This window comes from Melospiza georgiana, chromosome 15, assembly GCF_028018845.1.
Source record: "Melospiza georgiana isolate bMelGeo1 chromosome 15, bMelGeo1.pri, whole genome shotgun sequence".
NCBI lineage: Eukaryota > Metazoa > Chordata > Aves > Passeriformes > Passerellidae > Melospiza > Melospiza georgiana.
The window spans coordinates 1,088,412-1,366,219 of record NC_080444.1 but is presented as its reverse complement, the minus strand read 5'-3'; the positions used below and the strand labels follow the sequence as shown (position 1 = coordinate 1,366,219).

The 277,808-nt window shown below is 48.8% G+C and overlaps 16 protein-coding genes across 73 annotated transcripts; 9 read left to right on the top strand and 7 right to left on the bottom strand.

Annotated features, from left to right (window-relative positions):
• The first annotated feature begins 9,710 nt into the window (after positions 1–9,710).
• Positions 9,711–22,020, top strand: ADRA1B (adrenoceptor alpha 1B). The gene is made up of 2 exons (XM_058035084.1): positions 9,711–10,722; positions 21,524–22,020. The coding sequence occupies exons 1-2, from the start codon at positions 9,750–9,752 to the stop codon at positions 22,018–22,020; spliced, it is 1,470 nt and encodes a 489-aa protein (XP_057891067.1). The 5' UTR covers positions 9,711–9,749.
• A 3,945-nt stretch (positions 22,021–25,965) lies between these two features.
• Positions 25,966–45,956, top strand: TTC1 (tetratricopeptide repeat domain 1). 2 transcript variants are annotated; one of them, XM_058034539.1, is made up of 8 exons: positions 25,966–26,005; positions 26,764–27,090; positions 35,135–35,195; positions 36,262–36,374; positions 36,570–36,606; positions 38,317–38,465; positions 40,381–40,435; positions 45,664–45,956. In XM_058034539.1, the coding sequence occupies exons 2-8, from the start codon at positions 26,773–26,775 to the stop codon at positions 45,795–45,797; spliced, it is 867 nt and encodes a 288-aa protein (XP_057890522.1). In that variant the 5' UTR covers positions 25,966–26,005; positions 26,764–26,772; the 3' UTR covers positions 45,798–45,956. The 2 variants fall into 2 exon arrangements, with proteins under 2 accessions (XP_057890522.1, XP_057890523.1); XM_058034540.1 differs by lacking the exon at positions 25,966–26,005 and adding an exon at positions 26,291–26,413.
• A 1,463-nt stretch (positions 45,957–47,419) lies between these two features.
• On the bottom strand, positions 47,420–76,680 carry PWWP2A (PWWP domain containing 2A). Of its 4 annotated transcripts, XM_058034537.1 has the most exons (4): positions 76,015–76,680; positions 64,926–65,893; positions 48,202–48,282; positions 47,420–47,568 (listed from the first exon to the last, which is right to left on the bottom strand). In XM_058034537.1, the coding sequence occupies exons 1-3, from the start codon at positions 76,674–76,676 to the stop codon at positions 48,251–48,253; spliced, it is 1,662 nt and encodes a 553-aa protein (XP_057890520.1). In that variant the 5' UTR covers positions 76,677–76,680; the 3' UTR covers positions 47,420–47,568; positions 48,202–48,250. The 4 variants fall into 4 exon arrangements, with proteins under 4 accessions (XP_057890520.1, XP_057890521.1, XP_057890518.1 ...); XM_058034538.1 differs by lacking the exons at positions 47,420–47,568; positions 48,202–48,282 and adding an exon at positions 52,790–55,421; XM_058034535.1 differs by lacking the exons at positions 47,420–47,568; positions 48,202–48,282 and adding an exon at positions 63,052–63,143 and having other exon boundaries at positions 64,181–65,893.
• A 16,547-nt stretch (positions 76,681–93,227) lies between these two features.
• FABP6 (fatty acid binding protein 6) lies at positions 93,228–95,135 on the top strand. Its single transcript, XM_058035022.1, has 4 exons — positions 93,228–93,309; positions 94,145–94,320; positions 94,754–94,843; positions 95,022–95,135. The coding sequence occupies exons 1-4, from the start codon at positions 93,243–93,245 to the stop codon at positions 95,073–95,075; spliced, it is 387 nt and encodes a 128-aa protein (XP_057891005.1). The 5' UTR covers positions 93,228–93,242; the 3' UTR covers positions 95,076–95,135.
• A 460-nt stretch (positions 95,136–95,595) lies between these two features.
• LOC131089921 (complement C1q tumor necrosis factor-related protein 2-like) lies at positions 95,596–98,152 on the bottom strand. The gene is given in 3 exon segments (XM_058034937.1): positions 95,596–96,489; positions 97,685–98,113; positions 98,116–98,152. Coding segments are annotated over 3 exon segments (1,080 nt in total). The 3' UTR covers positions 95,596–95,875.
• Positions 98,153–105,125: 6,973 nt separating this feature from the next.
• Positions 105,126–107,529, top strand: GDF9 (growth differentiation factor 9). The gene is made up of 2 exons (XM_058035012.1): positions 105,126–105,555; positions 106,601–107,529. The coding sequence occupies exons 1-2, from the start codon at positions 105,126–105,128 to the stop codon at positions 107,527–107,529; spliced, it is 1,359 nt and encodes a 452-aa protein (XP_057890995.1).
• A 2,858-nt stretch (positions 107,530–110,387) lies between these two features.
• Positions 110,388–111,326, top strand: LOC131089956 (cytochrome b-c1 complex subunit 8). Its single transcript, XM_058034989.1, has 2 exons — positions 110,388–110,608; positions 111,072–111,326. The coding sequence occupies exons 1-2, from the start codon at positions 110,455–110,457 to the stop codon at positions 111,164–111,166; spliced, it is 249 nt and encodes an 82-aa protein (XP_057890972.1). The 5' UTR covers positions 110,388–110,454; the 3' UTR covers positions 111,167–111,326.
• Positions 111,327–115,706: 4,380 nt separating this feature from the next.
• On the top strand, positions 115,707–117,497 carry LEAP2 (liver enriched antimicrobial peptide 2). Of its 2 annotated transcripts, XM_058034988.1 has the most exons (3): positions 115,711–115,767; positions 116,192–116,337; positions 117,238–117,497. In XM_058034988.1, the coding sequence occupies exons 1-3, from the start codon at positions 115,711–115,713 to the stop codon at positions 117,272–117,274; spliced, it is 240 nt and encodes a 79-aa protein (XP_057890971.1). In that variant the 3' UTR covers positions 117,275–117,497. The 2 variants fall into 2 exon arrangements, with proteins under 2 accessions (XP_057890970.1, XP_057890971.1); XM_058034987.1 differs by having other exon boundaries at positions 115,707–116,337.
• A 619-nt stretch (positions 117,498–118,116) lies between these two features.
• On the bottom strand, positions 118,117–164,226 carry AFF4 (ALF transcription elongation factor 4). The gene is made up of 22 exons (XM_058034725.1): positions 164,127–164,226; positions 147,596–147,722; positions 145,223–145,993; positions 143,882–143,926; positions 142,920–143,006; positions 138,028–138,064; positions 136,536–136,584; positions 135,731–135,751; positions 135,137–135,191; positions 134,137–134,174; positions 133,622–133,784; positions 132,255–133,172; positions 130,106–130,194; positions 128,390–128,627; positions 127,362–127,459; positions 126,782–126,845; positions 126,508–126,644; positions 126,036–126,107; positions 125,325–125,418; positions 124,600–124,643; positions 123,642–123,862; positions 118,117–123,135 (listed from the first exon to the last, which is right to left on the bottom strand). Exons 2-22 carry the CDS (start codon positions 147,716–147,718, stop codon positions 123,017–123,019), a joined length of 3,483 nt encoding a protein of 1,160 aa, XP_057890708.1. The 5' UTR covers positions 147,719–147,722; positions 164,127–164,226; the 3' UTR covers positions 118,117–123,016.
• Positions 164,227–167,025: 2,799 nt separating this feature from the next.
• On the bottom strand, positions 167,026–174,946 carry ZCCHC10 (zinc finger CCHC-type containing 10). Its single transcript, XM_058034738.1, has 4 exons — positions 174,870–174,946; positions 172,833–172,994; positions 170,302–170,343; positions 167,026–167,462 (listed from the first exon to the last, which is right to left on the bottom strand). The coding sequence occupies exons 1-4, from the start codon at positions 174,908–174,910 to the stop codon at positions 167,192–167,194; spliced, it is 516 nt and encodes a 171-aa protein (XP_057890721.1). The 5' UTR covers positions 174,911–174,946; the 3' UTR covers positions 167,026–167,191.
• Positions 174,947–177,507: 2,561 nt separating this feature from the next.
• HSPA4 (heat shock protein family A (Hsp70) member 4) lies at positions 177,508–193,452 on the top strand. The gene is made up of 19 exons (XM_058034584.1): positions 177,508–177,679; positions 181,604–181,661; positions 183,266–183,406; positions 183,607–183,729; positions 184,185–184,284; positions 184,671–184,804; positions 186,104–186,348; positions 186,727–186,803; positions 187,077–187,228; positions 187,351–187,457; positions 187,841–187,974; positions 188,403–188,584; positions 188,946–189,032; positions 189,536–189,688; positions 190,135–190,260; positions 190,978–191,085; positions 191,383–191,502; positions 191,908–192,069; positions 192,270–193,452. Exons 1-19 carry the CDS (start codon positions 177,573–177,575, stop codon positions 192,465–192,467), a joined length of 2,514 nt encoding a protein of 837 aa, XP_057890567.1. The 5' UTR covers positions 177,508–177,572; the 3' UTR covers positions 192,468–193,452.
• A 477-nt stretch (positions 193,453–193,929) lies between these two features.
• Positions 193,930–200,620, top strand: RNF14 (ring finger protein 14). Of its 4 annotated transcripts, XM_058034787.1 has the most exons (10): positions 193,934–194,032; positions 194,385–194,514; positions 195,041–195,222; positions 195,723–195,874; positions 196,152–196,679; positions 197,427–197,655; positions 198,288–198,460; positions 198,978–199,108; positions 199,694–199,773; positions 200,463–200,620. In XM_058034787.1, exons 3-9 carry the CDS (start codon positions 195,069–195,071, stop codon positions 199,752–199,754), a joined length of 1,428 nt encoding a protein of 475 aa, XP_057890770.1. In that variant the 5' UTR covers positions 193,934–194,032; positions 194,385–194,514; positions 195,041–195,068; the 3' UTR covers positions 199,755–199,773; positions 200,463–200,620. The 4 variants fall into 4 exon arrangements, with proteins under 4 accessions (XP_057890771.1, XP_057890770.1, XP_057890769.1 ...); XM_058034786.1 differs by lacking the exon at positions 200,463–200,620 and having other exon boundaries at positions 199,694–200,312; XM_058034788.1 differs by lacking the exons at positions 194,385–194,514; positions 200,463–200,620 and having other exon boundaries at positions 193,930–194,032; positions 199,694–200,312.
• Positions 200,621–202,214: 1,594 nt separating this feature from the next.
• On the bottom strand, positions 202,215–206,116 carry GNPDA1 (glucosamine-6-phosphate deaminase 1). Its single transcript, XM_058034790.1, has 6 exons — positions 205,841–206,116; positions 205,666–205,767; positions 204,341–204,523; positions 203,626–203,810; positions 202,911–203,085; positions 202,215–202,641 (listed from the first exon to the last, which is right to left on the bottom strand). The coding sequence occupies exons 1-6, from the start codon at positions 205,962–205,964 to the stop codon at positions 202,544–202,546; spliced, it is 867 nt and encodes a 288-aa protein (XP_057890773.1). The 5' UTR covers positions 205,965–206,116; the 3' UTR covers positions 202,215–202,543.
• NDFIP1 (Nedd4 family interacting protein 1) lies at positions 205,963–228,392 on the top strand. The gene is made up of 9 exons (XM_058035083.1): positions 205,963–206,408; positions 212,763–213,054; positions 221,828–221,915; positions 222,629–222,759; positions 223,606–223,693; positions 223,861–223,985; positions 225,570–225,636; positions 226,185–226,290; positions 228,229–228,392. The coding sequence occupies exons 1-8, from the start codon at positions 205,963–205,965 to the stop codon at positions 226,286–226,288; spliced, it is 1,341 nt and encodes a 446-aa protein (XP_057891066.1). The 3' UTR covers positions 226,289–226,290; positions 228,229–228,392.
• A 37-nt stretch (positions 228,393–228,429) lies between these two features.
• Positions 228,430–230,460, bottom strand: LOC131089735 (mucin-12-like). Of its 50 annotated transcripts, XM_058034644.1 has the most exons (7): positions 229,794–230,460; positions 229,386–229,590; positions 229,279–229,344; positions 229,153–229,196; positions 228,942–229,111; positions 228,828–228,903; positions 228,430–228,769 (listed from the first exon to the last, which is right to left on the bottom strand). In XM_058034644.1, exons 1-7 carry the CDS (start codon positions 230,051–230,053, stop codon positions 228,430–228,432), a joined length of 1,161 nt encoding a protein of 386 aa, XP_057890627.1. In that variant the 5' UTR covers positions 230,054–230,460. The 50 variants fall into 50 exon arrangements, with proteins under 50 accessions (XP_057890627.1, XP_057890625.1, XP_057890626.1 ...); XM_058034642.1 differs by having other exon boundaries at positions 228,828–228,863; positions 228,940–229,111; positions 229,279–229,590; XM_058034643.1 differs by having other exon boundaries at positions 228,983–229,111; positions 229,279–229,590.
• Positions 230,461–249,153: 18,693 nt separating this feature from the next.
• SPRY4 (sprouty RTK signaling antagonist 4) lies at positions 249,154–261,210 on the bottom strand. Its single transcript, XM_058034728.1, has 2 exons — positions 261,085–261,210; positions 249,154–252,392 (listed from the first exon to the last, which is right to left on the bottom strand). Exon 2 carries the CDS (start codon positions 252,345–252,347, stop codon positions 251,454–251,456), a length of 894 nt encoding a protein of 297 aa, XP_057890711.1. The 5' UTR covers positions 252,348–252,392; positions 261,085–261,210; the 3' UTR covers positions 249,154–251,453.
• Positions 261,211–277,808: the final 16,598 nt, after the last annotated feature.

The following is a 277,808-nucleotide window of genomic DNA, read 5'->3' as shown; positions in this document are numbered from 1 at the left end:
GTGAAAAAAAATCTCAGAGCCTCTTTGGGAGCTCCCTTCATTCCTGGAAGGAGCACTTTGCATTCCCCATGCAAGCCAGCCCTGCAGCTGGAGATGCATCCCCTCCTGGGCAGCACTGAGTCACAACTGACATTGCAATTGTGAACACTTTGTGTCCCTGAATGTATTTCATATATGAACATATTTCATATATTAACATATTTCATATATGAAGATATTTAATTTATGAACATATTTAATTTATGAAGATATTTCATTGATGGCAATTCCACACCCTGAGGGGGCAGCACTGAGGGCAGACACAAGGATGACATGCAGACCATGGTAATTATTCAGAATATTCTCCAGATCTGCAGTTGCTTCTATTCTAGACATCTACTAGAGGCAACCATGAAATGAAACCTTGACTCCAATGTGTATTCCAAAACGTCTTCATGGCTCCACAGAGATAAAACTGTCTGGGCTCTTCTGGAGATTTACTGCCATGATGTGCTCACTTAATTTGTGATGGAAAGAGCCTGTTGGAGTTACCATTACTCATTACTTCAGCTGCTCCTACACTTTCATTTGTCCTCCTGCAACTCTGTAGAGTTTGCTCAAGCTATAAATAAAGGTCTCTGGGGATGCTGGATATTGCACTCTGAACAAAAATTTCAGTGACTCATTCTCATACATATTTTCTGCCATTATCTTCATCACAGGCAAATGCTCCCCCTCACTCCAGAGGGCTGGGAGGAGGGAGCTGGCATGGCATTCTTGGCAGATGTAGGTCAGGAAGCTCTTGCCTCAGATGCCCTTGAAGGTGAGGTCAGTTTTACCCAACTGCTGGAGCAGTTTCTGCTTACAACCAAGAATCCTTAAGGCTCAGAGCTGCTGGGTGGTTCCTGCCCAAAAAGGGCAAGTTTCTAAGCAGGAGAGTGGTGCCAGAGTGACTGACAGTGCAGTGACTTCATCTGGCATCACTGACTTGGGAGCAGGCACTGCCTGCCAGGGTTGCTGCTCCTGAAGGAAATGTGTGGGGCTGGAGTCACCAGTGTCACCCCTAATTACAGCAAACACCAATTAATGGGCTTGGGATGGATGAGTCTGTGCAAGCACTGCACAATTACCCAAACACCCCCCACATCTCAGCTCTTCCACTGATTATTCCTGGAGGACAACCTCCTGTCTGTTTGAAAAGGTGTATCTTATATAAATAAAACACAGGGATCAGAAATCATTGGCATTGTGTAAAACCAGGAGGGTGCTGCTGATGCCTCAGCCTTTACAGACTGCAGAGCACATCCATGGGTGCTTCCAGCTTTTCCAAAGCCTTTACAGACTGCAGAGCACATCCATGGGTGCTTCCAGCTTTCCCAAAGCCTTTACAGACTGCAGAGCACATCCATGGGTGCCTCCAGCTTTCCCAAAGCCTTTACAGACTGCAGAGCACATCCATGGGTGATTCCAACTTTCCCAAAGCCTTTATCCACTGCAGAGCACATCCATGGGTGATTCCAGCTTTTCCAAAGTCTTTATCCACTGCAGAGCACATCCATGGGTGATTCCAGCTTTTCCAAAGCCTTTATCCACTGCAGAGCACATCCATGGGTGCCTCCAGCTTTCCCAAAGCCTTTATCCACTGCAGAGCACATCCATGGGTGCCTCCAGCCTTCCCAAGGCTCCCAGGGATTGTCCCTGAGTGCTCCTGGCAGATCCATGCACAGCTGCTCCTCTCAGCTGTTCCTCTGCCATTTTCCTGCACGCAGTTACTCATCATTAACTCTCTGCACCCCAGATGAGGAAGATGATGGGATTTCATCCAGGACAGGTGACCATGGCATGGATCACGCACTGCCCAGTGCAGGTGGGGAGCAGCTCCTAGAATGATTCTGCAAACAATGCCTGGAGAGGAATCCATTATTTCTGATGGATCAGAGCTGCTGCCTTCAGCTCTCTTCTATTTCTGACTCATGGTGACTTCTGACACTTTCAGAAGTGCAGTGTTAAAAAAGGTAAATTCCAACAAAATACTCCTCATTCTCTCAGTCAGGCAAAGGCCTGGAGCAGCTGCAGCACTGCTGGGTTTGTTCTTGGAAAACACTTCAGAGAGGACAGGAAGCCTTTTCAGGAATGGCCCTGCCCTGGTGTGCCGGATCCAGCCCCGTGGTGAAGGTGGAAATGCCAAATGCAGAGCAGTGTTTGGGGGCACCCAGGGGCCACCTCAGCCCAGCCCAGCAGCTGCTCCCAGCCCCTGGAGCTCCCAAATTCCAGAGCCCAAATGAAGTCCCAGAGCAGGCAAATCATCCCAGCCAGACCTGCGAAGGTGCTCTGTGTTTTCTAACCCCAGGATTTCCCTGGATGAGCCAGACCTGCTCAAATGCTCTGCATTTTCTAACCCCAGGATTTCCCTGGGTGAGCCCCTCTGATCCCAGACCCTCTCCTGCTCCCACCTGGAGCAGCAGCAGCCACACCAGCTCAGTTATTTGGGGAGCAGCAGGATCTGTTCAGTTCCACCAAACAAACACCCCCTTTGTTCCCCGGCTGCCCTCCACCATCACACAATGCACAATGCACTTTGCTTTCATACCTACTGCACGTGTAAACAGAATTAAATAGAATTAGGTCTTTCCCAGTTGCTTAAAATGTTGATATAATTATTCCAAATCTTGACAGGGAAAAGAGAGAAACAGATGTTTTCTCTCACCTAATTTTTCTCTGGAGAAATAAAGACTGCTTATAGATTTTTATGGCTTCTCACAAGAACAAAATATGGGAAAATAACAGATTCATGAATATTTAACATCAATTCAAAGAAGAGTGCAGTGTTCATTTAACAGAAAATACAAGCCAAACTCTAATTCTTTTCTTCAAAGCTCTCACAGTTCCACCTGTAGTTTGTGTTCTGGCTACTGAGAGCTCAACTGATGCACTGGGTAACACTGGAAAATACATTTAAACTTTGAATTTAAAAGGAAAGATTCCTTCCTGTCTCTTGCACTCATCTCTAAAAGATGGAGTAGCACACGCTTCTTTAATTTGCTCTGAGGAGTGTGGAACCACTAATGCATAATTTAAAGTGTGATGAGGTGTTTGTGCATTCCAGCTCTGCTGTGAAGGAGGAGAAGCAGCAGCACTTCAACCCCTGGCTCACAGGCTGAGTGTTAATGAGAGAAGGGAATATTTTGGTTCGCTCCTTAACAGGAGGGTCCAGACTCCCTAAGAAGAAAAGGCACTAAAGAGACATTTCCTCTCAGCAAGGTCCAGACTTTGGGATTGTGCAAAATTCCCTCTCCAGCTGGATGGACAGCTTTAAGGACTGGCACATTTGAAGATCTGACAGAAGTCACTGTCCTGGTTCTTTTATTTTCCCAAAAGTTCTTCCTTTCATTCCCTTCCTGTAGAGCAAAGAGCTCCTCTTTGTCCTTTTTTTTCCTTATTATCCTGATGTTTTCAGCCCTGCACCAAAAGCAGCTTTCTGTCCATTTGCAACCCTTCTCCAAGGAATTCTGCCCTTTAGCATTATTATTTTTGCTGCAATGAGTTCAGCAAAGGAATGGCTGGGTAATTATTGAGCTAGGGAAGAGGAATACAAATTCCCAGCTCCTCAGGGAAGCAGCAGGGCAGGGAGTTTACACTTCCTTCTCCTCAGAGATTCCCATATTTTAACAAAACTAGATGTCAAAAATGCTTCAAGGTTAGAAAAACTGCTTAATTCCATTAAAGATACCTTGAAATAGATCTAAATCAGATTTATTAAATGGAACAAATAAATTAGATGATAGATTGACATCAGTCTCACTGAACTAAGATCTTGGTCCATATTTTAAGGCCTGTATTATTGCAAATATAAAAGTAATTCCCTGCCTCTCCCAGACATTTTCATCAAGGCAAAGCATCAGAATGGGGTTGTACATCAGCCTGGAAGATGAATTTCAGTGTTGGCAGCAGTGATGCCCAGCCACTCACTGGCTATAAGGCATTTAGGCTGCAATTGCAAGTTCTAAATGTCATAAAGCTGAAATTAAATACTGTGCACACCATGATCAGAGCTCAGTGATGTGGAGAGAGGTGGAAAATAAGTTTATGTTGGGGTTTTTTTTAAGGAAATATTGATCTTTCACACAAATGTTCAACCTGGAAAATGAAAGTTGACCTTTAAAAGTCCCAGGACTTTGGGCACCAAATTGCTGTGACCTCTTCCAGGCAGAATAAAGCATCAGGGTATTTAAAAACAAAGGGAGGGCTGCCATTGGTACAGAAATAATCCTGGTGCACGGATCAGGAGGAGTTCCCAGAAGTTGTGGTACTTAAAGATGAAGGTGAAAATTCTCAATACAGCAAAATTCCCACTCAGCCCAGATACCTTTGAAAAATCCCTTTCCCAGCCACATCTCTGTTGTGTCACAAATATTCCTCTGGGCTGGAGGGTGAAGAAGGAGGCACAGAAATGAGATTAATTACTTGTGACAGCATGAGGAGCTTTACCCAGCCTGAATTCACCTCCAAGTTTATTTCCTGAGGTGTGGAGATTTATGGCACTGTGGCCACCTCAGCCACTTTATCAGGGCTTGTTTGACGAGCCACAAACCCCTCTGAGCTGCTCCTCATCCTGTACTAATTTGAATTTCTCAGATCTAGAAACTTCAGGTTTATTCCATTATAATTCTTTCCCAAAAGAGGCAAGTTCTGAAACAGCTGAAATGTGGCGCAAAGGAAAGGATCCTTCCAGGAGACCCCTCCAGCCTCTCCACCAGAATTCAACTGTTTCCCCTCTCCTGGTTCCCTTAAATTCCCTGAAATTTGGATTTAAACTCTGACAGATGCAGAGTCAGAGAGTTCCCTGGTTTGGATCCTCTCCAGGTGGGATCAGGCAGGAATCCTCTCTCCTCAGGGCGGCTGGGCAGAGCTTTGGGAGGGATTTGCACTTCCTTTGGCCACTGGCACAGCCAGGACAGCACAGCACAGGCAGGACCTGCCCAGGCGGGGATCGCTTTTCCCAAACACTGATTTTGGGACCATTTTTTCCCACCCCACCCAAATGCAAAATCCCTTGCTGGCACCACCCTCGCGAAGCGTCTGAGATAAGGCCTCCATCCATAACTGGGAAATTGCTGATAAATTCTGGGAGTCTCCAGCACAGTTCTGACAGAAATGCACAGTGAGAAAAAAGCATGGTGCAGTGGGGGCAATGGGCCTGCAAAACCTAAGCCTGGAGGGGATTTAAGAGCCAGTGACAGCGTGAAAATAATTGTATTTTAGCTAATTCTACCCAAAAAATGCTCTCAAAATCCTATTTACAATAAAATGACAAGCACTGAGTAACTACAGGAAAAAAGATTATTCCAAATTGCAAGTGTGTGCAATCCTGTTTTGGCAAGTTCCAGCTAATAACCTTGGCTGTTAATACAAACCTCAGAGATATTTGCCTTACGCTGAAAATAAACCCACAAGGCTCTAAATATCACCATTGGACAACTGCAAATTAGCATTTTAAATGCATTTTTTCTCTTCTCATCATGGAAATTCCCTTTCCTGGGTTTCAGGGTTTGTGTGTGCCAAGGAAATGTGTTCCTTGTTAATCGCCAAAGGTGAGGAAACCATGATCCAGTGTATTTCCAATGTCTGGGGGAAGTTTTTATACTTCTGGCTGAGACAAAGAAGTTTTCCATGAAGGAAAAAGTTCTGCCCCTCAGAAAGAGTGGAAATGAAGGAAATACATTTTGTGGATGACAGTGTGTGATTTTTTGTGATTTCCAGAAGAAAGACTTGAGGAAGGAGCCTTGTACCAGCTCTGCAAAGGTTCAGTACCAACCTTATCCACTGCAGTTAATAAAATGGGCAATAATTAAGTGCAGCTCTGTAGCTAACACTGTTATTTCTATCAAAAGCAAACAAATTTCATCTTTTTATCGATATAGATTTAAGGACCTCCCTACAGAGAAGCTCTGGTTTGAACACAGTCTAGAGCCAGGCATTCACACAAACGTTCTCAGAGCTGCAGATACAATTCCTCATCACAGGAACCCAAACACTCACCCACAATCACACCAAAAACCTCCAAAACCCTTCCCCAGGCCCAGCTCCTCACTGCACTCCTTGGCAATGCTCTGATATCAGAGAAAGGAGCAGAGCAGAGGGATGGGGAGGCTCAATGCACTATATGGATACGATACCTGGATTGTATAACAGATATTCCCATTTAGCTCCTGGGTCAGCTCATCCCCATGCCCAGCCAGGAGCTGTGCTGCCAAAGGGCTCTGGGGGTGGCTCTGCTGTGCCTCAGATCAGACCCAAATGCCAGCACATGCTTTAACATTTGCAGAGGAGGGAAAGGAGCACAGCCCTCACAAAGCTGAGCCATGCTAAAGGGCTCCTTTCAATGGAGGAGTCATTGAAAAATGACTCTGGGAGCTTATTGAAGCATAATTGACTAGGATCTTTGGGTTATTCAATTCACTTTTTCATTGAACACTGTGATTCATCTGGATGAAAGGAACTCTGCCATTGATCCTGTCTGCACTTCTCTGAGCAGGTGTCTTTGACTGGCTTCAAGTGCCACCTCAAACCTGTGGCACAAAAATTTCCCTTTCCTCACAGTGCCTATTCCCTCACCCCCAGGCAGGTAAAGAGTTAATGCTGGTGTCTGAGTGTCAATACATTTGATTCTCTGGCAGCACCTGCTGCTGAAGATCTCAGAGCAATTTGTGAGCATTCAGCAGCTCGGGCTCATCATCACCCAGGGTTTGTTTCTGCACACCTGGTGAGCAGGGCTGCGAGAGCACACCTGGCTCCTCGGGGGGCTGTGGGAGATGAGCCACAGCTTTGTCTTCCTCTGCCCCTGGAATGGGATTTTTCCATCTGTTCTTTCCTGCAGAGGGCCCAGGAAGCAGCCCCAGGAAGGGAAATGCAAATGTTTTAGCCCAGCCATGAGCAGCCAGGACTGTTCCCTTCCCTCTGCCCTCTCTCTGCTCTGGGCACCGTGTCCTGGAAGCAGCTGATCCTGGAGTGGCTGCTGAAAGGCTGCTGAAAGATCTGGTTCCTTGGGACTACAAAGCCTGGTTGGAGTGTGCCCAAGGCCAGGCAGCAGTGTCAGGGCACTCTGTCCCCCTTGGCAGGCTGGGCATGTCCCACACGATGCCCGCTGACAGTTCACATCCTCACGGAGCTTTCCTTATGCAGCCTCTCACATTCTGATCACAGTTTCTGACGTGCCAAAGGCTGTAACAGGGTTATGTCTGACCCAATGATTTCATCAAACCGTTTTACATGGGTGCAGCTCAGCCCCAGCAGAGGGAGGCTGCAGAGGCTCCGTGCCCTCTGTGCCACCAGGACTGCACAGGGTGGCCCCAGGACAGAGCCCCAGCCTGAGGAATCCACAGACAAGCACAGAAACACGGTCAGAAATCCCAGACAGAGCTGAGAGTGGAGCCCAGAGGAGCTGGAAGCGTGAAGGATGGATGCCCCAAGTCCAGCTGCTCCCTGCCTCTTCAGCACTGAGAGCTCTGCTTGGACAGGGCAGGGCAGAAAAGCTGAGGTGAAGCTCATAAATCCAGAGTTTGCTTCTCTCCCCTCCAGTGACTCCATGGCATTACCCTGAGATTCTTGTGAGCATTTCAAAGGGAAGTTTCTGAACAACAAAGCTTTGCCACAGCCCTGCTGCTGGGAAGGGCCACACCAGCATCTGCCATGCACTCCCTGACCAAAATTCAACTTCTGTTTACAAGGTTTGTCCTCAAAACCAGCAGTCAGCTGCAACTCTCAGCCATAGCTGCCTTATTAAATATGAAGTTTTTCTTTTAAACACGGTACACTTTGTAACAGGAAAATCAATATAGAGTAACTCAGAGTACAGCAGACAACAGCTGGGGGATGTAATCTGATGGCAGAAGTTGAGAACAGGATTTTGGCAGTTTTATGTTCAGCAAATCTCTCACTTGTTGTTTTTCATGGCACTGAGTTCTAAAGATCTGAGATTTCTCCCCGAAGCTTCACAAGATGAAGAAACCAAGAAGCCACTTTTGACTTTAAAGGCTATTATCTACAGAATAAATCATTACTTATATTTTGCTTTATAGGCTACTGTAAGAGGATGACTCTTCCCAGAGCTACGATGAGTTAACATCAGTGACCTCAGAGCCCTGAGCAAAGACTCAGAGAGATACTTCAGCATCAGAGGACTAAAGGTAAAGTATTTCCTACAGTAAATCCTTGTGTCTGCCTTCCCCTGGCCTGTGGGTGGGGTGCTCAGCTCTGCTCAGGGCTGGGGTTCACAATAAACTCTGCCTGGAAAAGTTACAGAGGTGCAAAAGAGGAGATGCAGCCACAGAGGTGCCCTGTACAGGAGCACAGAACAGCATCAAGATTTTACTGATCTGCTACAATTTTATTTCATTATCAGATTCTTAATTAGAAACAAACGTTATGCCGTCATTGAATATTGAATACAATACTGAATGATGAATAGTACAAATAAACCAGGGATTTTTGGAACTGAGCTATTTGTCCTTAGGAGATGATTAGCTCCCTAAAATGATATGTGACTCACAAAATAAACTCCAATATATTTCCTTAATGGGCAAAAGGGTAACAGATCATTTTGTCCTGAAACTGCCTTTTTCAACACGTTCCACCGAGGAAATTCTTTCTCAGATAACGCAGCTGCCTCTTTACAGGTTTGCACTGCAGGCTCCTGCGGCCAACGAGTTAAAGATCGTGATGCTCCCCTGGTGTCACCCGGCCGGCAGTGCCGTCTAGTGCTGTCCCCTCCCTGCTGTCCCCTCCCTGCTGTCCCCGGCAGTCCCCTCATTCACTTCTGTCCCCTCACTCACTGCTGTCCCCGGCTGTCCCTGCACTCACTGCTGTCCCCAGTGCTGTACCGCCACTGCTGTCGCCTCACTGTCCCCGCACGGCCACCGCACTGACAGGGTACTATCACAGACAGTCCCTGCACCGCCACCGCACTGTCACCCACAGCCACTGGCAGTCACCGCACTGTCCCCGCACCGCCACCGCCACCGCACTGTCACAGCCCAGCCACCGCACCGCCACCGCAGGGTCACCGCACTGGCCCCGCACGGCGGAGCCGCGCAGGGACCCGGGGCCATCCCTCTGTCCCTCGGTTCTTCTATCGCTCCGTCCCCTGTTCCTCTGTTCCTCGGTCCCTCGGTCCCTCTGTCCCCTGGTCTCTCAGTCCCTCAGTCCCTCAGTCCCTCAGTCCCTCAGTCCCTCTCTCCCCCGGTCCCTCTGTCCCCGTGTCCCTCGGTCCCTCCGCCTCCGGCGCGGCCGCTCCGGGGCCAGCGCAGAGCCCGCCCCGTGTCAGGCTCGGCAGCAGCGCAGCTCCCGCGGCTCCGGGCACGATTGCTGCTCTGCTGCTGCTCTGCTGCCTCTCTGCTGCTGCTCTGCTGCCTCTCTGCTGCTGCTCTGCTGCTCTGCTGCCTCTCCGCTGCTGTTCTCCTGCTGTTCTCCTGCTCTGCTGCTGCTCTGCTGCTGCTCTGCTGCTGCCGCCGGCAGCGGCCCCGCCGGGCAGTGACGGAGCGCGGGGCAGCCCCGTGCGGGCGCGGTGACTGCGGTGCCCGGATCAGCCCCGTGCGGTGGCTGCGCTGCCCCGGGCAGTGTCCGGGCCGGGCGGGCTCTCCGTGCCGGGCTGCGGCTCCCGGGACCATGAATTCCCCTGCTCGCACTGCCCGCGGCTCTGCAGCCACTTCGCGAGTCCAGAGATGACTTTGAGCTGACTCGCCGAGGGACGCGACCCCAGCTTGCTATGGAGGATGAATTTTAAGATGAATATCTACTTTGGCGATACATCCAATACATCAGTACCGGGATATTTCAAAGGCTCTGCACTAAATTATGGCAATTTTTCTGCAAACAACTCCAACGAGACAGGAAGCGACCTGGATTCACCGGCCCTGGCCACCAGCAGGGCGATCATTGTGGGGCTGATCCTCGGTGCCTTTATTCTCTTTGCTATCATAGGTAATATCCTGGTCATTCTCTCAGTGGCTTGCAACAGACACTTAAGAATCCCCACGAACTATTTCATCGTTAACCTGGCCATAGCAGACCTGCTGCTGAGTTTCACTGTCCTGCCGTTCTCTGCCACGCTGGAAGTGCTGGGCTACTGGGTTTTGGGGAGGATATTCTGCGACATCTGGGCAGCAGTGGATGTGCTGTGCTGCACAGCCTCTATTCTGAGCCTGTGTGCCATTTCCATCGACAGATACATCGGGGTGCGGTACTCCCTGCAGTACCCCACGCTGGTCACCAGGAGAAGGGCGATTCTGGCTCTCCTGGCCGTCTGGGTCCTGTCCATGGTGATTTCCATCGGGCCCCTGCTGGGCTGGAAGGAGCCGGCCCCGCAGGACGACAGGGAGTGCCGCATCACCGAGGAGCCCTTCTATGCCCTCTTCTCCTCCCTGGGCTCCTTTTACATCCCCTTAATCGTCATCCTCGTCATGTACTGCCGGGTCTACATCGTGGCCAAGAGGACTACGAGGAACCTGGAAGCTGGGGTGATGAAGGAGATGTCCAACTCCAAGGAGCTGACCCTACGGATTCACTACAAGCACGTCCACGAGGACGCCTTGAACAACACCAAGTCCAAGGGCCACAACCCCAGGAACTCCTTAGCTTTCAAACTTTTAAAGTTCTCCAGAGAAAAGAAGGCAGCCAAGACGTTGGGAATCGTGGTTGGCATGTTCATCCTGTGCTGGCTCCCCTTCTTCATTGTCCTGCCACTGGGTGAGTTGGGGATGCGAGGGCAGGGGTTGGGGTGGGCTGGCTGGATCCCATGGAAATATCTTGGAAAGGAATCAGAGGGATGAGGAGCAGATTCTGTTGGGAGAGCTGCAGTGAGCAGATGAAAGGAAGGCATGAAAGGAAGGGAACTCCCGGTGTGCAAAGAGTCAGGCTGGAACTTTGGGAAGTGTGCACAAAGCTGCTCACCCGCAGTCCTCAGGGCCTGTGTCACCCCAGGGCACAATCTCTCAAGGGTTCATATCTTAAATCCCCCTTTGTGTTGCTCATTTGAATTGAATTAGGTGTCAGAAACATTACCAAAATGCTTTACTCCAAATCCTAGGTGAGACCAGAGAGCTGCAGCCCTGCAATGTTGGGGGTTCGGGTCAGGTTTGCCCCAGGTTTGGGATATAACACAGTTGGATTATGGCATTTTAAGGTTCCCTCACTGGAAATGAACTCAGTTAATTGTGAGGGGCAAAACCCCCCTGAGCTTTGGGAAGCTGAAAAGTTCTAGTTGTGAGTTCAAACATTACTGATCAAATCCCAAAAGCAAAGGAGAATCCACAGATCCCAAGGAAGGTGCTCGTTGGGGTCACCAGTTCTCATTTTGGACACTGCCATGGGAGCTTTTGGCAGCCACTTTGTTCCCTTTCAGCTTTAAAATACTGTTCAAGCATTGGCATAGCCTTAACACATTGCTCAGAGTGCCCAAAGCTGTGAAATGTTCTTGTGTTGTTTTTAATATTAGCACAACCTCTGAAGGGGAGTATCTCGAGATATTCAATTACTGAGCTCTCAGAAATATCTGTCCAAAATTCATTTCTCTGTGACAATCTGGCAGCCTAATTATGGAAAGAGGTGGATAGAGAAAGGAGAGAAAAAGCCTTTATTAATGTTCTGTATTTGTGTTTACTTAGTTACCCAACCAAAACATTTCTGATTGAGTAGTAAGCGAATATTTATAGAGATTGTTGTAGAAAACTGAACAGAGTTCAGCAGCCTGGTCCTGGTGGAGTATTATAAAACTATTATCTCTGTGTATTATTAAGAATCTTTACTGCTTCAGCTACTGCAGGGCAACCTGGTCATCTCTAGCTTCTTATACTGAATTTTAAAATCTTTATGACTCAAAACTTGCATAAAGGTCACATTAAGGATGTGAAAAATTCCAGACAGAAGGAAAACCATGAGTAAAGTTCTCTTTGGCTACTGAAATTTAAGTCCTTGTGCTGGCTCTTAGAGGAAGTTTATAACATAAAACAAGCAAAAATACCCAGCTGTGGACAGAAATGTATTTCACCATATGAGATTAGTAGCAGTAGGTCATGATCCCCTGATAAGGCAGATGCCCTCCTTGATTTTGAGTTATTGGAGGAAAAAAAAGCAGCTGTGAACACAGCAGCTGGTGTGGGTGGGTGGCAGGAGCCAGGACTGACCCCCTCACCCAGCCCAGCAAAACCACAGACACGGGGCAGGAGCAAAGGGAGCCACGGAGCAGCTCCCAGTTACTGACACTCAATAACTCAGCCGTCAGCTTCCCCTCTGAGGAGTGACTTCAGATCTCCTGGGCTCCATGGGAGGTTTAGTGAGAGGCTGTTAAACCACCTGAGGGAGAATTGATTGCTTGCCAGGACACGATTTTATCTATCTCCTGTGTAAGCTGTGCCAAGGCAGCAGTGGGGGACAGGCTGGAGCCTCCAGCACAGCACCAGGGCTGGCTCAGGGGCTGGGGACAAAGGCAGTGCTGGGGACAAACCCAAAGCTGGGGACAAAGCCAGAGCTGGGGGAGAAAGCCAGTGCTGGGGGACAAATCCAATGATGGGGACAAAGCCAGTGCTGGGGGACAAACCAGAGCTGAGGAGCCCAGCCCAGGGAGGGGCCCCAGAGCCAATGGGAGCCCTGTTTCTGTCAGAAACCCTCTGTCAGGAAAAGGAGGACAGAGAGAATCCACATCACCCCACACAGGACCCAAATGCATTCCACAGTGGTGTTTTCCCTTGGTTTTGCTGCCTAGGAATACGCTGGGTTTATCCCTTGTCCCCTGGTTTTTCTTTTTAAATTTATGATGCAGCACTGTCCAACCCCTGTATTTTTATCTCTGTGTATCAGTGCACAAGGGATAAACCCTCTCAGTGCAGAGCCAATTGAGGATGTCAGGCATGATTCAAGCATTGCTCACTAGGACAGGTGGGAAAAGTCAGTTCCTGACATGCACAGTGCAGCTGCTCTCAACTGCAGCACAGGGGGAAGAATTCCTAAGTGAGCTGCACTCCTCATAGCAGGAATCTCTTGCTTTGTGTCTTGAAAACACAAAATCAGTGAAATGCTATTGAAAAACCCTTTAGAGCACCCAGTGGTATGAAATCAATTCCTGGGATAGGCCAGCTGCAGAATCCAAAAGGTGCTGATGTTTTCCAAGCTCTCCCCTGGTCCCTGGACTGTCCAGCTGCCCTTCCTGCCAGGACAGGCTTCTCCCTCAGCTTCTCCTTCCCACAGCTCCTGTTTGCCCCAGTGACCCAAATCACAGCCTCACATCTGCATCCTGGCTGTTTCTGTTTCTGTTTCTCCGCTCCCTGTTCCCCCCAGTAACTCCAAGGCTCTGCAGGAGGGTGTTGGCAAAGCAGCTCTGGATTTCTGTGGATCCAAGCACAGAACATCTGCCAAGCTGGTAAATGTTATTTCTGCAGCAGCACAGCCCCAGGTCTGAACAAATCTGCTTAGATCTAGCAGAGTTTCCTTGGTATTCTTAGCAATTCCTTGAGTTTCCCAGGCAAAATTATTCTTCTTCCAGTCTGGCATTTCAATTTATTCCACAGCTCCCCGTTTCATATTCCAGCCCAGAGTTACTCCATCAGGTGGCAGCTGTGCCTGGGAGCAGCTGTGGTGCTGAAAGCAGGCAGATTTGCTTGGGAAAATGAAAAGAAATTATATCAATGCTTCCAGAGCATTTTTCAAGCAAAAAATCCCAAGGAAATCTCTGAATCCAGTGTGGATTGGAATTGCAGCCTTGCCAGCACAGGCGCTGAGCAGCATTGAATTCTCAGCACTGAGTTACCCCCAGTCAGGTCTGGGGCACTGAGCTGTGCTACCTTCAGCACCTGGGGATGCAGAACTGGGGTCAGAGAGAAGTGCGGGAGAAATTTGGTTTATCCCTGTATTGGATTTTCTTTCCAAACACCAATGGAGCTGCAGAACATCCTGGCTGCACATTTATAAAAGCCCCCTGCCTGTCCAGTCACCCTGCCACTCAAAATTGTTTGTGATTCACCACAAAAAATAAACTAAATACATTTGTGTCTTTGAGACAACTTCTTGGGCCATAAATTCAGTGACTCAGCTTCGAGGAGTAAATATCTTGGTATTTTTAAAATAAATGTTTCTTTTCATCCCTTTCATACAAATTCCTCCTTAGGCAGCAGGACTACATTAAATATTCATTGCTGATAAATGATGAGTAAAAGAGATATTTTTATTTAAAGGCTAGAGCCCTGCAGAACTAAGGTAACACTCATTAAAACTCCCTCCTTTAAACAATGGAGGGACTAATTTTATGTCAATACCTTTGTTTAAAACATGAACACCAAATGATGGATTGTGCAAGGAGAGCTTTTGTGTCACTCCTGTAAATTGAGATATCAGAGCAGACCTCCCAGTCCTCTCCCAGACATTTCCTGAGGGAAAACGCACCAGGCACTTAACCAGGGCCCTTCCCCAGGCTGCTGCACCACCCCGGGGGAGATCAGAGCAGGATCCCCTGCCCAGTGCAGAGCCTGCTCCCACAGATCCTGCAAAGGAAAATAAAACTTTGGAACTGAACTGACATGGGAGAGGTCCCAAGAGCCCCAGGATGAAGATACACCTGGTGGGACTGAGTGTGGATCAGGCTTTTGGAATCTCTCTGCAAGTAATAAAAAATAACATAAAATGTTCTGCACATTGAAGGTCAGCCAACACGAAATTATTCCTAAAATAAAATGCTGTTTAAGTACAGAATGTAGATTTATTTTATCTCAGGCCAACCTCCGAAATACCAAATGAGGCCCCTTGGTTTCCATGGGAAACCCTCCCAGGCTTTAGGTCTGGTGCTGGCAGTGCCACTGGGCTCTGTCTCTGCTCGCTTTAGGCCTGGCTTATCCTCATCTCATTTACCTCCTCTGCCCCTCCCTGAGCAGTCCAGCTCTCTCCAATTGATGACCTCGAGTTAATAGTTACAGAATTCAGATAAATTAATGAGATGTGGCAATCTGGCAGGTCAGTCCTGGTGCAAAGTTCAGGAACTGGACAATCAAACATCTGGGGGCACTTACTGACCAGCACAGAGTGTTTTGGCACGTGGGGAGCAGCAGATCACTTTGGGATGATTTCTTTTCCTACTGAAACAGCCTCCCTTAAGCCCTGGTTTAAGCCTTGCCTTTGCAAAGGGGATCAGTTACCAGTCACTCACACACGTCTGGGGTTTAGGACAAAGTTGTTATCAAAGGAGGGGAAATTGCACAAATTCCTGGGTAATTCCTCTGCAGGCTTTGGATTTGTTTGTCAGAGGAAAAAAGGGAAATCCTACAGTGGTCAGTGTCACAGAAATAAATATACAGAGCAATGCAGAAAAAACCACAGAGAAATCACCCAGGGCTGTGCTGACTCTTCAGCCCCAGGGATGGCAGCAGCTCCTGGGCCAGGAGGGCAGAGAGATCCAAGGGAAAAATGTCAGGACTGATGCAGTGAGAGGAAATCAAAGCAGGAGGGAAGGGAGTCTCAGAGGAAATGTTGCTTTTAGCAGGGCAGTTGGATGTGGGGGGTTTGCAAACACTTGAGGAGCTGCTCAGGCTGGAGGAGCAGCACTGAGGAAAGGGACACAAATCCAGGTGTTCCTAAAGCACCTGAGGCCAGAGCTCAGGGTCTCAGGGTGACCCAGGACCAAAGAGCCAGGAGATTTCCACATCTTTACTAAAACAATCCTGCATCACCCACTGCAAGGTTTGGAGCTGTTTTATTGAGGTTCCAGGTGAGCCCCAGGAACTGGAAAGCAAGAACCGCCCAACTCTGAGGGGCCAGAGACAAAACCTGTGCTGGAATTCACCCAGCACCTCTGTCACCGTGCTCAGCTCCATGCTGGAGCTGTCTCCTGCCAGCCATGGCAGGACAGATTGGCTCAGCTGTCACGCAGAACCAGGAGGAGAGAAAACACCACAGTATGTTCAGTCATTGCAGATATTAAAGTACAATACATGAAATGTCAGCAGACCCAGATTAGCTTTTCTAGACTCCCTCAATCAGCTAATCCCTTGCAAAACAAGGATAATCTTGGCTCCTGAGCTGTCTGGTCAGGAGCTGCTGGAGTCTGTAACTCTTTTGGACTAACTAATAACAACAATAATGCAGTGTTTGTGTCCCTGTGCACTGCCAGCTTTAGAGACTGAACGAGATTCTGACCAAAACTGATCTTGGTTTATCCCATTTGTCTGAGGGCAGCACAGTTTAAACACACGTGAGTTCTCTCAGTGGTGTAAGTCACAAAGCTGGGCTGGGCTGAGAGGTGGTGCCCAGGGCAGCAATTCTGTGTTTAAACCCAAGGCACTGTCCCTTCAGGAATCCAATGTGGCTGCTGTGCCCTGCAACTGCTTGTAATGCAGGGAGGTGGAGCAGCTCTGGGGCTCAGGAAAACATCTCATGCCTATCTGTACTCCTTGAAGCCCTGGTTTTATTTTGGCCACTCCAGATAAGTTTCTATTTTCAGAGCCTTTCAAAAGCTCTCAAATTTGAGTCATTGTGAATGAAGTTCATGCTGTTCTCACTGCAGTGATTTGCTCATCTGAAGTATGAGGCATTTGCTACAGGTTGTCAGTCCCAGGACATAAACCTGGGATGGTGGAAAGTGTCCCTGACCATGGCAGAGGGTGGGACTGGATGAGCTTTAAGGTCCCTTTAAACCAAATCATTCCATGATTCCAGGATATTCATGAGGTACCTATCACTACCCTGAGAATGACAGCTGCCAGACTTGGAGCCCCATCAGATTTGTATGCTACCCATTGTTATTTATATTTCATTTCATCCAGTTTCCCTTTCATTTTCCTTATTGAATTTGATTCTGCTTATTTTGGATGCTCTCTGTGTTTCTCAAGATCGTTTTTCACTGTTTTCCAGCTGTTTTCCCTGTTATCCTAATCCTCTTCTCCAGCAGCCTCCCAGCTTGACCAACCCTTAGTTTTATAACCATCCTCTCCCCTTCATCATCTACTGTTTGTAAACGTCTACTGTTTGGGGTTTTTTCCTATATTAAATAAGTCCAGGGGAATGTAAACAAACACTGGATGCTGGAAGGGAAGGAATCAGGAGCTTTAGAAATCCAATTAGCTCTAAAACCTTGGCACACTGACTTGGCTGAGCCCGTGGTGTGAAGGGCTGCAGGAAGCTTGAACAAAAGGCAACCCCATCCTTTCAGCACATTCTGAACTCACAAGAGCTCTCTCAGGGCAGATTACTGCTCCTGCAGGGAGGATTGTGCTGCCTGTGCACACAGGGGAGGTAGCTCAGCCTTCAGCAGCTCCCAGGGGCTGTGGCTCCTGCAGGAACCTGGGGGAACACGGAGGTTCCCAGCCTGGAAAGTTTCCTGCTGGTTTCACAGCACAGACCTGATCAACCCCTTTTCCCTGGGAAAGCTCCACCATAAAGCAGATTCCTTGCACAGCAAGGCTCATTTCTGGGGGACAGATGGAGACGGGGGTTGGTGTTGGGGAAGTTTCCTGTGTTCCCTGTCTCAGGACTCAGCTGTCACCATTTGGTGTTTTGCAATGCCTTCCCTCACCAGAGCAGTTTTTAAAACCTTGGGATTTTCTCTTGAAGAGCTCAGATTTAACTCCACTCAGAATGGCTCCAATCTGCACCAAAATGGAATCTCTGACAGAAGATTGGCCCTTGGGTTGCCTTGCAAGGGAACCTTTACCAATCACTAATTACCAATTCTCCCTTTCTATTTTATGGTGTGCAAACAAGGAGGTTTGGAAACACTTCATTTTCAACCTGTTATCAGTAGAGAGAAGCAGTTTCATGTCTTGTGGCTCTTTAATCTTCAGACAATGACAAAGGCATGCAGGATCCCCAGTTTCCCAGCTGGAATATCCAGTGGCACACAGCAAAGCCCTTACATGACTCTGCTGCACCATTGCATTGCAATAAATCCAGATGTTGAATTTGTTCCAGGAAACTGGAAAGGAGCTCAACACACTCCCCACTAGGTGTGTTTTCATCTCAGCAAAACTGGATTTACAAGATTGTGAAATGCAATTCCTTTGTAAGGCACAGAAAACAGGACCTGACAGCCCCAAATTCATCCCTAGTGACTGTCCTTAAATCCAGGGAATCCACAGTACTCCTTCCCAGTTATTATCTAATCTAATACCAAATTCTGAGCAGAGCTGATAATTCTATGAGTAATTTATTACACTTAATTGATATCAAACCCACAATGCATTAATAATGAATGTTTAATTAAAACTTCCTTCAGTGAAGAGTTTTCCTTAATTAAGGGTGCAACAATTAAGCCATTCCAGAAGATTTTGCTGCTGCCCACCCTGATATTTTAAGGACTTTCCCCAGGTCCACTGAAGTCCTTATGAGCCTTTTCAAAGGGTTTCAAGGACTTCCCTGACTCCAGTGGACTCTGAATTTCAATGTCTCAGTGCTGCTCTGCCTCCATATTGTGCAGAAATGTGAGCAGAATTAATATGGCAAATTGTTTCCCACAGTGTTCCCTAATTTCATTGAGGAGACTTGACTGACTTTCTCTGTAATAAAACATTCATTATAAAGAACCAGTCAGAGCCTAAATTAAATAAGTTCTCTCTAAATAAAATACTTCTTAATTCCTTTTTATGATACTGGCTCAGTGTATCTCAAAGCCCAACAGCTACATCAAGCCTGGGGACTGTGGGCAAAAAAATCTGATCCCTCCAAACTGATCTGGCTGATTTTCTGAAATATTTTCTGTTTTCTACTTGTGCTTTGCAAAATCTTGTTGGTGTCAGTGGTGCAGTGGGAGGGAGATTGTGGTGCTGTGATTAATGAATCACAGGGTTACTGCCAGGAAATAAAAGTGAGCAGAAAATACACAGAGTGAGGTTGTTAAACACCAGGAGAGCAATCACTTGGAGCAGGGAAATCCCTCTGGCCACCCCACAGGGAATAAATCACTGAGGAGACAACCACAGGCAAATTTTCCAGGCATTTTAAAGAGCAATTTAATTCAGCACAGGGCAGTATTTAATCTCCTTATCAGGCTGCAGTGGGGAAGTGATTGGAGATTAGAGCAGGAAATATCAGCCTGGTGTTCAGGTATGTCCAGCACCCTTTATTTAGCATTTTATCAAGGCACCAAAACTGCCCACACTTGTTTGCTCCTGACAGGTTAGTGCAGCTAAATAGAAGACATTGTAGTTAACTAAAACAAATAAACAAAATTAAAGATCAGCATTTAGCTACAATAACAGAAAGGTTTTGAAACTGAGAAATTCAGGAGTAAATTCTTGTGTGACAGAGATGAAAGAGGCACAGCTCATTTATCTGCATTGGCTCCCAGTTTTCATCAGTAGACTTTCACTCATTTCATCTGGCCTGTAAAATTCCTTATTCATTTATTTATTTATTTGCTTGTTTTATTTATAGCATTTTCTCTGTCCACATTTAATCTGACTAAAAATATTTCAATTTGGTAGAGGAATGTTTTACAGATTTTCAGCTGTTACAGTATCAGACAAAAGCAGACCTTTCAATCCACCTCTGTGGATTCTGTGGAGGAAAAACAGAGACTCCTGAGCCACTTCATAAGGTTTGCTGGACTTTAAGAGCTAAAAATCATTTCTATTTTAAAGCAATTCCAGAAAACAATTTAAGAAATTTATCAGTGTGAGCTCCAAAAAGTTCCTTGTACATTATGATGCTTTGTAGCTATTTTGTAAAGCCACAGAGCTTCTCTTTTCCATAAACTGAAGGGAAATATCAGCGATTATCACTTACAAAATAAACCCTGCAAAGGTTTTGCAGCTGAGCACGGAGAAGATTCAGCAGCATCCTCCTCATCCTGGCTGCAGTTATAAACTTAGATCAGCTTTTCCCAGAGCTTTATAAGAATGTAATGGCTCATTCCACGGGATCCCAGGAATTGTCACTGAATCCTTCACCTGAGACATCCAGGAGTTTTGGGATCTGCAGTGATTTGGTGCATGCTGGAAACTTTTCAAATGCATTTCATGGTTTCTCTGCAGTTTGACACATTGTGCTCTGTAATTCCTGCAGCATCCATCAGGATGGAGCAGGACCTGCAGGACCTGCAGGACCTGCAGGATCTGCAGCAGCTGCACAGAAAAGGCTTTGCCAAACCCTACAGATCACTGCCAGCAGCCCTGAGGGACAGGGGCTCACACTGCAGGATCCTGTAAAACCCTGAGTCCTGAGGAAATCCCTTTAAACTCTCCGTTTAACCCTGAGTTCCTCAGCTCCAGGGCAGAGCCAGCCCTGGCACCATTCCCAAACCCTGCCAGGATGAAATCTGGGATCTGGCTGCACAGGACCCTTTGTGCAGGGCAGAACCAGCCCTGGCACCATTCCCCAACCCTGCCAGGGTAAAATCTGGGATCTGTCTGTAAGGACCCTCCGTGCAGGGAGTGCAGCCCAGCCCTGGCCCCACACACGCTGTGCTGGCTGTGCTGGCACCCCAGAGCTGTTACCCAGCAGCAGAGGAAGTGCTCTTGCATAGTTCAGAGGCCCCAGGCACGACCTCTGCGTGGCTGTGAGATGGGAACAGTGCCCAGAATCACATCCCTCCCCTCCTGACAGCCACCACTGACTCAGCTGCTTTCACAGCCCAGCTAATCCGAAACCACTCCGGAGGAAAAGGTTCCTTCCCAGCCAGGCTGGGCTGTCAGCTTCTGTTTGAAAGGCTCTGCAAACCCAACCCCAGCTCCTGACAGAGCAATTCTCTCCCGGATCCCCACTCCTTGGTCACTTGGGGCAGACACAGAGGTGTTTTCCCAGAGGGATAACAGATCCAGCTCTGTTTGCCATAAAACCCTCTTCCATTCTTTTCTCCAGCCCCATTTGCTAAATTTAGCTGATCAATCACCACTGAAAGTACAGGAAGTGGATTCCCCAGTGTGAGCTTTTCATTTGGGCAGCCTCAACAGGGAAATTGTTTGGTTGTGAAGGGAAGGGGAAGTGTTCACAGAATGACCTCTTGGTTTGGGTTACACCATTTTTATGAATGTCTGAGATGTGGGAAGTTCCCCAATTAGCTTCAGGTTTCGGGAGGTTTGAACTCTCACAGTAATCTGGATAAATGGAGAGGTGTTCAGGAGCTGCCAGAGGATGCATTAGAAGTTTTAAGGTGTTTTTGGAAATGTTCTTTGATGGGCCTGGGAACACTTTTGTTTTAAAATGACCTTTGAAAGCTCTTTGAAGAAGGCACAGCCTTATTCCTTGTGTGCCTCATGCAATAGCCTAGGTAAGGGAGGTTTGGTCTGTCCCTGGGATCAGGAGATGTTCCCGCAGCAGGTGTGGGCCTATAAACAGGACTACTTCTTATTTTTTACCCTTTATCAATGATGTCCTCTTTTAATTTTCAAATGGGAAACATTTCCTTATCAGCTTTAAAAATAACATTTCAGTACCAGAAGACCAACACTGAAAGCAACGTGCATAAGAGAGTTTTAAAGCCCAGATTGTAACAGTGATCTGATGAACACGTTCCCTTCCTAAGGGCAGACCAGCCCCTTATCTCACATATTCTCTGCTTGTTTCCCCTGCACAGGATCCCTGTTTTCGGCTCTGAAGCCCCCTGAAACGATCTTCAAGGTGATTTTTTGGCTTGGCTACTTCAACAGCTGCTTGAACCCCATCATCTACCCCTGCTCCAGCAAGGAGTTCAAGAGGGCCTTCATCCAGATCCTGAGGTGCCAGTGCCACCGGCGCAAGCAGCTGGGCTGGTGGCCCTACAGCTACCGCCCGTGGAACCGCTGCTCGCTGGAGCATGGGGCGCGCAGGGACTCGCTGGAGGACAGCGGCAGCTTCCTGAGCGGCAGCCAGAGAACGTTGTCCTCGGCGTCGCCCAGCCCCGGCTACGTGAGCAGGATCAGCCAGCCGCAGCTGGAGCTGTGCGCGCTGCCCCAGTGCAGGAACTGCAGCTCGCTGCTCAGCCCGGCCCGCGACGGCCACCGGGGCCACTGCCAGTTCTTCACCTTCCAGCTGCTGCCCGAGCGCAACGGGCACGGCCCCGGGCCCGGGCAGGAGCCCCCGGGCACGCCCTGAGCGGGCACTGCCCGCGGGGAGCCAGCGGCAACGGGCGCTCCGGGCACTGCCCTGCCCACGCCTGGGCCCTGCTGCTCTCAGGAGACGGACAGGGGGACAGGGGGGACAGAGAGGACAGGAGGCTTCGTGCCACAGCAGTGCCCAGCAGCAGGGACTGCCCAGATCCCCGGTAATTCCCAGAGAAACTACTGAGGGCAGGGAGGGTGCAATGCCCAGGGAAGGGCACAAGGGACTCCTCAGGTGGCCTGGGAGAGCTGAACAGCCAGAGAGAGCTGTGTGGAGAGAGGGTGAAATGGGGTGGGGAGGGATGGATGATGGATGGATGGGTGGATGGATGGATGGATGGATGGATGGATGGATGGATGGATGGATGATGGATGGATGGATGGATGGATGGATGGATGGATGGATGATGGATGGATGGATGGATGGATGGATGGATGGATGGATGGATGGATGATGGATGGATGGATGGATGGATGGATGGATGGATGGATGGATGAGGGATGGATGGATGGATGGATGGATGGATGGGTGGATGGATGGATGGATGGATGGATGGATGGATGGACGGATGGATGGATGAGGGATGGATGGAGGATGGATGGATGATGGATGGATGGATGGAGCAATGAGGAATGCACTGAGGTCATTCCTCTCCAGGTTGTCCTTGGCTGTGCCCATAATTCCCAATTGTTCCATACATTGCTGTACACTTGCACTTTACAGATGGAAAACAATGATTAAAGTAATTTCTCAACAATTGAAACACTTGTTCCTGTTACCATGGGGCTGGAATTCAGCCACGATCCCTCATCAGGATTCTCACTACAAAATAAAACATTCACAGCCACTAAATTTGCCACTGTAGCTTCCCTCATCGCCAATACTCGTAACCCTTCCATCAGGAATTAGTTACAGGAGTTCCTTCACCAGGATCTCTTTGTCAGTTTGAAAATTGGGGGAAAACTCCACATGGATCTTAAGGAGGGACTGCAAAGATTACAGATGACAAAGTCTGCTATGCCACCTTAAAATATGAAACTTTAGCAAGGCATGAGGCTGTACAAATCACCCTTTTCCTTATGTTAGTCCTTCTTTTGATGCAATGTTTTCCTTTAAAGGAAAAACTATTTGGGCCAGGGCACAATCATAAGGCCTTGAGGGACAAGCCCATTTTTTATTACAGCCAAACTGAGTTTGCCAAGCAGAACATGCAGTGGCACATGGTGGCATAATTTTATGCTCATTCACAGACTGTCTGATGAACCCACTCTGTGGGCAAACAGATTTGCCTCTCTAAATTAATTGCCGCCATTTAACACCCAAGGTGTTCATAAAACGCTGAATTTCCCAGGTTAAGCTGCTGAGGAGGGGCTGCTCCAGAGCCACTCAGTGCAGAGGCACAGCTGGAACGGCTCAGGAGCTTTGTCACAGCCCAGCTGTACAGAAATGAAACCCATTAGGCTTCAGTGCACTCAGCTCTCAATGCGCTGCTCATTTGTGAGGAGAGTTATGCTAAAATCAATCCAGCTGAATGAGGCTGGAGCTGGAGAGCATCCTGCATCCTTGGCTCTTTGGAAATGCAGCTTCCCGTTATCTTTACAAAAGTGATGGAGAGAGGAGAGAGAGGACATTGGTATTACAAAGTACAGTTCCAGTCTGGGAAGTGTCAAAATAGCAACTTTCAATTCAGCAGCTGAGCTGTGTGCTCTGGGTCTGTGTGCTTGACTTTCACCTCAGACAAACGAGCAGAAAATTGCCCAGCACAGGAGATAATCCCAGCAGTTACGGGATGGAATTGTGGGTGTGCTCACATGCAGTGTCCTCATCCCCAGGGAATACAGGGATTCTGGCTGGATTCATTCCACAGGGGTTGCTCACCTTCTCCCAGCTCCTCCCTGGCTCCACATCCCAGAGGGCAGGAATGGAGCCCACAGACAGCTCTGCACCTGGGGAGGGAGAGAGAAACACTCAGAATGGGGACACACACCACCCTGGGTCCATGAAATGCTTGCACCCACTGTGGTTTTTGGGGGACTGCAAGGTTGCAGTTCCACTATCAGATTTAACAATCCCAGGACAACAGGTTTGTCTGCCTGGGTTGGAATTAAACTGAGGGATAAACCAGGTTTGCCTGCTTGGATGGGAACTAAACTGAGGGGATAAACCAGGTTTACCTGCTTGGGTGTGAATTAAACTGAAGGAATAAACCAGGTTTACCTGCTTGGGTGTGAATTAAACTGAAGGAATAAACCAGGTTTTTCTGCTTGGGTTTGAATTAAAGTGAGGGGATAAACCAGGTTTGTCTGCTGGGTTTTAATTAATCTGAGGAGATAAACCCAGTGTCCCTAGGGAGAAAACAGGGCTGTGATGCCAATTTATGTCACGATGACAAGGACAGCTCCCCCTGCACCCCTCTGCTGTCCTGCCTGGGTTAAAGCAGAAAATTACATTGCATTTTTACTCAGGTCTGATCTATGAGGTGGCTTTTTTCCCAGAATAGCTAAAATTCCAGTGCCACATAAGTGGAAGGAGACAGGGAAAGGAAATCTGGGGCTGTTAGTGGGAATTTCTTACAACAGAACACATTGGCTTGAGCTGTGAAGAACTTGCTCCCTGTCTAGCAATTCCCATAGTCTTTATAGCACTTCAGCCAAGACACAAAGAGAATGGATATTTCAAATTAATAAGAATCCATCACTGTTCCTCCAACAAGTCAGCCTAAAAAGCGGATGTAGTAAAACTTTAATTTATAGTTGTGATTAAATAGCCTTTAATTGCCTATTTCACAATTTCCTTTCAAAATGTTCTTTGGGAAGCACAACCATTTGATTCCACTGAGACTTGTGTGCAAATGTTTAATTCTGGTGAAGAACCTGAACTTTCTGTGACCTCCAGAAAATGGAAATTATTTTTCCTTTCCTTGATTTGATTTGTCCAGCTTTGGTTTCTTCACTGTGAAGACCAAAAGAAGCTGTCGAGAGGAGTAAATGTAACATGTGGCCGGGAGCCTGGGGTGGTTGTGCAATGTTTGTCCCTCTCCGGAGGGGCTCAGCTCCTGGCACCGAGCGGGGACCCGGCTCGGACAATCCAACACCGCCCCCTGCGGGATGCAAATCCCCGATCCCTGCATTCCCCGGGCTGAACACGGCTTTAATGCAGCCTTTCCAACGGGACGGCTTCCCCCTGGGGCAGCGGGGAGGTGGGTATCCCGCGTTCAGTAATTAGAAATAATTATAATAGTAATTATAATAAATAATGAAAAGGTATTTTCCAAATTCTGGATTTATCAATTCCAATTATCACCTTGCTCGTGTTGAATCTTCTGCTGTAAGCAGCAGTATTTAGGAATTTCTATAATATATAATTCCTATAATATATAATATAAGAAGGCATAATATTATAATATGTAATATATATATAAATATATTATTATAATTATATATTATAATATATAAATTGAGAAGGTATTTCCTGATTGCTGGGGTTTATCAATTCCAGTTGTCACCTGGTTCTTGTTGAATCTTCTGCTGTAGGCAGCAGTTTTTAGGAATTTCTAAAGAACCACTCAAGCGCAAAACCTCCTGAGTCTGTGGCTGGTTTTACCCAAGGGTGTTGTTCCATCCCCTGGCACAGTTCAAGCCTCCTTTTGGGCTCACATTTGGAATACCTTTAACATTTTAATGTTGTACAAACCAGAATGGGGTGTGAGGCTGAGCAAGAGGAGCATCATCCCAAAGTTCCGGGGAAAACCCGAATATTCCTGAGCTGTGCAAACATGAAATATTCATGGGAAAAAGCCTCTGCCCTCCCTCACCTGCCCTCACCTGTTCTCACCTGCGCTCCCTGACGTCACAGCAGAGAACTACAGTTCCCGGCATGCCCCGCGCGCGCCCCATCGCCCATTGGCTGTCGCTGCCGGAAGCTGTTCTCGTGCCGGGGGCGTGGCGGAAGCCGGAAGCCGGAAGTGCGGCTGGCGCAGGTGAGTGCGGGCCCTGGGCTCGGGGTCCGCTCCGGCCCGGGGGCACCGGGCGGGACCCGGCGGGGCAGGGGAGGATGGTCCCGGTCTGCACCGTCCGCCCCGCTCCGGGCAGCGCGGGGCCGGCGCTGCGAGCCGGGCACGGCGCCCCGGGGGTCGTGGTGGGGCTGGAGGGGCCGCGCTGGGCCAGCCGTGCCGGGGCCGGGGTGCGGGACCGGGCCCGCGGGGCTGGGCTGGGCTGGGCTGGCCCGGGGATCCGAGCTCGGCAGTTCCCGCGCTCATGGGTGCAGTGCCCCGGCCCTGTGTCCCTGCGCGGGACATGGAATGCAGGGAAGTTTCCCCCGCCCCGAAAGATGCGAGTTTCCCTTAAGGATGTCAAGAGCACTTTAAAGATTTGTAAATGCGGATAAGGTAAATTCAGTCATTAAGTACATGTAGATGTGTATAAATATGCAAGGGAAGGGGCAGAGCAGGGCCAGCTCTGCTCCAGGCCCAGCAGAGCCCCGAGCAGGGGCTGAGCCCAGCAATTCCCTGCCCAGGAGGCAGAACCGCCCTGGGCAGTGCCAGCCCTGAGCTGAGCCCAGACAGGGGCTGGGGTCTCCTCCCGGGGTGTTCCAGAGCCTCACAGACCCCCTGTGCCCCGTGTTTGGGAATGCAGGGGGTGGCCCCAGTGACCCCGGTGCTGGGATTTGGTTGCTAATGAGTCTGTTAATGATGATTACTGAGTGTCACTCCTTTGTCACTGCCACAACGCCTGCCAGGAGCCCAGCATGGAAGAATTTAAAGCTGCAAGCCCACTTGAGGAGTCACTGAATCACCTGAAGCTGTCGGATCAGAAGGCTCCAGAGACTGCCCCCAGGGATGGCCAGCACCCCCAGAGCCTGGACAGGGGCTGTGCCCCCTCCCCAGGCCAGGATCCCTCAGAGGAGTGCTTCCATGACTGTCACGACTCCTTTGGGGCCCAGGGAGCTGTGCTGGATGATGAAGGGAACGCTCAGGAGGACGGGAGTAGCTCCAGGAAGCAGACAGAGCTAGAGGAAGAATACTTGCTAGAACTAGAGAAAGATATGCCAGAGGAGGAGAAACAGGTAATGCAGAGCACAGTGCAGCTGTGAAATATCTGTGTGCAGTGATCTGTGTGCAGTGATCTGTGTGCAGTGATCTGTGTGCAGTGATCTGTGTGCAGGTATGAAATTGTCTGTGTGCAGGTGTGCAGTGATCTCTGTACAGGTGTGAAATGATCTGTTTGCAGGTATGAAATTATCTGTGTGCAGGTGTGAGATGATCTGTGTGCAGTCAATGTTTGGAGTATTCTGACACAGAGGCACCTTTAGAGCCCTTGAGTTTGACTGTTCTAAATTCCTTCTTTTAGGTAACAAATGTTTGTGCCTTTCTTTGCTGCTTTCACTCCTGTTCCAGGGCAGGGTTTGTGTGCCTGAGCAGTGGGTGGGGTGGCTGTGACTCAGAAATTGGTAATTTCAGCACCAAAACTCACTGTCTGTGCATCCCTTGGTTTCCCCTGAGTGCCTGCAAGGTGCCTCTGTAAAACTCAGCAGATTTCAGGATGGTTTCCCTGAAGGGTTGGTTATGGGAATCCAGGGAGCAGGGTTCCATTGGAGTAGATCCCTGTGGGTTATTTGGCCTTTAATCAAACAAACCCACATTAAATCTGTGAGTTTGATTTCACTGCTGTCACATTGGACAAGCTCATCCTGCAGCAGGGAACAGACAAATGCAGTTTCTCATCTGTAGAACCAATCTTGTGTAAATATAGAATTTCCTTGAGGGAGAAAAGCAATACTGGGGAAGGACAGCATTGGGCAGAGCCCCCTTGGAGTAGGAGTGAGACTGAAAGTGCTTCTGGTGTGTGCTGGAGCTGCTGGGAATCCCTTTGGATCTCAGATTGGGCTCTGATGGGCAGAGTGATGCTGCCAGTTGTAATTCAGCAGTGAAGAATGGCAGTGGCAGGAGGTGTTCTGGGCCATCCTTTGAGGATTTTAGTGCAAGCCCCTGCCCAGAGCCAGGGGCGTCTCTGGCACAGCCCCTCTGGCTCCCTGTGCTGCTTTTAAACTATGCTGGAAACTTTTGTCCTGTGTTTAATTAGAATTTCCTTTATTGCAGAGCCCTGAGCATCCTGGAGTCCCTGTGGGAAGTCAGGGTCTTGTTGTTGCTGCTGTAGGAAGGAGTTTGTTTGATTTGTTTGATTTGGTTTTTGCCCCAAACAGGGCATTCTCCAAATGCATCTCTCAGGTGCTGAGCAGAGGGCAAAAATCCTTCCTTGACCTCCTCACACACAAACATCATTTCATTGCCCTTGGGTTTTTGCAGTGGGAGTGAGCAGTCCCTTCTTTCTCCTTGTGTTTATTGCTGTCCAGTGAGGAGCACTGTCAGCTTGAGTCACACTGGGGCTGCAGCACTGCCTGGGACTCCAGAGCTCCACAGACAAACTGCTGAAAACTGGGGGGAAATTGTTCTGGAACTGAACTCTGAAAAGAGCAGCAAGCCTGGCAATTGGCTGGGTTGATTTTCCTGCTGTTCCTGGTTTGGGTGTATTTTTAGATAATCATCTCATTTTGTACATGGATCTTTGCCTGCTGTCAAATGACCAAAATAATTGGGAATGTTGAGTCTTGGCACTCAGCTTTGTGGAACTCCACTGAAAGGGGCTATGGCAGTGCAAAACAACAACTGCTTCAAAGTGGGAAGGTTTCCTCAGAGAAAGGCTGGAGGCAGCTGAGCTCTCATCTTTCTGCAGGTTTATTTCCAGTGGTGAACAATTCTGCCCTTCAGGGTGGTTTGTGATTTCAGCTACCCAAACTGAGGGATTCTGTCTCTCACCAGCACCACAAGTACTGCACCAGCAGCTTTTTATGTTCCTCTGAGAGATTTCTGAATCTTGCAGGTTTTCAGATGTAGTTTTATTCTCTAGCAAAGGATTGCTGGTATGATACAAGCAGAGCTGCAGAACGGTGAATGCAGAGCAGAACCAGGAGCTCAGGCAGTTGTGACAGCCACTGGAGTGGCCTCTTCCATGATCTCCCCCTGGCTAGGTCACTCCTCAGTTGCTGCTCCAACTCTGCTCCTTGTACCTGCTACTGATGGCCATGAATTTATTTTTCAAAGTGCAACATTCTGTATATTCTGATTATAAAAGTTTCTGTTAAATGCTGCAGCTTTTAAGGAAAAGTCCTGCAGTCCCAGGCTGAAAACAGTGCTGTACATTCATTTACTGAGAGCTTTTTAAAACCCTTACAGCCTCCTTCCAATGACTCAAAAGGTTGTTTTTTTGAGAAGGGCAATGTGATTTTTCATTTATTTTTATTGCAGCTGCAGCAAATGAGACAGAAATAGTAGGAGTGGTTTTTGGCTGCTGAGGTGGGGAGCAGCCTCTCAGCAGTGCTGGGTCATGGTGAGCCCTCAGGGGCAGTGCAGCTCTGAGGGAGTGGCTCAAGGGAAATCAGGCTGGATTTTGGGATGCAGGGCAGTGCTGGTGGAAGCAGACATCAAACAGCAGCCTCGGGCTGGCACCTGGGGAGATGGATTTGATTTGGCTGCCTGTCTAAAGCACAAAATCTCCCCAGGAGCTGGTGTTGCAGCACCAGCCACAAACTGTGGGCTCAGGGCACAAGGAGAGCTGGGTGTGAGCCCTGCCCCAGCCAAGTTTATGGAGTTACACCTCCTGAGCTTGGGGTTTTGTTCCAAACCCTACTGCTGTGTTCAGCAGCTGGAATGAACAGGCTCTGTGGAGTGGTGTTCAGTGAAGGGCTGTAGGAAAAGCCTCTGATTGATTCTGGAGATGCAAAGGCAGATCCTGGCCTGGCTCTGGGTTCCAGGTTCCAGCAGCTGAGTCAACACTCACCTGTGCAGAGGCTCTGCAGCTCAGAGGGAAGGAGAGGGAGGGATTGTGTGTTCTCTCTAATTACATTTCAAGAGCCCCACACAGGGAGATTTCTGATGTTAAGCAGCAGGATTCCTTCCAGGGAGACCCTGAGAAATCTTCTCTGCACAGAGAAGCAAAATAAGAACTTGCAGGGATATTAAGACACAAACCTGTAAGAAGTTCTCAAAACCACAGCCTGGTTCCTTGCCTGGGGTTGCACCTCAGCATTTTAAGGATTGAAATTCACCTTTGCAGGGTTTGGTTGTTGTTTCACAAGGCTGCTGCTGCTGCCTCAGCAGGGGCACTGAGCAGCAAATTGCTTTTGATGCATTCCAAGCAGATTTTTCTGGCTGCTTGTCAGTGACAGGGATGGCTTTGACGTGGGGCTGCTCTGCAGAATGAATCTGAGGACACCCAGCAGCTGTTGCAGGGTCACTGTTAGCCCTGCTCTCAGGGCCACCCTTTCATGAGGAGTTTATCCAGTGCAGGACTCCCAGTCCCTCAGCTCCTCCATCCTGGCAGATGCTCTCCTGTCCTGTGGCAAGGACTTCAGCAGCTGGCCTCTCATTTTGGATTTGGAAGCCTGTGTTCTGTGAGACACTCAATATTCCCCTGAGCAGTTCCTTCTCTGGCCTCTCCACGTGCCCTGGGCCTGCAGCTGGCTGGATCACAGTTCCTGTTCTGACAGCAGGAGTGGGTCAGCAACACAAGCAAGAGGAGATTCTTGAGGAGTCTATTGTGAGCAGCTCTGTAAGAGTGTGGTAGAACTGAATTTAAGAAATAAGATTTTTGAGTGATGCCAGACATTCTTGCTGGGCTAAACAGTAAAATTTCCTTTTTTTAACCCCCCTGTTTCTGCAGGCTGTAGGATATGTTAGAGAACATTGGCTTAGTGAAGACATTTCCTTTAAGCTGCCCCCTCCTCACCCTTCCTTTCCTCCCTGGGCCTTTGGGTTGATCCTGTTGTTTCCATAAGGGGAAGTTTCTGTATAGAATAAAACATCCTGTCACATGTTGTGAGTTAAAGCCTGGAGAAGAACATTTGAGCAGTAAATCTGGATCTGCTGGAGTCATTAATTGCAAGAGCTGCTGAGAAGAATTTAATAAAAGCTGGCATTAGAATCTCCCTGTGTGATTTATAATTCTTTGAGTTTTAAACAAACAAAACTTTTGCTGAGTGACAATTTATTAGGACGAGGGAGAATTCTCCCTTCATGTCCCTTTGAGTGCTGCCATCTGATCTGGGTCCTGAGTTCAGTTGTGCATTTCTGTGCAGGGAGTGCTGCTGTCACATGCAGGCCTTTCCCTGCTGCTGATGGGTTTGTGGGCAGCTCCTGTCCCTGCACAAAGGGATCAGTGGCACTCTTGTCACCCAGCAAGGCCACACTGAGGCTGGGCTTAACTGGGGCTGCCAGCGAGGGCTCTGACCTCCTTCCCTGCCCCGGCACGGCTGCTTCCAATTCCGTCTGGGGATTTGGTAGAAGAAGGAGCAGAGTTCTTTCCCGTGGAGTCCCAGGGAGCAGGGCCAGGCCAGGTCCATCCCTGCCACTGCCCTGGCACCTCCCAAGGGCAGCTTTGGGCTGACTCCAGCCTTAAACTGAGATCCAGAGCCTGGGATGCAGGGTAGAGCAGTAGCTTCCCAAAACTGCAGGGGGAAGCAGACAGCTGCTAATGAGGGACTGAGCAGTGGGGCTGGCAGCTGAAAAATGCATTCCTGGTCTGTTTCAAATTCCAGTTCCTGTGCCCCCTCTGAACTGCAGCAATTTGATGTCCCTGGTTTGGGTGACCTTCCCAAGGGACTGAGGGGCAGGCTCACTGGAAGTGGAACCTCTGCAGAACTGGAGCCAGGAGCAGTTCCCAGCAAAGGGAAATCAAGGGATCAATCCCAGCACAGCAACAGCCAGAGGAAATGATGGGGGCAGTGTCACAAACTGAGGCTGTTGTTCCTTCAGCTCCCACTGCCTGCTCAGGGATTTCACTTCCAGCTTTCTGTTGCATTGCTCACTTCCCAAGGAAACAGGGAATTTGTGGGTTGCTGTTGTTATTACTATTTTATAATAATAATGTTGTTGTTATTATAAAAATTACATTTAATATCCAAATAAAATTGATTTATAATTATACAGTTAAAAATAAATTCTATAAAATTCTATTTCATATCATGCTTTTCTTGTTAACCCTGAGTGCTTTGGCAGAGCAGCTGAGGTGCAGGGGCTGTGTGGGATTTAGGTTTGTGCTTTATTGTCACAAGGCCAGGCTGTCCCTTGTCATGACTTGAGATCATCTCCAGCAGCCCTGGCTTTGCCAGGCATGTTTGGGTTAAATACTGATTTTTTTTCTGAGTAGAGGATTGGAATTCAGTATCCAAATTTAAACATTTCTAATCAGATCCTGTAAGGATCATCACCAGTTACATTCAGTTGTTTCTTCTGAACTTCAAAAAAATATTTAAGCCACATCACAATCAGTGCCTGCCATGCAATTTGTCATCTTTGCATTACTAAAATTCACAAAAACCCCAAACCTTCAGATTTTGCTGCCACTGAAGAGCAGGAAATGCTTCACTGGGGAGCTGTGGCTGCCTGCAGGCTGTGTGTGAGCAGCCCTGGGCAGGAGCAGGCTGGGATGGCTTTTCCTGGGAATCTGGGACTCAGGCTGGCCTGGTTCCCTGCCAGGGAGGGATGGCAGCCCCCGGGTGTTGGGGGCACACCGTGCACATCCCTCGGGACTGATCCATCCCAAACCTGCTGGGAATGCCCCAGGGCAGGGCTCGAGTGCTTTGGGGCTTTCCCTGGATCTCAGCAGCTTCTCCTCCCTGCAGCTGAAATGGAAATCCTGGGAGTTGTTCTGTGCTAGGAATTTCTGTTCCAGGAATGTCTGGATGAGGAATAAATAATGCATTTCTTTCACACCCAGCCTGCTTTGCAGGGCAGTGCCTTCAGCATTGAGGCGCTCATCCATTTTTCATGCTCTCACATTTTGTGGAAAAGCCAGAGGAATTGGCTTTGAGATGTTGCTTCTTGGTCAGTGATACCTGAAATGCAAATCCATCGATGTGCAGGAGGTTCCCTGCAGACTTCTCCTTTTTAAAAATACTTTGGCCACTCAGTTTGGAAGTGAAACCCATAAACCAGGGATCTGTTGAAATTGTTGGTCAGGCTCTCACAGAAGTGCAAGTTTTGAGCCATTGCTGCTTTGCAGGGAGCTGAATAAATTACAAAATCATACACAGAGCTCTTAAAAGTGCTGCTTTTGTTGCTTTGTTGTTTTTCCTTTTCCTCCTTTTTTAGTATAAAGCTTATTCTTCTGAAGCTTTCTTGCTGCAAGTCACTTTTTATATTAGCATTTCATGTATAATTAGGGTAAACATGTAATATTTTAAAATAATTTGGATAAAATGAAACAAAATATTGATAGTGCAGGTGAAACTTTTCATCCAGATCCCTTGATTGCAGGGTTTCTGCCTCAGGACTGCTGTGAGCATGCTGTAGTTGTGTTGATGATAAAAATCCTTTCATTCTTGTGGAGCTGTAACTGAGCCCTGTGCAGCAGAGAGTGCTCGTGGCACTGAAAGGCCACTTCTAAATAGGTCATGAGCAATGAAGTCAGTGGGGTTTGTGTTTCAGGCAGCCCTTCCCCTCACTGAGGGCATCTGTGGAGATCTTTCCAGCAGGATCCTCATCTCAGGCCTGCCCTGTGCTCACATGGGGCTGCTTTGTTCAGTGCCACGAGAGCTTGGCATCATTGTCACCCTTTGTGCCCTGCAGAATATTTAAAATGCCCTTTTGTGGGGTCCAGGCAGGAATTTCTGTCTGCTCCCTGGAAAACTGAGGTGTAGCAGTTCCACATTGCCTGTGCTGAGCAGCAGAGCTGTGCATTACACAGAGATTTGAGATTTTCATGCAGCCTGAAGCATGGAATTTGTGTGTTCATGTTTAGAAAGCACCAAGTGTGTCCCTTGGGGTGCTGTGGAAGGGTTTGGGGTTTGTCAGCCCTCCCTGAGCAAAGGCACTTCCTGAACAATTGCATGGTTTGTGTGCCCTGTGTTTGTGGGGTTTCTTTCAAACGTGAGCAGTGATGGCTGTTGGAGAAGCTGTTTAATGGGCAGTAGGAACACATGTGATGGTGTGGGCATGTATCAGAGGGGTCAGGTGAGATTCTGCTGTGGATTTCGTGCCATGGCTCAGTGTCCTTCCACTGAGGCTCATCTGTTCTCAGGTGTGCCAGTGGTCAGGGGAATCAATCCCCAAAGGCACAAGAGCAGGAGGGAGAACCTGGGAGTTTGAGCTGTTTGTCAGCTCCCTGGCATAGCTGGGAGCTGCTGCAGTGCTCCACACTCTGTACTATATTTAGCTGTTTCCAAGGAGATGTTCTGTGTGATATTGATAATTGCATTAATCCTTGATTCACACAATCTGCAGGAAAGGAAACTGCTCCTTTTCCTACTGTTGGCTTTTTAATTGCTCGGTGATCTGTCATTTACAGACACCTCCATTGAAGCCCTTTGTGTGCTGGGAGGAAATCCAGTGCTCCAAGGCTGGCTTTTGTACACTCCTGAGCTTGAGGGGTGCCTGCCCTTGCCTGCTTTGTGTCAGGACTGTCAGGGGTGGCAGGGATGGCTCGGGGACATCCTGGGTTTCTGTGTCACAGCCTGGGAGCCTGAGCCTGGCCTCCCCTCGGGCCAGGATATTCATGGTTGAGAACACAGCTCTGCTCACACGTGCAGCTCCCACTGCACAAAGAACCTGCTTCTGGGGGTTCACTGACTCCCCCTAAGAAATCTTTCAGGGCAGAAATCTTTCTCGGCCTGGACCTTTTCCTTGTGCATCTCTGAAAATAACCAGCATTGCTGAGGTGGAATTATTTCAAGCAAAACTTGTGGGACTTTACATTTAAAATACATTCTGCACAGTTGACCTGCAGTGAGTGAATTAAATGGAGTTGGAAAGGAGAAGCAAACAGCCAGTAAAAGCTGATGTGTTGGTTTAGAGCATGGAATTCTCCATGGATGCTCTCCCTGCATCCTGGTGGCTGTGGAGTGGAGCTTTTTAATTGCCTTGCTGTTACACTCCACTGTTCCATGGATATAGAAAGTATTTCATGTCACAGGGTCTACAAGCAGATCTTGGCAGAGTTAAAACTCTTCAGGTTCTGTTTCATTCTGCTTCCCTTCCATACTTTATTTGGAGCTGCAGCTGACCTACTTGCTCATTTCAGTGGAATACTCTGAGACATTGTCTTTCCTTTTGTAGAAAAGAAGAAAGGAGAGCACAGGGCTGAAGGAGAAAGGAAACGAGCACTTCAAGAAAGGAGGTGGGTTGGTCATGTCTGAACACCCTGTGGGTGTTAGATATCCCACATTAGTACTGAGCCATCGTGGGGGTGCTGCAGGAAGCTCTGAGGAAGCCCTCACACCATCCTTGTTGAATTTTATCACCTCTTGCTTTTTCTGTCCAGCTCTAGAGAAGAGACAGAGCTATCAGAGCTCCTTTAGAGGTGTTTAAATCCAAAGGTTTGGATACTAAAGCAGGATTCCCATGAAAACCATGGATTTTGGACTGCCTTCCAAGAGCCAGGGTTTCCTTCACTGATCAGAAAAGGTTTCCCTGGGGCTCTGAGTTGGGCTGATGGTTGTGCTTAGAACTGATGCAAGATCTGGGGCTCTGTAGCTGCCTTGTACCTTTATACATTGATTTTAGTGAGCAAACAGAAGGGGGGAAGTGGTTTTGACACCTGCCTTTGATTGCACCTGCTGTGGGTGGAGGATTCCCAGAGAAAGCAGGAATTGCAGTGCCTGCCTCCCTCAGCAGGACACAGGCAGGGAATCTGTGTGCCCTGGGGAGCAGGCAGGAGATGCCTCATGGAGTCCTGAGGGAACACAGCTCTGCAGTGATTGAGCACAGCTCAGGATGCTCTGGAAGGCATCAGAGGGCAGGAGGGAAGTGCTCAGCCCAGGAGAGCCACAGGCCTGCAGTGTTGCTGGGTCTCACCCCAGGCCACTCCTTGATCTTTCAGTCAGGTGAAGATGATGTGGCCATAAAAGCTCCCTGCAGCTGCTCTGGGCAGGGCAGTGACAGCTTTCAGCACTTCAGCCAAAGGATTCCACCTCTGCTCAAAGAGGAAACAATGTCAGGGATGGGAATTACATCCACTCTTGCTGCACTTGGTGCATTCAGCTCAGTGTATTCCTGCTTTTATTAGCAAAATTAAGTAAATCCTAAAATAATCAATTGTATTTATGAACTCAGTAATGATCTTTGAGAGCAGCTAGTGATTCTGTGTCACATCAGCAGATACTGAGAACTGTTTCCAAGGAGCCTCATCCATGGGGTTCAGAGTTTGAAATAAATGGTTTGGTTTGGGTTTTGTTGCTCTGCAGACTTTGGAGAGGCAGAAGAGTCCTACACCAAGGCCCTGCAGATCTGCCCAGCCTGCTTCCAGAAGGACAGGGCTGTTCTCTTCTCCAACAGAGCTGCTGCAAAAATGAAACAGGTCAGTGCTGGTTTCATTCTGTGTCACACTGGACTAAGCGTGGCTCAAATGCAATTTTGAAGGGATCAGAGCCCTCCAGTCCCAGCTGTGCCCCATCCCCACCCTGTCCCCAGCCCAGAGCACTGAGTGCCACCTCCGGGGCTGGGGACATGAAGAAATGTGACTTCAATCTAACAAAACTGTTTTGTGTTCTAGGACAAGACAGAGGCTGCCCTGAGTGACTGCACCAAAGGTACTTTATCCTCTCTGTGCTGTCCTTGTGCCAGATTTTTGTACATAAATTGTGTCATTTAGTGCCTTTTCTGCAGAGCTGTAATTTTGGGCATAAGGGTATTTAAAGAACTGAACAGAAAGCACCTGATTTGTATTACTTATTTTGTAAAATGCCTGTCAAGCCTTTCCTATCTGCAGTAATTTACTTCCTATTCTCTTGTACCATAAGGCTGCAGTTTGTCCTTGTTTTAAAGAGGACAGTCTTTTCTGTGGAAACTGTTTCCCACACCTGTGATTTCAAACCCACTTCCACCTGCTATCCCCTCAAATCCTGGTTTAATCCCAGGTTCCAAAGAACTCTGAGGCTTTATAGAGTTAACAGCATTATCCAATCCCTTTCCTGCACAGCTTTTGCTTTGTCACCAGGGCTTATGTTCCCCTGTTCCTGCCCTGCACAGTTCTGTCTCTGCACCTTCTGGTGGAATCAGTTCAGCTGTGCTTTGCTTTATTGCTTCCACCCACTCACCCACCCTCGAGTGTTTGTTAAACTCCCTGTGACAGCTGGGGAAAAAATCCAAATTACCAATCAGAGAACTAATCCAGTGGCTGTGTGCCAGCCCTGCCTGCACAGAAATGGGAGCTGTGCTTGCTGAAAGGGCTCCTGAAGGTACCAAATCCTCCCTGGCCTCTCTCGCTGGGGCTTTGCCTGGTTTGGAGCTGCTGCTTTCTGAAAAACACCTTGAATTTTGCAGTGGCTCAGAGAAAATCAATGTGCTTTGAGCAGGGAGACTTCAGCTGCCAGGGCCTGACACTCCCCAGGGACTGGAGCACAGCAGAGCAATTCAGTCACCTGCAGCTTGCTGACTGTGCCATTGCCTTTGTCCTTGCCAGAAGATAAACTGGAATATTCACCTGGACAATCTGAGATTTAATTGTCCCCAGAACCATTTTAATGAGCTAGGAATTATAAAATGGACAGAGCTCTTTCTGTGATGAAAAATCTTTCACATTCCCAATTTCTGTGGTGAAATCTTTCACATTCCCTGTTTCTGTGGTGGAAAATGGATGAAGGAATTCTTGAGGAATTACCATGTGGAGGTGACTGCTGAGTTTAGCATTCAGTTTGAACTGTACTGCAAAGAGGCCTGGCTGCCAAGGGAGTGAGGGGAAGAGGAGCTGAGATTCAGATGCCCCTCTGCCAGCTCTCAGGGCTGAAATCACTGTTTGTGCATTCCCAACACAACCTGAACTGTTTGATATTAAATTCAGAAGAGCTCCAGAAATTCTCCTGGAGTTTGTCTCCGCTTGAACTGAGATAAGCGTGGCAAGGCTGATTTTCCCTGCTGTGTGTGTCTGGAGGGATGTTTAACTTTAGCTGCAATCTAATAATAGCCACTTGCTAAACACACAAAAACTGAAATATCTTGCAGGTCCTTAAAGTTTCTGTAGCATCACTTAGAATCCCTGCACAGATAGGATTGCACATTTAAAGCTTTGTGATCATAAATCACTTCCATCTGTGAGAGGTTGTGGACATTAAATGAAACATGATCATGAGACTGTCCCAGGCAGCTGCTCCTGAATTCCAGCTTAGCTTTAAGCTGTGCCTCTGCTTGATCCTGAGTTACATTCTAAAGACAACTTACAAATGTAATACACACTTGAGAATTCATTTGAGGGCTGGGGAAATGTTTCAAGTACAATCCTGGGCTTTGCTTTTGTTTTGCAGCTGTGGAATTAGACCCTCACTATGTCAGAGCTTTGCTGAGGAGAGCAGAACTCTATGAAAAAACAGAAAAATTAGATGAAGCTCTGGAAGATTATAAGGCAGTCCTAGAAAAAGACCCCTCAGTTCATCAAGCCAGAGAAGCCTGCATGGTAAGCTTAAGCCTTTCAGTGAACTTTGGCCTAACTTATTTTTCATTATTTTAGTTCAGCTTCGCACCAGTGAACCTGCAATGGATTCTGCCTCAGAAGGAAAAAGAAACTCACGTGCATCACCTGCAGATTTGTCTCTAAACCCACTCTGAATATGTTGTTACAAAAATCTTCTTGAAAGGCTTAATTGTTTTAAGTCTCCATTTGGGAAAATAAATCATTAGCAGTGATTGTGCCCCCCTTTTCCCCACACTGTGCTGTTGTAAGTGACAGATTAGGAACAGCTTTTATGGCATATTAGGCAAGAAACCTTGCCTGGAATGATTTCCTGGGGGACTGGATCAGTTGCACTGATGGCAGAAAATATTCAGCTTAACTGTGTGAGTGCTGTTGGTGGTGAGGGGTGACCCCATAAAACAGCTGAGCTCCCATAAAGGACCTGGAGCTGGGCTGGGGCTCCCCCTGGGCCAGGAGCAGCTCCCCAGGGAATGGGCACAGCCCAGAGCTCCAGCAGGGTCTGGACACTGCTCCAGGGATGCCAGGCTGGGGTTGCTGGGTCTGTGCAGGGCCAGGAGCTGGGCTGGATGGTCCTGGTGGTCTCTCCCCTCTGAGGATAGCCCAGGACTCTGAGTGAGACCCTCAGGGCTGGCTGGTTCTGTTCAGGCTGGTTGGAACCCCAGCACTGTCCCTGGGTCCTGCACAGCCAGGATTCCTCCCAGTGGCTGTGCCCTGATGATCCCACAGCAGGGCCCTCAGCCAGCCCCAGCAGGGAATCCCCAGCAGGGCTGCTGCTCCTTCAGGCCCAGTTCAGAATTTATTCAATGTTTATTCCTGATTTCTGTGCCTGGGCAGTGCAGAGGGTGGGGTTCACCCCCTCCTGCTCCCTGAGCTCCTTGGCCAGGCAGAGCCTTTGGCTGCAGAGCCCTTTGGACAAAATGCCCTCAAATTCCCCTGCTCTGGCATTCCTTCAGCTGGTCCTTGTCAGATTTGAGGGAAGAAGCAAACTATTGAGACTGAAGCTTAAAACTCCCTTCTTGAAAACCTATTAAGGAAATCCTGACAGCTATAATTTCACACTTTTCAAACACTCATCATAAATCTCTAAATTTCATAATGAAACCCCCCAAGTTTCAGCTGTTGACTCCACATACCTGGTTACATCTCTGACCTGGAGGAGGCTGAGAAGCTTTGCTCTGCTGTCAGGTAAAAGTGTCTCTGCCTTGCAGGAATATCACAGGATCTTTTCCCCTCACTGGCAATGAAAATGATGCCTCAAGAAAATCTGCAAATGAGTTTCATTCACAGTTAGGGCAAATCTTCCTCCTCCCTGCCCACAGGAATGATCTCACACTGCTCTAGGGAATGTCATGACCCTGTTAAATGACAGATTAAAATATGAAATGCACAATAGTTCTTTGATTCCTGATTTGGTACCTGCTCCAATACTCGAGCACTGTTTGTATTTCAGGAGTGCAGAGCTGGGGTTCTGATTGCAATCCTCAGTTATTTTTGACTTTTTCAATGCCAGACTAAGCAGTTTGGAATTATCATGTTTGTGCTCAAATCACCCCTATTGCTGCTTTCCCAGAAAGTGTCATTATATGGAAGCAGTGGTTAGGGTTGGGTTTTCACAGGTGTGTAACTGATGGGAGAATTTCAGCCTCCACACAGTTTTGAGGGATTTTAGGGCAGATGAAGAGATTTCCCAGAAGCTTCTGTACTTTGGGATAAGTATCCCAGACACCAGATAAAAATGGGTGTCCATAAGGCATTCCTGGAGTGGGAGGTGCTGAGGCTCTGCATTAGCAGTGTTCTGGAACTGCACACCAGGATTTGTGTCTGTCACTGCTGATGTCCAAAATGGGAGCACTAGTGAAAGCAGGGATCTGATTCCAGTTTTTCTCTCTCTCCACAGAGATTACCACAGCAAATTGAGGAGAGGAATGAAAAATTAAAGAAAGAAATGTTGGGTGAGTAGCATGTACTTTGATAAAAACCTTCATAATCTATTAGGAAAAAATGCATAGAAAATGAATAGAATCTCTTGTATGAAATTTAAAGGAGATAAATCTGAAAGGAAATATTTGTTCAGTGTTACACAAAACTCCTGATTTCTTTGTAGTTCTCAATTGCTTGGTTTCACCTTCAGTAAATTGGAGACAAGGAATTCTCCCATGCAGAAAAGGCCATTATTCCATTTAAAGAAAGAAAAACCCTTCTAAAACAATTTCATATTGGTATGTAAGAGCTGGGGAAGGTGATTTGACACAGCCCAACTGCTCAGCCCTTTCTCCCTGCAAATAAACCCTCAAAGCAAACATTCCCATGAAAGGGATAAACCAGGGCTTGCACTAAACCTGTGCCTAAAGGAACTCCCCCAGCTGGAATAACTGGGCGTGTTTGATCTGGGGGCTGAAGAAATAAATGTGATTCTTTCTGTAGCACTTCCAGCCCAGAGACCTCCAAGTGTTCGTGTTTGCCTTGATTTATTCAGCATTTCATTGCTGTTTGGTTGGAGGCTGAATTGGACCCAGCCAGGGTGAGCACCAGGAGTGGAATTACCATTCCTAAGGCAGTGTTTGGCTGCTCTGCAGAAAATCAGGTTAAACAACTCAGCCTGTCTTTCACACTGATTCTTGGTGTATTTGGGAAGAAGAGACTGTTTCAGCTTATGCTGATGTTTCTCTGTAATTTCTTTTCTGCAGCCTCTGATTTGCTCTGGCTTTGTTCTGCCCTGACCTAGCAGTGTCAGTGAGGCTTTGCAGAGCTTTACAGGATCAGAGCCTGCTTCCCCCATTGTGCTGAGAACAAGCCCCAGATAAAGCAGGTTAAGGGTGGTGGGGCTATAAATAAATGACAAATGCAGAAATCTCCGGAAGGATCAGGCCCATGGGTAGGACATGGGGTGGGTTTCACCACAAAGTAATATGAAAATAATTCCTGATCTTTGCTGAACTCCAAAGGGCCTCACTAATCACAAGGGATTTGACTGGAACAGTAAATCCAGCCCCTGCACTGCTGCTTTTTTCCCGGGTGTCAGACTAGGTGGAATTTCTGTTAACAGTGTTAATACTTAAAAAGTGGCAGTTGAGATTTCAGATCTGGGCTGGGCTTTTGGGAACCACTCAGACTGTTTCTGTTGGGATTCTGGAGAGAGAAATCCCTTCTCAGTGATGTCACACAAGGAGTTCAAGGAGCCAGACTGAGAGCAGGGTAGGACAACACAGAACCTGTGTTCACCCCCAGCCTCGCCTGTGTTGGGTTGTCACAGCTCTGGTTAAGTGACAATGATGGTGGCAGTGGTGGCTGTGGCTGTCACACAAACTGAGGGGTTTCTATAAAACATTCTCCTGAAATGAAGTCAGGAATGTGGGCAGCTCCTGCTCCTGAGCGTTCCAAGGTTCCCTGTGTGCTGTTGTTGGGGGAGGCAGTGGGGATGCCACGGAGCAAGGAAACACTCCCAAGGTTTGCAAAGTGCTGCAGCTCTGTCTGAGGTCAGGGAAGCCCTGAAGGGGGGCTTGGATGGGAGCTCAGAAGGAGTGGGAGAAGAGAAACTCGATGGAGTGTGGTGGTTCTGAGATTCCTTTGGATTGTTTTGTTGTACAGTGAATTTGTTTGAAGCTGTTTCCACTTTCCCACCCTTCCTGATGGCATTTCCCACTGCCAGGATGGAGCTGGCTCTGTGGCTGGAGCTGGGTGACTGGGCTTGCCCAGTGCCAGGGGGACATTCCTGCCTTCCCAGGGGGCAGCTCAGGTGCCTGGGTTGAATTCCAGACTTTTGGGCTCCAGCACAGCAAGTCTGAGGCATCCTGATAGTTCAGGCCAGGCCTGCAGCAGGAGCACTGACTCCAAACTGAAATTAGGAGCAGTGTCCCAGTCTGTGCTTTGGCTCCTTTGGATCTTGAGCTGATCCTCAGGCAGTGAATTGGCCTCTCCTGGTTTTGGTGAGCTTTCATTCTTTCAACTCAAGCAAGGCCTGAGTTGCCCAGCCATCTCCACTGTCATGGAGCTGCAGCTGTGTACAAACAAAGCCAGATAAATGGAGTGCATCCTCCTCCTTCCCAAGTGTGCTTCCTGTTTCCCAGGGCTGCAGCTCATTTCTGTCAGAGGCTGAACCCCCTGTGCAGTGCTTGTGTGTAAATAACCCAGAGCACACATTCCTGGCTGGATTTTCCTTCTGGCCCATGTGACTGTGAGGTTGATGTCACCAGAAGAATCCTGGTTTGTGGCCAGGCCAAGCCCTCTGGTGCTGTGTGTCCCTTCTGCAGGGCTGACTTTTGTATTTCAGTTCTTGCCATGTTTGATCAGCCCCTTGGCACTGAATGAAGGGAGCCCTGAGGTCACATCAGAGAGCTGGACTTGGGGCAGGAGATGTGAAATCCAAGAGGCTTTTCCTTCTTCTGAGCATCCTCTGGCCCAGTGACTGAGGGTGTGACCAGTGACCATTCTCTGGGGTGTTTTGTGTTTCTCTCCTTAAGGCAAACGATTTGCAGTCTTGTTCAGAGACTTTTATAATTATTGTGATATCTGGGAGCACTCCTTTGGGGAGAGGCTGTGAGGAGAGGGGGGCTTTGGAATGGTTTTAGCAGTCTGGGGGCCAGAGCTCCTCACCTGGGCCTTCCTGCCCAAAAGAGATTTTTCCAGCTACCTGAGATCAGCAAAGACATTTATCAGGCTTTGAGCCTAAAGAATTATGGGGTTTGTTTGGGTTTGGTTTTTTTTTTTTTTTCTATTGACAGTTATGTTGTGTTTGCAGCTGAGCTGCTAAACCCCAACCCTGCACAAGGTGATTTTAAGTAGTTAAATCAGAGCCAAATTACAGTTACAGTTCAGTCCTCATTTACCATTTAGGGAAGGGAGAAGGATTTGCCCTTGCTCTTTTAATTGCTTAAAAATATTGGTAATACAAGAAGTTGCACAGAGAAGAGACCTCATCAGGAAATTTGTCTTTTCTCCAAAAGAATTCTTTACACAAGCAAGATGGAGCTTTTCAACTTCCAAACCTCACATTAACACCAGCATCTAAGCCAGAATTATTGCCAGAAAGACTGAATAGCAATTAATTTTGGCTGTTACATCTTAATGTAAATTGTGAGTAATCTTTTCCTGCATCTGCCTCTTTCAATAGGGTGTTGAATTGCAGTTTAGGTGAGTAATGAATCACAGACTTCTGAGCCCTAAATTGATTTTTACAGTTCTGTTTTCTTGTTAACCTCTGAATATTTGCTTTGGTGAAAAACCTGAATGTGCTGGAGTTGCAGGTGGAAAATAATCAGGGTGTGTTTGAAGGAAAAAGAGCAAAATGTGTGAGAATAAGGGCAGAGGGAGGAGAGGGTGACCCTGCTTGGGGACAGGGAGTGGTGGAGGCTGGGCAGCCTCTGCAGCTGAGTCCCAGCTCCACGTGGTGCCTTTTCCTTCCTCCCAGCACAGGCTGTGAGGGAGCTTTTCTTTAGGAGGGGGTTGCAGTTCACTACAGCCCTTAATTTAGGGCTGAAAGGAGCTGTGGGAGGAGGAGACAGAGCTCCCCTACAATGCTGGCTCTGTGTGTGCCAGGACAGCAGCAGCAGCTCTGGGCTGGAGTGCCCGGAAAAGCCAAGGCTTTCTTTGCCTCATTAACAATTAATTCAGTGTGGCTGCCCCAAGCCTGCCTGGGGAGGGACAGAGCAGGAAGGTGAGCTGGGATGTGCTGCTGGAATTATCATAAAGCCCCAAGCCCTGCTGTGCTGGGGAGCTGCTCCAGCTGCAGGGGGTGTTTATGGGTTTGGAAAAGAGCATCCAGCTCCCTGCAATTGGAGGAAACCTCTCCAGTGTCCTGCCAGGCAAGCTCTGCTCTCCTGCCAGCTGCAGTGCTGGGGGGCTCCAGCCACGCCAGATTCTGCAGGATTCTCCACTGAGACACTGCTCACCCCAGACCTGAAGCTCAGCCCTGGCCAAATGTTTGTCCAGAAGTACAAAAAAACCTCTTCATGTCACTCAGACAGATGCTACCAAAAATACTTTCAGGGTGCTGCATAAAGGGATGAATGTCATCTTCAACAGGTGTACCTTAAAAAATAATAAAGATGTACAAAGAGTTTAATCCTACCTGAGCTGCAGCTGGACTGACTTTGGCCACATCCCTGAACCACCTCATCTGTGAATTCCCATTAAAAAAGTCAAGTTGAAGGAAATTTGTGTCTCCCCACCCATTTGCTTTGGTGGGCTCAGGGTTTTCTTTTTCCAGATACTGGGAAGAAATCCTTCCCTGTGAGGGTGGGCAGGCCCTGGCACAGGTGCCCAGAGCAGCTGTGGCTGCCCCTGGATCCCTGGCAGTGCCCAAGGCCAGGCTGGACACTGGGGCTGGGAGACCTGGGACAGTGGGAGGTGTCCCTGACATGGCAGGGGTGGAATAGATGATTTTTAAGGTCCCTTCCAGCCCAAATTCCAGGATTTCACTTGCCCCAGAGGCCCAGGGGAGGTGAGCACAGTGCCAGGGGGTTCTCAGGACTCCAAGCCCCTCCAGGCAGGAATAGCTGTGGCATTCCCAGGTGTTCCAGGCCCTTGGCTGCTGCAGCTGCTCAGTGGATTTTCCATGGCAGCAATTTCTGTTGTCACACTCAGCTCTCAGCAAAACAAAACCCATTCCCTGAGGATCAGTGCAGGTGGGAGCTTTTGGAGAGATGGGGTATGCCTGGGGAGGCAAACCCTGAGAAGGCTTCAACTTGTCCAAACTTCTGCTTTTCCTTTGGGAAATCTACAGTTCTACATTGAAACCAGGAGGAAAAGAATGTTTTTCTTTGAAAACTGGCCATCTTCTTCCTTTGTGTTGTCATGCCAGGGTTTGTGTTCAGCCAGCAGTGAAGTTGTTACCTCTGCTTCCTGTTTCACTTTATCTATTCTGTAATTTCTATATAGGATTTTTTAAAGGATGTCCTTTTGTTGTCCTTCCCCTCTTACAGCTGTAGCAAGATCCATTTTCCAGAGTCAGGAATCATGTGTGATCCTTATACTGACAGGACTTTATTAACTCTCATACTCTGTGCATATTTAACAGTGATTTTTGATTCTCCTAAGAGCCTGAATATTAACAAAATGCAGAGATTTCCTCAGCATTTACCTGTGCTGGATAAATCAGCAGGGCTGGGCTGTAGCTGGGTGGAATTCCATGGGATTTTCCTCTGCTCAGCTCTCACTGTGTTCTCTTGGAATGTCACTGCAGGCAAACTGAAGGATCTGGGCAATTTGGTGCTGCGTCCCTTTGGCCTGTCAACAGAGAACTTCCAGATCAAACAGGATTCATCAACTGGCTCCTACTCCATCAACTTTGTTCAAAACCCCAACAACAACAGATAACATGGATTCAGTGTGGCTCTGACATCCCGTGCCAGGATCCAGCAAACCAACACCCTCCACCCCCAGGGCAAGAGGAGACTCAGCAAACTCATTTCCCAGCTTGTGAAATTATTTGCAATGTGGATGTAAAGCAACTCATTCAACTTCTCATAGTGATAACTGTGTCCAGTGTGTGATTTATTTTTTTTTTTATTTATTTTTCCCCTTCCCTTGCGGTGTTTGGCTTTTCCAAGAGGCAGTTCCTTGGTTTGGCCCACTCAGTGCTGGCAGCAGCAGCTCAGGGGAGCCCAAAGGCTGGGACAGAGGCTGGTGGTGTCCTGGGGATGGGGAGATCCAGCAGCAGCACTCCCCCTCCCTCAGCTGGGTGGGACTGGCCCCTGGACACAGCTCTGCCCTGGAACCATGGATCTCCCAATAAAGGCTTGGTACTTCTGCTCTCGGGCTTGTGAGGTTCTTGCCTGGGCTGAGCCCTCCCCAAGGGGGGTTTGGTGTTGAAGGTCCCACAAACAACACCTGGCAGGACACTCACAGGAAGCACTGGGGTTTTTGGTCCTGCTTGCAGCAGTGCTGTCATTTAACTTCATGCCACCCTTCCAGCAGTTTGTTTACTGGGCATTAAGTTTTTTGAAGGCAGCAATGACATTTTGTGCCTCCCTCTCCATCTGCACACCTTGTAAAGGTACCTCCAAATGCAATGGGCTTGTCTGGGATCCATTCAGGTTGCAGGGATGCACAGGAGGTGATTGCAGAAAGTCTCCACAGTAACTGGACCTTGAGGACTTGGAAGTGTTTCTAGAATGAGATGACCTCTGAGGTCCCTTCCAGCCCAAACCAGGGCATGATATAAATAGTACAAATATAAATACATATGTATATATAATTATATATTCTGTTGTGGTGGTTCACTCAGGTTTTGGAGAAGGTGCCTTTTGTAATTCCTGCTTTCCTGGGGTTTGTCAGTGCTGAAGTGCTTGCATTGGAGGCAGATTCTGCAGTTGTCTCCATGCAGATTTCAGTACATGATTTAATTAAATAATTAGCAGTGGCTGCCTTGGCTATTGGGTGTCATCTCCAATTCATTTCAGGAAGTCTCTGTGTGTCTGAAATTCAGGAGGTGCAGCCTTTCACTGAAAGGAAAAGCCTTCCCAGTCACAGCAGGTTTGGTGCTTTAATGTCATTTTTGTCTTTGCAGCTGTGCAGCGTTGTTTTGATTGTTAAACTCTGTCCTGCTGCATTTTTACTTTAGTTTAGTTTAGTTTAGAGCTGGGCCTGGGGTCGGATCAGCTGTGAAACCTCTGTTGCTCTGCAGGGAAGGTTCAGTGGTTTGGGATTAGTAGAAATGTTAATAATCTTCCCTAAAACCTGGAGCAGTGCAGAGCAGAGGTGCCCAGGCTGCTGCAGGGAGCCCTGGGCAGGGCTGGGTTCAGGGGCACCTGCTGGCCCTGGTTCCACTCACCTGCAGCATCCCAGCACACCCCTGGCATGGACAAAAATGGAATCACTTTGGAGCTACCCTGGATGCTTTAAATTTTAATTTTTTTTAATAATTCTTTAACATTTCCTTGCTCTGACCAGTGGGTTTCTGTCCCTGCCCACGCTGTGTGCAGTGTCACTCACCTGTGGCTGGCTCTTGTGCCCAGTTACCAGTGGCCTTTTCCAACCTGCTGCTCCTGGGACAGGATTTCTGTTCCTTCCACTCTGTTCCTGCTTCACCCCTTTGAAAGCCTGGGGAGCTGCAAATATTCGTTCTCAGCTGGAGACTGGGGAATTTCTGGGAAATAGAAGCACAACAAAGCTTTTGAATTTCCTACCTGCTGTGCAAACACATCATCAAATCATTGTGCAACTCCCCTGCAGGATGCCTGATGTGCACCTGGAGTTTCCAATGAAGGGAAGGGCAAAGGAAGCAAGGCTGCAGCTGATTAGTGTTTGTAATTTAATTGGATTGTGTGAAAGTCACTGGGAGTTGGGCATGCTGGTACTGAGAACTCAAACCTCCAGGTCATCCCTGCCTCCTCAGGGCCACTCTCCAGCTGGACCAGAAACCTCTGGCAGGTGTTACCTGCCAGCACAGCAAGTTCTGCTCCAGGCAAAATTCCAATTAATTGCCTGAAAGTCCTTTTGCATTGTCCAAATCCTGAACAAGTGCATGTGTCTTGCTTTTGATTTTTAAGTGGTTTTTTTAATGTCTACACTAGTCCTCACAGCTGTCACCAGTAAAATAACTGGTGCCTCCTCCTGGTGCCACTGGCCACAACTCGGGGAGTGCCAGGGAGTTCTGAGTCACACTTGTTGGATTTACAACCTCTACTAGGAAAAAACTGTTTTATGAAACACAATCTTTTAAATACAAGTGCTCCTCAACCAAACAGCTCCTTGCTCAAGTGTTCCAACAGTTACTCACCCTCCTGGTAACCAGCACGTGCCTCCTTTCCAGCTGGAGTTGTCCATCCTCAGCTCCTGCCTTTGTTCCTCCTTCCTTTGCCTGCCAAACACAAAACCTTTCAGTAGCTGGCCTTTCCCCTGAGGTGTTTGCACAGAAATAAAGGTAGTGTTGGTCTTGTCCATAAGCTGGGTTAGTCTCTCCCTACAAAGAACTTTCTCCAGGATTTCCATAACATTTGTGGCTCAGACCTTCCAGTATTTGACACCAGAACTGACAGTGGGATTTGTCTCTGCTTTATGCAGAGGTTCTCACTCACTTCTCTGTCCCCTCAGAGACTTTAATCCTTTTGGCTGCACATGGGCTGAGGTTTAGAATCACAGATTGCCAGGATGGTTTGGGCTGGAAGGGACACTGAAGCTCATCCAGTCCCATAGGCCAGGGACACCTTCCAGAGACCAGTTTGCTCCAAGCCCCATCCAACCTGGCCTCATTCCAGATCCTGCTCATGAGTCCCAAGTTCTGACCCTCAGAGGAGCTGAACACCTGCAGTTCCCTCTGTCCCACCGAATATTTGGAGCATTTAACATCTCTTAAAAGATAGAAAATGCAGCTCCCCAGTTCAAATCTTCAGCTCTGTCCCCCAAAACCCCAGCTCCAAGGGAGGCAGCCACACTCCAGGCACAGCCAATCCCTCCTGCCCAGCAGGATCCAAAATCTCCCCCAGCCCAGCCCTTGGGACATTCAGGATTTGACAAAGCACCGAGCTTTGAAGCCCAGTCCTTCCCTCCTTGATTAACACAAAACTTGCTGGGATCTACCTGCCCCTGATTAGCACAGCCCCAGCCTGGGAGAGAGGAGAAGCTGCTGGTCACCAGCTCCCAGGCTTTAATTAGCTGTGTTATTCCCAAGGGATTACTGCTGCAGCCAAGAACCAATTACACCCCAGTGCCTCCCTCCAACAGGGCAAGGATGCACTGGGGCACATTTAATGTGTAGCATTCATACATTGCTCATTCACAAGCTTTCCCTGTTTGGATGAATCCCAACATTTTCTTGCTCAGCAACTTTTTCCCACCCCAGGCAGGGCTGTGACTGCTGGGGGGGCTCTGGGCAGCGCCTGGCACAGGAATTGTGGCACTAAGCCAGAGGCATCACTGCCTACCCTGACAAAGATTAAAGGCTCTAAATCAACTGAAAATTAAAATAAACCCCTTTTTTCCTGATTCTGCACGTTCAGTTCAGGAATCTCCCAATGGGAAACCATCTGCAGCTGCAGCCTGGAGTCCCCAGAACTGCATGTTTCTCCCCCTTTGTTTCTCAAGGAGACAATTCACAAATCCTGCATTCCCTAAATGGATGTAGCAGGATTAGGTTTGCCTTTCCTGGCCTGCCTGGGCCCAGCACTCTGCTCCTGCTTCCCAGGACTCCCTCCTGCTGTCCATGGGGCTCCAGGAGGAGCCGTGCCTGCTCTGGGATAAGCACACACTGGCCAGGGGAGCCTCTGTTCCTGTCTCTGGGCAGTGAAGGGCAGCACCCCCTCCCTGCAGACACTCCAGGGAACAGGGATGGCAGGAAGAAGGGAAATGCTGGTATCTCATCTGGGCGGTGCCTGCTGGCAGAGCTCCCTAAGTGTATTCCTGAGTGGTGCTGGGAGTGCCCAGCAGGTCCCTGGGGAGGCAGCGGGGCCAGGCCTTTTCTAATTGCATTTCTCCTATTTCCATGAGCTCCTTTGGCTGTGACCCTCCATCCTGGGGCACTTCTCTGTCTGAGGGAGGGAGAATTTGGAACTTAGGGAAAGGAGGAGGCTGGGAGCTCACAGATTCCCTGCCCATGGCTCCGGCCCTGAGCTGCCCTTGAAGCATCAGCTCTCGCTGTGCCCCAACACATTTGTGTCCCTGCTCCCAGCTGGAATGCAGCTGAGGCCTTGGAGCCTGGAGCCAGCAGCAGGTTTTCCAAGGCAAGATGCAGCTGATGGCTCCTGACAGGATCCTGCAGCGTTAATGCAGAGAGTGTGAAGTCCAACCCCCCAGTTCTGCTCTCACAGCTCATGCCCAATGCTGCCTTTTTAAAGGCAACCACAGCCAAGTGAGTGAATCACAGATGCCTCATCCCCATCCATCCGAGCAGTGTCAGTATTCCCAGGGTCTTATCCTTAGCACGGCCCAGTATCCATCCCTGCACACTCTGGGGCCCCCAGCCCCTTCCCCTGACAGCTCAGAGTCTTCAGTGTTTGGATGAACCCTCCAGCAGGAGCAGTCTCACTTAATATTTAATGACCAAGACAACCACAGGCAGAAATTCCAGTCCCCAAGCTCTTAAAATGTGGAGCTCAGCTGAAAATCTGGATTTCAAAATCAGAACTACCCCTCCTGGGCTTGGAATATTTACCCCAAATCCAGAACATGCCAAAAACCTCTGCAGAGATGCCCAGTCTGCACGGAGCACCCACGGCTTGTGCTGCAAACCCAGCAAGGAAGGCAAAACAAAGAGCACAGAGACACTCAAGGGAAAAGCAGGAGCAGAACCATAAAAGCCGGATATGGAATGTGAATAAACCCCGCAGTATGACCCAGCAAACAACAGCAGCCTTTTCCTAGCTCCCTGCTCTGCCTGCAGAACACAACAGAGAGATGAAATCCCAAAACAACCGGAGCAGGGACAGGGGAGGAGGACACAAACCCAAGGCAGTGAGGGGGAATTAGTGCCAGGCCCGGGTTCTGCCTGAGGGGCTCAGTGCTGGCTCAGCACCCAGCACACCTCCCCTGCTGGATTCCTCCCAGCCTGGGCCATTCCCAGCTTCCCACAAAGCCCTCAAGCACAGAAAGGCCTCTCCATGCAAACCTGGCACTCTCCATGAGGCAGATGAGCCCAGGGACCCTGAGGGAATCAGGAGCCATGAGGGAATCAGAAGCCATGAGGGAATCAGAAGCCCCGAGGGATGTGGGAGCCCCCTTAAGCCCAGCCGGGCCTCACCCAAAATGTTCCCAAATACAGAGCATGACAGTGTGAGTTCCCAATGCCGCTGTCACCGAGCCACAATTCCCTTCAGCAGTGGCCCTGTTGGTCTCACCCTGCAAGCTCTAAACTCTGACCCCTCACACTTTAGACGGGAATCTCTCCAAAGTCCTCGTGCCACAGCTGCACTTTCGCCCGCATTAAGCATCGCCCTTTTGATGCCCGGGGGCAGCAGCAAACGCCATTAGAGGGGCCTTGTGTGGGCTTTGTGTGGGCCGCGGGTCACCTTTATCCCTTTGCCAGCCACTGGAGTGAGGATTAATCCACGGAGTAATTGCAGAGCTCTGCAATCTGCCCGGCCAACCTCTCTGGTGGCTTCGTCCCCACAGCGCTGCTGCCAACTCGGTGTCACAAAGGAGAAACCATTAGCGAGCAATTACACTTCAGCAGGATTTCCCCGCCTAATGAGGATCGCCGGCTCGGGAGGAACTGCTGCAAGGCTGAGGGAATAATGAGAGAAAGGGGATGGGAGTTCCTGTAATCCCGACAGAATGAGAAACAACCATGAAGGAAAAGAAAACCATCTGCTGGAGCTGTGCTCGGCCACAGCCAGATGTGGGTGTTTGTCACAGTGCTCCCAAAGCACCCCAGGCTGAGCCAACAGCAGCACTTCACAGTAAAATCGATTTTGGGAAAAACTCCTCATTATTCACAGCAGGTCACTGCAACAGCCCCTTCCCAGCAGGGTTAGTACCTCTGGGTACCCACCAGCTCCTGGCATCCTCCGTGCCATAAAAACACCCTGTGCCATAAAATCACCAATGCTTCCTAGAAATCAGAACTTTCTAGAAATTAAGTTAACTCAAGCAGCTTATTTTTTGTTTAGCCCAGGAGCTCAACTCAACTTAGGGAATCTTTCTTTACAGTACCAAAATGCAAGTGAAAAAAATGTGTGTAAATACTGCCTTCTATTTGATGGGAAAGAGCAGTTCCAGAGTCTGCCACTCCATAGAATCATGGAACCATGAAGGTTGAAAAAGAACCTTTCACATCATCAAGTCCAAGCACCAACCCAACATCACCAGGTATTTTGTAAAAACACTTGCTGGCATGGCCCTCCTTTGAGCGCAGTGGGATGGAGCCCTGGAACAGAAATTACCTCCCCAGCACCACCTGATCCCTGTTCCAGGGCAAGGAAACACAGCTGAGGGCAAGGCAGCTCCTCCCTGGATGGAGAAATCCCCTGTACACTTACCTGTGAGGGCAAGCCTTGTCTGAAACTGTGAGAACTCCACAAAAACCAGCCCAAGGACTGTGTGTGCCAGGGCAGGAGCCGCTTCCTATGGCATCCCCTCCTCCTCCTGGGACTGCGGCAGAGCCACCAGGGCTTCCTGGACCTGTCTCTACCACACCATCTTTTCTTACTAATTACAAATTTTCCTACTGCTTTGGAAAGCATTCAGCTGGCTAAGCATAGCTTGGGATCTTCCAGCCACTGTGGTGAAAGGTGAGGTTAGGTAGAGACTTGTCCACATGATGGAATTCCAGCAGTGGACCAGCAAGCTGAGTTTAATCTTTGTTTAATCCAGGAAAACCACTTCTGACATAAATCAAAGGCTTTGGGGTCAAGGACTAATAAAGCAAGAAAGTTAAAGACGTCAAAACATTATTTCCCTTTAAAAGAGCACTGAAAAAAATCAAGGCTTTATTTGAATAAATGTTACACAACATTCTTTATCATTTTTACTTCTCAGCAAACCTTAAAGGGTGAATCAGATTTTCCTCATTCAAGTCTACAAAATGAAAGAGGCATAGTGACCATTCAATATACAGACAAGAAGGTAGCACGGAGCAAAGCTTAAATATTAAGCAACTAAAGCAAAAAAGTGAAAAGCAATACATTACTGTCACTCTCTCTCATTAGAATATCCCTGACAATTTCATTTCCAAATGAAAATGTGGTTTCCAACGCAATGCTGGGAAAAGCAAGGCAGACATGAGCTCCCTTGGATGCTATTTGCTCTATACCCATATTCTCCAGTGCACACCTGCATCCCTTGGGTTAATCCCTCCTGGTTCAGCTGCTGTGCTCAGGGAGGGAGGGGAGGAGAGCCCTGGGATCTGGGGGCACAGCCAGGCACTACCGGCTTCCAAAACAACAGCAGGCACTCCTCAACGCCATGTGCAACAACCCTGCCACCACAGTCCCGGGCCTTTTTCCTGAGCAGAAACTGGTTTGTGCCATGTGGTTTGGTGGCTTTTCTGTTTGGTTTCTGGGGAGGTGGGGGACAATGTACCTGATTAGGCCGAGCCCCTATCCATTGTCAATCCAAGCGGAGGTGAAAGGCTGGCACGGAGCCGGCACCAAGGCACCCCTTTCCTCATTCACATGTCTCAAGCTTTCAGTTCTAGTCACATCCCAGGCCCTGAGCAGGACCAGACTGCTGGGCCTCTTCCACTGGTGAAAAGGAAAAGCACTGTAGAACAAATATTCATCCAAATTTTAAAAAAAATGTTTGTACTTCATGGTGAAATTGTTATGGCAAACGGTACAATTTGAACACACTGCACAGCATTGTACAGCCTGATTTTAAAAAGTAGGTAGTGAATATTCAATTTCTGCATTTATAAATAAAGAATTTAGCTCTGAAAAGCAGACACTGAAGCAGCACAAAGCACGAGCTGCCACACACTCAGTGTGTGAATCCCTGATGGGCCTGGCTGGGCTTTGGGGGCCTGTCCCAGCCTGTCACTTCCCCCTCTCCGATTGTTTAACAAGTATAAACCTGTTGCCAATGACAGAGTTGTCCTAACTTCAAATTTTATGTGGTTCATTCAGGCTCCAGACACGAAGAAATTGTCTTTGTGCTGACCCAGAGGCCCCTTGGAAAAGAGTCTCTGGTTTTAAGCGATCCAGACAAAGACATTCTATTTTCTCCAATTCAATCAGGATATCAGTAAGGAGGAAAAGAGTTTCCTACAAGTCCTTTCATCTCTATAGAAACAGAAATTTGACTTTTAGTAGATTATGTGCACATTTTCATATCTTCAAAACAAATATTTATTTTCCCAGGTTACACAATAAATCCCCTGCTAAGAACTTTAAAGAAATGGTTCTGCCGAGACAGTGTGCACACAATGGAAATAATTAGTGACAAATAAATTAATATTTAATAACTCAAGATTTCAGCAGCGTGTCCAGCATTCCCAAGCTCCACTGAAGTCAGTCTTACCCAAGACCTTTCTGGGAGGGGAATAAAATGGATAAAACCCAGTGGGTTTCTTTGTTTTTGATTTACAGCTTTTCAAAGAAGTCAACCCAACTCAGATCAACAACCATCAGAAACTCTAATAAAACCTTTGCTCTCTACTAGTTATCTATCTGAAAAATATTCATGTCAAAAGGAAAAAATAAGCCATGATTTGAAATAGAAATGCCATCCCATTGAATCACTCTCCATCCATGATTCCCATCCTGTTATAGGATTATAAGCAAAATGCTGCTCTCTGCCTTGTAGCCCCTCTCAAGGTTATTCCACAACCCTCAATTCCCTAAGTGTTACAATAGCATAAATAAAATGCAACCATATTCACACAGAAGGAGCTTTCCCATAAAACAGAGATCCATGGAGTTTGTGGTCACTGTCCTTTCCATCACCTCTATGGGAAATGTTGGTCTCAATAGCAGGACTGTTCATATTTCACAATACAACTGGGTTTGGACATGCTTTGATCACAGATCACAGCTCTGCTAACACCTGCACTAAATACTAACTAAGCCTCAGAGAATGGAAAATTGCAATGCTAAAGTCAAGAATAAAAAGAAAAGTTCAAAAGTTACAGTCAACTTCCCAGGCAAATTGGCTCCGTCACTGGCACCTCTCAAAACATACAAACGTGACTGTCACATTACAAAAACCCCAGTTATCTGCAGTGAGTCTTCATCCTAATATTTCAAGTGGTTCCTTGCATGTAAGTGTCATAGAGTCTTTCGTCATTTCATGCGTCATTTATTGCAAAAAAGTTTTATAAAATATTTCCTAACATCTTTTGAAATTTTAAGGAAAATGTACATTAGGTACAGATGCCCTAACGGTGCGAGGGGGAGCTTTAACATCTTTTACCCCCTTTCCCCTTCAAAAAAATGTTTACTACTTGGTGAAGATTTCAGAGGAAAAATAGGACAAGTCAGTCTCAGATTTCTCTCAGTCCTGATGAGCTGGTGCTCTTCGTGGCAGTGTAGTGAGGTTCCATAAAAACAGCGGGTCATTAGTGTCTCTGAGCTGAAAAGGGGAGAGAAAGGGAACATGGTTAAATGTCTTCCAGTACATATTGCAAAGTAGGTAAAGCAAAAGCTGAGGTGACCAGAAAAGTTACTGGCTCGCCTGCTTTGTGCATCGTGTGCAGAAGACAAAAAACAGATTGACATTATCACAAGACAGACACAAGTGAGCAAACTCCTCTGGGGCTGGGGTTTGAGGAGCAGCCACAGAACCAATCTGTTACATCTCACCCCATTTCAGCATCCAGAGAGAATTCCAATTGTAAAGACACTTAAAGACAGTTCAGGAAGCAGGGAGATTAATTCACAAAATCTATACATTGATGGCAGCTCCCAACACAAAGCTAATGTGACCCTGCAGAGCCCTTCCACAGAGGAGCCCGGTGCCTGAGGGAGCAGGAACTGTAAAACCTGCTAATGGTGCTTCCTTCCCATGGCTGCCTGTGCCTGCCCATGTACTCCAGAGAACGGGAATAAATGATGATAAAGCAGACAGGAACAGCCCAAGAACTGAGCCCTGCATGAACCAACACCAGTCAGCCACCAGCTCTTACTGGGAGGAGGGGGAGGCCCTGGCACAGTGTCCAGAGCAGCTGTGGCTGCCCCAAGGCCAGGCTGGACGGGGCTTGGAGCAGCCGGGGACAGTGGGAGGTGGCCCTGCCCATGGCAGGGGGGACACTGGATGAGCTTTAAGGTCCCTCCCAACCCAAACCAGTCTGGGATTCTGGGATTCTATGGGGATTGTGATTCTCAGATACAGTGACTGAAAACCTGATCACCTGGGTCAGCTCAGTGTCTGTGCCACTGAATTCCCTGAGTGCAGCCCATTGTCTGTTTATCGCCCATTCCATGGGGTCACTCACTCCAGGTGGGGTCTGTGGTTTGTGGGACAGTGACAGCTCAGGCTGGCTGAGGGCACAGCTCCCCCCACACAGATCCCACATTGGGAAAGCACTCCTAGAGCACTGAGTCCCAGCTGTGCCCTGTCCCCACCTGGTCCACAGCCTGGAGCCCCGAGTGCCACCTCCAGCCCTTCCTGGGACACTCCAGGGATGGGCACTCCAACCCTCCCTGGGCAGTTCCAGTGCCTGAGCCCCCTTTCCATGGGGAAATTCCTGCTGTGCCCACCCTGAGCCTGCCCTGAGCCCCTTTCCATGGGGAAATTCCTGCTGTGCCCACCCTGAGCCTGCCCTGAGCCCCCTTTCCATGGGGAAATTCCTGCTGTGCCCACCCTGAGCTGCCCTGGCCCAGCCTGAGGCCGTTCCCTCTGCTCCTGTCCCTGTTCCCCGGAGCACAGCCTGAGCCCCCCGGCTGTGCCCTCCTGTCAGGAGCTGTGCAGAGCAACAGGGGCTCCCCTGAGCCTCCTTTGCTCCAGGCTGAGCCCCTCCCCAGCTCCCTCAGCCTCTCCTGGGGCTCCAGCCCCTTCCCCATGGAGCCATGCTAAGGATGCCCCAGAACAAGGTACAGATGTGTGTCAGGACAGGCTCAGGCCCTTCCTGCCTGTCCCAGTGAACCGAGCTCACACAGCCCTTTCCTGGCAGCCAGCACTGCCATGGGGACTCTGACTCTTCAATGTGAACATTTTCTCAATCCCTTTGTTCACTGCTGCCCAAAGAGAACTGCTGCCTTTGAAACTGCTGGCTTTTATCTCCAAAGGAAAAGAGAAGGACACCAGGCAGCCACGGAGGGGGAGAAAAGGCACCCCAGAAGGACAAGGGAAGCAAAAATAGCAGCACTTCCCATCAGGGATTAAACCTCAAGGCCAGGAGCCCAAATTTAAATAGTTACAGTAACATTTATGCACCTTCCTGGGGAATAATGCTGTGTCTGTGTAAAACTATGGAACAGAAGGCACAAAACTCCTATTTTCCTGCTACAGATTCCATTTGTAGCCAGTGAAGAAGAGGGAAACCAGACTGCTCTTCCAGATGATGAACTACCAAAAGCAAGAACTGTTTCCTTCCTTTAGAGCCTCCAGCAGCAGGACCTCAGCCACCCGGAAAACAAAGAGCAGCAACACATTCTTCCCTTTGTGTGCCTAATTCCCTGAAATACATGACACAGTATCAAGAATTCCTAAAACGTGATCCAACCCAGTTTTTTCCATATAAATGTACCAGAAGAGATTATTCCTAAATCCTTCAACACTTGGAATACCTCAAGACTTTTTTTTTCATTAACTAAACTTCTAACTAAACTGACTACAATTCTTTTAAAACCATTTTTGTGGCTTTAGTTCCTTTTCACCAGAGCTACTAAGTACCCAAGCTGCCACCACGTGCTTTAAAATCCTGAAGCACTGCAGAGGGGCAATTAAACCCCAGCATTTCCTAAAGCCAAACAAAAATCCTACACATTACTAAATAAAAAATGATGCTAAATTAGCATTTAAGCAAATATTTGCTTGTAAGTGTATCTGCTTATTTTACTGACAAAGCAAGATCCCTTCTCCCCCTTTGTGCACCTGTTAAAGGATGGCAAGGACAATCCTGCCACCTGAATGTGCTGTGGCTCTGTTACAGAATCTCATTGCTGGGAATAAGCATTTGCCTCCCAAAGCACAGATTCCCAGCTCATGCCTGGAACATAGGAGAATATTCCTTATTCATATTGCATCTTTGACATCCAAAACATCTGTAAGCAAACATGAAAACTGACCTAGATCTGTTTTTTTCCTAAAGAACAACCTGATTTCAAGTTGCTGTTCCATAAATGGCATCAGTCAACAGGAGGCTGCCCCCGAGGCCCTTGGCAGAAGGGCAGTGCAGCTTTCCTCAGCTCAAACCTGGGTACTCCAAGTGTGATTCCTGCAGGATGTGACCAGGACACAGAGGACAGTCCTCTGTTACAGACATACTTTTACAAATATTCTGGTTTTCCAAAATCAGCCTTGCTAATGCCAAAGTGACAGGACAGATCCTCTCCCACTCCTGGCTGCATTGAGCCAGCTCAGCCTGGCCCATTGGTTTCAATCCCTGCCATGACCCACACAGCACCCAGGGTTTCACTGTCACAAATGCAATCAATACTCCAGTGCCTGATTCCAAGTCAGTTTAAGTGTTATTTCCTGTCCCAGCTGCAGCTCAGCAGAGCCCAGCTGCCCCTGTGCCTCTGCCCCATCCCACAGGGATCCACACTCCTGGAACAGCCTCGGTTCCCACAGCCCTCCCTTCCTCCTCTGCACTGAGGAATGGAATCACTGGCACAGAAATGCAATTACAGCTGCTCACAATGTGCCTGGTCCTGGTTTGGGAAGTAACTTGTCAAACACAGCCCAAAGAAACCCCACAGATCCATTTCTTCACACTGAAGGAGCAAAGCTTGGATTCAAACTTGCTCCAGGGGACACTGATTTGTTCCCTGAGCCAGTTCCTACCTGCAGGCTGCTGCTAAGTTCTGCCCTCAGGCCATGGGCAGGCAGGAAGAGGAGATCAGATACCACATCCCATGGCACAAGCACATGAGCCACCTTTCCCAGGTTATTCCACCTTTTTCTTTTTACTTTTGCTCCCAAGTGTCCCTCTTGGATGTGCAAGGTGACTCAGGTGTTCTGAAGCCCTGGTCTGCCAGCACCACCCACTTCCCACCTCCTGCCAGCAGCACCAATTGTATTTCCTGAGGAAAACAGAGCCAAGCTCTCCTCAGTGGCTGGTGCCTGGCACCAAGGTGCTGCTCCAGGGAATTATCCCAAACTGCCCCATCTGGGAGCAACAGCAAAGCTGTGCAGGGAAAAAGCAGGATGGCAAAGCAGACACCAACTCCCTGGCACCACAGCCCTGCCTGGCAACTGCTGCTCTGCCTTGTGTTCCCACAAGGGCACTCGTGTCATTGTTAAAGTTAAAAGAAATAAAATCCTTAATTAATTTAAGTGACAGTCTGGATTGTATCCACATCCCAGGTAACCCAGAAGAGTGAATGTATGAATAAACCACAGGGAACCATAAGCTGCTATTAGGATCCAACAATCACACCCCAATAATCAGAGGTATTTCTGACCTGGGAGGAATTGCTGCTGCTTGGTACAACCCATCCACATGACCACAAACAGTTCTCAGCACAGAGGCCAGAGGTAGATGGGGTCAGACAAACCAGACTGAAAGTGCCAGGAGGGTGGGAAGGGAAGGGAAAAGCCACAGTGCAGGGGGATGTTATTCACTGAACAGCCCCACTGAGCTCTGCCAGGGTGACCCAGGGGAGGGAACTGTTTAACCAAAACCCAAAGTGTCCCAGAGAGCAGCTGGGGGTTAAATGTTGGCTGGGAACTGCCGTGGTCACTGCAAGGCCAGGATCACACACAGGCTCTTTCCAGCAGGGATTAAGGAGAATTTGACACTGGATATCTCAAACCTGACCTGATGGATCTTCAGGCAGCTACACAAGTTCTGTGTTAAATGTGGGTGATCCCTGATCACTCCATGGTCAGAAGTTCTGTCAGTTATGGAGAAATTCCATTTTTAAACAGTCCTAGTCATTGGACCCAATGGATTATGGCACCACACACTGCCAGCCATCCCTCTAGGCTCGAGCTCCCTGCACTCCCCTCCCAGCTCATCTCCAGCTCCAGATCAGCGAGGGACCCCCTGCTCTGCCTGAATTTGCTGTTCCTGCAGGCATTCACTGGAACACAATTATAAAGCCAAGGATGGACTGAAATAGCCTTTCCCTGATTATCAGTCTGCTCCTTTCACAGCTCCTCAAGGCAGGACAGATGATGATGCTAAGAATGAGCTACTGACATCTATTTTTTTTAAATTCGCGTTCCTATTCTACTCTTGACAGTTTTAGCAGACATGAAAGAAAATATCAGGACTTAAGAGAGTTAAATAGAACCAGACCTAAAGGCTAGCAATGCACAAAGCAACTCTTACCCTTCCCCACTTGTGCTACTCTTAATCCTAATCACAGTTAGAAACTATGTTTAAAAAACCCAAAGGTATTTTACTCCATGCTGAAACAAAAAAAGTCTTTTCAGCCTTGCACAAACCTAAACCACCCCAGGAGCCCCACCCAGGGTAGATCTGTAGGCTCCAAACTGAACACAGCAATGTCTGAAAGAGAAACCAAATCATCAGAGATGATTATCTCACTGAAGTGTTGACACAAAGCTCCAACTCTAATTAGAACAGCAACAAATATCTGTTCAAATTTCCTGCATGACTCCACTTCAGACACAGACAAGCATTTCCTGTTGCTTCCAGCTCTGCTCCTGAAGCCTCACACCTTCAAACATCTCTGGGGAAAGAGCTCTGGGCTGTGCAGTCACTGCTCTCTCTGCCAAGGCATTTTACCTGAACATCTCCAGAGGAACAGAGCACCTGAAACTCATCACGTGCCATTCTCCCCTAACCTGGCTGCCCATAAATACCCAACAGCCACACAGAGGCACTCCAGAAACTAAAAAAGGCATCACTTGCCAGTTATCCCACTAAACTGATGGGAAAACAGCAGTCACCCTCTGTGCTGCTGCTGCCTTCTGAAGGATTTAGGTGGGAAAAGACCTCCAAGGTCACCAAGTCCATTCTGTGCCAGATCCCCAGCCTGTCCCCAGCCCAGAGCACCGAGTGCCACCTCCAGGGGTGGGCACTCTAAACCTCCCTGAGCAGTCCCAATCCCAACCACTCTTCAGGAAGAAATTGTTCCTGGCCCCCCTGAGCCAGCCTGAGCCTGTTTGTCCCCACAAGGTGTTCCTGGTGGGAGCAATGGATAAATAAACCATGGGCAGGCCATGGACAGAGGCAGCCCTGGGGCTGTGCTGGGGCTCAGGCACACAAAGTGGGGTTACAGCACACAAAGTGGGGTTACAGCTTGGCTAAACCAGCCCTGGGGCTGTGCTGGGGCTCAGGCACACAAAGTGGGGTTACAGCACACAAAGTGGGGTTACAGCTCAGCTAAACCAGCCCTGGGGCTGTGCTGGGGCACAGGCACACACAGAGTGGGGTTACAGCTCGGCTAAACCAGCCCTAAGCCTTGTCCCAGCCTGCAAGGTTCCTCTCACCCTGTGCCTGCCTGAACCAGGCTCTGCCCCTGGGAGCTGCTGCATCCACAGGAGCAGCTCCTTTGGGGTTAAACCAGAGTCAGGGATGAGCATGAGGAGGAGATTCTCAACTTACTGCAACATGGTGGTGTAAAATATTAATTTAACAAAACAAATTACTTGTTTTGAGCCCTGTTCAGTCTGCAGCCATACAGAACATTCACTATGAAACTGAGGAAAGACTTAAAGCTCATCTGCTACAGATCAAAACTGACTTAAATGCCTTCCACAAACAATTCTTTTGAACATAAAACCACATAAAGAAAGCCCTCCCACACTTCCTGCCCCCCAGTGAACACCTGAGCAAACTCTGCCTATGTAAGCTGCAGTGCTATTCTAATTTTATATAAATTAAGAGAACAAAGCTTCCAGGTCTTCTTAAGAAAAAATAACAATGTCAATATTGATTTTGCCACTACTTGGCTTACAACAACTAACTTAAAGCCAGTTCACTTGAGCTTCTAAACCTCAAGGAAGTGGGGCAGACATCTGACCCACCTCACATGGGTTCCTGACTCCAAAAAGCAGCTTGCTTTAATAACAAAATACAGCTTATTTACTTAAAGAAACTGTTTCTGTTTGCAGGAGAGAATACAGAGAAGTGAAACAGATTTTTTTTCCAATTATTTTTTCCTTTTACAAAATCTATTGTGTGTTTGTCACATTCAAAAAGCATTGACCACTGGGGCTTTTTGGGAACTGTTAGAATGCCAAGGTAAAGCTGGTATATTTGGAAGCTTAATTAGCAATTAATGACCGTGATCTTGAGGAAAATTTGAACAGACATGGGTTTGACACCTTAGACTTCCAATAGTTCTGTGGGCATGACAGAATAATTAAAAAAGGTAAAAAGAAACTGAATGCTTTGGCAAGACCAGACAGTATCATGAACATATGAAATTAAATCTTAAAATAAAAATATTTTCCGGGTTCAATGATTAAATCCTTGCCCCCTTTTTCATGTCTGTTTAATTTCAGTCTGAGCTTAATTTTTTACATTTTTCACGATTGCCTGCGTGGGCAATCCTGGAAAAAGCAGGATGAAAACTGCTTTGGGATGAGCACCAGGAGACTCTTCACAAGGCACTGCAAGGCTGAAGCAGGAATGGGTTGGAGGACACAGGAATTCACATGGTCAGGTAAGGACCAAAACTCACAGAAAAAAAAAGTCAAGTGCATTGCATGAAAATGCCCCAATAGTGAGCAAAAACCATGCAAGAAAAGCTGGAATGGCAGTGGAGAGCAGCTCTGACTGCTCTGAGGTGGAAACTGAAACATTCCCCACTGTACAAGTGACATTATCCACAGGCTCTACTCAAATATATGGCCCAAAAGCTAATTTAGGGAGAAATTTAATCAACTTTCCAGAAAGCCCTCTACAGAGCTTGTTCTGAAACAAAAGGGACAGATAATTAATCATCTCCAAATTAAGACTAAATACACCAATGGTATTTACATCAAGCACTTCATCTTTAAGAATGCATGAAAAAGGACAATTTACTTTTAAAGGGTGTCCTCTAAATCCGGCATACAGATAAAATACTCTGACATCCTGGATTTGTTTCAAAGCTTTTTGAGAAACACACACAAATAATTCAGATTTAGTCCATTTTATTTACAGTTTGTTTTTTTACATTTCAGAGCATTACACAATTACATATCTCATTTTTCTGACCTGCAAACAGATACCTTAAACGGAAATAGTTAAAAAAAAAAGAAAAAAAAAAAGAAAAAATAAAAGTTAGATACATCCAAAATGCAACAATTACACATCTGACAATTCACAAAGTGTAATTTACTAGGACGTATCCTAAGAATTTAGGAACAACCAGTCAGGAGAAAATCTGACCAATTTCAGCAATTGATTATTTACACATTCAAAACAAAGCCTCTCTTAAGCTAAACCTCCAGGCAAATGGCCTGAAAGATTTCTTCAGGAAGAAAGACCAGAATGATTCACACCTATGCAGCATTAACAGCCCTTGATCCCAAACACTGAGGCCTCCTCAGCTTTGTCTTAGAGCTACAGGCATCCCTCGACTTCTCCGACCCTGAAGTGATTTAGTTGTGCCCCCATGTGCATAGAAAGGTTGAGTGTTTAAGCGGTCACTACGATAAAACCCCATTTAATCTGGTCTTTAAGTCACTAAAATTCTTCTTCCTTCCAACCTGGAGCACGTCTCCAATGCCATTTAAACTGGCCCGCAGAGCCCACCGGGCCTGGCCAGACTAAATCCATTAGAGACTGGTTAAAAATAATCTTTAAAGACCATTTAGACAAGGCTTACATTTCTACACTTCCCTGATGGGCCACCTAATAAAACAAAAATGTCACAGCTACTACTTTCATCCCTCGTGTCAACCCTTGGCCACACAGAACTAGTTATATACTGGGTAGAAACTACTAAAAAATTCCCTGCAAATCAGCTGCCTTCCAGCTGAGGCTATGGCTCCTATGCATCGGGTGGTTTGGTTTGTTTTTTGTTTTTTTTTCTTTCTCTTTAAAAAAAATTCTCACTTGAAAAATACCTCAGTCCTCACTTGTAGGCTAATTTTGATTGCATGTTCAATTGGTTTGAACCGTCAGGACCCGCTCCGCACGGCACGAGCCTCGTGTGAAAGGAGCAGTCAGTCAACCGAGTGCAACTTCTGCCTCTGCCACCTCGCTGGGGCAGTTCTCTCTAACCTGGCTAGGGTTTGGTGGAGCCTCCAGGTTTCTTGCCTACCTTACTCTCCACGTTCACGTCTCAAACTGCGTCAGCAGGGCCCGCACCTCGGGCGTGAGCTGCTTGGCAGCCTTGGCTGCCTCAGTGACGGCCTTGCGGTACAGACCCTTTCTCTTCTTATTAAAGCGCACCTGGAAGCTTTCTAAAAAGGGGGAGAGCTGTGCAAGAGCCAGGAAGGAGGTGGTGGTGGAGCCGAACCACGAGATGCGAGCCTCCTGGCGCACCAGCAGCCCGCTATCCTTGCGGCTCACCGTTATGGTAAGGATACGGGCCGGCCACCAAGGGAAGCCATAAATCTTGGCCCAAACAATGTCCCCTACACATACGGTCCTGCCATCTGGTGTGACACATTTAGAGACGTTTTTGGAAAAGACTTCTGTTTTCAAGGAATTACTGAGCTTTTTCTCTTCCTTCGAAGAGGAGGAGGAGGAGGAAGAGGAGGAGGAGGAGGAAGGTGCATGCATGCTGCCTGGAGGAAAATCAAAGCTTTCAGTAGAGCTACACTCAGAGTTGGTGGATTTCAAATCATCTGTGCTATCACTACTACAAACTGATGCACTGGAAGAGTCAGATTTCTTTTGATTAAGGGTCATGTAAACCGTTATATTGCTTTTGCTGCCTCTCTTGCCCAGTGTCTGCTGTTCATCCTGATCAACAGTTACATGCACTTCACTCGTGTCCTGAACCTCACTGCTGGCCTCTTCGGGGCCTTCTGAGGGGCTCTGGGTTTCTGAAGGGGCCTCACCTGCTGAGCGGGTGGAGGAGCAGCGAGACTGGGGCTTAGTTGCCATCTTGCCGCTCCGAATTTTCTCAAGTCCTGTCTTGAGGGAAGAGTCATTCTCTTCGTTGCGGTACCGCTGCGGCTTTAGGCGCAACCGGGGCGGGAGGGACCCTGAGCTGGTGTTCTGAAGACGCCGCGTGAAGTGGACCTTTGAATGTGCATTTTTGGAAGAGGAGGTTGCACTCTGCTTCTTTTGTGCCTTTTCTTTGGCCATTTTCAAGACTTCCCGAGCTTTTGCATGATCCATGTTTTTGCTCTGGAGAACTTTTTTTGTGTTTAACTGCGCTTTTGAAGTATTTGCTTGTGCGGAAACTTTAACTACTCTGCTTCTGCTGTGGGCAATATTTGAAACCTTGACCACAGCGTTCCTTTTCTGGCTTTCGTTTTGGCTTTTTCCATCCACCTTGTGGTCAGTCTTAAGTTTTTTATTCACAGTAGTCACGCTCTCGTTTCTTCGCTTTTTACTGTCCTCGTATTTGGAAGAGTCACTTGCATTGCCACCTTTCTTGATCTCCTTTTTCTCTGCCACCACGCTGTTTTTGCACTTGTCACACAGCACCTGCCGGGGCCGTAGCTTGATGGCGTTCATGATGGAAGTGGGTTCCTCCCTGTACATTTTCCGCTTGGGCCGCTTGATTTTCCGGGGTGGAGGCTGAGGTATTGACTGGTTGTAGGTGTCCCTGATAAACAAAGGAGGAGGGTAGGGAGCTCCCTCGTGAAAGAGGGGAGGTGGTTTAGAAGTCCAAAGGCTTTTAGCTATGCTGGGCTCTGAGGGCTGCGTGAGGGAGGAGTCATCAGGGACCGCGGCGTCGGCCTCGCACTTCACCTGCACCTCCTCTTGGAATGGTTTGCTTTGGAGCTGCATGGCTTCAGGTTTGTCCTTGTACTCCCTTTTAGGAAATATGGTCACAGGGATTCCATGGGGGCCAAACCTTCAAGAGAGAGAGAAAGAAAATTCAGTGTCTGGAGCGAATTTTTGCAGCGTTTGTCACAAAGCATTTGAAAACTTGTCGGCATTAGGTAGCCAGCATTTAGAAACCATGAACCCCAGAGAAATTAAAGCTTCACATCCAGCCTTATGGGAAGCTTTGAAAATGCAAGACACCAAAATGAAGTCAGTGGAGAACAAAAAACACACAACTTCACTTATTATCAGCTTCTCTTGTATCAACAAGACGCCCAGAAAATGTAACAAAAATATCCCCAAGACAGCAGCAAAAGAATTAACTTTATACATCTGGAAAATGCTTATAAACATCCAAACTCACCCCAACAACTCCCAGTCTACCCAGGCTCATTTTCCATACTAAGTCAGCTTTATGAAAAGGCATCTTCAGGAACTTTTCTTCCATTTTTAGCACAGCAGAAAAGGATGAACAGTCCAGATTGAACACAGACAAATCTGGGCTGCCTAAATCCTTGCAGTGAACAGGGAGTGCCTCCATCCACAAAAGCTCAGCACCTGATGCTTTATAGCCCCAAATTCCCCAGCCCAGTTTGAATTTCTCCCAGCAAAACTCCCCTTATTTCACCTCAGAATAAACTGATCCTCACTGTTCCAGGAGCAAACAAGATTTTAAACCTTTCACTCCTTTTCTCCAGACTGGAATTGCTCTAGGTCAGGACATGGCAGTAACTCCCCAAGATCTGTGCTCAGGTTTGTGTTGCACTGTGGCTGCTCAACAGCAGCACCCCCTCAGCTGATTAAACTGAACTTTATTTACTTTTATTTGTATAAGTGCCTACATGTTGCCTTTATTTCCTCAAAATTGGATTTGAAAATGTGTTAGAAGGTTCTTTGCAGTGTCCCCAACAAAAGCCACCCCTTGTTTGTTCTTTTGCTTATCACAAGCTCCTTTCTACACTAAAGTTGCAATTGAAGCAAACGACCCACCCAAGATTAAATTATCCACCCAGTCTGCATTTCAGCAGCTTGTACAGACATTTTTCCAGCCTATGGTCTGGCATTAAACCACAAGGGACTTGCTCACAACTAAGTTTTACATTCCCTAAAGTCCCACAAGTCCATCAAGGGTAAAGAAGTTGCTTTTCCACAAATACTTTTCCTCCACAAAGGACTGTAAGCAAGTCACTCAGTTCCAAGTAAGGCTTTAAAAGAAACTATCAGCTGACAGTAATTAAATTAGCAATACTTTCAGTGTTACTGCCATCAAGACCTTCAGCTTCTAAAAGAAAATAAGATCCAGATCATATCATTCACCACCTGATAAAGATTAAGAGGATTTGGTAAAAAGTTAATCTATGCTAAGAGCTGAAAACAAGACAGGGCAAGATCTCTGCTGTGCAAATTCCATTCCCAAAGAGCACAGCAGCAGAACTAGACAGGGGTGGGACATCAAACCCCACACAGACAAACATCCCTCACCCTGCTCTCAGTGCCTCAGGAACTGCATTTCCAGCCCTCCCAGGCCATTCCCTGAGCCAAGCCCTTCTCCCAGAGGGCATTTGTGGGACTCTGTCAGGAAATCAGCATAATTAGCTGTCACTAGGAAGAGCTGGATGAAGAGGACTGCAAGGGTTTCCAGAAGGATCCCATTCAAGTATTTCATCTCTCTTTTCCCAGGTTTTCATTCCATTGCCTCCCCAGCAAGGTGTGCACTGCAAAGGCACAAAGGAGCTGATGGAAAGCTCAGCACATGCCTGACAGCAGAAAATCAAAAATTCATTCTGCACCTTCCACTCTCTCTTCCTTCAAGCACAAAACACAGGCCGGGACTAAGAACAGGAAGCCACAAAGGGTAATTTTTGTCCAAGACACAAAACCAATCCAAAGTGAAGCCCTGAACACAGAGAATCCCTCACCAAAGGTACTGCTTAGAAAATAAACCAGACTCTCTCAGCCCTACCAATGAATGAACTGGGAAGTAAAGAACATTGATGGATATTGTGCCAATTCTGTGCAGCGCTACTCCTGTAAATGAGGTGTTAATACAGAACATATAATTAGTCAGGACCACCTGCAGCACAAAATATACTTGGTAAGCCAAGGGAATGATCATTATTTCCAACAGCTCTGTGTATTGTGTCTTCTCTTGGCCTCACCCAACAGCAGACTGTATCTATACACAGTTTTTTATCATCTCCGTTTTCTCCCTGGCTAACCAAGTCCTCCAGCAACTTGGAAGAATAAAACAAAAACAAAGAAGAGAAAACAATGGCAGAAAAACTTGCAAATGAAACAGTAAAGGTTACAGGAAAGAATAAAGACAAAGAACAAGGTAAGAAAAGAGGGATTTATTTTTTCCTAAGAGAAGCAGCAGAATGAAGACGTGAGCTTAAACCTCTTCAGGACAAGGCATGACACAGCATCTAATTAGTTCTGCAGCAAGCACAAGTGTTTATTGCATGTACCAGAATTTCCAGGCCTATCTTCACACACCTGGCTGATGGACCTTGAAGAGAAACACTTCTCATACACCCACAGTAGTTTTTGTCACACCAGCTGCAAGGCTGAACTAGTTGTGTTAGTAGTTAGAGAGAAAAGCTGCAAAAGCATCTGGTTCATCTGCCACAGAGATGAAGGAGGACCACAAGGCATCTATAGAAAACAAAATTAAAAACCTCCAAGGCACACAGCTGAGTTGTATCATGACATTTACTGATCCCCCAGTCAGTCATGGCTGGCACTAGATCAGCCCTGAGCAGAATTCCAGCTCCCCACAGTGAGACTCCAACAGGCTCCTTTCGTCACACCTTCCATGTTTAAGTTCTATAAGTAATTACCTTGTCTTTATTCCAACAACAAAATAATTTTGTCAATATACTGATCCCAAATACCACCTTACCCCACAAGATTTCGAGAATAGGCTTTTCCAGATGAAAGTAGAGCTATACTGCAATTGCTGTTTGCTTAAAATAAAAATCCCCTGGTGCCCAAGCTGCAGCTGCTCCCTGCCCAGCCCACTCCTGAGTCTGTAACACTCCTACCTCAGACATCACAGCCCAAGGAATGGCACCATTCACTAAAGGGAAGTGTTAGAAAACCAGCCTCAGGAATAGGAATTGCAGCCTCAAGCCCAGGCAGTGCTGGGAAGCTGAGCCCTGCTGCTCCCTACCCATGGAAATCAGAGCCAGCTCTCCATGGTGCCAGCTCCTCCTGCAAAGATGTCCCAGCTCTCATCTGCCTTGAGAATGCACTAAGGCAGGATGGGTGTGATGTACAAAACTCATTTCTCAGAGGTTTTCAAGTAACCAGGGCAATCAGCAGGATCTCTGCTGTAGATGCACTGCAAAATGTACATTTTCATGGCGACAGAAATAGCAACAGGACACCAGGACCTGTACTGAACTGAGAGCCTGATCAATTCTGGCACTGCAATGATATTTACACTGAGAGGAGCTTTCAATTGACCAGGGTGTGCAGGGACAGAAATAGGGTAAAAACAGGGAGGCTTCACTTCCAGTCTGCCAGCTGCAAGTTAATTAATAGGCAGCCATGGCATCCCAAAGCCAGTTTGGGTACCAAACCCAAACCTCCGTCATTTAAAGCCAGAGAGTTTTGTGTTACAGACATATAAACTTAAGTACTTAAGGAAAGCAAAGCCACTTTTTTCAAACCTAAATCCTGCAGCAGAATTACCACAATGAATGCATATTACTGTTCAATTTATATGCAAAACAGAACAGTTAAAGAGTATTTTTTTCAGAAATAACCATGAGAGATACAGAACAAATCCATTTTAACTCATTACTGTTTGTACATAAACAAAGTACATAAACAACACTCCCTGGGGGAAAGTGTTTTACGTTAGTACCTAAAGCTTTATGTTCTCATCTTTAGCCACCAGTGCCTGACTTCCCTACTCAAAGGGAGAGAAATGAAAAGCCCCTTGCTCTGCCAAAGGAGTGAAGCCCCTGAGCAGGTTCAGAACTATTCCCCATTTGTCTCTGGACACATTGAACTGATACTAACAAAGCAGAGAAACTCATGTTCAAGTGTTCTGTCTGTGGTAAAGGGCTGATCAGAAATCTCCTGCACTGCAGAAATCTCCAGTTAGCTTTTCTGCTCTTGTACCCAAGTTCAACCTCGGTGTTCTGCAAAAGCCAGGACAAGCAACAGCTGAAGCCATTTTCATTGCATGGATGGAAGTTCCAGGAGTATAATAATATGCTGAAAGAACTATGGATATGTATTTCATGCATCTAAACTGAGGCTTTAAATTATAACATTCCATGTAATACACAGTTAGATCACAGCTATTTGAACACAAAGTTTTGCAGAAGTCCTCAAAATAACCTGCATTGAAAACACAGATTATGCAACAACCTATTTTTAATGAAGGATTTACTTGGTGTGATAAAGCACAGGATGGACTATATTGCTTTAAGTGCAGGCACCTTCCTGAAAAAGCATTGCCAGAAGCCAAACCATGGTTTATTCACCTCCTGAGCAATGTGCACCAGGCTAAATAGCTTAGAAAATGCACATTTCACTGAGAGCTCTGAACCCATGGCAAAGGACTGCAGTGTGAGTGACTCTATGGAACAGCACAGCAGGAAGAAAAGACAGGATGCTCTGAGTTTAGGCTTTCCATTAATTATTACCATTACCATCATTTTACTGGCACATCCATAAAGCTGAAGGCCTGTTTAAACTGCAATATCTTTTAATTTTTACATCTGTTGCCATTATTAGCTGTCAGTTGTATTTGAAGCAGACACTTTGCTGATACATTGGCTGTGATCTATTTTGAAGGATTATACCCTGAATATACTCCTCAGGAACATCCATATGCCAGACCAGGACATATGGAACAGAATGATACCATTAAATAATGGATGACCTGAAGTGCCAAGATGGCCAAGATTCATCAGTCCATAACAGAACATAAACTGAATGCAGACTGAAAATTTCATCCCTGCCCTGCTTTAACACCTTGAACCAAGCCAAGGAACCCTGAGAAGGCAGGAGAGGCCATGCTGCTGGAACACAGAGAGCTCCACAAGGAAGGACAGTCAGCCATCATCTGTCACATCCCAGACCAGCGAAGAACAACTGGAGACCACGGATTCCCTCAGGAAAGGAGAGCTTGAGGCCCAATCCAGAACCCAGTTCTAACCCCACCCTCTAAGTGAGGCTGCACTTCACACCTTCAATAAAACCTCTCCAGCTAAAGACACCTGAATTACCCTGTGAACCACTCTCTCATCACACCTGAGCTTCCCGTTCTGGGGACAATAAAAATAAATGCTAAAGAAATGCTGGGGCTGCTCCTTAAATATCAGAATTTCACCAAGCTCCTCTGGGCTCCTGAGAAATCAAAAAGGGCAGGGGACGAGGTGTGGGGACCTTGGGAACTGAGTGCAAGTTCTAAAATAGAATAAAGCAAAACACACAACCCTGAGCCACAGACATTTCTGTACTGTTAAGAGTGTGCATCACAGAGGAACAGGTATCCTACAGACCCAGTCCTTCCCAGACCAGGATGAGCACCTGCAGTCCCTGGTTATTAAACGAAAGAGCAGAGAGAAATGTACCACGTTTTTGAAGTGGTGAAGGGCTCTGCTGCTTCCTTCTCACATCATTCCCTTGCAGCAGAAACTGAATTAACAAACTGGGAAAAGCACAGGATTCAAGAGCCAGAGCTGTACCTGAAAACTGCTTCTGGGATTGTAAGAATTGCAAATTGCCTATAAAAGTTTATTTTCATGACACAGCTCATGCACACCTTGGAGCAGGAAGTCCTTCCTTATCCTCCATAACCAAAGCCCAATAAAGAGATAATTTCAAACATATGTCACAAGGAACACCCTGAACATTTTCTGGATATCTAACCAAGGCTCTCAGGTCACAAAACAACTTTTTGCTCTCTCTCTCTCTCTTGTTCAAGAACTATTATGAACACACACAAGTCAGAAGGAAACAGGTTCAGAGAAGAAGACAAGACACATGTCCTTCACATCTGCAGGATTAGAAGGACAATTTCAGTTAAATGATAAAGCAATAAATAGGCCAAGTCTTGACTGTTGGCAAAACAACAGAACATAAATTTAATCCCCTCTCCTCCCCTAATCTTTAGAGAGGTAAAAAAAAATACACACAGAAATAATTATCCAATCTTCAGAAGATCAAACTAAAACCACAACTTCTTAATCCTGTACTTTAGGATTTACAAATGCTACACTTCTCAGGTATTTCCCTCCCACCAACTTCCTCCAGGTGCAGAGCAGGATTTACCCTGAGCCAGCAGGTGGGATGGACATCTCCTGTCCCCTGAGCAAACAGGGAGTGAGCAATGCCAGGTACAGCAGCTCACAGGGACTTTAAACCCCACAGAACCAGGATGGGCTGGAAGGGACCTTAAATCCCATGCAGTGCCACCCCTGCCATGGCAGGGACACCTCCCACTGTCCCAGGTTGTTCCAGGTCTCATCCAGCCTGGCCTTGGGCACTGCCAGGGATGCAGGGCCTGCCCACCCTGCCAGGGAACAATTCCTAATTCCCAACACCCCACCATCTGGCAGTGGGAGCCATTCCCCTTGTCCTGCCACTCCAGTCCCTGAGGAAGTTCCCTCTCCAGCCTCCCTGCAGCCCCTCCAGACTCTGGAAGGTGCTGCGAGGTCTCCACACAACCTTCTCCTGTGCAGAATGAGCATCCCCAGCTCTGCCAGCCCAGCTCTGCCAGCCCAGCTCCAGGGGGAGGATGCTGCTGGCAGCCCCCTCAGCAGCCTGGAGCCTCCTCTGGGTCTCTGCAGCAGCTCCAGCTCCGTGCTGTGCTGGGCCAGGGCTGGGCAGCTCAGCAGGTGGGGTCTCACCTGAGCAGGGAAGGATTCCCCCCTCCTTTCCTGCTGCCCAGCTGTGGGATCAGCCCTGGATATGCTGAGGTCTTCCCCAACCATTCCTGCTCCATTCCCTGTCTCCATCAGGCACATCCAGCCCAGAACCCCCAGCAGAGCCTCACCCTGGCAGCAGGAAAGCACTTAAGAGGTAATGGCAGCAGCACTAATGAAGTTTAACAGCAGGAACACATCCCTGATTTGTGCAATGAGCCTGCAGAGTAAGCAAAGTGGGGACATGCTCCTCTCCAGATGAGGATTTACTGCACAACAAACAGAGCTGGCACTCAGGACATGTGGGTTCCTGCTCTCTGCTGGTCTGCAAAACTCCCTGGGCAGCAGGAACAGGAGATGGCCATTGGGGCAGGCAGGGAAGGGCCTCCTTAACCCCAATAAATGCAGGAATAAAACCCACTCAGCACCCAGGGGCTTGAGCACAAACCCCTAAAGGGATATTCCATTTACAGGGGGTGGGAGAGGGAATCAGCACCTCACACAAATATCACTGACTGCACATCAGTGTCACCAAGAATAAAATGCAAAGTCAGGGCACTATCTCAACAATGGAAAAAAGTATTAAAACAGCCAAAAAACCTTTTAAAATCACAATAAATGGGGATATTTTTGCTTTTCTTTCATTGTGGAGTGCAAGTAATCCAGAAAATTACATGAGAAGACAAAAAAGGACACAGTGAACAGGTTTTTAAAATAGTCACTTGAACTTACTCTTAGTACTGTATGGAAGTAGCACCTTCACTGCTCTGGAGGGTGCAGGGGGGAAAGAGGAATTAAGATCCAAACAGGAATAGGAATTATTTCCCTCTGATCATACAGTGAACACAGCATTAGCATGTGCACTGAACACAGACACTTTTGGAAGCTACTGAATGAGTAAATTCTAATACAAATTGTCACTTTTACTTAGTAAGAACTGTCAGTCTTAAAATATTGATCCCTTTGGCATTAGGAAAATTGAGATTACTCCCATGCATTTGAATGAGACAGATTTCAGCAACCACTCATCTCCCATGCTGGAAATCCCAGTGTTGTCATGTAAATGCATGGAATTTAGGTGGTTTGCATTTAACCCTGCCCTTCTTTTTTCTTTTTGGTCCAGTGGAAAAACTTTTGTCAAGAATTTCAGGGCCTGCCAGAGACACAGAAGGAAGTTCATGAAAAATATTCATGTTCAGCAAGTGCAGGTGCTGCTACACCAAACAAAAATAAACAGATATAAGGAAAAGCTGTCACCTACACAATACCACCTGTTAGTCACCACAGAAGTGATAAAATGGAATTGCTGGACACACAGGCAACACTTTTTAAAATAATGCTTCGATTTCTTAGAGGTAGGAATTTCTTGGACTATTTCTAGAGCTTGTTTCCCACTGCAATTCCTGCTCTGAGACATCTGATAAGAGACTCCTGTTATCTACCAACGTTTTGCTGTCACCAGCCCAATATTACAGACCTTATGTCTCAAAACTCAGTTCTTCTTGTCCAGGCCCTCTGCAGAGCTTGGCCTTGAGAATTCAAACCTGCCCTCCTGGACTGCCATGTAAAAGCACCTCTGAAGGAAAAACGGCTCCACTGGCAAGAGAAGCTGGGAGGGCCAGCCCCAGCCTCCCTGCACGGCTCCCAGGGCAAAGCTGTGTCCCAGGAGCTGCCCTGGACCCGGGCAGGCTGGAGATGCTCCCACCGAGCCGCAGCAGCAGCAGCCAGCCTGCAAAGTGACCTCTGCTGCAAAGGGCTGCAGATCTGCTGCCTGCCAGGGCTCCCCGGTGCACCAGAGCCTGGGAAAACGGGAATGTTTGTGGCCAGGGTGTGTTTAGGAGGACAGGAGCCCTTTCAGGAGAAAAGGAGAAGCTGGCATTTCCCTGCGCTCTTTGCCACCCTCCTGCCCAGGGAAACCATGGCATTCAGCAGGGACAGCTTGAAACCTGCAAAAGAGTTCGCGTTACCCAGGATCACACCTCATCTGTGTCGCCTCCTGCCCGGATCTGAGATGCTGTTTGAGCCCACAAGTGGCTGGAGTTTTGCTCAGCATTTCACACCTCATCAAGCGACAGACTGAAATCGTCACTCCCTGACATTATCCAAAACTTGGGGGTCAGACAAGGCCTTTTGATTCAAACCCCAACCACGCACTGAGGCCCAAGCCAGGAGTGCCACAAGCTCCCTTTTAGGGAGCACTGACAACATTAATACTCCAGGAAGTTGCTGAACAGCTACTAACAACATAAAAGGAGTGATAAAAGACATATGCCCACACAGCTTAAATCTGAGGGAGAAAAGTGCTGCATATTTTACATACCGATTATTTTAAATAATAACCTTGTTACATTTCACTTTTCTCTCATGAACTTGCAGAGTCCTTACATGTCTAGGAAAAACCCCACTAAGATGAAGAATTTTCACCTGCTGATAGAACCTAGATTGTTTGTAAGATACCATGATTTCTGGTCTCCCAAGAGCATCTCACTACTGAAAGGCAGTGGAAAACATCAACCCCCAAACCCTGCTGTCTGATAAGTTATTCAGAGATACATAAAAATCCCCCAGTCCACAAGGATATTCAAGAACCATGAAACTTCACCCCGTCCATTGGGTACAAGGAGCAATCAGTACTAATTAACAACTGCAAGAGCCTAGCTGGAAAACCATCATTCTGGAAAATAGTATGTACTGAAAAAGAAGGTTACCTAGGCAATGTAAGCCCGAACGAGCAGGGCAATGAGAGCTCTGGTTCTGTACAAAGAGGGCAATAAACGCCAGGCTCGGAGCTCGGGTGCTGCTCCCGGCACGCAGGGATGCTCTGGAGCCCCGGCCAAGCCCCAGGGCTGTGCCCGTGTGCTCGCCCCTCTCCCGGCGCTCCCGTTTGCCATTCCCTGGGCGGGGGGCCCTGCCCAACCCCGGCTGAAGGGTCGAGAAGGAGGAAGAGGAGGAAGATGAGGAAGGGGAGGATGCTCGGGAGCTGCGGCGCCGCTCCCCGGGGAGGACGCGGGGGCAGGAGCTGCTCGGCCCGGGGCAGAGGAGGGCTGGGATGGGATGGGGAGCGATGGGGATGGGATGGGATGGGATGGGATGGGATGGGATGGGATGGGATGGGATGGGATGGGATGGGAGGGAAGGGAAGGTGCAGAGCCCACGAGGCTCCCGGCAGGGCCGCCCCCCATCCCGCCCCCGGCGGCTCCGGGAGCGCTCCCGGGCTCGGCGCTGGGTGGGGGCTCGGGCTCGGCTCCCCCCGAGCTCTCACCTTTTCGAGAGGTCCATGAGGACCCCGGAAAAAAGCTTCTCTCCCAGCCGGAACGAGACCACCAGGGCGTCCTCGATGATGTGGTCCAGGGTGACCCGCACCTCGGAGCCGGGCAGCAGCGCCGGCACCTCCGCCTCCCCTCCGCCCGGGGCCGCGGGCACGGCCGGCTCGGGCTCCACCGCGGCGGCGGCGGCAGCAGCAGCAGCATCCGGCTCCTCCTCCTCCGGCCGGGGCGGCTCCTCCCCGGGCCCCGCGGAGCCCCCGGCAGCCGGCGGGCAGGGCTGCGGCGGCTCCCGGGCCGGCTCCAGCGGCGGGCAGGGCTGCGGCGGCTCCGAGCAGCCCGGGCTGGGCGCTGCGCGGGGCTCGGCCCGCGGCGATTCCACCCCCGGGCTGCGCGGCGGCTCCTCCGTCCTTCCCGCGTCCGGCTCGCGAGTCCCGCCGGGGCTCCGGGCGCGCTGCACCGGCGGCGGCTCCTCGGCCTTGCCGCCGTCGGCCTCCTCGCCATCCGGCACCGCCGACTCCACGGCCTCGCTGACGGCCGGTAGAGGGTCCGCGCCGGCCTCGCTGCCCGGGATCGGCTCCATCTCGGGCTCGGCCTCGCCGGCCCCGCCGTCCCCCGGCACCGCCGCAGTCGCCGCCGCCTCCGCAGCCATGGCCGCCATTTTCTCCGCCGCCTCCCTCCAGCAGCGGGAGCGACGGCCACGGCCCGCGGGGAGGGAGAGCCCGCCCCCCGCGCTCGCAGGTGGCGTCCTATTGGCGGACGCGCAGCAATGCTGCGCTTCTATTGGACAGCGCACCTGTCCATCCAGCCCCGCGGGAACTTCTCGTTGGCCAGCGGGGGCTTCATTCAGTGCAGAGCCGGGAAGGGGAAGAGGGGGCGTGGTTTAACGCTTTATAGGCCACCGGGGAGGGGAGGGGTGGGGCTGCTCCGCCCTCTGATTGGCGGAGGGAGGCGTCGCTCCCGAGGGAGGCCGGTGATTGGCGGCGCCAAGTGTCTGTCGTGGGGCCGGGGAGCGCGCGGGGGAAGATGGCGAGGGCGGGAGGCCGGCCATGGGAGACGGGTCCCCTCGGAGGGGTCGCGTCGCTCCTCAGTGTGGTCAGGTCACCCCCCGGGGCATTGCCCTGGAGCGGCTCCCCCGCGGAGCACAGCCCGGCGCTGCTCCCGCGTTGTGCACCGCGGGCAGGGGAGCGGCTGGTCCCGTGCTGGGGAGCACTGAGTGGGTGACACTGGAGAGCGGGGGTATCACGGAACACGCTGGGCTGGAAGGGATCCACAGGATCATCCACCCAGCTCCTGTCCCTGCACAGACACCCCAGCAATCCCCCCTGTGCATCCCTGGAGCGCTGTCCAAGCCCTCCTGGAGCTATGGCAGCCTCAGGCTGTGCCCATCCTGGGGAGCCTGGGCAGTGCCAGCACCCTTGGAGGAATCAGAACCTTTCCCAAAATCCGGCCTGACCTCCCCTAGCACAGCCTCAGCCCTTCCCTGGCTCCGGTCCCTGGTCACTACAGATCAATGTCTGACCCCCCCTGCTGCCCTCACCTGTCCCAGGCAGAGGGACTGGTGCCTTTTGTGAGCTAAATGGGCATTTTAAAATGTTAAGCACCATGAATTAGGCACATCAGCTGGAAATTACTCAGAAGGGGAGAAAAGGAGTGAATGATTTCCTCCCAGTGCAGCGGCTGCCCCGAGCCCCGGTCGGCCCCAAATCCCGGGCAGCGCTCCGGTTCTGCTCTCAGGACACCCACACACACCCGGGATTGTGCCCTCAGGACACTCACACACACCCGGGATTGTGCCCTCAGGACACTCACACACACCCGGGATTGTGCCCTCAGGACACGCACACACACCCGGGATTGTGCCCTCAGGACATTCACACTCACCCGGGACTGTGCCCTCAGGACACCCACACTCACCCGGGATTGTGCCCTCAGGACACTCACACTCACCCGGGATTGTGCCCTCAGGACACTCACACTCACAGACACAGTTTGCTAACGCCGGGCTCCAGACACCTTCAGGCACCGAGGGAGCCCAGCGGGGTCCCGGCCTTGGCCACCGAGCACAGGGGTTTATCCTGTGATGGTGTTTCCAATCTGTGCGCTCATTCTGTTCCCCTCCCTGTGGATGCTGAGCAGAGAACGGGCCCGTAAATCCTGAGCCTACAAGAAATTCCCAACTAACACAGAAAGAAACTAAAACTACTCAGTCCTGGAGCTGATGGGATGCTCGGATCCAACAGCTCAGCCCAGCAGGCTCTTTGTTATGTTAAGCTGGGGTTTGTGTAAAGAATGGGCATAAAATGGAAGATTTCTTCTTGCAAGTCTTCTGCTGGAACGCACCTTTTCAGCAGGTGTTGCTCACGGAAGACATTCAAATGCAAATTGTTGTGTTGTCGATCCCCTGGAGTGGCCGGCAATTCCTGTGCTCCATAGGGAACAGAGTGGGTGTATGGCTTGTTCTCTGCTTCACTGCAGTAACAGCAGATTATATGTTTGACCCTACCGAGGGATCAAAATAAAACATAAACGGCTCCTTTGAATGTTGAAAGGTGCTGTGTGTGCTTTTAAAAGAGGTAAATAAGGATATATATAGCACAGAATATTGCCCTGCAGAAATACAGTACCACAGGTAACTCTAAAATTCAACCTCACCAACATAGGCATGTGGATGCAGGATGGAACATCATCAATTTAACAAAAAAGCCCTCACTATATATTTTTTCCATCCCAAATACCTTTGATCACCATTTAATTTCTATTTATTTCAAATCTAACCTGTAATCTCCTTAAGACAGGATTTGCCTTTCAGAGACTGGTCTGCAGAGTGATTGCAGAGTTGGAGTCTTTTTTTCTATCCTGGAACCTTTAGAAACTGCCAAAATAAAACTAATTAAGTTAATGAAACAGATTGCAGTACCACACTCTCTGTAAATTAAAACAAGTCTCTCTGTGTTCAGCAAGTGGCAGGAAGGACAGAAATGGAGAGAAGAAACTCTAAATTACAGAGGGCAAGGAGACAATCGGAGGGAATAAAACAATAAAATGAAGGCAGGAAAAATGGAGGTGAGCTCCATAAAGATGTGTTGGGTAGCCGAGGAAGATGAGTTTGGGTGGAGAGGGTGAGGGGATGTGGGGGAGCAGCAGATCCAGCTGGAGTTTGTGCATGGCACCCATGGAAATGGAATTATTTGTGTGGGACATGAGGAACCTCTAAACTCAGCGTTAGTGATATTGATTTGTTCTGTCAGGAAACTCCACTCTGGAGGTGTGAGCAGTCCCAGCAAGTCTGAGTACTTCAGGTAACAACTAATGGGGTGGGGAGATTTTGGGTTCTGGACAGTGGGAGCATCACTCTGGTCACCCAGTTCCCTGGAAGTGCAGTGCCATGAAGGAGCCACTGCCAGTGCAGGGCTTTGAGGAGCAATCCTCACAAATGGACAGCAACCAGGGTTCCTGTGCAGCCAAACCTGCGACTGCAGCTTCCCTCAGCTCCCTCAGAGCCAGGCTGTGTCAGCAGCTCCACAGGAGCTGGCCCTGGATTTGCCCAGCGGCTGGAACTCGTGGTGCTGCTGGAATCCCAGGGGCTGCAGAGGTCCAGGCTGCCTGAGCTGTCCCTGCTGCAGCTCATCCCTCTCAGAGTGGCACACAGGGCTCTCTGTGTGCGTTTACAGGGACAGTTTGTCATGGTGGGACAGCAGATCCCTGTCCTGGTACCTGCACTGGGGTGGAGGAACTTTAGAGAGGAGGTTCTCAGCCTGCAGTTCCAGCAGCCCCACTGAGGCTTTGGGGCTCCTCACGTTCCAGGATGGGGTTTTATCCTCACTGCAGCCTTTGCAGGCTCTGCTGCAGGAGCACAGAGCTCTGCTGCCCTGCTCAATCCCAGCTGCAGTCACGGTGGCTTCCTGAGCCTGCCACAGAGACAGCAGCTTCCTGTGGCCCTGGGCAGGGCCACCAAACCTCCCCAAGCCAGGTCTAGTGTTCACATCTTGGCACAGTGCTAATAAATCCACCAGTCAGCATTTTCAAGGCATGACTGCTGGTGGGGAATGTTCAAGGCTTTCTAAGTTAAAAAGTGTAACCAATGAAAACCACTGCATGTGAGCAATGCAGAGGGATACAGGCAAATAAACTGAACATAAATCTGGGTCTTGGTTGTGTGCTGAAAACTCACTGCTCCTCTAACAGATTGGGAAAGCAATGCTCTTACAACGATTGTTAATTATATTTAAGCTGGATTGAAATTTGTTAGTGAATTATTACAGAAAGTTAGTTTGGGGTGAGAAAATCATCAGTCCCTCCTGTAATGTTGGTAACTGATTTCTGTGGCCCTGTGAACATGGAGCTCATTTTGCTGGGTTTAGGGATGAGCATTAAAGGATTTGGGAAACCTCACTGCAGTCTCACATGCCCCAGAATTCTGCCCTGCAATCTGAAAAGTCAATTATGTGCTACATTTCTTGTGAACAAGAGATGAAGTCAATGAGTGGGGTTTAATCTAATGTCCATATGGAGAATTGATTGAAATCAATTTCCAGAGCTGGGGGTGCTTTAAAAAGATGGTAATTGTGAGCCCTTGGGGTGAAGGACTGGCACTGTCTCACTGCTGAGATCTCACTTTGTAATTGTGAGGAAATGGAGTCTGAAGGTACTTCCTGTCTTATCTCTACTCTGTCTGGTTCCTGCCTTCTTCTGCAGCCTGTGCAGCTGCAGGTGCTGCTGGCAGCCACACTCCATCTCCATGGATTTCTCCATTCAGAGAAAATGGGCATCATCACTGGAGCCAGGACAGATGGGGAGGCCAAACTCTGCTGTGGGCAAGGCATCTTGGTTATTAATGGGGAATTTCTCATTAAAGTCTTCTGAGAAATTACAGAAGTTTCTTTAGCCATAAATATGTCAGAGCAACTTTTTTTGTTCCTTGTGGTGTTTCTGAGTTATTCTACATCTGCAGCCAAGCCCTGATTACATCAAGAGTGCCCAACTGGTGAGGTGGGACCTTCCCTCGCCTGTGGTCCCTGGAGATGAACCCTGTTTCAAATAGAAACAGCAGGAAGGGTAAAACACCTTCATTAGAGAAGTGGGAATCCTACACAGGCTGTTCTCATCGGGGTTGGTTGCTGACAGAGCTCAAGGGGACAGGACAAGGGAGGAAATGGAATTGACTGGGAATCATTTGGATCCTTTGTACATCCGAGCTGGAGGAGCAGCTGCCAACTGCCTGTGTCACTGTGTCCTTCTCCTTGGCACCTACATGGAGCCTCAGCTCTGCTGGCTGTGAAAAATGGACAATAACATTTCACCACACAAGAGTGATGTGGTTTAATTATAGTGAAGGTTTAAAAACAACTTGAGGATGAAGTGCTGTGTAAGTGCTGAATGTTAGCCTTGACAATGACACAGGGATCAGAAAATTGGTGTTTCAGATGCATCAAGTTATTCCATAAATTACAAACTCATTTCTCTCCTTAAATGAAGAGCTACTGAGGCATTCAGCTTTCTTGTTAATTGTTTGACTTCAACAATTGGATGGATTTCAGTAAATTGACTGGTGGAGACAAATGTGTTTTCCAGCTCGACATTGTGTGACATACAACAATTGGAAATGGGCTGGCTGCAGACCAGAGCCCAGCACTGCAGCTGGTCCCCAAAAGAGACAAATTGGTGGTGGGATTCTCTAGGGAGATTTCAAAAGGGCCGGTAACAGGCTGTCCCTCCTGAAGGCAGCTTGCCCTCGTGGTTTACCTGAGTAAAACCAAGTAACTCTTGTCTCACACCTTGTCTGCTTCTCCACATCACCCAGAACTCATAGGGTTGTACCTGGGTATTGCTGGGAGCTCAGTCTGTGATGGAGGCACTGCAGAGCCTGGGGCTCCACACTGGTCCCCTTGCCTCTCTTGTGGTACTTTTGAAGCTGTTCCAAAGGCAGGGGTGGGGCACAGTTTTTAAAGTCATGCTTAAAAAGCAAAAGTATTGAAAGCTCAGCTTTGCCATGCAGTTTGTCTTTATGTCAAAACCCAAAGAAACCAACCCAAAAAATAAGTCAGCTCTTCCTGAGGTCTGCAGCTCTCCTGGGCGGGGTGGGAGCAAAGAAGTGCTGTCAGGTATTTCCATCTTTCTGATTTTTATAGAAAATGGACTGCATGTCCCTGTCTGCTTTGTGTATTTTTGCAATCTGGATAAAAATAATAAAGGGACCCTGGCGATGAATAAAAATGGCAAGTTTGTGATTACTTTAAAATATCACAGGGGTTGAGGGGGAATATGTAAGGAAATTATCTCCCAGATTGCTCTCAGTCAGCGTTTTGTGGTGTTCTCTTACAGACCTTGGTTATTGTCATTGTCTCATCTTCTGGTTTCTTGTGGAACCTCTTGTGCCAAGTGTATTTCAAGCAAGAGATGTATCCCTGTATTTTATGGATATCTGGTGGCACCTTTTCTCACCCTTTCCTAATGCAATTCCAAGTAGGAACAATTCATGGAGTGCCCAGGCTCAGCCTGAATTCCTGTCAGAGCTCACCTGCAAATCCCAGCATGGCCCTTTGCAAGTCACTTCCTTTGGTAAAGTCAGGTCAGTTTTTAATTTCTCTTCCCAGGTAATCTTGTACATTCTGACTCTGAGCAACACCATTTACAAAGGGCTTGTACATCAAGAGAAAGAATTCTTCACACCAAGAGCTTGCTCTGCTGCCTTTCCAGGATTGTCAATGGTTGGGAATTGTGTTGGCCTCATTCAGAGACTCTCTTTAACTCAGGCCAGGGAAAAACCATCCCATCACCTCCAGAACAAAACAGGCTGTGGCTGTGATACTGGAATCAATGGAGCACTGGGATTTGTGGTGGCAGGGTGGGTGATTGGCAGCTGCTCCACAAAGCCACTGCAGACATGATTGACATGAGAGATTTGATAAGGACGTGGTGATCTGTGCAAAAAGACAGTAAATGTTGCTTGTCCCAGAGTTTTGGGGAGTGTAGAGCTGGAGTGATGCAATCAGAATGGGAACTCTAAAAAATCCTTTTCCTTGGTCCTGTCACAGACAAGTCCACAAAGTGACAAATGCCAGCAGTGAGAACATCTCTGTCAGGGGTCATTCAGCTGTGGCTCCTGCACATCTGTCTGTTAGCAGCTCCAAAGGCAGAAGATGAATGCAATTAGAGCCAATCTTGATGATTTGCAGGGCATTGTTTGTGCTTTTCACTGCATTCCCTGGGACCAGGGCTGGATCTTGCCCTTGACCCTCTTCTCAGAGCTGGTCCAGTGAAACTCTCCCCACTCACCCTTCAGCAAATAATAAAAAGGAAAATGCAAGCCTTCAACAAGTGAGTCACCACCCTCTGAGGAAATGTGTTGGTGCAGCCAATATTTCTCTATTTGCCCTAATCTAATCCTCCATGTGGGGCTTATCACAGAGCAGGGCTGAGCTGCTGTGCCCAGGGTGTGCTGCTGGAGCTGGATAATATTTTATTCTTAACAGTTCTGTCCCCACTGCTGCTGAAACCACCGTGCTGAGCAGCACAAACTCTGCTGGCCAAAGATACCTTTGCCAGCTTACATTTATTTCTGTTCACTGGAACAACTGCATGGAAGCGTGTGGTTGTTTCTCTTGGGTGTAGGCAAGGTTAGGCTTCCAAAACATCGAGAAATGCTCTAAAAAATGCATTTTCCAGGCACAGTTCATACTAGTTTAGAAAATACAGAAGTGAAACCACAACAGAGGTACTTGATGCTGAAAAGGAAGCACCCAGTAATGGCTGCTCTGCTGCAGGATTTTAAGGTTGTAGGCTTCCTCTGTTTAGGCTCAGCCTGACTTCTGAATAAAAGGGGATGGAAAAATGTAAGGGAAATAAATGAACTGTACCCATGTAATTGTATTTGTTCTGAGAAAAAGATTGGGAATTACAGCCACTGTTTGAAAGCAATCTGCTCTTCAGCCAGGGTTCCTCCCTTGTGTTTGGAGATCCGGATAATGCACAGCAGAGCCCCTGGCACAGGGCATTGCTCAGCTGGCACCTGTGGTTTACTGAGAGCTCCTTCCCCACCTCTGGTGCCTCAGTCTAGGACATGTCTGGGGTGCTCTGCTTGCTCTGCTTTGGCAAAAATGCTCTGAAATCTGGGATTTCATGCTGCACCCTTCAAGGGACACAATTCTGTAGGAGATTCCCTTGGTGAATCCCACAATGCAAGGTGAGGGACTGGATCCCAAAATAATTAACAGGATTGAATCAAGTTATCCCTTAATGAGAATGGAGGAGCCTCAGTCAGGATTCTGCATAAAAGCAGCCACACATCCCCAGTGAAGGAAGGAACAGAGGAGGAAGGAGAAAACCTCTTGTCCTCTCTGAGATGAAGAAGGAAAGATGTAAAAATCTGTGCGGTTTAAAATTTGGTAAATAGAATATAATCAGTCCTCACAAAGCATCCTCTGTGCTCATCTGTGCTTGCAGGCACAGAGCAGACTTGGCAACTGTCTCCTGCATGAAATGGGAAAGGTTTAAATGCTTGTGTAAGCTCTTCAAACAAAACAGCTCTTTGCAGTTAAAGCACTGTTCTCTAGGACATTGTATCTGGGAAATGTGGAACAGTTTCTCTGCCTGTCCACCATGGGTTCCTAGCCCTGTGTGAGTGGGGTTTGGAAGCATTTTTCTCTGTGGTACAGGGAATTTTTTGTCATTGCAAAGGGTTTTCCTCTAGGGAATAAATTTAATATAAAAGGGATTTCTGATACTCATAATATTTTCCCCTTAGAATGAAATCAAATTGGCTGGTGGACACAGGCTTGGAGCAGTGACAGAGCAGATGAATCCTCTTCTGCCTGCAGACTGCAGGCAGGAATACTTTGTCACATCAGTAGTTACAATTTGACTTTAGTTTTGCTTTTTCTCCACCAATCTCAATTTGGTTTGAATTTCTGAAGTCACCCGGGGTGAATCACATGTGGTCAGGCCAGAGGAAGCTCTTGAATCATTCCCAAATGAGGGAAAACATGAGTCAGTTCCGAGGGCTCAGCACTTTGGGACACAGAGCTCTGCAGATCTTTGCAGGTCCAGAGGGAGAGAGAGAGCCCAGGCTGGAGGTGCTTGGATTGCAGGGCTCTGGTGCTGCAGGACTGAGAGCTGTGCATGTGTTTAACATGGGAGAACACAATTCCTGGCACTCAGGAGCATTCTTTAACATGGAGGGGACACAATTCCTGGCACTCAGGAGCATTCCTGGCTCTGGTGCTGCAGGTCTGGGAGCTGTGGATGTGTTTAACATGGGGGGGACACAATTCCTGGTGCTCAGGAGCATTCCTGGCTCTGGTGCTGCAGGTCTGGGTGCTGTGGATGTGTTTAACATGGGAGAACACAATTCCTGGCACTCAGGAGCATTCCTGGCTCTGGTGCTGCAGGTCTGGGAGCTGTGGATGTGTTTAACATGGGGGGGACACAATTCCTGCCACTCAGGAGCATTCCTGGCTCTGGTGCTGCAGGTCTGGGTGCTGTGGATGTGTTTAAAATGGGGAGGACACAATTCCTGGCACTCAGGAGCATTCCTGGCTCTGGTGCTGCAGGACTGGGTGCTGTGCATGTGTTTAACATGGGGGGGACACAATTCCTGCCACTCAGGAGCGTTCCTGCTGCAGCTGGAGCAGCCTGGGTGCACAGACTGCAGTTAATGCCAGTGCTTCCCCCAGAGTCCTGGGCAAACCTGGGCTCCTGGCAGGGCCCACAGAGCAGGCGCTGCCCAGCACCAAGGGAAAATCTTCATGCCCCACAGTGACACAGCAGAAGTCCTGTTTAAATATGCTCGGGGTTTGGATGCTGATGCTTCCTGTCCATCAGCACAGGCAAAACACATTGCAGAGCCCACAGGAGCTGCTACAGAGCAGAGCACTGGGGGTGGGGCTACGGAACCAGGTGAAAAATCCTCTGATAAAGGCAGGACCTCAGTGATAATTTTAATTTACAGCCAGGAATGTGCCAAGGCAAATCCCTTTCTCTGAGCTGCTCTCTCCTGATTCGTGGCCATTGCTGCTGCCTCATTACCCCCCTGGCCTCTGGTGGGGCAGTAAATCTGGAGGCCTAATGGTGCTCTGGGCCCTTGGAGGACAGCCCTGCCTTTTCAAATATTCATTTCTATGCGGATCAGGGATGTCCCAGCCTGGCTGTAATCAGGGGAAGAGGGAAGGAGACAAATAATCACTGAACATGACTGTTTGGGGAGCAATTCCTGTCAAAAAAACAATCAGCAGCAGAGGTGGATGCGAGCTGGCCCTGCAGCCCCAAGCACAAGGAGTGATGGGGGCCTGTTTGATCCCCATAAACTCTGATTTGCTTCCTCCCTCACCCCCAGCCAGCTGCTTCCCTGGGCTGGGCTGACATGCCAGTTGTTCTCTGGGAGCAGGGAGAGTGCCAGGCTGGGGGAGCTGCCCCTGTTTGTGCAGAACCTGCTCAGGAGCACCAGCCCTGCCCGGCAGGGACAGGGACAGGGGCAGGGGCAGGGCACAGCACCCTGCAGGGCACCTCAGCCCCGGGGCTGTTCTTGTTTCTCCAGCTGGGGCAGGGACTGCAGGGCTGGAGCAGCAGCACAGCTCTCCCCCAGGTGGAACAGAGCTCTGGGCTGTGAAATCAGTTTGCAGCAGGTTTGCAGCCCCTGGGATTTGAGCTGGTCTCACCCAGCTTAAGGAGCAGTCAGCAGGAGTCATGGTGCCACTAATCCTGATTTAAATGGGAGGTAGAGCAGGGCTTGGATTCCACATCTCCAGAGTGATTCCTTGTGCCATCCAGACCTCATCAAAGCGTCCTGGGGAAAATGATTTTAACCCAGCTGCTGTGCTGTGTGTTGGCACAAGAACCTGGGGCTCAGGGTGATGGAGGTGTGAACATCCCCCTGTGCTCAGTCCTGGGCTCTATTCAGAGGCACAGCTCCAGGCTGGGATTTTCTTTATATCATCAGGATAACAGCACTAGCAAGGCTGTGTCCATCCCTTCACCCTCAGTGGGTAAACTCCACATTTTTCCTTAAGGAGGGATATTTAAACATTCATATGATAATGAAGAAAAGAACCCAACCATACAAAATTTATATAAACTCATATCTGGCCCTGTGTGAAAAAGTAATCCAGAGGCCACAGAACTGCAGGGCTGGCTCAGCCAGGCAGTGTCACAGAGAGCTCTTTCTCTTTAATTTTTTATTTGGATCCTCTCTGTATGTAGGTCACAATGACTTAAAAGAGCAGGCACTGACCAGACAAAACCAAACCTCTCAGAACAAAGCCATTGTTGCAGGAGGAGGGTTTTTTTCTCAGACAAGCCCCTAAATCAGCACTGAAGGATTGCAGCATTCCCAGGGATTCCCACTCCCAGCAGGGGCAGAGCTGCTGCCCCATGTGCTCTGCTGGGGAGGGCTGGAGCTGCTCCCTGGGCTGACCCACGGATCCATCCTGGCAGGGAGGGATGGGCAGCTCTCCCTGCCCCAGGAGCAGGAGGGATGGGCATTTCCCCCTGCCCCAGGAACAGGAGGGATGGGCATTTCCCCCTGCCCCAGGAGCAGGAGGGATGGGCAGCTCTCACAGCCTCAGAAGTAGGAGGGATGGGCAGCTCTCCCTGCCCCAGGAGCAGGAGGGATGGGCAGCCTCTCACAGCCTCAGGAACAGGAGGGATGGGCAGCTCTCCCTGCCTCAGGAACAGGAGGGATGGGCATTTCCCCCTGCCCCAGGAACAGGAGGGATGGGCATTTCCCCCTGCCCCAGGAGCAGGAGGGATGGGCAGCTCTCACAGCCTCAGGAACAGGAGGGATGGGCATTTCCCTGCCCCAGGAACAGGAGGGATGGGCATTTCCCCCTGCCTCAGGAACAGGAGGGATGGGCATTTCCCCCTGCCCCAGGAGCAGGAGGGATGGGCAGCTCTCACAGCCTCAGGAACAGGAGGGATGGGCAGCTCTCACAGCCTCAGGAACAGGAGGGATGGGCATTTCCCTGCCTCAGGAACAGGAGGGATGGGCATTTCCCTGCCCCAGGAACAGGAGGGATGGGCAGCTCTCCCTGCCCCAGGAACAGGAGGGATGGGCAGCTGTCACAGCCTCAGGAACAGGAGGGATGGGCAGCCTCTCCCTGCAGCTCCCACCCCTGTGAGCATCATCCATGGCCAGCACCACTGCAGGGATTCACTCCCTGTTTCCCTGGGGGAATTCCTCCCTCTTGCAGGGACACCCAAACACCCTGAACTGCTCCCCAGCTTTGGGGAGGGAAAACAGATCCTGGGTTTGGCCCTGGCTCAGCCTTGTGCCAGCACCAAACAGCAGGGAGTACCAATAACCTGCAAAGTTTCTTAGTGAGCACTGACTTGCAAGCAATGCTGGGTGGCAACAGTGCAGATAAAAATCCCCCCAAGAACAGATATAAACAGCCCTGAGTACAGATCACGGGTAGAAAAGCGCTGTAGAAAAGCAGATTAAAGCCCAACAGATTCCCCTTTGGCTTCAAAATCCATACTGTGCCCCAAAACTTTGCATCAGGGGATTGGAAATGGAGGATCTTCAGGGTCCTTCCAACCCCAACCAGTCTGTGATCCTGAGATCCTGAATTTTGTAAATGTGACAAAACCCCCAGTTCTGGCGCAGGGAGAGCTGAGGTATTTTGGTTTCTTTTCCTCTCCTGCCTGTTAGGACAGAGCTGCAGCTTGGCCCTGAAACTCCCAGGGCAGGGCTCAGGAGCAGGGAGCTGGCACTGGATGGTGCTGTGGCCCAGCACAGGTGAGCTCACCTGGCTGCCAGACAAACCCTGCTGCTCCTGGAGCCACCAGGGGAGCCAAAGGGACAGCCAGGATCCTGCTTTACTCCTGGCTGCAAGTTCTTTTCAAAAGCAGATTTTGCAAGAGCATTTTGTGTCCGAGGAAGCAGAATTTTGGGAAGCTGGTTCCTCCCCAGTCACTGAGCTTTTGAGCACCCTGAGAGTGACCTGTGCATGTCACCAGTCTGAGCCATTGAAAAAGGCAAGTTTAGGTTAAAAATCAAGTTTTATAAAAACAAACCGATTTCCAGATCACAGAATGCTCTGAGGAAGGGACCCACAAGGACCATCAAGTCCAACTCTTATGCCCATACAGGGACTGAACCACAAACCTGCTGTTCTCAGCACTCTGCTCTAATCAACTGAACCAATCTGGTATTTTTAGGGGCTTTCTGGCCCCTGATGCTTTCCCATTGTTTAGGAGGGAAACAGCTGTTGTTTGGTACTCTGGAGTAAAGAAACCATTAAACAGAAGTTCAGATTTTCAAGTGTTTTCCAGATTTTTCTTCCAATTCTGGAAGGAATCTTTAAGAGAAATGTGGCTTATTCCAGGGTCTGAGAAAATCACAGCTGTTACCAACCCAGTCTCATTTTCCCACTTTTCCATCAATGTTGTTTGATTAATAAGAGCCAGCTTAGTGCTGAGCAACTCAGGAATAAATCAAACTGTAGAAGAGGGACACCAGATGTAATAAAAGCAGCTCCTGGAACAAGGAGATGCAAAGATGTGCTTGGTGTGGAGGTGGGGAAGGACTAGCACTGGGATGTGTGTATTTTCTCTGCCACAGAAGTATATTTTCTTCTCCTGATAAATGTATCCAAGGCAATATAAACAATTTCAAAGAGCTGAAAGTATGCAGTGAGATGTTGCTGTGGATCACACACATCAAAGCAGAGCTGAGGCCCAGAAGAGGCTTTCTGTGCAAAGAAAACTGGCTTTTCTTGTATTTCAGGGAAAGAAATCCTCCTCTGCTTCTCAGACTCTCTCTGTCCCTGCACACTTGTCTTGGATCAACATTTTCAGTGGGGCACTTACTAAACACTGCACTGGCATAATAAAAATTCACTCAAATATTGGTTTCTCCTGCGTGCCTTTGATTATTTCAGGTCAAATCCCTCTTTGGTTGGTTCTGGGGTGGTTTCTCCCCAGCTCCAGGCAGGTGCTGCTCCACCTGAGCCCTCTCCCAGGTGAGCTGCAGGGAAGGGAGAGCAGGAAAGGCTTCAGAGGGTGACACAGAGAGGAGGGGACTTGGGAACACCAAGAGGTCAACTGCAAACCAGATGTGGCCTCAGAGAAAGAAAAGGGCAGTGTTTGAATTGAATGTTCCCTTTGACAGAGCTTGGGCAAGCAGAGCTGAGGGAATGCTCTGGAACAGCAGGATTTCTCTGGTGGGAAGCCACAGCCTGGGAGGAAATCCCAATCAGATTCCCTGCAGGATAATCTCCATTTGGAGCTGTTATCTGATGTGTCACAAGGACAAGCACACAGATATTATCAAGTAATAATACCTAAGCACATAGATATTATCAGGTAATAATTCCTTTACAACCCAGCCCATGAGCTGTGCAGATAAAGGGGGTGGGTGGCTTTGGGGTTTGCTCAGAAAAGTCCAGAAGAGTTGCAATGATTCCTGTCCTCAGGGCTGTCACTTGTTCACTTTATTAGAACTTTGTATATTTCTATATAAGAAATCCATAGAGAGAGGAGCTTTAACTCTGATTTTTGACCAGACGACTCTGCAGATAAAGCTGAATTATATCTTCCTTTTTAGCAACCTTTGAACTATTGTCTATATTAGACTAAAACCATTGGAGTTCAAAATATTCCACAGTGGCTCTTAATCCAAGGATGATACTTCAAAGGAATCTGAGCAGTTTTGTGGGAGCCAAATTGAGAGCAGCCAAAATTAGTCTTCTGTGCCTCTTCAGGATACACAAATCCAAACTGGCTTGACAAAATTCAAGCCTTCTGTTGTAGTTGTTAAAAATCGAGGTAGCTTTCCATTTCTGCTGTCCATCCCCATCTCATTTAACTGGATATCAGTGAATTTAACCACTGCTAACATTTACTACAGGGTAACTCATTAAAGGGAAGTATCCTGGAGAAAGGAGGGAATTAATTCCCAAGAAGTTGTGGTGCCAGGTACATTTTGCCCAGGTTTAGTTTTCTGTCTCTGTAATTCCAGCCCAGGCCTCAGCAGTGCCCCTGAGACTCCACCTGGAGATCAGGAGCACCAGAGGGATCCAAGCCCTTCCCACAGGGGCTCTGCCAGCCTTTGGTTGTCTTGTTTTTCTGGAAATTTCTTTTCTGGAGATCCAGACACACTGAAGGTTCTCCTGATGGAGTGTTAACACACAAAATAATTGGATTTTCTTTTAGGGAGTCCCCAAAGCTGCGGGATTTTTGGGAGATGTGTGCCTTCCTGCCCTGCAGGTGTTGCTGTCTCTGCATGTCTGTGAGCTCGCTGTTCCTGGTTTTGTCAGGCAGGTCCACGTCCCCTCCGGAGCAGGGACAGGCTCTGGGCTGTGGCCCCTGTGGAGCTGGGCAGGTGCATTTCTGTGCATCTTTAGCTCTGCCCAAGCTGGGTAATATTTCAGCCCCGCTCTGGTGATGAATTCTCCGCTCTTTAGGGCTGGAGAGCAGCAACACCTCGGTCCAGACTAAACGGGCACTTAACGAGGCCGAGTGTAACAGGGCTCCCCTGGAATTACCCAGCACATTAAGGCCAAATGAGCTCATCCTGAATTCATTAGCAATGATTACTCTGAGTGCCAGAGGAATTAATAATCATTAGCATTTCCTAAGGAGGGCTGCCGGATCCGGGGCTCCACAGGTTTCCCCAGGCAGCTGCATTCGAGGGAGTCATTAAGTGCAGCTCCGTGGGCACTGCAGAGCTCCCTCTGATATCTTCAGTCCGCACTCCCAGTTCACTTGCAATCCAGCTCTAAAAGCACTTCAAAGCCCGGCGCTGCCTGGCTCAGTCTCTGCTGGAATTACCTCCCCTTTTCTCGTTTTGTCTCCGAGTGAATCTCCCTGGCTTTCTGCAGCTCTTCTGAAAGGTTCAGAAACCTGGGAGGCTGCTGGGAGCCACCCAAGGGCAAGGGGACTCCACAGACAAAAGGAATGCAAAAACGCTGTGTTATTATTTTGTGCAAGCAAATTCTCAAAGTAAAGATATCCAAGGCTTTGATTTGGCTCCTTAAAGCTCCCTCTGTTCCCAGCAGCATTTGAAGACTCGGCTGCTTTGCATATCAGAGGCAGCTGACTTGGAGGCACAGGGAATTCACTGCTCACTTTGGATGACCTTTTCCTTTGGGGATGAGCTTCCACAAGAATTTTACTTCTCTGACAACTTACTCCTGTTCACTGCCTCCAAATACCACACACTTGGAATTTACATCATCCTGGTACATTCAAATAGAGCTTTTCTGCATAGCTGCTCCTTGCAAGCAGCAGGATCAAATCATGGCATTATGGAGTCTCCTGTCCATGCCTATGTGGAGCTGTCAGCGTTTTTGTATCTCATCGTGGAACGATATAACATGGTACCAATATAATAATGGTATCAATATAATCTGATCTTTATGGACAGGGAGCATAAAAGCTCAAGTACCGTTCATATAATCTGATTATCTCCTTCCTTTTACACAGGACTGCTTTCCTTATCCAGTTTGATCTCTGTCCCAAGGTCCCTGTGGCGTTACTCTGCCAGTGGAATTGTCCCCTGCAAACTTTATGTGAGCAGGAGAGTTTATGGCTTGAGTTCATGGACCTCCTGGCCAAGGTTGGGCAGGTCCCTCCGGAGCAGAGCAGTGGCACTGAGGCTCCCATGGCTGTGCCACCCCTGCCCTGCTCCCTGTGCCAGGGCTCTGCTCTTATAGCTGGGGCCTCAGCACTGGGGTCCACATGGGAAAGGAAGTTTCCTTTTGCTGGGTTCAGCAATCTTGGGATTAAGATGAAGGAGTTTTAATTAACAAACTAAGCGTCAAATGTGTTTTCAGTGTCAGAGTCATTTTGCAGTCACTTTTAAACCAAAAGTGCAAAGGAAACCCTGGTGGTGATACAAGTTTCCCCAGGTCTTTCTCTGCAGAGCTGAGAACTTGTGCATGGTCCATTTATATTTTACTTTTATTCCATCCTGAATCCAAACCCAGTGAAATCTTTAAAGTAAAAATGCATATTTTGTTTCAATCTGCACTAAAAGAAAGCTGAGCCTTTGGCCTTGACTCCTGCTGATCTCCAGGTTATTGGCAAGGATGCACAATTGCTTGATGACCTTGATTGCCACACAGGTCGATGGCATTGCTGTGACTCAGGGGCCATAAAGCTCCACTTCCAGGTGGGCTGAGAGCTGGGGCTGCCCTATAAAGGCAGGGCTCAGCCCAGCTGCTCCATCCAGCTCCATCCAGCTCCATCCAGCTGCTGCTCTGCTCCCCAGCCTCATCCCAAGGCAGCCATGGCATTCTCAGGCAAATACGAGTTCGAGAGCGACGACAACTACGATGCCTTCGTGCAGAAGATTGGTGAGTCTGGCTGGGGTTTGTGCAGGGATTGGTGAGTCTGGCTGGGGTCAGAAATGGGGCATAGATTGGATAAAATACTGGGGAAAGGCTGGGAGAGCTGAGATTGTTCAGCCTGGAGAGGAGAAACTTTGGGGTGACCCAGCTGTGACCTCCCAGTGCCTGAAGGGGCTACAGGAAGGATGGAGAGAGACTTTGCAAGGAATGGAGTGACAGGACAAGGGGAAGGGATTCAAACTTGCAGGGTGTAGGTTTAGATGGGATATTAGGAACAAATTCTTCTCTAGGAGGGTGGGCAGGATGCCCAGAGCAGCTGTGGCTGCCCCTGGATCCCTGGCAGTGTCCAAGGCCAGGTTGGATGGGGCTTGGAGCATCCTGGGATAGTGGAAGGTGCCCTGCCCATGGCAGGGGATTGGATGATCTTTAAGCTCCCTCCCAGCCCAAACTGTCCAAAGATTCCATGTGCATCTAATTAAAGAGCAAGAGCAAATATACAAATAGGTATGTGCAGCTAAATAGCAAAGGCCCAAGGTCCCACAGATGAAACTCCAAGCATTGCATGTGTAGGTTAAGGAGAAGGGAATATTTTATGTACTTTGTACATTTTTCCTGTGTATTGCTTCTCAAGGCAAAGAATGCAAGATTTGTTTAAGCAAACGTATTAATGTAACTAATATCTTTCTTTGCATCAGTAATTTAAACTCAGAGCTTTGATATTGTCAAAAAATTAAAAATAAGAAACGAACAACAGATCAGATGCTCTGAGAACAAACACACCACTACCATCCTTCAGTTCAATTCAGCTCAGATCTGACAAACTGTGTTTTTGTTGTTTAAGGTCTCCCCAGTGACAAGGCTGAGATGGGAAGGAACTGCAAGATTGTGACAGAGGTGGTGCAGAATGGGAATGACTTCACGTGGACACAGCACTTCCCAGGAGGCCGCACCACCACCAACACCTTCACTGTGGGCAAGGAGGCAGACATGGAGACCATGGGAGGGAAGAAGTTCAAGGTAAATTCATGGAGCTCCTCAGCTCCCCAGCCTCAGGTGGAATTGGATGTAGGGTGAAAAGCAAACCTGTGTCAGGCAGTGAAGGTGTCCCTGCCCATGGCAGGGGGTGGGACATGGGGGGCTCTAAGGCTCTTTCCAGCCCAGACCATCCTGGGGCTCCCTGGGTCCATCAGCACTGATTCCTGGGCTGCCTGCCAGGACCATTTTCAGAGCTGTTAATGAGAGATGTGCACATCCGGAATCTGCTGGAACTGGGAGATGAACAAGTGTCTGTTTAACTTGTGAACATTCAAGAACTAAAGCCCACAGATTTCAGCCCTGTGCAGCACACAACCTCTGTCTCATAAACTTCCAGCACCAGGTGTGCAGGTGTTTACAGAATCTGGTAACAGAAATTCCATCCCCAGCAACATGAACCCTTTCTCTCTCACAGGCAACTGTCAAAATGGAAGATGGGAAACTTGTAGCTGATTTCCCCAACTACCGCCACACCTCAGAGATCTGTGGGGGGAAGCTGGTGGAGGTGAGTGCTCAAAGATCCAGGGTAGTTCATAAAAACAAAGAGAATCCCCAAAAATTGAAATTTAGGAAAAAATCTTAAATGAAGGACAGGCTCTGAGCCATCCCCAGGGCTGTTCCCCTGGGACTCTGGGGCTCTGATCACACTGTCCAACCAAAGCTTTGGTTGTTCTTTGTTACAGATTTCTACTTCTTCTGGTGTAGTCTACAAGAGGACCAGCAAAAAGATTGCCTAAGGCAGCAAGGCCAGTCTCTTCCAGTGCACTGAAAGCCAACAATAAAATAAATAAAATAAAGTTCTGTCTTTGTCTCTTTCTTGGTTTTACAAACATCATGTTAATGCTGACCCCATTCCTAAGTATCTGACAGGGGTGGAACCAGATGAGATTTAAGGTCCTTCCCAACCAAACCCTTCTGTGACTGATTCTTTGCTCTGAGGGAGACCAGTGGTGCTCAGAGCACCACTTTGTGCCCTGAGAGAAGCCCTGAGCGAAGCCCTGAGCCTTAAAAACAAGACCTTTTAATCACTTCCTGTGCAGACCAGATGCCTTGATGGCCTGGGAGGGACTTTTACAACTCCAGCTGCCAAATTCCAGACTCTTTTTGGCTGGCAAAGCCTGATTCCATTAACAAGGACTGTGCTGGGGTGTGGAGGAGGAAGCCCAGTGACACAATCTATAGCATCAGTGGCACTTTCCAGCTCAGCTTTAGGAAATGACTGTTGGTTTCCATGCTTTATTATAACAATGCAATAACCAAAGCATTCTGCACCAGTATTTGAGTTACATGTCCATGGCATGTTGGAATGAATAATCATGGAATACATAATGGATGGCTTTGGGATGGAGACATTCATGAGGCTGCTGAAGGCCTGGTACCCTGTGGAAAAGTCTCGATAGTCCATACAGGGTGCAATCAGCTGATAATCCCATAGGCAAATGTGGAATCATCTGATAATCCCAGGCATGTCCCATGTAAGGCCCCATTTCATTGGACTGAGGCCCATTTCCTATTTTTTTCCTAATGATTTCTCCTCCTACACTTCATTGAGATAATCTTGGTCAGGATAAATCAAGAATCCAGTAAATAAGCTGTCTGTCCAGTAGGGATCATAGAAGAGCCCATTTTGCTCTGAGTAAAAGATTTGCAGCCACACCTCATCCTCCTGCTTCAGTGCCAAGATGGTGGATCCAGAGGCCACGTCGTGATTCCCAGTGTTGGCATCGAAAGTCTTGATCCGGTACTGCCCGTTGTGCACCAGGCCGATGGCCAGGTGCTTGTTGGCCAAGGTGATGTCGTAGGTGAAGTAGTAAATCCCTGGGATGCTGCAGATGAACTTGCCGCTGGAAGCGTTGTAGTGCCCTCCCTCGTTCATCAGGATCCTGTCGAACTTGATGGGCAGCCTCTCGCGGGGGTAGCTGGTGGACACGGCCACCGAGAAGGCAGACCTGGCCCTGCTGGCCCCGCAGCTGCAGGGCCCGGGCAGCCCGGCCTGGCCCCGGCTCCCCTTGGGCCCCTTCTTCCCCGGGGCCCCGCTTTGCCCGGGACTGCCCTTGAAACCCTTGGGCCCGCGGGGCCCGGCCTTGCCAATGGCTCCCGCTTTCCCCTTCGGGCCTGGCTTGCCAGGGTTTCCTGTTCTGCCCTGGGCACCTGCAAGACAAATGGTCTTATCAGGTTCTCTTATGGCTCTGGAGGGAAAGAGCTGATACAGTGGGTGGAAAGGGGTTAGAGCATTGCAGCAGGAATTTAATTTAGGAGGAAGGCATTGCTGGTGTGAAAATCCCAATGAAATCCCACCGGAGCTGGACATCTGTCTGGACTGACCAGCCAGGGTAGGCAGGGAGCTGGTGTGGTAACAGTACAATTCCATCCTTTTTAAGGACCAAAAGGCTGATTCCATTATTTGGCTCACTTGAGAAAAAGAAGGAATTACAGAACAAGCTTTAAATGTTTTGGTTTTATAGAGTGGGGCAGGTTTGTGAAGATTTCAGAGCCTCAGTTTGAGCAGGTGAATACTTTTGATCTCATGTCTTTCTTTTTCCTTAGCTTTTTTTTTTTTTTTTTTTTTTTTTTTTTTTTTTTTTTTTTTTTACATTTAGCATGAGACTGTATAAAAACAAGGTAGAAGCACATCTAGATGTTGCAAAAAGCCCAGCCCAGCCCAGCTGGGGGATGAACCAGCAAACACTGCGGGCAGGGGCTGCCTTGAGAAGGGAAGGGACTTGGGCTGGCAGTGATTCTGGCTCGGTGGTATCTGATCTGAGCAAAACCGTGAGGATTTATGCAGTGCCTCCCGACCTGCTGTTAGCAAGAGCAGATCGAAACGCGGCTGTGGCTGGAAATCTGCTCTCCAGATTGCCGGCTGGGGAGGGAGGAGGCGGCAGCCGCAGGCTGGGCTCGCTGGCGTTGCTGAGGCAGGAGTGCTCTCTAGTGTGGCACAGGGAAATCTCGGCTGTGCTCAGCTCCTGCCGCCTCGGCTCAGTGTGCTCTGCGCTAGGTCCGGCACGGCCAGCGCCTGTCCCGTTTCAGCGCTCAGGGCAGCCCATGCTGCCTGTCCTCTCGCGGCTCCGGTTTTCCTGGGAGCAGGAACCTCAGACCAGCTCCTTGTCTGCTCTAGAGAGCCCTGAGCGGCGCAGGGCCCCCCTCACCGTGTCACCAAACGAATCCAACACGAACTGCAGCTGTGAGAGCATGGTGAGAGTGTGGAGCCCTTGGGACAAGCGGGATCATTCGGAAGCGGACAGTGGGAATTCCTGGCGGAGTTTCCCATCAGGTGGAGCAGTGAAGGGGCTGTTGCCCCACACCTTCCACCCTTCCACTGCCATGCCGAGCGCCTGTCTCTTACCTTCATCGCCGTGCTCGCCCTTGTCGCCGTCCTGGCCGTCCTTGCCGTCCTTGCCCGGGAAGCCCATCCTGCCCACGGTGCCGGGGGTGCCGGGCAGGCCGGGGGGCCCGGGGGGCCCGGGGGGCCCGGGCAGGCTGCAGGCCAGCTGGGCACCGTCCTGCAGCTGCCGCTTGGCAAAGCCCCCCAGGATGTGGTTTGCCACGCAGGGCACGGTCCAGAGGAGCAGCACAGCCGAGATCATGGCACAGCCTGTGGGAGCAGACGGGATCAGCAGCCTGAGGGCACCGCTGGCATGGCTGGTGTAGAAACTTGCAGGAAAATGGGAGATTATTTGGCTTGTCCTGGCAGGGTGGGGGAGCTGTTTGCTTTGGTGTGATGCGATTCCAAGGACTTGGCTCACAGAGTTTTCTAACTCAGACCAATATTTTTATCAAACTTACTCCTCTCCAGCTCTGTGTCTGTGGCCATCTCTCATTTCATTTTGCTCCCTGAACACCAGCAGCAATGGCAGAGGGGTGCAGAAAGCAGCTGCTTGGGAGCAGGGAAGTGGAAGGAGAAGGGGCTTGGTGCGAACATCCCAGCATGACCTGTCCATGGCTGGGCCACCGGGGTTTCCCCAAAGCACAAAGCCCATTATGTGATGAGGGCAGGATGCAGAAGAGAGGCTGGGCAGGCTTTGGGCCAGGCCTTAGTGCCTTTTGCCTGTCGGATGAGCTGAGCCTCATCCCCTTCCCCACTGCAGCTCAGCTTTAGCAGCTCCCCAGTACGGTTAGGTGCAACTCCTGCACTGGAAATAAGATGCTTAAAGCACTGGCTAAATTCCATGTTGGCCTTAGCTCTTATCCTGCTCTCAGCTCCTGAGGGGTGGAAATGCATATTTAGATGCTCCAAATCCAGCCAGCTGATCCTACATATTTATGCTCAGTGGGAGCCCCTAGTTCTGTGATATCATAATTAAGAACATGCAGAGGAGAGGGAAATGCAAACCAGATCCAGGGCTGGATTTGGCTTCTTAAGCCCTTTGGTTCTTCAGCTCTGATTTGCTGCTGGTTGGTTTAATGGATTTGTGAGATGGAAAACACCACCCAGTGTTCATGTGGAAAGTTGAATGAAGGCTTCTGAGTTCATGGGAAGGGAAACAAATGCCTGTGGAGTAGGAGATCACACGGCAAGCTGCATCCCTGCTTCCCAGGAACCCCTCCAACAGGGCAGAACAGTGAGAGGTGTCTGGAGGTAGATGCGACTCACAAGCTGTGGCAGGGAAAAATGTCATTGTGGAGCATAACCTGGAGAAAAGCTGGGAATGCCTCATGTGGAGAAGGAAGGCGTGAGAGGGAGCAGAGGGTGGGAGAGCAGCTCCTCCTGTGACAGTTTCTTACCATAATCACTTCTGATATCTTGAGACAACCCAGCTCATTGACCTGATGGGATAAAAAGTGGCAAACAAAATCCCCGAGGTCATGAGGTTTGTGGGACCAGTACTTGGACAAGAGGGGAGAATCCACTTTGGGGCTGTGCTCTGGCACAGCTCCAGAGCTGGTGCTAATTAACAGCTCCGCAAGAACACTTCATCCCATATCCCAGCAATGTGTGTGGGATGCAAAGCACCACCACATCCACAAGAGCATCTATAAATACCCTCTTCAAGAAATCTTTTTGAAAGAGAACAAACCTCATGCTGTTCCACCTTAAAAGGAAAATTGTTCCTCGATGTAGAAGGTCCGATGAGCTCCAAAAAGCAAATTGGAAGCAGATCAGCATCTCCCCTCTCTGTGGTGTGGGCAGGCAGCCCAGCACAGGAGGCTGTGCAGCAGCAGGGCTGATTTTCCAATGACATTTTAACCAATGGCTTTGTCACCAGGGTTAGAGACCTTTGGGCCATGACCAATGCCTGTTGTGCATTAAAGAAGTGTTTCTGTAAGAAAAGATCCTGCCTGGAAGAGTCAGGATCAGCTGTACTCTCTGCTGCTTCCAGGGCAGCTGGGCTGAAATCCCAGAGGAAAATCCCTGAGGGTTGCCAGATGCAGGGTTTGGTGGCACGCGCAGTGATGATGATGTTTTGGCCAGTGAAGCCACCCTGTGCCATGGGAATAGGAAACGGAGGGAATTGCTGCTTGGAGGGAGGCAGGAGCAGGATGAGGGACGCAGCAGTGAGTGAACACTGTGACGTTCTTCTCTATTTCCTTTCAGGATTTGAGGCTTTCTCAAATAAAACATCCATCTTTCTGCTTCACAATTTCCTAGTGTACCACAAGGTGTCTTAATTAATCTTCAAGATGATCATTATCCCCATGAGCCTAATTCTCAGCTCTGGAGGCTGCCCTGCAGCGTCCCTGGGGTGGAAGCAAAAGGAGCCCTTGGGTGTGAGGCTGATTTCGGTGAAATCAGGTGTGACAGCAGTGACACAGCACCGGAAATGGGTGGATTTAACTGATAGGAGCCAGGGAAGCACTTACAGCCACAGGGGTTTGATGTGCTCCCTGCTGCTGCACAAAGCAAAGGAGGGAAAGCAGAGGATGCACCTCCTGTCCTTGGCTGCAGGCACCGGGAATTCCTGTGCCAAACCTTCCCTAGCCTGGAGCACAAACACCAGGAATTCCTGTGCCAAACCCTTCCTAACCCGAGCTCAAACCCTCTCGGCAGCTGCCCAGCGCAGGACAGGCTGAAGGAGGTGGGAGCTCAGCAAAAGCTGAGGAATGTTTCCCTCATGGTGTTATTTCTTTAACTGGCAGCTGTTGCCTTTATGGATTCCTGTGCAGGCTTTGGAAACCTGAGTGCTCAGTGACTTAGACCTTATTTGGGAAGTTTTCAAAGTGAAGGTTAAGAGGAGGGAGAGGCAGAGGAGGGAAAAGCGGATCTACTCACCAGCCTGATCTCCTCAGTGAGATCCTGACAGGCGCTGGCAGCCCCCAGGGCTTCAGGCAGATGTTTTGCTGCAGATCTACAGCCCCGTGCTGCCAGCAGGTCCTGGGAGGGCTGTGCAGGATTGACTTTGGTCCTTCTTATCCCTGTTTTACTCCTTCTTATGCGTAGTCTGAGCTCCCTGCAGCAGCTCCACTTTGGCTCCACGTTGCCAAAGGCATATTTTTATTATTGTGTAATGGATCTGTGCCTCTTCCTCGGTCACGTGGCACGGGAAGGGATTTTTATGCACATGTGGCTGGAAAGCTCTTGATGCTCAGGGAGCTTTTCTATTCTCCTTCTCCCTCACAGTCCTGCAGGAGAGGCTCAGGGGCTGCCTGGATCCTTTCTGACTGATGCTGCCCCTCTCTGCTGTAGTTGCTGCCCTCACAAGCAGGGAATGGGTAATGCTGATCCAACCGGGGAACAACTTTCACACTTTGTCCTGGAGCATTAAAGGGAAGAAAATTTTGTTCTAGGGGCGGAAACTCCCTTGAATCACTCCAGGCTTGAATTTAAGGACACGACCATGAAGCAGCAGCTCTGCAAATGCAAATTTGTACCTCAGCACTTCTTCAGGCTGACGTGCACTACAAAACACAACTTCGTCTTAGGGATGGCAGGGCAGGAATGCTTCTGTCTTGGGAAAGGATTGGGATTTTATTTCAAGCTTGGAAAGTAATTACAACCCCCCAGCAATTGCTTCAGGTGAGGCAGGAACAGCAGGAGCAGCAGCTGAGGCTGGAGCAGGATGCTCTGGGATGCTGCCAGGGCTGGTACGGACCAGACTCATCTTTGGTTGTGGGTTCCTGCTCTGGCCCCACCAGGATCCCACAGGGGTGTGCCTGGAGGCAGGGCTCCAAACCCTGCCCTGCAGCCACTAAATCCTTTCTGCTCAGTGCAGAACATCAGCTGATCAGGAGAATGCTGGAATTGTCATTCCTTGCTCTGCCCAGATTCATCCTTCTCAGAGCTGTCACGGTTTATTTTTAAGCTTTCCCCTGTGCTTGCTTTTGGCACTTGGTGAGAAGAGATCTAACATAAAAATGAAGTCTGTACACAGTTGGCTTTGTGAGCTGGGCCAGTTTAGATGCTCCTGGGAGGACTGGGAACATTTGGCTGAGGAAGCACAGGGCTGTTTTCGTGCTGTGCTGACAGTCCCACGAGCTCCTGCAGAGCCCCAGCTCCCTGGCACTGAACAAGGTCCAGGGGAACAGCCCTTCCCAAACCCCTGCAGTCTTCAGCAGCATTTCCCTGGGAAAAGGGCTGCTCTGAAAAGCTGGCTCACCTCTGGCACTGGGGTGAGCACAGCTGGGACAGACCCGGACACTGCTCCAAGGGCTGCCCTGGAAATGGGTCAGACAGAAATTCTCACTTTTTGCCTGTTTCTATGAATTTGTAAGAATCCAGATTCGTGGTGGGCCCCTCTGCCTGGGTGTGGGCCAAAAGGCTCAAGGCATTGCATGTGAAATAGGAAACCAGGTGAAAGTTCCCCTGGGCTTTGCTGCCGTGCCAGTGGGATGGGCCTGGGAAGCCACAGTGGTTTCCTCAGATGGTGAGGAAAGGAACAGCTCCTCTGCTGACCCTGCTCCTACCCCTGGCACCTGTGCTTTGGGATGGGTGTGACATGGGCCAGGGATGAGAGGATGCTGGGACACACAGCAATCCTGCCAGGCAGCAGCAGGGAATTCACAGCTCAGGGTGGTTTTGTGCCCAGTCTGCCGTGAGAGCCTCAGCTAGCTCAGCAGTGTGGGGACAAACTGCTGGGAAGGGAAGATCCTTCTGGGCTGATGGAAAATCTGTCTGTGCTGCACAGCCAGGCCAGGCTCCACCGGGGTCCCAGACAGCTCTGCTGAGAACACTTGGCAGTACAATTTGTTAAATAAACAAACTGCACAGAGAATCAGAGCAGCCTGAGACTCAGTGCTTTTTGTGTCAGTGAGACACTGCAGGGGACATTCAGCAGATTTCATCCCCTCTGTGCTGCTTTTAGCAGCAGCCTCTGTGCTGTGACTGCTGTGGTGTCCCCAGGGAAGGGGGCTGGCTCAGGGACAGGTGTGGGCTGGGGGTGCAGCCCCTGCTCAGGATGCTCTGCCTGGACTGGGGGAACAACTCAAACAATGCCCTGCTTGAAAAGCTGTCAGTGAGTAGAGAAGGTGTTCATGCTGTTTTGGGGTGAATAATGTCAAAACCAGCCTGATCCATGCATCCCAGAGTTAAACATCCTGAGAGCCAGGTGAAAATGTGCAAATGATAAAGTGCCTGACAAAGGAACAAACAAGTGATGCTACTGACACCTCACCCAAAGCTGCTGAGCTGGCACAGCTGGCCCAGACACATCTGCCTGACAGCCCAGGCCCACTGTTTAACAGAGGGTTTTCCAACACACCCCTCCCTGGAGTGGGGACACCCCTCAAGGCCACCCCTCAGGGCTGAGCCAAAGAGATTTGCCCACCACAATCATTGGTCTGGATGAGTAACACCATCCTGCTGTCTTTAGTATAATTGCCTCAATAAAACTGCTTTAATATAAATGCTGCAGTTTTGCTTCAAAACTAGTGCACTGTACTGTATTAGTAGTTGTGGCTACCCATACTAGGTAGCAAATAATTCTGTTTAAGGCTTTTCTAGTCTTATCACTAGCGTGATAAATCATTTATTTCTATATAAATATATCTGGCTTGCCATCCTCAATCCTGCAGGACAAAGTCACCTAAAGGTTCATTCACCCTTTGCTGTTGCTGTGCACGTGCTATGGGGGAGATGTGGGAGTGCATAAATGTGGGCAACCATCAGTTCCCAGTCCAGGGCAGGGCTGTGTCCCAGCCTGGAAGGATTTCCCCTTGTTTACCTTCTCAGAACTCACTGGTTTCATTGTTAGGCACTGACCTTGCAGCCACGACTTTGTAACCAAATAAAATGATTCAGCAAATGCCAGAAGAGCTGAAATTCACACCAAGGCTGGAGGCAGCTTAAAACCCAGCAGTAACAATGGGAGTGTGCCTCACCATAGATGAGTGTCAGTGCTTTGGGGTTTTGGGGAGACACTAATGGGAAGGAAGAAGCATTTTTCCACCCAACAGGCCTCCAGTCTTACTGTGGGATGGTGATTTGAGTAATTTTTATTGCCCTGCATAAAAGCAGTTTGGAAGCCTGTAAGCAGCCTACAGAGAGTGATTGTCCCTCTCCAAAAGCCCCCATAAAAATGAGTCAAAACCCTGTTTAAACTTAAAGGATGCCCTTGAGACCACTAGCTCTGCTTAGGAGCTGCAGCCCTGACCCATTAAGATAAAAATAAATAGAGCTTATTTTGGGAAGACGGAAGTGGGAACCAGCCCAATCACCAGTGAGCCACTGCCAGCACTGAGCAGATGCTGTCTAAAGCTTGGGGTTATTGCTTTTTGTTCCATACACCTTCTACTAATAATTCAAAGTAAATTCAGTAAATTCTGTAATTCAAAGTAAACTCAGCAACCTTTTTGACTCACCACAACGGGCCCCTGCCTTGATACCAAGTAACAAGTTAGACAAGAAGGGATTTCTGAAAACACCTTGTATTTCCCAATCACAAAAAAACCTCCAGTCCCCCTGCTCTGGAGTCTGCAGCACCAGACTTGCACCTTAACCACAACCAACAATAACGTAAAATAAACAAGACACCAACCAAATGAGAAACTGTTTCCTTACTCCTACTTTAAAGCCACAACTGAAACCCCATGGCAGAGATCCTGCAAGAGAGACTAGTATAAAAAAAATTCTGAAAAAATAACTCAAATCTGGTGTACAGCAAGTGACCTAAAACCTCACCTCAGGCAGCAAACAGGGCAGGTAACACCAGCAGACTCTCCCTTTTCCACGATTTTTGATTCTTCGGGGCTTTCTTTACTCTCTAGCTTGTAAACAAGAGCTTGTCAGGCAGGAAAATACACCAGGGAAGCTGAAAGAAATAGTAACAAGCTTGGCATAATCAGCTTTCCACTGCAGCACACCAAGGCAAGAGGGAGAACATCTGATATAACCCCTAAATTAAACTACCTGTAAGATGCTCTCAAAGCTTCTTCCTTAACAAAACCCACAACTTTATACCCAGTGAGCAGCTGGGGGCTGGATTGTTCAGCTCAGAGCTGGTAAAACTACTCCACCAGCATATGGAGAGGGGCCAAAGGCTAAGAGCAGTAATATTTAGCTTTATATATTCCTGCAAATAAACCAGGATTAATTAGAGCAGGCAGCACTAACGCCTCCCCAGCTCCCTCTGCGGGCTGGCACTCGCTCCCAGCCTGTAATTTCCCATGTGAAAAAGGTTAATTCAGAATTAGTATCTCTTTATAATAAGCTTCCAGGGCCAAGGCTTAGCCCAACTGCACTGAACCTGTGGTTTCAGGGACCAGCTGCAGATCTTTCTCTTTGTTTCCTAATCAGAAGGAAACCTCCCTCACATTCCACAGCTGCAACCTATATAAGGGATGGGGTTCAGGCACTCCTGTTTTTCCTCGAATACTTGAGGGAAGGTGATTTTTCACCCGCAGCCCTCAAGAGCATGGAGAGCACTTGGAGGATTTGTGTTTGTTTGTACTGCTGCTTGTGCTGGCTCTCTGCGGGCACCCAGGGCTCGCCCCGCTCCCGGGGCCGGGGGGGCTCTGCAGGGACGCCCGGGTTTCTGGGGGCGCCCGAGGATGCTGCGAGCCAGCTCAGCGCGGGGCTGCCGCTGCCCCGAGGCGCGGCCCCGGCCCATGCCCTCCTGCCCCCGCTGCTCAAGGTGCTGCGCGACCGCGGCCCCCGCGGCTGGCACGGCGAGGCGCCGCGGCTGCAGCCGGACTCCCGGGCCCTCCGCTACATGAAGAGGCTGTACAGGCTGTCTGCCACCAGGGACGGCATCCCCCGGGCGCAGCGAGGCCGCCTCTACAACACGGTGCGGCTCTTCACGCCGTGCTGGGAGTGCGAGCACAGCCCCGCGCCCCTGGCCAAAGGTAGGGGGGCACTGCTGGGGAGGGCACGGGGGTTTCTGTGTGTCCTGTGCCGGCAGCATCAGATAAAAATACCTCCTTCCTTTAGTGCTGCTGCTATTTCAGTCCTGGAGGCTCTTCTCCTAAACTGGGGGAGTTTTTCATGGCCTACTTCTCCTTGAGTGGCATTAGGTACAGAGTTTACCGGCTGGGAACACCACACAAGTGGTATGTACAAGACATGCTGATGTCTCAGGCTGACTCATCTCCTCATGAGTCAGAAAAAGCCACAAGCAGATCTCAGTGAGGTAAGAAAAGTGGAAAAACTGTTGAGGCATAAGGGGCAGTACATTTCCTTCTACAGCCCACCTTGGCTTTGCTTTTTCAAAGAACTACAGCACAGGTATGAGACTTGTACCAAACTGCCTGAGCCCACTGCCAGAGACTCTGCTCCTTGCCTGGTGTATTTGCTAGAGAAGAATCATGACCAAACCCTGAAGGGAAGAGTAGAATTACTTGTAAATCAGGCTCAGAACTGGGATGGCTGGGCACACTGTAACATGGTGCTTGGATGGTTTTCATAAATGTGGGCTGATCACAACAACAGCACCTAGAAATCATTGGCTGTTAATCCTGGTGAGGTGCCTGAGTTCTCCTGGCTTGGGTTTTTCATAGAAAGATAGATAAACACAAGCATTGTGCTGCTGCACAGGAGCAGCCCTTTGAGGTGGAGTTCATGGTTTGTATCATCTGGAGTGTTTAGTTCCTGTTACCCCACACCAGCACTAAAGAGACAACAGCTGACTTCCTCCTGTGTTGGTTCTTTTAAAGAAATGAATCATAATAACTGTTAAAATCAGGGGCTTTCTTTGTTTTCTTAAAATTTCTTAATTTTTAACTAGTATGTCCCTGACCAAAGCAGAAATTTCACGTAGTAAATGTAAGGAAGGGCATTGAAATTGTTTTCTTATGCTGCTGAATAATTTTTACTTATCCACTACAACAGTATTTATATCTAGTTGGAAAAATAAGACACACTAACACTACAGGAATCTGTTTCCCTTCCCAGGAGATGCTCACTCGGTGGATTTACTCTTCAGCTTGGATCGTGTTACTGCTCTGGAGCACTTACTCAAGTCTGTCTTGCTCTATTCCTTTGACACATCTGTTCCCATTTCCTCTTCCATTACCTGCGTATGCCATTTATCCCTTAAGGAACATGATTTTTCCAGCCAAGTTTGTCCCAGCATTTCCCACTCTTTAGCTTTTAGCCTGCACTCTGACGTTAGGAAACGCAAATGGGTGGAGATGGATGTGACTTCTTTCCTCCGTCCTCTGATTGCTACGAACAGGAGGAACGTGCACATGGCTCTGAACTTCACTTGTCTGATGGGTGACGCACAAGGGAGCACGAAGCTGGGAAAGGCTATGAATGTGACACTGGTTCCCCCTTCCCTTCTGCTCTATCTGAATGACACCAGCGAGCAAGCTTATCACCGGGGGAGCTCGCTGGGGCACGGGAGGAAAAGCGGCAGCCCGCAGGTGGACGCTCCAAGGGGTGACCAAGGCAATCCCCAGGGTAAAAGGGCCTCTCGGCAGCGAAGGAACGAGAATCCCAAAGCGGCCCCAGCCTCCTCGTCCCACAACCTGAGCGAGTACCTGAAGCAGTTCGCGTTCCCTCCGCACGAGTGCGAGCTGCATAACTTCCGCCTGAGCTTCAGCCAGCTGCGCTGGGACCGCTGGATCATCGCCCCGCACCGCTACAGCCCGCAGTTCTGCCGCGGGGACTGTCCCCGCGCCCTGGGCCAGCGCTACGGCTCGCCGGTGCACACCATGGTGCAGACCCTCATCTACGAGCGCCTGGACCCCGCCGTGCCGCGGCCCTCGTGCGTGCCCGCCGCCTACAGCCCGCTCAGCGTGCTCACCATCGAGCCCGACGGCTCCATCGCCTACAAGGAGTACGAGGACATGATCGCCACCAAGTGCACCTGCCGCTAGCGGCTCTGCTCGGGCTGGGCGTGCACCCCAAATACGGCTTTTAGCCTTCCATTCTCAAGGCGCTGTAGCTACGACCACTGTAACTCCAGGAGCTGGGATTTAGCACCGAGTTAGCAGAGGGGTGTTCGCATCACAGCACTGGTTTTTGTACTCAGCCTCTCTAGAATGTGCAATTAAATGTAAATAGTGTCTTTTTATCGTGAGAATTTTGCATTTAAAATGAGGAAAAGGTTTCAACTACTAAGTGTCTATTTTTAAGCTGCTTTATTACAGATTAAAAAAAAAGGAGAGAAATAAATGGCTGTCACACATACCCTGACATGCAGCACCTGCTACTCTGCCTCTATAGAAACCTTGTGTGTGGCATCTCCAGCAATGACTAGCAAGGGGAGAAAGTCTTTAATGTCAGAATTATTTCTTCAGTTTTTCATTCTCTTCCCCTACCACATTCCAGCTCTTCCAAGCAGGGTGACAAAACCCTTCCTCACAGTTCTATAAAGATTAAAAGGTTGTTTTTTTGCTTTTCTTCTGTTGCACTCTTTGGGCTTTCTCAGCTAAAAGAAGGGTGAGAATTTAAGGGCAGCTGTGGGTAATTTGTGGACACTTTAGGCACTATTTTGGTAACAACTGGCATCAGGTGAGGCTTCCTTTATTCAAGAATAAGGAGCAGCTGTCCATGGGGTGAGGGCAGAGCATTGTCCATTGCAGCCACATTGCCACTAGCTTCTTAAATAGGAAGAATTGTTTAAAAAGCCTAATCCCCAGAAATGGCTTCTAAAAGCCTTGAATGTGTTGATGTAAATGCTGTTCAATGGGTTTAATATTCTGAAATTTGGGGCTGCAGCTTTGTTTCCTCTCACAATGAAACTGTAGGTAACAAGTACCTCAACTCTAGATGCTTTCACACCAAATTTTTACTGTAATTGATTTATTTTCTCCTCCTGGACTTGGGGCTCATACACAAAACTTCTCAGCTTTAGTGGGCATTTGTCTTGTTTGTTTGCTAATTAAAGGCTGTGGAGCAGCACTATCTTGTAAAACTTGTTCAGAACATTCTTTAACATTGACTTGCTAATGGATTAATAAATAAATGGTGTAACTTTCTGCACTCAGCCACCCAACCAGCCCTTACCTGGGATCCTGAGTGCTTCCAGAGGCTGGGAATTCACCCTAGCAGGGCAGGGACTGCTGAGGGATGTCACTCTGGTTCACCTGGTCACTGAACCCATGGATGGAGCAGTGTCTGGAGAGCTCCTGGAGCACAAATCTGCCCGAAAAGTGAACATCCTGCTCCCAGTTTCGGTCTCTGACTGCTAAAATCAAAGTGATTGACACCAAAAGCTCAAAACAGAACCCTGGTATCACATAAAATCATCCTGGTGCCAGCACTGTGGGCAGCTGGGTCAGTTTGGATTGTATCACTTCTGTTCTTCCCTTCAAACTCCGGGAATTTGGCTTTGCTCACCTGCCAGAAAAGAAAATAAATGGAATTGTTTCCTGAGACAAATCCTTCTAATTATGGTGAAAAGTCTAATGTAGTCCAATAATCCTAATATATTCTAATAGTCCATTAATGGATATCTTTAGTATAATAATTCCAATAATAATAATAATATATTAAATGTGTAATATATTGTAATAATACCAATATCTAATATATTCTAATAATAATTCCAACAATGTTGAAGGTGTTTAACATATTCTAAAAAATCTAATATAGTGTCATATTAGTTTAAATAATGGCAAATATGTTTAATAGAGCATAATGATCCAAATAAAGTTGAAAATGTCTAATACAGTCTAATAATTCTACTATTATTCAAATAATGGTGAAAATGTCTAATGTTCTAACCATTCTCATCTAGTCTAATAATAACTCCAATACTGTTAAATATGCCTAACAATTCTAGTATCTTCTAATAATTTCAATTATGTAGAAGATGATTAATTATATTATAGTAATCCTAACAATTATCTGTTAATGTGGAAGCTGATATAATAATTCTAATATATTCTAATTATAATTGCAATAACGTTGAAGATCTCTAATATATTCTAGCAGTAATTTAAATAAGTTTGATGTTGAATATATTCTGTACTTTGAATTACATGGAATATGTCTAATACAGTCTAATAATTATAGACTCTATAAATAATTCCAGTAATAGTGAAGATATCTGATGTAATTTCAGTTATGTGATAGGTGTCTCATACATTCTAATAATAATTCTAATATTGTTTATGATGCTCATTGCGGGGCAGGATATTTAACCTTTAAAAGCCTTTTCCAGAGCAAACTCTTCCATAATTCCATTATTTTCTGCTTCAGACACTTCCGCTGTTCATTGGAACTCCACAATAGCCACGCAAAAGTGAGTTTTTCTTCAGACCATTATTTATTTTCCATCGGAGCTCCACAATCGCCACACAAAAGTAGATTTTTCCTCAAACCATTATTTATTTTCCATGGGAGCTCCACAATCGCCACACAAAAGTGGGTTTTTCTTCAGGCCATTATTTATTTTCCATCGGAGCTCCACAATCGCCACACAAAAGTGGGTTTTTCTTCAGACCATTATTTATTTTCCATCGGAGCTCCACAATCGCCACACAAAAGTAGATTTTTTCTTCGTTATTTATTTTTGGCGATTTTCCGCTCTGAGGCACCGCCCCTCACGGCGCAGGTGCCTCGCGTGCCCCCCCCTCCCCTCAGAGCAGGGCCCGTTTATGGCGCACATTATTTATTATAAACCGCCCGTTAAAAACACACTTTAGTCTAACTGTGATTTATCACACACGTATTTCACCGCTTCTACCGTTTGTTTCAAACGGAAAGCGCCGCTCGCGGTGCCCCGGAAGGCCTCGCCGAGGCAGTTCCGGGGCGGGCGGCGGCCATTGCGCTGTGACCGAGGGGACACCGCGGCCATGGGGAAGCACTTCGGGAACCTGGCGCGGGTGCGCCATGTCATCTCCTACAGCCTGTCGCCCTTCGAGCAGCAAGCCTTCCCCAACGTCCTGTCCCACGGCGTCCCCAACCTGGCCCGCCGCTTTGCCTCCCAGGTGTTGAAGGTGGTGCCCCGTGAGTACAGGGGTGGATTCCATCTTTTTTGTACCTCCTTCGTAGTGTAAATCTGGGGAGGGGGAAGCACTGGGGCAGGGTGGGGGTTGTGGGATGTTGTTGTGTCGCAGGAGGTAGGTGCTGTGCGCGGTGCAGTGTCCCCTCACTGCGGTGTCCCCATATTGTGAATATTCCATTCTCCCAGTGTCCTCGTGTGGTGAAATCCCCTTCTCCCAGTGTCCTCGTGTGGTGAAATCCCCTTATTCCAATGTCCCCTCCCTGCAGTGTCCTTTTTAGGTGTCCCGTCACTGCATCGTATGCCATTTTATTGTGAATTTCCCCTTACTGCAGTGTCCCCTCACCGCATTATTCCCTTAGAGCAGTGTTCTGTCGTTCCACTGTCCCTTTATGGAGAGTGTCCCTTTCTAGCAGTGTCCCCTCATTGTGGTGTCCCCTGACCGTGCCTGTCCTCTGTCCCTGGCAGCCCTGGCCCTCGGTTACCTGATTTATTCCTGGGGGAACCAGGAGTTCGAGCGGCTCAAGAGGAAGAACCCGGCTGACTACGAGTGCGACCGCTGAGCAGGAGCAGTGCCCGGTGCCCACGAGCAGGGCCCGGTGCCCACGAGCAGTGCCCACGTGGCTCCGGAGCTCCCCGGGACCTGCTGTGCTTGTTCCCATGGCCAGAGGGGATTAACAGGGAGATAAGCCTTGGCTAATAAACTGTAACTTTGCCCCATGACTCTGTGTGAAATCCGTGTCTTGAGCTGTTTGAGGTGAGGAGCATCAAATCCCTTGTCTGGTTCTCTCTGTACAGGCAGATAATCAGGCTGAAGTTCCATGTGCTCGGATGTTTTATCTTAAAACACTTCCAGCCTCCGTAATTCTTGTTTCTTTGAAATATTCCTCAGTATAAAGTGCAACGAGGGCTGGTTTGAAATTGTTCCTTGTCCCGTTTATTTTTCCCATCGCTGGCCACTGCTTTTCCTCCAGCCTTGAGATCTGTGAAAAACAAACACCCCCTGGTTTGGTATTGATTAAAGCTGGAGGGGCTGGCTGGTGGCTTGGGATCTGGGATGGACCCTGACCTCTGGCTGGAGGCTCGCTCTTCATGGGAGCCCTGGGCAGAAGATGAAGGGGAACAGGTACAGGCTGCACCGGGAGAGGTTTCATCTCTGTGTAACAAAGGAATTTTTTCCAGGGAGAACAATCCGTCCCTGGAACAGCCTGGCGGTTTCAGGAGGTGACTGGACGGGGTGCCAGGTAACCTCCTCTGGGCTCCCTTCCCACACATCCTGCACCAGCTGATCTGCCAAGGTCCCTTCCAACCTGGGCTGTTCTCTGATCCTATGATTCTAATTACCTAGTTATGCTAATGTTAATTGGGTAATTAACTACACTCTGATATCTGATCAGTGGTAACAGGCTGCATCAGAACCTTCTTGAAAACTGCCAGGAGAAGCAAGACTGCTAAATGCCTGAAGATGATTTAAAATCAGCTGCTGGTAATAAAGTTGACACAGGCAGTGTCAACTTTATTCACCCTGTGTCTCTTGAGTGTAGAAACACCTTCACCGTTGGAAGCTCAGAACACCTGGCTGGTTCCTTTATCCTAATTTTTTCCTCCCAATGTTCCAGTGACTGCCTCCAGCTCCCACCCCATGCAGAGCAACATGTTGGTGTTCCTGCTGTGCTATTCCTGGAGCTGTCCTGGGAGTTTATCTTATCTGCAGGGCAGGAGTGACGTTTCCCTGTGTGCTCAGGGCTGGGCTGTCAGGAAGACAATGATGCTCTCACTTCAGGAAGCTGGGGCCATGCAATTTTTATAGCTCAGTGCTGGAGTATTTTGGGGACCAGAGCACGTGAGACCCAGCTCAGCCTCTTTCCTCCAAGCACAGCCTGAGGCTGGCATAAGCAGCAATAAAATCAATCAGCCAGTGCTCCCAAGTTGTCCCAAAAATATTCTGTGCCTAACTGCATTTTGGGTCACTGGTCATTTTCTAGGCAGCTTAAGCAAGTGGGGAGCAACAAACTGGCTGCTGTGGCTGTGAGCTGGCAGAGATGTAGAGAGGCAGATTTATCCCAGAAGAGACCTCAAAGCCCATCCAGTGCCACGCCTGCCGTGGGCAGGGACACCTTCCACTATCCCAGGCTGCTCCCAGCCCTGTCCAGCCTGGCCTTGGACACTTGCAGGGATCCAGGGGCAGCCACAGCTGCTCTGGGAAATGTGTGTCAGGGCCTCCCAGGGAACAGTTCCCAATGTCCCATCTAACCCTGGCAGTCTGTCACTGTGTGCCTGTGTAAAATCCCTCTCCCTGAGCTGTTTCATTCAGAACGTGTGTCCTGCTCACGGTGCCTCTGAGAGCCACAGAGGGGTGGCTCAGTCCCAGCCCTGTGCAGCTGTGCCGCAGCAGCTCTGTCACCGTGTGCTGTCCCAGCACTGCCAGGGCTCTCACGAGGTCCCTGCTCCTGCTCACAGACGGCTGAACCGTGCCTGGCCCAGACTAACACAAACACAGGGACAGAGGGGCAGCGGCACCGCGGCCACGCACCGGCCCGGCAGGGTCAGCACGGAGGGACAGGGTCAGCACCGAGCTGCTGCACAGCAGCCTGCTGCTCCCCTGCCCAGCCCTCCCCTGCCCTGCCACCTGTGACCCTGCCATCCTGTCACCCTGCCCACCCGCCAAAACCTTCCCAGCCATGCCAGCCCTGCCCTGCCATCCTGTCACCCTGCCCACCCACCAAAACCTTCCCAGCCATGCCAGCCCTGCCCTGCCATCCTGTGACCCTGCTCACCCACCCCAAACCTTCCCAGCCATGCCAGCCCTGCCCTGCCATCCTGTCACCCTGCCCTGCCATCCTGTCACCCTGCTCACCCACCCCAAACCTTCCCAGCCATGCCAACCCTGCCCTGCCATCCTGCAACTGTGCCCACCCATCCTAATCCTGCCCTGCCAACCTCCACCTCTGATGCAGACCCCATTCCCAGCTGGGATGGCTTCGACCAGCCCTGTGGCAGTGGGAGTTTAACCCATGGGCATTTCAGAATCTGAACAAGGGGCTTGAGAAGTTTTCACTCATTTATTTCTGCTTCTCCTTTGGGCAATTATTAGAAGTGGCAACAGAGCAACATTTTGTGTTTCTTTTCTCACATCTCTGCTGTGGGGTGTTACTGGCCTGTGGGAACTGAGGGCATGGAAAAGACCAGCTCAGTTACACTCTTTTTTTCCCCCCAGTTTCTTACACAGAGCAGTTTGCTGCCTGACAGGGACAGTCTGATGCTATTAGTGACCCAGAGGGACAGACAACAGTTCTGATTTATCATCACAAAGTAGCAGCCTTCCCCAGCCAGAAAAGCTGAGAGACAATGACTTACAGAGGGCTCTGCTGCTCTTCCAAATCCTGTTTCATGGAAGTAGTCAGGGCTCCTGCTCATGCTGCTTTTCCTCCTTTGTGTTCTGCACTAGTGCCTGATGGAAACAGCAGAAATTAGAATCAGTTACATGAAAAGGAAGGACTCCATGGGAAAAACAACTGAGAAGTTCCCACTCAAATATAAAATAAACTTTTTAAGTTCAGCTACTTGTCTACCATGATTTACTGTCCCATTTCCTACCCTTAAGATCCAAGAAGGTGAAATAATGAAAATTTTGCTTCCTCCTCCCAGAAAAGCAAAACAAGTAGGGCAGAGGAAGGTGTGTAAGAACCATCCTATGATGGGAATCATTGAATCGTGTTGTACACTGTGCTGGGAAGGTTTTTCTTTTCATCCCAGGGAAATTTGGGCTAAGGGGTAATCATCTGACATCGCAGCATTATCTTAATCCAAGTCACTTGCTCTCCACGCTGGCACTTGTGCCTTCATATTAAGCAATCAGAGAAATAGAGCCTGTGACATCCAGATCTGTGTTTGCAATTTAGTTAAAACAGTTCATTATACACTTATTACTTTGTATTTACTTGAATTCAAACAGTGTGTTCCAAAACCTGCACACAGTGACAGAGGTTGGAAATCTCTATATCACTCTGCAATCTCAGATGTCTTGACCTGACAGAGGTGGGTGCCAGCAGAACCACAGCATGGTTTGGGTTGGAAAGGCCCTTAAAGCTCTTGCAGTCCCCCCACCTTCACTAGTCCAGGTTGCTCCAAGCCCCATCCGACGAGATCCACAAGATCCCACAGGTGAGGAGCCACGAGACACTGGGACGGGCACAAGTGTGTAGGCAGAGGGGAGAGGAGATGAGAGGCACTAGCTGTGCTCACACCTCTCTCTGCTGCTGCAATCTCACCCCACAATGGAAAAACTGAATTTTCCTCTCAATGAGCCCCTCCACCCCCATGGGAGCTGCTGGCACTTCTGGAAGCCTGATGGTGAGTGACACAGCTGGGGCAGAGATGGCTCATCCATGAAACCACAGGCTGCACACGGAGCTCCTCAGCTCCAGACCAGCCCTGAGCAGCCTCTTGCATTATTTACCTAGAGATGATTATCTTTGACACCTTGGGATTCCTGGGGGAAGAGCTCTGTGAGTTATCACACATTTTCCCAGCTGGAAAGTGTTACACCTGCTTTTTGAGCACTGTGTGCCTGGAAATAAAGGTTAAGCAACTTCCTTATGGTTCTTTCATGTACCAAGAGCGAGAAACAAATCAAAAGCACAATTCTCTGCTCCAAATCAGCTTGGTAATACAACCCTTTCCCCTGGTTGGCTAACTCAGAGCTACAGAAGTTAAATTAGGCTTTTGATCTTGACCACAATAATTTGGGCCAGCCCCCCTTTGCTTACAAATAGACCATGGAGTTCTGGTAACATCTTAGGAGGGCTTTAAAAAAAGGAACAGCTGGCACAAGGGGTCAGCACAACTGACCAGACAAAGTACAAGTGGGAGGGGAGTAAATCATTAGCTCGAGATAGGCCTTGAACCAGATCACTGCAGCAGATGTAGACTTAGCAATTCCCTCTTGCTCCAAAGCGAACTTTGCTCCTGTAATATCTGGCAGCTGATGCAACGATAAGAGAATGAAGTCTATAAAAATGTAGCTGACAGTCTGGGAAGTCCCGACTGGAGCTCTTTGTGCCTGCTCTGCCCACGGCTGCTCCAAGTGACAGCTCCTGCTGGGAAGATGCACTGGTGGAAAGTGATGGCAGCCCTTCTGCTCTGCTCACTGCTGCTCAGCCAGGTAAACTGAGACCATACTGAAATAAACTATTTAAAGGGCTAATTCAAAGGACAGGCAGTCCATAACAGCTGTTATGATTTGGATGGACAACTGGCAGGATTAAAGATGTGGCAGCAGGGCTTTTTACAGGATTCAGCATCATAAAAATGTAGCTACTGCCTAGTGAATACTGGGCTACTCTGAGCCATAGCTCAGCCAGTGATTCTGCCTTCACTCCCAAGAAGATGAAACCCATCACTAATTTGGGTAGATATTCCTTTGGGGTCGGGTTGCAAGCCCTTCTTCACCCAGAGGGTGCTGCAATCTGCAAACCAGAGCGATTCCGAGTTAAGCCTCACTTAGAATGAAGACTGTTGAGCTCAGCAGCAGAACAGGCAGCGCTGCAGCTGCCACGTGTGCTGACGGTCACCCCGCTGTGTTTCAGAGCCACGGCGCGTCCCTGGCCCCGAGGCAGCCCCAGCCCCGCAGCGCCCGGCAGCGGCGGATGACGCCCTTCTGGAGAGGAGTGTCCCTGAGACCCATCGGGGCCTCGTGCAGGGACAACAGCGAGTGCCTCACCATGCTCTGCAGGTAAGCTCTGCTGTGGGCAGCAGCTCCCGCCCGGGCTCCTCCAAACGCGATCCAGAGGTCGCTCTGTGCATAAAAAAAGATACCAGGAACAGGGATGGGGTAACAGCCTCAGACTCTTTAGTAAGCAGAACAAACAGAGCAGAGTCCAGGTCTCCCGAGTGCCAGCCCCAGTCCTTTCACTGCAACCCCAAATAACCCGGCTGGGCACAGAGAACAAAGGGCTCCAGACAGCTTTTGGGCAATTTATAGACATTCCCATTAATCCTTCTAAAGCATGTACTAACGAAAAGTGAAAAGCTTGTATTGATATCTTACCCTAAATTAATCACTTTAAGGTGATTATATTTAAGCTCATAGTTTAAAAAGCAACTACAATACCAAAAGCTATTTAGTTCTCATTAGGCATAAGCAAATTCTCCAACTACATATAAATTGATTAGTTAAAATTATTACTTAATTACTTACTGAAAGGTTATTTTCTATGGCACCTGTTGCACAAATAATTTTCTACTATATGTAAACAGCAGTAACAGTAACAGTCCTATTATTAATGATTATATACTATATATAGTATAGTATATATAACATAGTATATAATAATATAGAGACAATATACTATTTGTATATCATATTATTAATGAATATTATTATAAATAGGCTTATTTTATATTATAAATTATCATGATAAGTAAGTAAATAGGACAGGGTGGGTGGGCTGCTATGCTATGCTTGGAATTCTGATGGAAAGCAAAGACCAAAAAATTAATTAAGACTGAATAATTGAGGGGAACACAGAGTGCCTGAACCCAGCACTGCTGGCACAGGGGCACACAGATGTACCTGGGACCCCTGGCAGGGCAGCCCCAGCCCTCAGTGCCTCATGATGTTTTTTTCCCCCAGGAAAAACCGCTGCCTCCTCTCCACGGCCTCAGCGTGAGCTGGCACCAAGCACAGCCTGCACTGTTACTGCTGACCATGCTCCATGCACTTGGGATGTATTTATTGACTGCTCAGGAGCTGCAAGAGCCTCAAGCAAGCAGAGTATTTGATATTTCTGTCACATGTGCTGATGAAAGGACTTTAAGAAGCTTGAGAGCATCTCCTCCCCAGCCACGCCTCTGGAGGCCTCTGGCCAAGCTCAATAAAAGGACTCTGCATCTCCTGCTCGTTTGGTTTTTTTGTAATGCTTCCTATTATTTATTTGAAGGTGTGAATTAAAGTGTATATTCAGCAAAGCAGTTTGGTTTTCCTTGTATCTTGAGCAAAGTGAATGGTGAGCACAGAGCTGGGGCTCAGCTCCAGTCAGACTTTGGATATTTATCCTTCCCCCTGGCAAGAGCTAAAGTAGATCAGACCCCATCCCCTCCCAATCTGGCTCTTATCAGCCCTCTGATAAAGCTCTGTTGGAAAGAGGGAGCCAAACTGATAATACTGATAGCAATTCCAATATCCTAAATATATCCAGCAATAAGTGGAATGAGAACTATTTACTTTTAATTACTTCTAATCAAATTTACTTAAATACATGTCCTAGACTGACTTTTGCCACTGACCTTCTCTCCTGTCTTAAAATGAATTGATTAAAATGCTGCTTTGATGTGTTGGATGTCGACTTGGAGGCTGAAAGACAAAAAACAATATCAGCAAGTCTGGACACACACACTGGATGCTACTTTTCTGTTGTTTCACAGAGCAATAGGATTAATGAAAGAAAATACTGCTTAAAAATGCACTTCCAGGGAGGAGAAGGCCCCACAAAACAGATACAAGTACAGGGGGTTGGAAGTTTAATACAGAAAATCTATTTGATATTTATTAAACTTAGTTTCTCCAGTTACAGTTTTGCATTGTACAAAGCATTTTAATGACACAGTAGTTAAAAAGATCTTTACAAATTGAAATGTGATACCCTTTTCTCCAAATATTTTAATTGCCATAAATTTGTTTAAAAATACACATTAAACGCATGTTTCAGACACTAAACTTTCTATAATCTCAATACCACAAAATACATAGAATATACTATACAGATGTGGAAAAAATCTAGTTAGTATATAATACTTTGCTCACCATTAACAGCTTTATTACGTGAAATGCACATACTGACTTAGAAATCCTAATTTTGAGCCCCAAAGTACCCTTTGAAATTTCAAATGTATTGCAACAAATAAAATCACAGTTTGTTTCTATTTTTTCTGGTTTTGGTTGAAGACAGATGCCCAAATCTTTTGACAGAAAACAAAATGTAACACATGGACTTGTCATGTACAAAGCATAAAACAGAGACATCCCATTAGTTACTAATAGTACCTTTCTGTAGGATTAATCAGGGCTTCATTTATAAGTGACAGGTTAAAAGTTACCTCCCCTCCCCAGCCCTCCCCCAAAAGAAAAACCCCTTCTTCACCAAATAATAATTTCAAATAAGATAAAGGATTTTTAATAAATATATAAGCACTTTATCCTCCATATACAAAATTTTTTTAAAACAATTTAAAAGGGGGACCAGATACAAATGTCAGGAACTGTGCTTGGAAAGTCATGCCTGGTCCTTGGAGTAGAGTTTGGGATGTGGAATGCCAAGGCAGCGCCAGGAGCCGGTGCTGGGACAGGGCTGGGACTGGGGCAGGCTGCCCCAGAAGGGGCACACAGCCCTGGGAATTCAGCTCCCAGGTGGAATGGAAGAGGGGAGGCACAGCACACCAAGCCCAGCTCCCTGCCACGGCAGCTGGAGCTGCTCCAGAGCAGCCAGGGCTGAGCCTGAGCTGCCTGGGGGAGCCCAGCCCAGGAGCCCTTCCCTCCCCAGGGGCACCCCAGCCCCAAAGCTCGGCCACAGCAGGACCCCACTGCCCCTTCCTGCCCCTCCTGGAACAGCTCTGGACCTGGGTGAGTTGGTGAGCAAAGCTCTGGCTCCTCTCTGTCCCTCAGGATGCCCAGCACTGACCTCACTGCTCGGAATTGGGGTTTTCCAGAACACTGACACAGCACAGGGAGAAGTTTCAACCCTGACCCAAGGATTTGTCGCGAAGGTAAGAATTTGGAATTTGTTTACTCCCCAATGGGTAATTCAAACTTGACTTGCTCAGGCCCTTGTGGATCTGCCTCAATGGAAACACTGCAGTGACGGCAAAGATCTGTTCAGAAAATGACATTAAATACAGCAAAGGTAGTTTCTCTCTCTCTCTCCAGCAGTTTGCCTTTTGGGCAAACTCCATAATTCTCTGCCTACGGCTTTATTTTACTTGCCCCAGGCAAGTGCTACATCATTCCCATAAATTCTGACTCTCTGTGTGTTGGGGCCATTCATAAATACATTTCAGGGCATTTTTTGTTACCACAGCAATCAAGCCTCAGCAATCTAAAGGAATATACATTGCACTCCTGGATAATATGCAATATTTATCACCAATAAGATGGTGACTCAGCACTCAATAAATAATATATCAATATAGTCAGTTGCACCATAATCTAAAAACAAGTATAACATATAACTTTGGACAGACTGAGTCATATATATATACATATATATTAAAAGACACATACAATACAAATTGCATACTGCCATCGAAGCCAAGGAGAGCCATCCGTCTGCTCTGCTTTATGGCTGAGATTCAAATCAAAACAAAACTCTTGGGCTGGTTTACTCTGGGGTCCTGAAGATTTGTTTGGAATTATAAATGGTTTGCACCTTTATCGCCTGGAACCTGCAAGTCTGAGAGCAAAGTCAAACAGCACAGATAGCTGAGCAAGCCTAGTCTGATTGAGCCATTTTTAAGATTCACCAACTGGGGCCATGATCAGCAAGGGAATTAAAATTACAGCATTGATATGTATTGATCCATATTCCCTGTCCAGGGAATCACTTGGGAAGCCAGAATTGGAGAGTCCCTCCTTAGTCACTCCTGTGACCTGCACTCCCCCTGTGGTGCTGGGAGCTGCCCAGGACAGGGACAGAGCCCTCCTGCTTTGGCAGAGGGATGGAAGCCTAGGACTTAATTGCTTTTTTTTTTTTGGCTATAAAATCTGATCAAGTGCAGAACTTTCCTCTTGGAAACAAGGGTCAATCCCAAATTAAGATATGCTTTTGGAATTGCAAGGTTTGAACTGATCTGTTTGCAGCAGCCCCAGCTGCACAAGGCATTTCCTATCCATCCCCAAGGCCCTGCGGATGCCCCGCACGGACACAACGCCTGGGACAGCACTCCAGAGGACAGGCCACCATGGAGCACACCCTCCAGCTGGGACACTTCCAACCAGCTCAGGTCCACATTTTGACATGATGCTAAAAAAGCCTTCTGGTTGTTTGAAGCCAATTTCTAAGATCCACTGCTCTAGGGATAAGCGATGCGTTTTCAAGGGGCCGATTTCGCATGACACCAAAAGGTATTTGTGGGACTCTAGTTAAGGAAAAAAATTCCCCGAGATGCCACCATTCCTGCTGACAGCAATGGTGACTGTGCACAAAGGAGCAAGCCAAGAACAGCCACGCTGGCTAGTGCAGCACTACACACAAACCCACTCACGAATGCAACTTCTACCAAGGGATTTCTCAGCGTCAGAGGTGTGCGAGGCACTTCAGAGGAGGAAAGGAAACACAGCTGACAGTGTCCCATGCCCACGGCGGGGAGTTTGAGGGTACAGAGTTCTGTCTCCAACAGCAAAGACTAACAGAAAGGTGACCTTGCACAGTGATTCCATAAAAAGGATGCTCCGACAGACCTGAAGAGTCGAGTCAGGGGGAGCCCCAGGTCTGTTCCCCGTTTGTCAATCCGGACGTAGCAAAGCTTTTCTGGAAGTACAAAACACGCTGGGACGCAAAGGAAGCTCTACGAAGATGCAGCTACCTTGTAGTAGGTTACTAATTGCAAAACTTCTAAACTCTTAAAGCCCATAGGACATACTGCAGTACTAAGGAGCGTAGAATTCTATTCCTTCTCTCGAGGTTGCCGTGATTTTGGCACTTAACTACACCTACACAAAAAATTTAGTGCAATAATTTTCCTGAACATGCACGTTCATATCTGGTACAGAATAAAGGGTTCAATGGGAGAGAAAACAAAGCAGCATTCCACAATCTCACTCCAAAGGATTCAGAGTTGGACTCTGGGGAAGGAGACCACCACGATGAGTCAGTTTGTGTGACAGACACCGGGACTTTGAAAAAGGAAATGGAATTTTACCCAAGTACTGCAGAAGACCACTGCATACAGTATACCTGGTCCTGCTGTAAAACATCTTGTAAACAGTTCATAAAATCTTCATCTAAAAGTAAGGCATAAGGCACACCAGACATGTTGGGGGCACTAAGCAATACTGAAAGCAGTAGCATTTGAAACCTTTAACTCAGACAAGCACCTCACATGGAAAGGTACTTTGGTTTGCACTCGGAGAGGGGCCACCTGCAGCTCCACCACCCCTCTGTGGCACCCAGCAGCCCCCTCGGGAGTGGACATTATGTGACATGAACGGGACCTTCATCAGCACGGGGTAAAGCCAAGTTTGCCATCCACCCTGCACAGAACAGTGCTTCCTGCAGGAGCAGCTCTGCTCCCACCCCACGGCGGCTGCTGCACTGCCAGCCTGTAGTGTCCATCACCCAGCAGACCCTAAGAGGACAAAATGGACCTAGAGTTCTACTAAAGATTCCTGGTTTCTCAGTCAATGGAAAAGATGCAAATGACCGTTCTGGTAGGAACTGAGCTACTCTTGGGTTTGGAACCACAAAGCTCCCCAATTTCGTAACTGTCAAAAAGTGACAAGCACGGAAACAAAAGGTATTTGAAATGAAGAGATGCAAAAAAGCACGAGATTGTCCTTTTCCAAAGCCTTTCCTGTTTGCATCGCACCCATCAAACTGAAGGTCATTCCTACACCATTGCCTGGACGTTACATTAAATGCAAATTACTGTAATGTTTTGTGATTGTTATAGTGTTAATCGATGGCTTGAAGCTGCCTTGGAAACAATCCAAGGCAGATCCAGCTAAATATTTTTCCATATAAATTTCTTTATAATTCATTTAAATGAAGTATCTCAATACGTAGAAGAATATCTGGAACTTTTCTATTTAGTACAAATTCTGCAATAATAAATCTGTAGTTGTAATTTAATAGTTGACTCATAGGCATTAGGCATGAGAAGTATGGTGTCCCTACTTGTTAGAACCTATCAACCCTAGTTCCTTTTACAGGCTCTACCACCACAAGACATTACAGAGTAACAAAGCTCACAAAGTACTTAAATAAAGTGTCTAGGTTTAATTTCTAAGTACTCAAAAGGGGAAATTTAGGGAAGAAGAAATAGCTAAAACCAGCCCCAAAGGGGGCTTTTCATAATTAAAATTAAAAAAATTAAAATAAATAGGATTTAAACTGACTATTCATGTATTGTGACTGGAATCCCAATGATCTATCCATGACAGATCAGCGAAACTACAACTTTTACGTAGCAAATTTTCAAATATTTAAATAACTTAAACCGGGAATACTGGAGAAGTCCATGAACCAGCTGATTTGGGGTAAAACACAAAACACAAATGAGGATGGGAGACATGGGAAAGCATTCCTTGCTCTTAGTGTCAACTAAGCAATGTGTTATGGCAGTCTTCCTTATTGACATGACACAGTGTTGTGGAGAGGAATCAGAGGCAGCTGAAGAGGGGCTGGGCCGGGCTGGGCTCCTCACTTGGCGTCCAGGCGCAGCCAGTGCAGGCCCTGCCGCGTGTAACGCACCAGCTCCGTCATGATGCTCGTGTTAAACACCAGGGGCCCCATCACCTTGTCCAGTTCTGCAAAGAACTCTGCAACAGCACAAACACACGTTAAAGGAGCACACTGGGCAACCACACCCAACCCCAGGTCCCAGCAGCCATCGCTGGGGCGGAGAGAAAGGCAATGAGGAGAGGTTTGGGGAGTGGGAGTCAAGGAGAAAGGTCATTCCTAATCCATGTCTTCGCTCTTCTGCCCAAGACTGCCTGGAAACAACTAAACCATTGCCAAACTTCTTGGTTTTCCCCTAAAACTTATATTCTCTAGTTGAAAAAAATTAAACTACTGCCAAACTTCCTTTACTAAAGAATTTCAGAAAGGGAAATGCATCAAGTTCCTCTTCCTACACTGAACGTTTCACAGGAAACACAACAAAGATTTTTATGTCACAACTCCCAACACCATCTTGACAACCACAACACCCAGCCTGGGGTATCCCTGCACCCCAAGGTGTCACTTTCCCCCTGATTTTGCAGAGGTTCAGCAGCCAGGGCACCATCAACAGAATCAAAGCCTGGGAGTGTTCTTGACCCCTTACCTTTCTGTTCTCTCGAGAGCTGTTCTGCTTGTTCCCAGATTTCAGTGGCATAGAGGAAGTTGGAGGTGACCTGGACGTAGCTGGCAGCCATCTGGTGGATGCGCTGCGGGATCGTCACCGAGGACCCGCTCCCTGAAGGGTTGGCTGCCCCGGAAGAGTAATTTCCTGAATTCCCTGGAGACAGCTTTGGAGACACTGGAGATGGCATCCCAACAGGTTTGCTGCTCACCCAGAGGGCAAGATGGAAAGGCAGAAACGCACCAGCTTTAGACACACCATGCTCTGAGATTTCCCCTAAGATCCCTCTGCCCACACTCAAGGTGTAGGATGGGAAAACACTCCCACTTTACACCAAAAATCAGGATTTGCCCTTCAACAAATGGAAATCTCAAGCTGGGAACTGCTGAGGATCCTCCAATAAATATTTGTAGCTTACAAAACCTAATTACCAAATATCAGCATCTCAGAATTCAATAAAATCTTCAATTCACTGCTTAAATGAACCTTAAAAAAAATTTACAGCTGCCTGGTAACTCCACTGCCAGAATATTGCATTGTATAACATTATTGCAGATAACACAATGGAAATCTGAAGTGGCCCCACCCTTAAATTCATGGAATAATTTATCAAAGGTTCATTATTGGGTTTAAAAGAGCAGAAGTAATTGCTAAACTATGGAACAGAGAATCATGCAAGTGCTGGTAACCTCTGGCCTTGCAGCACTAACAAAGCTCTTGTTTGGGGGGAGAAGCATTAAATTAAACACCAAAACTCCCTGACAAACCCTGCAGAGCTGCAGCACCTCCCTCCACCATGACAATTACACAAAAAATGGATCAAAGTCCACACCCTTCAAATAACCACCCCAAAAGCTGCTCCCTGAGGCCTCTGGCACACAGGAAATGCAGAAAACCTCCTTTAAGTTGAGAAATTGAAGTAGCAGCTTTTGCCACTCACCTTCCCATACCAGGTGATGGTGCTTGAGAATTATTGTAGCAATTCTGTGTGGGGAAAAATACACATTTAACTTGATTTATAATTATGCTTTCACTAGTTACATTTTATCTGCTTGTTTACTTGGGTTTTTTTAACCAAGTTTTTTTTCATAGTTGTACTTTGAAGTAATGTTCTCAATAATATCACAGTAAAGTGTAATTCAGGGAAATATCCTTCTTTACTGATAGCCAAGACACAAATTAAGGAGTTATTTTAGCAAAACAAACAAGCATTAGTCCACTGCCCCTTCTGGGAACATTTGAGATTTTTTCAGCCCTTTAACAGAAAGAATCTGTTATCACTGGCAGTGAACAATTAAAGATATCCCAAATCTGAGAGACTGGGTATGTGATGAGCCTGTTTCCCCTCAGCACTGAGAGCTGGAAGCTTCAGAATCAGCTGCACAGAAATTCGAGAAATTCATGGGTAATTTCTCTAAACCCAGGGAAACCAACCTTGTCCTTGAAGCCTCCTACATGTATTAAAGAATCAAATTAACAGAGCTGTCATGCCAGGACCAGCAGGGTCATGGTTATTAAAGCTCTGCCCAGCTTTAATAAACCTTTAACTCCAGTTCTAAACAGGTGCTCACATGCAGCAGTCTGAAATTGGATTTGGGAACTTGAAGTGATGTAGAGCTTCCACACCATTAGGTTTTAATGTTCAGAAAATACAGATGCAATTACCTTCAGATGTTCAGTCAGAGTTTTGGAGTATTTCAATGCACTTTCCTTTTTCAGTTTGAAAAGCCTCAGGTACAGCAGAGCTTGGCACCGAAGGCTGCCCAAAGACAGGACAAATCAGTCACAATTAAAGTCAGGTTTATCTCAACTCAGTGAATTTCAAAAATCTAATAGCTGTTGTCATGTTCTCTCTGCCAACTCCGCCCTCAAGTTGTAACTCAACCAGAAAATCCACAACCACCATGAAATCCTGAAGGGAATCCAGAACTGGAACAGCTCAGTGTGCCTCGAGCTGGAACTGAACTCTCAGTGCTGCTGCTGGGCTTGGAGACCCCACCCAGGGGTCCAGGCAAGGGGTGCATTTACTGCTCCCTGTGCCAGGACACCCTGAGCCCTGCCAGGGCCTGCCCCCTGCTCCTCCACACCTTCTGCAGCCTCAGGGCTCCTGCCAGCCCCCAGAGCCAGTCCAGGTGTGATTTACCCCTGCCTCAGAGCTCAGGAGGCACCTCCTGCTCTCACCCTTCCATGCTGCTGGCCCTTGCTGGCAGCACCCCCATTTACAGCAGTCAGACCCAGATGAATGTTTGTGCACAGCCAAGTGGAAATCTCCTGTGTTGGCTCAGGAACACCCAAGAGCTCAGTGCAAAGCAGCATTTTGTGCAGGTTACAGATGTGAAATGCAGGAGGGCACTGCAGAAGTCCCAGCACACTCACCAAAGCACTGCCAGCCTTTTGTCTGCAGCCGTGGCATCCGGGGCCAAGTAATTCTTCAGTTTCATAGTGTACCTGCAGAGAAAGGCAGCAAATCAGCCCCAGAACAAAACCCACCTTCAGTTATCATTCACAAAGCACTCATGTTCTCATGAATTTCCAGTTTCAGCTGTCCCCACTGTTTTAGGAACATCTCTCAGTCCTGAATAAAGCATTGACTCAGCAGTAACCAGAATAATTCTGCTCCTTTTGGGTCACTCATTGTAGAGGGACTTGAAGTCTCAGCAGAAATCACCTCCCCCTTCCTGGAAATGCTTTCAACCCCAGCAACTGGAAGGAACTGGTCACTGCTCTAGTGTTACTGGGAATGACAAGAGATCTCAAAAACTGGGGGCAAAACCTCTGCACACCTCAGAGCTCTGATTCCCAGAGCTTCCCCTCCCAGCTGCCCCTGCAGGAGCCCTGCAAAGCTTACTTGATTAATTCCACAGTTTCTGAATACATAGGGAACGGGGACTTGGATTCCTGAGCATTTTTCTCCAATGCATTCCCACACTCAATGAAGGACACGACAGCATCCAGGTAGTACACGGCCTTCTCGAACCTGTCCGACTGCAAGGGAGGGAGAACACTCAGAACAGAGCAGCCAGGGCCAGGAGTGCCAGCCCAGGGGGCAGGAGTGTGGCACAGGCTGCAAACCAGCCCCAGGACCGGGGCACACACTGGGGGGGCACTGCACATCCACTCACCAAAGCATCTGCATTGTGTTTCAGCTTCTTTGCCTCCTGCAAATAGTGATCAGCTGAGTACGTCCTGCAAGAGAGGGCACGGACTGAGGCACTGGAGCCACCCATTGGCACTGCCTTTTGTAGCACAGCTCCTTAATGCTGCCACATTTCAGGGCTTTTTCTGCTCTATCTCAAGCTACACCGTGATAAAACTGTTTAAAGGAATCTGTTAATTTACTTAACTAAAAATTGTTAAAAGTAGTTTCAAGTTAATTCTGTGGTTTCAGGTAATTCCAACAGTATTTCAAGCAAGTTCTTAAGCAGAAAGTTATTTTTCATTTGGTGCAAACATAATTTCATCTGTAAAGGGAATTTAAATAAGTGCTTTCAGAGCAAGCTGACACCTGAATTGGCCCAACTGAAACCTCAAATCTGCACAAGATGGTGAAATACTTCTTTTAGTTTCTTTTCAAGGTATTTTTTTGACAAAGAGCTTGTGTGTAACATCTTCTGTGGAGCAAAATGCCAGCTCTGCTCCATGGGAGCTGCCTGTGCTCGAGATCCAGAGCCCCCAGAGGGAAAGGGAATTTTCTGTCCTTACCTATCATCAAAAACAAGCTTTGCTCTCCTCGACTTCACACTTTCCGTGGCCTGAGCAGAGGCAGGAGGGCAGCTGGAGGAATTGTTCAGGATCTTTTCCTGGAAGGGAAATCCATGCCATGATTACAAGAAGAGCATTTGCTGTATAAATTCCCCATGGCTTCCCCATTCCCTCCAGGCAGACAGACTGCTGGAGCTCTGGGAATAACTCAGCTCCCATAACTCAGCCAAGGCTTTCCAGACACACCAGGGGCAGGAAATCCCTCCCTCCATCTCACCTGTCACTGTTTCTAAATCCTGCTTTCCTACTCTAACAGAGATGAGGAGGATTTGGAGGATTTCTATCAACAATACTCTCTCTGAATGCCTTTGCCTTGAAAAACTCACACAGGAGTAGTTACTCCTTTGAGGAAGACATGAGTAAGCACACCTGAGTATAAAACAACAAACATATCACAAATTAACAGCTGGCTGAGGGGCATTTGTATTTAATTCCATCACATCTATCTTCCCAACCTAAATCTCTTACAGACCATTTTCTGCACCATCTCCATAACCATGTTTTCTCCCCTCCAGCCATGGAGAGCTCTGTAAATTGCTGAGCTGGAGTTGCAATAATCTTTCTACAATGTCATAAAAAGAGAGCCAGAGCTTCCCATCCCAGCAGTGAGCATGGGCTGAGCTCCTGCTGTCCTCTGAAACCAGGACAAGCTCTGTGTCTGCTCTGAGGAGACCAGAGCAGCCTCACAGCTCCATTTCCAGCTTTCTAGGGATGTTCTCATTAACCACCTAAACAATGAACAAGCAGCACCAGATTCCTCTACTAACACAGGAATCTGGCAGGATAAGCATTCATATTCTATGATCTCTCCAAGGTGTCTTCTCATTTATGGCCTTCCAAGGCACTGGGGCTCTATGACAGGAAACAATGCACATCCCACACTAATGATGTTTTAAACTGAAGTTGGAAACGGTTGTTTAGATCAAACAAAACAAAACCAGGAGGCAGGCTCAGAACCAGCCCTTTACCTTGGCTTCCTTGGCACTGCTGGACCCCTTCCCCTCTGTCTTCTTCTGCTTGGAGGAGGAGCTGCTCTTGCTGCCACTGCTGCTCTCCTTGCCTGGGTTGCTGCTGGATTTTAGGGATGAGGACTGACTGACTGTTCTCTTCCTGGAGCTGTGTTCCTGCTTGGAATCCTTCTGCAGGGCTGGGGCAGCAGGGGAGGGCAGCAAATCCTTCTCTTTAACAGCACTTGGCTTTGAAGACCTGGAAAAGAGGAACACACTCAGGGTTTGGGTTTCTTCCTTAACAAACAAAACCAAAACAAACAAAAACAACCCCAAAAAAACAACACACAAAAGTCTGATTTTTAAATCTCAAAACACCTTTTTTCCCCCCAAGATTTTTACTGTCAGACCCAGCTTTGGAGAAAAGCAGAACAATCCTCTCAGTGAGCAGGTTTCTCCAAAGCCAGATTGAGCTTGTTTTCACCATTTTATTTGTTCTGACCTGAAAGCACAGGCAAAGCCAGACAAGTTCTAACCATAAAACCCCACCCCTGCACCAGTTCTGTCCAAAAACCATCCCAAAGCCTCCCAAATTTCAGCAGTGGGAGCCAGTGCCAGCGCCAGGCTGTCTGTGCACACCAGGCAGCCAACAGCTCCAGGGAAAGATGCTCCAGATAAAGCTCTGGAACCAGGCAATGGGAAACTTCCCCAGCACAGCCTTTCAGGACACTCTCACTTGGCTGCTGACTATTCCTGCCCTCCCACCATTAATATTTTTACACATTATTTCTGGAAAAATCATACTTCATTTGATTAAATGTCCTTTAGAGAACTGCACTGGCAGTGAGGCAAACAACAGAAAAAAATCAAATATCAGGTAAAAATCAAAACTATCCATTCATTCTACAGCTGTTTCCTGACAAACAGTAAGACACTGTTTAATTCAGAAGGGGCAAACAAAAGTTGTAGCATCCAAACTGCTGCAGCTTCTCACACCTCTGTAATTTGGCAATTGCTCACTGGACAGGAATATTTTCCATGACACAGTTATACCAGTTTTCATTGCCTGAACTGAAACAGAAGTTTCAAAATGCAGTGGAAAAAAGCTTAATCTCTCCTGTGGATTAATACTGACCAAGAAATCAATCAAATAAAGGCATAACAAGTGTTGCAAAAAGCATGGGGAATCCAGAAATAACATATTAAACAATGGGACTGATCTGCTCATTCTGTACTACCTTGCTTTGGTATCACTCACACTTTTCTTGCACTAACAAACCAAGGAGATGGGAGGTAAATCCATGGATGCAAAAGCTCAATGCCATCAGCTTCCCAAAGAAAGCCAGCTCAGGAGTTTATTCCCAGTTTAAAACTTACTGAACAGAGAATTACCAGATGGGGTTAATTTAAAAGCACAGATTTTGATTCTAGACCAAACCCAAGCCCCACTGTGTATCAGAGAAAACCAGGAAGGAAATATTCTCTTCACAGGAGGGGTCACCTCATTTTGTTAAGGCACACAATTGTCCTTGGCCAATGCTTTTGGGGATGGAAATTAATTTCCACCAATTGCTTGTAGAAGCTCTGAAGTAAATTTGTTTGAAGGGTAAGAAAAAATGAAATTTTACCAATTATTTGAGGAAAACTTGGGGTGGGAGAGAGGAGAAGGGGGGGAAGATGAGCACCATTCTCTCCACAGGCACCCTGACCCTCAGAGCAGGAAGAGCAGATACTCACTCCCTGCTGCTGGAATTCTTGTGTCCTGAGGGAGCTTTTTCTTCCAGTTTCGTTTTCTTGCTTTCACTGGCTCTGTTTTCATCCTCGTTCTGAGCAAAGCAAATGAGAAAAACATCCAGCAAAGATCCACATTTACACATCACTGAGAGTGGAGTATTTCACACAGAGACAGCACTGAGCAGGTGTTTCATAGTTACTATAGACCCCATCCTCATCCTCACAAATCCTTACCAGACCTTGACATTGGAACAGAATGAAAATCCCAGTCTGGCTGCTAAATTCCAACCTGATAAAAGCAGCAACAGCCAAGTTGTTCATTTCAGCACAGATAAATTACAATCTTGAAATCTCAGGAAAATCTGCCAAAGGCTTTGGCAAGACCAGGAGACAGATTTGATGCTGTGGGGTCTAAAAAGGTGTCTGATCAATGAATGCCAGGAAAGGGTAAACTCTAATCAATCTATTAAAGTCAGCTCAGAGATGCTGAAGACTAAGTATTGATATCAATTTAATCCTCAGGTCACAGGGTCTTGGAGGTAAATTTCTAAGATGTCTTCACTGAGCACTGGAGGGATCAATCCAGTGAGTAAGAGGGAAAATGGGGCCTCACAGAATAAATCATCTGATAACAAACCCCAGTTTTGCTACTGATGCTGCAAATCTGAGAATTATGATCAAGGAAACCCAGGAAATTAGGAAATCAAGGGTGGCACTTGGGTTTGGAGCACAAAGTTAAACTGCAGGGTGGGGAAAGGGGCCCATCCCCTCAGGAAGCAGCAGAGGGATCTGAGGCTTCACAACATTTAACCAGCACTGGTTCCTGGGATAAAGCCTGAATTTAACTGGTCTCACCAAAGCTTTGTGGTTTGGATATGAGAGCACAGATCTTTAATACTGTAATTCCAAATTTGTGCTTAAAGGCAAAACTGGCCAAAGAGAGAGAAGTCAGGGAATTCAGAGCCACTGGAACGCGTGAGTGCATTCCCAGGAACATCAGGAGCTATACAGCAACACCTGCAAAAGTAATTGTTCACGGCAGCGGGCAGAGTTATTCCCTTTTTACAAAAGCAGCTCATTTCTCATGCCAGAGAAAACAGGAATCTCAGTTAGGAGCAGGACAGGATAAATCTGTTTGCAGTTACATCTCAGGGCTCCTGCAGGACACTGCCTTCAGCCAGGGATCCAGTTTACTTTGGTTCCTCAGTAGGAAACTGCTGTAGCTGGGATGATCCATCTCCTCAAGTGACTCTGGAATGATCTCCCACAATCCTGGGGTTACAGATGTCAACAAAGCCTCCAACCCCTGCCAGATCCCTTGGACAGGGTAAAATGGAGCTGTCAGAGGGACATCCAGAGCAGCACAGGGATTTCTGGATCCCTTCCCCAGGGCCTCATGGCCCTACACTCCTGGAAACCAGACTCCCTGGATCACTGAGCCCAGCTGACAGCCCCAGCTTTGCCCTTTATACAGGGTCCCTGTGCTGAGCTTTCAAAAAGCAGTTTAAAATTACACCATCATTGACTTCTCACATTCCCCCTCCAAGAGTATCCCCTCTGCTCAGTTCCCCCACTGACTCCTGCCATTTTACTGCCCCCCAGCCATTCCTGCCTCTTACTTCCAGCTGAAAAGATGAAATGCTTTTGGGAAATAGTCAGTATTGTTATGGAGAGATGATCCTGCTCTCAGTAAAGCAGTACCTGAGATGTTTGCTGCTGCTGCCATGGCCCAGGCCCAGTCCTGCCCCATCCCTTATCCTGGCAATGGGCATTTCCATGGCTCAGGGAGCTGATCCAGCTGAGAACTGACTTTTGGGGTTTTTTTCCCAGGTGGATTTCCCATTGGCTCAGCTGCCTGAGCTGGCCTGCAGAGCAGCAGGGGCTGGTTCCAGGGAGGCAGGAGAGGGCTGGATGCAGAGCTCAGAGGCATAAATCTGTGATCTCCCTGAGCTCTGGCTACAGGGCTGACACTCCCACAGGGGTTTTTGTAAGAAAATCCAACAATCTCCTGTACCAGCACAGGGACAATCCAGGGGTTCTACACACGGCAGCACAGCCACTCCTGCCCAGCTCAGCCCCTGCCCTGAGCTGTCACTGCACCCTGGGCTGCCCAAGGGCTGAGGGGACAGGGAGCTGTCCCCAGAGGGCTCACCTGTTTGTGTTTCCTCTTGCCTTTGGTGGAGCCCTTGTCTGAGGGCTGTTTCTGGCCCTCCCGGCCGTGTTTCTCCGGGGCGCTTTTCTTCTCTGCCTTGGCTCCCTCGGGGTCCTTGTAAGGCTTCCCTGGTATCCTGGATAAGAGGCTCAGGTCAATCTTCACAATGAGTGGGTACCTTTCATCAGGATCACTCAGCGGAGACAGAAGCTCTTTCTCTTCCATAGGAGAGAACATTCTTTGCCGGAAAAAGCTGTCATCCTCCTCCATGGAAGATTTAACAGGAGTCCTATTGCTCTCAGAGTATTTGGGTGTTTGTGAGGAAGGAGGCAGACTCTCATTTTCATCTGAATCAGAGGATGAGGTATCTGTTTCGATGAATTCCCTGGATTTCTGGGCAGATTTGCTCGAAGCCTTGTATTTCTTTTTCTCTGTTGTAGGTCGAGGGGAAGACTTGGGCTCCTTCTTTATATTGGGTTTCCTGGAGCCTTTGGTGGCTGCCTTGTGCCTGTTTGAAGGGATGTTTGTTGCCATGTCTACTGGGGTTTCGCTTTCTATTTTAAGACCTCCTCTGGGCTCTTCCACAGATGTCTTTTCTGCTTTCTTGGGCTGTTTTTTCCCTACAGTCCTCCTCTGAGTTGAGCTGTCGCTCTGGGCAGGTGATTTCTGCCTCCCACGACTGCTCTCCGAGCCCTTCTGGGTGGGTTTGGAATCTCTCCCTGGTGTAGAAGAAATGGAGTCCTTGGATCCACCTTGATCAGTGTACCCACTCCCTGTACCCTGATCCCGTCCCTCTTTCTTGTAGCCTTGGGAAGAAGGGATATTGCTGTCCACGGAAGAAGCTGGTGACACTTTATGGGAATTAACTTTGTTCAGCCAGTTATCCAGCTGCCACTTGTTTGTGGGCGGTGGCTCTGGCTAAAAACAAAGTAAAAAACAGAGTTAGATAAAATAGTTCCCATTTCTTTCATCTTTTCCACGTGGTAGCTATATGATGCTGCACACCAAAGCACGAGGTACACCCAAAACCTGATAAATGATTGAAATTACAAATAAATGAAATACAGGCCCAAATAACACAATTTTTCCCTTTGTCTGCTACCAACAGGCAATATTTGATGCCATGGTTTTTTAGGGTTCTGATACCATATCTAATTCTGCTCTTCAACAGACAACTGGTGGTAAAAGCCACTTCAAATCAAACATCAGATGTGGGCTTATCTAGAGAACTGTCACATGCAGCACAGGAACTGCAGCAGAACAGCCCAGCCTGACAGCGAGCCGGTGTTGGCGTTTGGTCTCTAACAGTGAGAATTTCCTGAACTTTAGTGCTGCTGAGTGCTGCAGGGCAGCCCTGGCTGCGTTACCTCGGGGGATGCACTCTGGGAGGGCTCGTTGGCCTCGCTGTCACTGGAGCTGCTCTCGCTCTCCGAGTCGGAGCCCGAGCTGCTCTCGGAGCCGCTGTGGCTGCTCGAGTCATCCCTGGAGTTATCTGCTCCCTCACTGTTGTGCTGGGAAGGCTCAGAATTACTGCAACACAAGGAGGGAAAGCAAGCATTACCCGAGGCACAGGTCCATCCTTCCAACCCTTTCATTAGAAGTAACAGAATGTAACATTTTCATCGAAGTTTGGGAGAAAATTCAGCCTAAATGAACACAGTTCAGCCTTTGGGTGCTGCCCCTTCCCAAAATGGTCAGTCTCATTGCAGGAAATATTTAATATTATGTTTATTACCATTTAATCACTGATTAAATTCTCATCACTTTTGCTTTAGTACAAGCCAAAGGACAAAGATGAATTTTGGAAACAAGACCAAGCCAGGAATGCTGACTGGGCTGAACTTCCCCATGTGCTGCAATCCCCCAGGAATTCAATTCCTACCTTCCAGGTGTGCTCCTTGGCACGGTCTTATCGCAGTCCTGCAATTAAAAAAAAGAGCATGAAGCTTCTAGAAGCTATTTTAGGCTGGTATATACAATTAAATTGCAAAACATTGGTTTAGAGCCTTTAATTTAAAAAAAATTGTTATTTGCAGTAGTTTAAATTTATCTGCATTTTCCTTATACAGAAAGAGAAGCAGTGTTATTTTCTCCAAGTTTTCAGCACAAATCTCTATATTCTGACTCCATTTGTGAGAGTTCCTATTTCTACCATTAATTAATCCTCTTTCCACCTTTTTGAATCAGATGATTCAGCATTTCACAATTATTTTCCTGAGATGCCCAGGGTAAGTAGAGTTCACCAACTCCAAGTTTTCCACTTGAAGAAAATCAAATACTAGAACTGAGAACAGGAATAGAAGAAACCCCAGAGTAGTGGGGTTACTGGGCAGCACAGACACATATTTTTATTTTTATTTAGCATGTTAAGTGCCAGTCTGGCAGAAGCTGCACAAAGTTAATCCTGGAAAGAGTAAAAAAGAAACTTTTTGATAAATATAAAGGTGCAGCTGTACTCCCAGGGACTCCTTGTCACCCCAAACATCCCATGGCACCAATGCACCCAGATGTTCACACCATGAGCTCTGTAGCTGGGATGGCAGAACACAAAGGGGTTTATCTTTAATTAAGGAGCCACTATATAAGTTTTAAAGTGAATTATTGTAATTTGATGCTCAGAGAAGGCCCATGTGAAATCAGTTAATAAGAATTTCTAGATAAAAGCAAACTGTTTCTACAAAACATCACATTTCAATTTGCACAAAAATTTCCCCAAGGTTCCATTTAGGAATGCCTGAGGTTTGTCTAAAAACATTCCAGGAGATTTCAGTTCCACAGATCTCCTGCTAAGCTGCCCAGGTTGCTGCTGGGCCTCTGCTCCCTGCCCAGGGCTGCCCCTGGATGAGTGCAGTGGTTTTTGGGAAGCCACCTGAGGAACTTACCTGCTCTCCATCGCTGTCTTCGCTACTGCTGAGCTTTAAGTCATCTTTCAACATACTAAGGGAAAAGGGAGAAAGTGAGACAAGTTTTTCCAAGTTCTTTAATTACTTCCAAAGCATTCTGCTAGGTTTCAACATGGCACTGTTTATCCTGCAGAGGCTGCGTGGGTGAGAGCCACCAGACAGCACTCACACATTTCAGGGTTAAGAATGGAGAGTTGAGTCATTCTCACAGAAGAATGAGGATTCAGGTACTTTGGCTCCTGAGTCCATTCTTAAACTTAGAAAGGAAATCTGACACAATTTACTGGTGTGGGAGGAGGTAACTTGTGTTATGTGCAACTCCTTACACACAATGGGCAAGGATTGTGTTTGAGATGGAGGAAAGCAAGCCAGCCCCAGTGGCTGCTTCCTGTCCCGTGGCAGCACTGCAACTGTCCTGAGCCATCATTAATTACTGCATCCAAAGCCATAATTACTGCTGCTAGTCACACACACGCAGCTCCACACACTGAGAATGCACGAGCACAATGAAAACACACAGCAGGGCCTTTCTGATTAGTGGAAACATTTGATTATAAAAAGAAAACATCTTACTCTGTCTGGTTCGATTCACATCTGTGGAAGGAAAATGAGAAAGAATTAAAAGTCTGATTCTCCTGAGTTTCCCAGTGAGCTGCTCTGCTGATCTGAACAGCAACACAACCTCTAGGAGCCCACTCCTGAACTACTGCTCATTGCTACCATTTTACAAATGATACATTTATCTCCTTTTCAAGGGTTTTCTTTACCAGATCATAATCACTTAAAATATATATTTAAAGTTGTTTTGTCACAGCAAACTGATAAATATATATTTTTATGGGCAGATTTATTTGGAAACCATCTTTTAACTGCATATCACTGATTTTTAAGTCTGAGAAAGGTGGACCACAGCCATGCAGAACATTCCAGTTGCCTCTGAGTTTTTCTGCGTTGCTGAGTCTGTGTTCAAAACATTTGTCAGGATTTAAAGGGAGAGCAGAACAAACCTCACAAGATGCCAGACCCAGTTTTCTGTCTCCTCCAATCCAAAACCTTTCCTCATCCTGAATTTGTGCAGTCTCCAGCTGCCAGCTCTGTTAGTCCCATCCCATGCTGATGCCCTTCCTGATTCCCAAGCCAATTCCAAGGTCCAGACTCCTGCTCCCCTCCTGACAGGAAAGCCAAGGAGCAGAAAGACAGCTCAGGGTGTTTTTTACTCACTCCAGTGAGCAAACTTGGTTTATTGTCCCAAAAAAAATTTCCCTGCCAGCCAAGGAGAAGGATGCTGGAGTGTCACTCACATTCTACCACACACCTTTTCCTCAATCTCCTAAAACACAACTTTTGTTTGTGAAATGTTTTCTCAGCAGGCACTTACGATTTGGATTGATGACCATTGGAGGTTTTGGATGAGGGATTGTATCGTTCTAGGAGGAGAAAAGAAGAAAAGCACAGCTGAAATTCACTCATGCACAGCAGCAGAATTCCCCCAAAGCTGCCACAAGGATGGACAAAGCAAGGCCATGTGAGGGGACAGGAGAGAGTAGCACCAGAGGACAGCAGGTCCCACCTCCCCCAGGCTGAGGGAGGGAGGATGCAGAGCAAAACACCAAGTACAGCAAATCATTTAACCAAGAAAATAGAGAAAATAATTTAAATCATTGCTGTGTGAACCAATACACAGTAATTTGTTATTAATGGTGTGGAAAACTGTTCTGCTCTTAGCAAGATGAAATTCTTGCCTTACACAGGCAGGATCTGGGACACAGATCCATCTGCTGAGCTCTGACTGCTCCAGCATCCCCACACACACAGCTTCTGATGGATGAGAACCCCACAGCCCAAAATCCAACTCTCACACTAATTCTGACAGCAGGAATACACCCTGATAAATTCCCTTCCCTTTTCCTTAATTCTGGTAAATAACTGGGTGCAGCTCAACAAAAACAAGAACTGAGGCTGTTTAAAGCTCTCCAGAAAATCCAAGCAGGCACAGGAAATTGGCTCTGTGTTTAATTAACCTTGGCTCTTCTTTTCCACACCTAAAGATCAGCTGCTCCCATAACGTGAGCCTACGGTTTAGCATCATGGAATTAAGCTTGAATTTGTTTCCTTAATTCCTCACTGTATCAGGTGTTCAGATTAAGCTGCTTGTGAATATCTAAGAATAAACCATTCTTCTTTTACTATTTAAGCTGTTTAATCACTTCAAGAGGAGTGGAAGGACTTTTGGAAGGCAACAGCACTAATTTAATTCAACTTTACCTGATATTTACTGAGTTTTGTGTTCATTTCAGTAATATTCAAAATAATGACAGTTTAAAGAAATAAAAGCTACTTTTTTCCAAAGTCCAAAAGTGCAAGAAACTCAAGGACAATAGCATGTGATTTAAGTTCTTGACCAGTTCTCTCTCTTGACTTTAAAATGTCAAAGTAACAATAAATGGTGAAACTGCCATGTGCTTTTTCTACTGAAATAAAAGCAAAAGTTCTCTTCTGGTTTCTAATATGTCCCTAAGCAGGGAGTTGGGTTTTTAAAGGTGTTTTGGTTTAGTAGTCAGTTATTTTCAAATCAATTATAGAGGCATTTTGTACAGAATTAGATCAATTAAAATACATCTTTTCCCTCAAACACACCACGCTTCCACTCAGTGATAACCTCCAAGATCTGAACAAGAAATGCAAAAGAAAATCAAGCAACTGTTTAACAGCTTAAAACTTGAGAAAGCAGAGAAAATGTGAAGTCAGCCTCCATCCTGTGAGCAGTCTGGAAAACCTCATTTCCTAAAAGCCCTGACATTCTGGGAGATGCTGAGAGCAGAAAGACAACAAAAACATTCAACACATTCCAGGAAGTTTCATGTACTCACTCTGTTCTCCAGTGCCAAAACTGGACTGCTGAGACTCCTGGGGGAATAAAACATCACAAGGGGGTTTATTTCACTGGGAATTCAAGGTACTAAAAACCAGACTATAAGGAAGGTATTATTTCTACATAATGAATGACACAATCTCTGGAAAAGGGGAAAAAACAACAACAAGGAAAAAAAAGGGATGCTTCATCTGAGCCCTGGGGCACTCTAGGTGAGACCTTCACACTCCTCTTCCTCAATCACTTCCTGCTGTTCCCAGGGGCACATCAGGGCTGAACTCCCAAATCCCTGGGTGACTTCCCTAAATCTCCTCCTCCTGTGTGTTTAGGATGGAGAGGAGCTGTTCAGGATGTTTGTTTATGCTCCTGACACACACACAAACTCTGCTGCTGTTTGAAGTGCCTTCCTTCCACCCCTTTCCTCCTCATTTTCCTTCTCCAGGCACACACAGCAATTGGAACAGGGAAAATATCTCAACAACAAATATTCCTCAGCCACAAAGGAGCCTTAGGGACAAGGGGAGGTTTCAAATGGGACCAGCTCTGCACTCTCTGCCCCAAAGGGTCAGAGTGGGTCCCTGGCAAGCCCAGCCTGGGTGGGCAGCCCAGCATTCCAGCCCAGAACAGCCAGCTCTGGTAGAAAAACAATTAAATGGTATTTCAGAGGCACAGGATGGGCTGGAAGGGACCTCAAAGCCCACCCAGTGCCACCCCTGCCATGGCAGGGACACCTCCCACTGTCCCAGGTGCTCCAACCTGGCCTTGGGCACTGCCAGGGCTCCGGGGGCAGCCCCAGCTGTGCCAGGGCTGCCCACCCTGCCAGGGAACAATTCCTCATTCCCAATATCCTATAACACCAGCCAGGAAAGAGGAAACCTTGCAGATTTCAGCACTTTTATCATCCTCAGTATTCCCATTTCAGCAACTCCAATTCTGACACAGCAGATGATGAACTTTACTGAAATCCCAAAGCCTTGTTTTAACAAATACACAGAGGCCACTGAGGCACTGCAAACTCCCTTCCAGGCTCAAGTGCCTTTTTAAAATAGGACCTTCCTGACCTCATTTCAAAACGAGGACAACTGAAGGCCCCAGAAAAATAAATGGAGTCCAATATTTGCAATTTCCAGTTGTATACACACGTTTTACTTACATGCTCTGGCAATGGCAAACCAGAACCACAATTCAACAATGAACTCCATTTTTCCTGGTCCACCTGTGACCTGGTTTTCCCTCACACCAAGCCAGTGCCAGGCAGTGGTTCCAGAGGCAATTTACAGAATGAAGTTTTTAAACACACAAAAGCTTTACACAGCAAAGCACCGTTGAGATGTTTCCAATTTCCCTCAGCTTTGTATTTGAAAAGGAGAACAATGCATTGAACAAGAATTTTGCGGATGGAGAACATCCTAAGGAGCTTTCCTTGGGAGGTGTTCCCAATACCTCTGATCTTTACTAACTGAAAGGAAGGGACAATAAAAACAATATTAAGAAAGAATTCAAGAGCAAAGTGAAGATGGAGAGAAGCCTTGTGAACAGCCACACTCCCTTCAAAATAAATCCATTTCTTATCATTTCACAGGTGGGAAGAGGCAGGTGGGAATCCCTGGTTTCCTTTTGCCACTGGCAGCTCAGCCAAGCCAACAAACTGAGTGAAAAGGGAAACAAAGACCTCAAACTCTACATTTCCAAAGCCACAGCACTGGGGAGCACAGGATGGGGAACTGGCACCTCTTGCAGCAGCACATGGACTGGGAATTGTGCAGAGCACACCTGCCTAATTCCCCACTTGAGTCAACTTCCTATTTCAGAGGCTCAGCACTGGCTCTCAGCTAAGTGCACTTTAATGAGGTGTTATGGCTCAATGTGCAACTTTTTCCAACTCCCTTGCCATCTACTGGATACATATTTCTTTAAGAAACTCAGAGACTTAAAAAAAAAAAAAGCTCTACATTCAACTCCCAGGTTATTGAGAGCAGCAGCTTCCAAAGGTCTGCCTCAGAAAGAAATTGCAACAACTGAAAGGAAGGAAAGCCTTTAAAGCAAAGCAGAACGGACCGAGGTTACACAGGGAAGACACTGGAGCAGGAAACAAGAACTCTGACAAAAGCACCTGGAGAAAGGAATTCTCCAGCGGGACAGGAGGCAGCAGGGCTGGGGGGGACATGCCCAGGTGACACCTGGAACCCCAGGTGCCATCTCCTTTGTGCTGGCCAGGAGCAGTGCAGGGAGGGCAGGAGGCTCCTGCAGAGGGACAGGGACAGGCACAGCCCAGCCTTCCCTCCCAGCCAGCAGCTGGGCTGCTCAATGCACTGCAGAAACACTGCCAGCATTGCTGGAGTGCCTGACTCTGAGCCCACGGATAAAATTATAGAGTGTTAGGTCACAGGATAACATTTTTTATCAAGACACAGCAATCTGCATTTTTCCATAGCATCCATAAAACTTTCCCTGACCTATTTTCATGGAGTTTTCTCTTCTGATCCAAGACTTCCTGGGAACTATTGGATATATTTATAGCAATCAGAGAGGCCCCAGTCAGGAGGCTGGGTTCCTTCGAGTTACTCACTCCCTACACACAGGGAAAGTGATCCCATCCCAAGAGTCTGACAAATAAAATCAAGTGGTCCACCAAGGGCAGCTCCATTTAATGTGAGCAGGAAGAACACACCAGGCTCTGCCCACAGGGGCAATGCTCAGAAACACTTCAGCAACAAATGGAGCACAGTACTAAAGAGAAGGAGCTTTCCTCCAACAGAACTGCTTGATTAAAGCAAACCACTGTTGTGTTTTGTTTGGTGGATTCTGCTCTGGGCCCAGACTGCACAGGCCCATGGCTCACTAACTCCCTGGAATTCTGCAGAGCTGCTGCTGCCAAGAATGACAGAGGGGAGAAGGCAGAGGAAATTATAGGCTTTGGATGCAGAGAGAGAATTTGACAGAGTTCCATGGCTAAGATGTGCAGCCACAAAATAAAAAAGCTGGCAAAAAGTCAAAAAGACTCAGAGCAGCCATAAATGGAATTTTTTGCAAACTGGGTGAAGAGACACAATCCAGGTTGAGAGGTTGAAAAAGCTCCTTTTTGTTCAGGCATTGCCAGAGCTGTGCAGTGTTACATGGCCTCTGGGTCACAGCCACAGGGATTTCTGCACACCTTCCTCTTCCCAAACCCAGGCAAATGCCAGGGAAACTAAAACCAAGCAGCCCCACAGCCAAGGGTGCTCAAAAGCAAAGGGAAAATATCTCCCCAAAGGTTCAGGAATGAGTACTCAAAGCAGAGGAATAAGGACCTTTGTTGATGAGGAAAAGTGTGGAATTTCCTTGCAAGAAAAGGTATGAATTATTTCCAGGCTGACAGTTATACATAGCACACAAATAAACCCTGACTGAAAGTAATATTTGAAATATTAATATTGATCTAATGCTAGGAAAACAGAAAACAGGATTTATTTCTAGGTATGCCTTCCAAAGTAAAGCTGAGAACTGAATGGTAAATTCTGCATTTTTTCATACTGAAGAGAAGCAAAAAGCAGTGACCAGGGACAGGTCACAGAGAAGTGGGGACAGCAGGACTGCCCCTGCTCTGGGATATCCAGCCAGGATGAGAACCTGAACCTGGAGCAGTCTGGGGGAGGTTTGTGGATGTGCCCTTCCAACAGGGACTGGAACCTTTGGCTGAAGGAAGGTCATGTCAAAGCATTCACATAAAAGGATGGGATTAGAGAGATGACAGTAGAAACCTCAGTGAGAAACTCTTCTCAAAATTATTCCTCAGATGTTCTGTTTTGGGGAACAATTTGGATCAAACAGGAAATTAAGAGCAATTAAGTGGTGTCTAGAACAGCAGCTGGTCAGAGAGAGCAAGGTCTGAATTATTACATAGGTAACTTTTAAAAGACAAACAGGGCAATTTCTTCACTCTGAAGCTCTGCCAAGTTAGGGGTGGAGCACCCCAATTCAGCCCAGAGAGATGTTGAGTCTGGAGAAAAATCACGTTGAGGAGCTGAATCTTTTACTGGTAATCAGCAGCCCAGGAAGCAGAGCATGGATTCCTGGGTGAGTCAGCTCCCCATGCTGGCTTTGCCCACAGCTGCCTCCCCTGGCCTTCCAGGATCCTGCAGAGCTGCTCTTCCAGGCAAACCATTCCCAGTGCCCTGAGTGTGCCCTGGAGCTGCCAGGCCCAGCCCAGGGGAGGCAGCAGCAAATTCCCTCCTCAGAGGTGTCAGCCCCAGCAGCTCCCCTGGACACGTGCCCTGAGCTCTCAGCAGCAGCAGAGGTGGATTTCTCTCTGGAATTAACTGCTTAAACCCTTCAGCACTTCTTAAGAACACAGGAGGTTGGGAAGAGGATCTTTTGGAACAACTGAGTTCTTCAGTAAAACACGTGACTCATAAACTGTCTTAATTTTTTGGAATTGAAAATGCAAGAAAATCTCATACAACTATTAGTGGACTTCAGACTAAGAGGAAATTTCAGTTTATGCAGAAAAGCCCATTTAAATTTCTCAGCATTTACCTTCAGTCTCTGTTTTGTTACATGGAAGGAAACTCACTTGGTTCTACACAAAATGGTGCAGAGCATTTCCCTGTTAGGAAAGGGCTCAAAGGCATTTCCAAGCTTCCAAAGTTTGAAAGTTTGAATTTATCCAATAAAAATTAAAAAGGTAAGTTGTATCACAGATAACTTTTCAGACTGCCTGTGCAAAGCAGAGGAAAACCAAGGACATTTTTCATAAGGCTGCTGCTGACAGATGAGGTGAAGATAAATAAAGAGGGACAAGGCGCTGAAACAAACCCAGATAATACAGAACTGAATGCAGGAGTTCCAAAATCCTGATCTTTAACTGAAGTTACTTTTTCAACAGCCTTCACTGTTGGATTCAGCACTGACCTTGGTTGGAAAGGGGAATTTGGAAGGTTCAGTTTTGCAGGGGGTGTGGATGGCAGTCAGTGGAGGAGGCCAGGAGTGGGTCATCTCCTGAAACACAACAAAAATCAAAGTTATTAGCAAAATAAATCAGGTTTCAACTTGCAATCTGCATTCTCTCAATTTCAGTTCATTGTTCACCCTTCACTAAGCTTTATATTCAAATCTTATTTTCCCAAATGTGCAACAAAGCTTTTGCATGTAAACCTGAATGTTAAATTGCTACTCAGGAGAAGAGAGAGTTACGACATAATAACAAGCAGCAGGGCATAAATCAATCAGCTGGGCTGGCCTGAAGATAAACTGCAGTGAGAGTCAGAGTGTGACCCTTTCAGAGTGTGTGGGAAGAAGAATCCTAGGAAAGGGAAGCCTGCAGAGTTTGAGGAAAAGGGGGAAATCAAATGCCTGCAGCTGGAAAGCGCCTCCTATGCTCTCAGAGCATCCCCAAGGCCCCTGGAGGACTGAAGGTCACAGGAAATAATAAGCCATGAAATGCTCCAGAGGGACCTGATGATCCTTTTGTGAGAGCAGCCACAGGACAGGGCACCACAGGAGGGGTAAAAGGACTTGGGAAAAGGACCCAGGTATGAGAGAGGGAAAGTGCTGCCATGGGGCAGCAAAGGATTTAGTACAACCTAAAATATCAGGATTAAGAACTGTAATTACTGTAATTTGGTGGAAGAAATGCAGTTCTGGTTATCAGGGAGGAGGAATGCAGTGAGGATCCCCAGGGGATGATGTGCACACCACAACTCCCAGGGCCAGCTCTGCTCCCAGCCTGGCCCAGTCGCCTGTGCTGGAGGAGCACCAGGAGAGCCCCCTGTGCCACCTGCACCTGGACAGGCTCTGGCACTGCAGAGTCCTTCCCCCTCCTTGGGAATGGCTGCACTTTCAACAAAGTAGGAACAAGAACACCAAGAACTTACTTTGAGGATTTCATCCACGCAGCTCACCTCACCAGAGGCTGATGCCTGCAAATCAAAACCCAAAATTAACATCTCCCAGATTTTCCAGGGACTAGAAACACTTAAAAACAAACTTCAATCCTTATTGTGACTCATGTGGACTCTACATAGACACAAACAACCCTTGCTAACTCTTTTCATCAGTTTTAACATCAGATAGATCCATGTTTTTATGGCATGAGTCACAGTTATGAAAAGCAAATACATGACATCCATAAAACTGTGATAATAATCTCTCACTTTTCACTTGACAGTTAAAGTGATCACAGGCAGGCAGGGATATTAAAAACTTGTAGAGAGGGGAAACAGAATCACAGCTTTCAGTCATTTCCTGGAAGCAGCCCCAGGATAATATCTGAATTCAAGTGCAGGACCGTGAATGCACAGGAATGGCAAAGTGCATTCCCAAGTAAAACACTCATCACAGAGAGATCCCAGAAACAGCAATAATTACCAAACTATGAATCCTCTGCATCCGTGGCTGCCCCAAGCACAAAGAAGCAAAGCTACTTAAGGATTCACTGCATCAGCATTGATGTGGCAGGTCTTCACAAAATAAGTAATTCCTGATTTCCTTACCTGTATGCTGGATCTTACTTTGCTATCTGTTGCAATCCCAGGAACAAGGGCTTTTCTCTGGCTACCATGATTCCAGCAGTTGGACAGGAGGTGAAATGAGACTTTATTACCAGCAAAGGCACTCTCCTTGTAAGTGAGCTGGAGTCAGAGTCTGTGTCCTAATGGTTTGGGAATTACCAACTCCTCCAAGTTGTTAACCCAATAGTATTTCATATCCAGCATAACTGATAAAAGTTCTGCACCCTGTTCAATGTGGTGTGAAGGTATAATAATCACATTTAGTAATTGCTACTCACTTCAAAAGAAAATCTGATACAGGCATATTGTATCAACAACTCTAAGTCAATTCAGCTCCCAGGAACAACAATGTATTTACCCAGCTTGTCAAAATATTTGTGGGTATCCTACAATTTCCCTAACTCCTGACTAGAGAAATACTCTGTGAAAATTGACCTCTGGGGGTTAAGTAAGCCTTTCTGAGTGTCTCAGCCTTTATTTAATAAAAAACCCAGTATCCACACTGAAGAAGCAGAAGACAAAAACAATTACTTTTGTATGCTCCCCACTGAAAATACAGCTTAGGTGAAAATGCTTTGAGTAACAAAAACACAGTGTTTACTGAAAACTCCATTTGGGTTAGGCAAATTGGGATTTTGGAGACGCTGGAAAATCCCAGCCCAGGTGGATTTACATTTAAGAAGGCAGGACAGAGCCAGCACTTACATCCAGTGGCTGAGAGGGAATTTTCAGCTTGGTCAGGTGCGCCTTGCTGCTGGGTTTGAGCTCGTTGACGCCGCCGCCGTGGCTCTGGCTGCTGTAGTGTTCCGAGGGAAGCTTTGGCTCCATGGACTCCTGCCCGTCCATCGGCCTCACGTAGGCAGTGGGTTTCTGTAACATCGAGCTGGACTTGGACATCAGCGAGGGGGGGAAGGACTGGGTCGAGTGCTGCCCGCTGGCGAACGAGGGCACGCGCGAGGGAGAGTCCCAGCTGGGCTCGGGGTCCCGGGGCGATTTGGAGCGCTGGTGCTCCTTGCCGTGGTGCTCGCCGCCGTGGGCTCTGGAGTGCCCGGGGGCCAGCGAGGCCAGGGCCGGCGGCTTCCCGGGGCTGCCGGAGCGGCCCTTGGAGTGCTCGGAGCCGTGCTGGCCCTTCTTGCGCCCGCCGTAGGAGTCGCGCTCGTGCCGGGCCCCCGCGGCCGCGCCGCCCCCCGAGCGCTGCCCGTGGCCCCCCAGCCCCTGCGAGCGCTTCTGGGACTGGGCCGAGGTGCTGGGGGCCGGCCCCACCGGGGTCCATTTGCTGCTCTGGTGGGAGCCCGCGCCGTGCCGCTGCTCCGCGAAGAAGCCGGGCACGGGTTTGTCATCGGGCGCCGCCGGCACCGAGGGCTTGGGGATGGCCACGATCTTCTGCAGCGGCCGCTCCCCGATGAGATCCGTCATCTCATCATAGTTCCCCAGCATGCTCTGGATGCGGCTCGACAGCTTGTCCTCTTTGCTGGTCTGGGACAACAAGCCACAAAATCGGGATTTAGAACCAATCACAGCTTCACACGAAGTTAAATGGTCTGATAGCTACAGCACTCAACCTGAATTTCAGCTGGAAACACCCCCTTCTAGCACTCAACCTGAATCTCAGCTAGAATACACCTCTTTCTAGCACTCAACTTGAATTTCAGCTAGAATACACCCCTTTCTAGCACTCAACTTGAATTTCAGCTAGAATACACCCCTTTCTAGCACTCAACTTGAATTTCAGCTAGAATACACCTCTTTCTAGCACTCAACCTGAATTTCAGCTAGAATACACCCCTTTCTAGCACTCAACTTGAATTTCAGCTACAATACACATCATTCTTTGCCAGCGTTTCCAATTCTGAATTTTAGCTCTTAAAACAGCAATTTGACCCCCTAAAACATATTAAAAATATGTAACAATACATATTTAATTCCCTAAAACATACTGAAAATTCAGCAGCAGACGCAGCTGAAGCAGCAATAATCAAATAATGCACTGCTGAGCTGGATGCCAGTTCCAAAGCTGCAGATGCCCCCTGTCACCTTACAGACTGTAGCTTCTCTAATACAGAATGCATCAGTCCTAAAAGGTTTTAATTAGCACTAAAATAAAATCAACTTAACCTCACCCCCGTAAGTCATTTTTAATTGGTGTTTATATTGGCACAATGTTTGTTGCACACAGTTAAAAGAGTTCTTTGTTCTATAACCATCTTGTTTTCCAAATCTGGGATCCTGGATCGTTCCCCCATGCACCCCCACCCAGCTCCAGTTAACTTCACCCATGTGGAATTTGGTTATCAAGCACAGGAACAAAAAAACCATCAGGTATTTCTCAACTTTCCTCTTGCAGGAAGAGATTTTCAGTCATGTTTTACTTCTTGCAAACCGGCTGAAATTGCAGCAAGGGAAGGGTTTGCTTTCAAAGTGAGTTTTGAACTACGTAATTAACCTATTAAATAATATTTTATTAGTTATTCCAGAATTAGGTTAGTTTTTCCAGTACTGTTCAGCAAAGCAACCTGGAAGGAAACCCAGCACAGGCTGAAAGCTGTGCAGGACCACAGACAGAATAAATTCCTTCAAAACAAACTAAAACATCAGCTACAAACTACTGGAGCACTAGCCAGAGCTGATAATTTATGTCAAACATAGTAATATCAAACATTCCAGCATTTTAAATTAACCTCCTATTTAAACATTCTCTTTGTGAACTTATCCAGGTCTGGATTATGTTGATGAAAGGTTAGAAAGTTTAGCAACAGTCTAAAGCACCCCAAAAATGGCAATTTGGCAGCACACAATGGACAGTTTAATTGTTTTGAGTCACTGTATAGAAGGTGTAGGAAGGAAGGAAAAAAATCTGATGGTTTTATTTTCCTTTTTCTCACTCCCTATAAAGGCTCCTCCCCTTTCCAAGCATTATAAATCTGTCAGTAGACCTGTGACTGCCCAGCTTTATTTTCAAGCCCTGCTTAAATACTTGATTGCCCTAAGAGCTTTCAAGAACAGAGATAAAAATGAGATACGAATTTGCAGATGATTTCTGTTATAAACCCCGCACTTTTCTGAGGTGCAGGAACTCACCACTTTGTAGGGTTCAGCAAAGAGAGGAGAGTTGGGTGGGAAGGCTTCGTCACCCTGCTGAATTTCTTGATTTCGCCTTTCCCGTTCTTTCATACGCAGCACATTCCGGTCTTCACGGTTCATGTTGCTACGAGCAAAAAGAGCAGTGCTGATCACACAGGGAAGCAGGAGGGATGTGAGGGCCCAGGGGAGGGATGAGAGTGCCCAAAGGAGGGATCTGAGTGTCCCCAAGCAGCCTCTGGCCCTGTCTGGCCATGGAATGATCTCTGTTAAGAACCCACTGAGGGCCACAGTTCCTCAGAACTGCCCAATTTCAGCCCCCTCCAAAGGGCTGTAACCCCCCAACTCACAGCTGGCTTCTCACAGGGAAACTTTATGCAGCAATAAAAAATTAAATCAAAAAAAACCCACCAGGTCCTCAGGCAAGCAGCTATTTCAAACCACTTCACCCGCTGGAATCATCTCGGCTCCAGCCCACGCCAAACATCTCCCATTCATTTCTAAAATACCTTTTCTCCCCCACATCCCCCAGATGTTCTGCCATCCCCCCACGAAGCAGTGCTTGACTTCTCCTGTAGATTAGGGTTATTTTTGGTGCTGACATACCTTTTTTTGGCACCATTCTCCAACATATTCTAACCTCAAGCTTTGATGTGGTTTCCAGGTCTCTCTCCCTCCCTGATCCCCAAAAGGCATTTCAACTCAAAGCAGTAATTTCAGAGAAGTTCTGGCAATAATGCACCTTTTGCCTTGGACCATATCCTCCTACTGCAAAAATGCAGATTAAGAACCTGCCAATCCCCCTTCTTAACAAACTTTCCTTTGCAGCTTGGTCTTGCTGCTTCTGTTAACAGAAATACATCAAATTCTTGCAAGACACACACAAAAGATTCCCTCTGAGCTTGACAAAAGGAGTAAACAAAATGAGATGATAAATAAGGTGCCACTAGCTCCTTTAACATCAAATCCCAGGATGGTTTGGGTTGGGAGGGGCCTCAAAGCCCACCCAGTGCCACCCCTGCCATGGCAGGGACACCTCCCCCTGTCCCAGCTGCCCCCAGCGCTGTCCAGCCTGGCCTTGGGCACTGCCAGGGAGGCAGGGGCACCCACAATGTGTGCTACACTCTGCACCAAGAGATTCAGGAATATTCTTTACTGATCTGCACAAAGTACAGTTGGTGTATCCAGGAAAGACACTGATGTTCCACCACATAATTTGCAGTCTAAAACGAAAATGCTGGCTGCTTAGAAAATCATTATTTCATGTCTTTAGACAGCTGATTATTAAAAATAATAAATGACTTGCTAGAGCATGACTCTGAAAGCTGTGCAAACCCAGCTATTGCGTTCTCAACAAGAAAATTTCAACCCATCAGTCAGTTTCCTAAACATGAGTCTTCTCACCTCAGGAACATTTCTGCCTCTTACATTTCTTCCTCATTTGGCTTCACCTTGCCTATTGCTCTGAAATCTCAGAGGCTGCCCAAAGCAGCCCAAACCCAGGGTGTAAGATGAGATCTTTGATGCTTTCTAAGGCACCAGGTTTGCTGTATTTCCCTGCCTTGCACACAAGGTACAAGCACTGGCATAACCCAATGTTACAACTTACATTTTATGTGAAAAATCACTTTTTTCTCCAGTTCTCCTGTAACCTCCTGAACTCATGTAACCACAGGTGGCCACCAGGGCTGAGAGAGGGACCTGGCACTGGAATGTGGCCAGCAAACTCCTGGGATCATTCTGGCATTCATGACAAACTTGTTTTAGAAGTCTGAGGCTTGAAAAGAACATTCTTGAGACTGCAATCCAATTTGTCACATATGTAGGATTTCAACACAGATAAATATCAGATTTAATTAGAGACACTGATCAGTTAAAGCCAACTGGAACAGTCTGAGTCCATGGCATTTACTATTAAAAGCAAATTTTGAGGCAGGGAATAGGAATGCTCTGGTTCTGGGTGGTTCATTCTCACCAATACACTAAGATCAGGAATTACACACAGCTATATATCCAGAATATTATAATCTTAACAAAGAATTTTACATATCTGTTTTCCAAATAGAGGGTTAAGTACTTATAAAGACGTTCACTATTTTTTTTACAGAGATAAGCATCACCTTTTAAAATTGCATCAACATTTCCTGTAACTCTTAGAGCTGAAGAAAAAACATCATTTGTAGCAACACCGTCACACAAAAGGAACATTACAACAAAGATTCACTGGAGATCTGAGTGGTGCAAACCCAGAGCTGATCTGGCTGTACCTGCCCAGGTCAATATAAAATTAGTCATTAGAAAGACACCAGTTAATGACACTTTCAACCACTCCTCCCCTGCCTTTTGTAACACAGTAAATGATAAACACCCTCATGGGGAGTCACCTTGACTGTGTGGGGATTTAGTTTAGCTTTCTTTAACTCTTTTACATTTTTTATTAGAGCAAATAGTTTGACTGTGATACAAGTTAGACTTGTTGCTATCTAATCACCCAATCTCCACACAGAGCTATTTTAAGTGCCTGTAATGTGCACAAGGCCATTAAAATCACACCAGCATGAAATGTGTAAATAGAGGAAGTTCGTGGGGCTTCCTTAGCTCTGTACTTCAGACAACTTCCCACTCCAACCCAATCCTCCACAGCACCAGCAGGGAAATGTTCCATGCTCAGGGAAAGCAAGGAGAGGTACATTGAGAGGCAGGTGACCAAGGCCTGGCTGCTCATCAGCACCGCTGGCAATTAACTGCAGCAGGCAGGAAACTGCAGGAGTTCTGTTCTCAGACCATTTGAAGTTGTAACAAACCTTTACTATCCACTAAAATGCACTGCTCCCACCATTCCCACCCCATCCTCTGGGAACAGCACCTCTGCTCCTCCCTGCACAGCCCTGGAAGTGGAAGATGAAGAACTTGCTGCCTTGTACCTGGTGCTACCAAGATGATCCTGCTAAAATTCCACTTTTCCCAGGTGGCCTGAGCTAAAGAGTGAAGGAGGAGCAGAGCCAGAACAATGTCCCTGCAGCAGGGGCCAAAGTCATCTTAGTTGCCATTTCTGGGAAAAGAGAAGTTCAAAAATTCTTTAAAAAATCAGAGAACAGGCCTAAAGCACAGGAGAGTATTTCCATTTTTAGAAGTTGAACTCCACGTGGTTTGAGTCACTCCTCCTGCAGTGTTCCACTGTACTTTGAACAGTCCCTGTGGCTGAGACTTCCCTGCACAACCAACCCTTCAGATCTCATGCCTCTGCTCCAGCTCAACAGGAAGAGCTGCAAGCCAGCAGGAAATCCAGCAGGGAATTCACAGAAACTCCTGGCCCAGCCTCCCCTGTGTGTATTCCTGAGGCACCATTCCAGGCTGCTCCAGGCACACTGAGCACATCAACACCAGCACCACCACATCCCCAGACCAGGCACAGCTTCCCTTTCTCCTTGCAACCTCTTCCTAAATCCCACCTGGTATTTCTGCTCACCCCTAATCCAACCAGGGCATGCCTTTGGGTTGAGAGATCATCACCCTGGGTGTGCAACCTGTGGGATGAAATGGCAGAGTCGGTGCTGCCTCGTCCTCCCACTCCCTCAGCTCTGGGCAGGGGGCACATCCCAGCTCTGGGGCTTTTGGGGACTCCAGACTAAAGACAAACCCCAAGCAGCACACCCACACTGCCTGAGTTCCCCTGGCAAAGCTGCTAAAAGAGACAGGGCCTTGGCCAAACCCTTCTCACCCCCTGAACCACATCAGGCACCCAAGTCCTCACCCAGCTCACCACCAGCAGCATCTCCTCATCTTCCCAGACTCTGTGGGGCAAAACCACCAAAGGCCAGGCTGGCCAGGGACCCTGCACAGGCAGCCCATGCACAGGATCCAACCCCAAACACCCCACCAGGCAGCGGCGCACCTTCAAAGCCTGCTGCAAGACCTCCACTTCCTGCTAGACATCCTCAGCTAACTCCAGGGCTTGTTCAATCTCAATGGGTTTTGTGAGCAAGAGGAATCAAACAGTTAATTGGTTAATTGGCTGCCATGAAAGCCCAATTTTGGCTAGCAAGGATAAACAGGCTGAGAGGGAACGTGCAGGATCCCAGCTCCGTGTGGGGCACACCCAGCTGCGGGGGCACACCCAGCTCCCATGATTTCATCCTTTTTCTTAAAAGGAAGGGGAAAAAGAGCTGGAGAGCCTGCCTGTAACAAGGAATGATGTTTTCAGAAGGCATTTAAGAATACCTGAAGCTGCCTTAATGCTGCATCCAAAGATGCCTGTTGATTGTTTTAAATATTCTTTTTACCACGGGCAGGGGCATCTCAGGAGCTGGCACAGGACACTTCCCCCAGCTTGTGCATCAAGCAGGGCATCACCACAAATCCTGCCCTGAAATCATGTGCATGAGCCTAAAATGCTACTCTGTCAGCTTTTAATAAAACACACTCCCAGAGGAGCTGTTTAAAAAGGAGATGTTGAAAATAACTGTCCTGCAACAACACAATTAACACAAAAACACCAACACACAAAGAGGAACATGCCCTGGTGTCACCAAGAGCTACTTATGGAAGTGTACATAAAATCTTAACTTCCACATTCTATGTGATGGTGAAGAAGTAAAACACAGAAAAAAGTATAACATTTCCTACTAAAACAATACAACTTTGCCCAAAAAAGCACAAACAGGATGATTCCTCAGGACAGGTTTAGAGGATCACTGTGATGGTGCAAATACAGAAGCAGCAGAGTCACCTTCAGAGTTTTATAACTGAAATAAGGAACATAATTAAAAACAAGAGTTTACACAGAATTCAAGTAGTTTTTGAATGTGTCCAGACAGAGAAAAACCCCAACTTCTCAAAAGCATGAAGCTTCATGTTTGTGTCCCTCACTTTCTGACACAGAGGCTCCATGTCAAGGGAGGGGATTTGGTTTGGGATGCCTCCTGGAGCACTTGGGACCTGCTCTGCCAGAGGAAAGGCTGGGATAGCACCAGGACCCCAAAATTCCATCCCAGGAACAACGGAATCACAGGGGGAGGCTGCACAGGTGAACACAGGAAACCCTGAGCCACCACCCTGCTCAGATATTTTGATGAGAATGAACTTTTCCACAGTTCCATCTCCCTCTTTCCAAGGTTTCATTTGAGCTCTTGGGAATACAATTCAAACACAATTGTACTGGTAATATGACACAAATATAAATCAGATTCACCACTAACTGAAACATAAACGTTTCTCATTCCTATAATACAAACACAAATGCTCCTATCCCACCCCTCATATCAGGAGTTCCTACTGCACATTCACCAGGGAGAACACAAAGTGCCCCCAGAGCTGTCTGGGAACACCTTTGTACGTACTGAGGGTGGGAGAACTTTAAATAAAAATAATCAAAAAGTGAGTTGGCCTAGGTCTGGTTAATGTTTGACAAGAACTCCCAGGGAGGGCAGAGCCAGCAGTTTGCTGCAGGCACTTCTCCTTCCCACTCACTCTGGAGCACCCAGAAATCCCCAGCGAGCAGGATGTGCCTGGGCTTGTGCTGCTGCCCAGACAAAGCAGCACAAATCCTTCACCACCGTTAGCTGAGAGAATTCCAGAGCACTTCTGTGGGAGCACTGCCCTCATTCCAGCGTCTCACACAAGTGATGGTGCAAGTGATTACATCCTGCTTTTGGGTTTGAGCTGCCAGAGTCCCCTTCACCCCTCAAATATCAGGTTACCTGAGGATCAGTCAGCATCTTCCACCTGAGAAGCCAACACACAGCCATGGTGGATAAAAGAATTACAGTGATCATTTGTAACTCAACACTAACCACTGGAAAAGGACTTGGGCATCCTTTAGAAAGAAGCTCTGTAAGTGTAAGATTTCATTTAACAAGTCCAGATGAGAACTGGGTGCATCATTCATCACACATGAGATTCAGCACACAGAAGCAAGGGAGAAATGGAGTTTGGGTTGGAAGAGACATTAAAAATCATCCAGTTCCACACCTCCTGCCAAGGTAAGGTAAGAGAACTAAGGTGAAAGTGAACGAACCCCCAGCAACTGGATTTTGAAGCCAAGTCAAGGAGGACATTTCTAAATTCAGCACTTGCAGTGCAGCTCATTTAAAACCATTTTTAAGCCCATTTTAAAATCATACTACTAAAACAGCTTAAAATTGTTTATATTTGAGAATTTGCAAGACTGGTTTGATGTAATTCACTCAAGGGACCTTAAAAATGCACAACCACACATCTTAAATGTCTCATTTTTGTGCAGAAGTACTACCCAGGAGGGAACACGTCTGGTCCCCCCTCCCTGATGAACACAGAAATTAATTCCCAACTCTTCCTTCACAGGGAGCTGCACAAAGGACACCAGTCCCTCCTTTCTGTCCTGTCCCTTCAGGAAGGGGAGAGGAACAGGAGAGCCCAGCAAGTGAGAGCACAGAGCCCTGCTCCCTCCTCCTCTTGCATGGCAGGGAGCAGAGGGAGGGTCACTGCTCCAGCTACTGTCCCTCTGTCCCTCTGTCCCCAGGCTCCATCCTGGGAGACACCCCAGGTCCCTCAGTGCCACCCTGACTCAGAGCAAAGGGACTGACACCACAAAGCCACTAAAATTGTCATTTTCTGCACCTAGGCCAGGCCAGGTGAGGATTCCAGGCCAGAAAAGGCACAGGAGCCTCAATGAACTCCTGCCTCAAGGAGCAGCCCCAGCCAGGAGAGGGAGGTGAAGCTGCTGCTGCTCAATGAAGCTGAATTTCAACCTTGCCTTCCCAAGGCTCTGCATTTCTATTTGCTCCATCCTGCAGTATCTGCTCTGAGGAACAGGGGGCTTTCTTAACCAGGCAGTGAAATTCCTTACCCTGAGATGCCAGGGCTGAGGAGATCACCTCACCAGCACTGCACACTGACCTCCAGCTCAGCCAGCCACCAGGAGCACTCTTTCCTTTCTCAGTTAAATCTTCCCAGCCAACTTCAGCCCAGTTCCACCTCCCACTCAGCCAAGGACATCCTCCCCATCTTTTCCACTCTCCATCGCTGGGAGAGTTTTTAATTCCCCCAGTGTAAAGATGGACCATCAAAAATTCAGCCTTTTTACATGCAATCCTTTCATGTCCACACAGGCTAACCAAAGCATATTCTAATACAGTTTCCCAACAAATTTCTGCCCTTTAATTGGGCAGAAACTTAATAACCCAATTCCTGTGCCCACATGTTCATCTGCTTAAACTTTGAAGCCAAGACAATTGGCATTTAGATTTTATTAAGCAATAGTTATTCAGACATCTAACATTAATCTGGCTATTATCATTCTGACTTCCTCCCAATAATTTACTTTCATAAAAGACATCATTACATTTGAGTGCTATGAACTCTGTGGCAGTAGGATTAAGAAAGTATTCACTTGACAGAAATTCTCAGATAAATCTGCTCTGTGTAAGATTTGAAACGGCAGACAAGGCTTTAATGAGGTGCCATCTAACCAGGAGTGAAAAGGCAAAAGGGAAAATCACACTCAAGGTTCACATCCTTCTCCCACCTCAACTACAGAAAAGGAAAGGAGAGAAGTTTATCAGAGCCTTCACCCTGGTTTAACTGTCACTTCCTCCAGCCCTGGTGTAAGATCATGTCTGCAGTGTCTCACAAGGCATTTATCTTGGACTTCCCATGGTGACCAAGGTTCCCCCACTGTGCTCATCCCCACTCAGGGTTTGAGATGATAATTCTGCAATGTGCTGGTGAGGGATGGAGGGAGAGCAGGAGGATGCTGGGGAGCAGGGCAGCCAGAATTAAAAACTGCATTGTTCAATGATTGAACTGTCCCCAGAACCCTGGGAAACCACCCAGGGTGAGCCACAGAACAAGTGAGAGGCCCAAAGGGAAATCTGTGTCCAGGCTGTTCCCAGCACAACTGCAGGGGAAGCCCCAAAACCACCGGGGTGGATCCAGGGCAGAGCAATGGATTTACCACATTATCACCAATTCATTATTATCTGTACCTCTTCAAAAGTGGTGCCTGGAACTCTCACAGGGCACTGCTCCCCACTGGCAGCTGCAGCAGTGCTAGGATTGCTTTACAGACTTCACTAAACCCACAATTCTGAGTACAGAGAAGTGAGAACACAAGTTTTCCCTCACAGTTTTCAGCCCTAACTCATATTCAAAGGTTCACCAAACTCGGCATCATTTCCTACTTGTCTAAAATCTGCTGTCAGAACATGACAGCTTTGACACCTAGGATGCTTCCTGGTACCTTCAAACTTCCTTTTTAAATTTCATCATGCTGAAGATGAGAGCACAGAGTAGTTAAAACTCTGGAAAAACCTAGGGAAGATGAGCATTTAAGATTTGCAGGCAAAGCAAAAAAATTTGGAAGCGAGAGGAAGGGCCCAGAACTATCTAGAGAGGGAAGCTGAAATGCAGCAGGAAAGCCACAGCTTTGATGTGCTGTGCTTCCAAACAAACACTGCTCAAAACCTTGGAAAGTTTTCACTTTTCATCCTGCCTACTGAATGCCACCTGTACTTTATAATCCCCCTGAGCAGATTCAGAAAAACATTCACACTTCTGCCCCCACTGAGTAACAGGGCATTTAGTGAGGTGTCTTTTACCTCAGGAAAACAGCTGATAAATGTTTATTTAGCTGCACAAACTCTTTTCATATAAATGACATCATATTTTCCCAAAATAACAATGTTTGGTTTTTTCCCCCCAAAGTTTTTTTTTTACAACTTTTTGTACTTTTCTCGATGTGGCCCTAAACCAAAAGACAATAAACTACAAAACACAGAATTCTACCAAGACATTTCACTTCCAGCCAGGGAGACTCGGTGAGTTTTGCGACCAGAAAGAGAAATTCAGCTTTTTGTGGCATGAAGTTAAAGACAAACACAAGGACATTGCAAAAGCTGAGTCGAAATTCAGTTGGGTTTCAAAACCCTTCACGCAAGAGGCCACTTCACACTGAGCTGGGTCAGAGCTGGAGCCTGGAAATGTCCCTGGAAGAGCCAAAACTGCCTCAAGTGCCCCAGAAATTCCATGGTGGAACTGCTGCAGCTCAGCAGGCACCAGGCACTGATGGGCACCCCAGCCAGGGGCTCAATTAATGGAATTCTTCTCAGCACAAGTTCAAATTAAATTTTTTAAAGGTATGATTCACTATTCATAGTGAGAGTCACACATAATAATTTTTAAAAATTGAATAATGCATTGAAATAAATTGTATAGCAAGGAATCAGCCCATTAGAGCAGCTAATGAGATCCAAATCTCCTACTCTAAAATAGCAATGAAGATTAAACCACACCCATTTCTGACCATCTTGAGCTTCAAGTCTGTCAGCAAATCATGACTGGACAGATTTAAACATTCCTCTGAATAAATAAGAAAAAACAAACAAAAACATTTCTGAACGCCAGTTCAGCATAGACCTTGCTTCACATGGCCAGGAAATAATGCAACTTTTTCCACTAAAAAAAAAAGAGAAAGCTGAAAAAAAAAACCTGAAGAAAAAACCTGAAGAAAGTATTTTTAGGAGGTTATTAGTGATTAACAAATTTAAGCTGAAGACTACTTGTTAAAAGTCTCCTATTAAAACATATTTCTGGTAATTATTGGCTAAGAATGTGTCACAGTGCAAAGTCCTTACTTGTATTTTTTGCTCATTAAATATAATTAGTGGAGCTCTTTCAGCACGAGCAATTGCTCCAGGAAAAACCTTTTCACCCTTTATCTTTTAAAGGCTGCTTTACACCAAACACCAGCTTCCACCATGGCAAATCAATGCTGTAATATGATGCTAATTTATCCTATCAGCATCAGAAGGCTAAATTACATCTAAATTAATTAATTTTAAAACAAATTAATTTCCCAGAAAGCCCAAACTTCACCAGGCACTTTAAACCAATATTCTATGTGGCCACAGTGCTTTTCACCCAGAGCCAGGGGGATTCCAGCAGCTCCACAGCAGTGAGAGTCAGAGGGGAACTGCAAGGCTCAATGGGAAATGTCAAACAAACACAGCACCAAAATATAAAAACCTCCTCAAAGCACACAAACAAACTCTCAGGAAGCTCTGTTCCATAGAGGACAGCTCAGAACATAAAAAAAAAAACCAAAACAGGAGAAAGGAAAAATATCAGTACATGAATCCATTTAACCTCCCCTTGGCCAATCTTTGTGCTTCAAGGCCTCTTGAAGTTACAAAAATACAATAATATTAAGAGATTTTTGTAAAATCCAGCATTTTTTTACTCAGCAATTTCCATTAGGTTTATTTTATTTATGCCAAAGCACAGGACAACTTGCTGAAGTTACAACATGTTCCCTTAAGTTCTTCAACCCGTTTCCCATATTCAATTCTCTGAAATTTCCATGCAAATGTTTTCAAATCTGGATTTTGACCAAAGAATTTTAAAAATATCTTTAAATAAGGAAATGCTTATGTTAATTGTAATGCAATTGGAAAAGTTACATTGGCAGATCTCTCAAATTATTTTTTTTTTCCACAGAAACTCTGGTTATTCCTCTGCCCACGAAACGCACGACATCACACAAATAAAATTCCCATTTTGATGCAGCTTTTTTTGGTTTGCTGTTCCCCTTCCCTGTGGGAAAAACAGAATTATAGAATTGTTTAGGCTGGAAAAGCCCTCCAAGTTCCTCGAGTCCAACATTCCCACTGCCCCAAGTCCCCCAGGTGCCACCTGCACATTTAAAGCCAGGCAGGGATGGGCTCCAGCCCCCTTCCCATGGAGGAATTTTCCCAATTTCCAGCCTGAAGCTCCCCTGGCACAGCTTGAGGATGTTTTCCCCTGTCCTGAGCCTTTGGGATTTCCTGAACACTTCCTCCTCCCCGAGTTCCTCTGCAGCCCAGGCACACAAAGGGAACTGGGGACTCTGATCTCTTCATCCTCCTCGCTTTAATGATTTGTGCACATCAAAGCCTGATTAAAACCATTTAAGCACTTCCATCACTGAAATCTCTTTAACGTCTTTTGGAAATTAAATTAAATGCAGAAACAAAAAATCTCCATGTGAATGCACAAAGCTGGACAGTTATGGTCAGGTTTGAGCTTTTATAGTCATGCCAGCAGGAATGGGGGAATACATGAGAGTACACAGTTTTGGAAGCCTAATTTATATAAAAATATAGCAGAAAACCAATATAAATATCCAATACTCATTTAAAATCAGACACCTTCAACAGGATCACACCAAGGAAAGTGAACACTAGAAATTTCAAAGGAAAATGAAGTGAAAAACTGAATGACTGTTCAATGGCATGACATTTCCACAGGAACCAGCTGTTGAGGGAAATATCTACTCTGGAACAATTTACCTCTGTGAAATCTTAGAATCCCAGCTAAGGACAAGTGGAAAGAGTTTCCTCTGTCTCAGGAGTTGAACTTGTCACTGATCACAAACACTGTTTTCCCAGTGTCTGGCTCTGCAAATTAAACATCCTTTATTTTTCTTCTTAAACTGGAAAATGTCTGTCATTGAAGTGATGTGTGACAGTGAGGCACCAAGGCCTGCCCCCACTTCCAGGAGATGACAAAGTGACACCCAAACCTGGCTGCCCTCCCATTTTACCACCAAAGCTTACAGAGTTGGAAAAGCCCAAAGGTTTGGGATGTGCTTTGGTTTGGGACCTTTTGTGACATTGCCAATCCTCAGGGAGCTGCAGGAGGAGCACAACCATCCCAGGGCTCATTTCTGCCCCTCCACGAGGAACCCACTGAGCTGAAAGGCTGAGGGGAGTGTCCAGCCCGAAGGACAAATAGCTTCAAGCTGCTCTGGAAACTGCAAATAATGTGGGAACATCAATCCTTCAGAAAAACCACGCTGAAGAGAAGCACAGCATTGTCCTGCCTCTGGTCTCCTACCTCTCCATGCTCCCAGTTTAGAACTGGGAACAGTGAGAAATTGCTCTGGGGCTGCAGGGGAGCACACCTATCCACAGGGAGAGATGTGGAATCATAAAACTGCCTCTCCTGGAGACCATGATCACTACAGGATTGCACATTAGTAAAAGTACACTCTATTTGCTTAATTATAAAACATGAAAGCAGCACGTTCAGGTAATTTATCAATAAATGTGACATGAATAAAAACTAAGATGAACTGTAAAAAAAAAGAAAAGGCAGTAAAAGGGGGCTCTGAGCTGCCTCATGAGGTGTTGTTTTCCATAAAAAGATGAGCAGGAAGATTTCTCTTAATGAGCTGTTAACAGAAGGAAATTAGTTCAAGACTTCAGGGCAAGAACTTCCTTATTCCAGGTTTGTACAGTTTGGAGTACAAGGAGATTTTTCTTCCTGCTGGTACCTGGTGCTACTGGCAGCTCCTAACCCAGGTTTTACATTCATCAGCAGGAATTAATGAACCCAGTAAAACAAGAGACAAGACAACCCAAGGAAAACTCCCAGCACCGGGGAGAAAAGACAGAGTGAGGGAAAAGAAGGGTTTGAAACACAGAGCTGAAGAAAGAAACTCGGGAAGCAGCAAAGTCTGAGAGCCTGGGGAGGTGGCAGACCCCAAAGGACACACGAGTGCACGAGGCCAACAGCCCCAGCTGCAGGAACAGGGAACTGTGGCTGGGCCAGCCCCAGAGCTGTGCCACCCTGAGCTCTGAGCACCAGCTCTGCCCCTGGCAGGGGCTCTCTCAGCTGGCACCCAGGGCAAGCAGCCCAAGGAGAAGGGAGTGGATTCCTGCAGGACAGGGGCACAGGGAGAGCAGCACACTGCAGCGCTCGGGCTGGTGTGCTCAGAGCTCCTCGGTGACAGGAAGGAGCAGGGGCAGTGCTGGATTTCCCAAGCAGTGACAGCAGAGCCCTGTCATTTCACAAGCTGCACAGCATCTCCTTAGTCATTAGTGACTGCAGACAAGGAGTCACTACTCTCATCCTGCCACAGAGGAGTAACTGCCACACGAGTTCTTTCATCCTGACTTTTGCAATTCTATGAACTTGATTGCTTATTTTCTTAGTTTAATACAGTTAGCAGGATATTTTACATACCTCTAACCCTGCTCTGGCTAAATGTAATCTGTTAAAGTTTCTTGACTCGTTTCCAAACACTCCCTCTTCACCCTACAGCCCCTCCATCTCCCCACAGCTCGGGGTGCTCTGTTCCCCCAGTTCACAGAAGGTGACACCAACCTCAGTTTGGTTTTGGCACATACTCTGAGGTAGACACTGAAGGTGAAGTAGAACAGGGGGTCTTGCTGGGAAGGGACCTCAAAGCCCATCCAGTGCCACCCCTGCCATGGCAGGGACACCTCCCCCTGTCCCAGGTGCTCCCAGCTCCCAGCCTGGCCTTGGGCACTGCCAGGGATCCAGGGCCACCACAGCTGCTCTGGGCACCCTGTGCCAGGGCCTCACACCCCCACAGGGAAGGATTCCTTCTGTGCATCTAATCTAAACTGAAGTTTAGGTATCTAGTCTCAAATGTTGTTATTTGCGAGCCTCTGCCGAAGATAACTGTGACATTGTAGCGAGAGAAAGGAAACAGGCCTGCAGAACAAACCACAGGTGAGTAACAAACTGAAATTATGTGGCCAAGAACAATTATTGCCACAGAAAAGAAACCTCAGTCACCAAAAACTCCAGACTATTCCTACATCCTCACAGAGGGGGACTCCAAACACGGCACTGAGCTCGCACTGCTCCCAGCTCAGCACACACACCCCTGTGGCCTCTTGGAAGCTGCTCAAGCTCTCTCCGTGCCCAGATCTGCCAGGGCAGAGGTGCTGCCCTCCTGGCTCAGCTCTCAAGACAACCCTCAGCATTTCTGCCCTCAACACCACACATGTCTGATGATCCGGAGCAGAGGGTAAGAGCAGTGGTGATGACACAACCCCTAAACTGAGAGGATGAGCAGGGAGGGAGGGAGGGAGGGAGGCACCAGAGCAGTCACGAGCAGCTCTGGCCCCTGTCCCAAGCCCTGGAAATGCACCGAGGGACACGATGACAGCAGCTCCACCATCACCTGGTGACAGAGGCCCTGCTGCCAGGCAGGAGGTGCCAAGGGCTGCTGTCTCAGTCAGTAAGGTCACTGTGAGTGCCCTTAGTCACACCCGACAGGAGCACCCACGCTGGAAACCACGGGGGCAGCAACGCCCGCCAGCAGCCACAGGAGCAACTGGTGGCAAATGCCACCCTGCCACGGGCCAGCTGCCACCTCAGGACACGTTTCTGCTGCAGCTCTTCACTCACCAAGCCCCCAGGGAGCCAACTCCATGGTTTGTGCAGACAGAAATGTGGCATCTTCTCGTCAAGAACTGGGTGGTAATCGTGCAAAAGCATCTGCACATTCCAGCTTCCTAAAAACCCATCCTGGAAATCCAAGCCACATTTCACTGGGTTTTATCGTGGTTTATCATGTCCAGGTCACTAGAACTGGCAAGAATGCTGAACACATAAATATAAGTTATTTTTCTGGGTTGCTGTGTGGTTTCTCACACAAAACCCAAACCAGGGGCTCAGTCTCACTCACTCAGTGTCTGAGACAAGGAGAAAAGCCATGAAACAAGAACTGCAGAGATGTTTAGAGGAAATGTCAGGGACCTGAGGCAGCTTTTGAGATCAGAGTTGAAATCCACTCATTTCCTTCATCGCTGCTACACTGTACTGGAGTCCTGGGGCACTTTTGGGTGCCACAATATGAAAAAGATTTAAAAAAGATACCATCCAAAGGAGGGACACAGGGATGGGGAAGGGTGTGGAAGGACCACGAAGGAGCTGCTGAGGGCACTGGGATTGTTCTGCTGGAGAAGAGGAGCCTGAGGTCAGAGCTCACTGGGGGTGACAGCTCCAGTCTCTGCTCCTGGGACAGGGACAGCAGCCAGGGAAGGGCTGGGCTGTGCCAGGGCAGGGTCAGGCTGGATTTTAGGGAAAAGTTCTTCCCCAGAGGGTGCTGGCACTGCCCAGGCTCCCCAGGGATGGGACACTGCTCCAGGGATGCCCAGGGTGGGATTTTGGGGCTGTGCCAGGGCAGGGTCAGGCTGGATTTTAGGGAAAAGTTCTTCCCCAGAGGGCGCTGGCACTGCCCAGGCTCCCCAGGGAATGGGACACTGCTCCAGGGGTGCCCAGGGTGGGATTCTGGGGCTGTGCAGGGCCGGGGCTGGGCTGGATGATCCCGTGGGTCCCTCCCAGCTCAGGATTCTCCAGGGTTGTCTCACTCCTGAGCACAGGAGAGTCTGCTCTCACACAGAGCTGCAAACACCCTGTGCAGGAGGCAGCAAATGCCAAAAATCAACATTGACACATTAATAAAGACAAGATATTAATACTGCCAAGAGATAACTTTTCCCTTTTGCTCCTGACCAACAAGACCTGCCCCAGTCCAAGCACTGAGTAACTCCAGTGTGACACTGGACTGTCCCTCACCTCGAGGCTGGCAGTTTAATCACGTTTTCCTCATTAGAGGAGCCATGAAAGGACCAATCAGGTGCACAACCACTCCTGCAAAGCACTTCACCAGCCCCTGTTTTGCAATAACCCCCCAGGCTGCAAATCCCCATCTGCCAGGGACATGAGAGCAGAATTCAGTAGTTTTAAAGGAATGCCAGGAACTAGAAACACACCTGAGAGATCAGCAGCTGGAAGGGAGCCCGGGTGACAAACAAACACACGGGGCTGAGCAGAACCAGCTCAGGGACACCGAGGAAGGGCCTGATCAGTCCCACAGGGGCCTGGCTGCCAACACGGGGATGTTTAAAACCGCCAGTACTGCTGAGAAAATGATCAAACAAGGCTGAGATGGGGTGAGAGACGAGCTGGGGGCACAGCAGGCCCCACATCTGTCCCTTTCAGGCTCCTTTTCCATCGTGCAGCACCTGCCCGGGCTGTGAGCAGGGTTTGGGCACAAGCACGGAGCTCTGCCCCAAAATGCGATGGAACACTTGTCCGGAACAGAGGCACAGACAGCGCTGAACGCACCGGTACCGGGCCACAGCCTCAACAGCGGCTCGCTTTGTTCTGTTCATTGGAAAAGGGGAAAAACTCAGCGCAGAGCGCAGGACTGCTGAGCGGGGGCTCCTTTACCGAGTCCGGTGTACCCCCACCGGGAGGGGGCTTTACATAACAGCCCCCGGCTCCGGCCGTGTCCGAGCCCGGCCCCGCCTGCCCTGCCCGGGGCCGGTTCCATCGGCGGGCCCCGCCCGGGCCCCGAGCCCCGTCCCGGAGCGCTCCGGCCCCGAGCCCGTGCGGAGAGCAAAGGGGAAGGAACAAAGCCCTGACGTCAATTACCGGAACGGGATTAAATCCATCACCGGGGCGGGCAGCGCAGCGGCGCCGCCGGCACCGAGCCCAGCCCGGGTCCGGTGCCGGGAATGCCCCGGCCGGTCCCCGGGAGGGACCCCCGCCCTCCGCCCGGTGTCACCGCGGGGCGCGCCCGGCCAAACCCGCGCTCCCCGGCGGGAGATGCGCCCGCGGCGGCCGATCCCGCCCCGGGCCCGGCGGTTCCGCGGCGGGGGCGGCCGGGGTGTCCCGCAGTGCCCGGCCCGGGGGCGGCGCGGCCCCGGCGCTGCCCCGCTGCCGGCGGGAGGCCCGGCCCGGCCGCGCTCACCTGCGCTGGCCGCTCCGCTAGGCCCGGACCATCTCCTGGCTGCCGCCACCGGCGAACGATGAGGCCCGAGGAGCCGCCGGCGAGTCACGGAGCGCCGGGGGGCGCGGGGCGGGCCCGGCCCGGGGGCGGGGGGGCGGCTCACAAGCGGGCGGCCGCTCCGTAGGGGTCCCGGCGGTCCATGGCGGGCCGGCGCCGGGCTGGCGGCTCGCAGGGCGCGGGCAGGGCCGCGGCTCGGCCGGGGCTGCGCTGGGCCCGGTCCCGGTGCCGATCCCGATCCCGGCCCGGTCCCGCCTGGCGCTTCCCGGCGGCCCCCGCGCGCCGCCGCCGCCCCGATCACGTGACGCAAAGAGAAACCACGTGACCCCGGCGGAGAGCGCGCGTAGGGGGCGTGGCGAGCGCCCGGCCCCGCCTCTCGCGCGCGGCGGCGGGAGAGTCACGTGGGGCAGCGCGCGGGGAGCGCCCCCGCGGCCGTGGCGCCCCCTGGCGGCGGCGAGCGGGAACCGGGACCAGCCCCGGGAGCGGCCCGGGGTCAGGGGGATGCTGGGCAGGAACTGCCGGCGGGCAGGCCCTGCACAGGTGCCCAGAGCAGCTGGGGCTGCCCCTGCATCCCTGGCAGTGCCCAAGGCCAGGCTGGACACGGGCTGGGAGCCCCTGGGACAGTGGAGGTGTCCGTGCCATGGCAGGGGTGGCACTGATGGTGGCACTTTGAGGTCCTTCCGACCCAAACCATGCTGGGACTCTGGGATGCTCTGCTGCTGTGGTGCCAAGGGTGCAGCACACACGGCTGCTGAACAAAGGAGGCCGTGGCATCATCCCAGGGCTGGTGAAGGCACAGCTCAGGCAGGAGCCACGGTCCCAGGGCCAGTAAAGGTGCAGCTCACACAAACAGAATTTCTCAAGATAAATCCCTTTGCTGGAGAAGCTCCCATCTATTAAGGACTCCTCCCTAAGAAAACAAACCAGTGCACTACCCCCCAGGGACAGTGCGGTGCACTGGCACCCAAAGCTGTTTCAGGCTGGGTTAATAATCCCTGCACTCAGAAATGGGGTTGTCTCCCCCTGCTCCTGCTCTCCTGTTTCTCCTTGAGAGGTGAGGGCTCTTCCCGAGGCTGTTTTCCATCAGCTGCTGCCCCACAGTGAGCAGAGGCAGCTTTGCTCGGAGTGGGAGGGATTGAACAGGGCAGTGCCTGGAAGCACTCGTGGCTCACAGGGCTTTTGTAAAACTCCTCATCCGCCGGCAGAGCTGAAGTGAGGCACTGACAGAGCAAAGCTCTGCCCAGGCTGGGAGTTACTCTGTAAAATAACAACACCTAGAGACAAAGTAACCAGAAAAGGCAAGAAGAAAAAACCCAATATAAACATCGTATTTGAAACTAAACTTTTTTTTTTTTTTTTTTAATCTTGATACAGGACTTCTGGCTGGAGAACGTCCTGGGGAGCAATCCTGCCCCTCTGTGAGGGAATGCCAGGGCAACTCCAGCTGAAACCTGCACACCAACACCACAAATATTTTAGATATTTGCAGTAAGCCTGAACTTAGCAACTAGTGTTTAATAATTGATTGACTTTCCCATTAAATGGCACAGTCACTGCACAAGATTGAACACCTTTCTGGTAGTTTTATTTACAGCCTGCAGCGTGTTCTGTAAAACACAGGAGTGTCACAGACAGACACACAACATGGGGATTTTCAAACATTTAAATAAGTACAGTTTATTCCAAACTCTACACACTACTCTTTCCATAAAAATATAAAAAATAGTTTAGTTACTGTATTTAACCTAAACCAAGATACTTGAGAATTCTTCCACAAGTGATGTCCCCTCCCCAAAAGGGTACTCCAACAATAAGAAATTCAGGAGACTGCATCACCAAGTAAAATACTAAAAGCAACTGCTCCAATCCACCAGCAAACCAAACAATTCCCACTCTGCATCCAGCAATCCCTGCTCTGCAGCATGTTTGGATCTGCTTTCGCTGGGTTTGTGGGGTTTGCACTCACGTGCTCCTCCAGGGCCGGTGCCACGTTTAAAGCATGGCTGGATCCCTGCAGAGTGCCAGCACAGCCTGGCAATCAGCATTTCACACACTGCTGGGAAACACATCCAGAGGGGAGCACTTCCCTTTGAGGCCTTTACTTCAGGGAGTCCCTTCTTCACTGAGCATCCAGTGAGAGCAGTGCCCAGCTCTGTTTGTCACGATTTCTCTGGTTTTGCTGCCCCTATTACAGGTGGGAATGCTCGGATGGAGTTCTGCAGGACACCCACCCCAGCCCTTGTCTCTGGGGTACGCTGAATTTACAAAAAAAGGCACAAAGATGAAACTCCTAAAGCAGCAGCAGCCCTGATTCACTGAGCTGCTGCTCTCCAACACCAACCCTGTGTCTCACAAACACCTCCAACACAGCAGCCAGGGACACAGGGCAGAGCCTGTGGGCAGGACAAGCACAACACCGAGCAGGGACAAACCAACACAGCTCAGCTGGGTGCTGCAGTTAAGACTGGACCTGGAAGCATCAGGAAAAGCCACTGGAACACGAGCTCAGCAGCACAGAGCCTGTCACCAGCGAGATGGGAGGCTGTGTGGGACACGGTGTGCATTCAGGTCCAACAATGCCACAGCTCCACAGCAGCACTGAAATACTTCTGCTTTTAACAGTTTAGAGGATTTTTCTCAATGGAAGTGAAGCTGTCATTAACAGAGGAACAGCACATGATGCACAGCATAATCTGCAACAAAAAGAAGCTTTTGCTTTCCAGCATGTAAACATCCAGGTTCAGCTGCTACTGGACTTTAGCTCTCATAAACAAATCTGATGATAATTTTTTTTTCTTTTTTTTTGGGAGCTAAAAAAGTAAAATCTTCCATAAAAGGATAAACCACAAAAATACTCTCTCAGTAAGTCTAACGTGCCATTTAATACCTTCCATGTCCTATGAACAACTAGGCAGAACACTTAGAAATGGGAGCAGTAGAAATGTTGACCATTGAGTGTTTGGCAGCAGTGTGTCCAGCCCCTGGCAGGGCAGTGTCACTCACTCCACACCAGTCCTGCTCCTCCCCAGCTATTTCTTCTTCTTCTTCTTTGGGGGCTCATCCTCGGAGCTGCTGTCTGTGCTGCTGCTGCTGCTGCTGGAGGAGCTGGAATCTGACTCGAAGTCAGAGGAGGAGGAAGAGCTGCTGGAGGAGAGGGAGGAGGAGGAGGAGGAGTTGCTGTCCTCACTGTCACTGTCTGAGGAGGAGGAGGAGGAGGAAGAGGAGTCCTCGCTGTCGGAGGAGGAGTCGCTGGCTGAGCTGTCACTGATGCTGCTGCTGGAACTGGTCACACTCTTGGACCTGAGGGAGAACAGAGAGCTGAGCACAGCCCTGCCAGAGCCCATCACACACAGAGCGTGCCCTCTGCTCTGTTGCAATAATCCAAAGATCAATTACTTGAAAATTTCCACACCTCACCATCGAAGTTTCCAGGCCTCAGCACCTCAGATGAATCCCTGTGCCCTCCCCTCCCTTCTCCACTCCTGGACATGGATTTGGGCCATTTGAGCAATGGCAGGGTGGCCCCAGGACATGAAATAACCCAGCAGAGAGGGGCAGGCAGGGAAAGCTGGCCAGGATCTCATTCCTAGCCCTGAGCAGGGGCTTTGCTGCCCTGAACTGGCCAAGCCCTGGGGAAAATGAGCCAGGCTCAGTCCCTGCCTCACCACTGCAACAGGGAAATTCTGCCACTGCAAGAGCCAGGGGAGGTTTCAGCAGAGATTTCACCAAGGTCAAAGCTGCAAAGCTGCTCCCAGCAAAAACTTCTTAGATTACTCCTGGCAGAGGAACCCAAAGTACCTGCCACAACAGGATGCTTGTGTTTTCCAGGTGGAGGAGAAGGGTGGAAACAATCCAAGGTTAAGACACAATGATGAACACAGTAAAGATTTCTGTATGCTTTGCATTTTTTTTTCATGTTCAGCACTTCCTGGGGCCATTGTTTTCAAGACCAATGTCTCTGATTTAGGGAGGTGATAGGAATTCCAAGAAACTACAACTCAATTCACCCAGAGATCTTTCCCTGAAGTACAAGACACTGATTCACCTCCCTTCCCACCAAAGTCAATCAAAGAACATCCAAAAATGTAAATTATGATAATGCAGAATCTTGTTCCCATTAGAAAATGAATGCAGTATTTTTTATCAGAGGGTTTGGTTCAATGTAACAGCTCAGGAAGTGCCTGTGTTAAGGTTACTGAAGAGTGTGAGGGTTTTTCATCATATCAGCCCCGTCAGCTGACAAACGTGGGTGTGGATTAAGCCACAAAGCACTGAAGTTTCTGTAACACATCTGTACTCTGCTGTCTCTGTGTGCAGACACAACAACTGTTCATTGCTGATAAATCCATGAGGGCTGCTTAAACACTGACTTTTCTGGGGAAAAAACAGCACAGCACCTCTGGGAAAGCACAGAGCTTTTAAAGTAGGTACCACTCATCCTCCTCAGGACCAGTTTCCAAGAGTTCACCTCTGGTTCTGTGTCCCTTGAGGGCCAAGTGCTGTTGGAGCCCAGGCTGTCCCCCAGGCTGGCCCTGCTCTGCTCTGGCACCCCAGGGGTTTCCAGTGCCCAAAAGGCACAATTGTGGGCACAGCCACAGCTGGGCCTGAGGAGAGCAGGGAATGGGCAGGGAATTCAGGCATTCTAGGTGGGACACTGAGGCCAAGGAGCACCTGGAAGGTGGCTCTGTCACCTGAGGTCACAGGGCTCTGCAGCAGCTGCTCTGCCTCGGCCTGTTTTTCTGGTTAGGCCAGAGCTCCCTTATTAGTGTTTATATCAAAACAAACACACTCTGTGGAAAAGGTTTGTGCTCCTCCTGCCAGAACCCAAACTTTTACAGATTTATTTTAAATCTGGAACTTATAAATATGCTGGATTCTCCACATTTAACTCTTCCCATATTATAATAAAAATCTAAATAGCAAACTGACTGGAAAGGAATTTCTATTGATGGATTATTCTGGGCTTGCATAGAAGCAAGAGAATAATTCAAACCTACTAGAGTTTTAAAATTTAGAGGAAGAAGTGCCCAAATCACCCCTTCCCCATGAACCTTTTTGCACTGGTTTGGAGCTCAAATATTCTGTAAATAATTATGCCAGCAAAGGCTGCAGTGTCTGAGGGACTGAGGCAGGAAGAGGCCTGAGCTGCCCAGCTCAAAACCAGGAAATTCATGATCTCACCAGTCCTGAGTAACTCCAGCAATAAATTGGCACTTCTGGGAAAGCAGCCCTTGCTAGAACACCCTGAGACAGCCCATTGCAATAAACCACATTGCACAGGACAGGCTGGAATAAAGAACACTTTAAAGATCTGCTCTGCCTTATTTACTGCCTGCCACACACAGCAAAGGCCTGGCCTTCAAACACCTCCTGAAGCTGGGTTAGATCAGACTGGGACACAGGAGTGCCACTGAAGGGGAAGAGATGCTGGGCTGTTACTGACAGACATTCCCTGGTGTGAAACTCCCAGCACCATTCCAGCAGTTACAGCCACAGCTCTGCCTGCTCCTCTCTCCATTTGCTAGGAAAGCAAATTCCCAAGTAAACATTAATGCAAGGTAAAGTACAAACAATGGCAAAAGAGCTCCTGGCTCCAAGCAGGATGTGGGGAGGGCCAGGGTCATTTCCTGGATTTTGCTTTAGCTTGGGATCAAGGGGGTTCTGTTTGGTTTTGGGGTTGGCCTTTTTAAGATGTTTTATTTCATCCTCTAGACAAAGCTTGAGGGAGAGAGAACTGGCAGGAGAAGGGAATGAAAAGTACAGAAGCAATGAGAGACCAGAACCCCTGAGCCAGTCTTGTTTCAAAAAGTACAGAAGCAATGAGAGACCAGAACCCCTGAGCCAGTCTTGTTTCACAGACTCCTGATGGACTCTGAGCAAGAAATGGGAAGACTTTTATTCCTACAGCAAGATCACGCAGGGGGAGGAAAACCAGCAGGGAGAAAAACAGAGAATAAATTTTTGAGAGATTTTGGACAGGGAGGAGTAGAAATTCTCCAGATGCCTGTCAGACAAAAGCTGTAACAGTCTCAAAGCAGAACAACCAAAACTTATTTACAAAGGTTCTTTTGCCACCCTCCTCCCAAGGTCCTGCTGGAACAGCCAGGGCAGGCACCAGTCCCCCCTAGTCCCCACATACCTTTTTTTCTTGGTCTTCTTTTCTGCAGCACTTTCTCCAGCGCTAATTAAGGGGGGAAAGATAATGGCTTTGATTAATGGAACAGGAAAATTAAATAAATAGCAGCACACTGAGGCTGAGTTTAATATTCAAAGGGCACTGGGCAGCTCAGTCCTGTGCAAAGCAGAGCAAAACTCATCTATGAGCCAGGGGAGGAAACCCCAGCAATCCCCCCTTGATTTTCTGTGCTATTTATGCTCTGCTCTCCCCTTTGCATGATTTTGCAGGGACAGCAGCAGTTGGGATGTAAGGGCACAGAAGGGAAGGATACAAAGAAGTTGTGTGTAACTACATGCAGCAATAAGTGAATTGATTGAAATCAAGGGTAAAAGCTTGACTTAGCCTGTAGCTTTCACATTTCTTTCAAGTGCAAAAAGAAACAGAAAAGTCCATTTATATTGCTGCTTTCCAGCTGTGTGTCTGTCAGACTCCCAAGTGTTCATCCCCTCACACAGTTTAGTGGCACTGCAGAAGAAAGTTCTTGGTGCGCCACCAGAAAAATGAGATTTCTCCAATTTTTTATTCTCACACACAAGGTATGAAAAAACATTACCAGCACACAAGAGTTCTCCAGAGTCCCCACGCTCTCCTGGACAAGGGGAAGACTCTCTGATATTCAGATTCCAACCTTTCCCATCCATATTTAGATTCCTAGGGTCTCAGACCCCCTGCAGGTAACCAGGGGGGCCCAGGTAGGAGGAGTCCCTGTGAGAACAGAACTGAACCCCACAGCACCTTTGAGGAGACAGGACCTAGCTCAGGGAGTGCCTCCCTCTCGTGTGTGAGGTGAGGGTTACTCAAGAGTTACTCCAAGAGCTCTTACTGTGCTCAGGCCAGACCTGCTCTGACACTCCCTCCATAAAGTGAGCCCTAAACCCAGCTCAGGGCTGGCTCAGAGCTCCACCAGCCCCAGGAATGAGCATTCCCCAGCTCCCTGCCCTGCTCTGGGCTGGCAGGCACTGGGGGTCACTGACACCTCCAGAGGGGACAACACAGCAAGCACAGGGAGCCTGGGACAACTGGCAAAGGAGTTCATGCTGGGAAAGCCTGGATGAGGCTGTCAGGGGTAAATATTGACCGTTCTAGGCTGGGTTTGCCTTCTGGTTAATGATTCCTGCGTGGCTCTTTAAAGGTGGTGACACAGGCTGGCCAAAGCAGACCTGTGGGAGACCCAACTTCTCCAAAGGCAAGGAGAACCTCACAAGCCCAAGGACAGGACAAGGAATTGCACCCTCAATTCACCATTCTCCAGTGGTAACCTGCAGAGTCCACCAGAAAAGGGGCAGAAAAGCAACAAGGAAGTAATCTGAGCTTTAAACTCAAACTTAGCCTAAAAATCTTGAGTCTCTGAAGAGACTCTGCCTCCAGATGGAGCCAAGTGTAAGAGCCCAAGCACTGGTGATCTATCTCCAACACTGGTGACTCCAATTACTCCACAATTACTCACTGGATGAGAATTCATTTCAAAACCAATCACTTTACACCACTCTCCTCCCAAGCTAAGGAGTCCCCAGTGCAGGCAGGGTTGCAGCCCTGTGCCTCAGAGCTGCTGCTGGGCTGGGGCAGCTGAGGGGCCCAGGGAGCCCTGCCTGCCTGAGCTGGCACCCCTCCCTGTGCCAGCAGCAGGGACAGAGCTGGGAATGCTCTCCCCAGCTCCCATCCCGGCAGGGACAGTGCTGAGGACGCCTGGCCACAGCCTCAGCAATTCCAGGGGCAAGGAGTGGCACTGGGAGTGACCCTGCCTGTCCCTCTGCAGCTCCCAAAGCCAAACTGCAGTGGCAGAAAGGACCCTGACACAGGAATTGCATGGACAACTGAGGTGCTGCATCACTTCAGCTTGTCAAAACAATTATTAACCTGGGGGAAAACACTGAAATGTACTCCCAGGGCAAAGGGGAAAGGAAATCAGGTGCCACAGGCAGAGCTCTGTTTAGGTTCCTCTGCTCCTTCCCCTTTTGGGCCATCACCAGAGGAAATAATTGTGCAATTCAGTGAGCTGTTTTCACTTCAGGCTTGGTTAAAGCTGATAACCCAACTCTCCCTCACCTGTCTGAGCCCTGCAGCAGGGCCAGGTTTAACTGCAGCTCTGAGCAGCACATCTGGACACAGGCAAGAATTGCTGCTGTGCCAGAAATAAACCCACAGCTTTCACTGCCTGGACAGCACAGAAACATGAAATCAAACAAGCAAGGAATTCAGGAAACTGCTCAACTACTCCAAGTGATTTAACTTTGGCTCAGTGCATGGCTTTTGTTTCAGACAGGCCCAAACAGTTTTAAATGTATTTCAGATGAGCAGGTGTTGATGAAATTAAAATGTTGATTTCAATTCTCTGGGACCTGAGTGTACATAATTCACCTAACACACAAATCAGCTCCAACATTAAATCAAGTACACATTCCACAGTCTGGAGGAAAAGATCACAGAAAATGGTCTGGGACAACATCTTTTATTTCAATCACAAAGCAGACATTTCATCCTGCCAGTCTTACCTCTGCTGCAGCAGGAGCTGCTTTTCTTTCTCCTTAAGGATTTTGGCCAGCTGAGCTGTCCTGGAAGGCCTGTGCAGATATTTTCTCTTCCCTTTACATTCATATGTCCAGTGGCCAAACTCTAAACACTTCTGACACCTCACATGCTGCTTGTTGGCCTCCCTAGAAAAATGCAGAATTGCTTAAGTAACTCATTCCAGGTCTGCTCTACACAGTGAAAAGACATTTAGTTTTTCATCATGCACCTTTAATCAAGCTATGGTTAAAGCAGATGTTCACAGGTGCTTCAGGTTTTCCTTTGAATCAGGACATGGGCAGTAACACCAAGCAGACACAGAATTCAGGCAGACAGATCTTCATTAATTAAAACACTTGCACATGGGAACAATCACACTGCTCACTTTGTTGCTATCCAACAGCTGCAGGGAAATCACTGAAATTCTGGTTTAGAGCAAAGAGCAGCAGCTTCACTTCCAGTTTCTGAAATGTAACACCCAAGTCCCAAAGTGCCCAACTCTCACCCAGAGCCCAGGAAATCAACATAAGCTCCACCAGGAGCTGCTAAAGCCTGGCACAAGGTTTATCTTTGGGACAATCAGATTCCTGCTCATTCTGCGCAGACCTCTCTGGCTGCCTGTCCCCAAACACCCACAGCAGCAGGGAACACTGCACACTCCATTCCAGGTCTCACTCTGCCAAAATCCCATGGGCATTTTTAGTGATCAGGGAAGGGAAAAACCTCCTGTTTTCACGCTGGAGCTCTTAAGCTGCTTTTCTAAAGCTCTACAAAGCTGTTTTGCCTCCTGTCCCAGCTGCTCTCCTCCTTTACAAAGGAGGGAACTCACCCAGCCCAGGAGTAGCCCAAGGTCACAGCCTTGGCTCAAAATTAGTCCTGAGCTCAGGGCTGTGCCACTTCAGCTCCCTACTCCTGCTGCCCCCTCCTGCCACCTTCAGTTTTTGTTCCAAGCACCAAAACATGAACTTTTCAAGACCAGCCCGTCTAAACTCTGAAATGCAGCCTGGCTGATCTAGGAAGCTCCCAGCCCCATGTGTGAGGATGAAGTGAGAGACCAGCAGGGAGCATTTCCCTTCTTCCAGGCTGGGAATTGCTTCTCCCTCAGCTTCAGGCACCACTCTCTGAGCCAGCTCCTGCAGGGAACCTTGTGCTGAACATTCATCCCTTAGAAATACTCAGCTAAAGCAGCACGAAAATCTGACTAAACTCCCACCTGCAGAGCACAATGAACCTGGCCTCGGGCAGGAGCCAGAATATCTGGGAACGAGCAGAAACGGCTCCTGGCCTCAGCAGCTACAATCAGTAGTGATGGCTCCCCCTCCTCCTTCTCACTCAAACCCAAACCCGTGTTTGTCAAACAAAAAGCTGAAAAACCAACGCCAGCACCCCACGGGAGTGGGACACATATCTGCTGCACAAAAAAGCAAAAGTGTGGTTTCCTCGTTCCAGGGCGCTGCAATCGGATCCCCTCGGTGCTGAGGGAATTCCTGGATTGCAACATCCCCGTCTGAGCAAGAATCGCTCGCTTGGCTTTTCTCTGCCTTTCTGACAGCCCCGCAAACTCATCACAACAACATGAACCTGAAGGTTCCTGTTTCGCGTTTGAACTGCTGGGTCTGTGACGAGGAGCAAGGGAATGACCCCGGGAGCTCCTCCCGAGCCCCGGGAGCTCCTCCCGAGCCCCGCTCCCGTTCCCAACTCTCCCCACGGCAGCGCCCAAGGCCAGCAACTCTCTCAGCCTCTGCACCGCCGCTCTCGCGGGACACCCCGAGCAGAAAGGACCCACCGCGACCCTCGAGTCCAAGCCCCGGCGGTGCACGGACACCCGAGGCCGCCACCGTTTCGCCCCAGCCGTGTTTTGGGGCGGTTTCCCCTCAGCCGAGCTGCGCCCCCTCCCGACACACAGCGCGGCGGCGCGGAGGCCGCAGAGCGCCGGGAAAACGCGGGGCACCGCGGCCCCAGCAGTGCCCGCCGCTCCTCAGCCCGAGCCCGCCCCGCGCGGCCCCCCCGCTCCCACTCACGCCTGTCTGCGGGCAATCAGCCGGTGCATGGGCGTCGCCATCTTAACGGCCGCGCCGGAAGTGAGCCTGCCGCGGGGAACGGCGGGACGAGCGGCGGCCGCGGGGCATGCCGGGACATGCGGCCCTGTGGGCAGGGCGCGGCCGCCATAGAGTCAGTCCTCCGGGGTCAGAGCGAATGAGACCTCCAGGGTCATAGAGAGCGAGACCTCCTGGACCATAGAGAATGAGTCCTCCGGCGGCCAGAGCGGCAGCGCCCACCGGCCTGCACTCTCTACCGCCCCTGCCGCTCCCGCCGTGTCATTGCAGCGCCCGGGCCCGGGCCCTTTTCGTGTCCCTGTCCCTGTTAAATATAAATATTTATAAATATATTAAATATATCAAATACAGATGTTTCTATGAATATTAAATATAAATAATATTTATTTCCCTGCAAATTCCCGATCTAAGGGAGCTGGTGGAACGACTCCTGGGTAACGCTGGTAGCACAGGAGGTGGGGTTTTGGAGAGCTGGGTTATCCTTGCTGTGATTTATCCGTGTCAGAGCCTGGGGCAGGCTGCCTGCACATCCCTCGTGCAGGGCATCACAAAGCCCTCTCCTATTTGAATATCCCAGAATAGCCCGGTGAGCCCGGGTCGGGTGATGTTGAGGGCTATTTCCAGCAGCCCCAGGAAGCGTCTGTGACAGGCAGCAGCCAGGGACAGACAGCAGCCAGGGACAGACGGCAGCCAGGGGTTATTTTCAGGCCACATTCGTGGTCGCGTTTGGTTGGCATTAATGAATTCCAAGACTGAACTGGAATGGCAATCAACTGTAAACTGAGGCTGGGGCTGCTGGGAGCACACTGGGACACACCGTGCTGCTGGATTCCAGAGAAATCACAGATCTGCTTCTTCTGCAGGTCACAGGAAAGGAGGGTGTTGGGTGTGCCAGGCAAGGATTTATCTTGAGTGCCCACGGCCCAGAGTGTGCCCAGGCCTGAGCGAAGCCCAGGGTGGATGCTCTGAGGAGCAGAGTGTGGCCAGGACTGGCTGCTGGGGCTGGCAGGGCCCCTCTCCCCCAGCTCCCTCTGTGCCCAGGGCAACAGCCCTGGCAAGTCCCAGGCTCATGTGCCAGCCCAGGGTCACTCCAGGGTGCTCTCATCCCCTCTGACACCGGGCTCTGCTCCTCTGGAAAAATCCTGAAAGGACACCAGGCTTCCAGGGTTGTGGCTGCACAACATTCCCACACAGGGGCAGCAGCCAGGGCTGTTCCTTGGCACCTTGTGCTAAGCTCTGGTGGTTCCTGAGAAGCTCCCTGGAGCAGAGGCTGGGCAGAGTTAAATTAATAAATAGGTTTTTATGAAAAGCCATTCAAAGGTTACACCTTGGGCAGTGCCAGAGCCTGACTGTGGCTCCACCCCAGATGGATCCTGGGCACGAGTTCTCACACTCTGATAAGTTTGGGTCCATTTCCATGCTGGGGTTCAGTGTCCAATCTCAGCTCCAGGTGATGCAGTCCCACCCTCCCAGGTTGCTCCCCTCCATTCCCTGTTGTTTGCACTTCTGGGGCTGAAGCTGCAGCGGTGTCCTTGGTTGTGGGGCTGGGAAAGGATTGTTCTGTGGGACTGAGCTGGGAGCAGAACTTGCTGATACTTTATAGGGAGTTCAGAGTTATAAACCAATGCAGTGCAGTCTGGAAAATATGAAAGCTAAAACTTCAGGCATCACAAGGACGCCCGAGGTCAAACACGTCATTAATATTCTGTCATTAGCACCGTGATGCAATTCCTGAGGCAATTCCCAGCCTCCTGCAGCTGCCAGAGTGGAATGGCTGAGGCAGGCAATGGCTCTGGGGCAGGAGTCCCTCCTGCCTGCCCCAGAGTGTCTCTGGGTGTGTGTTCTGTGTCACTGACACAAGGAGAAGCCGTGTAAATACAGCACTGGGCCCTTGGTAACGCACTGTTGGTGACACACTGCACTGCCATGCAGCTTTTGGCGTGTTTCATCATGGAATTCAAAGTATTCCTAAACATTCAGTTTCACGAAACTCACAGACATAACTATCAAGGTTAGGCTTGTGTTAGGATGAATCCACCAATCCCTCAAATTCAGGAATAATCAGAACACGAATTCCAGAATGGTTTGTGTTTTAAGGACCCTAAAGCTCACCCCATTCCACCTCTGCCATGGGCAGGGACTCCTTCTGCTATCCCAGTGTTCCAAGTCCTGTCCAGCCTGGCCTTGGACATTTCAAGTGATGTCTGAATCGCAAATGAAAAATTCTAAGGAGGCGTTGAAGTCCTTTTCTTCAAAAACTGTGTTTCTAGAGACTGTACTTGTAAAATCATTACATCTCATGGTGTGTGCGCTGTTCCCATCCACATCTGTCACCCTCAGGTCTTTACATCAAGAAAAAGTTTCACTGAACAACTTTTCTGTGGCACCGACCGCTTCGGACTGAGGGCAACAACTCAGCGACGTTTGCAGTGCTGCCAAGTTGTGCCTTTGTCGCCTTTTTCTGCCATTCCTGACGCAAGGAAAGAACTTCGGCGAAGGGGAAGGCGCCGAGCGCCCTCAGAGCCCGCCCAGAGCGCCCGCCCTCAGCCCCGCCGCGCGCCCCGCGCTCTCGCGAGATCTCGGCCGCCCTCAGCGCCGGCGCGGCCGCGGCCCGACGGGATCTTTCGAGAATTGCCGGTACCGCGCTCCCCCCTCAGCGCCGCCGCCATGTCCGTGGTGGGCATCGACCTGGGCTTCCAGAGCTGCTACGTGGCTGTGGCCCGCGCCGGCGGCATCGAGACTGTCGCCAACGAGTACAGCGACCGCTGCACGCCGTGAGTGAGCCCGGGAGCCGCGCTGAGGCGGCGGCAAGGCGCCCGCGGGGCCCGGCGTGGCGGGGCCGGGGAGGGAGGGAAGTGGCGGGGCCGTGAGGAGTGGAGGTATAAAGTGCTCGCGGAGATGCGGTAAAGCGCGGTGGGCACGGACGGGGCTTCGGGAGGCCCGCTCAGCTGCCTTTCGTAGGATCACAGAATCATAGGATGCTAAGGGAGTGGAAGGGACCTTACAGCTCATTCAGTTCTACCCCTCTGCCTTGGGCAGGGACCCCTTCCACCATCCCAGGTTGTTCCAAATCCCGTCCAGCCTGACCTCGAATACTCCCAGGGATGGGGCAACCACAGTTCTTGTGGGCAATCTGTGCCGGTGCCTCCTGACCCTCACAGAGAAGAATTTCTACCCTACATCTAATTTAAATTTCCCTTCTTTCAGTCGAAGCCGTTCTCCCTTGTGCTGTCAGTCCGGTTCCTGATGCAGAGTCCCTCTCCGGTTTCCTTGTAGCCCCTTGAGACGCTGCAAGACGCTCCGAGGTGTCCGCACGAGCTGCTCATTGCCAGGCTGAGCAGCCCCGGCTCCCCCAGCCTTTCGGTGCAGTACGGCCGGTTTGTCCCCCCCGAGGCGGGGCTCTGCCCTTGGATTAGAAGGACGGGGGCTGTGAGTGTAGAGAAAAGCATCCCTGGCTGCTGGAAGTGCCAGACTTTAATTCCCTGTGTGTTCGTACGCCGTGTTCCGGGAGCACGACTGTCATTCCCCTGCGGTCCCAGCACAGCAGGACCGGGGAGGGCTGAGCTGGCCTGGGCTGGTGCCGGGCTTGGTGTGAGTGAGCCATGGCTTGTCCTGGGATCAGAGTTTGGAAAGCTGCTCAGCAGCCTGCAGTGCCAGGACAAGGGGAATGGCTTCAAAACTAATGGCGAGGAGGTCTGGATTAGATATTGGGAAGAAATTTTTGCTTGTGAAGATTGGGAGGCTCTGGCACAGAGTGCCCAGAGAAGCTGTGGCTGTTCCTGGATGACTGGCAGTGCCCAAAGCCAGGCTGCGTGAAGCTTGGAACAACTGGATTGTGGGGGGATGTCCCTGCCCATGGCAGGGGGACTGGATGAGCTTTAAGGTCCCTCTCAATCCATGATTCCATGGTACAATGTGGTCAGTAAATTCTAGCCCTAAAACTGTTTCTGGAGCTTCCCCTCTGTTGCAGTGTGGCTCTATTTGAGCAGATCCTGAAGATCCTCGGTGAGACAGCTGCATCATCTTTGATGTTTGGGCTGTTTTAGATCCCTCACATCACCTCAGAAAGCCCAGAGTGACCTTGCTTCTCATTAGACCATACATCACTGTTTGCTTGCTCCTGTCTCTAAGCAATGAATAAATGGAGAAGGAAATTTTGAATTCAGCATGTGTGCCCGAGTATCTGGAGATCTCTTAAGTGTTCTCAATAACGTGGAAATTTAAAGGTTAGATGTTCTGGGAAAATATTGAAAGTAGAGAGGGTCAGAGCAGGTTTCTAGTAGCTGTAGATATTTGACCCTCATGGAGTTGAAGTCCTGCTGATAAATATACCTGTATATTTGAGATGTGAGCACAAATCTCCCTTGTTGAAGGAGATGAGCTAAATAAAATAGCTGACATGGTGCATCTCTTGGGAAATAGTTCAGTTATGGGAGCCTGAAGTGAAATTGGAAAAAATGAGCAAAATGCAAATGAGAGGGTTTTAGCAGGGCTTAATCTCCAGGTGCTGTTCTGAGGGAATGCAGAAAAGCATTCTGCAAGCAGACCCTTCTATTAAAAGAACTCCTGCATGGTTTTTAAGTGACTTGGAATCAGAAGCCTGGTTCAAAAATCAGTGCTGAGCAGTTGTTACAGGGGGGAAGTCATGCAAGGTGTAGTGACAGGTTTCCTCAGGCACTGGCTCGTGGTCAGGGTTAAACACTGTGTTTTGTGTGTGTTAGTGTAATAATTTGTGTTATTAAAATAAACCCCCCTGAGTGCATTGGGCTGAGTTCAGTGGCACAAATGACACTCCCACAGAATCTGCCTTCAGCTCTGGTACCTGGATTCTTCTGGAGTGCTGTAAAATTTGAACTTGTACATCCCAAAGTTGTGCAAACTGTGTTTGTCTTTGGACATGGAAAAGTGGTAGAGAGAAAGGTAGTAGAAACTGAGAAATAAAAATAAGATAGTTTAATTATTTCTGTAGGATGAAGGGCCTTGAGTTAAGTGAAATCATTGTGATGGACATTCTGGAGCTGGTGATCGATGCAGGGGACATGAACTGTCAGGGGACAGGGGACCTTCCCAGGGAGTGGCAGTGGGTGGGAGGGTGGGCAGGTGCCTCCAGGTATGCGAGGCAGAGATTTTAACTTTCTGAACTTGTTTCATTAGACCTCTGATGACCTTCACTGTGAATGTTTCTACTTAAAGTGCACTGGTTAGTTTTTCAGCTCCCAGAAATTGTGTAATAGTGCAATTTGTATTTCATGAGTTTACTGGTTCTTGTGAACTGATTTGGGGAGTGAGACTGGTTGAAAATTCTTCCTTCTCTCCCTCCTTCCTAATTTCACTCACTTCTGTGCTGGGTCCCTGCCAGGGCTCTGATCTAAATTTGTGCATTTGTGTTAGTGAGGGGATCTTGATTTGTAAATTCAGCAGTGAAGTAGCTGGATTTGTTTTTTCCAAGAGAAGGACACAATTCATGTCTTAATTCCTTTCAGGAGACCAGAGTGAATTAATAACCAGCTCCCTGCTCTGGGCTCATTAGGTTTTTACCTCCCGTTCCATTGATGTGGGCCTGAGGGTCTGCAGAGCACAAACTTAGCTTTTTTTTAACTAATGTCACAAATAGTTGTTTCAAACAGCTGCAGATTTATTCAGAAATGTTCATTCTGTTGCAGCACATACTTCAGGGTAGGCCTTGTAGCATTTGTGAAGTTGTTAATAAATTGGAAGGAGATACAAACCCAATGCAATTGTGTCACCCCAGCCTTCAGGTTGGTTTTGGTTAGTTTCTGCTTGGAACACCCAGTTCCAAACCTCAGGCTGAGCTGGAATGTTTTGTGTAGCAGCCCTGTGGCATCACCCTGCTGTAAAGCAGATTCTTAACCTGCTGCATGGAGAGCAGCTTAATTAGACTTAGCTGGCATGTTGTGTGAGCAGTAAAGATCTGCTTACCTAATGGCAGGGCTCCCCCCACCAAGTTTACCTCAGTGGTATGAACAGCTTGGATTAGAGGGCTGGATTTTGTTTTGTTAGGGCTCCTACAGTTTGTTAAATATGTAAATCAAGAGGCTTAATCAGCTGAGGAATTTCTCCTAAAAGGAGAATTTCTCTATTTAGAACTGCAGGCTGTCACAAAGCAGGGGAGAGTAAAACATAATTTCTCTTTCTGTGCCCCATGTTGTTTCAGTGGGTACAGATGAAACTGAAAGACCAATCTTTCTCTGCAGGTAGTTTCTTTCTGCCCTTGAAGGGTTTCCCTTAACCTGGAAAGCTTAGTTAGGATGGGCTGCAGACATGTAGGAATGATTTCTGTAATACCTGATTTACCTCGTGTTTGTGTGTGAGCAGTCGAATGTTCCCCGTGCTGTAGCTACCGGCTTATCCCTGAGTGCACACGCACACGGGCAGTTACTGAGGTAGGGCTGTGCCCAGTCAGTGCTCAGGTGGGAGGCTTGGAGAGCATGGGTGAGCCTGGGCTTGGGCTGTGCTGCAGGGGGGCTGCTGCTGGTTTAAATGCAGTTATGGTGCCTGTTTTTCACAGAATCCACAGAACCTTCCATGCACAGATTGCAGCGAGTGACCAATGGTTTTAATGGACCAAATCATATTAATTACAGTGACCTTCCAGACAGTATCAGTATTTTTACCCAGCAGATGTGCAGTAGGTGTGCAGCTGTAGAGTCACTGACTGAGCTCTCTCTTCCTTGCAGAGCCTGTATATCCTTTGGGCCCAAGAATCGCTCCATTGGTGCTGCAGCCAAGAGCCAGGTGAGTGTGGGGTTTGGGTAGAACACTTCAGAGCAGCTCTGTGGGGTTTGTCACTGCAGATAACAGATGTCCCCGAGCTGCTGTGCCTCCCTAACCAGAGCACAGCTGAGCTGCTCTCAGCTGTTCACCATGGGCCGCTGTTTGTCATCTGGCAGGGAAATCTCAGGGTTGATCCTTGCACGTAATGAAGTGTACAAAATAAAGCTGTGCCTCTTAAGAAATTCTGATAGCTACTAATTTTTTTTTCAAGTTGTGAACCTGAATTCACAAGTGGTGCTTCACCCTGCCCCAGTTTGTTCCAGTCCCTGTGCTTTATGATGGCTTTTAATTACGTGACTCTGTTCTATAGAATTCCCTTAAGTGCATGGTTTTGGCAGAAAGGAGGCATATTTGAGTGTAAATAGATAGAGCTTTCTTGACCCTTTGTGGCTGAATTGCAACCTAAATATCTCTCTTGGGTGTTCTTGCCCATAGTCTGAATTTCTGTTGCTGTAGGCAGGTAAATGTAATTTAAGGACTGGGAAGAAGTTAAGAAGATTTTTTCTACTCATGGTATTTGGGTCTTGCTGTATCACATTTTATGTTGCTGTGTAAGTAACCCCTATAAAAGATGATTTATTTTTTTCAAGTCTTCTGCAGGAAGTGACTAGTTAAACAGTTGTTTTTTCTTAGCCTAAAAAGCCTAGAGATGTGTGAAGATTTTTTACCTAAAATACAAAAACCCCTGGACACAGCCATGTTATTCAAGAACAGCACAACTGTACTAGAACCAAACACAGCTGTTTTTTCTGGAATTGAGTCTGCTTAGCTTAACGAAATCCATTGGTGCAGAGCCCTGTAGAGATGAGTGTGTCCTGCACAGACTAAACTTAGAGACATCCAGGCCAAGTTACTTAGGAGGTAGAACCTGCCTGAGCCCAGATCCCAGGTAACTCTGTGGAACAGTGCCTGTCTGCTCTCTCAGTGCCTGTGGTTTTCAGTGCGTGCCTCGCTCTGCTGTCGGTGACACAGTTCCCTTCACTTGTGCTGTGTGAAGCCAGCTGGGATGGGCTTTCACTTCTCTGTGCTGATCTCTGCTGGTAATGAAAGTCAGTCCACCTTTTGTCAGTTAAATCAAGGTGCTCCTGACCTCCTAAAGCTTCATGAGCAGGTCCTTTTGAGAGGTCTTTTGTGAGAATATCTGTGTCTTGAGTGTCATGTGCATGTGATGAACCTGAGCTGGAGTTTACATCCATGTGCTTGTTATGTTTGGGCAATAACTCATTGTAGAAAGGTAGGGGGTAGAGAACAGGTGAGTGGGAAAGAGATTTTGCTAACAGTTCTAAAGAGTTTCCTACACGTGCACTATGAAATTTGAGTGTGTTGTAATCAATATTTTATAGACTTGGCTCAGTTTTTAGTGTACATTTTATTTTCCATCTCAAATTGCTGTAGGTTCCCTGAGCAACCAGAGGGAAGTTGCCTCCCAGCACCTGCCCAGATGCTGTTAAGATACAAATGACAAAAATACTCTGGTGGGAGAAGCATGAGAACAAAACTCTGTCTTCTGTTTGAAATTCAGATGTTCCCCTGCCACGTTGTATTAAAGATTTCTTTTCCTCTAGGTTATTTCAAATGCAAAGAATACAGTACAAAGTTTTAAAAGATTTCATGGTCGTGCATTCTCAGATCCCTTTGTTCAAGCTGAAAAAGCAAGCCTTGCCTATGAACTTGTCCAGCTGCCAACAGGCTCAACTGGCATCAGGGTAAGTCTGGCATGTTTGAGGAGCCAGAGGAGGAAACTGATAAAGTTTCCTTTTATTTCTCTGTTTTGAATCTGCTCACTGTGGTTTGTGTTCTCTTTTGAATGGAAAGCCTTAATAGGGAAGGGAATAAAAGGCTGATAATGGGGATGGTGCATGGGTTCCACTGCAGTGTAATGAGTGTGCACAATTTTTATTTGAAGGCCATGTATATGGAAGAAGAAAGAAACTTTACAATTGAGCAGGTGACAGGAATGCTTCTGACCAAATTAAAGGAGACTGCTGAGAATGCTCTTAAGAAGCCTGTGGTTGACTGTGTTGTTTCTGTAAGTATGGAATCCAGCAAAACACACAGAACTTAGTTACTGTCTGAACTGAAGTGCTGCAGCATTAAATTAAATCTGATTCAATTGACAAGTAAACTTGAATGTCCAGGTATCTTTCTTTTCTGTTTAAACTGAATCTTACACCTCTTGGAAACTAGACTTGTATCATTAGTGGTCTTAAAATGCAGCTGATTAGCAGCGTAAATAATATTTGATTCCTATTTCTGATTACATGCTCCAGAAATGAGTGGCTTGTGATATGGAATAGAAAAAGGAACTTTGTCTTTATATAATTTTTTTTTGCTGTTCTTCTATTGCAACTGAAATGAGCGCTGCATTTGAAGGAGGCCTGTGCTCCATGAGCTCACTGTCCTGTCCACCCTTGTAACTGTTTCCTGAAGGTGGCTCCTGGAAATGTTAATAATGTTAATAGTGGCTCTCTGACCTCCTTGCAGGTTCCTTGTTTCTACACAGATGCAGAAAGGAGATCTGTGATGGATGCTACCCAGATTGCTGGTCTCAACTGTCTGAAACTAATCAATGAAACAACTGCAGGTAATTCTTCCTGTGCCTCACTCAGTGTTGCAGTTTTACTCCATGAAAATGCTTTTATTCTGCCAGTGAGCCTTGCTTTCTGGAATTGCAGCTGGTTTTATACACTTGGAATAGATGAGTTGATCAGAAAGTTTCTTAAATTCAGGTCTGTTTTTTCATTGCTTTACAAAGACATAACAATATTTGGTGAATATCTGTTTCAGTGCTGCTGAGGGAGGGGTGGTACTGTTTAATGTTCTTCTGTGTTTCTTTAGCATTGAGAATTCTGTTTATTCAGTGTCTGTAGCTTGAGGGGCACAATGAAATGCTAATGTTGATTCCTGATTACCACTTATTTCTTGATAATTACAAAGCTCTATGTCCTAACTATGCTTTTATTTCTGTAGTTGCACTTGCATATGGGATCTATAAGCCAGACCTGCCTGCCTTGGAAGAAAAGCCACGGAACGTTGTTTTTGTGGACATGGGGCATTCTGCATATCAAGTTTCTGTTTGTGCATTCAACAAAGGCAAACTGAAAGTAAACAAGCTGTTACACATCCATTTTGATTATCTGTAGAACATTCATCAGCACACCCGTGGACTGTGGCAGGCAAGCCTGCCTGGCTTCACAGAGGGGCATCCACAGAGCTCAGTCTTGTTCTTAAGATTGTATTTTGTCTGGAGCAAAAAGTAGGGCAGGGAACTAGAGAGCTTTTGAGCAGTGTGTGGAGGAAGCAAACATGCCTTAATCAGCAGACTGGCAAAGAATAAAAAACCTGGATTAAATGGTTTATTCAGAAATTATCATATCTGACTGTGCTGCTTTCAGAAAAATACTCCAGTTCAGTCATGAGATCTGGTGTTGAAGCAGGAATTCCTGCAGTGGTGTAAGTGACAGACATTGTTTCTGAGCCCTCACTGTGGTGCTCATGTACAATGAAGAATCATTCCTGATTGCTTTAAGCTGCCAGTGGAAGCTCAGCAAATGGCAGTGTATTTGTGAGTGTACACTGCCAAAGCTGTTTTGCAGCAAACACTAACATTTCTTACTGGCATTTTATTATTATTGTTAATTATTACAATCTGGACTTTGCAGTTACCATATCTTTCTCATGACTGGCTGGAGAAACAGATGCAGAATTTAAAGCATGAGGTAGTGAAAAGCAGAGAAATGTTCTGACAACACTTGTTTTCTCATAGTTTTATTTATGTGAGGAAATGTAAACTGTGTGTTTCTCTTGGATTTGGTTTTTAAACTTGGAAGCCATGGCAGTGTGGAAAGGATGCTTTGGGGCCCAGAGTGCAGGGCTGTTAGCCAGTGTAGAGGCCAAAGCCATCTGAAGGGCTATTGAGGGTAATGATTTCTGTTCCTAAAAAAATAAATTCCTGGTGTGTTTACAGAGCAGAATGAGCTGAGGTGGGTGGACTACAGGTGTTCTTTGCAGATAATTCCTTCATCAAAAAGGAGCACCTGTTTTAAGAGTTAATATCATTTATTTTCTTCGTGTTTTATTTTTAGCTTTGGGTAAGCATGTTCCACCCTTAGGAGGCATCAAATATTAAACTGGGATATGACTCAAACTGACAGTGGCTAAGCAGAATTTGGAACAGAGATCTGCTCCCAGCACCAGCTATGGAACAGATTGTGTTTCTAAGTCCTGCCCAGTCTCCCTAAATTCCTTTTAAAGCAGTTGTCACCTCATTCCAGGAAGGCTGATTTCTTTGACTTAGAGTTGAACTACATTTGAAACAAAGCGCTGCTTTGATGCGAACTGCTGATTGCTTTCACTGGGTAATGGCACATTGAACGGGTACTGAAGGGTTCCCTTCCTTTAAGGTTCTTGCTACAGCGTTCGATACAACCCTTGGAGGCAGGAAGTTTGATGAGGTGTTGGTGGAATACTTTTGTGAGGAGTTTGGGAAGAAATACAAACTGGACATCAAGTCCAAGATCCGAGCGCTGCTGAGGCTGTACCAGGAATGTGAGAGGCTGAAGAAGCTGATGAGTGCCAATGCCTCTGACTTGCCCATGAACATAGAGTGCTTCATGAATGACATAGATGTGTCTGGAACCATGAACAGGTAACACTGGCTGCTCTACAGTGGGACACTTCAGAGTGCCCTTCAGGATGTTAAAAACTTGGTATGAAGTGTCAGCTTTTATGGCTGAAGGGAGGTGAGAAATCAAAGAGCAGCATGTGCAGGAATGGTGCTAGAAATGAAAGTGTTTAGAGCCTGGTCAGTGGCCTTGAGTTAGGAGGGAGGGCTGGGAATGTTGATAGGATGCCAGGGTTACTGGAACCAGGTTTTGTCTGGGAGAACATAATAAAGTATAAAGCTAGGACTGGGGGAGAGAAAACCCTGCAGTACACAGTGACAGTAGCATTCCTTGAGTTGGGCATCCTGTTTGCAATGTTGCTTATGGTGTGCTGGAGCTTTGTTTATGGATTCTTCCAACAGAAGCAAATTTTTAGAGATGTGTGAAGGACTCCTGGCAAGAGTGGAGCCGCCCCTTCGCAGCGTGCTGGAGCAAGCCAGTAAGTGGGGCTGTGTGGGGGCTGCTGTGCATGAGACAGGAGGCAGCCAGAGTGCAGGCTGCCTCTGCATGTTGGACACAAGGGTTTTCCACAAACAACGGTTTTGTGCTTAGGAGTTACAAGATTAAAAAACTTTCTCACTCAAGCTAAGAGCTGAAACTTTTACTGCTTAGAAACTTAGCCTAAAGTTGGTCTATTAAAACTTCTGGTTTATGATGTCGGTGTATTAATGTGAAAGAGAAACATTTCATCTATTGTCTGACTCCTTTCTAGGGTTGAAGAAGGAGGATATTTATGCAGTAGAGATAGTTGGTGGTACCACAAGAATTCCTGCTGTCAAAGATAAGATCAGTAAATTTTTTGGCAAAGAAGTCAGTACGACCCTGAATGCAGATGAGGCTGTGGCACGAGGCTGTGCACTGCAGGTAAAAAGTGCTGTTTGCTCTTGCTGTGAGAATATTAAGCAGCATCAATAGCTACTTGCTGAATTAAATGCTTGTTCACCTAAAGTCTGAGCATCTGTAATGTGGCTTTTGTGCTCTTGCAGTGTGCAATTTTGTCTCCGGCTTTCAAAGTGAGAGAGTTTTCTATCACTGATTTGATACCATACCCCATCTCCTTGCGATGGAATTCACCAGCAGGGGAAGACCTGAGGTACAGCCATCTTCTTGCATGTTACAAAGACCTAAGGTACAACCAGTACAATCTTCTTGCATGTTACAGCTTAAAATTGCTGCTGATGGTTAGAGTAAATAACAAATGTCAGTAAATACCCTTAGAACAGGGTATTTCCAGGGTTAAGTGCCTATTTAACACTTCCAGTTTTGATACTTCTGAAGTTAATGATGGCAGAAAACAAAACCAAGGTTGAGTGGCAGTTTGGTACTTCCTGCGTGGCTGTTGTGTTATTAACCTGAAAGATAGGACAGTCTTGTCACTTCTTAAGGAAGCTTTTTCCCTAAGAGTATCTAGAAATGTTTTGTTACCTTAACCTGCTGTGTTGTCACACTGAACACAGGCTGTATTTTCTCTTGCAGTGACTGTGAGGTCTTCCCCAAGAACCACCCTGCTCCCTTTTCCAAGGTCCTCACTTTCTACAGGAAGGAGCCCTTCACTCTGGAGGCCTACTACAGTTCCCCCAAGGAGCTGCCTTACCCAGACCCTGCTATAGGTTAGCACCATTTTGTACTAAAAATCTTTTCTGTGTTTCAAGCCTTTTCTGTCTAATTATGTAGTCTGGACATGCAGCCTACTGCAAATGCTCTCAGGACAATATTTCAAAGGAATTTTCAGTAAAATAGGTGGAGTAGGATGAAGTTTATGGGCAAAAAGAGCATCCTAATATTGGAGCAAATTGAAGAGCCACCCTGAGAGTTGTGCAGTCTTTTGCTTTGATAAAAGTAACACCAGGTTTGACAGAGAATTCCCAATAGCTGTGCCCCAGCATTGCTGAGTAAAAAATCTGGGTTTTCCAACTTGAGTAGGTTTTAACATTCCCTGAGCACATTGCAGTGAGCTGTGTCAGCAGCAGTCGGGGTTTGCTTTGCATTCAGAACTGAGGTTAATCAAAAGTGTTTGGGTTTTTTCCCCTCTGTATAGCTCACTTCTTGGTTCAGAAGGTCACTCCTCAAACAGATGGATCCAGTTCCAAAGTGAAAGTCAAAGTCAGAATAAATATCCATGGCATCTTCAGTGTTTCAAGTGCATCTCTGGTGGAGGTTCATAAATCTGATGAGAACGAGGAGCCAATGGAGACGGATCAGCACACGAAGGAGGAAGAGGTAACGGGCTCACTGCTCCCAGCTGCTCAGAATCCCCACAAAGCACAGCTGGCAGGGGCTCAGGCATGTGTAAGGATTTACTAGACATGCCCACAGCTGAAATCTGAGACTGAGTACTCATTGTAGTATATTACACCAGTGACAGATCTCTTGAAACCAGGACTTGAGGTGTAGATCAAATTCTTACTAATGGGGCCGTGAATTGCTGGAGCAAAGACTGGGAGCTCATAATTTATTCCTGCAGTTTTCATTCTGTTTGTTTTGCCTAAAGAGCATTAGAGATGCTAAGGGATCAGCCTAGGAACTGAAGCAGTGATCTGTGTTTGTTTAATGTGTGAAATTGGATCTCTCTGAATTCTAGAAGATGCAAGTAGACGAGGAGCAACAAAAGACTGAAGAGCAGCAGCAAACCCAGCCTGAAAATAAGGCAGAGTCTGAAGAAATGGAGGTAAGAGGAGCATTTGAGACTTTATTTTCATGAGATTTGTGACAATATGAGGAGTGTGAGCACATCTGCTGCCTTTGTCATAGTTCTGGAAGCTGAACATTTATTTCAGTGCACTGGTGGTCTATTGTGATTAGAGCTTTAGAAAGGACACAAATGGCACTGATAACTGCAGACCTGTCAGGTGACCTGCTACTGATAAAATGGGGGAACTCTCCTGTTCAGGGAAGAAATAATCATCTAGTTTTCAATAACTTGAATACTAGAACAGGTTTCTACCATGAGCACCATCCCCCATGAATATAGAGTGCCCATAAAAGGTAAGTTTATTAATTGTCTGCATTAAATGTCTCAGGCTTCAGCAGCTGAGGTGTCAGAATGGCAGGGAGTGCTTGGTTCTCTTGTTGAGATGCTAACTCAGTTTTTCTGATGTAAATCTTGACTGCTCCCCTTGAATTGAGTGGTGATGCTGTTTTTACTGTGAATGTAATTCTATTTTAATGCAGACTTCTCAGGCTGACTCAAAGGACAAGAAAGTGGATCAGCCACCTCAGGCCAAGAAGGCCAAAGTGAAGACGACCACAGTGGACCTTCCCATCGAGAACCAGCTGGTGTGGCAGATAGGGAAGGACATGCTCAACTTGTTCATTGAGAACGAGGTAAACTCTTCTTGCCCAAGCTAAAGATGTCACCTGTTGGTCTCCAGAAATGCTGTTTTTCATTCAAATGGTTAAGGAAGGTCAAGGAAAGGATTAAAAGGAATAAAACAAGCAGAAGTCTGCGGTGAACAACAGTGCCCCGTGGAGGCAGAATACATTCATTGCTCTTGGCAGGGGAGCTGTCACTCTCAGAGGGCTGTTCTGCAAAAAACATCCACTATCACCTGCAGGTACAAGGTGGAGGAGGTTCCTCAGCTGGAGTAGGATTGTCCTGTGCTGTACTGGACATCACATCAAAACTGAAATCAGTTTTCAGTCATGTGCTGTGTTCTGTAAATCACAGTTTTGCAAAATCTTGATCTGGTTTGAGCCTTTGCTAACAAGGTGTCCTGGAAATAAATGTTAAAAGAGCTTTTTAGCCAATTAATTTGACACTTTGTTCACAGGGTAAGATGATAATGCAGGATAAGCTGGAGAAAGAGAGGAATGATGCCAAGAATGCAGTGGAGGAGTACGTGTATGAAATGAGAGACAAACTCTGCGGTGTTTATGAGAAATTCGTCAGTGAGGATGTGAGTATTGCTGCTTGACTGTCCTGATAAATTGTACAGGTACAATGAGCAGTTGGATTTAGTGACTCTTGGCCTGTATCACATACTATATTTATATAAGTTACATATTCAAACTTTAAATTTAAAGAAATAATTGTAACCTCTCTGCTGCTGCTGATAATGTACTAAATGTGGGCACCTGTATCTGAACTGGTTGCCTAAAAATCTCTTGGCAGTATTAGCTTTCCCTGTTGTGCTGAAGGAGCTTGGTGTGTAATGGATTTAACTCTGCTTCTAGGGATGAACCTTTGAGCACCTGGCTGCATCTCCATTGACTGCAGTGGAGCTTTGCCAGCCAGGTGTCTGCAGAGCCCAAACTGGAACATGCCAGGTGACATTTATGGCACCTTTGTAAAAGAAGTGTTTCCCTCTGTTCTCAGGCTTGCTCATGTAATGACAATGCAAGCGTGCGGGGGACAAAAATTCCTTTGATGTGACAGTATTTGATCTGAAATGTGGCTGTCACACATGGCTCTTCCTTGGGCTTGGAATCCACCACAAAGCTCTACAGAAGAATATTTTATTTCTTATTTTTCACTAAAATAGGATAAAGAGTTCCAGACAGAGTTCTTTATATTCTAAAAATACAAGCCTTCCAGAAAGGTTCCAGGTACCATTTAATGCCACTTGTCACCTAATAAATGGTGTCACCTGCCTGTTTTGTGTGTGTGTCTGCAGGACCGCAATAGCTTCACACTGAAGCTAGAAGATACAGAAAATTGGCTTTATGAAGATGGTGAAGACCAGCCCAAACAAATATACATTGATAAATTGGCAGAACTGAAGGTGAGTGGTTTTTACATTCCCATGGGAATTTACCAAAGCTGGAGAACTTTGTTCCAGCGAGGAGCTGTGTGGGGTCTGCTGATTCTGAGGTAACAACAGCCTGCTCTGCATTGTGTGTGGGGAGTAGGACTCCAACAGACCTGTAACAACAGGGCTGAGGGAGGCTCAGTCTTTGCTGTCAGTTGAGGGAAGAGTCAGAGTTCTGAGGAGTTCAGGAAAGCTGATGTATCCTGTCAAACCCTGAGGATCCCTCAGTGATGCTCCGTGAGTTTTGATACCTGTTGTACTTTGTTTCAGACTCTGGGTCAGCCTATTCAGGCAAGATTCCAAGAATCAGAGGAAAGACCAAAAGCATTTGAGGACTTGGGGAAGCAAATCCAGCAGTACATGAAAGCTGTTCATGCATTCAAAGCAAAGGTATTTTCACACTTAATTTCTGAAAAATGCAAGCAAATTGTACAAATATTTTCTGAATTTTAGGTAACCTGCTTCAGACAAAAATCTGGTTCAACCTCCCAGTGAGCTTAGGAGTTCTTGATGTTTAATAGATTTTCAGAAGTGGATTTTGGGCCTTGCACATCTCAGTCCTTTTTTAATCAGGTGTTGATTTTGTCATGGAGGCAAAATGCCAGCAGCAGGAGATCTTCAGTCTCCTGTTACCGAGCTGTGGGTGATCATTTCTGTTGATTTGTTAACTACAACAGCCCTTGGCTGAATGGCTAGATGGTCTTTTAGTATATTTCCTCAAACTAAGTTTTGAGGAAATCAGGATGCTGTTTGTGCTCACACACTGACACAGCTGCTCCTGTTTGGGTGTTGCAGGATGAACTGTATGAGCATCTCGATGAAGCAGACATGGCAAAGGTGGAGAAGAGCACCAATGAAGCCATGGAGTGGATGAACAACAACCTCAACCTTCAGAACAAGAGGAGTCTTACTTTGGACCCAGTTATAAAAGCAAAAGAAATACAGTCTAAAGCAAAAGTAAGTTTTTCTACATAACTCACTGTATTTCCATGAGTTTCTGTGTTTATTACTCTCAGAAAACTGAGGTGAGAAATCTCAAAAGTACCAGGGAACATCAGCCCTCAATGGGAGTATTCCCGACAGTGGTTTCAAAAGTTAAAGTTAAACTGTGGGAACTAAAACCATTTCTGAGGATGTGGTTTTTCTGTGTTCTCTAGGAATTGGCAAGTATTTGTAACCCCATAGTGAACAAGCCCAAACCCAAGGTGGAGCTGCCGAAGGAGGAGCAGAAGCCGACGGAAGCCAACGGACCATTGGACGGGCAGGGCGACGCCGGGAGCGGGACCCAGCCCCCCGAGCAGGGCGCTGCCCCCACAGCCACCGACAAGAAGCTTCCAGAAATGGACATTGACTGAATTTCAGCACTTGTTTATATTATTGCAAACTACAATAAAGCTTTAAGTTGTCAACTTTGTACGTTCTGAATACAAACTGAAGCAAGTGAATCCCACAGCACTCTTGGTAACTCTTGGAGAGGTTTGGGCAGGGCAGCAGGTCAGAACACGGAGGTGGCGAAGGACTCGCTCAGCTCAGCAGTGTTTGCCTTTATTGATTGTATTTAGAAGTTTTGGTAGTCTAACTAGACCTCTAGGAACAGCCATAAGCTGCTTCTCCATTTTTAATGTCCAGGCTGAGTCAATTCTCCCTTGAAGGAGGGAGACAGCAACATCTGAAGTCTGATGTGCACCCTGCTCTTCCCTTTCCCTGTGGATTGCAGCACTTGCACTCCAGGGAGGGCAGGGGAGAGCAAAGGCAGAGTCTTCCATTGCTCTTGGTTTAGTGTGAATGCCTGCTCTGGACTCACTCTGATTTGCACTGGAACAGTTGATGGTTACAGGAGGTTTGCAGAGCAGGGGGTGGCTCATCAGCACCTTTATTCCTTAGCCCAGACTGCAGATCAGACTCAGAATGTGCTCCTGGACAGGGGAGTGGGTTTCTCACAAGCTCCCCAGCTAATTAGGCCCTGTAAACTCCTTGTCTTTAGTTAAATTAGCTGCTTGTAGAAAGAGTGAATACTTGTATTTCAGCTGCCTATGCTGATAGTTGATTCTGACTTGTTCCTAACTTTTTCTGGCAGGGGTATGCTTGCTTCCACGAGGCCTTCATTTGGAATGCTTGGTTTTTTGTTTTGGTTTCTTTTTTTCCAGGAAAACCAAGAACTGATGGATATGTTGGTTTGTTTTGTTTGTTTTTTTTTTTTCTATGAGCTTTATACAATGAATTGCTTCTAGTACTGATTGTCATTAAACTTGCAAAAATTAATTTGTATGTGTTAAAATCCAAAGCTGAAAAACACCCATTCAGTTATTGCAAGAAATAAATGCACTGGATTCTACTGGATCACCTGCTGCAGCTGTTGATTGCAATGCAGAGGGGCCGGGGTGGAGGGAAGGGCTGTGTGTCCCTGGTTTTTGGGGTGTGCGGGGAGCCCTGCCGGGCTGCTCCGGGGCTGTGCGGCTTCCCACGGGGTGTGGATGGGTGCGGCGGGTGTGAGTTTAAGCTCCCTGGAATGAATCACAGCCATGGAATGCCCCGCGTTAGAAGGGAGCCACAGGGCTCAGTGAGTTCAGTTCCGGCTCCTGCTCAGCGCTCCCACCGTGCCCGTTCCGGGGGAGCCCGCCCAGTGCCCGAGCCCCGCTGCTGGAGGCGCCGCTCTCTGCCCGCTCGGTCGCTGCCGGGGCCGGGGAGGGGCGGCAGGCGGGGCCCGGAGCGGCACCGAGCACCCCGGGCTGGGCCGGCCGGGCCCTCCCGGCCGCCGGGGGAGCTGCGGGGCCGGGCCGGCGCCTCCTCCGCCCGCCGGCTCTTCCCGTCCCTTCCCTTCCCGTCCCTCCCCGCCGCCGCTCCGGGAGGGGCAGCGCCGGGCTCCCTTCTCTTTACCCGGCCCGCGCGGCCCGGCCGCGGCTGCCCCGGTGAGGAACAGGTGAGGAGCAGGCGCGGCGGGGCCGGGCCGGGCCGGGCAGGACTGTCCCACCGGCGCCGGGTCGGGCTGTTTTCCCGGGGCTGGTCAGGGTCGGGCTATTCCCCCGAGGCCGGGCCGGGCTGGGCAGGGCTGTCCCCCCGCGCCGGGCCGGGGCGCAGCGGCGGCAGCGGCCGGAGCCGCCGTAGCCGCGGGGAGCTGGGCCTGGAGCGCGGGGTCGGGCCCGCAGCTCGGTCCCCGCTGCTGCTGCGGCTGGAAATGAGCCCCGAGCCCTGGGCGAGCCGTCGGGCCCGGGGCACCGGGGGGACTCTCACCCCGAGCCCGGGCTGACGGTGGTGCTGGTGTGTGTCCGCAGCAGCCCCGGGCCGGGTGCTCCCCTCAGCAGCGCCCTGCCCCTGCCTGGAGCCCGGAGGAGCGGCCGGCCCTGGAGGGGTGCTCGGGGAGCGGCTCCGCGGCCCGGCCTCCGCGCTGCTCTGACCCGAAAGGTAACTCAGCGAATAAAGCCTCAAACTGGCTTGATTTTCCCAAATGTGGAGCTGAGATGCTCCACGAGTGCACCTACAAGATGCCTGTGCGGGATTTGAATCTTTTTCTGATATTTTCAATCACAAATGGGACTGTTTCCTTGTTTGTGTTAGAGCACTGGACAAGAGCTACGGTTACTAATTAATTTCTCCCGTGCTTTTTGGGGGGGTCTGTTTTCTTCCAGACATCAGTGAAATGTCCCTGTGTCACCCGTTCCGTGTCCATATTTCATTATTTCCCTCCTTACACAGGGAGGGAAACACAGTTTGCTTTCTGACTTTTAAATATTCTGTTGGGGATTTTAAAAAAATGTTATAAAGCTACCAATATTTTTTTCAACCTGTAAAATACCTTAATTATATTGCACATTGTTTTAGATTTTTTTTCCTAAAGCTTAGCTGGGTTTTTCTGAAGTTTACTATGCTATAAAATAGCTGCCTCAGATTGATAATTTGAATTGGATTGTTAACTTGGTTGATGTTGCAGAGTGGTGGCAACTCTACAGAAAAGTTAAATGTCTTCTGAGGACAAGGAGGCTCAGGAGGACGAGCTGCTGGCTCTGGCCAGCATCTACGATGAGGATGAGTTTAAGAGAGCAGAGTCTGCCCAAGGAGGAGAAACAAGAATTTGTGTGGAGTTGCCTCAAGACTTCAAAGTTTTTGTGAGGGGTGAGTTGAGATGTTTTGTGTTATCCCAAGGGAGGCTTTACCGAGCTCAGGTGGTTGCTGGGGAGTGACCTGAGGGAGCAGTGATGGGACAAAGCTGTGGCTCACCCTCTGCTGTGCTTGTTGGAGATTGTGTTTGAGCAGTTTAATCCTCATACACAGAACATCCTCAGTAAACTCTGAAATCACAGATGAGTAGTAGCACTTCTTCAGAATAATTAAGTTCATTTATTGGGTTTTATTCCCCTGAGGATTTGTTTCCAGGCTCCTGGTTTGTGTAGAATCTGACATTTCACAGTGCTGCTGTTTAACTGCTTTAATCACAGACCTTCAACCCTTGACATTTTCCTGTACTGAGAGTTTTGTTGTTTAGGGTGGAACAAATAGTTTTAACCCCAGAAATCCATCAAATTAACAGACATTGGGTGCTGTCAGAAACAGCAACAGTTGGTTCATTTTCATTTTTCTGTTATTTCTCCTGTGCCTCGGTGGCCCTGGCTCAGGCAGTTCCACAGAGAATCTCCAGGGCAGTGGCTTCGAGTACTCCGTGAGCTTCCTGCCTCCCCTCGTGCTGAATTTCGAGCTCCCACCTGACTACCCATCGACCTCCCCGCCCGTGTTCACCCTCAGTGGGAAATGGCTCTCCCAGGCCCAGGTTTGCAGGGGATTTTGTACATTTTGACTGCTAAGTTAATAATTAGCAAAGTAAAAAAACAATGACGTTGCTTCTGTTGGCTCTTCTCTTGTCTCTTGCTGGTTTTTATTTGATTACTGTTCTGAGGAGGGAGAACTTGCGTCTGTGAGAACTACTTTGTTCAGCATAAGAACTGCTGAGTCTGAAGTCAAAGTTTGCTCTAAGGACTGTGTGAGGGGAGGAGCCCAGTGAGGAGTTACAAACTTCCTGAAATCAGGAATTCTTTGTTCTCTCCCAGCTCAGCGCCCTTTGCAAGCACTTGGACAATGTGTGGGAAGAGAACCGAGGCTGTGTGGTGCTGTTTGCCTGGATGCAGTTTCTGAAGGAGGAAACACTGAATTACCTGAATATTTCATCGCCATATGAGCTGAAAATGTGCCCTCGGGGGAAGGGGCAGGGCCGGACAGCAGTGGGGCCCCTCGAGGCTGGGAAGGACTCTGGGGGTGCCACGGGCTCTGCCACAGCCGAGGAGGAAACCGTGGATGCCAGGGCTGTGCGGGATGTGGAGTCCTTGTCCAGTCTGATCAGGGACATCTTGGACTTCGACCAGGCCCAGAGGAGGAAGTGCTTTAACAGTAAGATGTACTCGTGCGGTATCTGCTTCTGTGAGAAGCGGGGCAGTGAGTGCATGCGCTTCCCCGAGTGCAGCCACGTGTACTGCAAGGCCTGCCTGAAGGACTACTTTGAGATCCAGATCAGGGATGGGCAGGTGCACTGCCTCAACTGCCCCGAGCCCAAGTGTTCTTCTGTCGCCACTCCAGGCCAGGTAATTCCCGTGCACGGGGGCTGGGAGCTCTGGAACCCAACCTGAGTTCAGGGCCTGGCTCTGCATGCTGGGCATTGGCAGTCACAGAGTCATTTGGGTCAGAAAAGACCCCCAGGGTCACCAAGTTCAGCCTTTGACCCAGTCCCACCATGTCATGAAGTGCCACATCCTTGGGCACCTCCAGGATGGGCACTCCAACCCTCCCTGGGCAGTTCCAGTGCCTGAGCCCCTTTTCCATGGGGAAATTCCTGCTGTGCCCACCCTGAGCCTGCCCTGAGCCCCCTTTCCATGGGGAAATTCCTGCTGTGCCCACCCTGAGCCTGCCCTGAGCCCCCTTTCCATGGGGAAATTCCTGCTGTGCCCACCCTGAGCCTGCCCTGGCCCAGCCTGAGGCCGTTCCCTCTCCTGTCCCTGTTCCATGGGAGCAGATCCTTGACTCCCTGTGACCTGCTGGAGAATCCAAAGTGGATTCATCTGAGCTCTTGGTACCTTGTCAGTGACTTGCTGTCTGTTGCTGCAGCAGGCTCAGAATTACAGATGCAAGGAGTCAGGGAATCCCAGATGGGAAGGGACCTTAAAGCCCACCCAGTGCCATGGCAGGGACACCTCCCAGTGTCCCAGGTGCTCCCAGCCCTCCCAGCCTTGGGCACTGCCAGGGATGCAGGGGCAGCCCCAGCTGCTGTGGGCAGCTGTGCCAGGCCTGGGTGTGTGTGGGTGAGGATTTGTTCCCTCGGGCTGTGTTGGCAGGTGAAGGAGCTGGTTGGGGAGGAGCTGTTTGCCCGCTATGACCGCCTGCTGCTGCAGTCCAGCCTGGACCTGATGGCTGACGTGGTTTACTGCCCCCGGCCCGGCTGCCAGACCCCCGTGATGCTGGAGCCCGGCTGCACCATGGGCATCTGCTCCTGCTGCAACTACGCCTTCTGCACCCTCTGCAAGATGACCTACCACGGGGTGTCCCCCTGCAAGGTCACTGCAGGTCAGTCATCTCCCCCCGGGCTCCACGGTCACACCCACACCTGCTAAACTGGGGTGGCAAAGTCCAGAGCTGGGCAAGGCAGCTCCTCACCCTGGGCTTTCTGAAAAGTGCATTCCTTTGGAATCACGTTCCTTTGGGGCTGCTTGGACTGGGGGAGTTTTCTGCTGGCAATTAAATATTCCTTGGGTGAGACTCCTCAGCTCTGGAGCTCCCTAAACTGCTGTTTGTCAAATGCTGAGAGGCTGTAGCAGGGGAAGAATTCCTTTATATTTTCAGTATTTTGTATTGCCAGAGTTAATACTGGAATCAGGTGGAAGCTTCTCTCTTTAGCCTTAAAATCCTGTGAGAGAATTTCATTAAATGTGTAGTCAGAAAAAAATATTTCCATTTTCAGTTTATCTTACATTGTTCCAATTCCATCAACAGGTGTCTTTTATAATAAAACAGTGTAAAACTGCTGAGTGTTGGGGCAGAGTGGTTTTAATAGTATCATCTTATATATTTTAATAGTTTTCTTGCTTTTTAATTCATGACATTATTGTTCTTTGAGAATCTTTGTGCTGCAATTAGCTGGACTTGTAAATCTAATATCTTACAAAAGCTGTCTGGTTTGGTTTGATTTTGCCCCCCAGAGAAATTAATAGAATTGAGGAATGAATATTTAGAAGCAGATGAGACAACTAAAAGATTTTTGGAAAAACGCTATGGCAAGAGAATGTTTCAGAAAACCCTGGAGGAGATGGAGAGTGAGAAATGGCTGGTGAAGAACTCCAAGTCTTGTCCTTGCTGTAGGACCCCCATCGAGGTGAGTGAGGAGGGAAAGGCTGGGGATCATGGAGCAGAAAACCCACAGGGAGGCAGTTCTGGGTGTGTTGGAGCCTCTAGGGAGAGGAAATCTCTAGGAAACATTAAGAGAACTTTCCATTTCTGTGTGACATGGAAAACGAGGTGGGGTGATATTTGTGGATCCCAAGGACTGGAGTACAAACAGTGACCAGTGGTCAGGCTCCCACACTGAACAGATCCAGGCTGACTCTGGATCTACATGAATCCTTTTGTTTTCCTGGTGTTTCAGGGTACCTCTGGTTCACGCTAGAGCTGGAAATCAATCTAGCTTCAGAAAAATACAGATTTCCAGTATTTTTAGTATAATAACCAATTTGCAGTGCTGGGATCCCAGCTCCCAGTGAAAGTGTCCGAGTGCGGTGGGGCAGGGGGCTGTGCTCACTGACTGCTGTGCTTGTGGGGGCTGCTGGCAGAGAGGGACTGAGGCCTGCCACAGTGGGGCTCTGTTAGCACCAGTCCTTGGTTTTTTTCCCCAGAAACTGGATGGCTGTAACAAGATGACCTGCACAGGGTGCATGCAGTACTTCTGCTGGGTCTGCCTGAGCTCCCTGTCCCGGACCAACCCCTACCGGCACTTCGACGACCCCTCCTCGCCCTGCTTCAACAGGTGGGTGCTCAGGGACCCCTCCACTGCTGGACACACACTGCTGCTTCTCCTTACAGCCTCTCCCATTTCTTACCTGAAATGTGTAGCTGCAGTTTAAGGCACAGTTTCTCCTCTCAGATATTGGCACTAACAGTAAAAATCAGGAGTGATTCAGGATATGGCTTTGCTTTTTTAAGAACTTTGGTTTTAAAATTCTGGAGGAGTCTTCTGAGCCTGTTCTGATTTTTTTTTGGTCAGGTCATGGCCTCACCCTTTCTGTGCTGAGTTTCCCTGAGTGTTTCCCTGGCAATGCTCAGGAGCAGCTCGAGGATTTGGGGAAGAGCTGCTCTAAGGAGCTGCAGATTTGCCTGACATTCCCTTGGGAAGAGCCAAGGGACAGAGGTGCTGCTGTGGGACAGGTGACAGCAGGGGGACAATGGCAGCCTCTCTTGCCCCTCTCTTGCCCCTTCCACAGGGCATGGATGGTGGTTTGTGACACTGAAAAAAACAAGGGAACTTGCTGTACTGTTGTTGTATTTAGGGTGGTACTTTTTTAACGTATTTGACTTTTTTATGTGCTGGCGTCACTGATTTTCTGTCTTGCAGATTGTTTCAAGACATGCACATTGACAATGGGGAGTTCTGGGAAGGAGGTGATGATCATTAGCTTCCTCCAGCACCAAAAGGTGAACAAACCAGAGACAGATGCTTTTTGTGTGTCCTTTGTTTGCTTTTCACTTCCATTGTGTGACAGAAGAGTGGTAACTGCACTGCAGGACACACCTCAGAACCTATTGCCAAAACCAAAGGAGACCTTGTCCCCATCCTGGGATCAGGATCATCATGGAATGCCCAAACAAACATGTCCTCTATTAAAGTCAGAAATTGGACGACCATTGGAAAAATATATACCAAGTGCCCCTTTTTAAAAAGCCAACAGACAAAACTGAAGCCTCAAATGCTGGAAGTATTTTGGGGGTTTCTTCTAGGGAGACTGACCCTTGGATCTTGAATATTTTGGGGTTTGGGGTGGTTTGCTGGAGCTGTAGTGCTCTCTCTGGGGCTGCTTGGACTGGGGCAGTTTTCTGATACAATACAGAAAATTGGTCCTGTATTCAGCAACAAAGTTGTTGCTTTTATGAATTTCCTGATGTGCTTCTCTGAAAAGCAGCTCCTGGCTGTGTCACTGGTACTTTGTAATGACATTAAAGCTGATTATACCCAACCCTTCTCGTTGGCTGCTGTGCCTGAGCCTTTGCACCCCTGAGAGCTGGGGCAGAGAATGACCAACAGCCATTTCCAGGGGTTTCTGTGAGGTTGGTGGCTCCCTGTGTTGCTGCTGGATCCCTCACGGTGCCTGTCCTTGTTTTGGCAGGGATGAGTGCCAAGGCAGTGAGCTGAGGATGTGCCCAGTGAGAGGGTGAAAAGTATCAGGAAGAGATGAACTTGAATTCTTCAAGATACTGACAATTACCTTGTGTTCTCAGTTGATGAAGTAATTTATTTTTCATTTAAGAAATTTGATCGTTGATATTTTTGCTTCTGGACTAGATTCTTTATTTCCACTGGTTTTGCACTTCAAATTATTGCAGCACCAAATTGTTTCCCCTAAAATCTCAGCAAGTGGTTTTGAGAGTATGAAGGTGATTACTGGAGGCAAACACTGATTTTTTTTACAAGTTTTTCCACTTGCAGAACAGTCTAAAAGTTTATTTGCAAACTAAAGCTGCCTGTGCTGTGTTCAAGTGCAGCAGGGCCTGGATGGAAAGCTCTGGAGCTGAGACTCCTCAGGAACTGTGTGTGATCACAGCTCACTCAGTTCTGACTGAATTAATGAATTTATCCTGGGATGTGTGGCCAAAATGAGTGGTGCTGCAGTTCCCTGTGCAGAGGAGGAGTCTGCACTCTTGGAACTGGCACAGGGATTATAAGGATGGAAGGAAGAGCAAATCTCACCTCAGCTGAATCTCTAGGTCAGTGTGTAGGAAGAGTCTATGGTGTGTAAGGTTTGAGTTGTTTTCCTGCTTTCACACGCACTAAATTCACTTTAAGACAATAAACACAGTGTCCCTCTTTGTCTTCCTTGTGGCATGGATTTGGCAGCACAGGTGTGCCCAGGTGCTCCTGGGGGTGGGACAGCCCAGAGCTCCCACCTGGAGCTGGCAGGGATTCTGTTCATGGGATTTAGTGCATGCACAGTGCCCTCCCACCCCGAGGGCCCTGCTTCTCCCTCGGAGGAAACACTGGGCAAGGAAGGGGGAGCAGCAGCAGCTCTTCCACCAAACTGCCTCCAGGACAGCTTTGCTACCATCAGCACACTGAGACCGAGCACCAGACACAGTCAAATGTCACCATTTAAAAAATTAAAGACATTTAGTGGAGAAAGTTACATTACAGATCAACTTACAAAACTTCTGTATAAAGAAAATAAATGCTGCCCAGTTTTCTTGCCCCTTGTGTGAGAGCACTGGACAGAAATCCCAGGAGTCACATTTCAGAATTGGAGGGGTCTTGGCTGTTGTCCACCTGTGTGAGGTGTCTGTAATGAAACAGAGGCTGAAGCCAGTGGGAACAGAGTGTTTCCTTTCGGGCTGGTTTGGCTTCTCCTTAGAGAAACTGAAAATTCAGAAGAAGAGAGAGCACCAGGCATAGCAAATCATCCCTGGGCCTGACACAGTGCCATCCTCAGGTGCCTGAGCTGCACCCTGGACCCCTTGGGGGGGATGCTGCTGGAGCCTCTTCTGCTGAGGGGTCTCAAGTCCAACATGTGGCCCAGAGCAGGGCTCAGCCAGGGCTTTATCCAGTCAGGTCTTGGCAACCTCCCAAGGAGAGAGAGCCATGGGGATGCTGTCCCACTGCTTGGCAGCTCCCACAGTGAGTGGGGTTTTATCCTCTCCAGCGTGAGCATCGTGTCTCCACTCCCACCCCACTGTCCCTTCTCTTCTTCCCCCTGGCTCCATCTTCTTGCTGCCCTCTCCTGGCTGTGGCTGCTGCTCTGAGCTTTCCCTTCTCCAGCTGGACAATCCTCTTTTCCAGGATTCTAATGCAAGTGTTTCATGGAGGATGAAGGAATAACAGGAGATACTTGTCCTAATTGCAAGGAATACACCCCAAAGTTATCACCCACTTGTTTCTGAAACATTGTACTTTCATTTATCCTCACATTTCAGTTCTGCAGCCTTCAGTCTGTGATTACAGCCAGTTCACAGATCAAACAATTCATTCTTCATTTCCTTCAGAGAATGAGTTGGTGGCAGAAGTTTGTGGAATACAGAACACTGGCTCCCATCCTCCTTTGGTTAATTAAGGCAGGTGTTTGGCATCTGTCTCTTTAATGGAGAGAAGGAACCACATGATCATTCTGCTAATTTAAGAACAAATATGAGATCAGTTTCTGCAGCAATTCCCTTTTGTCCCAGCTGTTTTCAGCAGCTGGTTCAGCACTGCCCCAGCACATTAATCACTGTATGGCTTCTTGGACTGGCTTCTCTCTGCTCCCATCTCCTTCATGCTGTACAAGGGCTCCACGAGCTTGTTGTGAACCATCATTAAACCTAATGGAGAGAGTCAAAAGGCAATTTAAATAGACATAATAAAGGAAAGTTCTCCTTCATTGGGTGCTAATGGAATTAGACATTACTGTTGTCCTTGTGCCTTTGCTCCCACACCAAGCATTAAGCATTTACCTTCACACATACTACTGTGATATCATTAAGGAATATACTCCTTTGGGAGTTACTTATACAGCAACACCTCTGCAAAGCATGGCTTGTGGCTCCTAAAAGTGTAACAGAGCAGCTGCCTGGCCTGGTCAAACATTCACCTTTGAAGTACTTCACTGTTTTGACTTTGAGCTCCAGCGTGGCGTCCTCGTCGCACACGAACACGGTGTTGGGGTGCTGCTGGAAGGCCGACACCGTCCACATGTGGTTCACACCATCCTCGATGGCTTTGTACAGAGCAAAGGCTTTGTGGGCTCCCGTGATCAGGATCATCACCTGCACCCCCAGACAGAGAGGGGCAGTCAGGGAGAGCCCACCCACAGCCTGCCAAGCTGAGAGTGGGGACAGCCCTGCCACCCTCCCCACCGCCACTTCTCTGTGCTGCTGCTGCTGCTGCTCGGGCTGCTTCAGCTCTCAGTGAAATCACAGCCTGCTGGGTCACTGCAGTGATCCTTTGGGCACCTGGACACTGAGATTTCACAAGTGTAGGTCAAGAATAGACTCCAGTAAAAGTGGTTCCACACAGTTTCATGACCTGCTGGTGTGACATTAAGTCTCCAGTTACTCTCCAGGTGAGACTCCTAACCAAAGACACCCTCCCAAACCTTCCTGGGCTGCTGCAGGGTTACACAAACACAAGTGCCAGCAGAGAAGGAGCAAGAGCCTCTCCATGGTGTTGCAGGGTGCCAGAGGACAGGGGCATCAGGCATTCTGTGGCAGGAATACCCTACACCAGAGGACACATGGCTGCTCCATAACAGGACAACTTTTGGCTGCTCCAGAGGAACTGCAGGAAGCCACTTCTTATTTCCTCACCTCTCTGGCATCCATGACAGTGCCTACTCCAACTGTCAGAGCCATGGTGGGCACTTTGGAGAGGTCACCATCAAAGAACCTGGCATTGGCCAGGATGGTGTCCATGGCCAAGGTCTTCACTCGTGTCCTGGACACCAGGCTGGATCCCGGCTCGTTGAAGGCGATGTGACCGTCGGGGCCGATGCCTGGACAGGGACAGTGACAGCACAGGGTCAGCTGTGGCAGCAGAGCCAGCAGCTCTCCCAGACAGTGCTCCCAGGAACACAGAGCTGAGAAAAACCCCTGCAGTTCCTGTGCTGCAGCTCAGATTTGTGTCTGCTAGGAACAACCAGGCAATGCCCTGATTGCGCTGGGACAATGACAGACAAAGGAGGTGGCAGAACCTTATGGCAAACTGATGGGAAGAGCTTGTGTGGGAAAAGCTACTCCCAGCAGTTTCCTGTTGCCACTGACAATTGATAAATACCTCACATTTGTACAGTTCTAGCCCTTCCCAGACTTCCTGAACAATTCACTGCACTAAAGACCCAAAGCTGGCAGTGGTAGGTGGGGAGACAAGGCTGCCAGGACACTGCAGTGCCCAGGGCCATGGGCTGTGGGGTGGATTTCACTGCAAATGCACTGAAAGTGAACAATCCTGGCAATAAATGAGAGCTGGGGAGGACAGGCACAGGTTTGGGATAGGGTTTAGAGGCTGCTCCTCTCGGGTTCTCACCTCCAACAAAGAGCTCGATGCCGCCAGCTGCTTTGATTTTCTCCTCAAATGCATCACACTCTGCCTGGAGATCAGGGGCGTTTCCATCCAAGATGTGGACGTTTTCTGGTGAGATGTCAATGTGCTTGAAGAAGTTATTCCACATGAAGGAATGGTAACTTTCTGGGTGATCCCTCGGGAGGCCTGGTAACAGAACACACAGGACTGAGGCCAACTGGAACAGTATCACCCATAACAAAGCCCTTCCACAGCCTGCAGTGGCTTGGTGACAGAGCACTGCTCTCTCTGTCCTTTGTCACACCTTCAGCTTTCAGAGTTGTTTCTATTTCCCTAAATACCAGAATTAAAATCAGCTCCTGTAAGACACATGCCCATATTAATATACAATAGATGTTCAAAATGCAGGTGTGTGCTGTGCCTCATCTGTCAGTACCTTTTCAGCCCTTTTCCCATTTCATATTTGTAAGAATTATTTAAAAACTGTGTAGAAGCCTGGGAAATAATAATTATTATATAATTATTGCATATTTACCCGCCTTAAATGCTGTAAAGCCACACTGGACAGCTTATTCCCTAATGCTGCTCGACTGGCGTTATTCACAGAAAAAACCCCTCTTGACCAGGATAAAATTATCATTAGCAAATATTTAGCTTGTATGTTTTTCACCTTTGGATCTATTTCTTCTGAGGAGACTGTTTCACCATGACTTCAGCAATGGCAGTCCTTTGCTGTCTCAGCAGGAGATACCTGAGGGCACTCAGGGGACACACTGGTCTTTGTAAGGGACCTTTATGACCCCCGAGCAAAGGTGGAAGGTAAAGCTGCATGCTGAGCCTGCAGTGATAAGCTGTTCTTGCCCGCTCAGTGCCTGAGGGCAGCTAACACACAGCAGTGTCTGTAATTGTGTGTGCAATACTGGGCAACACCAGCATCCAGTTTGTCCATACGTTTCCAAACCTATTGAAAAATTTCAGATTTCTTCCAGAGGTTTTCCCCTTCACTAATTGTCCCCCTTCACTAATTCCCTGGAGGTGTTTAAGGAAAGAATGGATGTGGCACTCAGAGCCATGGTTCAGCTGACACCATGGTGTGGGGTCACAGGCTGGACCTGGTATCTCAGAGCTCTTTTCCATCCTAACTGATGCTGTAACTCTGTGAATGCTGATGCTGTAACTGTGAATGTTGATGCTGTAACTCTGTGAATGTTGTCCCCCTTACCTGCACAGGTGGATTTCGGGCACCGCCGGGCTCTGCCGGGGTAAGGGCCCAGCAGCTCCCTATGGGCAGGGACAAGGGCGACAGGACAGGTGGCTGCGGCACTCACCCACGTACTCGTCCATGTTGAAGGTCTTCACGTACTTGAAGGAGAGGTCCCCGTTGCGGCAGTACTCCACCAGCTTGCTGTAGCAGCCCAGGGGGGTGCTGCCTGCGGGGAGCGGCCGCCTCAGCCGGGGCAGGGCCCGCGCTGGGCCCCGGCCCGGCCGCCCCCCGGCACCCACCTGTGGGCAGCCCCAGCGTGAAGAAGCGCCCGGGGCCGGGCCCGAACTGCACGATGCGGTTGCGGATGTACTTGGCCGCCCACTCGCTGGCCTGAGAGTAATTCTCCAGGATGATGAGCTTCATGGTGAGGCCGTCCGGGACCGCCGCCGCCTCCGCCGGGGATCGCCGCCGCCTCCCGGATCACCGCCGCCGCCCGTGCGGATCAGCCGTGCCCGCAGCCTCCGCTTTCCCCCGGCTCGCCCTGCCCGGGATCACCGCCCCTGTGCCGATCAGCCCTGCCCGCAGCCTCCGCTTCCCCCGGCTCGCCCTGCACGGGATCACCGCCCCTGTGCCGATCAGCCCTGCCCGCAGCCTCCGCTTCCTCCCGGCTCGCCCTGCCCGGGATCACCGCCCCTGTGCCGATCAGCCGTGCCCGCAGCCTCCGCTTCCTCCCGGCTCGCCCTGCCCGGGATCACTTCCGCGGAGGGCGGGGAGCGCCGGGCCCGGCCCCCGGGAGGAACCGGGCAGCGCCGGAGCGGGGCGGCCGAACGGGGCGCGCCGGGAGCTGCGGCTGCCGGGCGGTGCTCGGTGAGTGTCACCGCCCTGCCTGCCGTCCAGGCAAAGCTGTGGGAGGCAATGCTTCCTCCAGATACGTTAAAACGACCGTAAATATCTTGGTGTGGTTATGCTGGAATGTCACCATCACAGCAGGGATCCACTCGGCTCTGTCCTTCAGCTTTTCAGACCTAGAGCCAAGCTCCCAGCCTTGTCCCACCAAAACGAGCTGTTCTCACACTTGAACTGTTCTGTAGGGACTCACTTTGGGGCAGGTTGGAGTCGTTCTGGGAGATGGAGAGACCATGATCTGCCTGTCCTTGCTCCTGGCACAGAGGTATCCCCAAAACACCTTCCTGCTGTTGCTCCGGAGTTCAAGCTCTCATGAAAATGCACCTGACCTCTCCTTGCACAGGCTTAGTTCATTGTTGGGATACAAAGCTCTTACTTCAAAATTAGACCGACATTCAATTTCATCAGAAGGAAGAATGAGCTACAAATTGCTTTGCTGGGATCCAGCCCATGCAGTTACTTTTCATTTTAATAATTTAAATGCCCTGGCTAGAACCAGTGCTCCCGGTATTGTCTCATCCTGGAGAGCCCTTGGGTTGCCCGTGGTGATGATGGGTGTGGTGAGCTGTGGGCACACACGGGAAGAGTTTTAGGCCACAGAGACCAAATAAATTCCATGGGCAGGTGTTTCCATAGCAGTGTGAGCCCACGGGCAGATCTCTCGGTGGCCGTGTTGGGTGAGGAGCTGGCAGCAGCGGCATTCCCGGCTCTCCCGCAGGGCAGGGCAGGGCAGCCTGGGCTCTGGCTTGGAGGGACACAGCTCTTCGCTTGTGCCATCGCTGGGGCCATTTCGGTGCGGCAGAGCCATGGGTTCCCCGGGTTCTGGCAGCAATCACGGCAGCGGAGGGTTCAGAGGCACAGGACCGAGGCTGACCGGGGGCTGTGAGGGGACGGGGACCCGGCTGAGGTCCGGACCCTTCCCATGCTGGAGCTGCTTCAGTCCTTATCCAGGATGTGCCGGCACCAAGGTGAGCGCACAGCTGCCCTGCACACACACCTGGGAGCTCCCGCATCACCCCTGCTGCGGCACAACTGCGGATTCTGGTGTGCAAAGCCAAAGCTGCAGCAGGGCTGGGCAGGGAGAGAGCCCCGGCACCGCCGCTCCCCACAGAGCCCTCAGCGGCTGCTCGGTTACCCTGGAAACGCGGCCAGAGCTCGCAAATTTCGGAAAGGCAAATTCTGGAGGCACAGCCCGCATAGGAATTGATGGCAGGGACACCACGGCGGTGAGCTCTAGGGCACAGCCGGGGTGACCTGCGGGTTGTGGGCTTTGTCTGCCCTCAGAGCGGCCTGGGACAGCATCACCTCATCCCCTGCTCCACCTCATCTGCCCCGGCTCTCCTGGGACAAGTGGAGCGCTGCTGCCTTTGGTGCCGGCCTTGCAGCCCCCCAGCTGCTCACACAGCGCCCTTGTGGGGATGGGGTCCGTGAAATCCGAGTGTTGGAAGGCTCTGACTGCTCCGGTGTGGCTTTCACCTCCCCTGCCAGTGGCTTGGACAGCTGCAGTGCACAGAGATGCAGGAGGAGCCGACAGTTCCCCATAAAAGCCAGACGTTTTGGTGAAAGCAAAAGCTCAGCGGAGCCGGGCAGGTGCCCCCGCGCTGCCCACACCCAGCACATCCTGTGGATCCTCAGCTCCTTCCACCCCGAGCTGCTCCAGGCTGGGCTGTGCGTGTGACTCGCGGGCTGGGTATTTTTAGGTATGATAATTTCTGCCCGTTATTGTTCCTGCATTTACAGCGAGCTGTTCCCATGCTGAAGAACTTCCTGGTGTCTGAACAGGCTGATTTTCCTTCCTTGCAAAAGCAGCAGATGGAAGGAAACAAACACTTCTCTTCAGGAGAAGCTGGAGTTTAATGGGGAGCTCTTAGAAACCCAGCATTTGCTTTTGCCCCACCTTGAAGGGATCAGAGTCAGCAGTGCTCAGAGACCAGGGCTTTTGCTATTGGGAACTGCTTGGGAGCACTGGGATTCTTTTCCTGAAACAGCAACAATTAAAAAATTATCTCCATGAAGAATCCTCTCTCCAAGTCTGTAATTAAAGAGTCTTTTTAATATCCACCATCAGCCACCTCTTTCCTGCTCCTGCATGTTCCATTTACCTTCTGACCCCAATTTATAAGAAAAGGAGAAATAATAGATCTGGAGGGGAGCTGCTCTTTCCTGCAAGCACCACTCACATCTTAGCTCTCCCAACAGCACCCAAATCTTAATTAGGATACTTTTGGGGTCACAACAAGCCTATGGGTAGGGCAATGCATGAACAGGCAGCTCTGGAAAGCACCAATGCCAGTCCTTTTCCATTTTGCAGGTGATGTTGCCATGACAAAGCTGTCAGGACCTCATTCCTCACCAGGTTCAAAACTGCCAGCCTGAGCAGTAAGGGATTTAATCTGGATAGCAAGGTTAAATTAACTGTTGGTTAATTGTGATTTCTCCAGTAGGATGAAGAAACAACAGAGCCACAAAGGGCATTGTTGAAATCAGTGAGTGGGGCCCTGAAGTCAGGCTGGGCTGTGTGGAGGCAATTGGGAGCTCAGCTCTGCTTGCCCCATGCACCATCCTGCACAACTCACTGCATCCTCCATATCTGCCCCGCAGTTCTGCTGCTGGGTTTCAGTGGAAGAGAGCTCCCATTGGGAAATTCTTCCAATTCAATGGCACTGTTGTTTCCATTCCTCCTCCTCACAATGCTCGTGGCTCATGGGGCCATAGTTTTCCACACCGGTGAACAAGGCGCTGCTCCCACCCGGCTGTGGGACGTGTGGCTGTGCTCGCTGGGGCTCTCCTCGTTCCAGCAGACCCCGTGTGACCCAGTGGCTTTTGTTGTTGTGACAAACACCAAAACTGCAGCTGCCTGCTGTCCAGAACCCCGAGGGAGCCCACACCTGCAGGACGTGCTGCTTCCGAGGCAGTGGGGCAGCTGCCCTGGGCAGGGGCTGTTGCAGAGCCATGGAATGGTTTGGGTGGGAAGGGACCTTAAGATTGTCCAGTTTCACCCCCTGCCATGAGCATTCCACCATCCCAGGTGGCTCCAAGCCCGATCCAACCCAGCCTTAGACACTTCCAGGGATGGGCCAGCCACAGTTTGGCTTTTTTGAGCAAAAAGATCAAAGATGATTCAGACATAAGATGATCGTAAGCACAAAAAGTCTTTGTGGCCAAGTGATATTTTGGGGAGGAGTATCTGTTAGACAGCATTTATTAATCCTTAACAAATCTCTCCAGCTTAATTATATAATTCTAATTCAGGATGTTATTCCACAGTGGGAAATGACATCTATGGATACTCAAACCCTGCGATTCCAATTCTTGCACATGGAGTGTCTCTGCCTTCAGGGACGCAGGAGTACTTTGGAATTGATGACAAAATGTTTCGGTCATGTGAACATTTTGTGTTGGAGAATTTTGCTCAGACATGGCTTGAAGGAAAAAAGGCCATGAAAATATACAGCTGATTGAAAAGTAAAAGGCAGCTGCAAACAGCAAAGTTCTCAGACACGTTCCTGTAAACAGCAAAGTTCTCAGGCTTGTTTTTTAATAACAAGTAAATACCTTGTCCTTGGATAGTGATGGGAAAGCAGAGTGACAAACATGGAGGCCTTAAGAACAGTTAGTAACAGGATGAGAAAAACAAGTTTTGGTCTCAATAAGAAACCACAGGTATTGATAACAAGAGGAGGGGTTGGTGTGTAATCTGTAGCCAATAATGAGCTCGGGTTTTGCAATATGTATGAACTTAATTAACACGATTATAAAAGTGTGCATGCTGGATCAATAAATCGGAGTTCAATGCTGATCAATTAAGATGGGTCGGCTCCCTTCGCTTCCTCAATTTTGATTTTTTTTTAATTGGGTAATTTAGCACTAAAAGGTTAGAAGAAAGATCTAGCTTTAATGTCCTGCTGAGTTCTTACTAGTTTAGCTTACACGCCCTGCTTTTGAGGTTTATTATTTAGCTTTTAGTGTTCAATATTTATTACAAAGTGCAGATTAAAAGTGCTCCCTTTATTGCTTAGTTGTACACAATAATTAAAGGAACACATGTAGCTCCAAGATTTCAGAGGACTCACTCCACTACTTGTCATACTTTCAATTGCTTTCAAATACTTTCACAGCACATCCCGTACGGAAGTCACTAAAATCAATGACTTCAAGCTTCAAGTGTCTCTTGGGAGAAAAGACATTTTGTACTGGGGAAAAAGACAAAAAACACAGAGGCATGAAGTGATTTGCCTCAAACCACTTGGAAAATGAAAGCAGAACCAGTCATGTGCTGTAACCACAGCATCATCTCTCTACTGAGCTTCCCCACCTTAGAAAATAAAAATAAATACAGGGAGAGAAGCTGGAAGGAATTGCCCTTACCCCTCCGGAGTCAGTCATGCTCAGACTAGGTGGACTAATTAGCCTGTGATTTGCCTCCACTGGCCCCAAAATGGCTTTGACACAAATGGTTTCACCATTTCTCCAGGATACGTTCCAGCATCTTTGAGGACATGCACAGGTTGCATCTTATTTTAATCTCTGTGTTGTCCAAGTCAATCACTGTGCAGCTAATTACACTGCTGCTATAGCCTTACTTAGGGGTGTAATCCCACCTCAGCAGCAAATAAATCCATGCATGTCATCAGGACAGCTCCTCACTGCAGGGAAATTCTCACTGCAAATCGAGAGTCTTGTGGAAAGGTGAAACCAGACTCTGTCAGTGCCTGCAGCTCTTGTTCCAGCTCCTTCAAAGGCATCTGTGTTGCAAGAACCCTGCCTTGTCCTTGTGTCTCCAGCATTTCTCAGGAGTCACTCTTTGAGGTTATTCATCGCTAAAATCCTTCACGGTTCCTGCCTCTCCTTGGGCACGAGAACTGGGATGTTCATTCATCTCACTAAGACATCGATGAACTCCCTACCCCTCAAAGGCAAAATACGGGGAGAAAAGCATCCAGGCTGATTATGGTAGGGAATAATGAGCACTGAGGCCTGTATTTATGACTGAGTGTGCAGTTCAAAACCATGTCCTCGGGCTTCAATGCTTGCAACTCTCTGAATTTGCAGTTTGGAATCCCAGCGGGGCTGATTCAGCCTTCCTCATCCTAAAGCTGATATATTTAAATCTCATCCACCTTAGGGATTGATGTGGGTAATTTTCTGCAAGCCTGACTAGAGCTGAACCGCGCATGTAGAAAACAAATGTTACACAAGCTGAGAAGTGTTTTGGCCAATGTAACACTGAAGAACTCAGAATAAACCAACTTGTCTCACTGCGTGGTTTCCTACACGTGCTCCTTTTGGAAGGAAGGAGCTCAACACCATCTGCTCCCTGTGGATATGAAAGAGCTGATGGCCAACACCTCGTGTTTGGTGCAGCTGCCCTGTTCCCTGCCCATGTGGTGGGACAGGGATGGCTGGGTGTGACCCAGGCTTGGTCAGCGTGGCTCACACAGGGCTGGTTCCTCAATGCTGGCTCTGGTGTGTGTCCCTGCTGAGGCAGCATGGCTTTTCGTCAATTTCCTGACTCCCTAGGTTTTACTAACACATCCCATGGCAGCTTCCACTCTGAAAATTATACTTGAGTTCACAATCTACATTATGTGTAGTGCACGGAGTTTGTGGGGTCACTCCTGCAGCTGCAGTGGTGTCAGGGACACGCTGCTGGCATTCCCGCAGGCAGTGGCACACCGGCTCCCCACACAGAGCCGGGCTGGCTCCGGGTTGGCTTGGGTCACCCTCCAGCCCCACTGGAGTTGCCCTGGTTGGGAACCAGCCCAGCAGAGAAGGACCTGTGGGTGCTGCTTGACAGCAGCTGAACATGAGCCCAGGTGTGCCCAGGTGGGCAAGAGGCCAATGGCACCTGGGCTGTCTCAGCAATAGTGTGGGCAGCAGGAGCAGGGCAGGGACTGTCCCCTGTGCTGGCACTGCTGAGGTGACACCGTGAGTGCTGTGTCCAGTTCTGTGCCCCTCATGGTGAGAGAGACATTGAGGGGCTGGAGCATGTCCAGAGAAGGGAATGGAGCTGGGAAAAGGGCTGGAGAAATCCTGAGGGAGCTGGGAAGGGGCTCAGCCTGGAGCAAAGGAGGCTCAGGGGGGCCCTTGTGGCTCTGCACAGCTCCTGACAGGAGGGGACAGCCAAGTGGGCATCCAGGATGAGAGGGAACGGCCTCAGGATGGGTCAGGGCAGGCTCAGGGTGGGCACAGCAGGAATTTCCCCATGGAAAGGGGGCTCAGGCACTGGAACTGCCCAGGGAGGTTTGGATCCCCATCCCTGGAGTGCCCAAGGAAGGGCTGGAGGTGGCACTCGGTGCTCCGGGCTGGGGACAGGGTGGGCATCGGGCACAGCCTGCACTCGCTGCTGTTGCGGGTCTCTCCCAGCCCCGGTGTTTCTGTGATTCCGCGGCCGTTCCAGGAGCGCTGCTCGCGGCCCGGGGCGGCTCCGGCGGCGGGCGGGGCGGGAGGCGGCGCGGCCGAGCGTGACGGGGAGGGCGGGAGCGAGCGGAGCCCGCAGCGAGCAGCGACCGGGCCGCCGCCGCCTCCGCCTGCGCAGCGCCCGCACCGACCCCGCAGCGCCATGGCGGCCGCGGCCGCCGAGCCCAGCACCGGCCGCTACCAGCAGGTGAGGGGCGGCGGGGCCGGGCCGGGCGGCTCCCGGGGCGGCGGGGCCGGGAGCGGGGCCTGTGCTGGCGGCAGCGCCCGGGGCGGAGGCCGCGGGTCCCCGGGGGGTCAGGCCGGGCTCGGCCGCGGAGCCGCTCCCCGCCGGCCGGGGCCGGGTGTGCCCGGGCCCGAGGTTTGCCCAGTGCCGGGGCCGGTGTTTGCTCTGTCCTGGGGCCGGGTGTTTGCCCAGTGCCGGGGCCGGGTGTGTCCGGGGCCGGGGTTTGCCCAGTCCCGGGGCGACCTTGGCGCAGGGCGCCGACCCCGCCGCTCATTTCCCCCCACGGCAGCGACCCCCCCGCCAGGGAACGGTCTCGTTCCGCAGCGTCCCGAGGTCACCGTTAGTTTTCTTCCATCTTTTACGTGTGGAGTCCCTTTAGGCCAGGGGCTGGCCTTACAGAGCTCCCTGGGGAATTCGGGTCGTTCTTTTCCTGCCTCCCGTTTGTCTGCACTAGCGGCCCCACGGAAAGGGCCGGGTGTCGGCTGGGCCCCCCGGTGTGACCCAGTTCTGGCAGGCGCTTTTCCGACATCAGACATGGAGAATTCTTTACTTAGAGTAATGGAGAAATCCCTCAAAACGGCAGACAGCTCGCTCCTGCTGAACCCAGGCTCTCCCAAGGAATCACTGTGTTGTGACTTTTCCTGGGTAGCATTCCCGGCGTGGGTAGGCTCCTTCTCGGCTGAGTTCGAGATACACCCTCCCATGGGATGGAGTACTTGTCTCGTCTGACAGCTGCAGGTCTCCGTGTTTTTACATACTGGAAATGGAGAAATTAAGCAAAACTTGGGCTTTTTTTCCTTTTGTTCAGTGCTAAACTGATGTGCTCACTTACAATGACAAATCTCTTTGTGTTGTTCTGGGACCTGCTAGGGACCGATAACCAGGTCTCTGCACTAATCGCCTTTCCTGGCAGAGTCCTGCTGGTGGCGTTGACCCCAACAAGTGTCTTCACAAATGCCTTTTCCCCAGGGATGCGCAGCATGTCCCATCACCCAGAGCAGTGGGGATGGGTGGCACAATCCCTGAAGGACCCTGCTGCCCGCTGTGGTGTTTCCTGGCTGATGCACACACTCCTGGTTTCCCCCAGAGGGGTGTGTAAAGCTGTGGTTTGCCTGCTCAGTGCTGTGTCTGCTCACACCTCGGGCAGAGCCAGGGCAGACTCATCTCGGAGCCCTGCAGAGATTAGGGAGCCAGGCTGTGCCAGAGGATTTGCACTGCTAAAGACAAGCACATAATGGAGGCCTGTGGAGCCACTGGTTTAACTGGAGTGAGAGGCAGATTCTCACATGTAAATGTATTTACTTTTGTGCAGCTGTTTAGAAATTGCTCCTCTTTCCTTGCCCTCTGCCGGAACCCAGGTGTTCCCATTGTGAAGTGTGTTATCACTGAACTGGCTCCTAATGCTTGTGTTGCTTCAAAACCCTGCAAGCTGTGGAGATGCACTCGGGATTTAGATAGAGAGGATGAGAGAGTGGGAGAGTCTCTGTAGCATTGAATGTGTCAATTTCCCCCCCATATTTTGAAACTTACTGTGTGTGGAAATGTACAATAATGAATGTACCATGTGCCAAGAGAGACTGCTAGTGAAGTGATAACTGCAAGGGCTAGAGTGAATACAGGACGCAGTCAGTGGAGGTAGCCTGGAGAAATTCACAACAAGCTCATTTAATCCTTTAAATTATTGGATTATGAGTCAGTGGAGGAATTTTTAAAGCTTGATCTTTTTGGTTATGGGGTAATGCATGAATGGATTTGTTTATGCAGGTAGGTGGTTCCTGTACTGGTAAATGTGGATTGACTGTCCAAGTGTGCCAGGGACGTAACCCTCACTCTGGGATGGGTTCCTGATGTATCCATGTGTATGTGGGAGCAGCTCTGAGATGTGGGCACTGTGGAACCTGTACAATATTTGTAGGATTCCTCAAGTGTCTGTATTTTTAGGAAAAAAAGGTGAGGGTTAGTGACCATGATCTGAGCACAACAGAACTTGCTACCCCAGTTTGAGACCTGTGTGTTTCCTCTCCTCTCCCAGCCCTTCTCAGCCTTGCAGGTGGGATGTGGGAAGGTGGGGATGTGGGCTGTGCTCCATCAGCAGCCTCTTTGTTCCCTGCAGACTCCCAGCCCGTGTCTGTTCCCCATCGTGGGCACTGTGCAAGGGGCGTGCACTGATTGATTTTCCAATGCCAGCTTCCTTTGTTCAGGAAGGAGACAATCTGATAAAAAGTAGCTTGCAGTGGTGCCTCTGGGCACTGTGAGTCCGAGCTCAGTACTGAGGAGGTGCAGCTCCATGTAGGATAAAACTGAAGCTCTGGAGAAGGGATTTCAGCCTCCCCAGCCCTTCATGGACAGCAGGGCTGGGACAGGCTGAGACTGCTGGATTTGGATCCTCCTCTGCAGGCCAGGTGCTGGGGCTGTGCTTGTGGAGGTGGGAGTGGAGAGGTTTGGGAAGGAGAGGGAGCTGCAGCTCGCCCTGGTGCTGTTATTCCAGGCACTGCTGTGTCCCCAAAAAGGGACACTGGGAGGCTGTTGTCATTTCAATCTGCCTTTGGGAAAGTTATACAGGGATGTTGTTGGGATTAGTGGGCTTAAAGCCTTCCCAGCATAACCCTGGCTTGAGAGTTCAGTTGGCAGAACTGTATTTCATCCTTGGGATAGAAATTACCCTCCATTCTGGAAAAAATAGCCCAGCTTTAACAGGTTTATTTACACTCTGTGTTTTCCAGGCATGCTTTGTACTTGGAGCATTCGAAAATACATGTGAGGTGTATGAGTAATGTAAACCCACCTAGGAAATGGTGGGAGTGTTAAATAATGAAGATGTATTCCTTTTTAAGTGCTGTGTCTTCCTGTTCCACTTGTTGAAGGTTTACTTGGATCATGAATCATTCCATGAAGGGAGGTGTCAATGGGAAAAATAACCAAGAAAGATTTTTCCATTTGTTTGTTTTTTGTTCTGTGAAAACTGTAGAAGAAATACATTGCTGGAAACAGAATGGGAATAGAGTTTAAATCCATGAAGGACTACAATGCTTCTTTAATATCTGGAGAGGCTGGAGTGGAACAGGAAGGCAGATATCAGTTGCTGCCTTGTGTGTACCTTGAGCTTGTGTTTAATTTTGCAGCTGAAATGGGCACACAGCTTGAAACTAAAAAATGAGAACATCCCAAATCTTTTCATGTCAGCAGTTAGAATCAGAAATGTCAGTGACTGTTTCCTCAGTGAAGTCCTTGCAGTGTGCAAGATGTGCTGGCTAAAGATAAGAATGCTAAGAAAAGTTGCAGGGTAGGTTGTTTGCATATTTATTTATATATTTTATTTGTAAGCAGAATAGGAGATGCCACTGACATAAACCCAGTAAAATTAGAAAAACTGCAGAGTAAAATTGTGCAGCCTCTGCTCCGAGGTTGTGCTGAAGCTGCCCCGTGTCCAGCCTCGGCTGTGCTGAGGTGACTAAAATCTGATTATTTTCCTCTGAAACATCCACCTCTGCAGGCAGCAGTACCTGTCAGGTAGCTTTGCAAGGGTTTAGTGATTCTGTGTGCAAAAGTTTTTATAGAATTTAAATACATTCTGTCCCTAAAAATCAAAGGATGTGGGAAAGGCAGGGAAACAGCAGCAGTCCAGTGTCATCTCACAGCTTGTGTAGCAGGAGAAAATAGCTGTGCATGCAAACTTTGAAATACAATATTATCTCAGGCATCAGGATGGTGTGGAGCTCTGAGTTGGGCTTTTTTAGTACCTTCTCTCTCATGACTAAAATTGAGTGGGGCTCAGTAGCCCCATTGGGAAGCAAGTGTAGGAACAGCCCCTGAGGGCTTTGGGTTGTTCAGTGCTCCCAGGAGATGAGCAACCTTCTTCTGTGGGTTTGGCATCATGACTTAGAAGTGACCATACAGAATGCGAGTGAGCAGAATTCAGTATTAAGGACTATCCAATCATTCTGCTCCTGCCTGTTTTGAGATATTCAAATTTGATCCATGGTGGCACAATGGGATTTTTTTTCCATGGAAGGTACTTGACCTTCTTCATATGACCATTTAAAAAACATGATATTTTAAAATGCTTAGAAGTCTTACCAAAATACCCTAATGTCCAGAAAAATATTAATCAGATTCTAAATATTATGAGAAGGCTTTATGCTTTAAGTGTGGGAAATTTAATTACAACTATCCAAGATTAAAACCTAATTTTTCCATACTAAGACCTTGATCTCTCAAGTCTGAGGCCAGTGTGTGGCACAGGTTTGTGCTGGCCCAAGTGTTTCCAGTCTGTCCAGACCAGTCTAACTCCCTGTTTGAACAGAAATGAGGGAATTAGACCAGCTTGTTTCCCAGGATTGAGGAGCATTTCTGTGGTGTCAGGCCCTTGGCTGCAGTGAGTCAGAGGACAGCACCCTCATGAGCCCAGGTTGTATTTTATGGACATAAAATAGGTTTTGGTTTGTGTTTTTGCCTTTTGGTGACTCATGAAATCATTGCCATCAGCCCCTGAGGTGGATGCTGCTGCTGGCTCCTGCTCTGTGTGTGCCCTCTGTGTGCCAGGGAGCTCCAGGTCCCTTTGGGGAGGGGGCACAGTTCTCAGTCCTTGTTAAAAGGGAGGAGTCTCACAATCTCAAAGTCACTGTTTGGAGAAACTGAGTCCCAGCTGTGCCCCATCCCCGGCCTGTCCCCAGCCCAGAGCCCTCAGTGCCCCCTCCAGGTGCCACCTGCAGGGATGGGCACTCCAGTCCCCCTGGGCAGCCCCTGCCAAGGCCTGAGCACCCTTTCCATGGGGAAATCCTGGGTTTGGCACAGGCAGGAGCTCACTCCTGGGGCTGGGCTGTGCCCAGGGCTGGGGCAGGAGCATCAGCATCTCCCCAGGGAGGGCTGGCTTGGCACAGGTGCCACATGTGCCACCTGAGAGGTGCTCAGCACACCTGTGCCACTGCAGGGGCTGGGCCAGACACTCAGGGCTGTCCCTGCTCCAGGAAATGGGCTGGGAGAGCCTGCAGGAGAAAACAGTTATTTGCTCATCAGGGAGAGGGCTGAAGGGAGTGGGCTGGCTTGTCTGCTAGCTTATCATTATTCCTGCTGATTAATAAGCTGATGTTAAGTTGCAGAAATTTGCAACAACATTGAGCAAAAGGCAGGATTTTAAATCAGGGTGTGTTTAATTAAGTAAAGCAAAAGTCAGTAAAAATAACTCCTTTTCAGAGTTGGCAGTGACTTAATTTACTTCCAAAAGGCTGAAGATATGTAATGATATGTGATCTATTGCTAAGGCTAAGCTTGTAGTAATGCTGGTTTAGTGTAGTGATGCTCATTTGGTGTAAAGAATATTTACATGCAGCCTCAGAACTTGGCAAAGGGGAGTTAAAAAATAAAGATTCAAAACTATGTGAGCAGCCCATATGCTGAGTTTAGGAAATTTGGAAGAATGAACCAATATATTTATTGGAAATGCTTTTTTTCCCAAGTTTACATGGAAGCATTTCCAAACAGCTTGGAAGATTTCAACTTTATGTTGCTGTGCTATGTATTTACATGGGACAGGTCTCAGTTAGGGCAAGTAGCAGCCAGAGGTGATGTCCTGCTCAGTGCCAGGCTTCTGATGATGAGTCTTTTGGAAAATAATTATCCCTGGGTGTTCTGTCAGTTAACTTTCTGTTGGTTTAGCAGTCTGGTGAAAAAATCCCAGCCAAGCTGTTGTTTCAATAACTGCATGCATGGCTGTAAAGACTGTGTTATTTCTTTATGCCACGAATACCAGAACCTTGCCTGAAAAGCTAAAATCCATCAGTGAATCTAGGAAAGGATTATCTCAGAGCCTCAGCAGCGCAGACTGAAGTCAGAGCCTGGTTTTCAGCAGGCTCCCTGGGTTCTGGGGCCCCGGGGGAATTCTCTGGGAGTCCGTACCTGGCGCTGTGCAGGGCAGGTGGGAGCCGGGGCCAGGCCAGGCCTGATGAGTCATTCTTCCTGTCACATGAACCCTCCCTGCTCTGCTAATAGGCACTTAGTTGAATTTTAGATGCCTGGAATCATTAAAAAGGCTGGAAGGCATTTGTGTACCTTGTCCATTAGAAGAAAAATATGTTTTCTATAACTAACCTCCTACAGCCTCGAGCCCAACTTCAGAAAGTAGCTGCATTTTTTGTGTCATTATCCATTACCTGAATTGGGGTGTTGGAAGGCAGCAGTGAATTCAGCTGCTTCCTCCCACGTGACATTGGTGGAAGAACACGTATTTCTTTTTACTATTGGAAGAAGAGCCAGTGGTAGGAGTTAATATTCCACTCAATATCTGTGTCCTCTTTTGTTTCATTTCTTCCAGTGTTGTCACATGTGGTGCTTTCCTTCCCCCTCCCTGGTGACTGAGCTCTCAGGCTGTACCTGCCTCCTTTCTTACAGGCAGGAGGGGTTGAATTTCTGCCACCCCCTCACCTGGAGAGCAGGTAACAAAGGGCAGGTGGAATCCAGAGTGTCCCAGCTGTGACAGAGCCTTTCCTCCTGTCAATACACCAGGTCCTGCACCGGCAGAGGGAGAAAAGAAGTGCTGAGTTTTCATATTTTCATGGATAGACTGACAATAAGCATGGTGGAGCATTTTCTGAGAATTCATAAATTACAGAGCTGGGGGAATCATGGAATCACAGAATGGTTTGGGGTGGGATGACTTTAAAGATCATATTTTTAATATTTTTTTACCCCTGCCCTGTCCACGGATCCAGGGGCAGCTCTCTGGGCAGAGATTGAATCAAGCATTTTGGCTCTGTGTTTTCTTGTCCCATCCATTGTCCCTCGTGCTCTGTGCAGGGTGGTTTGGGATTTCTGGAGTAATGCTGTGTTTTTCTAAAAAATTAAAGCGTATTTGAACAAGAAATTGCTTCTCAAGTTAGTTTGCATTTACTTCTAATGCTGAGCTCTGTGGGGTTTATGAAATGTTTGTTTCTTGGAAAGGCTTTGGGAAGACAAAGGTGGGAGTTGCTGCAGCTCCTCCTGTCCCTGCTCAGTGCCCTGGGGCTCAGTAAAGCCCAGGTGAGGCAGGTCCTGCCACCTCCACCCCAGGGCCTCACACCCTGGGACTGTTTGCTGTGCCTCACATCTGGGCTGTGTCCTGCTGACAGCTGTGCTGGGAGCTGCTCCCTGGAACTGGGATTAAATCTTCATCCGGATCAGTGATTCCTCCTTCTTCAAGGAAATGGTTCAGCGTTGTCATGTGAGGACTGCTTATCCACAGAGCTTGGGGCTCACCCAAGCACCCTTATCTTCTCCCCCACCTATTCTGTTTAGAAAACGTTCCTGGGGAGCAGAGTGAGCTGAAGCTGATGTGGAACTGGAGTGCATGGCTGTGGTGCTCTGCTGTTCTGCTGCACCTGGACTGGCAGACAGTGCTCCTGATTTTGTTCTGGTGCTTTCCAGTGTAATTTCCTCCCTTTTCCCCCTCTCAGCTGACTCCTTGGACCTGCAGGCAGAACCACTCATTGTCATCTGCTAAGCACAGTCAAGGCTTTCACAGAGGGTGTGGATGTTGTGTGATCTAGAGCAGAATATAGGTTATAGACTTCCACTGGCACAGAGCAGCTCTGGCTGCCCCTGGATCCCTGGCAGTGCCCAAGGCCAGGTTGGACACTGGGGCTTAGATTAGCCTGGGATCATGGAAGGTGTTCCTGCCCATGGCAGGGGGTGGAGTGAGATGGGCTTTAAGGGATGGCCTAACCCAAACCATTCTGTGATCTGTGATGTTAAGCAGCAAAAGGAATAAAACTGCAAAGCACAGAACACTTGGATATCCAAGATCTGCATTTAGAAGTGGGAGCTGATTTATTTTCCCCTGATACAAATAAGATAAGAACATCCCCCTACGCCCCCACCCCTGTGTTAAATGCTCAAGGAGAATGGCAGCATGTCTCTACAAAGAAAAGAGAGCAAAATATCCCAGATGGCTTCAGGAGTGTGGGGCTGCAGGAGGGAGAGCTGGATGAGACATTGCTTAGAGGTGATCTCAAACCAGGGCAGTGCCTCCTGCTCAGCCCAGTGCTTCAGTCTGGAGATGCTTGTTTGAGGTGAGTTATTCTGCAGCAAACCTCAGTGCTTTTGCTGCTGAGGTGACGAGAAATGGAAGGAAGGGAAACATGAGATGGGAGCTGTAACCTCCTTTCTGGCCTGGTGCTGCTGCTCCCCTGATCAAAGCTGCCACGGCACACCTGCCTCGTGCGGGTGATGCTGGAGCTGTGATAGCTCCTGGTTATTTATACAGAGCCTGTGGGAAGCACAGTGCACAAAATAAACCAGCTCCTTTTCAGTCATGCAGTGTGAAAGGTTGAAGGGAAATGGCAACATTTGTACTTTTGTGCATCATTATGTAGTGTATCCATGGAAAAAACCCTTCTTTAGCAAAGCCACAGGCAGCAATGGAGCCTTTTGTTGGGTATCTCACTGTATTTCTTTGACTAAAACAGATGCAACTGCAGCCTCTAAGCAATGTGAGCTGAGGAAGCGCCAGGGAAATGGAAAGGTACTGGAAAGCTGTGTGCTGTGCTTTGCTGGAGTCCAGGTGTGTGAGGAGAGGATTAAAAAACAACATTAAAACTGAGATGGAAGATTGATCATTTCAAGTGGGAACACTTCAAAGGGAGGCTGAGCAGCTGCTCCGTGTCCCATGGTGCTTCCAGAAGAGTCTGTAGTGTGCAGTTAAAGCTGCAGGGGTGGTGTCAGAGCACTGAGACACCCCTGAGCCCTGGTGTGTGGTTCTGTTCAGCTGCAGAATGAAGAGGAGCCGGGCGAGGCCGTGCCGGTGGTGAACGACGCCCCTCCGCCCTACAGCAGCATTTCTGCAGACAGCACAGGTACTGTCACCTGGGGAAGGGCTGGCATTGCTCTGCTGCCACTGACTGCTCTCCTCATCCACAGCTGCCTCTGCAGCACCTTCCTGAGCTGCAAGGGCCAGGATTGATCCACACAGCCTGTGGGTTCTTGTGGTTTAGGAGATGCAATTTGGCTGCGCTCGTCTGATGTCATCCCATCAAGGGGTGTTCAAGTTACAGTTCACAGTGTTCTCAGTAAATTGGAGACAGTTAAAAATCAAAGTGCTGGGAGGATTTGTGGTTCCCCTCTCATTATCTGGCATTTGGATGATGCTGTGCCCCTTCCTTAAAGGATTCGTTACTTAAAAGGGTTTAAAGAATTCACTTTCCCTGCACTTTCCAATAACTAAGCACTTGGATGGGCCTTTGACTCATCCTCCTGTCCTGTCACTAATAACTTTAATAACCACTTGGATCTGGAAACGTGACTGTTTCTGAGTATCCAAGTCAGCAGAGGCACAGCATGTGGTGTTGTTTTAAGCAGAAGTACAGCCAGACATGTTCAGTGATGTTCTCTGGGTTGCTGGCTCTCAGAGAAGGTGCTCCTGTGCTTTTCCCTCTCTGCTTTGGGATGGCAGGGGGCTGGGCTGGGTGGGAGGCTGGGGAATGGGGCTCACTGGAAGTCACTGGAGCACTGCTGGTTCCCAGCAGGGTGTTCCTGAGGAAGTGCTGAGCTCTCTCTGTGTTTTGTGCAGCTTACTTTGACTACAAGGATGAGTCAGGGTTCCCGAAGCCGCCGTCCTACAACGTGGCCACCACTCTGCCCAGCTACGACGAGGCCGAGAGGAGCAAGGCTGAGGCCACCATTCCCCTGGTTCCTGGCAGGGTGAGTGGCCCTGTCCCTGTCCCTGTCCCTGCCCTGCTGGCTGCCAGTTCAGCTTTAGCTCCTGCCCATCGCGTGTCATGACTCTAAAAATTTGTGTTTTTGAAGCTTTCTGGGGTGGTGATATTCCACACTTCTGAGAGTCCTGTGGCTATTTTTTAAAATTTTTTTTCATTTTCCTTTGAGCACTGTGATGATGTCAGACATCTCAGTAATGCCAGCATGTGCTAGCCAGATTAGCTTGGCAAGTTGACAGAGGGACTGTGCTGTATCCCTGTGCTCTGACACTGGGGTTTTTGTTGGTTTTTTTCATTTTTAAAAAAAGATTTAGGATTAATTCTTCAGCTGTCTGGCATATCTACCCTTGATACTCCTGCTGTTTACTTAGTTGACTTTTTTGGAGGTCAGTGTAGCTGATACCAGGACGATAAAACCATTCTGTCAGTATTATTTCTTTTTGTTTTTTTCAACATTATCTCTTGTTCAGCCATTCTTTCCACCCCTGCTAGCATTAGAAGTCCCCTGCTCATTACACTTCTTCACAGAAGCCAAATTCCTTGCTGAGATGATAATTTTTTGATGAGTTGAAGAATTCTTCACAATGAGAACAAGAACATGCTGGATCTAGACTGTGTTAAAAATAAAGATACATTTCCTATTATATAGATAACATTTCATGCTCTGCACCATTTCAGGATGAGAAACAGGAATTTTCTAGTGCCTGCATTTGTAGCGTTTTGGTATTTAGGATTCCAGCCCTTTTTTTGAAGAGTCACACCCAGAAGTGGGGTTGCTGTGTGGACTGGACTGACCTAAATCCCCCATGTGCTGCCTCCCTCTGCATTGCAGGATGATGACTTTGTGACACGGGATGACTTTGATGACACTGACCAGCTGAGGATAGGAAATGATGGCATTTTCATGCTGACTTTCTTCAGTAAGTACCTGATGGAATGAACTTTTCTTCAAGCAGTGACCCAGAATAGTTTGGGTCACATTTATGTTTATGTAGCACCAGGAAAAACCTGAGTGCAAGTGGTTTATGGTTTTTTCCCTTGGTATATAATGGTGTCTTGACCTGCTGCTTTTCTCCTGCTTTCTCAGTGGCATTCCTCTTCAACTGGATTGGATTTTTCCTGTCTTTCTGTCTGACTACTTCAGCTGCAGGACGATATGGGGCCATTTCTGGCTTTGGTCTGTCTCTTATTAAGTGGATCCTTATTGTCAGGGTGAGTTGTGTGGTGCAAAACCACATACACAGACACTGATACTCTTTTTTCCCAGCAGGTTTTTATCTCATACTGAAGTTAGGAGATTTTTAAAATAATGAAATAATTTTTGAGCTACTTACTAAGAACAGGGCTTTTTCATAATTGTATCCTGTTTATGTGCTGGAATTACAACTGTAGTAAAAGACAAGAAAGATTGCACACCCAGATAAGCTTTGGGGATGCTCTATCCCTGGAAGTGTCCAGGTTTAAGCTGGACAGGGATTCCTGGGATAGTGGAAGGTGTCCCTGTCTGTGGCAAAAGAGAGGAGCTGTAGGATCCTTCCCAGCCCAACCCCTGTGGGATTCTGGGGTTCATTCTGTGTCTGACAGAGGCACTGGCCTGATCAGAGTTGGTTTGTGCTGAGCAGCAGCAACACTCTGATCCTGGGAAAACATGAACCCAGGCAAAGCCAGCCCTGCCTTCAGCCTCTGCTGTGCCCTGGCTCTCCTCTGGAAAGAAGGAAATTCTCTAAAATGCAGGATAGCTGCTGAGGAGAGGGAAACAGGGCTGTGGGAGGAGTGAGGGTTGGAGCAGCACTGGAGAAGGCCGTGGGTGCCCTCTGGTGCAGCCTCCCTGCGGCACAGCAGCAGGACCAGGAGCAGCTGACATCCTGCTCCAGGGTTTTTGGCTCTTATATTTTCCTGAGGGATTGGGAGAGAAAATATTTCCATCAGGAAATCATTATTTGAAGCCTGTGAAATGATGATATTCCAGGCTGAAAGTTGAATTTCAAGCAAGCAGCTCACTGGCTGTAAGTAGAAGTAGAGAGCATTCGTGTCAGAGCTGTCGCTTCCTACCGTGTCTTTTAAAAGGGGCTGGGAATTCTCATTTGTAAATGCAGCATCTCTTCACTTTTCTGACAGTTTTTGTGGTCATCTTGGTTCAGAGGTGTTAAGGGCTGTTTGCTGGATTAAGAGGTGTGACCGAAGGAGGTGACATTAATTTGTGGATTTGATTTAAACATCAGTAACAAGTTTATCTTTTGTTAGCTTTTAAGTTTGAATAGAACAAACCCAGAGGAATTATAATGTATTTATACTGAACCTGTGAACTTCAGTGCTCTCATAGTGTTGGTGCCATTCATTTAATAGCAGTAATTTTCCCAACTGGGAATCTTGTCAGTGGGCTCCACAGATGTGGGATTTCTTTCCCAGCTGTTCCACCATCCAACCTGACAGTAATGAATGTGCTGCGCTGCTGCAAGCCTGCTCTGCCCTTTCAGATCCTGCAGCTGTGCTTTATGGGCATCCAGGACATGATTTAAAACAGGCATATTTGCCCAGCAGTGCCCTTGTGCCCCACTGATGGGCAGAATTCATAGCTGGGTGTGGAATCTGTCCCATTCCCATTGTTGGAGCTGGTGCAGAAAAACTGTAAATAACAGTTTGTGGAGGTAACTCATTGCTGCAGCTGGTGAAATGCAGCATCCCATGAGATCTCTTATGTGCAGCCCTGTTTGGTTACTGCTAAAATTGGTGGGGATAGATTTTGGTTCACAAACTTCCATGTGCTCTAAACTGTAATTTTTTGCTGTTTTTCAGTTCTCCACCTATTTTCCTGGTTACTTCGATGGCCAGTACTGGCTTTGGTGGGTCTTCCTTGTACTAGGTGAGTGGCTGTGGGGGGAAAGATGCTTAAAAACTGTAAGGCCAGGTAGGATTTTGTGAGCATTCCTGGCTGTTAAATATCTGTGTGTGGCTGTCCAGATGAAGTGTGACCCTCATACTCTGACTGAGCACATTCAGGTTTTAAAGGCACATGTAAAAACTGTCCTGCCAGTTCTTGGTGGCAGCATCCTGACATCATCCAGAAGTTATGAAGAGAATAATGCTTGTTACTGATATTGTGTCTGCTCTTGCATCTTAAATAGAGGGGTGGATTGTTCCCTCCCTCATCTTATTTTCTTTTTCCTGCTTTGGGAGTGACTGGATCATGTTTGGATTCAAAAGTTCTGTGATTGCCCAAGGAAATTTTGTTTTTGAAGTGACCTGAAATGGAAAGATGAGGTGTTATTGCTACCAAAAAGAATGACTGTGTGTGATCAGCTGCTGTGCATCCCAGTGGTGAGGTCCCTCTGTAGTGCTGAGTTCAGCTGCTCCCTCTCCTTGAAGAGGCAACGCCTCTGTTAACTGGACAAATGTGTCTCTCCCCTGCAGGTTTTCTGCTGTTTCTCAGAGGATTTATTAATTATGCAAAGGTTAGGAAGATGCCAGATACGTTTTCCACTCTTCCCAGAACCAGAGTTCTCTTTATTTACTAAAGGTAAATTTTCTGCTTTCCTGAATTTGTTCTGCTTTGATTTTAACTCTGTTTAGTGACTTTTCTAGGCTACACTTTCCATTGCTTGAATATTTTTAGAACTCAAGGAAGCAGGGAACAGTTGTTTCTTGGTACCCCCTACCCAGCCCCTGGGTCTGCAGAGCCCAGACTTGACCTGATGGGAGGCAGAGCAACACTGGACATTTGTCCCTGAGTTTTTGCCGTGAGGAATTGGATATTCCTTTGATTCCCTGACTAGATACTGTGAGAACAGAACCCCTGCCCCTTGGTACTGCTGAGTGTTTGGCAAATGTGTCTTTGAGAATAAATCACATGCCTGAAACACGTGGTGTGTCCCAACCCCGAGGAGAGGTCACAAAACGTTGTTAGAGGGGCGTGCCAGTGCCTTTGGCTTTTGTCCCAGAACGAGCAAATTGTCTGAATTCTGCTGTTTGAAATTGCTGCCAGGCTCCTGAGGAAATGACAGCCTTGCACACCTTTGCTCTCCTCAGACCCTCCCACACACCTGAGCTGCCCTCCCTGAGCATCCTGCAAAAACCTGAGTGCCTGAGAGTGTTTTGCTCAGTGCAGAACCTCAGGCTGGCTGCCTTAATGGGGCTTTAAAGGAGGAGGCTTAAGTAGCTGGAGCCTTGTAGCATAATTTCCTGCTCACAGCAGATAATGGCCTGGCATTAACTGTCCCTCCCCGAGGGGAAGGAAATCCTGGAATAGGTTGCTTCCCAGCTGGGGAATGCAACACGATGCTCCCTTTAGAAATATCATAATAACGCTCCATTTCCCCAGAGAGGCAATTGCAGCTGGGACAGTCAAAGAAACCAAACCAGCCCCAGCCTTAAATTGGGGGTCATTAAATTGTTGAGATTTGAAAACCGAGCCTTGGGTTTCCAAATGTGCTTCCCTTTTATTAGAAACTGCAAATTGCCCACGATTCTGCTTCGTTTCCAGGCTGTGAGGGGAACCTGCAGCACAGAACAGCCTTTGTGCAGTGCTTTCCTCTGGTGATAGTGTGTAAAAATAGTTCAGCCAATTTCTTTACGTGTTTCAGTTCTGTTTAACAAAGTTCTGGTTTGTGACCTCCTCCAGGATCTGTAATGTCCTCCCAGATTCCTGCTGAGTCACCAGAGCCTTCATTTCCCCCAGTTTATGGTCACAGAATGTGAGCATTTAAAGTCAGCTTTATCTCTGCATTTTGTCTGACTGAACAATTTTTTAAAAAATTTTGCTCCTTTACCAAAACTTTATTTTTTATTTCCTAAAGGAACTCTGTGGTTTCTTTTTGCATAGACTTTTCCTATGTTTGAAATTTGAAATTACATTTTTGGAGACCTGGCTTCACTCCTTGCTTGTGGAGCTGTAGAGTGTTTAAATTATTATTTATGTGTCATTTTAGAGTGTTTTCAAAAAGCACTGTCAGATATGCTGAGATAAATGTCCAGAATAATTCATAAATATTTCAACTGTGACACTTCCCCTGAAAATAAATCTTTAATCCTTAATTCTGAGTGAAGAAACCACAAAAGACTTGGATTTTTAGTGTATTATTGTCCTTAGTTGAGATTTCCTCTTCAGGGCATGATGCAAAGGGCACAGTGAGGGATTGTTGTTATTTCAGATCAGGGACAATTTTTAGAAAATTAGGAGGGGAATAAAGAGTGCAAACCAGAAAATACAACCTGGTGAAATGAATCTGGTGAAAAGCTGGAGTTCACTATTCCAGCTGTGTGTGCAGTAATGGACACAGTCCTGGTGTTAGCCTGTAAAATACACACAGATTGCTGAGCATTTTGCTGGAGTCACATCATTGTGTGCTGAGACACTTCATAAGCCCTTAGACATCCTGTGCTGTGTGAACAACATCCTCCTGTTATCCAAAATAACCCTCTGACTGCAGCTTCGGTGTTCAATATCCTTCTCCAACAGATGTTTTCTGGCAAATGTCTTCCTGCATTAGAGAAATCCCCCCCAAGAAGCAGCAGGACACCTGCAGGAAGTGAATCAAGGCTCTGGAGCAGAAGAAAAAATAATCACCTGCTTTAAAATAAATAAATAAAAGTACTGTTGGAAAAAGAAAAAAAAAAAAAGGAGAAGCATTTCTTTCGATTTGTTTTTAGGTGTAAAATTTTAATAATTAACGCAGAGTTCTGTAATTGTTGACTCATTAGTGGCTAATGTTTGAAGCAGCTCTTGCAGTGAGTCTGTGGTGTGCTGAAGGAGCCCTTCAGGCAGAGTTTGTGGTGTTGGGGCAGCAGGAGCCGTCCCGGGGCCAGCAGGGGCCAGGCTTGCTTTAGTTCCTCTGCAGCCTGGGAGCTGCCCGGGCTCTGCCTGTGCTGGGCAGTGTGACACTGTCCTGGAATGTGTGTGACACCGTCCTGGGCTCTGTGTGACACCCTGTGCTGTGTGTGACACTGTCCTGTGCTGTGTGTGACACTGTCCTGGGCTCTGTGTGACACTCTGTGCTGTGTGTGACACTGTCCTGTGCTATGTGTGACACTGTCCTGTGCTGTGTGTGACACCTTGTGCAGTGTGTGACACTGTCCTGTGCTCTGTGTGACACCCTGTGCTGTGTGTGACACTGTCCTGTGCTGTGTGTGACACCTTGTGCAGTGTGTGACACCCTGTGCTGTGTGTGACACCCTGTGCTGTGTGTGACACCGTCCTGGGCTCTGTGTGACACTGTCCTGGGCTGTGTGTGACACTGTCCTGTGCTGTGTGTGACACTGTCCTGGAATGTGTGTGACACCCTGTGCTGTGTGTGACACTGTCCTGGGCTGTGTGTGACACTGTCCTGGGCTGTGTGTGACACCTTGTGCAGTGTGTGACACTGTCCTGGGCTGTGTGTGACACCATCCTGGGCTCTGTGTGACACTGTCCTGGGCTCTGTGTGACACCTTGTGCAGTGTGTGACACCATCCTGGGCTCTGTGTGACACTGTCCTGGGCTCTGTGTGACACCTTGTGCAGTGTGTGACACCGTCCTGGGCTCTGTGTGACACTGTCCTGGGCTGTGTGTGACACTGTCCTGGGCTGTGTGTGACACCTTGTGCAGTGTGTGACACTGTCCTGGGCTGTGTGTGACACTGTCCTGGGCTCTGTGTGACACTCTGTGCTGTGCAGTGTGTGTGCTCTGTGTCCTGTCCAGCCCATGGAACTCCATGTCCTGTACAGTCCCCATGTGTCACATCCTGTACAGCCTGTGTGCATCATGTCCTGTACAATCCATGGAATTCCATGTCCTGTCCATCCTGTGTGCTCCATGTACATCGTGTCCTGTCCATCCCTGTCCCCCGTGTCCTGTCCATCCCTGTCCCCATGTCCTGTCCATCCCTGTCCCCCATGTCCTGTCCATCCCTGTCCATCCCTGTCCCCCTGTCCTCTCCTGTCCATCCGTCCATCCCTGTCCATCCCTGTCCCCCATGTCCTGTCCATCCCTGTCCATCCCTGTCCCCCTGTCCTCTGCTGTCCATCCCTGTCCCCCATGTCCTGTCCATCCCTGTCCCCCGTGTCCTGTCCATCCCTGTCCCCCATGTCCTGTCCATCCCAGTCCATCCCTGTCCCCCTGTCCTCTCCTGTCCATCCCAGTCCATCCCTGTCCCCCGTGTCCTGTCCATCCCAGTCCATCCCTGTCCCCCGTGTCCTGCCTGGCAGCACAGGGCTGACTCCAGAGCTGAGGCTGCTCCTGCAGTCCCCCAGCACCCAGGGGCCTGTGAGGAGAAGGGGTCACTGCAGTCCAGACTCTGAGGTGTCATTGGGAATTTAGAGGTGGCACAAGTATTAACTTTTAACAGTCTTTATTCTCGATGTTGTAGTATCCTTTCCTTTCGCACCACCAACTTTTTGGGTTCTCCAGGGGTTTTCACGGAACAAGTCTGTAGTGTAAAACTAAAAGATCATGTTGCAACTTTGTATAAAAACCATCTTGCAAAACAAAGGCCTTTTTTTTTCTTTGGCTTGGGACTTTTGAGACAATTCCTAACATACCTGTAATTCTTGCTTTTATAATTTGTGTTAGCAGAGACTCTGATGCGTTGGAAATGTAGATTTAATGTGCACTCCTGTGCTTTCTGCCAAGTGGTCATTCACTTTGGAGTTTTACTATGTTCAACCTGTAAATACAGCAGAACGTCAATAAATGTCACTTCTGTAGCAATTGTTGCTGTAGGACAATGTTTAATTGAGTTTTGATGTGTTATTGCACCTGGTTATCCATGACAAACACAGGTTATCTGGGGGCATTCCATCTCCTTCCATTAGAGGTGTAACAAATCTCCAGGGTGTCCATCTCTTTTGTAAGCAAGCCTGTCAGGAAACGGTGATTCCATTTTGGGGGATTTGTTGCATTTTTTGGTAGTTATATGACTTATTGACCCATGAAACTGGTTTTGGTTCACAGCTGAACTTCTCAAACGTACAGTCCCCACAAACAAGCAGTTGGGGCTGACAGAGATGGATAGAGGTTCCACAGAGTCCTCTTTAAACAGGAAAAAGTGAACACAGAATTAGGAGTTTTTATCCTACAAGGCAAAATCTGCAGCATTGGGGAACTCTGAATCACATTTGCCCAAACTTGGTCGATCAGCCTCGTGTTTGCTCTCCTGGTATTTGGGCCTTATTTGGGCTTGACTGTCCACAGAACTGGAATATTTGGCATTCCTGCTGCTCCTGCTGCAGTGCCTGAAGCTGCAGACACCTCCAGCTCCGTGTTCCTGCCCAGCCAGGGGCTCTGGGTGGGTGCTGGGGTCTGGAGGAGCCATGCTGGGTTTGGGGTGGGTCACAGGCTCCAGTACTTGTGTTGGGTGTGGGACAGCCCAGCCACCTCACACCACCCAAGTGACAGGGCTGTGGTCACCTGCAGCGACCAGGTAAATACCTCTGGCCTTCCCTGACAGCCAGGCTGGGGTGCAGGCTTGGAGCATTTTTTTTTTCCTGAGATTTTTGGGTAAAATGGACAAAAGCCAGGCAGGGAAGGAAATTACCAGAGCACAGGGATTAAGTCACTGTTTAAAGTAAAAAATCAACCATAAGATATATCCTAGAAAGTAATTATAAATCATAGGATTTACATGGATACAAAGCCTATTTTGCTAAGCTAAACTATGTTAATAAAGCCTCATATCAATGAATATAACAATAAAGCAAAAGGCAGCGATCTGTGCCAGGCTCTGGAGCATTGGGAAGGTCTGTGCTGGGTGCCCTGGTGCCAGGGGATGGAACATGGTCCATGTGCCAGGGCCAAGTGGAGCGAAGAACAACTCTGAACTTAAAAAAAAAAAAAAAATTGGCTAAATAGAAGCTCTGCCAAGTAAGAAATTGGTGTTTCCAAAACATCCTTCACCCCTCAGTGAGCTGTAATGGGCTCCTGAGCTGTAACCTCGGGTGCTTTTCACAGGAGCTCCTGGGATCCCCCTGGAGCATCCTTGGGACACTGGGGTGGTGTGAGGGGCAGTGGGTGAGGGCAGGGGACGCCTGGAGTCACCTGGAGTGGTGTCACCTGCAGTGGTGTTACCTCTGGGTCCGGAGGCCGCATGAGGGGCTTGGTGGGCCTGAATGCCCCATGGCACTGTCACACAGCACAGGGGACAGGGTAGGTGGCAGCTCAGAGGAGCCATGGGAAGAAAAGCCCATCTCCCACCAGATTCTGTGTTTGGTTTTGTTGTTGCTTTAACCAAAGTGGCCGGAGCGCCGTAATTAAAGGCTCAGTGGCTCTAATTGGAGTAGGTTTAAACTCGAGGTCAAAATCCCTTCTGGCACTTCCTCTGCCTAATAACCATCAACAGAAATCAAACAAATCCAAGCGGCTCCAGCCCCTAATCTGCGACCAGCAAAGGTCGTGCCGCTGATAAGGGAACTCAGACGTGGAAACGCAGCCCCGTGGCCCCACAGTGCTGGAGGACGGCAGGGACAGTGCCGTGGCCACGGGTGGGTGCTGGGGCTGCCTGGTGCTGGGCAAGCCCTGGCAGGGGTGTCGGGTTGTCCCGGCGCTGTGGGACGCAGCAAGGACGGGACACCGTGGTGCCAGTGCAGCCCGTGGGACAGCAGCTCAGCACCAGGATTCCAGCGAAATGCCCCTTTCGTGTGGGCAGACGAAGGCGCCGAGGCTGTGCCGGGGATGCAGAGGGGATTTTACAAGGCACTGCCGATGCCGGGGCGTTGTGCCCCCCCGGCCACCCACGGCTGCCGCTTCCTGCCCCCGCCGAAGGTCACTGCCCTCGCCACTTTAACTGCTTGGCTAATTATGCCCTGAGCTGGACCTTTAAAGTGATCTGGGAGGAGAAAAGAAAAAAAAAAAGAATAAAGGAAAGCAAAGGGGTTGCAGATGTGCCGGGCCAGGCTCGGGAAGGTGGGGCCGTCCCCTGCCCATCCTCACCGCGACCCCTCCGGGAGCCGCTGCCTGCAGATCGCGTCCCTTGAGGGGTTTGGGGTCTTTGTTCCTGCTCCTCTCTCTGCCAGGCCTCGCACACCCCGTTAAAGGGCTCGGAGTGCGTTTCGGTGCCCTGGATTTAATATGGAGGGGTTATCCCGTGCCAAGGGAGGGGTTATCCCGTGCCAAGGGAGGGGTTATTCCCGTGCCAAGGCAGCCCCTGAGCTGCGGCCGGGTGGGAGCCTGGGCTGCCCCGAGGCTGCCGAACTGTCCGGGGTGGGATTGGGATGAGATGGAATGGGATAGGATGGGGACACAGCTCCTGTGGGCACCATCCTGTCCCAGCCAGGCCATCCAGGGGACCCGGGGGTGGCACTGGGGCTCTCGGGCAGCGCTGCCACGGCTGATGGCACTCCTGCCACCGGCTCTGCACTGCCAACAGGAGCACGGAGCAGCCAAAAATCCATAGAATCCCAGAATGATTTGGACTGGGAGGGACCTTAAAGCTCCTTTCATTCCACCCCCTGCCACAGGACACTGTCCCTGGTGTTCCAAGCCCGTCCAGCCTGGCCGTGGGCACTGCCAGGGATGGGGAGAAGGGAGAAGGGAGCAGCTGCAGCTCCCCAGCGAGCCCTCGGTGCTCCACAACAGCTGCAACGAGTTTGCAATCATTCCCTCCCTCCCACACCTGTGAGGGGGCGGCGGTGCCCAAAAGCCCCAGCCCTGGGCAGGTGTTTCTCATTCTGGGGGCTCCTGTGCCTGCAGCAGGTCATGGGAGCTTTCTCTGGGGGAAACCTCTCTCCTGCACCCCAAATGAGCTGAAACCCGTGCCAGCACCATCCTTTGGCGTGGAATGTGCTCCTGGGTTGTGTGAGGACTTGCCTGAGCTGCTGCTTCATTTCCCAGCTCACCGAGGTAAGTGGGGGCAGCACAAAGTCCTGCTGGCATGGAGCACTGGGGCTTGTCCCTTTGGGTGGGGAAGCTCTGGGTGGGGTTGGACAGGTCCCTTCTCAGAGTGACCCTTGGCTTCAGGGTTGGCCCTGGGCTGGCCACAGAGGGGCACGGAGCCTGGAAGGGTAAATTCTCTTTCAGCTCTCTGAGGAGAGAGATGAGGGGTTGGGTCTTGCGCTAATTAAGTAAAGCTGGGATTGGGAAGCAAAGATCCTGGTGCTGTTTCCTGGTGCCAGGGTGGCTTGGTGGGTGGGCAGGGGTAACCCAGCCCTAAAGGAGCTGCCCAGTCCCAAAGGCCCCGCCGGGGCAGCTGCTCAGGCTGGGCAGGTGTCTCAGTTTTAAATGTCTCCTAGGGAGTGGTTTCTTGTGGCATAGGATGCAGAACTCTCTGCTGGGACCTCTGGATGAGTCCCTTGTGCTTGATTCCTGCATTGTGTCGGTGTCTTTTGTTGGTTTTAGTCTGTTTGGAGCAAAATACCTCCTAAATTCGTGGAGGAATTTTACAGCTCTCTCAATCTGTGTCTCCAAGGACATAAAGTGGCCCCAAAACACTCAGGATGAACCTGGGCTGGGATGTGGGGACAGGTGTGGGGGTGCCGGAGCCCCTTGTCCTTGGCACTGCTGGTTTGTGACGGCTTTGACCCGACCCAGATCCATCACCCCAAACCTCCCAGCTGGAAATAGAGAGGAAGAGGCTCTTTACAGGCCTGAACTTCCTGAAGCTGCTGGGAATGACTCATCCATACGTTGGCAGAGCCTGAGCCAGCTGCCAGCAGGAGAGAGCGGGCAGGGCTGTGCAGGGAGGAGGAGGAGGAGGCAGGGAAGGCTCTTCCTGCTGCTTTTCCCTGCTGCTCCTTGGTCCACGTGTGCCCTCTGCACTGGGACAGGGCTCAGACCCCAGCTGGAGACTGGCAAAGAAAGAACCCAGGGGGTTTTCAGCCCAGCTCACCTAAAGCAGCTGAGGAAGCTCCGAGGTGCCAAGGGATGCAATTAAGGGAGCTGCTGGGTTTTGGAGATGCAATGCTTCTATCAGCAACTGCTCTGGTTATGTCCCCGCTAATTGAAGTAAATTGCTTTCTGCCATCAAATTGGGAAGTTCCCCTTCCGATCCTAATGTGAGCTTAGAACATGATTTCCAGTCTTCGGTCTGCTTTTAGTGCTCTCCCTTTAATTAGTTCCCTGGATCCAGCTGATTCCTGCCAGCCTGCAGAGGTGGCGTTTGGAGGACTCTGCTTCCCTTCGGAGCAAGGCGAGCAGGAGGGATTTCTTTGCTGTGTGTTGCTTTTCCTCACCCCCAGCCTGTGTTCCTGGGGCATGGCTGAGGCAGAGCTTGGATGATTTTGAGGCTGGATTCATTCAGGCAGTGGCCAGTGCTCCCAGTGTGGGCTGCTGCATCCCCACGGCCACAGGCTCAGCAGGGGGAGGAACAGATTTAATCTGGTCCTGCAGTAAATTACTATTCTAGATTAGAAATGAAGCCCATGAAGTGGGCATGAGTCACTCTATTTGCTGTGGTCACAGTTTTTCCTCTCATTAATCTTCCGTCCTGTTCTCACTCTGTGTTCTGCATGGGAGGGAAGATGGAGAATGGGAACGTCAGGGCTGCCCATGGCTCCTTGGACCCTGCACAACTGCTGGGATTTCTTATTTATTTTAATTCTTTCCATTCTGTGGAGTATCTTCAGTGTTGTCCCAGGAGTTTTGCAATAGCTGTGTTGAAAACCAAGGCTGTATCTGCAAGCAAGCATAGACCGCTTTAATTTAACCAGTGCAAAGCCGTGTTTTGTATTATGTAGAATTCCAGCCTGGTTTGGGGTGGAAGGGACCTTAAACTCATCCCATTCCATGGCAGGGACACCTTCCACTGTTCCAAGCTCTGTCCAACCCGGCTTTGGGCACTGCCACAGCTCCTCTGGGCACCCTGTGCCAGGGCCTGCCCACCCTCACAGGGAACAATTCCTTCTAACACCCAACCTAAATCTGCATTCTTTCCTCTCAGCTCGAGACCATTCCCCTTTTTCCTGTCATTATTAAAACTGATTTCTTTTGATTAAGTTTAAATTGATTTCTAACTGGCATAAAACTTAAAGGGGGGGGGGGGAAAAAGCACAACTGAAATAGCAAACAGCTGAAATAATGCTTTGGGAGGCAGGTGAGCTCTTGGTCCTCGTTAGGAGCAGGTGGTGTGAATTGAGGAGATTGGCTTGGTCCTGTTTCAAAGTCTAAAGCCAAATCCATTGTGGGACAAGCCCACTGGGCATTGGTGCTGATCAGGCTCATCCCAGGTTTTCACTTTCGCTTGTGGGATGAGCAGATTTGGGTCTCTGGTGGTGGCTTGAATTCCTGTCTCTGAGGCCAAGCAGAGAGGAGCCAGTTGTACTCTGGGCTGCGGCTCTGTGCTGTGATGACATGATCAAAACATTAAGGGTCCTGCTTCTTGGGGAAATGCAGGAATCCAAAACATCTGGGCAGTTTGTTTGTGTGTGTGTTGCCTTCCTTCGTGCCTTTGTTCATCCTTTCCAATTACTGCTGCTAAGTATAAACTTAAAACAGAGACGAGGCTGAGCTTGTGGGGAACATATGGACAAATGGAAAATAAACAGCATGAGGAATTCCTGGCTAATGAGCTCTTGGATGATAAGATACTCCAAAAAAAAAAAAAAAAAAGTAAAAGAGGTCTGAGCTTTGCTTCTGTTGTAGCATGAGAAGAAAATTTCCCTACTGATGCCCAGCATCGCTTTGATGCTGCACTGCAGCACCTCCTTTGTGAGCTCTGGGGCATGAGGGTCTGTGTCCACTCTGGATCCACCCTTGGGCTTCAGTCCAGCTGTGCTGGGCTCACAGGTGGGTTTGGGCCATGGTCTGCAGCCCCCAGCTCTGGGAGGGGATGGAGTCACTGCCTCTCCCTCATCTGCCCCCACAGCTGGCTCTGTGCTGCTCTCCGTGCCCAGCTCCTGGGTTCCCCTCCCTCATTACACGTGTCATTAATTGCTCCAGCTGAACAACAGGAACGGGCTCCTTCCTCCTCGAGTTCAAGGCTTGTGTCTCGTTCTTCCTGGCAGAAGAAGAGATGCTTCCCTTGCTCTTGAGGCCAGGGTTGCCCCACCAGCTTTGCAGTTTGGTCATGGCTGGGTGGCTGTGGGGTGATTGTTGGTGCCGGGATTTGGGATTAGCAATTGCACTCTCTGTAAATCAGGACAAAGCCATGGAATCGCTCAGGTTGGAAACCTCTGAGATCATCAAGTCCAACCATTCCCCCAGCCCTGCCAAGACCACCACTGGCCATGTCCCCAGGTGCCACAGGCACATGGTTTTTGAACTCTTCAGGTGTTCATCCCTGCTTAGCTTTGGCACCTGGGTCTGACCCTGGTGCTGCTGAAACTCCCTTCAAGTTCTTGAGGGGGAGATGGGAAGGAGGGACCGAGGCAGGACGGATCAGGGCAGAGTGGGACAGCACATGGGAAGGGCAAATCCACTGCAAATGTGAATGAATAAAGTAAAAAATAGATACAAATTCCTAGAAATGTAGAAAAGCAGGTTGGATGCATAGGAAATAGGAACAGAAGTGTTTCTGAGGAGTTTCTGCCCGGGCAGGGCCCTGTCAGACACTGCTGGCTGTGCTGGGTGCTGGCTTGGGGGTGTTTGTATTTCAGACTGCTTGTGTGATCCCCAATAGCCACATTCAAGACAAGCAGCAGTGGAGTGTTTCCTTCCAGAGGCCAGGAATGCAGATGGAAATGCCTCTATCACATCCATCTCTCTGGCCAAAATGCTGTTTAAGCATCAAACCACGTGGACCTAAATGAGGTGGCAGGTTTCAGATAAACTTGAAAACAATTAGTTAAAAATTAAAGAAGAAAACATGTTGTTTGTTACTGGTTTGTGCCCTTTTTAAAATTTCTTTTTCCAGGGGAAATTGGGATTCTTTAATTGGCTCAGCTGGAGCAAAAACCCCAGATCAAACAGCGAGTGAGCTGGAACAACAAAGGAATGTCCTGGTATTTCTTTTTCCAAGTTTAGAAATGGAAGTCAGGGCAGCCTTGGGGTTTGTGGAAATTCCTCTGTGCATTGTTGGGAGGCAGAGGAAGTGGTTTGGAGTGGAGCTCCGGGCTGAGCCTGGCGGAGCGGGGCCGTTTCTACTCCTCCCTCTGTCCCGGCTGCTCCTGCAGCCTGAGGATCCTCAAACACCCCCCTGGCACTGAGGCACCTGGGGGCTCCCTGTGCCTCTGCCCCGCTCTGCCATGGCAGCCGGCCCAGCCAAACACACGGAAACACTTTCCATTCCTGCTGGTGTTTCTGTCTTGCGGTGGCTTGGCACAACTGGAATGGGAAAAGGTTCTTTTCAGTCCACTACCGGCTTCTGGAGGAGCTGTTCCCGTTTCTGTACAAAGCTGTTCATGTATAGATCATCATTCTAAGTTTTGATGCCTGTTCCCCACAGCCCCTGGGGTCATTTGATGACAAAAATCTTTCAAGACCCACGGGCAGATCATCAATGTATTGAGAGGAGAGTGCTCTGGTTTAAAGTGTGTGCTGCTCGTGCTCCTGTTACAGTAGAGATGTTGTCTTGGTGATTTTTGGTAGTTTTTGGGTTTTCCTTGTTATTTGGCTGGCATAGCCATGCAGCTGGAGGGGAGAGTCAGGTCCCCAGCAAGAGGCAGGATATGGATGGAATGGGATGGGGGGCAGGACATGGATTGGATGGGATGGGATGGAATGGGATGGGAGGCAGGACCTGGATGGGATGGGATGGGGGGCAGGACATGGATGGGATGGGATGGGATGGGGGGCAGGACATGGATGGGATGGGATGGAATGGAATGGGATGGGAGGCAGGACAGGGATGGGATGGGATGGGATGGGGGGCAGGACATGGATGGGATGGGAGGCAGGACCTGGATGGGATGGGATGGGATGGAATGGAATGGGATGGGATGGGATGGGAGGCAGGACATGGATGGGATGGGAGGCAGGACATGGATAGGATGGGATGCTCTGGCCCCGGGGGCAGATGTTCCCCCGCCGGGCAGGAAGAGAGAGCCCCATCAGCTGCTGCCAAGGAAAACCTCTCAAACCTGCCCAGAACGGCCGAGCCCGGAGGGTTTTCTCTGCTCTCCCTCCCGGCACAGGGGTTGTTCCTCAGCCAGGGCTGGCCCCAGGGGCCGGGCTGCTGCTGTGGGAGCTCCTCGGTGACTCCTGCTGCTGGGTGATGCTCCCAAAATGACCTCAGCGGGGCAGGGATGGACCACAGGGTGCCGTGGGATGTGCAAGGCCATGGTGGGGGCCCAGCTGGTTTCCATGGTCCTGCTGTGGTGGTTTCAAAGGCAGGGATAGATTCTGGATGTGCTGAGCCAGCTGGGGCTCAAGCTGCAGCATCTGGCAGATGCCCACATGGAGCAGCTCTGGCCAGTGCCCCACTGTCCTCCCCATATAGATATATATATTCCCCTTTTACATATATATTTTTTCCATATGTGGTTGATTTTCTTTTTATTCTGATGTTTTAATGCAGTTTATTTCTCCAGTCACTGAAGTGCTTTGGATGTTAATAGGAAACAGTATCACATTTTTGTGTGTTTTGGGTTATTTGTCTCGGCTTTTATTAGGCTTGTCTTGCAAGTCATCAGGCAAAAATGTAAAAGAAGGAATTATGTGTGTGTGTGTTTGTGCTGGGGACCAAGCCCAAGCGCCGGCAGTACCCGATGCAGGGAATTGTTCTTTGTTTTCCAGGGAATGGGGTGCCGGTATGAGGAAGCCCTGGGGGCGGTCGGTGGTTCCGATTGTTTTATTCGTGGTTCCGATTGTTTTATTCGTGGTTCCGATTGTTTTATTCGTGGTTCCGATTGTTTTATTCGTGGTTCCGATTGTTTCATTCGTGGTTCCGATTGTTTCATTCGTGGTACCGATTGTTTGATTCGTGGTACCGATTGTTTGATTCGTGGTACCGATTGTTTCATTCATGGTACCGATTGTTTCATTCATGGTCCCTGTCAGCGCTGCCTTCCCAGCGCTGCCACACGGGCTGGAGGTTCTGCCGAGGGGCCGAGGGACAGCAGCTCATCCCACAGCAGGGATTTCCACTGGGTTTTACAGGAATCTCAGAGTGTCCATGGCTGCAGCACTGCCCAGTCTGGGTGCTGGGGCTGCCTCTGCACTCACAGGTACCCACTGGGGAGCTTGGCAGCGCACGCAGGAGTGAAAGAGACTTTCTGAGAGTCGTTCCCTTTGTGTCAGTAGTGATTGGTTCAATCTGAACAGAAAATGCAGCTCCAGGCCCTCATCTCAGAGGCACTGTCCTCTCTTTGGTGCATCTTGGTGCCCAGGAGATGCTCTGCTCCTTCTGCAGCCATTTGCCATGGTACAAAATAGCTGTAAACCCCTGTCTTGGTTCCACTCTCTCTCTTGTAGTTCAGAATCCTTTTTTGTTGGTGTTTTTACCCCTGTTGGCAGCAGGGTCCCTGCCTGTCCCCCAGCCCAGGGCTGCTCTGGCAGGGAGATGTGATTGGTGCTGAAAGGGGCTTCTGAGATGCGTCCTGTAGTCAGTGCAAACATCAAATTATAACACTCCCCGTTGCCATCTCAGGGTTTTAAACTCCCTTGCTCCTTCCAAAGGATGTAATTTTGGGGGCAGCCTTTTTGTTGTAGCATATTCATTGCTGTAATAATTTCATTTCCAGTGCTTGTGGTGCAGAAACAGGGGACGCAGAGGGAGCAGGAGCAGTGTTTGCTGAGCTGACAGATGGGATCGTGTGCACTGAGCAGAAATGGCAGCAGAGGTGTTGCTGAGCACTCCCAACCCAGGGAATTGCTCCAGGCTGAGGAAGCTCCTGCTCTGCTCTGTCCTCCCATTAATGCTTCAGAAACCACTCAACCGACCCGTGGCTGGTGCTCCCTCAGGAAAAGGGCAGGGAAGGAGCTTTGACAGTAAAGGACAAGATTTCCTCTCCCTGGAGCTTTAGGCAGTGTTTGTCACATAAAGGTGCTGGGTGGGTTCTGAGCTGCCCTTCCAAGGGCTGGGTGTTGGGATTAGTATCAAACACCATCTTAGAGCACAGAATCCCGGGCTGCTTTGTGTGGAACAGACCTTAAGGATCATCCAGTGCCACCCCTGCTGTGGCAGGGACAATTTCCACTGTCCCAGGTGCTCCCAGCCCTGCCCAGCCTGGCCCTGGGCACTGCCAGGGATCCAGGGGCAGCCCCAGCTTTTCTGGGCACCTGTGCCAGGGCTGCCCACCCTCCCAGGGAAGGAGTTTTATTTATTATCCTGCAATCCTGTGCTTTTATCTCCACATGTGAAGCCGGTACTGCAATCCCTGCGTGTGCCCGTGTGTAGCCAGTGCTTTACTTGCAGCCTGGATGAGCAGTTCAGGGCTGGCCCTGCTTGGACTGAGCCTGGGTGGCTTCTCTTGAAGCCATCTGAGATCCTGTTGTGTGAGGTTTTCACATAAAAATCCCTCAAAACTTGCTGTTCCTGGCTCCAGTTTGTGCATTCCAGTTTTGGCTGGGCTGAGCATCCTTCCCTCGGGGTACAGCAGCGTTTGCACAGGCTCTGCCTCACCAGGGCTGATGGCCTTTCCTCCCGGAGCACCTGGGTGCCTGAGGGTGGGACCAGCCCTGTGCAAGCCCCCAGCAGCCTGGGGGGGAGTCTTGGCTCTGCAGGGATCACAGCTCAGGGTCAGTGCAGAATCACAGGGTGAGATTGGTGTGGGTTGGGAGGGATCTCGGAGCTCATCCATTGTGACCCTGTGCCATGGACTGGGACACCTTCCATTGGCTCCTGGTGGTGGTGATGAAGGTGTATTGCAGTGGTTTGTGTCCCAGTGTCCTGGCATGGTGGGGCAGCCTTGGGTACAGCAGAACAGACAGGCTGGGAGAACTTTAAAACACCAAGATGGAAAGGAATTAGATTTGAGAGAGAAAATCCTCATTTGCTAAAGGGCCAAGTGAAGGAAGATGAGGAGAATTTGTCGGTTAATAATACAGAATGAGGTTTTACAAAGAGCTCGTGTCCAAAGCTCTTTAACTTTTCCTGGCATTTCCCATCCATTCCATTGTTAAGCCCTTCGCCGTCGGAAAGCAGCGCCGGGCCAGGGCGCGCGATGATCTCATCCCCAAGGCTTCTGCCCTCGCCTCTGTTTACCCATCCCACAGCGTTTGCTCCTCAGATTTGGTTTCCTACTTTGAAGAAAAAAAATGAGAAGGAAAAAGGGGAAAAAAAAAAAATCTTTCATTTGTGCAGTGTCTGTCCTGAGGAAAATAGCACCTCGGTGGTTTTCAAGGAGAGGATGGACCACAGTGCATTCCCACAATTTATAAGAGGAGACAGGAAGGCCTCAGTGACTCATAAACACTAACAGATTCTGTGTATGAGCTTCTCTTTGTTGTTTGTTATCCTTAATTTCATGGTTTTCCTTCTTTTGAGCGTGTTTGTGTACTTTAGACGATGCCATCATTTTGTCAGGACACTTTGTGTGTGGTTCCCACACAGGAGCAATGTTGTCTGCCTGATGGCTGGGCTCACAAAAATAAGACAGCAGCCAGTGGAAACGCTTGAGGGTTCTGTTGGTGCCACATCCTGACATGGGGACCCTGGGACAGCAGGGCTGGGCAGGAGGGACCCTTCCCTGAGTGTCAGCTGCTGCTCTGCATGGAAGAGGGTCAGGCCAGGACCTCCTGCATGGGGGCAGCCCCAAGGGCTGTGCTCAAAGCTCCCCAGTCCAATGACCCTAAATCCATCACTCATGGTCACTCACGGGGCGCTGGGAGGGTCAGGCTGGCATGGCCAGTGTGACCTGGGCAGGGAATTGCCCTTCTGAGGGTGGCTGTGCCCACCCTGGCTCTCTGTGCTCCCAGCCATGACTCTCTGGAAATTTGGTACATCTCTGTGTGCAGGTTGTTCCAGCAGTTTCTCCTGGTTTAGTTAAAACCAATCATTTGTTAGAGGGCTGGGATGAGTTTCCTTGAGCAAGGAGGTATTTAGTTCTTTGTGTGGACATTGGCTTCATCTTGCCTTTGTTTCCCCCTTGCCACCCCGCCAAAACCTCCCCTCTTGCTATGGCACAGGGCATGAGCTGGCACCCACCCCTTGCCTCAGAGCTGGAGATGGGTAAATCCAGCTGGGAAGCCAGCACGTTGTAAGGCACAGAGAAACCCCTTCAGACAGGCAGCCCATTCATGGAAGGTATTTTTAATTAGTCATGGAACGGTTTGGGTTGGAAGGGACCTTCCAGATCATCCATTTCCAACCCCCCTGCCATGGGCAGGGACACCTTCCACTGGACCACGTTGCTCCAAGCCCTGTCCAGCCTGGGCTCTCAGCTCAGCTGAGCCATGGAACCATCAGCTGTGGGCATTGCTGGGCAGTGGTGGCTGGAGCTGGGAGCTGCCCTGCTCAGGGCTCTCCAAGCCCCCCTCTGGATCTGGGGGCAGTACCAGTGCAGCTGCTCAAATATGCTCACAAATCCAGAAACACAAGTAAGCACTAAACTTTCCCAAGGTGGCTGAGTAATCGTGTTTGCTTTAGCATTTTAGTCCCCCAATTACCCAAGCCAAGGATATTGCCTCTTTAAACAGAGTTCAAAAAGCCCAAGAATTTTTTATAAATAGCTCACATCCTCTTGATAACAACCCGGCTGCTATTTATTGCCCACTTCCCCTCAGACAGACAGGTCAGAGCACTGAAAATCGCACTTCCCATGGAATCCAGAGGAACTGGGCTTTTCAGGTTCCTACAATTGTTTGTCATTCTGGGTTTCCTTTGCAGTTTCCAGCGCTCAGCCAGGCTCACCCTGCTCAGGAGGGATCGTTGGGATAGATTGCTGCCTCCCTGGAGCCCCAAACCCCATTTTCTGCTCCCATTTTTGGGACCAGCAGGAAGTCCCTTTGCTCCCCAGCACCATGGGGTCCTTCTAAGCCATTTTTTTCCAGCTCCACACTTCACTGAGTGCTCTCTGGTCGTATTTTGCACTCCCACCTTCCCATTCAGCCCAAAGCTGTGTGGCCAGAGCTGAAAGCAGGTGGGAGCTGCTTCCTGATGCTTCCTTGTCTCTGTGGAGCTGCAGGGCATCCTCAGGAGCTGGGATTTGTCCTGTCCATAACTCATACTAACCCAATCCCACTGGCCATGCACCAGTCCTGTGCTTCAGTCACCATGAAATCAAACAGAATGGTTTGGGTTGAAAGGACTTTAAAGACCATCTCGTTCTAGCCCCCAGTACAGCTGGAGGGTTCTTAGAAATGGATAGACACCCATGTAAAGAAAAAATCAATTTAGTTGTGTTCCTAAGGATAATTTACAGGAATATCAGGAGAGCTAGTTTGTGCCAGCCTTGAAGCTATTTGTCATGGGCTGCTGCTGAGGAAAACAGAGCTGTGACCCCTCACCCTCAGACATGAAAGATGATGAAATCGTGGCTTTGGTGGGACTCTAGATGTGTCAGACCATAGACCCTGTATGTTGGAAGTGGAGGATCTGTGCTGATGGCTCACCCTCTCCGTGAAAAGCAATTAAATACTGTCACAAGGAGGATGTAATTTTAATTAATTCATTCTTTAGCATCTCTTTGGACACAGTGACTTCCCTGAAGGGACAGCATGAACCATTTCCTTGCCAGCTCAGAGCAGGGCATCTCTGGGTGCAGGGTTTTAGGGTTTTGCTGCTCCACACGTGGCTGGAGGCTCCAGTGCCATACCTGGAGCAAAGGGATGTGGTGCAGAATGTCCCAGTTCTGTGCTCTGACAATATTGTGTTTCTGATTAGGAGCACCCAGTTATATAATGGCATCATAATCACAAACATACCTGGCTCTGAGCAGAACAGGGCTGGATGATTTATTCATAAGAGTTTCTTCATGCAGAAACTTCTATTTATTCCCTGTTGTAAGGGCAGGAAAATGCCAATGGAAGCTGCAGTGGCATGGTGCTAATGGGAAGTACGTGGTTCAGTCTTCCCTCTCTTCAGGAATACTGAAGAGTAAATTTTTTAGGGTTTTTATGGAGAAATCCCTGTGCCTTTGTGCTTGGGAGCAGAAGCCTTGCTTGGGTTTGCAGAACCCAAATGGTCTGGGAAGGAGCAGGAGGTGCTGAGGGGCTGCTTGCCCTGCCCAGTCCCTCTGTGCTGGTGGCAGAGTGATCAGGAACCTTCGCCCTGAAATCCTGACTGGTTCTTGGGGTGATTTGGTTTCTATTTATATATTTATTTATTTTTATAGACACCTTTTGAGTATCTCCTTCAATCACACCTTTGTACAAGCTGATGTTTCTCAGCCTGCTGGTTGTTTTTTGACATTTACTTTCTTTCTGCAGCAGCAGAAGCCTTGTTGTGTCCTAGCTGGTCACCCAGGGCTGGCTGTCCAGGGCTGTGATGGGCTCTGGTGGCCTGGGCATGGTCAGAAACTTCTGTGAAGCCTCTTTGCCCTTCTTGTGCCTCAAAACCTGGTGTCCAGCTTGGACCCTGGGGTGTGTTTGGGGTGGCTCTGTCCCAAAGCCTGCGGAGGCTGAGACCCTGCTGAAAGGCTTTGCCTTGACCTCTGTTGCCAATTCCTCCTTGCCCTGGAAAGGGAAGTTTGCCCTGTGTGGGAACCCCCTCTGAGGACATCCCTGAAGTTTTATGGTGCTCAGCAGGGGCTGGAGTGGGAGCCCAGGGATTCGGCGCTCCCACGGGAGGTTTTTATGGGGAGGAAGTAAAACAAAGTGCAAAGGCAATTTATCTCTGTCCTGGCCATTTGTCTGTCACTCACAACGGGGCCAAACTTCACCCCTGGTGCTGTGTGCTGGTGTGGAGCCCTGTGAGGAGCCAGCTCTGTGTCTGGCCAGGAATGGGGCTCAGCCTCCATTGCCCCATTCACACACCGCTAATCCCAGTGAGAGAAATTATTTATTTCTGGGAAATGGTGCTGTGGGAGGTGGTGCCTCTGTGAGAATGGTGCAGCCCCCTGTGCTGCAGCATCTCCTTGCTGTGCTCACCCAGAGTTAGAGAGTTGGAACTCTGCAATGACTGGGTGGCAGTGGCAGTGGAAGCCGTGTGGTTCTGTTGTGGCACCGAGCTGGCCACCGGGCTTTCACTGGGAGTGTGCAACCCCAGGAAATGTGCTCACTTCTGGGAGTCCCACGCTCTGCATGGCTGACCTGTGACAGGTTTGTGTCTTCACCACTTGAGTTTCGTTTCCGTGGCACCGACCCCACAGATGGTGAAACTACTGATGGTTGTACTGATGGTTCTTGGTGGTTGTACTGATGGTTGTACCAATGGCTGTGTTGGTGCGCTGTGTCTCACAAAGCTGGGTTCCTTATTTTCCACATTTCTTCTCCGTCCCAGGCTGTGGCCCTGTTTTTGTGGCTTTGTGTGTTCTGTTCCTGGGTCCCGTGGGCCGCTATCGCAGCAAGGCTCGGCCGTTGCCTTCTGCAGATCGTGTCGGTTTCCACTCATGCTGGAATAAATCACCTGGGACTCCATTTTCTTCATGCAGAAAAGGCAATTCTTTACTCCCATAACTCATTTTACACAGTTTTCACAGATGTCATGCAACACCAACTGCCAACAGTTCTCTTACTACCTTAGTTATTGGTCAGAAGGTGATTTGTGTGTTCGTACTCAGATTCAGGTGTTTACATTCTTCCTTTGTGGATTCTCTTGGGACAAGATCTGTTGTTTATACAGGCGCCCCTATTTTTCTCCCCAAGGAATAGGTTGTTGTGTTCACAAACTTTTCATACCCAAGATTGTTTCATATGGGAAGTTACAAGTTGTCTGCAATTAGAAGAAGTGACAGCCTAGCAGAGCAAGGCCTGATTTCATAAGGCCCTTACTTTTATAACATATTTTACCTGTCTGCAACACTCAGACCTTTGGGAAAATCTCATTGTGTTTATTAAATATATATTTTAGGAAAAGAGTTTTAAAATGAATTAAAACTTAGGTTTTTATCTCATTTTGTAGAATCCCAGAATGGTTTGGGTTGAAAGGGATCAAGGGATGCAACCTGCTCAATCTGGTCACTTATTTCTGTAAGTCCATAATTTCTATAAATCTCAGCCCATGCTCTCAGAATCAATACATTGGTTTAGGGTATTTTAAGGGTGTTTTGATTCTCTAGAAATTCCCCTTCAGGTCTGATATCCAAGAGCTGGGCTTGCTCTAGGGCCTGGGAAGTCTGTTGTACTCTTAGCTCTGTGCATCTCTTCACCATTCCATAGCCTATGCTTGTGCAATTGGAGTTGGTTCCCTTTGAGAGCCAATAACTGAAAATGATGTAAAAAAGGATCAAAAAAAGCGCTGATAATTCTGATAGATTTAAAAAATATTGCTTTAACATCTACTGCTCAAATCAAGCAGAGTGCTCTGGTTCACTTCCAGCAGAGAGACATGAGTGTCGTGTTGGTATTTTTAAAGCTTTATGTGCAAGACATCAGTTGGTGTTGCCAAACTCTGATTTAAATTTATACATCCTGGCTCAGCCTGTTTGTTAAAAAAAAAAAAAAAAAGAAAAACCTCCCCCAGCATAACAAATTCAGTATCTTTTCCTTATTGCAAATTTTCTGGCACCCGATGTCGTGATCTGCACAGTGTAGTTATTGTGTCTTTATCTGATCCATTGACTAATTCAACATTATTGTTTCAATAATATTATTTCAGGCCAGGTAACACACTCAGGTTACCTCTGTGATGACACAAAACATGGCACAGCCTCCAGTGAGTCACAGCCCCACAGTGTGTGCAAATAAATAACAGGAATGGTGAAAAATATCCCGGATCCTGTATTTTTAGCAGTCCAGGGTGATGCTGGTGACACATGAGGAGCTGGGGGCAGGAAGGTGCTGGGTGCTGGTGGGTGGGAGCCCCAGGATGTGGCTCAGGGGCTGTGCAGGGACACAGGAATTGGTCCTTGGCAGCTTCTTGTCCTTTCCCAAGGAGGTGGGAGAGTTCTGGCTGCCCCCATGTCCAGCGGGGGACCTTGGGCTGGAGGAGGCTCTGTGCCCACCCGTGCCCTGGTGGGGCTGTCCTGGTGTGGAAAGGAGAAGCAGGAGGGCTGGAAGTGGGTCAGGAGTGCTGAGGGAGGCTCTGTGGGATGGGCTGGCACAACCCCTGTGTGTGGTGGGGCTGCTGATTTTGTGCTTGGCTCCCTTTAGTGTCAGTCCCCTGTCACACTGAGGGCTCAGCCCCATGGGAGGAGCAGCCTGATCCCCAGGCTGGTGAATTTTAGGGGTGCAGGGAAGGAGGGGATTGCTCCTAAAGTTCACTCCTCAGTGGTGCTGACTCTTCCCACTGCAGGGGATTTGAGGGTATTGAATTGATGAGCCCCTATGTGCCAGGCAGTGGGGCAGAGCAACCCCAGCATCACCCCGAGCTCCTTGGCAGGGCTGGAGAGCATCAAATAACCAATTCTGGGCTACTCTCTGCTTGTATTTTTAGAATAATTGCTATAAACATTCTTGAGATTTTTTTTAAAAGAACCACAACAGCCATATATATATTTAACAATATATATTTATATATATATATAATTTCTAGATCAGTACATTCATCAGTACTTGCTTTTCTTCACAAACAGAAGAACTCTTACAATAGTAGACTTTCTAAAATAAATACTATTAAAATAGAGCTTCAAAATAAATATTCTATACAAAGAAAAACCTTCTGTGGTAACTTTTCAGGGCGTACATGTGAGGGGGTGGTAAGAGGAGACGGGCGAAATATTTCTCAGGGTGTCTGAGCGTGGGAGGGGAAGGGAATTCCCAGTGCTGGGAAGGGTGAGGGCCCATCAGGGTGGCAAAGCCAGTGCCCAGGGAGCACCAATCTGGGATCTGCTCCTGGCACCTGGCGGGCACGGGGCTGTGGTGACAGGGTGTGACAGGGTCACTGGCACTGTGGCGTGGCATTGCCAGCACCCTCAGGTCCCCCCTTGTGGCTGTCTGGGCTGTTGTGTGAGGGCAGGGGCAAAGCTTGCCATGAACCTGCTGCAGCAATTGGCAGAGCTGCAGCAATTGGCAGAGCTGCAGCAATCAGCAGTGCAGGTGCCCTGCCATCCTCCTGCTCCCCCAGAGCATGGCACCTGTGCCAGGGGCAGCTGCCCTGACCTGCCCTCCTGCCCCTGTGAGCGCCCCACCTCAGTGCCATGCTGCAGAGGTCTGTCCCTCATTAGCAGCTGTCCCTCGTTAGCAGCTGTCCCTCATTAGCAGCTGTCCCTCATGAGCAGCTGTCCCTCATGAGCAGGGGCTCTGCCCTGGGAGGATGGCAGAGCTGTGGGGCTGTGACATTGGGGTGCCCATGGTACATCTCTGGGGTGGCAGGAGACCCACGTACCTTCACAGGGAGTGAGGGGTGGAATGCTGGGATGGGGAGGAGAGGGAATGTGGATTTTACTGACAGGAGCTGCTCCCTCTGGCACAGCCCTGGCTCCAGACAGGGCTCAGCACCCTCCTGCCCTGCCTTGGGCTGGGGCAGAGCCCTGGGGCCGTGCTGGGAGCCAGGGGAGGAGGGAGGCTCGCTCTGCTACACTGACCACTGCTCTAACACGTCCACGAGGCTGGGCAGGCTCACAGGGCTGAGATATTGAAACAAACCAACAGAGAAATAGTTTACAGCTATGTACAGTGAGAGGGAGCCCGGCTGGGAGGGCTGGGCTATGCACATGAGTGTAGATTGGCACGGTGGCCACCATTCCAGGGCTGCCTTTGCTCACAAGGACCATGCAGCCAAGCCATGGGCTCTGCCAGTGCAGGTTTTCAGCACAATTCCCCAGGGACAGAGGGTCAGAAAGGCAAGGCAGCCGTGGGTGGAGGCCGTTTGGACATGTGTGGTCCCAACAGAGGAGGGCAGCAGGTAAATACCTCTCCTGCTGGCCTTTTCTAACTTGTTTGTATCTTAGGAAAATGATTTCTTTTATTAAATACAATATCTTATACATTCAACCAACAGTTCAGCTAGTTTGGGGTTGCTTTTCCTTTTTTCTTTTCCCCTCCGATTTGTGCAAGATAATAAATACAGCTCTGGATCCCCACCTGTGCCCACACACAGTTAGCATGAGGCTGCCCTATAGGAACTGGTATCTGGTAATGGATATTTCATCCTTTTTTCTCTGATTCAGCATGTACAAGCTAACAATGTTATAAATAGAAAAGTTGGTTGGTTTTCTTTTTTTAAATCTCCCCCATTCAATAAATATCTACAATTCCATTGAGTTAAACCCCAAGCCATCCAGCTGAGCTGAATTCTGAAACCCAAAGACACCAGAGTCCCACCAGGGTGCTCCTGCCAGCCCCTGCCCAGGCCAAAGGGATTCCTGGAAATGCTACATGAGCTCTGCCTATTGCTTGTCTAATTAGAGATGACATTTCACTGTCACTGCTGTGCATTTGCTGAGGAAATCTCCCCTAATTAAAAACACCAAGAGAGACTAGGTCAGTGTTCTGCATGCAACAAGTACCTACCTACTCATTAGAGTGTTGCATGTCTGGACCAGGATTCTTGTTTAGCACCTTGTGGTTGTCAAGAGAGAGGGATCAGAGCATCCTTGAGGCAGGCAGAACAGCCCCAGGATGAGGGCAGGGACAGAGCCAATATTTCCATGCTGCAAACCATGGGCCCGCTCGTTAACTGCGCTCTCTTCCTTCCCCTGGCTTCCCCTGGTGTGTGTTAACACTAAAATAAACACTAAAAGCATTCTTTACATTGAAAAAGACACTTTTGTACAGAAGAGGCAAAAGTCAAACAGCAGCAATAGGGGTGGGGGAATGTGCCGTACTTCAAGCAAATGCCATTCGCCCCCAGGACAAAAACAAATCCCAGTATCTAATGAGCAAAGAAGAGCTTGTTCCAGGAGGGGAGGTACTGGATTGAGATCCCTAGAAAAATACATCTATGTGCATCGTACACTTAGGTTTGTGGGACTTCTTGCGAGAGCTGAAGAGGTTTAGAGGAGCAAACCCTGCTCGTCTTTGCTTTGTGGAGGGAGTTGCATCCCCTTTGCTCTGCACCAGGAGCCAGCTGGGCCTGGGGGAAAGGGGATCAGCCCCTTCCTCCTGCACAGGGGCTGCTCTGCTGAGGGAAAACTCATATTCCATCGAGTGAAACCTGATGCCACAGATCAGCTTACAGGCAGGAGGACCCGGTGTTGGTACAACTGCCTGAACACATCCCGCTGCAGTTCCTCCTGGGAGGAGCAGCCCTGCTACCATCTTGCTTTAGAAAGAGGGTCCAGACCAGTGGGGCTGGGTGGGATGCACCCAAAGGGCAGAAGACCCATCAACAAACAAAATGTAGCTTCACTTCTGGTCCAAAAATCTTTGAGGGACACAGAAAGCTTTTGAGAGACACGTACTTGGTGTGCAACCAGCCCTTGGAGCGGTGTCTAGCAGGGAAGGAGGGTGGAGGGAGTTCCCCCATCACCTTCAACAGGCTGCTGGGAGCGAGCTGGGGTTTGGAAGGAGACAGGAAGCAAGTAGCCCGCCCGGAATGTGAATTCAAAGCAGCTTTTTGCAGCTGGGAATGGGGACTGGCTGTGAGGCAGTGCCTGCCAAGCGAGCAGTTAATGGTTCCTGTGGTGTGCAGGCCTGGTGAGCAGCCGTCCCTCTGAGCTGGGAGTTTTTCAGCAGCTGTACTTCATGATGTACATGGGTTTGCAGCCTTCGCTCTGCGTTATTAACATTCCTCCTTTGGCCCCATCTCTTTAAGCTGCGACCAGTTCCAAAAACCCTGAATAACCCAAAGTGCTTCAGTTTGTGGAAATAGCTCCTTCCGCTTTCCCCGAAGGCAAGAGGCCGACGCTCTCCTCAGAACACAGGTTATTAAAAAGAGCCAACACTACCCTGCTCCACGGAGCATCCTCCCAACTCCACCATTAAAAGGGCTTTTCTGCCCCTTTGCTCTCGGGCAATGCCTTGCAAATGACACTGTTTGTGTTTTTGCACCTGCACCCGGGCCGGCTCACTCGGTCGTAGCATCTCTGGGACAGCTTGACGCAGCCGGTGGCGGGCAGGTAGCAGAGCAGGCAGGGCAGCACCAGGGACAGGGCGCTCATGAAGGACCAGCGGGCGCAGCAGTTGGACTGGGAGCAGGAGCAGGGCTGGTCGGCACACGTGCCCTCGTCGTCCTCGTTGGTGCAGTGGTAGAAGACGCCCTTGACCAGGCACATGCAGGTGGAGTAGTTGACCAGGTTCTGCGCCGAGCACAGGCACTCCTGGTTGCACACCCAGCACGAGGGCAGAGTCCGGGGCAGGGCACACTCCTTGCACTTGCACTTCCCACAGGCCTCGCACAGCAGGAAGTGCTTGTCCAGCTCCTGGGACGCGGGGCCCTTCAGGTCCAGGGGCTTGCAGTTGATGGCCTTGGGCTGGATGCGGACGGCGCGGGGGGACGACTGCTCCGCCACGGGCACCGGGGCCATGTGGTCCAGCAGCCTTTGGTCCGAGGACGTGCTGCTGCTGCTGCTGATGGAGCTGGGGCGCCCGCTGAAGGAGATCCAGGGGTGGGTGACGTCCTGCTCGCAGCGCTGCGGGGGCTGGCCGGCCGAGCCCGGCTCGTGGGGGGCTCGGGGACGCTTCTGGGCGGGCGGCTGGGCGGCGCCGGGGTTGTCGGTGTAGTCGTTCTCCAGGTGGGTGCTCTTCATCTGGTCGATGGGCAGGATGGTCAGAGGGTGCTGCAGCCGCCCGTAGGGGATCCGGCTGTCCAGCAAGGGCTGCACCATCACAGAGTTGGGGACGACGGTGATGTTGTGAGGGATCCGGGGCTCCATTGAGAAATCAGTCTGGCTGCTGAGGGAATTCTGTGCTTAAGTGTCCTGGGAGAAGGGAAGGAGAAAGAAAAGGGATGGGGGAGAGAGAGAGAGAGAGAGCACATTGTTATTGTGGTATCCTGCAATCCCAGCCCAAAAGGACTCCTTGCTGAGGCTAGTTGCTGTGCTGAAGGTCTTGTAAGGTAAACTTGTGTCCAAGGGAGGCAGAGCACTCAGGTACAAAGTGCCTCTCTCCTCTTTTGCTACCGTGTCCCTCTCTCTGACCTTGATCATCTATAGCTCTTCCAGCCCTGGGAGGGCGGCAGGCTCCCAAAGAGCCCACTCACGGCTTTACTGAGGGAAGGAACATCTTGGGGCTACTGGTGTACATTCACATGTGGTTTTGTCAGCAAATTTCCTGCAACGATTTCTCTAAAGTTTGGAGGTTTTCCCCAGTTGACCCTGTTCCCTAAAAAACGTGATGCAGGATTGTGGCTTGTGGAAGCATTGGCGTGGTACAAAGGTGCTTTTGAGCGTGGGGCTGAGCACCTGTCCTTGCTAACCAAGGACCTGCCTGTGGGAGGATGGATTGATTCTGCTGAGGAAGAGTCCCCTCTCCATCAGGAGCTGCTGGTTCCAGAGGCTCCTTCATCCCTCCCAGGGGAGGTGGAAGTGCTGGCTCAGCACCTTGTCTGGGGTAAATCCAGGGTGGGAGCCAAGGGTGCAGCTCCCAGGGGAGCATCCATCACCTCACACAGGTAATGAGACACTCGTGCAGCTCACTAAGTGCACCAATATCCAGCTGAAGTGCTGTTTACCAGCGGCTCTGGCTGAGCCCTCGGTGCCGCAGTTTCTAATTTCATTGAAAGAGTGCAATTTATCCTGGAGTCAATCCAAAGATTCAGCAGTGGCGTAGGACAAGAAACCACAGGAAGTAACTAAACTTAAATCAAAGAACGGAAACGACTCGGTTCAAATTTAGAAAGTGCACATTGTTTTCTAGTAGATGTGCCATTTCCTCACGGGGTGACCTTTATTCATAAATAATATAATGCTGGAGATCAGTTGAAAGAAGGGCTGAGTAAAGCCTTGGTCGCAGGAGGGGAAAAGCTGCTGGTATCAAGAAAAAGGAAGCAGTGAACAGCTTAAGGCATTGCCAGTTGTTTGTGTTCAACAAATAAATTAACCTTCTCCAGCAGCGTGAAAGATTTGGATTTGGCAGGGCTGGTTTAACAGCTGGGCTCGATGATCCTAAAGGTCTTTTCCAAACCTAAATGATTCTGTGACTTTTAATATCACAGCAGTGGGAAAAAGGAAAAAACTGCATCCAGCTACAACCAAATAATGCACGAGAAGTGTGTGTGTGTCAATGTGTGTGCACTTGTGTGAGAGCACATCTGCCCTAAAACAGACACAACACCACAAAAATCTGAGCAAGAACTGATTCCACATCCTTGGGAGAAGGAAGGGAAGCCCATTTTTACCCCCTGAGAAAAGCCGCCAGAGTCCACCCTTGCGTTTGTAAATCGTGTCTTTGATGAATCACTTGGCATTTGGGGCTGGAGCAGTGCCAGTGCCCCCGGGATCAGCCAGAACTGTGGGCAGGGTGGCACAGGCAGGGTCCAGGCCCCTCTGTGCCCTGCACCACACCAGCAGGAAGAAACGCTCTATTAGCAGTAATGATCTTTATTGTCATGCAGCCCTGATGCTGCTGCTCTTCCCCAGTTAAAATTCTCTGCTGGGTCTTAGCCATTCATTTGGATTTTTTTTTTATTTCATTATTCATAGCTCATTGACATCCTGACTGGAGGAACAAGAGGGTTTATAAAGCATCTCTTCCTAGTTACTGTATGTATAAAACAAAGAGAAGCAATGATTCTGACAACTATGGTGCATGCAGAGGGAAAAGAACTTGATTTTCTTTTGTGCATCAGAATTCAGTGTCATGATATAAAAAGTATTTGCTGCAAGTCAGAGTTTAGCAAAATCATCAGTTCTGTGTCGGCTCTGTGTTACATTTGCAGGGAGACTTTGATTCCACTGGGTTTTTTGTTGTTGGTTTTTGTTTTTTTTTTAAGGAGAGAGATGCAGCTGTTTTGGTTGCCAAGAGTAAGTGCAGCAGAGCTGATCTTAGATGGAAGGTAGCTGGAGGAAATGGTGGCAGTGCTGCAGGGTGCTCCAGCCCGTCTGCTCCTCCTCACCCTGCCTTCGTGGCCTCTCCAGGGCTCTCTGCCCTCTCCCACTTGGTACCAGCTCTCAGCAATCTGCTCTGTTCACCACATTTCCCCTGGATCCACGGAGAACCGTTTGTTTTAGGGTGCCCTGTGTGGAGCAGGGCTCAGCCCCAGCCCTGGTGCTGCCTGTCCCCAGGGTGGCACCGAGGGTGGCACCGTGGGAGTCCCTGCAGGTGCCACCCAGGCTTTGCATTAACCCTGCAGTGCCCAGCCCGCCGTGGGCCAGGGCCAGTGGTGCCATCACACAGGAATGGTGTCACCAGATGAATCTGGGGAAGGATTGGAGCCAGGCCACTCCTCAAACAGCCCCGGGCACAGACGGGGTCTCAGGCAGGCAGATGTTGAAGATGGCTTATCTGAGATAATGCTAATCAAGATTTCAGTTAATTACCACAGAAAGGAGAGGGACCCTGGACTAGACACCACACATCAGGAGAGTTAAGGATAGAAGTTTTTCATCCTCTTTTTTCATTGTAGTACAGTTTCAAATTGTCTTATTAAAAAGACAAACTATTTCTGCAGGACAAGGAGAAGGGAAGCCTGGTTCACATGGTGCACTCAAAGATAGGTGGGCACAGGATCTACTTGGATAAAACCTGTGGAGGGGAAACAGCCAAACAAGACCCATCTCCCCCCATTGCCAGCCCCCTGCTCTGGCCACAGTGTCTCTCTGGCTCAATCAAAACCACCTTTAAACCACCACAGATGTGCACCCTGGCAGGTTTTGGTGCTTGCACACGTGGTCCTTCACTTTCTGCCCTGCCCTCTCCCTCCTGAGCAGAGGTTTCTGCAGTTAACTGCTCTTTGCAGACAAATGTTTCTGATATTTATGGAATTTTCCAAGGACCATGACTCCCTTGCTGCACTGCTGGCCTTGTCACCAGAAGTTCCAGCGGTGCAGGGACGTTGCTGGTGACAGATCCAGGTCAGAGCCCTCGGGTGCAGAGTGGAGTGAGCTGGGTGCTGCTCACGGGGCCAGGAGGCTCCTCTGCCCTGGGCTCTGCTCCAGGGTGTGTCTGTGTGCCCTGCGCACCTTATACACTGAATTTATAAAGCTCACCCAGCCAGATCCCAAAACAAAATTCATGTTTGGGGTAACCTGGCAGAGCCTTAGACCCTGACAGAGTAAAGAGCTGGGGGGTACAACCTTAGGGATCTTTGCTGTCCACTGCACTAATCCTGATTGCAAACTGCATTTCCATTGAGGAAAAAAAGCCATACAGCACACAAAATTAATTAATTTTTGATCACAGGTAATTACAGATGTATTACAGCATTAACACAGGCACAAATTCACTGTACAGATAATTTTCCTAAAGTAGACAACAGGAAGAAAAATTCTTGACTATCTTCTTATACAGGGAGTTTTTCATTCTTTAGAGGCAAACAATGAGGTTCTTTTCAAGGCAGCAAACTCCCATGCAGAAAAAAATTTCTCTTCCCCCATGACTGTACAGTCACTCACCACATACAATTTTCAAGTCAAAATATACTTCCTTCCCAGGGAGTAAAATTGGACTCCAAAGTCAAGTTCATACACGTGTTGCAGTGTTTGTTCCATCTCTTCATCAAGATATGGCCAATTTAAAATTACTGTTGTACTGGTAATTGCAAGTCCTAAAGTTGTAGGAAACCAACTGTTATTGTAAAGTGCTTTGGTATTATTTCAGACTCAAAAGTTTTGTAGGGTTTTGAAATCAGATGAAATTAAAACAAAAGGCACTTTATGTTTTAGTAGGATTTTGGATTTGCCTACATCATTTTGTCCTTGTAGGCAATTCCATGAGAAAGCAAACCCTCAGGAAAACTCATTCTCATAAATGTCTTCTGAACAAGCTTGGAAAGAATAAAGTTCTGATATCTTTATTTTCAGAGTGGAGTTGGACAACAAATCTTCCAGTAACTGAAAAACAAAATGGATCTTGACTTAAAAATCCAGTGAGTGCAGAAATATCTAATGTTCATAACTAGCTGAGTCACCCGCTGGTTAATAATTTTAATAAGCTCTTTCTCACACGTTTAACAATATTCTAGATGTTTGTGGTAATAAAAGAATAACAAGAGTAAGGGACTTAAATCCAGAGGAGGGTCCCATGTGGAAGCAATCCTGGGCAACCCAGAGCTGCCACATCCCCAGCAGGAAAATGGGAAAAGCTTCCCTGAGCTCCTCCTCTGCAGCCAGCACCAGGTACAAGGCCCCACAGCTTTGCCCAATCCTTTTTGGACACAAGAAATGTCTGAAGAGAATTCAAATGTCACAGCAAAGCAAAAAGCCCCAGATGTGCTGTTTGGGTGTGTTGGCCGAGAGAGCCCGGGGTGGGCAGGGAAGTGAGGCAGCCACCAAACCCCTCCTGTGCTTGTCAGCTTCGTGCTCCAGATCAGGGGCCACTCATCTCTAATTAATTACACCTAATTACACCCCATGAGCAGCCTGTCCCTTCTGTTGTGTCTGACAGCACTGGTGGCAGGAGGAGCCTCAGCAAAACAAGGTTTCTCCTGGGGTGGCTGGCACTGGATTGTCCCCTCCGTGTCCTGTGACATCCCTGGTGGCTCCTTTCTGGAGCCTGGCTGTGCCCTGGAACATCAGGGAGCTGCTGTCCCTTGCCAGGGGCTGGTGGCACCTCCAGGAACATCACATGTATTCCATATCTTACAAATTAAAATGGCTATAGTGGTGCTGAGGGCATGGGGAGCACCGTGCACAAAAAGCCACCTTCTTATATTAGAATTGGTAAGGTTGGAAAAGACCTTCAGGATTGCCAAGTCCAACTGTAAAGGGAATAAAGCCAATTTGACGCTTCAACATGAATTTTCAATCACAGGTTTCCAAGAATTTCCCAACTGCTGAAGCATCACAAGTTTCTGTGAAGAAGGGATGGAGAAATTGCCATGGACTGATGGAAGGCTGAGCCCTGCACCGGGACAGGGTAAGAGCTGAGCTGCTCATCTGGGCATCTGCTTTGGGTCAGACAACTCTGAATCCTGGCACTGCAGAGGGATCACACCTGCTCTGGGCACTGATGCTAGACCTGGGCTAGGTTAAATTACAGGAAGCAATTGTTTCCTGGCAGGGTGGGCAGGCCTGGCACAGCTGGGGCTGCCCCTGGATCCCTGGCAGTGCCCAAGGCCAGGTTGGAGCACCTGGGGTGGTGGGAGGTGTTCCTGCCATGGCAGGGGTGGCACTGGATGGGCTTTAGGGTCCTTTCCATCCCAAACCATTCAGTGACTCCACTGTCAATGCAAAAATTGAATGAGTCTGTGGCAGAGCTGTGACAGTCACCCATTGACACAGAGGCAGCAATAGCTGCAGTAAATGCACTGCAGGAATTGGTTTATTTTCTTTGCTGTCTGGGACATATTCTGAAAATACAGTACAAAAGGAAGAAAACAACAAAGCATGGAATATTTAGTCTTAATACAGGAAATGATCGTAATTGAAAGCAATACATTGGAAGCGGTGTCGTGCCGGGGGTGGGCAGGAACATCTCCAGGCCTGTGCAAGGCAGCAGAGCTCAGAATCGATGGCAGCCAGTGCCAAATCTGACCTGTCACCACCAGCCCGTCTCCTCTGGTGGTGTGGTTAAAAAGCATTTTTTGGTTAAAAAGCTCCTCTGGGAGTGCTGGGCAGAGCTGCACCTGAGCACTGGGCAGGGCAGGGTGCTGGGGGACAGGACAGGGTCCCCCCAAGTGATCAGTAAAGGATTTGCTCCCCAGGGCCCTGCAGAGGAGGAGCTGGAGGCAAGGGAACAGATTCTGCCCCTGCCTCTGTTTGGCACTAAGGACGTGCTCCTGTCCAGCCCTGCCAGTGGTGACAGGGGACACTCTGCTCCTGGGGCAAGCCAAAGGGCTCAATTAAAGCTTTTAATGAGGAAGACTACTCTCAGAGGTAGTCAAAGGAGACCTTGCAGCAAGCACATGTTTTTAATGTGAGATTAAGAATAATTCATAAGGTTGGAGTTCATTAAGGCTGAGTTCGGCTGGCTGGATTTTGAGTTGAGCGGTAAATGCTTCAAAAAAAAGGAAAAAAAATGCTTTTTCCCCCTAAAGTGTGTATTAATATTAACAAAATATTGACATTCATTCTTTTTGTTCCCCTCCTTAGCAGCCTTATCTAGCTAAGGCCAGCTAGAATCTTCTCTACAAGCAGTAAGGCAGGAAAAAAATTAGAAAGCTTATTAGGGAAACCTGCCATTTTTAAAACGAGACACTAAATTCTTGCCAGAGTGTGGAAATTCAGGAGCTGGGAAATGAGACCTGTAGACTTCCAAGAAGCTGTCTCTGTCCAGCTAAAATCTGTTCCTGTGGTGCGAGTGAATAAAGCACATTTTGGCCCACTAGCATTCAGATCTCTGGGGACTTGGATTTCTCAGTCAAAGCCTTTTACTGGACAAAAACATTTATTTTAAGGTCAGAAAACTAAGCTCAGATATGATCTATTAGCTAATGGTACTAAATGATAACCTTATTGGAAGGATTGTAGATTTTCTTGGGGAATTTGCATTGAAAAAGGATAAAAAAAACAACACTTGTGCAACTGTTTGCCTGTAAAAACACAGTTTTTACTACTGGGCTGAAGCTGGGAAGTTATATAGCAATGTGATGAATGAATTTTTTTCTTTCACATTTAATTTTATGAAAACTGTCAGAACTGGTAATTAATTATTGCTGTAGTGTTGTAAGGAGATGTGAATTTTATTTCACCGAAGTCTGAGAACAGAATTTTGGTTTTGGGGGGGTAGGAATTGCTTTTTGAGATGTTGCATTCCCCAGTATGGTTTGGGAATTAGTCATGATTCCAGGAAAACAGCTTTTGTTTTGCTGTTTCAGGAGGAGAACAAATAATTTCTCCCCTGCACATACCTCATGGAGAATTTCAAAAGGACTGCAGTATTCAGAAATGGTCCTTTTAATTTTATCATCCCAATGTAGAGTCCCTTCCAGCAAGGGAAGACACAGCAGCCCATGGAAAAGGGCACATTTATCAACGAGACATCCCCAGTGGGGTTCCAATAACTGAGAACAAGCCCTCCTCCTGCTATCATTCATTTTTATATGGACAAGGGGGAAGCCAGTCATCGGGATCATTGTGATTCCGTGCACAAATTGGAGCTTTATTCTTTAACCCAAAATAAAGGCAGAGAGGGGAAGCTGTAATATTGGGAAGGCTGAGTTCCTCTTTACCTAATTAAACTGCAATTTCTTGCCATGCTGTCCCCTTGGCATGGTATGGAGGCAAGGCAGCAGCTGGAGAAGTTGTAAAGAATCTAGAACGTGCCTTTCCCACTCTGGATAATGCAGGGATGCTTTTCCTTTTCTCATTCATTCTTTCCCTCATCCTTTAAAGAAAAACTTGGGGCTACAAAAGCCTGAAATGAAGCAATCAGACCCTTGGTAACCGGAGGTGAAGGAGGGAAGCCTTTTCCCCGTGATATTCCTTTGCACTGCCATTTCCAAGGTCTGCATTCCCAGTCCTGCTTGCCTCTAAGACCTTTGTGCCTTTTACATGCCCCTTTCTGCTTTTTCCATTCCCCTCCTGATAATGAATTTTCAGAACATGTCGTCTCCAGGCTTGTCTTTCTCCTGTGACGCCAGGATTGGTACCAGAAAATAAAATCCTGGCTTATCTTTGCTACGCAGTTGGTAGGAAGGAGCAGCCAGCACAGGTTTTTCCTCCATACATAAAATATTTCATGGATTAGATGAAGTTATTCCAGGTACACATTTTTATTACTCATCTAGCCTTTAAAATACAGCATCCATCCAGATTTAAAACAAGTGTACAGCAAGACAGGGAAGAACAGTGATGGAATTAGGCACTGAGGCCAAAAAAATGAAGAAAAGGGTTGTATGAAATAAAATGCTGAAGAGCAAAGGTCATGCAGGAAAGGTCTGACACATGAGTGGCTGATTTCTGAAGTGTCCTATTATGGAGACAGCTGAAAACTACTTGACACTCACAAGACAGGGCTTTGGAAAAGAGAGGAAATGCGGATAATCCATTCCACAGCAAGAAAGATCCAATTCTGACTTGTCAGCCCAGGTGACCATGTATTTATGCTCCTTTTCGGGGAAGGAAGGAGGGATGAAGGAGAAGACATCCCATGAGCAGAAAAAAAGCCACTTATTCTGCTGTAAAAGCCTGCAAACAAACCCGACCCAAGTGTGCTGAAACCTGCCTGCCATATATGTACAGCAAATGCAGATGTTGATGGGAGAATGCAGAAAAGAGGTATAAATCAGAGACGCAGGGACACAAATGGAAATTCTGCAAGAAACAGGATATTTCTCCAGAATGCCAAGTCTCCTCTGGGCTGGGAAGCACCAGGCAGCTCTCCACTGTACATAATTATAGCTAATCACTGTTAGGAAAGTCATCGCCAGAAATATGCTCCTGATCAGCGATCTGTAAGGAGCAGCCCAACACATCTAGAACGAGCGCAGGATTTTCCCTCGGGGAGCAGGCTTAGCTTTTTTCTACTTAAAACATTTTAACAATTGCTCGCAAGCACCGATCTCGTACTTACTTTAAATAATTCAGCTAGGACCATCTCTCCATGGGCGAGTTAATCCCACAGGCGAGGCGGACGAGGGGGCCGGAGCCGGGAGCGGGCTGGCAGCGGCGGCGGAGCTGCGGGCAGGGACCTGCGAGCGCGGCGCTGTCAGCGGCGGCCGCGGCGCTGCACCCGCCCGCCTGCCTGGGAAAATGGCTATTTTATGAATGGGAGGGCAGCGGCCGCCAGTGCGCACGCGCTGCCGCCCGACTCTATGAATGGGTGGGCACCGCGGCGGCAGCGCGCATGCTCCGCTGCCTTTTATGAATGGGGGCTGGAGGGGAGCGCGGATGCGGCTCCCGGGGTTTTTTTTTCCCCCTTTTTTTTTTTATGAATGAAGGGCAGCGGCAGCTGCGCATGCACCGCGCCCCCCGCCCGGGGCTGGAGGTAACGGCGGGGGTGGGGGGCACCTGAGGCCGGGGGGCACCGCCGAGCCCCCTCCCCTGCGGGCCCGATCCTGGGGAGCAGCCGGGAGGGCGCCCCCGGCCCATCGGGCATCCCCGGCCGCCGCCCCGGGGACCGCACCCCGCCGGGAGCGGGCGAGGGGCGGCAGCGCCTCTCGCCGGGAGCCGGGGGAGGGACAGGGGCACCTTCGGCTGGAGGTTCTGGCGATCCCCGCTTTGGGGTGTGTGACCACGAGTGAAACGATGGGAACGGTTCTCCCATCGTTAGCGCTCGGCTTCGTTTCCCGGTGCTGAGAGTGCGGCTCGTTCCGTTCTCCGCAGCATCGTCACACACCCGTGTCCATCCCTGTGCCTGGCGCCTGTGGCAGCACCTGGGTGAAAACACGAGCACAACCCCCTCAGAGTGATGTATGTGCAACCTGTGGGTTTATTTCGTGGCTTTTCTCTCCTGAGGAGCAGGGGAGGTGGGGTAGAGCCGCAGGTTCCCCACACCCACCCAGCGCCAGCAGCTGCTCCCGTTTCATGGACGTGAGGCCATGGATGCGCTGCTCAGCTCCGCAGCCCTGCCCGTGTTCAGGTTTTTGGGGAGCCTCTCCCAGCTCCGCAGCCGTGCCCGTGTTCAGGTGTTTGGGGAGCCTCTCCCAGCGCTCCGCAGCCGTGCCCGTGTTCAGGTTTTTGGGGAGCCTCTCCCAGCTCCGCAGCCGTGCCCGTGTTCAGGTTTTTGGGGAGCCTCTCCCAGCGCTCCGCAGCCCTGCCCGTGTTCAGGTTTTTGGGGAGCCTCTCCCAGCGCTCCGCAGCCAGGTCCTCGGGCTTCCCACCCGTCCTTAGCCCAGCGCCGCCGCTCCGTGCCGGGGACAGCCCTGCCCGTCCCTCCGTGCTCCGGTTCCTCTCGCCCCAGGCCGGGTCTCGGCTGCAGCTGCTGCGGAAGCGGCCGCAGGTGGGGCCTCGGGCCGTGCGCTCCCCCAGGAGCCTCGCAGACAGGTTGCTTTCCTGAAAATGCATTAATGATGTATTTTAATATCTGCGAGGAGTCATCTGCAGAGCACAAAGCAAGGCCCTGCTCATTTCCTGCCGTGTTTATGGCATGTATATTTCAAAGCTCGCACAACACTGAATAAAACCCCGTTGTTTATTTATTTAGTGCTAATACAAACAATGTATGTTACCGCAAATACAAAACCAGGCAGATTTCTTTCTCCGGGAAGGATTTCTCCCTCCAAGAGCAGTACTCTGAGGCTGATCATTTCCTTAGGTGTGTTTGTCTCCGAGGGCAGACACGTTTCTGAGTGGGAGCCGTATTGTGGGTCATGGGCAAATGCAATTTAACAAGGAAAGGATGGAAGATGGAGACTGCCTAATGAACAGCTTTTCCAGAGGGTTGCATAAAATCTTACTGGCCTTCAAATCTATCAGCTGGGTGCTTTTGGAAATAAGTAGGAGAAGGTTGGTAAAATGTTGCTTTGCTACTGGTTGTGTTCTTTGTAGTGAAGTACTGTTAGAAGGAAAGGCAGGCAGAGAAATTAGATGTCTATGATTTTGGAAAGATAATGGAAGAAAATGTGATTTTTAAAAAGCTTGTATAGAAGAAAAGGTGAAAAAAACATCGTCGTGCTGTACTTCGTGCTGGAAAGCAACCCAAAGCTGAGAGACTCAAATTCCTGAGCACAAAAAATCTCTGATCCCATCGTTTTACAACACTGGCACAGGATAAATTCCGCACCTTGATTTGAGTGCTGCCAGTGTTCTGTAACGTCGCAGCAGTGGGAGAGTCAAGCGCTCTGAATTCAAGGCTTTTATCTGTGAATGCCGAGCTCTGTGTTCCGGGGCCGCGGGCACAATGCCCGGGGGAAGTCCTTTGTTCCAGGGGGAGCATCTCCCTGCGAGCCCCGGCCCCAGCAGAGCCGCTCTGCTGCCCGAGCCCGCACTGCCAGAGCAGCCCCGGGCACTGCCCTGCCCTCCTGGAACCCCCGGCAATAAAACCGAAAGGGGAAACAAAAATCATTGTCCAGGTGTGAAGGAGTGAGGAGGAAATGGGGTCTGGCTGTGCGGCTCTGGGGAGGGAAAACGGGAATATTGCTGGTTGGGCTGGGGATGGATGAAACCTTTTCAGGCAGAGAATTAGGAGATTGTAAATCTTGGAGCTAAGTCATCTCTTCCTTAAGACGTACTGAAAACATGATTTGGCTAATTCTCCCCTATGGACAGAGATGTTTCTTGCTAGACCTTAGCCTGGTTGCTATGCTCAGGAATACATGGCTCTGGGTTTGGAATTGCGTGTGGGTTTGGAATTGTGTGCGAATTCCTCCAAGCTGCTCTTCCCCTTGGTGCCAGTGGACTATGCGCTGGCTCTGGATCAGGATCCAGAGGCAAAAGCCCAGCGTGAGGGTGGTGGATGCTCTGCACTCTGCAGATTCCTGGCTCCTCCGGATCCCTCTGAAACAGGGGGAGCTGGAGATGCCTGTGTGCTGTGCTGGGCTGAGCAGGGGAGGGATGGGGTGTCCCCACCTCTGCTGATGCTCTCTCTGCTCCCCAGATCTCCTCATGCTGCTGTGAAGAGCAGGTTGTGCCTGTGGGGAGGAGGTTCCTGGTCGGGAGGGCTCTGCAGTGCCAGGGAGGAGCATTGTGTTATCCCTGTGGGATTCTGGAAGCTGAGGCTTTGAGGGAAATACCCCTTATCCCAGGACATGTAATGAGTTTATCCACGTTGGCAGTGCTGCTGATACTGAACTCTGCGCTCCTTCCTCGTGCAGGAAATTAATTGCTCGCTCATTTCATGCCCATTTAATCCCTGAAATGGCTGCAGATTTTTGATCGTGATTTCTTCTGTGGGATGAACGGTGCTGCTGCCGCACTTGCTGTGCCTCTGAAGCCCTTTATTGGGTTCTGGTACATCCTGGGAGCAGGCTGGCAGGGCTGGTGTGTGAGCGCTGGCAGCCAGGGCTCCCCTTGGAGCAGCTCGCTCTGGAGCGTGGTTCTCCAGCCCCGCTCTGCTGTGTGGGCTGGCACGGCTCCAGGCAGGGCGTGTGTGTCTTGGCCCAAAGCTGGCGGTTTAAGGAAATGCATGGTTCCTAATCTGCCATCAGAAAAAAGCAAATATGCAGGCAATTTAGGAAAGTGAAAGTGCAACCCCCTGGGGAAGGCACAGCTCGGGCTTCAGAGGCGTTCTGAGCGAGGAGCCTGTTCTGCCTTCAATCCTGGCCCGCTTGGCACTCTGCTGTCTTTGAGCTGGATCAAGAGCAGATGTGGGGACTTTATCTGCTGAGGTTTTCGTGCTCCTCCAAATCCTTTCTGGCTGGGTCGGGCCTTACGGTAACAGGGCTGAGGAAGGAGCTCCCTCCCTGTCTCAGCTGATCCTGCCTGAGCAATTTGCTGATTTGCTGACAGTGGGTGCAGGTTGTTGTGGAGGAGGTGGTTTGTAACCTTGGCCTGGCCTCTCAGAACCAAAGGATGCCCACATGGGTGGTTTTGCCATCTCTTGGTGACAGAAAGAGAAGAAAAGATGAAAAATTCCTTCTCATTATTTACTTCACCATAGCCATGCATGTTATAAATATGGAAACTTTAGATCAAATTTTCCTATTAAAAATGAAAACTGAGAATTTCAGACCTTATCACCTGTTAGAAATAATTGATAAAACCTGGAAAACCGAATGTTTCTCTTAATCCACTGACAAAATGTGCTGCTTGCATGCAAATGCATTGCTCCAGAATCCCATATTCCTGATTTTCTTGGTGCCATAGGCAGGGTAGGAAGGATGAGTCCTGCTGATAAGTGCTGCTGGATTGTGCCAGATATCTGTCATACATAAGTCAGAGCAATTGTTTGGATGTTGCTATAGGAATTCTCCTCCCCTGGTGCATTGCAACCAGCAGTTACTGAGCTGCTCTGTCATGGAGACGAGTGAGAGGGGTTTCTGTGGGATCACACAAGTGCTGGGAAAGCAGTGGGATCGTGGGCTCTGGGGCACAGCCTGCAGTGGGAATGAGGTGCCAAACAGAAAGGAGGTGCCACAGCAGAGGTGCCAGCCAGGAGCCAGCAGTGCCTGCTCAGCTGTGCAGGTGCTGATGCTGCTCTCATGGGGTGAGATTGGCAGAACCTGGGAGCTGATGGAGCCTGGGGCTCCCTGGGATTCCCCACCTCCCTCCAGAGCTCCCCTCTGGATCCCAGCCTGTGGGAAGTGAGAGGAGCCTGGTGCTGTGACCGGGATGGATGGCCGGGTGTCCCTGCCTGGATTTTGTGTGGGTGGGAGGCAGTGCTGGGCTCCCCATGCAGGACACTCGGGGGAATGTCCCCAGCTTTGTCTGGCTGCCCTGAGGTGCCCTGGCACGCAGCAGGAGCCTCTCCTGGCAGCCAGGCCCTGGCACGGGCAGCGCGTCCCCTCCTGTTATGAAATCACCTCATAAACTCTGCAAACTGCCCTGGGGCTGACTGAGAATCCTTATCTGTGCTCCCAGTGAAGCTCTCACCGCTCCTGCAGCTCAGATGAAAGGTCTGGGCTTCCTCCTCTCTTATCAGGCACCTGTTGTTGTATCCAGACATTACTCACATCCTTGGAGTCACATCTTGGTTTGCATAATTAACACCAACTGCTTCGTTTCCTTCCTTCCCTTGCAGTTCTGTGCCCTTACCTGGCTGTGGAGCCTTTGGGGTTATTTTGGGTTTAACGCAGGCAATGGAAATTTGGGAGCAGCAGCTCGGGGAAGATGAGAAGATTTTAGTCAGGTGGAAGGGAGGCTCTTCAGTCTTGAGCTGGTGCTGCAGCCACGGTCTGTGGTGGGGAATTCTGTACCAATTCCTTAGGAGTGAGTGGCACAGAAAAACCTGAAGCAAACCTAAAGAGAAGTTTGTGCAGCAAATTTGGACTTGGAAAATGGCAAATCACAGAATCCTGGAATGGTTTGGGTGGGGAGGAGCTTTAAATCACATTTTATTCCACCCCCTGCCATGGCAGGGACACCTTCCACTGTCCCAGGCTCCAAGCCCTGTCCAACCTGGCCTTGCATATATAAAGTATATAAGGGTTTTTTTTGAGGGTTTGGGTGTTATACTTGTTTATTTTTTGTAATTATATCTGACTTATCTGGCAGTTTTAATTCCACCTGAGTGCCCCATCTTTTGCCCTTGCTTTTTGGAGTTTTGCTGCTTTGAAGATGTTTTCTGACTCTTTGCTGTGTGCTGGCTGTGCCATCCTCTCATGAGCTGAACTCAGTATATCAGAGCAATTTGCCATTCACTGGCATGCAAAATTCCACTGAGATAAATGCAAATTCTGAAGCTGGGCCCTGACCAGGGCTGGGATTTTGGGCTGGCTGCTGTGCAGACCTGAGCTTTGCACAGGGAGATCTCCTCAGGCCGAGGGAGAGCAGTTCCAGCCTGGCTGTGGTGGATGAGCAGGGCTCTGAGGCGCTGGGATCCCTCCTGCTGCCCACTGGCAGAGCAGCATTGCTCCTTATCAGGCACAGACTCAGTCTGAGATTTGGATTTTCCCATCATGGGCTCCAGCCCTGACACTGGACCTGCTGCTCAATCTTCTTGGAAGGGCTCTGGGTTCTTTTCCAACCTGCAGGACTCAGCCACTTGATTGTATTTCAGGGAGGGAAATATTTCACCTGGTTTTGATTGACTCGATCATCTCAAGGACCATAAATTGGGAACATGTCCCTGTTTTTTTCTGGATATTTATTTACGGTTCAGGTCAATAGTCTCCAGAAACACAGTTCTGCTTACAAACTGAATTCCTGGGCTGCATTCCCAGGCGTTCCCATGTGACTCGAGCATTTTTAGCAACTAAGTGAACAAATGCAAACATCTCTGCGGGGCAGGGGAAGCGCTGCTCTCCACATTCTCTGCGAGAGCCTGGGAGCTCTCCCAGGTGTGACAAGGGAGAGGTCCCTGTGGAGCATCCCTGTCTGGGGACCTGCCAGGGCAGCACAGGGACTGTGGCCATCTGCAGCTCAATAGTGCAAAAGGAAAGGTCCCTCTGTGCCCTGGCCCCTGCCCCGGGTGCCCTGGCAGGGCTCAGCCCCTCTCTGCCTCTCTGCCACAGCTGGGAATTGTCTTTCCCGTGGGATTCTGGGCTCAGGAGAGGTGGATGTCTGGTTTAGAAGTGATGCCAGCAGGTGCTCAGGGCTCTCAGCAGCCATCACTTCACCTGTGAGCAGGAAATGAATTTTCACAGGGAGGAAATGGTGTTCCCTGGCCAACAAAGCAATGCTGTGGAAAAGTCCTGACCTTGGAAGTCATGCTGACCATGCAGTAGTGCTTCACAGGTCCTCTGGTGTCTGTACTGCTGCAGCAGGTCGGGCTCAGCCTGAAAAATCCAGTATTGGGATTGTTCTCACTCCTGCAGTCCATGGCCAGAGCTAAAATTACTGACAGCAGCCTGGAGAGATGCTGCAGCTGTGCCTGAAATCCTCACTAATACCCACCTACATTTTGGTCAGAAAACCCTCAAATTCCTTCCTGAAAAGCCACAGAACTTTTCACTGCATAGTGTAATTAATGAACAGCAAAGCAAACCCTTAAATATCAGCTGATCTTTTGCACATATACTGAAGTGACCAAAAGCAGACAGAAAATCCATCTTTATTTTGGCAGGAACAAGGTCTGTATCTTCCACCTGAGGCAGACAGGGATACTGGTGAGTAACAGCCATGCTGAATTAATGTATCAGCACAAAGCTCAAAGAAATTACTGTTATATTCTTGTTTTTCCTTCTTCTGTAGAATTGAACTTCCCCCAAAACCAAATTGCATCAAAACAATCTCAGAGGTTTCTTCAATGAAATAATCTAGTCAGCTTTCAAACATTTTTTGTGACCAATTAGTTTTGATTTGCTGGGGAAGATGTTGGGGCTGTTTCTTGAAGGAGAGCTGAAGTCCTGCAATGCCAGCAGGTAAATCCCCAGAGCTGAGGGAGGTTTGATCACCAAGGCACCTCCAGTGCCTTTCTCCTCTTGCATTTCTGGCCTGAAGTTTGTGAAACTTGGAGCAAAAGGGCACAAATTTAATGCCAGTGTAGCTGCTGCAGTAGTTAAAGGTATTCCTGTGGAGTAATTTCTGTTATTTCTGAGGTTTAGGTTTAAGGTGCAAGGACTCCCCTGAGAAGATGCTGTGGGCTGCAGTGCCGGGGGCTGTGCTGGTGGGAAACAATTGCCCTGGGGTTTTATACTGTAAAATCACTCTGGATTGTGGCTCTCTGCTGGCTCCCCAGGATGGGGGGTGATTAATTAACTGCATATTTAACCAGAGCTCCTCTGGGCCCTGTGACATTGATCTGGTTTGTGTGGCTCCTGTCTCCAGCCCCACGCCGTCATTTTTAACTGGCTTTGGTTTTGGGGGGATCTGTAACACACATCGCAATGGAAATGCTGAAATCTGGCATTTCATTAGTGATTTATAGCTGCTGAAACCAATTGCAAGTGAAAATACTCCTCCAAGCTGAAATCCCTTCAGGAAAGTGCCGTTCCTTGAGGAGCTGGTGTGGGTTTGTTCCGGGCTGAGGTTTGGGTGGACGTTCCAGGGGGTGATGGTGGCTGTGGGGGCCCTGCTGGATCTTGTGGGAGTTTCCACCTCACCCCAGCTGCACATGGACGAGGGGAATCTGGCTGTCCCTGCAAAACCAGCCCTGGTAACCCTGGTTTTCCACCCCTCGTGTTTACTCCTCCACAGGGTACAGCAGCAGAGCAAAATCGACCCAACCCTTCCCTCTTCGAAGTATCACTGGGTATTACAGAGTCACATAATTGTATATAATTACCGCATTCTAACACTTAAATATTTTCCTGACTAATTTCCTCCTGTCCCTGCTTTGAAAATACCCAGATTATATCCATTAAAAATTTACAGACTGGAAATTATGCGATTTGAAAGGAAATTTTTTTTTGCACTTAAACCCCACTTTTCTTTGTGGCCTTAACCTGTTGCCTCTGACAGAATTACTGGGGTTTAGTGTTCTGTTGTGGTTCGGTTTTTTCTTTAAAAGCCCCCCAGCCCCTCATGCTGTATATCAGGATGTTATGACAGCTCTGCTGGGCCGAGTCCAGCAGTCAATGCTCTGTCAAAATACCCATCATTTCCTGTAGTTTTGCCTAATTAATGGTGCAGTAATGTGGAAACTTAGAACAGCACCAGAAGGAAAAGTAAATGTTAAATGATTTGCCTTTAATGGATCTCAGAAGCTTTTATTTTTTTTTTTTCTTTGTTCCTCATGAGCTCTTTTTTGGGCACCTTCCTCCTCTCTGCTGCTCCTGGTTCCCTTCAGAGTTTTCTTCCTTCCTGTGAGTGGGGGATTTATCAGTGTCAGGCCTGGCAGCACAGGGGACACTCACAGCACCAGGGAGGGGATGCATTTCCTCAGCACCCCAATTAGCCCTGGCTGCTGATGGACAAAAGCAGATAGTATTGGAAATTAATGTGACTCATTCCCGTTCAGCTGATAGCACCCTTTTGTTCCTGTCCCTCCTCAGCTTTCTGATCTTTGGATAGGGCCCAGAGAGTTTGGGTAAAGCATCTCCAGAGCCCCTGGTCCTGGTGGGGAGGGGAAGTGAGGCTGGGTGCTTGGAGCAGGGGGAAAGGTGGGCATGGAATGACAGGAGAAGGGAATTCCCACTGCCAGAGGGCAGGCTGGATGGGATACAGGGAGAAAATCCCTCCCTGTGAGGGTGTGAGGCCCTGGCACAGGTGCCCAGAGCAGCTGTGGGTGCCCCTGGATCCCTGGCAGTGCCCAAGGCCAGGCTGGACACTGGGGCTGGGAGCACCTGGGGCAGTGGGAGGTGTCCCTGCCATGGCAGGGGTGGGGATGGGTGAGATTTCAGGTCCCTTCCAGCCCAAACCAGTCTGGGATTCTCTTCCATTTATGTTAAAATGGGCAGAAAGCAAACCACAGACCATGAGCAGCGCCTCACTGATGAGGAAAGCTCCGTGCAGCCCAAGGGGTTCCTCACCTGGGCACCTGCAGGGCCACGCTGGGGCCAGGGGAGCCTCCCCAGCCCAGGCTGAGGGCACCAGCTGTGCCAGAGCTGTGAGGATGCCAGGCCGGGGTGGCTGATCCTGTTTTACGGTGTTTTGGTTCGCTGAAAAATATGTTGTTGTGAGGAACTCCAGATGGATGTGAATGTTCTCAGGGGTGGAGGGAACAAGTGGAGGGAGAAAGTTAGTCATCGTCCTGGCAGGCCAGAGCCAGCGAGGACAGGCACTGGATGATGCACAGGGCAAAAATAGCCCAAGCTCCAAATGGGATGGGATGTGAGGGCCGAGTTCCTCCAGGGGAAAACGCTCCCGAGGCCCTGGGCACGTCCTCACTGGGTGCAAGGCAGGGCAGGGGCTGCGCTCATCTCTGGCACAATGGAAAATGCTTGGGAAATGGAAAACTAGGGAGGAGAAACTGTTGGTGTGAATTGTTGGTCCAGAATTTTGGGAATTTTGAGATCTGTATTTCAGTCCAGTCTAAAACGTCAGTTTTTCAGTTCTTAAACAAAGTCCTCTGTCAAAGGGATGGGAACTCCCCAAGACCATCAAGTTATGTCCAGTATCCCTTGAAAGGGTTAATGTCAGAAGGGAAAAGCTATTTGTACTAATTTTGACCTGTTTATCCTTTGGTTTTGTGAATTTCTTTTCATGAAAGCATGTGTTGAAAGAGACTTGAGAATTCACCTCAAAACTTGTCTCAGTTATCGAAGTAATTAGAACCAGAATGAATAAAGTTTGGAAATGGCCCTGAATTTTCATAATCAAATCAAATTTTGGCCCCCAGAATTGTCAGGAATGTTAAATTCGTATAGCTGGTCTGCAAATGGATATCCCTGACAGGAGCTTGGCAGACAAAGGGGCAGGGAACCCTCAGAATTTTCGTCCTATCTCAACAAGTTTGGTGATACGAGTAATGGAATTATGCGGATTTGTCCTACTTGTCTGACCCTGGGGGTATTTCAGGCAGGAGGCCCTGGTCCAGCTCTGTGGGCTCTTCTGAAGGGCTCTGGGGTTGGAAGCTCCAAAGGGAAAGGTTTTGCTGCCTTCAGAAGTTTTAGGGATATTTATAGAGCAGTGGAAGAGCAGTTTGAATGGAACCCCCACCTTAATCCACTTTTCCCGTATTCCCCATCCCAGGCACTTTACTGCTCCAGCCACAGTTTTTTCTTTAAAAATATTCCTTAGAGGAATGTGTCCTTTGCTGTCCCAGGCTCTCCTATCAAGCCCGGAGTAGCTCTAGCACCTTTGACAAGTCAGTTTTGCTTTGTCCAGCAGGAGAGCAGTGAGATTATTTGAGGAGAGCCCTAAGGACACTCTGCCCATCCCGTGGTGTGTCTCTGTTGGTGCTGGGGTGCCTCTCCCTGCTCCTGTTCCCTTGTCCTGTGCTGTCCAGCAGGGATGGTTGGGTGTCAGGGCTGCAGGATCCCCCTGCTCTGTTGGATATTTGCGATCGGGGCGTTCCGGACGTGGCTTCTCCTCTCTGAGGTTTTTGTGCCTCAGGGCCTGCATTGACTGCTCCAATGGAACAGTGTGTATCTCCACTGGAAGTGTTTTTGTTTTCAAAGGCAAGCAGCACATTGTGGACACATGGAAGTGTGTGGCTTTCAAAAAACCAAGCACTATTTCTGGATGCTTGAGGAGCCGGTGTCAGCCGGTTTGGGTATTTTTAGCAGCAGAGACTGGACCATTTGATATGGAGGGATTAAGGTTTGGTGATCTGCAGGCTGGAGATTCCAGTTTCAGGTGTTGTCATTTGTTCCTTGGCGATGGAAAAGCCCTGGGCTGTTAAACTCCTGTCTCCCCAGCCCTGGCATAGCAAGTTAAAGCATCCCTGGAGAAATGAGGATCTGATGCCACTCAGACAGGCTCAAGCTATGGCAAGCTGACCCTAAGCTTGATCTTAGCCCAAAACAAAGTCCAGTCCTTGTCTTTGGCCCTGCCAGTCACTTGTGAGCTATGAAAGGGGACTTTTGAGGTTGAAAATCTGTCTAATAAAACATTCATTAGAATAAAACAATATTATTAAGATAACTAATGCTATTATGACTTTAAAGCGAATGTGTGCCAGCAGTTTCTTCATCTGCTTCTCTTTGGAGGACCAGCTCACCCTCCTAATTATTGTGTTCCTGTTCTTAGGCATGTGAGTAGTGAGAGCATGACAATAGCCTGGGATTTAATGTATGCACAGGTTAAATGAATCCATAATTTCCAGGAGAGCGGTGAATGAGTACCAGAAGCTGAGGAGAGAATTCCCTCCGTGCTGCTCACTCTGCTCCAGGAGGACGTGTTGGTCCTGGAGCTGCTGCGGGCACAGCGCCGTGTGTGACAATGGGATCCCTGTACAAACAGTGCTGGCTCCTCCACACAAAAAAAATGCAGCAAGGAATTTTTAGCACGTTGTCATGCAGCACTCTCTGTTTCCTGGCTTCCACATTCAAGCTGTGTAATAATATTTATATACAAATGCTGACTGTGATTTTCCACCCCGGAAAAAGGAGATGTCATTTAAAAGTGCCGTGTGTGATGCAAAGCAGAGATTTGACTCGCGGCCTTGCATATGGTGTGGGCGTGGATTTTAATTGTTTGAAAAGAGATCATTTCAAAAAATGCAGCAGTCTTGCTAAAAAGCACATTCTCCTGGAGTAAAGGGTCATTTTGCTCTTTAGAAGTTGCTTTTGGAAGGGAGCAGAGGGTCCTGCTCTTGCCTTTCCTCGTTCCTACCTGTGGAAACATCCTGGAGAGCAGGGGTCTCTCACTGTGGGGCTGGAGCAGCTCTCAGACCACGCTCAGGGTGGGATCCAGGGCCAGGAGAGCTGCAGCTGTGGCTGAATGTGCACATGGAATCTGGTTTTCCCCTGCAGATCCACGCTGTTCCATGTCCCTGGAGCCAACACCCGTGTCCTGGTTTTCCTGAGTCAATGATCACACTCAGTCTCTTAAGCTTTTCTGGAGCTGGGGTTTATAAACAGTTCCAAGACAAAATCCCTGCCTTTTGGCTCCAGCCAAGGAAACTGTTCTGATATCTTGCCAGTTGCCAGCACATTTCTAATCCTGGTGTCCTGGGGCCTTGGTTTTCATGTTGAAATCTCTGCTCCTACCAGGCTCGTCGTGGACTGAACACACAGAAAATAACAACTGCTAGGCTGGGATGTGTTTGCTCATCTTCTGATCCACGCTTGACCAAAGAAGGTTGGATCATGGCTTTGTTTTATCCTGCTACAGTGACAGAATCCAGACGTAAGGATCCTAAATCTTCAGTGTTCCTGGTTTTCTCCTTCATAAACCCTTTGAGACCAGGGTTGTCACTCTGGCTGTGCAGCTCCTGGTCTGGCAGGGTCCTACACCTCTCTGACCTGTAATCATGGGGCCATTGGGCTACAGGTGTATACCCCAGCTACATTTCTAGATAACCTCAACAACAAACCAGAGGGGTCCAGAGGAAAATAAGGTAGTGGAATAAGCAATAGGTGGCCTAAAACTCATGGGAGACTCTCACAGCAAAGATGCTGCAGCTGAAGTTTGGTTGGCAATTGTTGTATTACATTTTTGCAGGTTGCTTGATCCTGATTCCTTTTGAATGGCGTTTCTGGAAGAAAAAATATAAATATTTTCATGTGCTAAATTCAACAGAGATTAAGGGAAGCACTCCTCTGGATCCACATCCCAGAAACGCTCCTCAGGAGAGTCAGGGCAGTTTGCTGGTCTCGGGTTGGGCTGTGCTGTCAGCAGGGTCTGACACAGCAAAGCCTCCGGGGCTGTGTCCAGGATGAGAGCTCCTTGGTGGCTCTGTCCCATGGGTGCTGTTCCTGTGGGGAGCCTATTCCAGGAGCTGTGTTCCTGCAGTGGTGTCTGTGCAGCGCCCAGCCGTGGGCAGCAGGGCAATGACCTCGTGTCAAACCCTCTGCAGCTGGTTTGGGGGTTGCTGTGGTGCCTGCCAGCGCTGCCCTCTGGCCCCGTGCTCCCCTGTTTTCCCCAGCTGAGTTACTGGGGAGCTGCACAGAGCTTTCTCCAGGTGCCCCCATGAGCAGATTTATTCACTCCCAGCTGGAATGAGCTTCATCTCCAGGTGGGAGTTTTGGGCTGCAGCAGCTGCCAGGGAGGGGATCCTGGCTCTGCACAGGCAGAGTGACACAGCTCTAAACCCCTGGGCTGGAAGGGACGGGGAGAGCCAGCGCTTCCTCCCCTAAAGCATTCAAAAGCAGCTTTAAATCGGATTAGGATTTAACAATCACTTCATGGTTTACTCACTGCAGGGAGGATCAAAGCCCAGGGAGGACTCTTCAGCTGTTTGCTTTTCCTTTATGTAGAAACTTCGCCATGGCTGCCCTTAAACCCCCACTAAATACAATAAAACAACTCCGAAAAGCAAATTACTTAACCACAGCCTGAAATAAGGTGTTCATTATCTGGTGACACTTTTTTTTTCCTCTATTTGCTGTTTTACTAAGCTCCCATTCTGAGGCAGTGCAGGGAGCAGGTCTGCATTTCCAGCTCCAGCTGGATGATCCTGGGAGATCCCAAAGCTGGAATATGGATTTATCTTGCTGTGCTGTGCCACCACAGTGCCTGGGCAAAAAAAGGTTCAGCATTTACTCCATGGAGTAAAAGTGTGGTTCTCAGGGAGCAGGGACTGCTGCAGTGCTTCACAGATGCTGTGGGAATTTTCCTTGCAATTTGGTGGAAATGTTTTTAAAATCTGAGAGGTCTGTGTGCATTTTCCTGCTCAAGGTGACCAGAGGTTTATCCTGCTGGGAGAGGCTCACAGACCTAAGAAACAAGGTTTAAAAAGTAGTGGTAATGGGAGAGGGGAAAATAATTTTGTGGCTAAAACAGAGCACGTGTCTGTCCCTCTGGCTTCTTCCTATTGTTGTAATACAGATTTGTCTGAAAGTGGCACAGCTGTACAAGTGGCACTTGGGGACTTTGTTTAGTGCTGGTTTAATGGTTGGACTCAATCTTGGAGGCTTTTCCCAACCCAAAGGGTTCCATGATCCTGGGGTGCTGAGCCAGGGATGCCCATGATTTATCTGGAGGCCAATGCCTCTTTTCCCCTCCCCATGTAATGTGGTTTAGCTCAGAAGGGGAACTAAAGGCAGAATGAGGATTAAACTGTGTAAGCCTGATGGATGTTTTGTAGGTGATGCTTTGCAGAAAATCATTACTTTGAAATGTTGGAATAGAAAAGAACATTTTTCAAGCTTTTCAGACATAACATGTTTTGGAGAAGAAGCTTGGAACAGATGTACCCATAGTTTATTCCATTTATCATATTAAAAATAAAGAAAAGACAATTTCAGCTCATTTACTGCTTTATTAGTTCAAACAAACAGCTTTTCTAATCAATGTGTATGGCAAGCACAATGATTTCATAATTGGCAGTGGTGGCTCCAAAATGAATGGTTCTGTCCTGATTTGTGGTCTGTAACAAGTCACAGTTAATACATTGGTCTAATCCCGCCTTATCTCATCTTCATTTCTGCACAGGAAAAATTATAGCCTTATTTTTAAATTTTAAAACAGTTGAGGGTTGGTTTTTTGCCCCATCCTTTTGAGAAAGTGCAGTTGGAAATGAGGAGAGCTGCACAGGGAGCAGTCCCAAGGAGAATTGGCTCGGCTGTGTCTAGGGGAGTCCTTTGCTCTTATTTATCTGGAGGCATTTATTGATTTTACCTTCCTTTGCAAAAATACTGATTTAATTTATGAGGTGATAGAAGAGGCTGGGAGAATAATTTTACTTATAAGAGAGCAGAATTGTCCAACTAATTGCCCAGGAAAAAGAGAAAAGATCTGCTGATCTACCCCTGCAGATGTTTCTCATCTGGAATACAGACCAATTCCAGACATTTATTTTTTTGATTACTGTTTATTTTGATGCTTTATTACACGGTCATTGCCAGGAAGGAAATGGTGCTCAGAAATCCAGCAAGATGTTTTTTCTACTTTGGTACTATTTATTCAGCAACAATTTGGGGTTTAACCCCTTTCTCCCCCTTTTCTTTGCCTGACTGTGAGCCCTCACTTCCATCCTTCACTGGGAACAGCAAAACTTGCTGGTTTTGGGCCCATCCTGGATGGTTTTAAACTTACTGAAATTTCATAGAGTCATTAATGCTCATTTCCAGATTGTAACTAACAAGGACCTGTTGGCTCTTTTTGCCACCTAGTGCTCCTGTCCCTGCATTACTGTGGAGGGTTGTGTGTGTGAGGAGTGAGGAGCCCTGTGCTGCTCAGCCAAACGCCCTCCTGGTTTGTCAGAGGAGTTTCCTTGCACCAGTGGAACAAACTCCAGCCTTCCCTGGTTTGCTCGAGAGCCACCAAAGGCTGTGGGAAACCTTCTGTGTGCTGGGTGGGAGAAAACATGGAGCACCTCCTGCTTCTGCTCTGGCTTTAAACCTGGTGGTGTTCCTCCTGGCAGATCTGGTTTGACTTTAAACCTGGTGATGTTCCTCCTGGCAGGTCTGGTTTGGCTTTAAACCTGGTGATGTTCCTCCTGGCAGATCTGGTTTGACTTTAAACCTGGTGGTGCTCCTCCTGGCAGGTGCTGGGCTTGCTGATGCTTTGTGAGTTTGACAGGATGGTGCACGTTCCCCTGTGGACAGAGCCTCAGAGCTGATGGCTGGGCACACAGAGCACCTCTGTGCTCTGGGCTGGCAGCGGTGATGCTCCAACGCCCCTAAGCTGTGCTTCCATGTGATTAAAAATGGCTGGAAAATCAAATATATGCAAAGCCAACAATCCCATGACACTTAATTTCTTCAGATTTCTCCCGTAGCTGTTGGTGTGCCAAATCTGCCTCAGGCACTTGCACTTACACCCACAGGTACATGTGATTTGTAATTGAGGGTGATGCTGCGCAGTACAGCTGGAAATGGGCTAACCCTGGGTCCAAACTGGGTGTTTGCAAGAGCCCCAGCTGGGTTTGGGGCTGTGCTGATGCTGAGGGATGTGCAGCCCCCCTTTCCCTGTGCAGGCTCTGCCCTGAGCAAACCCCAGAGCACAATGGAGCCGTTCTGCTCCAAACGGGAGCAGGAAGGTGGGCGGACTAGGAAATATTTTATACTGGGGGTTTTCTTTCCACTGAGCCATGTCACATTCATGTCCCACCATTGCTTTATGGCCACGTGCCTGTCCCACCCTGCAAGGGGCAGACCTGCTGCTGTCCATGTGTCCATCTGTCCGTGTGTCCGTCCGTGTGTCCGGGGCAGGCTCTGCTCATGCTTGCACTCACCAGGGGCAGTGCTTGGCAAGGCTCTGCAGCGCCCATGGCTGTGGGATACAGCAGCACTGACAGGCTCCTGCACTGGGTGATATATTGCCCTTTGG

Excerpts from the sequence above, each read along its gene's own strand:
- ADRA1B (XM_058035084.1), top strand. The coding sequence starts at position 9,750 with ATGAATTTTAAGATGAATATCTACTTTGGCGATACATCCAATACATCA. Across the intron at positions 10,723-21,523 it reads CTTCATTGTCCTGCCACTGG|GATCCCTGTTTTCGGCTCTG; the intron begins GTGAGTTGGGGA and ends TCCCCTGCACAG.
- TTC1 (XM_058034539.1), top strand. The coding sequence starts at position 26,773 with ATGGAAGAATTTAAAGCTGCAAGCCCACTTGAGGAGTCACTGAATCAC. Across the intron at positions 38,466-40,380 it reads AAGCCAGAGAAGCCTGCATG|AGATTACCACAGCAAATTGA; the intron begins GTAAGCTTAAGC and ends CTCTCTCCACAG. Across the intron at positions 40,436-45,663 it reads ATTAAAGAAAGAAATGTTGG|GCAAACTGAAGGATCTGGGC; the intron begins GTGAGTAGCATG and ends ATGTCACTGCAG.
- PWWP2A (XM_058034535.1), bottom strand. The coding sequence starts at position 76,676 with ATGGCGGCCATGGCTGCGGAGGCGGCGGCGACTGCGGCGGTGCCGGGG. Across the intron at positions 65,894-76,014 it reads CTCATGGACCTCTCGAAAAG|GTTTGGCCCCCATGGAATCC; the intron begins GTGAGAGCTCGG and ends TCTCTCTTGAAG.
- FABP6 (XM_058035022.1), top strand. The coding sequence starts at position 93,243 with ATGGCATTCTCAGGCAAATACGAGTTCGAGAGCGACGACAACTACGAT. Across the intron at positions 93,310-94,144 it reads TGCCTTCGTGCAGAAGATTG|GTCTCCCCAGTGACAAGGCT; the intron begins GTGAGTCTGGCT and ends TTGTTGTTTAAG. Across the intron at positions 94,844-95,021 it reads GTGGGGGGAAGCTGGTGGAG|ATTTCTACTTCTTCTGGTGT; the intron begins GTGAGTGCTCAA and ends TCTTTGTTACAG.
- GDF9 (XM_058035012.1), top strand. The coding sequence starts at position 105,126 with ATGGAGAGCACTTGGAGGATTTGTGTTTGTTTGTACTGCTGCTTGTGC. Across the intron at positions 105,556-106,600 it reads CCCCGCGCCCCTGGCCAAAG|GAGATGCTCACTCGGTGGAT; the intron begins GTAGGGGGGCAC and ends TTCCCTTCCCAG.
- LOC131089956 (XM_058034989.1), top strand. The coding sequence starts at position 110,455 with ATGGGGAAGCACTTCGGGAACCTGGCGCGGGTGCGCCATGTCATCTCC. Across the intron at positions 110,609-111,071 it reads GGTGTTGAAGGTGGTGCCCC|CCCTGGCCCTCGGTTACCTG; the intron begins GTGAGTACAGGG and ends TGTCCCTGGCAG.
- LEAP2 (XM_058034987.1), top strand. The coding sequence starts at position 116,111 with ATGAAGACTGTTGAGCTCAGCAGCAGAACAGGCAGCGCTGCAGCTGCC. Across the intron at positions 116,338-117,237 it reads TGCCTCACCATGCTCTGCAG|GAAAAACCGCTGCCTCCTCT; the intron begins GTAAGCTCTGCT and ends TTTTTCCCCCAG.
- AFF4 (XM_058034725.1), bottom strand. The coding sequence starts at position 147,718 with ATGAACCGTGAAGACCGGAATGTGCTGCGTATGAAAGAACGGGAAAGG. Across the intron at positions 135,752-136,535 it reads AATGGTCATCAATCCAAATC|ATGTGAATCGAACCAGACAG; the intron begins GTAAGTGCCTGC and ends TTCCTTCCACAG. Across the intron at positions 125,419-126,035 it reads AAAAGGCTGGCAGTGCTTTG|CCTTCGGTGCCAAGCTCTGC; the intron begins GTGAGTGTGCTG and ends GTCTTTGGGCAG.
- ZCCHC10 (XM_058034738.1), bottom strand. The coding sequence starts at position 174,910 with ATGGCGACGCCCATGCACCGGCTGATTGCCCGCAGACAGGC. Across the intron at positions 170,344-172,832 it reads CAGCTCCTGCTGCAGCAGAG|CGCTGGAGAAAGTGCTGCAG; the intron begins GTAAGACTGGCA and ends CCCCTTAATTAG. Across the intron at positions 167,463-170,301 it reads AAGAAGACCAAGAAAAAAAG|GTCCAAGAGTGTGACCAGTT; the intron begins GTATGTGGGGAC and ends GTTCTCCCTCAG.
- HSPA4 (XM_058034584.1), top strand. The coding sequence starts at position 177,573 with ATGTCCGTGGTGGGCATCGACCTGGGCTTCCAGAGCTGCTACGTGGCT. Across the intron at positions 177,680-181,603 it reads TACAGCGACCGCTGCACGCC|AGCCTGTATATCCTTTGGGC; the intron begins GTGAGTGAGCCC and ends TCTTCCTTGCAG. Across the intron at positions 186,349-186,726 it reads GTGTCTGGAACCATGAACAG|AAGCAAATTTTTAGAGATGT; the intron begins GTAACACTGGCT and ends TTCTTCCAACAG.
- RNF14 (XM_058034787.1), top strand. The coding sequence starts at position 195,069 with ATGTCTTCTGAGGACAAGGAGGCTCAGGAGGACGAGCTGCTGGCTCTG. Across the intron at positions 197,656-198,287 it reads CCCCTGCAAGGTCACTGCAG|AGAAATTAATAGAATTGAGG; the intron begins GTCAGTCATCTC and ends TTTGCCCCCCAG. Across the intron at positions 198,461-198,977 it reads GCTGTAGGACCCCCATCGAG|AAACTGGATGGCTGTAACAA; the intron begins GTGAGTGAGGAG and ends TTTTTTCCCCAG.
- NDFIP1 (XM_058035083.1), top strand. The coding sequence starts at position 205,963 with ATGGTGAGGCCGTCCGGGACCGCCGCCGCCTCCGCCGGGGATCGCCGC. Across the intron at positions 222,760-223,605 it reads TTCCCCTGGTTCCTGGCAGG|GATGATGACTTTGTGACACG; the intron begins GTGAGTGGCCCT and ends TCTGCATTGCAG. Across the intron at positions 225,637-226,184 it reads GTGGGTCTTCCTTGTACTAG|GTTTTCTGCTGTTTCTCAGA; the intron begins GTGAGTGGCTGT and ends TCTCCCCTGCAG.
- GNPDA1 (XM_058034790.1), bottom strand. The coding sequence starts at position 205,964 with ATGAAGCTCATCATCCTGGAGAATTACTCTCAGGCCAGCGAGTGGGCG. Across the intron at positions 204,524-205,665 it reads CAACATGGACGAGTACGTGG|GCCTCCCGAGGGATCACCCA; the intron begins GTGAGTGCCGCA and ends TTCTGTTACCAG. Across the intron at positions 203,086-203,625 it reads CTGTCATGGATGCCAGAGAG|GTGATGATCCTGATCACGGG; the intron begins GTGAGGAAATAA and ends CTGGGGGTGCAG.
- LOC131089735 (XM_058034620.1), bottom strand. The coding sequence starts at position 230,053 with ATGACACCTCAGAGTCTGGACTGCAGTGACCCCTTCTCCTCACAGGCC. Across the intron at positions 229,591-229,793 it reads AGGACACGGGGGACAGGGAT|GGACAGGGATGGACAGGACA; the intron begins GGACAGGACATG and ends ACAGGACACGGG. Across the intron at positions 228,770-228,827 it reads CAGGACAGTGTCACACACTG|CACAGCACAGAGTGTCACAC; the intron begins CACAAGGTGTCA and ends GACAGTGTCACA.
- SPRY4 (XM_058034728.1), bottom strand. The coding sequence starts at position 252,347 with ATGGAGCCCCGGATCCCTCACAACATCACCGTCGTCCCCAACTCTGTG.